The sequence below is a fragment of the Manduca sexta genome, chromosome 26, assembly GCF_014839805.1.
Source record: "Manduca sexta isolate Smith_Timp_Sample1 chromosome 26, JHU_Msex_v1.0, whole genome shotgun sequence".
NCBI classification, from domain to species: domain Eukaryota; kingdom Metazoa; phylum Arthropoda; class Insecta; order Lepidoptera; family Sphingidae; genus Manduca; species Manduca sexta.
In genome coordinates, this window is record NC_051140.1 from 1,816,285 (window position 1) to 2,104,642 (window position 288,358).

General features: G+C 37.0%; 23 protein-coding genes and 1 non-coding gene across 33 annotated transcripts; 15 read left to right on the plus strand and 9 right to left on the minus strand.

Annotated features, from left to right (window-relative positions):
• Window positions 1-18,489: 18,489 nt before the first annotated feature.
• Window positions 18,490-22,229, plus strand: LOC115450179. The gene is made up of 3 exons (XR_005113048.1): window positions 18,490-18,569; window positions 20,069-20,210; window positions 20,853-22,229. It is a non-coding gene; the product is annotated as an uncharacterized LOC115450179 (transcript).
• Window positions 22,230-30,959: 8,730 nt separating this feature from the next.
• LOC115450180 lies at window positions 30,960-36,584 on the plus strand. The gene is made up of 3 exons (XM_037443651.1): window positions 30,960-31,118; window positions 34,354-34,441; window positions 36,332-36,584. Exons 1-3 carry the CDS (start codon window positions 31,106-31,108, stop codon window positions 36,567-36,569), a joined length of 339 nt encoding a protein of 112 aa, XP_037299548.1. The 5' UTR covers window positions 30,960-31,105; the 3' UTR covers window positions 36,570-36,584.
• Window positions 36,585-43,352: 6,768 nt separating this feature from the next.
• LOC115450177 (serine hydrolase-like protein) lies at window positions 43,353-49,590 on the plus strand. Its single transcript, XM_030178165.2, has 6 exons — window positions 43,353-43,632; window positions 45,241-45,372; window positions 46,715-46,852; window positions 47,466-47,616; window positions 48,576-48,710; window positions 49,091-49,590. Exons 1-6 carry the CDS (start codon window positions 43,572-43,574, stop codon window positions 49,401-49,403), a joined length of 930 nt encoding a protein of 309 aa, XP_030034025.1. The 5' UTR covers window positions 43,353-43,571; the 3' UTR covers window positions 49,404-49,590.
• A 1,507-nt stretch (window positions 49,591-51,097) lies between these two features.
• On the plus strand, window positions 51,098-61,395 carry LOC115454291 (serine hydrolase-like protein 2). Its single transcript, XM_037443663.1, has 6 exons — window positions 51,098-51,485; window positions 55,015-55,146; window positions 57,787-57,924; window positions 58,999-59,149; window positions 60,213-60,347; window positions 61,064-61,395. Exons 1-6 carry the CDS (start codon window positions 51,425-51,427, stop codon window positions 61,374-61,376), a joined length of 930 nt encoding a protein of 309 aa, XP_037299560.1. The 5' UTR covers window positions 51,098-51,424; the 3' UTR covers window positions 61,377-61,395.
• Window positions 61,396-61,911: 516 nt separating this feature from the next.
• On the plus strand, window positions 61,912-67,586 carry LOC115450178 (serine hydrolase-like protein 2). Its single transcript, XM_030178166.2, has 5 exons — window positions 61,912-62,245; window positions 63,058-63,219; window positions 64,291-64,398; window positions 65,131-65,410; window positions 66,793-67,586. The coding sequence occupies exons 1-5, from the start codon at window positions 62,194-62,196 to the stop codon at window positions 67,094-67,096; spliced, it is 906 nt and encodes a 301-aa protein (XP_030034026.2). The 5' UTR covers window positions 61,912-62,193; the 3' UTR covers window positions 67,097-67,586.
• Window positions 67,587-70,332: 2,746 nt separating this feature from the next.
• LOC115450169 (limulus clotting factor C) lies at window positions 70,333-78,395 on the plus strand. The gene is made up of 9 exons (XM_030178154.2): window positions 70,333-70,433; window positions 71,450-71,486; window positions 72,945-73,141; window positions 73,658-73,777; window positions 74,229-74,390; window positions 75,287-75,405; window positions 76,268-76,444; window positions 76,987-77,146; window positions 77,965-78,395. Exons 1-9 carry the CDS (start codon window positions 70,400-70,402, stop codon window positions 78,279-78,281), a joined length of 1,323 nt encoding a protein of 440 aa, XP_030034014.2. The 5' UTR covers window positions 70,333-70,399; the 3' UTR covers window positions 78,282-78,395.
• A 494-nt stretch (window positions 78,396-78,889) lies between these two features.
• Window positions 78,890-90,133, minus strand: LOC115450163 (modular serine protease). Of its 2 annotated transcripts, none has more exons than XM_037443665.1 (14): window positions 89,974-90,133; window positions 86,277-86,322; window positions 85,422-85,475; window positions 84,831-84,950; window positions 83,904-84,038; window positions 83,015-83,195; window positions 82,865-82,941; window positions 82,510-82,760; window positions 82,206-82,415; window positions 81,477-81,650; window positions 81,165-81,280; window positions 80,685-80,861; window positions 80,120-80,279; window positions 78,890-79,133 (listed from the first exon to the last, which is right to left on the minus strand). In XM_037443665.1, exons 1-14 carry the CDS (start codon window positions 90,002-90,004, stop codon window positions 78,934-78,936), a joined length of 1,932 nt encoding a protein of 643 aa, XP_037299562.1. In that variant the 5' UTR covers window positions 90,005-90,133; the 3' UTR covers window positions 78,890-78,933. The 2 variants fall into 2 exon arrangements, with proteins under 2 accessions (XP_037299562.1, XP_037299561.1); XM_037443664.1 differs by having other exon boundaries at window positions 85,422-85,478; window positions 89,974-90,131.
• Window positions 90,134-90,484: 351 nt separating this feature from the next.
• LOC115450172 (modular serine protease) lies at window positions 90,485-97,811 on the minus strand. The gene is made up of 6 exons (XM_030178159.2): window positions 97,678-97,811; window positions 95,971-96,135; window positions 94,703-94,821; window positions 93,763-93,939; window positions 92,572-92,731; window positions 90,485-92,227 (listed from the first exon to the last, which is right to left on the minus strand). The coding sequence occupies exons 1-6, from the start codon at window positions 97,712-97,714 to the stop codon at window positions 91,935-91,937; spliced, it is 951 nt and encodes a 316-aa protein (XP_030034019.2). The 5' UTR covers window positions 97,715-97,811; the 3' UTR covers window positions 90,485-91,934.
• A 6,624-nt stretch (window positions 97,812-104,435) lies between these two features.
• On the plus strand, window positions 104,436-111,554 carry LOC115450174 (clotting factor C). Its single transcript, XM_030178161.1, has 6 exons — window positions 104,436-104,509; window positions 105,453-105,626; window positions 108,428-108,546; window positions 109,271-109,447; window positions 110,203-110,362; window positions 110,991-111,554. Exons 1-6 carry the CDS (start codon window positions 104,476-104,478, stop codon window positions 111,317-111,319), a joined length of 993 nt encoding a protein of 330 aa, XP_030034021.1. The 5' UTR covers window positions 104,436-104,475; the 3' UTR covers window positions 111,320-111,554.
• Window positions 111,555-113,862: 2,308 nt separating this feature from the next.
• LOC115450176 (modular serine protease) lies at window positions 113,863-119,614 on the plus strand. Its single transcript, XM_030178163.2, has 6 exons — window positions 113,863-113,971; window positions 114,268-114,432; window positions 115,441-115,562; window positions 116,313-116,489; window positions 116,696-116,855; window positions 119,139-119,614. Exons 1-6 carry the CDS (start codon window positions 113,938-113,940, stop codon window positions 119,435-119,437), a joined length of 957 nt encoding a protein of 318 aa, XP_030034023.2. The 5' UTR covers window positions 113,863-113,937; the 3' UTR covers window positions 119,438-119,614.
• A 477-nt stretch (window positions 119,615-120,091) lies between these two features.
• LOC115450161 (clotting factor C) lies at window positions 120,092-127,056 on the plus strand. Its single transcript, XM_037443666.1, has 7 exons — window positions 120,092-120,156; window positions 121,978-122,037; window positions 122,762-122,923; window positions 123,364-123,482; window positions 123,907-124,083; window positions 125,879-126,038; window positions 126,564-127,056. Exons 2-7 carry the CDS (start codon window positions 122,001-122,003, stop codon window positions 126,899-126,901), a joined length of 993 nt encoding a protein of 330 aa, XP_037299563.1. The 5' UTR covers window positions 120,092-120,156; window positions 121,978-122,000; the 3' UTR covers window positions 126,902-127,056.
• A 1,339-nt stretch (window positions 127,057-128,395) lies between these two features.
• Window positions 128,396-133,166, plus strand: LOC115450175 (modular serine protease). Its single transcript, XM_030178162.2, has 6 exons — window positions 128,396-128,629; window positions 129,191-129,355; window positions 130,151-130,269; window positions 131,124-131,300; window positions 132,028-132,187; window positions 132,789-133,166. Exons 1-6 carry the CDS (start codon window positions 128,593-128,595, stop codon window positions 133,085-133,087), a joined length of 957 nt encoding a protein of 318 aa, XP_030034022.2. The 5' UTR covers window positions 128,396-128,592; the 3' UTR covers window positions 133,088-133,166.
• Window positions 133,167-136,355: 3,189 nt separating this feature from the next.
• Window positions 136,356-143,941, plus strand: LOC115450183 (transmembrane protease serine 12). 2 transcript variants are annotated; one of them, XM_037443669.1, is made up of 6 exons: window positions 136,356-136,449; window positions 139,534-139,951; window positions 140,762-140,880; window positions 141,391-141,564; window positions 142,633-142,792; window positions 143,006-143,941. In XM_037443669.1, exons 2-6 carry the CDS (start codon window positions 139,903-139,905, stop codon window positions 143,281-143,283), a joined length of 780 nt encoding a protein of 259 aa, XP_037299566.1. In that variant the 5' UTR covers window positions 136,356-136,449; window positions 139,534-139,902; the 3' UTR covers window positions 143,284-143,941. The 2 variants fall into 2 exon arrangements, with proteins under 2 accessions (XP_037299566.1, XP_037299565.1); XM_037443668.1 differs by having other exon boundaries at window positions 136,376-136,742.
• Window positions 143,942-147,007: 3,066 nt separating this feature from the next.
• Window positions 147,008-159,751, plus strand: LOC115453921 (chymotrypsin-like elastase family member 1). Its single transcript, XM_037443670.1, has 7 exons — window positions 147,008-147,111; window positions 148,792-148,941; window positions 150,627-151,019; window positions 157,005-157,123; window positions 157,647-157,820; window positions 158,607-158,766; window positions 158,954-159,751. The coding sequence occupies exons 1-7, from the start codon at window positions 147,072-147,074 to the stop codon at window positions 159,214-159,216; spliced, it is 1,299 nt and encodes a 432-aa protein (XP_037299567.1). The 5' UTR covers window positions 147,008-147,071; the 3' UTR covers window positions 159,217-159,751.
• Window positions 159,752-159,980: 229 nt separating this feature from the next.
• On the plus strand, window positions 159,981-166,072 carry LOC115453920 (clotting factor C). 3 transcript variants are annotated; one of them, XM_030182647.2, is made up of 6 exons: window positions 159,981-161,645; window positions 162,772-162,936; window positions 163,882-164,000; window positions 164,460-164,636; window positions 164,861-165,020; window positions 165,565-166,072. In XM_030182647.2, the coding sequence occupies exons 2-6, from the start codon at window positions 162,807-162,809 to the stop codon at window positions 165,915-165,917; spliced, it is 939 nt and encodes a 312-aa protein (XP_030038507.1). In that variant the 5' UTR covers window positions 159,981-161,645; window positions 162,772-162,806; the 3' UTR covers window positions 165,918-166,072. The 3 variants fall into 3 exon arrangements, with proteins under 3 accessions (XP_030038507.1, XP_030038508.1, XP_030038505.1); XM_030182648.2 differs by having other exon boundaries at window positions 159,981-161,426; window positions 162,758-162,936; XM_030182645.2 differs by having other exon boundaries at window positions 159,981-161,426.
• Window positions 166,073-167,650: 1,578 nt separating this feature from the next.
• LOC115453919 (modular serine protease) lies at window positions 167,651-173,089 on the minus strand. Its single transcript, XM_037443644.1, has 6 exons — window positions 172,958-173,089; window positions 171,254-171,406; window positions 170,651-170,775; window positions 168,801-168,977; window positions 168,208-168,367; window positions 167,651-168,018 (listed from the first exon to the last, which is right to left on the minus strand). Exons 1-6 carry the CDS (start codon window positions 172,992-172,994, stop codon window positions 167,711-167,713), a joined length of 960 nt encoding a protein of 319 aa, XP_037299541.1. The 5' UTR covers window positions 172,995-173,089; the 3' UTR covers window positions 167,651-167,710.
• A 2,259-nt stretch (window positions 173,090-175,348) lies between these two features.
• On the minus strand, window positions 175,349-187,770 carry LOC115450414 (modular serine protease-like). The gene is made up of 6 exons (XM_037443643.1): window positions 187,327-187,770; window positions 182,405-182,575; window positions 181,234-181,358; window positions 179,342-179,518; window positions 178,766-178,925; window positions 175,349-175,725 (listed from the first exon to the last, which is right to left on the minus strand). Exons 1-6 carry the CDS (start codon window positions 187,361-187,363, stop codon window positions 175,409-175,411), a joined length of 987 nt encoding a protein of 328 aa, XP_037299540.1. The 5' UTR covers window positions 187,364-187,770; the 3' UTR covers window positions 175,349-175,408.
• A 1,512-nt stretch (window positions 187,771-189,282) lies between these two features.
• On the minus strand, window positions 189,283-196,805 carry LOC115450393 (clotting factor C). Its single transcript, XM_037443198.1, has 6 exons — window positions 196,606-196,805; window positions 194,849-195,022; window positions 194,440-194,558; window positions 191,780-191,957; window positions 191,062-191,220; window positions 189,283-189,671 (listed from the first exon to the last, which is right to left on the minus strand). The coding sequence occupies exons 1-6, from the start codon at window positions 196,655-196,657 to the stop codon at window positions 189,322-189,324; spliced, it is 1,032 nt and encodes a 343-aa protein (XP_037299095.1). The 5' UTR covers window positions 196,658-196,805; the 3' UTR covers window positions 189,283-189,321.
• A 2,262-nt stretch (window positions 196,806-199,067) lies between these two features.
• LOC115450399 (dynactin subunit 1) lies at window positions 199,068-233,704 on the minus strand. 4 transcript variants are annotated; one of them, XM_037443194.1, is made up of 33 exons: window positions 233,514-233,704; window positions 233,238-233,434; window positions 232,846-232,979; window positions 230,638-230,670; window positions 228,992-229,048; window positions 225,803-225,911; window positions 225,297-225,413; window positions 224,414-224,611; window positions 223,882-224,092; window positions 223,629-223,664; window positions 220,213-220,340; window positions 219,201-219,380; window positions 218,826-218,960; window positions 218,366-218,498; window positions 217,726-217,962; window positions 217,105-217,189; window positions 216,749-216,854; window positions 216,162-216,324; window positions 215,662-215,828; window positions 215,343-215,483; window positions 215,038-215,223; window positions 214,653-214,784; window positions 213,341-213,463; window positions 212,359-212,498; window positions 211,911-212,035; window positions 209,361-209,396; window positions 208,596-208,631; window positions 207,008-207,092; window positions 206,703-206,865; window positions 205,916-206,035; window positions 205,323-205,433; window positions 203,469-203,572; window positions 199,068-202,584 (listed from the first exon to the last, which is right to left on the minus strand). In XM_037443194.1, exons 2-33 carry the CDS (start codon window positions 233,412-233,414, stop codon window positions 202,500-202,502), a joined length of 3,993 nt encoding a protein of 1,330 aa, XP_037299091.1. In that variant the 5' UTR covers window positions 233,415-233,434; window positions 233,514-233,704; the 3' UTR covers window positions 199,068-202,499. The 4 variants fall into 4 exon arrangements, with proteins under 4 accessions (XP_037299091.1, XP_037299093.1, XP_037299092.1 ...); XM_037443196.1 differs by lacking the exon at window positions 223,629-223,664; XM_037443195.1 differs by lacking the exon at window positions 223,629-223,664 and having other exon boundaries at window positions 220,213-220,355.
• Window positions 233,705-239,686: 5,982 nt separating this feature from the next.
• On the minus strand, window positions 239,687-240,513 carry LOC115450410 (eukaryotic translation initiation factor eIF1). The gene has a single exon (XM_030178420.2). The coding sequence runs from the start codon at window positions 240,329-240,331 to the stop codon at window positions 239,999-240,001; it is 333 nt and encodes a 110-aa protein (XP_030034280.1). The 5' UTR covers window positions 240,332-240,513; the 3' UTR covers window positions 239,687-239,998.
• LOC115450409 (protein D2-like) lies at window positions 240,352-241,181 on the minus strand. The gene has a single exon (XM_030178419.2). It carries the CDS (start codon window positions 241,179-241,181, stop codon window positions 240,621-240,623), a length of 561 nt encoding a protein of 186 aa, XP_030034279.2. The 3' UTR covers window positions 240,352-240,620.
• A 3,627-nt stretch (window positions 241,182-244,808) lies between these two features.
• LOC115450412 (caltractin) lies at window positions 244,809-248,418 on the minus strand. 3 transcript variants are annotated; one of them, XR_005113096.1, is made up of 6 exons: window positions 247,295-247,508; window positions 246,862-246,955; window positions 246,490-246,663; window positions 246,090-246,202; window positions 245,308-245,455; window positions 244,809-245,227 (listed from the first exon to the last, which is right to left on the minus strand). XR_005113096.1 is itself a non-coding variant. In XM_030178423.2 (6 exons), exons 2-6 carry the CDS (start codon window positions 247,990-247,992, stop codon window positions 245,396-245,398), a joined length of 546 nt encoding a protein of 181 aa, XP_030034283.1. In that variant the 5' UTR covers window positions 247,993-248,059; window positions 248,181-248,418; the 3' UTR covers window positions 245,264-245,395. The 3 variants fall into 3 exon arrangements, 2 of the variants coding, with proteins under 2 accessions (XP_030034283.1, XP_030034282.1); XM_030178423.2 differs by lacking the exons at window positions 244,809-245,227; window positions 247,295-247,508 and adding exons at window positions 247,888-248,059; window positions 248,181-248,418 and having other exon boundaries at window positions 245,264-245,455; XM_030178422.2 differs by lacking the exon at window positions 244,809-245,227 and having other exon boundaries at window positions 245,264-245,455.
• A 377-nt stretch (window positions 248,419-248,795) lies between these two features.
• Window positions 248,796-249,323, plus strand: LOC115450413 (probable small nuclear ribonucleoprotein Sm D1). The gene has a single exon (XM_030178425.2). It carries the CDS (start codon window positions 248,893-248,895, stop codon window positions 249,271-249,273), a length of 381 nt encoding a protein of 126 aa, XP_030034285.1. The 5' UTR covers window positions 248,796-248,892; the 3' UTR covers window positions 249,274-249,323.
• A 3,863-nt stretch (window positions 249,324-253,186) lies between these two features.
• Window positions 253,187-282,027, plus strand: LOC115454308 (transferrin-like). The gene is made up of 11 exons (XM_037443521.1): window positions 253,187-253,400; window positions 273,262-273,370; window positions 273,781-273,908; window positions 277,163-277,314; window positions 277,919-278,063; window positions 278,618-278,775; window positions 279,053-279,198; window positions 279,629-279,841; window positions 280,472-280,669; window positions 280,856-281,226; window positions 281,420-282,027. The coding sequence occupies exons 1-11, from the start codon at window positions 253,316-253,318 to the stop codon at window positions 281,848-281,850; spliced, it is 2,136 nt and encodes a 711-aa protein (XP_037299418.1). The 5' UTR covers window positions 253,187-253,315; the 3' UTR covers window positions 281,851-282,027.
• The last annotated feature ends 6,331 nt before the right edge of the window (window positions 282,028-288,358 follow it).

Consider the following 288,358-nt stretch of genomic DNA (forward strand, 5'->3'; position numbering starts at 1 on the left):
ATGAGGCCAGTTATCAATAGAAGCACGCACTCTTTCCATGGGAAAATTCTTCACTGCCAATCGTATAGATTGTTTTAGGGACTCCAAATTATCATGGCGTTTAGAGCAAGCTGTACTCTCTAAAACTGACCACAAATCATAATCCAGCGGATTAAGATCGGGACTAGACGACGGCCAGTCTTCAGCTCTGATGAAGTCCGAAACGTTCGATTCCAACCAAGACTGCGTGGACCGAGCTTTATGACCCGGCGCCGAGTCTTGCTGGAAGGACCATACTTGGTTATTGAACATGGTGATGTTAAGGGGCTTAACTACCTTCTCAAGAATGGTATCTTGATACACTTGTGCCGATGTTTTGATACCTTTTCACAAAAATATGGCTCAGTCACTCCTTCATAGCTAACACCCCACCAAACCATCACTGAAGTCGGATAATGTCCACGTTGCACTCTGTCGACTAATTGGGAAGCTTCCTTAGAGCTTTGAGCATAAATACGGTCATTTTGTTTGTTAAAATGTTGCTCAATTGTAAAAATTTTCTCATCCGTAAACAAAATTTTTCTGTGACCTCCCTTTGCGTACCGCTTCAGTAGTTGTTTCGATTTTACCACCCTATTCTTCTTTAAATTATCAGTTAAGAAATGGCCAGTGCGTCTCTTATAGGCTGCAAGTCCTAAGTCATCTTTTAAAATACGCGACATGGTTCTAGGTGCTATCTTCATTTCCCGAGATAAAATCTTTTGCTTTCGGACAGGATTTCTTCGAATTCTTTCCCTTACTGCTTTGACCACCTTTTTCGTACGAACACTACGTGGACGGCCAGATCTTTTCTGTCACAAACAGAGGAGGTCTCATTGTACCTATTAATAGCCCGGTACACAAACATTTTACTAATACCAAGTGTATGGAGAGTTTTAAAAATTGCATTTGGCTCCATACCTACTTTGTGTAATGCTATCACAGCGATTCGGTTCTCTTTATCACCCCACACCATTTTAATATCGCAAAATATTTTACAATGTATTGGCGCCAAAATGAGAAAACACAATGAACAATCGTATAAAAATGACAGATTCGAAATTCAAATGTAATATTTTTTTATAATTAAGTGTAACAGTATTTATGGCCAGACTAAGTACTTATAATAAATCTGTAGAGAGGTCAATTCTGTACATGAAATATATTTCTAAAATAACTATCAGGGGGTGATTAGGGATCGATACTGATGCCAAAAATGCAATTAGTAAAATTTTTGTCTGTCTGTCTGTCTGTCTGTCTGTCTGTCTGTATAACCGTTATAGAAACAAAAACTACTCAACGGATTTTAACGAAACTTGGTACAATTATTTGTCATACTCCTGTGCTGGTTATAGTATACTTTTCAACACGCTACAATTAATAGGAGCAGAGCAATGAAGGGAAATGTTGGGAAAACGGGAGAAGTTACTCCATTTTTTAAGCTTCCGTCGCGTGTGCAACCTTAATGGTTAAAGCTACGCAGAAATCATGTATGACGGACATGTTCTCCTTAAAATTATGTAAAAATATCCCACGACAGCATATGTCTATCTTTTATGGTTGACTCACAATAACACGTGTAACTCCCGATAGCTTAGCAGTTCGAATCTTTCTCATTATATTTGACTACTCTTACGTTTATAACACTCTCAGTCATCCCTATTTAAAAAAGTTAACATTATTAAATATTCCTTAAAAAAGATTCATAGAAATCGGTATAGAAACACCAAAGTTATACATGAAATACGCCAAAAATAAGCCATCACGCGTGAATACTGAATCATGCTATAAGCTTCCTTCGATTTCACCAGGACCCCATCATCAGACCCTGGCAGGACAATCAGACCACCTGCATACCACCATACTTAAAAAAACATCCCAACAAATTGAGCACCTCCTCCATTTTTGAAGTCCGAAATCCACGCGGGCGAAGCTGCGAGCGGAAGCTAGTACTAAATAAAGCTTTGTAATTTTAAGATGTTTCTACTATTTATGGGCGGTCGTATCGCTTACCATCAGACGAACGGTAAGTCTCGTCATTCAAATATAATATAATAATAATAATATCAGCCCTGTATTATATACTTACCCACTGCTGAGCACGGGCCTCCTCTACTACTGAGAGGGATTAGGCCTTAGTCCACCACGCTGGCCTAAGTGCGGATTGGTAGACTTCACACACCTTCGAAATTCCTACAGAGAACTTCTCAGATGTGCAGGTTTCCTCACGATGTTTTCCTTCACCGTTAAAGCGAACGATAAATTCACAAAGAATACACACATGATTTTTTAGAAAAGCCAGAGGTGTGTGCCCTTGGGATTTGAACCTGCGGACATTCGTCTTGGCAGTCCGTTCCACACCCAACTAGGCTATCGCTCGATCGAAGTCTCGTCATTCAAAGCAATAAAAAAATATATATTGCTTAAGCTTTTAAGTGACAACCCTATGCTCAAGTGGCGGGTGCTTGGGTAATCAAAAAGCGCATCACATCCCCAATATCCACTACAACGCATGCCCTTTTTAATACAAGCTTTTTTACAAACGACGCCCTTCGCCAGTCGCTACAAAATTTGACAATATTTTTATTTACAATGGCAAATTGATTGTAGTTAAGGGAAAATGAGTTCTTAGCAGCAATCATGCAGACCGGCGTAATTAAAGCGATGGTTGGGAAAAATAATTATTAATTTGTCAAACGTTATTAAATTTAAACATTAGATTTGTGGCGTAGTTGTAAAATGTATTGGGTGCGATATTTCCGCTCTGAGGTGTCGAGTGCGAATCCAAATTCCGATAAAATTATATTGAGTTTTTCTTCTCAGTAACAACCTGAAGACTATATGTGTGGCCAATATGGAGCTATCGGACGAGCTTATGTTCATCGTCTATCACATCATGGGACAGAATACTAGCAATGAAAAGTGGATACATCAGTAGCGCATCTGTCTATCCCTTCAGATAAAAGGCGTGAATGTCTGTTAATGAATTGTTAATCTTAACAAAAGTCCAACGAAAAATTGGGGACCAATCCGTAAGTGATGCAGGGCTGACTTTTAACAATTACCTGTGTATTGACTTACATCCATAATCTCATTAATTTTATAAATGCAAAAATTGTGACAATGTCTTGATGTTTGTTAGAAGTAACCGCAGGAATAACTGAACGGATAAAAATGAAGTTTGGTACGCTGTTAGATCATATCCTAGATTAACTTTATTATAGCCTACTTACTATACAAGTAATTCGTTTTCATGAGAATGAATAGAATTTTCACCTGATTCCATAGGCGCCGGGCGGGGGCTGCACGGGGGTGCACGTGCAACCCCCTGTCCGGAACAAATGACAATAAAAATAACTGAATGACAATGGGAACAATCGACCACAGAGATTTTATTTTCACATGATTATTATTTGAAAAATAAAAGATAGAAATTTAATGATATTATGTAGTATCTACTTATGCAGATGCACCTCCCTTAAAGTAATCTTGGTGGCGCCTATGCCTGATTTTTAAAATAGATGATGATAGATGAAAAAAATATGTAAGACACGGTAACTTAATTCTCAATATCAAGGCTCGAGATTCAAGTGGAAGCAGTTAAGCAGGAAATCAGACTCTGGTAATAGGATATAGAGACTTTCGCTTCCTCATACCCAGCACTACAACTCCTGTAGCCAGGATCAGCAGTGGCACGTATTTTATAATACCAAGAGGTGAAGCTCGCTGAGTCTCAGGAAACACTAATCTATATTTATCCCGCAACGAAATGAATCAGGGAAGATTAGGGAATTAATTGTCCACTTTCCTCCATAGCAAAGCGGAAGACAAAATATGAAGTAAGAAGGCGTTTTAAATTCTAGTATAGTTACGTTTACAACTAGAAAGCCAGTTGTAAAGCATCACGGATAAAAATTATGAAAGCCTAACCTGAGATGGTAATTGGATAAAAAAAGTTTTTAATTGTTGTCTTTTGAAAATGAATGCAAGATTTGAGATAAACGCTTCCCTGAGCCGACGGTTTTTGCTAAATTAGATAAACAAACAAACAATACAAATAAATCTAGTAATTATTCAAGCCTGTAACAAAAACTTGTTTCGAATCCTGGGGAATCCTATTTGTCATAGAGAATAGCCTTCGATGTCGATTCGTGAGATGCAGAAGGCAATTGCGTGCGATATTAAAAAATAGATTTATGCTTTCAATATCTTCAGGCAAAGCCTTGTTTCGTGTTTTGCTTTGAATGATGACTATGGACGGCTTGCTTTCCATACTAAAATTACTTTTTAATTTTTAACTGCATAGCCTGCATGTCACATATGTAATAAAAGCTTGCATTAAATTTAATTTGGTATTTTGAAAGATTATGAACAGCAACGGTAGTTTACCATCAGAATCACTTGACCAGATCTCTAATATAAAAAAATATATAGCATAATATGTCAGTGAGAAAGAGGGTAGACCTAAGTGACCTCCAAGAATGCCAAAATAGTAAATGCGTTACCGTTCTAAACGGAAATAAGAGAAATAATGCAAAGAACGGAGTATTTGGGTTCCAGAAATCTCATTCACCTTGCAAAAGGCCAATTATGTCTATACTGTATCTCTAGTACTAAGTTTTGCTGGTGGTAGCCGGTAGGATATATTTTATATTCGCCAAGATAGCGACTACTGTACACTAGGTGTTGAACCCGCCATAGTGTCCCACGTAAGTATATCACGTTCCGGGATCAGCCTGTGTATATTTGGTTCCAACAGGCCGGTATAATTGTGTCAACTGTTGAGGGGTAATCATCTCTCGTCAGTCGACATTCTATTGGACCCCGCTCCACTTACCATCAGGTGCAGTGGAGTCACTTTGGCGTGACCGTATAAAAAAATGGTCAATATTAACACTGCCCTCAATCATTTTCAAGCAGAAATAATTAAGGCCAGTGTTATTGGAAAACAAAATTCCAAAAAAGAATTAAAAAAGCGGCCATTTTGAACAAATTGTAAAGGAATACCCGCAAACATCGCGGTGTGATTTTGGCTCATCCAAGTTTTTTTCAGTTTGGTGTCGTATCGGGCTCAGATTATGATATTAAATTGTTTCAACCCGGGGGGCGGGTGGCGCGGTGGGATTTCAGCCCACAGAGGGACGGACTTGGAGAGCCTGAATTTTATTATTAAAGTCAAGTTACTAAATGCCTCGACTGCCTCGGTGGGTACTACTACTGCATGCGCGACACGACAGCGCTCTGAGGTTCTGGGTTCGATTCTCGGGTCGGGCAAGGCTATTTGGGTTTTTCTGCTCAGTATCAGCCCGGAGTATGGAATTTGTGCCCGATATGGCGATAGGCTCGCCCCCTATCACATCATGGGACGGAAAACATTCGGCGAAAAGTGGGTGTCTTGGTTGCACCTCTGCATACCCCTTCGGGGATAAATGCGTGATGTTGTGTGTGTGTGTGTGTAAGTTACAAAATGCATGTACAGGAGTAATGTTACTATTAGAGTTGTGGTCGTAAATTTCACATATGGCAGTTTGTTGCATTACATCTTGGTGTTCTTAAATTATTTTTTTGCGTTGCATGTTGTGTTAGCCTTTAACTGGTTGTTGCACGTTTTAATGGTTCTAAATATCTTTCAAGTGATTCTTTGACGCATATACAGAGTCTGAAACAATTCTCTTTTCCTTTGTTCAGTTTATAAATTATGTAATACCAATTGATAGTTCAGTTATGATAAACTGATAAGGATAAAAAATCTAAATGGAAAAACTAACTATCAACCAGATCAAAAATGTTGAACAGTCAAATAAGTATAAGTAATACAAAAATCGACTGCCGCAAAAACAATACAATACAAACTGTACTTACCTATGTCTGTTATTAAACTTTTTTTTATCAAATTTACTAAGTTGTTGTCTTGAAAAACATATCGTATGTTCGTAAATTAAAAAAAAAAAACACGAACAGATACGATTATACCAAAATTACAAATAAAACAATAACACCACTGTCCAAAACAAAATATTCCCAAGCCCCCACCTGTCCCAATCAAAGGCTTTGCCGACCGCAAATCACGGCGGAACCACACCCCCTAAATCTGGCCACGCCCTGCGCTGCGCATGCGCGGCCCACGCCAATCACGGCCCGCGCCTCTGCCCCCTCCCAAACACCAAATTGGCAATCATGCACCCCCAATTGACCCCGGTGTTGTGTCATTTTTTCCCTCAATATCAATCGGTTAGCTCCGCCCTTTACAATTAAAATTATCCCGTTTTCAATCATAAACCAAGATATGGCGTGGCGCTGCGCGCGCTGTAGCACCGCACTAATTGAGTGATTGTGTACTGTGACAATGTCTATGAGACAATGATGGATCAGAGGCAGAATTTGTATTCGGGCAACATCACGGACCTGCTCGCTGCGTCGTATCAAAACAATGAGCGAATTTCGGCGTTGGAGGACGAATCCCGCGAGAACGCCGAGCGGTCCTCGTCGCCGGTGTCCACTTTGGATGACGGGGACAGCCGACATTCGACTTTCGGCGTGGATTTGACCGGGAAGGCGACAAACCTCGGGGGCAAATCGTTCACGATCGCCGCCATCCTGGGCCTGACGGGGCCTGACGAGGATGTGATGAACCTGAGCGTGCAGGAGCGGCTGCACGAGAATCAGCGACAACTTCAGACTTACCTGTACTCTGGACACGACGTGCAGAGACTCAACGACGGATTTCGGGGGATGGTTGGAGTCCCGCCGGCTTTGAGGCAAGGTAGGTTTTATTCCTTCGAGTGTTCCGGAGTTCTATGTTATTGCATCCTGTGATAAAATAATATACATTTTCTGTAATCAGTTATGTAGTGAAAGATATTAATTTTGTGTCGGTTGTAAAGTAGACTTATGCGGTTCTATGAATGTATTATTTTCTGCTCTTGGATTAGAAAAAAAAAATGCTACAAATAATATCGGTCAAAGGTTATGTTAGTGACCAAAATACATAAACAAAAAGAAAATTTTAATTCACTTACTAGATTGTCTAAAATCAAGAATTTAAGTGGCTCCATACCTACATTCAACATAATAATAAAACTTGACCGAAAAAAATGTGTAACACCAAAATTAAATTTGCAGTTGCTCTTTATTAATTAGTACCTAGTTACTTAAATACTACAGGAAATAAGAATATTTTATTTGAAAAACGCTTACTAAGCCTTAAATGTAGTTACTTGTATATCATGATGTAATTATATCAAACACTTATTTAAATAAGGAAATTTATCCATACATTAATTATTACGACAAAAATAAATAGAAGCAAAATTTTAAGAAAACTTACAACTAACAGCAATAAGAATTTTTTTAGCAAAACAAAATACTTTCGAATGAGACGTAAAACAAAATGATGAGCAGTTCTATTTTTAAATGTGTATTTATTATTTTTAATCATAGATATGCCAGAATCAGCCCGCAATACACAGCCAGCTATAATTAAATAATAAGGTTTTATTAAAACAAATCACGCGTAACCAATTAAAATAAATAAAATTATTTCACTTTAACCAATTCTTTAGGCTGTGTTGGTTTTTAAATGTATAGACGGACAAGAATAATTAATGTCAATACTTTTGAAATGTTTGCACAGGAATCAATAAGTGGGTATGTACCAATTTGGTAAATATAATTTTGTAAAGTGCTAATGTTTAAGAAAAGGTTTATAATCAAAACAAAATATTCATAATTGGTGTTTAAATTTAAATATTATTTTGGTTAGCTACTCGGTCGGTTGGTCTATTAAGGCTGGTATTGTTTAGGTTTTTAAAAAATAGGAATATATAGCATAAATAATTCATTTTGAAAGATTCTTCCTCGTGAACGTGCATGAACTATAGATGTCTGCACAAAACCTACACAAGAGCCAGTGTGAATAAAAAAAACCTTTCTGAGATATAATTTGTTTATATTTTTTTTATCTGATAATAAATAATATAAAATATAGGTTCCAGTCAATTATTTTAGTTAACATGACTTTTGTCAATTGTTTATGAAATGAATCATATACAGGATACTTTACTTTGGTTCTCCACATTTAGGAAAACTTATAAAAAATCAGAACGAAGTTTATTGAAATTTTTATTATAAGATTTTTACTCAAAACTAGATTAAATAAAAAACTTGGTTTATTTTTTATCTGTTTTATAAATATTTTCTTTTATATTTTAACAAATGAACAATAGTCATTTGGCATATTTTAGTTCGCACAACCTTGATAGTTTTAATAAAGGACATTGTCGAAAACGGCCCCAGAATAACAAAGTTGTGACTAGCACCATAATTATTTATGTATTTGCTTATATTATTTGCAAATATGTGTATAAAACGGACAAGCTGCTACATCCAAAATGAATATATAAAAGTATTGTAAATTTGTAAACCTCTGTTCAGTAATCATTAAACAATTTACAAATACTCAATAAATCTAAAAAATTTCTGTACTAACTTTTTAGACAACAAAATTTTCTATAATAATTACTAATTCATATGTTTTTAAAATAATGTTTTGATGGATATTATCTCCTTCGAAAAGTGCTGTTTGTGAGACATACGGCGCGCGGATGCGTAAACGCTCTTAAAGTCAAAGTCGTCGACATGTTTACAACTAATTGTGTATAGAGATGTACCGGTTTGACAAAACGATAAATCTAATTACCGATAATTAATTATTGAAACATTTTAATATATTCGATTTGTGAGGCGATGTGTTCTTTAATTATTATAATAATATTTAATCGAACAGTGGATGCGTCTCAAATAAATAAGTAGTTAGTTTTAGGACTAAATTGATTATAAATCAAGTCGTTTATGAAAAAAGTTTTTTTTTAGTTTTTAATTCATATTGATTTACTTTGTTTATTTAGATTCTATATTAGCGACCCGCCCTGGCTTCGTACAGATAGCAGAGCATAATATATTATGCTAACATTTATTTTTCTGTCGTACAAAATATTTATGAATTATACATATAAAAAGTAGCGTTCTTCTCAAACTCTCTCCATATTAAATTACTATCGGATCCGCCCGTGTGAAAAATTTTCCGGGATAAGGGTCCCGCTAAATATTTTTCCGAATAAAAACAACCCTATGTTGAATAAAATCGATTTTTGTATAAATGATTGATATAATCGATCCAGAATCTAGTCGAGTAGTATCCCTAATTCTTACTTCATTTTTCAATTCAATTTAATGTCACTCACACTTCACTCATCAGAGACAAATAAACTAGACTCTCACTTTCCATATAATATATAATAATTCTCTGACTCTCACTATATCATTGACGATTCGGCTATTATAAAGACTCTGTGCGATTGATTATGATATCGACATACACTGGCTGTGATTTCTGGACTTTGTGAACTGATGTAACAATTTACCTGGCATTGATAACGGATACGAAATGGAAATTGCTTTTTGCATTAATTGTGGCTCTGCTGGTGGATCCATGGTGTTGGAGAACGCGCAGATTCGCCATTATATACAACAATGGACAGCGCCTCGTTTGGTAAGTACATTTTTCTTTAATCGTACAAGTTTAACTGCCGCCAAACTTCTAGTTCGCTCCTCAGTTCCTGTTCTTGGTAACTGCGTGGAGACAGCGAACAGAGTCTGTATACTACCTACTACACACTTTAGCATGTGGCTGTGGCAACTTAAGAGCAAACTGCAAGTATATTGTTGATTAAAAAATGTGTGTCATATGCTTGAAGGTTTCTTACATTTAATTCAGCTGGAAGATTTGAATACATAAATCTGCTTTCCGTGTGACACAATATTAATATATTGCCATTCTAATTTGAGCATAATGTGTTTTTTTTTGTTTTTTTTTTCAGGTTGTAGCCCTTGATCTTATATGTACAGCATGTTGGACCACGGCCCAAGAGCCTATACATACTTCAGCTGTAACAATGTTAGTAGAAGCTGCGTGCTCTGTAATAGAATGTTGGAACTCCGGACTCGGTGATTGTGATTGGCAAAACTGAATTGATAAATAATACCATAACAACAACCCTCCTGCACAATACTCAGATAATATTTTATAAAACAATGTAGGTGATGAGGAAATAAATAATATGAACTAAAAATATTTCTTTTATTTGTTTAATTTAATCCTACGTGCCCTAAGAGTCTACCAAAAGTGTGTAAAATATGCCATGCTTCTGATGAAACGTGAATGCTCAACAGTGCGCCTCTGTCTTTCTCTTCGGGAAATACGTACGACGTACGTATATATAGAAAATACATAAAATCTGAAGGGTACTCATAGAGGATGTAAATACTATAACTACATAAGGTACCTAACCTTTTTATTTATAAAAAAAATTTGAATCAAGTCTTAAAATAGCCTGATTTAAGTAAAAAATAATCAGATACCTACATAGTGATGAATCTTTAGGGCTTATATATATTAGATAGGTACTTATAAAAATAAAAGGCATATTTAAATCGTAAATGATAGGACTATAAATCTACCTTGAACATTGAAAAGCTTTCAATGTTTACTATCAATTATAACCTCAAAATCTCATCGTTTTTTTGGATTGATGCGATATCCCAGCTTGTCCGTTTTATAAATAATATGTCATGAGAATTTATTAATGATTCTAAATATTACAAACATTTTTCCATTGCTGTTGGTTCCAGGGCGAATTATGTATGGGCACAGAACAATGTCCTTTGATTTATTCGCTCACCATGTTCATGACTCTTATCTCCAAGATTTTCTGCCAATAATCTAAATGAAAATCTAAATGAAATAATCTAAAGGGAAATCATAAATGTTTTCTTCAATAACCTCTTTACAATGATTTTGAAAGTATTCCGTGCGGCTTTTTCTACTGCGGTTAAAAGGCTCTCGAATTTTGAATCATCCAGTATTTTTTTTTATACGGGCACGGCAAATCGACCCCACTGCACCTGATGGTAAGTAAAGTGAGATCCAATAGAATGTCGACTGACGAGAGATGATTACCCCTCGGCAGTCGACACAATTATGCCGGCCTATTGGTACCGGATATACACAGACTAGTCCCAGAGCGCGACACACTTACGTGGGTCACTATGGCGAATTTTAACACTTTGGTGGTTGCTATCCGGGCGGAAATAAAATATATCCTACCACCAGCGAAACCTTTCTTGATTTGAGGAATCTCGCAAAAAATGATTTCTTTATTATAGCTGCAAAAATATTCGTAAATAAAGAGCAAAGGTATTGAAAGGCAGGCTGGAACTTCTAAAGCTTTAATAGAAGTTTACTACACCTTGCAGAAGTTCTGTCGCTTCTGCCATGTGTGGGAACTGGTAAATCCTCTGAAGGGCCAACTTGGACTCTGATGGATCGTCTGCATATAGTTTTTGTTAAACAAAAGTAATAATCAATTACGTGGTTAGTTGGCTCTATCCATATCAATGAATTTAAAATAATGTTTTTTTAAATTAAAGCCCGTATTCATAAACGTTATTTATCTAAGGACGGAGCATTGCTGTGATAACAAGTCTGTTACTAACCTTTGTTTATCTGACAGCCAACTAGATTTAAATTGTATCCCAATATTAGCCAATCACAACGGCCCTATGTCTACGCACTGCGAAGGTTGCTATGCAGTTACAATGAGAAACAGACTTGTTATCACAGCAATGCTTCATCCTTAGATAAATAGCGTTTATGAATACGGGTGTAATAATAATTTACAAGGACTCGTAACTTAACTTTTAACGAATCGTATAACGTAGTTCGAAACGTACCAATTTTAAAACTAATGTACAAAATTTACAAACCATAGCACTTACATAATATGGGTTAATGTTACTTAAGGTGGTAGCTCAAGGTCCATTTTCATACATTTTGTTTCGGCTTTAATCTGGGTAACTAAACAAGTATTGGCAAGTAAAGAATTTAAATTCACGTCTAGTTAGTGATTAGTTCTCGCAGTTGAAAGAAAAACGTAAAAATAATTAATAATCATGGATATTTCGGCCTTTAAAATTTAATATGACGAAATTTTAAAGGCAGAAATATCCATGATTATTAATTATTTTTACATTTTTCTTTCAACTGCGAGAACTAATCACTAACTAGACGTGAATTTAAATTCTTTACTTGCCAATACTTGTTTAGTTACCCAGATTAAAGCCGAAACAAAATGTATGAAAATGGACCTTGAGCTACCACCTTAAGTTGCACACTAGATTTAGAATTTTTATCGCGCACCCTTTACAAACCTGTTACAGTAATTAAATTTGTCACTATGATTCTATTTTTACCTGAATACCAGGAATTGAGGACCAATCTACAGCTAGTGCAATCACATGAGAAACCAAATTTTTATCTTGATTTGACGCTGCCAATCCAAAATTGTGAAAAGCATGTTAGATACAATAGCTTTGTTATAGAAAAACCAAGGTTTAACTGAACAGTTTTGCCACACATAATAATGGATGTAGTTTACATCGCATTTTATATAAAAATATGACTTCTCATTTACACAGATGTTTACAAAAGAGATAGATAAACGTGTTTAAACAATTGCGGGTAGCTAAAATACCAAGACCTTTATATAACGCAGTTGTAAGGTGCTTTGGAAAAAAATACTGTCATCCATAGCATACATAAATATATTATTATTTTTAATTTCGTTAACAAAAAGTTAAATAATATATATTTTTATTAAACTTAATTTTTGGTTAGTAATTTTATTATTGATGTGCAGCGTGGCAAATATATGTTTGTTTAATGCTAGCTAGTTATGTGGATGTTATTAATGCAAAATAAAAAGGTTATGTTCACTTAATTACAGACTTCGTTGGCATTATTACAGAGTTCTATGTTAGTTTTTATGTATGTTATAAATTGTATTTAAAAATTTCATATGAGTACTTAAAAATTACAAAAGAGATTAATTCATGTTTCCTTATTTATTTATCTTACGGGTTTTTTTTTTTTTTGAAGGCGGCATTTAGAATCTTGTGATATATTTAATTAATTTAATTTACAATTTCTACAAACAATATGACATAGTACCTTGTAATAGTGGCAGCGATATGGTATAAAACTTTTATTTTTTTTTACTTAGGTAAGTACATTATCAATGGAATGTGAGTAAGAACTTACTATACTTGGGAACGTAATATAATTTAACGCTATTAGTTTTGTTTACCTATATTTACTGGTGGTAGGTCTCTCATATTCGAGAGTCCGCCTGGGTCCTCTGCAATGTCTATTTCTGCCGACAAGCAGCAGCGTGTAGTCACTGTTGTGTTCCGGTTTGAAAGACATTGTAGCCAGTGTAACTACTGGGCATAATAGGACTTAACATCTCATGTCTCAGGATGGCGCGCGCTGTGAAATTAATGTCACAATATTCACATTGTAAAAATGAACACTACCATAGTTAAGCTACCATATTATAGAAAAATGATGTTTAAAATTTTTAATACAGTTTTTTAATTTCGAATAGACAGCTTCTAGAAATACGATTAACGCGCAGTTTTGCTGCGGGGAGCACCTTAAATCAGTGATAAAATAGTTATTGTACTAAATAATTTAGATTGCCAGTGTAACTACTGGGCATAATAGGACTTAACATCTCATGTCTCAGGATGGCGCGCGCTGTGAAATTAATGTCACAATATTCACATTGTAAAAATGAACACTACCATAGTTAAGCTACCATATTATAGAAAAATGATGTTTAAAATTTTTAATACGGTTTTTTAATTTCGAATAGACAGCTTCTAGAAATACGATTAACGCGCAGTTTTGCTGCGGGGAGCACCTTAAATCAGTGATAAAATAGTTATTGTACTAAATAATTTAGATGTTGGAAACTTTTTATTATTGTGTCAAATAATTTGTATTAACTTAATTGTGTATTCTGCCGTGCTCAGATCAAAGGGGAATCCCGAAAAAATCAAACTCTTGATTTTTCTGTCGTTAGATAGCTTAAAGAAATACCCATCTAATGAACTTATCTAAATAACGGTATCTTGTTTAGAACTTGTTAAAAGAGTTTTCTCTATCTCAGTGTTACTTAAAAAACTATATCTAAAAAACTTCGATTATCTCGAAATAAGGTTTCCCTGACATACCGCTTTTATGCTTAGCACGGCAGTATTATAAGTATTGAATGTTTTTTTTTTACTTCAATAAAAGAAAAAAAGTAATGCTTATACAATTAGTGCCTACTAATATATGTATAGCAAAATGCATTTAATGCGGATTGCATTAAATAATTACTTTTCGGTCTCCAGCGAGCATTAGGGAGAAAATTATCTATACGGCGGTTAATCTTACAGCCGTACCCATAGACAAACGAGGCGTTAGCAGTTAACAATATCGTTAAAAAGAATTTTTAAAGAAATTCAATTTAAATAAATATCATTTTTGTGTAATATGTTATTAAGTAATTACGTTTTTATAATGTGGTTATTCCTTCATTAAATTCAATTATAAATTACCATTCTACTATATTCTTCATTTTACAATAAAGTTTTTTAACTTTAGTAGTTTATTTTTAAAAAAAATCTGTTTATTGTGTCATTGATTTCATAATAAAAATCCAATTAAAATTGTTGATTCCGCGCACCAACACCATTAGATAGACAATTTTATAAGGAACATTTTAGTTGTTTAATATTTACAAAAAGGCTTAAAATTGATTTTTTAAAACAATTATTCGTAACTCTGAATATCCACGCTGCAACTCATATGGCGTAAATGTATAGAGCGAATACTGAAGACCATTTATTGAATGATGACCTAAGTGATATCGGCCATACTGATTGGTAGGTCTGTCGTATGTAACATTTTTTTCTTTCACCAAGCATAAGTCTGCAAACATTGGTGGTCCTCTTTATAAAAATCTAGTGTACAATGTAATTAATTAAAATAAAAAATACGATGAAACATTGATGGACCTGGTTATAAGATTTCCAGTGTTCGATGTTAATAAATAAAATAAAAAAATACGAGCATATTATAACACGACAATGAAAAGTTATAATATTGTTTATAAATTAGTCAAAAAACCTTGTGAGGCTATAGAGACGCAAGGCCACATTTTTCTTAAAATTTTACAATCTCAAGTCGGGTAATGTAAACTGCTGCTATGGCAAGGGACGTCTACCATCAGGTGTCCGAATTCCTTTTCGCATTTAGGTGTAAACAAACTCGGCTGTGATCGCTTTGGTCCCGTAAGCTGAAGATTAAGATTCCCAGGGTTCTAAAACCAGGTCGGGTACGTGTTTGAGTTCCTAACATGAATTAGTACTGTATCAATTAAGGAGGTTGATGACTTATGTCAGACTGATATTCAAAAACTAACAACCGGTCAAAATGTCTTACTGACAGATTAAACACTTGTAGTTATATCTGTTGTAACCGACTTCAAAAAAGGAGGAGCTTCTCAATTTGATTGTTTTTTTTTTAAGTTCATTACCTTATAACTATTTACTGGATGAGCCGATTATGACGTCCCTTTTTTTATTAAAAAGCTGGTGCTTTTTGTGTGGCACAATGTAAATTTTATTCTTTGGACCCTTGCCTTCGTAGATACATCAAAACACTTTTAAAATGATGTCGTTAACGTATACTGATTTTTACTAACACAAAAAAAGCAAAAAATAATAACTTTATAACGACTCTAAAATTGGTAACTAGGATAAAGGTAACTTTAAATTATTTTTAGGTTTTTAGTGGTTTTTGAAGGCAGTATAATTTTATATTTTATAATATTAGATAGGAATATCTTAATCTTATCCTATCTATCCCAGGTTCAATATAATTGCTGTCATTGGTACGTTCCGTTTCTTCCAAAGATGAACAGAACTATTAATCATTGTTATAATCAATGCAGTATGTTATTTAAGGCGATATCTCAAGGTCCATTTTCATACATTTTGTTTCACCTTTAAAATTTAATATGACGAAATTTTAAAGGCCGAAATATCCATGATTATTAATTATTTTTACGTTTTTCTTTCAACTGCGAGAACTAATCACTAACTAGAGGTGAATTTAAATTCTTTACTTACCAATACTTGTTTAATTACCCAGATTAAAGGTGAAACAAAATGTATGAAAATGGACCTTGAGGTATCGCCTTAAATCAATTCACGTAAAATCGAATGTAATACATAATGAAAAGAATAATAATTGAAAACGTAAAAAGTTTTTTTTTTAAACATTACTAGTATTCTAGTGCAAAAATAAAACGCTTTAGCGGGTTACTCACTAGAGTTGCGGCTGATATCTTCTAAACATTTTTTTAAAACAACATTACTAGGACTTAGTGCAAAAATGAAACGCTGCAGCACGTAACTCAGAGTTGCGGTTGATATCGTTCCTTGATGTTTGTTAAGCATGCAAAGTTTCTTATATCAAAACAGCAGTTACAGCGTAACATTTACTGTCGAGTTGTAATAGCAAACTCCTTTTAAATTTTAGTAAGGTAATTATTACCTACAAGCCAAATTCTGCATTATAATGAAGGGCGTGTGGCTACCAAAGCAGGATAAAGGCTTGGGAAAAAATCACTTACATGGGAAAAGGAAAGGTGAATGACCCCTAATCCAACCTAATAGCCATATTGTAAAATCCAGTATTTTAATGATCAACTGTCCATTTCGGGCACTAATACGCGATACGTTTAATCCACTTTGCGAAGTTTGAGCATAATTCCCCGCTAACTGAGGGAGGCACCCTCCGGTTTAATTAAACCTCCCCCTCTTTATTTTATTAACCGGTACGTTAAAGGGAAAGTTGCGAAGTACAAAGGACAACCATGTTCATGCAAGATAAGTACAATAAAGTTATTATTTTTTAACGAAAAAGACATGTCATTGATTAATGATTTTTATGTTTACGCAAATGTTAGACATTAGAATTCAACTATATTTCGCGGTTGCGGTTTTTTTATGCGAATGTTAAATATTAAAATTAAACTATTTTCTAGTTTTATCGCGGTTTTAATACTGTAATTTTTTCCTGGCGTTTCGAAGACTGCAGCCTTCGTGATCACGGGGCGGAACATCATCGATAGTTTGGTCATTGATTGTTTTTCTTTTTTAAAATGCATAGTTTATGTGTATGTGCTCTGTTTTGAAATTATCTCGGCTCTATTTAAAAACTAGGAGTTGCTCCCGGCTTCGCTCGTCAAAAACCTTATCTGTTACAAAGCTTTCTAAAAAATGTACAGTGCCAGCACCAACAATTCAAAAAATCTTTTTTTTATACGACCAATGCAAAGTGCACCTGAAGGGAAGTGGAGCGGGGTCCAATAGAATGATGACGAGAGATAATTACACCGGCATTATGTTAATTAACAAGAGACTTGTCAACGCCGACGGCCGCCAGATCCAGAGGATTATACTTACAGAAGTCCAGAAACTATGCTCAATGCCTTTTGACCGAGTTCAATAAAGAGGTTCCAACGATTGCAAATATAAAGTTATGTGTATAGTTAAATTATTTTTCGCTTATTCGACGTTTTTATAATAATAAATGTTTTTATTTTTGCACAAACAAAATATAACAAGTGGGAACACATAAAGTTAAATTATTATTAGTAATGTTACTGTTTATAACTCATTTAAAACAAAACATCAATTGACAAGGGGCCCCAAACTAGCATGTGTTTTGGGGACCAAAATATGAAGCTATAAAATTTAGATATCTAATCTTGTTCTTTCCATTTTTCGTATACTTTTATTTAATTTATATTTATAATGAGCAAGGTGACGAGGTCAGTCGTACAAAAAAAAAGAAGAAAGAAATAGGGCGCGAAACTGAACCGGCTGTCCAGCGGACCACTGCAATGGCGATGCACTTGTGCTTGCATTTTGCTTAGGATATAATATTTTTATGTTCTTGCTCTTTTTCTTATTTATTACCTAATTTGATTAAAATTGTTGTCTTTTTGTAAATAAGTTAAGCTTTGTTATAAGCACAAAATACTGTTTTAGTTTTGAGTTAATTGTCAAAACGCTAAATCTATTTCAATTACTTTCTGCTCTGATTTTACTACAAGACCATTCAATGTATATAGTATTATGTAACAAATTTATATCATAATTATTTATGGTATATTAAAAAAAAAAGAAACACATTTTTTATTATTATTCCCCAGGCGGTATGGCAGAGAGCTTTTGCCTTCTCCTTAAGAAGTAAATCAAATAAAAAAAAAAATTATTATTGCCCTTATTCTTATGTAAACTTGTTTAGGTGTAAACTACTATGTATCAGTTTTATTTTGAGATCCTTATATTACTTTAAGTTAAATTATTTTACTTTAATTTTGAACTAGTTTTTTTAATCTTTAAAGTAAAAATCCTGGTGGTATTTTAACTCCAAAGTCTAAACATGGTTCAGACTTTATTTGTTTTAAACAAAGTTTAAAATTATGGCATTTAATGATTGTTTTTATTCTAGACAGTCCACGGCCGGACATAAGGCCACCGCTGGGACAACTGAAAACCTCCCGAAGCCACTCCTTATCGTGTTCAAATAGGTAAGTGAAAATAAGTACTTACTGTGTTTTATTTTTGGGGAACTGCCGTGGTTATTACCGGGGTTACCCTGCTAATGGTGTACAAGCGATCCCCCGGCTTAGCAACCACGGCAGTCCCATGATGAGTTGGTGGGTCCTACCGCTATCACTGGAGGCGCCAGCTGAAGGTTCGCTGACAGCCTGCAGCTACACGGTCTTAGGGCCCGGAAGGAAGAAGGGAGGGGATAGAGGGAAGGAAAAGAAGAGGAAGGAGTAGGAGTTATTCCGATGGTTGGAAGGGAAAGTGAGGAGAAATGTTCACGAACCTTTATAAACCTCACTGTGAACTTAGCAACCATGAGATACACACGAGCTGTGTGCCTAGGGTCGCGGCAAATGTACCACCGTGCATGGGCGTGCATTTGGTGTGGACATACTTACTTACTATGTTTGGCATACACTGATGAAGATCCTATTGGCCAATGGCGAAGAGTGAAATTTTTGCCAAGGTAACCCGGACAAATAACGTTGCCTTAGTTAACATATCGCGACCAATTTAATAGAAAACAAAAACTAAGACAAAAGTTAATAAAAGGCAAGCCGGTAGGTGTCGGGTTGTACGAGTATGAACGCTTTGCCCACTGTTGCGGTGGGACATATACCATTCATACTGGCTGTATCTAAGTACCTACGTTTATTATTCTTTTTCCCCTACCTCATAAGTTTGTGAATGTATTGTAATTTTTTTTGTTTTTGTTTATTGTTTACTCGATCAGCTGTAATTCAAATCCCGCCATCTTGCCTCTTAATAAGGTTTAAACTAGGAAACCGGTGTTGTTTTTGACAGCTATTTAAGCAATTCTTAACCACCTCTTAACGGTAAAACAAGTATATAAGCAGTTTAAGTCGCCACGTGACGCCTGACGGTAACAATTTGCTCCTGCGCCCTCCCGAGCTCTGATCGTTGTACATTTCGGCACGTGTCGTAGAACGTAGGGTCAACTATTAAAAGCCCGTACTTAAGATACAAGTATTTTAATATAGCGCCCCCATTTGAGAGTTAACATTAAAGAGTATTAAATAGTTGTTTTTTTCTAATCTGTGTCCACCACCGTTGATCTGCGAAACTAGATCATTCCCATCCAAGTTCAGTGCACCGTTAGTTTGTCAACTCAGAAATAACTTATATTAATATCGAATTGGATATCCACCTGCAAGGTGAACAGACGACTTGATCAAGGTCGTAGGAATATGTAGCATGCAGGCCGCTTTCGACAAATCCATTTGGAAATCATAGGGGGAGGCCTATGTTCAGCAATGAATTTCATGTGGCTAATAATGATGATGAATATCGAATTCGTCTTACTTCTATATCCGCATAACGCAGTGGTAACTGATAACTGATAAACTGATAACACAATGCTTAGGAATCCAAAGATCAGCACGAGTTTACAGTTGTTTATGGTTGCCCATGTTTATCATTATGCAAACTTGCTCGTCTCTACATTAACCTTTTGTAGTTCCGGCAGGAGTAAACGGATACGAACGATCTTCACGCCGGAGCAGCTGGAGCGGCTGGAGGCGGAGTTCGAGCGGCAACAGTACATGGTGGGCCCCGAGCGGCTGTACCTGGCGCACGCGCTGCAGCTCACAGAGGCGCAGGTGAGCTCTCACTACTCCACAGTGGTTACTACTTACACCAAAACCATCTACTGGTGCGAATAAAGATAATAATAGCTGCAGTCTAGTTACGTGTCTGCCATTTTTGACAATTCGCGTCATTTTATTTGAGAACATATGCGCCCGCGCAAAAAGCCGGTTTGACGCAGTTTAATCTGGTCGCCTTTGCCGGCGACCAAAAATTAAATGTAATATATTCATTCAAGATCTTGGCACCGTCAAGCTATAAATAACATGGTCCATCCACCAATTCTCCCTTGCGTGTGCATGTCAGACGCTCATTCTCTAATTCTTCGCTAATTCTGAAGTAACCGACACCGGCGATACTTCACCGCATAATTTACATACAAAAGCATGTTGTCAGTTACATAAATTCTACAATACTTTGGTAATCTTTCCACTGACAATCGCTAGTCATAATAATCAATACTTCAATAACATGCAGTCCTCCCCGTGACCATGAGGGCTGCAAAGTCTTCGAAACGTCGGGAGATAAAGAAAAATATTAAAACCACGATAAAATTCGAAAAATAGTTAATTTTAAATGTTTAATAACATGCGTTAAGAAATCTAAAATCCATCACGTGGCAATAAGGTATAATGACCATACCATACCATTCCCAGGTGAAGGTGTGGTTCCAGAACCGGCGAATTAAGTGGCGGAAGCATCACCTGGAGGTGACGCAGCAACGACTGGCGGTCCTACAGCGGCACTCGCACGACCGCGACGACGACGCCTGAGTGCAAAGACATTGATAGTGCAGAATGAATGAAGCGCGCACTATCGACTTTTAGTGGGTTGCGCGCACTTTCGATTGCGAAAAAATCCGACGCTGAGTTTGCGGAGATACTTAATTAAAAAAAAATACATGCCGATTAAAAGTCAATAGTGCACGAAGTTATAAAGTGACATTATGGTTTTGTTTAAGTTATATTTTGCAGTTTTAATCAATAATTTGATAACTGCTTTGCAAAATTATCCAAATTTATTGCGAGTCTATGGTTTTGTCACTATTAGGAATAAATAATTAAGACTATAAAATAGTTGTAACATATTTAATTTAAGTGCGTAATTAAGGTACCGCGTTTAGTTTTTCTCATAAATAATTTGTATTGTCGAATCCATCGACAATATTAGTAATCGCTGCTCATTATAAACACTGATTCAATATTTTTGGCGCCATTTTTTAAGAAGCTGCTGGTGACGTAACTTTTTATACTTACACCTAAAAAGGCACCGTTTATTTGTTTTTTTTTTTTTACATTGCTTCCTAGATTTGTTTCTACATCACGCGACTTAGGTCCAATGGAGATATTTCTAGAGTGTCAATAAACTGTGTAATTAATGTTTCTTTTGTATTTCAAAATAGGTTTTGATTTGACCCTACTATGATGGATAATAATATTTACTTAAATCTATTTGATATTTATTTTCAATTTCTAGTCGAAAGTGTGCGTGGGCCGTTACACTACATTTTATGATTTGTTAAAGCTCTCAACTAGGTAACAATAATATTGTCGCGCAACATGACGCTCAACACTGAAGTTGAAGAACGTCACATTTTTTTTAATTTATATTTTGTAACTATAAGTAGCGTTGGATATAAAACGAGACGCGTCCTTTTACGCCAACATCATGTTGCCAACTTGAGCATCCAGCTTTGCGACTTGCTGCAATTATTTAATACATCTTTAATCTACAAGCAATTATAATTTATTTTCGCCAAAGTATATAGTAATAAGGTAATTCGGTCAGTACTGTAAATTGTCTAGTAATTATTAATAAAAATCATAATTAAAGTGTGTTTTATGTGGCTTACAGTTTCCTAGTAAAGATGAATAAACGATTCCAATAGTTATCTTCAGATCGATCGAAATATTAACTAATAATACTGACTTATTATATTTACATGAAAATTAGACATCGATATAATAAGATTTGGATTTTATAGCGGTGTTTAATATTTGAATTTTCTAAGTTTTGAAGACTTTACAGCCTTTATTTTCACGGGACTTGAGGTATTGACTGAACCCAAAGCTGTTATACTTCAAGACAGTCAGCTCATTATGCGTAAATCAGACCTTCAATAGATAAACTTAAAAAATATATAACTGTATAATGTAGGTAGATAGTGCAACTGACTTTTTGGACGACCAACACCTCAGTCCGCCGTGACCATGAAGACAGCAGTCGTTGAAATGGAAACAAATAAAAATATTAAAAACCACTATAAAATCCGAAAACAATTTTTATTTTGATGTTAAATTAGTCAAATCAAGGTCACCTAAAACATTAAATGCTGGATGCAGGCCGCTTTATACAGGTCCTTATGAAAATCTAAAGACGAGCCCTATGTTCAGGGAAGAATGTAAGCTTTTGACAAGTCCCTCTGGAAATCTAAAGAGTAAATGTTCATTGAACTTTTGTGGCTGATGATGATGGTTCATTGGTATTCCTGGACGGTTAAGTTACGTCATGAACTGACTAGGTCTAGGTATTATTAAACAGTTTATTTATTATCTGGCTTTAGCCTATGTATAATTGAACAGTTTATTTATTAGGCTTACCAGTATTTTTCCAAATGACATGAATGCAGGGGAATATCTACTATCGAGTTATGAGAGAGACGGTGTCGCTAATAGAGTCTGTATTCTTGGTTAGTCAGTGCAGGCCGCTTTCGACGGGTCCATCTGGAAGTCTTTGGGAGAGGCCTGTGTTCAGCATTAGACTTTATGTGACTCATGATGATAATGACATCATCAAGTACACACTTATGCTAACCGTATATTGTAACTAATTAAGTCTGGGCGCGAATTACTTTGTGAGAATATAACTTTATAGAGGTTAGTGTGTGTATCTACGTGGATCAATTATCATCTTCCTTAATATTCAAATCAGGTAAAATTACTTTCATTTATGCACATAATAACACTTATCTGCTAATTCGTTCGCGAATCACGTTAGTTTTGATAAAAAGTTTAATGCGCAAAACAGACAGAAAAGACGTAAGACACGAACGGGGCGCGGACACACGCCTCTTCCGCGTTTCTGGAGTACTTTAAACCTTTCTTTCTGTTCAGTAGCAGCGCGGAGTGTGGAAATTGCGTATATTCGGATCCGGGCAGGCATAAGTGTGTCGGCTGCTGAGGGGTAATCGTCTCTCGTCTGTCGACATTCTATTGGACCCTACTCCACTTACCATCAGGTGCCGGGGGTACATTGGCATGCATGGATAAAAAAAATGTGAGATATGGCGATAGGCTTCTTTCTTATCATATTCTGGGACAGAAGACATGGCGAAAAGTGGATGTTCGCACCACTGCGTACAAAGGCGTTGTGTATTTTGTTTATATATTTTTTTCATCAGCCGCAGGATATCTCCTGCTGAACATGGGCCTCCAAAGATTTCCAGATTGAACTATTGAAAGCGGCCCGCATCCGGCGACTTTAACTTTATTTTTAATTTTATTATGGCTCAGCAATGCGCCTTCACTGCACAACAACATTACAAGCATCCTCGGACGGTCGACATATGCCGGCCTGCATAATTGCTTCTTTACGCTCCGCTTGAAGGACCCCAAGTTATAGGAAGGAGGGAACACGTATGCTGGTAAACCATTCCACAGCCTAATGGTGCAGCACAGATATGAACTACCGAATCTTTTGCTTCGCGCCAAGATGGAAGATACCACCGATCTGTGATGCCGCATGCCAGCACGCGTGGTTCTGGAAAGGAAAGGTAAAGATTGGATAAGATTGAATAATTCTTCAGAGCACTCACCATCAGTTCTGGATTTGTAAATAGGCCGTATAAGCCGCAGCCTATGGGTGGCAGCCTCTTTGGGGTGGCAGATTTCAAAGAACGCTCACTTGATTTAATTAATCATTCGTTTATTTAACTTTAGTGCCTTCCAAAATACAAATAAATGGAAAATTATTAAGTATTTTAGAAACCTACATACAAACATAAAACTATCTACATGGGGCGGCGGAAATAAAGTGGCCTACACTCATAAAAAATATAAATCTGGTACTGCCCACCATGATACAGACATCTTTCTTTATGTAGATAATTTTATTGTTCTATCAGCATTTGTAAACCACGAGGCTCTCGGTTCAATACCCAGGTCCCATAAATAAAAACTATTTTTAGATCGTGGCTTTTGAGGTTACATTTCTTTTGCCTGATAATTAAACCAGATTTATAAGATGGATAAAATCTCGGCTAAATTTGGTGCACTAATTACTCAATTGTCTATCCCTGTAGGATAAAGGCGTTATGTTTATAGAGATATCATTCGCATTCGCTACATCGTCGCGTACATAACTAGTTTTCGCGGAAGTTTGAAAGTGCTGATACAAGGCCGAATGTCTTCCGCATTTCACAGCGCGTATTGTTTATATCGCTTCGACACGATCGGACACTGGCTGGTTATAGATAAAAACTTTCTTAAATATAAAAAAAAAATCGTTGACGCAATAGCTAACATTATTAGCCTTGTGCACTCTGGAATGACCTACCTCCCTCGGTGCCTTGGCGTTATGACTTGTCCTTTTTCAAACGAGGTTTAAAATAAGTTGTTTCACTGTAGGCAGCGGCTTAGTTGTGCCCCTGTCATTGTCGACGTCCATGGGCGACGGTAATCACATACCATCAGATAGGCTGTTAGCTCGTCTGCCTTTGGCAGTAATAAAAAAAACTGACTGCAAAGACGAGATTTTCAATCTTATATTATCGCACCAATCCCAATAAGATCGTAATAGTAATTCCGCTTTTTTTTTGTTATCATAGTTAATATTTACGGTGTTAAATTTTTTTCTTTATATGTGGTGTAAGACTTTGCTTCTTGACAAATTTAATGATTCTAGGTCAACGGGAAATACCCTATAGGTTTTGAATTCCTTGTGAAATTGCAAAATATTCGACATACACAGTGATGACATTTGATCGCGTTGCCTTACAATTTTGTTTTTACAGCTGTAAGAGACTGTAGAACTAAGTATTTATATGAATTTTAACTTGATACTTTTACACGCTCCTGAGTTAAAAGATACAAACGGACAGAGAAATAGGCAACAAAGTTATTATACACGGGCTTCTTTTGAAGAACTGCACCATAAAAATAAATAATTTTTTTTCTGCGTATTCAACAAAAATTAGATACAAATGTAATTATTCCAAATTCGGGGTGATTGACTATATCTATACTATTATATAAAGCTGAAGAGTTTGTTTGTTTGTTTGTTTGTTTGTTTGTTTGTTTGAACGCGCTAATCTCAGGAACTACCGGTCCAAACTGAAAAATTCTTTTTGCGTTGGATAGCCCTATGTTCGTGGAGTGCTATAGGCTATATATCATCACGCTATACCCGATAGGAGCGGAGCAGTAATGCTTATCTCAGGAACTACCGGTCCGAACTGAAAAATTCTTTTTGCGTTGGATAGCCCTTTGTTCGTGGAGTGCTATAGGCTATATATCATCACGCTATACCCAATAGGAGCGGAGCAGTAATGGCTAATCTCAGGAACTACCGGTCCAAACTGAAAAATTCTTTTTGCGTTGGATAGCCTTTTGTTCGTGGAGTGCTATAGGCTATATATCATCACGCTATACCCAATAGGAGCAGAGCAGTAATGGCTAATCTCAGGAACTACCGGTTCGAACTAAAAAAAATCATTTTGTATTGGATAGCCCTTTGTTCGTGAAGTGCTATAGGCTATATATCATCACGCTATACCCAATAGGAGCGGAGCAGAAATGGCTAATCTCAGGAACTACCGGTCCAAACTGAAAAATTCTTTTTGCGTTGGATAGCCTTTTGTTCGTGGAGTGCTATAGGCTATATATCATCACGCTGTACCCAATAGGAGCAGAGCAGTAATGGCTAATCTCAGGAACTACCGGTTCGAACTAAAAAAAATCATTTTGTATTGGATAGCCCTTTGTTCGTGAAGTGCTATAGGCTATATATCATCACGCTATACCCAATAGGAGCAGAGCAGTAATGGCTAATCTCAGGAACTACCGGTTCGAACTGAAAAAATATTTTTGTGTTGGATAGCCCTTTGTTCCTGGAGTGCTATAGGTTATATATCGTCACGCTATGACCAATAGGAGCGGAGCAGTAATGAAACATGATGCAAAAACGGGGACAATTTATTAGTTTTGAGAGCTTCTGTTGCGTGCGCTGCGTAAACGGTTAAAGTTATGCAACAATAATGTATGACGGGATTGTTCCTCTTAAAAAGTTCTACAAAAATATATAATAAAACAAAGTCCCCCGCTGCATCGGTCTGCCCGAACGTGTTAAACTCAAAAACTACCCAACGTATTAGGATAAAATTTGGTATGGAGACAGTTTGAGACCCTGGGAAGAACATAGGCACCCGGGAAAATATATAGCGTGACTTTTATAACGGAAAACTTTAGCCCGAAAAACTTTATAACGCGGGCGGAGCCGCGGGCAAAAGCTAGTTGTAATATATTTAGATGAAGCCGGAAAAAAATATTATTTAAATATATATTTTTGCGGAAATGGACGCGACCTCAAAATTCTCGGCCACGTTCGATGATACAAGGTTGATCATTAACGACTCGTCCTGCGACATGCCAACAGCTTATAAAAATAAACAGTAAACACTAGTGGCGAAGGGTGAAATTTCCTTAAAGGTAACCCGACATAACATATAGATACCAATATGCATGAATGCTGTCTACAAATAGTTTTAATGGTAATTAGATTTTATCTAAATTACTGCCTCAGTCGGGTTATGCCCTTTACAACTGGCAAATACACAACATGGCGGGACATTTTATTCTTCATTTTCACAAGACAAGCACGTAACTGACGCATTGGGCTTTCAGCTAATCACAAACATTAAACGACGTCGAGCGCTGACAATCTGTCAGAAGCGGCCTGGAGTCTGCACGTTTCTAGGACCTTTATGAAACCGTCTGTCCACATTACAAGTGATCGTGTGACTTGCCGATGCGTCTATAACTTCTGTCTTTAAATCAGTTTTGCATCGTAAAACCATCAGCCCTAAAAACACTTGGAAATTTCATGATATCTAACAAGAAGTATCATTAACACGTTATGATATGGCGCCTTGTAATTGCTGTTTAATGATTACACCTAGTTTCTACAGAGCTATTAACACACTTTGTTTTTGTAAACGAGTTAGCGCAGTTTTCGACAGTAAGAATACACTCGCGGCTTGTCTTGGGGGTAGGCAGAGATTGTGTCTAACATTTCGCTATTTATCCGTATCATGGTTGACTAATACTGGGTAATTAAGATATATTTAATCGAACGAAAAAAATCTGTTAATTGCCACGGTGGCGTGGTTGTATTACAGTATGACTGGAGTGTTGAGATCCCGGGTACGAGTTGTAGATCAGGCAAAGTGATATTAAGTTATTCTACTCAGTGTCAGCCCGGAGCCTGGAATTTCCCAATATGGCGATAGGATGGACCCCTATCACATCATGGACGGAATATAGCGGAAAGTGGGTACATTAGTTGCGCCTCTGTCTACACTTTCGGGGTTAAATCGTGTGTGAGTGAAAAAATCCTAACTTTATTTTTGAAATTAATGAATGGGACCCATTCGGTACTCACACCATGGAACGATACATTTATATCTTTGCAATTCTTGTTTTTTTTTCTTTTTTATTATTTTTCATTGTTATTTCTTTTATGTGTACTATTCCTCGTGTCATATTTGTTTTGTTTTTATAATTTCCTTATTTTGTTTGTAATTTGTCTGCATCATGGTGTTGTGCGAATAAATAACTTGTATTTTTGTACTTGTATTTGTAATAAATTATAACTCCTTGTCTTAGCATACCACAACTTCACTACCACAAAACCTGACGTGATTAGAATGAAATAAGAAGCATTTATTTACCAATCTATTAATCATATCAATGACTAACTTTACCTGCGGCTACACCCGCGTTAAAAAGTTTATCCGAGATAAAAAGTAGACCACCCAGGAGTACGAGTAATACGGCTTCCTACTGAAATTTACTTATTTTATTAACCTAACCTAGTTCCTGAAATTAGGGCGTTCAAAGAAACAAACTTTTCAGCTTTATATATTAGTATAGATTTGTTTTTATTGTGGAATAAACAATTTGCGAGAACCATATATCGCCATTCCTTTTCTTCTCGTTTGTTTATTTTAATACTAATAACGCATTTAATTTGGCAGCTAGTATATTGTAGAGATCAGTTACCAGGAGACCCAAGAACTCTTCTTCCGTATACAATAAAATAAAACCACAATATTAACTGATTAAAAAAAATATTGGTAGGAAAACGACATTTAAAACTTATAACTAAAAGTTGTCTCATCCGAAAAAATAAATATGGCCACCTCGTCACAGCGGTCATTGATTGGAACAAACGAAGGGCGGTGAATAAACTCATTTATTACAATTCTCGTTTTTAAATTAATTTTATATACACAAAGACATTTAGTAATATGGTTACAGATCGGATATCAGGACCAAATTTGTGCTCAAAGTTTACCAATTGCTAATAAATCGTTGTACTATTTGAAATGTTTAAAAAAAAGCGGCGATAGCCTTGTTGGTTGTGGAACGGACCGCCGAGACGAATGTCCGCAGGTTCAAATCCCAAGGGCACACACCTCTGACTTTTCTAAAATCATGTGTTTATTCTTTGTGAATTTATCTTTCGCTTTAACGGTGAAGGAAAACATCGTGAGGAAACCTGCATATCTGAGAAGTTCTCTATAGGAATTTCGAAGGTGTGTGAAGTCTACCAATCCGCACTAGGCCAGCGTGGTGGACTAAGGTCTAATCCCTATCAGTAGTAGAGGAGGCCCGTGCTCAGCAGTGGGCAAGTATATGTATAATACAGGGTTGATATTATTATATTATTACATAAAGACATTTAGTAGTGTAGTTACAGATCGGACAGCAGGACCAAATTTGTGCTCAAAGTTTCCAATTGCTAATAAATCATGGTACTATTTGAAATGTCCGTGTGACAAGATGCCACAGCGTCCCTAGATATTAATATAAAAATAACATATTTACAGAAAATATACTAAAATGCGTATTAAAAACGTGCAAATCACGATATGAAAGAAATTTTAAGTATTTTACATTAGTGTTTTACTATTACGGTAGATTTAGTAACCATCGCATGTGCGCAAAATTTTTGTATGTCAATCTCAATATCCGCTCTATAATATTTTAAAACTCTTTGCATATACATAAATATATTTTTTTTTATAATTATTATCGGCAAAGGAAACTTAGCTCAAACTTCATACATATTGCACAAACGCATTTCTTTTTAAAAAATTTAATTGTACTTTTGTTTATTAGTTATTAAGTCGAGGAAACAAATATTTATGGATAAAACAAACATTTTTTATTGAACCTAATCTCTTGACTGACACGAGGCTCATTACCTACTACACTGATGTCTCGGAGGCATTAGAATTGGAGAATAAGGTTTCCCTTAGTATTCTGTTGTGTTCAAAGCTAGGTAATACTAATTGTAGATGCAAGTGAAAACCACGACCTGTAAGTTACGTCCGTGCTGTTACGAGCGCTAGGGATGTGACAATATTTTATCGACTATCGATTAGAACAATAAAATTCAATATTCGCCCCTTAAGTGCAAAAAATTTGAAATCAATGTGCATTTTTATACCAAGAGTATAAATTTACTGTTAATAAAAAATTATATTGCTCGTAGATGAGTAAGCGTATCGACTTCTCATTTACTGTATCACCCAGAGTAAAGAGTTTTATATTTCTGAAACAAAAAAGCGAAGTTACAGAAAAGTATAGTCACTGTTGAGTTCCGGTTTGAAGAACATTGTAGCCAGTGTACCTACTGGACATAATGAGACTTATGATGTCTCAAGATGGCGAGCGCAGAGGAATAACAAACAATACTCTGTAATTCAAGATGGATGGTGTTTCTACTATTTAGGGCAGTCGTATCGCTTACCATCAGACGAAAGGCAAGATCGTCTTGTCATTGAAAGTAAAAAAAAAGTGTCAATAGTACAGCTAAAAATAGTTTTATGCTAGTAACAAGCAAACAAATGCTGCCATCGGCCAATAATTAAATTCAAAACATATTCAATGATAAACACACATTTAGGTCAGCCACGTTTATCGTCCTAGACTAGTAGTGTTCGTCTCTAGTCGATAAAATATAAACGACATTAAAATATGATAATTAGGTGCACCAGTCGTAAACTGGCTTCCGCGTTTATAATGATAGTTTTAGAGATACGCATTGCCTTCAATTATCGATAAAATTCGAATGAAAATATGCGCATCGATAATATTTCATTTTATGTTGTTATTTTTTAATAGTCTGTCATCATGTCCTCATATTTTATTAATTATGTGACTGTCGACAAATTTTGCTAATGAAGAGTGTAGAGAAAATGATTTTTTTAAAATTGTAGATTATTTAAAAATATACTGTCTTAGTAGAAATTTAAAAGAAGACCTACGAGTTTTATTTACCACTAAGTAGGCAATCCAGCAAGCGAATTACTAATTAATTAATTATTAATTACAGCTGATGCTGTCAATCAAAACCATTTGGTCAACGGTCACCAATTTCAAAAATCATTTAAAACCTTTATGCTAATACCACTATAAAATTTCCGAAACATTTTTATCGACAACACATCGCATCACTAGCATTTAAACGTTGGACTCGGCTATCGAGTCATTTTGTTTACTCACAACGCTCGCGTAAGACGGCGATCAAAACAAAAACAATATTCTCATAATGTGTTTACATTGTTCGGTGAACAGACGTGATTAAATGTGTAATAATTGTAATTCGAATTAAATATTTTTAAATAATGGATAGAATCGGTAAGTTTTTTTTATTATTATAAGTGTCTTTTGGTTATTAAAACATCTCGAATTATTGTGTTTTTATCATAATTAAATTACTTCTAATTAAACATGCTTAAATACAAAAGTTAAAGGCAAATTACAGATTTTAAAAAGTACGCATACAAAAACTTTATTAGATAATTATACGAAGGCAAATATACGTTAATGATACTACAAAAATATAAGTTCAATAACCCAAAAATAATATAAATTAAAATATAACACTATGTTTTTTGTTGAAAAAGGTTCTAGCCCCCTTGTCATTGAATCAGAAATGTCAAGATGAGACCCTTGGGTCGCCCAATGTTTTCCCAATCTGGGAAGCTTTACGTCGGGTCGCAATATCAGTGACCTCAAAATAAGCACTCTACCCTCCCTGAGAGTGGGCGGTAGAGGTTGTTGTTCCTTGTTTTGAAAAACAAAAATATAGTTCAAGATTGGGTGCGATAGACTCCATATTCCTTGCCTTATTTCAAATTTTGATCGCTTTCACTCCAGCATCTTTAATGGCGCTGTTGAGTTGTACACCGTGGAGTTTAGAGTTTGAGTCTCATTTCGGGTAACGATTTCATTCGTCCATGTCGGAGGGAGAGATAATTAAGGACAGGATTAAAAAGCGTTGCAACTTAAAATAAATCTTAAATCTTTGGTTGACCACTTACAACCAAAAGGCAATACAAAATTAATTATTTAAATACATATTTGATGATGATTTCACCATACTAAGAAGTTTGTATAATTTTAAAAGACTGCTACAATGTTGGTACCTCAATTCCAAAGAATATAGTATAATGTATTAATTTGTAAACCTAATAGTAAAGACGTGTACAAATACTTGGTAGTCCTTGTTAAGCACGTTGAGCAGACGGTGTGCGCGATTTGACATAATATGTATAACTAGTCCGCGTAAAAAAAGGTTTTCCGGGATAAAAGTCCCGCTTTACATTTTCCCGGGATAAAATATATTCTGTATTTTAAGTTAAACCTCCAGTAATACATCGGTGAAAACTGCGTTGAATTCCCTACAACAGATTTAGTGTGATCGGTGTGCAAACATACAATCAGAAAAAAAATCTAAAACCTATTATTCTGGCGTCTGTTGTTCTAATAAAGGCCCCCAATATTGTTTTAATATCTATAAAGTACAAACATCGTCCCATTACAATTTTATTATATGTTATAAATATTATAAATTCGTTAGCCGAGTTTCAACTATTGTTTGACTGCCAGCAATTATTATCGCGATAAAAAATAGCACACGTATAGCTAATGAGTTTATCCTATAATACGGAATAAAAATACACGATAATTATGATTTAAAATTTAGCTCAGTTGGTAATTGAACTTCTGAGACGAAGGTAGCACATTCAACGAGGTACATATAAAACTTAAAATTTTGAAAAGATCTTAGTCAATTATGAATTGCTTTACCGGTGAAGGAAAGCACCGAATGAAACCCTACATGAGACATCCAGGCCAGCGAGGTGGATTAATATATAAACCCTCCTAGTGGTAGAGGAGGTCCGTGCCCAGCAGTGGGACAGTATATAATATTCTGGGATGTTAACTAGGTATATAATAATACACAATTATAAGTGGCGAAAGCCTAGTTGGTTGCGGAACGGACTGCCGAGACGAATCTCCGCGGGCTCAATCCCAAGGGCACGTATCTCTGACTTTTCTAAAGTTATGTGTGATTTTTTGTAGATTATCGCTTGCTTAACGGTGAAGGAAAACATCGTAAGGAAATCTGCATACCTAAGAAGTTCTCTATAAGAATTTTTTAATTTTTAAATTTCTCACTAAGCCACCCTGATAGACTAAGGCCTGATACCTCTCAGTAGTAAAGCCTCTACCTAGGGCTGGTATTATTTAATCACACCTATTTCCCTTTTTAGAGAAGGTAGGCTACCTTTGTCAGTTCTCAGATAATAACGAGTAAGACTATGTCTACTTACCGAGCAAATTCCAGACCCTATCATGAGCCAAATCCGATCATGCTTTCGGTCTGTGATGGAATTGTGATGACCGATAATACTGACGATAATATTATCTATATTAATGCGAAAATGTTTATGGATATATGTTACTCAATCACGCCAGAACGTCTGAACGGACCTGGATGTAATTTAGTACAGAGATATAGAGACTTTCCCGCTCTCACACCCACCACTACAACTCCTGTAAGCCAGGATCAGCAGTGGCACGCATTTTATCACACCTAACGGTGAAGCCCGGCGAGTCTCAGGGAAAAACTAATTTGTCATTATCCCGCAACGAAATTAATCAAATAGAAAAATAGGGAGCAGTTGGAAATGTTAATTGTCTACTTCTCTCCATATCAAAACGGGAGATAAAATAATGTACAAAGATATAGTCTGGGATAGCGTATAGGCTTTCTATCCCAAGTAAATATATATCATACCTTTATCCTGGAAGATCTTTCTCACGCAAGCGGAGACGCGAGCTAAACCTAGTCTTTAATAACAAAGATATCCGAAGCTAGGCAAACGACCTTTAACAAAGAAAGTGATAATAATGATAAGCGAACTTAAATAATAAACTATAATCTTAAAAATACTGATAAGACAATATTTAATGTCACCTCTCCGAATATCTGAGAAAGAAAGATGGATTATATTTGAAACAAACAATTTAGAGAGGTGCACAAATATGCTATAATATTGTGCTAATAATAAGACTCTTCATTTAGCTCCTTACTGCAGTAGAGGCTCACCGATACAACGGATCTGAATCACAAACAAACTACAATGCCATAATGATGTCAGCCCTGTATTATATACTATCCCGCTGGTAGGTATGGGGCTCCTCTACTGCTGAGAGGAATTAGGCCTTAGTCGACTACGCTGGCCTAATGCGGGTTGGCAGACTTCACACACCCTCAAAATTTCTTATAGAGAACTCCCCAGGTATGCAAGTTTCTTCACGATATTTTCCTTCACCGTTAAAGCAAGCGATAATTCACAAAGAATACACAGTCCTTGGATTTTGAACGTGCAGTCATTCGTCTTTGCATTCCGGTCATTTTCCATCTAGGCCATCATCATTTGGACGTGATGCTATGTCTAAATGCATGGGTTATTCTCGCTCAGATCGTATTGAACAGAAAATATGCTCAACTACTGATGCATTAACTTCTGCTTACCCTTTGCAGACATGCGTGACTTATGCTATGCCATTACGTTTTCAGGTTCGAGAGGATGTAACGTCAGCAGCTTGGACACCATGTACACAGATTTTGACGGCTGGACCAGAAGATTTACACAGATGTATAGAAGGTGATATTTCGTCATAAGAGTACAAAATAACTAGTTTTTTTTAGACATGCACGGCAGTGACCTCACTGCACCTGATGCTAAGTGAAGTGGGATCCAATAAAATGTCGACTGACGAGAGACGATTACCCTTCGACAGTCAACACAATTATGCCGGTCTGTTGGAACTGGATACACACTGGCTGATCCCGGAACGCGACACACGTGAGCCATTATGGCGGGTTTTAACACCTTCATACGGTGATCGCTGTCCGGGAGATATGATATATATCCGACCACCAGCAACAATAGTTAACAGCAATTTGTAGGATGAACAGAGCTGGAATTTGAAAATACTTGTACTCGACTGTCTTAGTGGCGTAGATGTATTGCGCGCGCTATGACTGCCGTTCTGAGCTCTAGGGTTCGCAGCTCGGGTCGGGCAAAGTTATATTGAGTTTTCCTACTCCAAAACTAACCAAGATATGGCAATCGTTAGGTCAAATTATCAAACTGATTGCATGAGTGGACAATTTTTATTAAATATTTGACCGTGTACATATGCATACACGACCTATTTATTAACTAATGACATATTTCTTAAAAGAAAGAAATTGTGAGCAAACCTGCTTACCTTAGAAGTTCTCTATAAGAATTTTGAAGGTATGTGAAGTCTACCAATCCGGACTAGGCCAGCGTGGAGGACAATGGCCTAATCCCTCTCAGTAGTAGAGGAGGCTCGTGCAGTAGTGAGACAGTATATAAAACAAGGCTGATATTATTATTATTTATTATAATTGTTACAATAACTCAATATTCCATACTGATTAAACTGAAATATTTACTAATATGTATGTTGGTTTTTAAGTAATTTTTAAACCATCTGTGTTAATTATTGCAACCGTCGATTTTCTAATGGAATGCCAAAGGTGTCTTCGGGGTCAAATATAAATTAATATTCTAGGTAATAACCTTGAGCCAATGAAACAAGTGTATGTAATATATAAAACGTATTGTCGTACCATAACAGCAACAATGTGCTAGAACTTTCACACACACACACACACACACACACACCCACACACATCATGGATTTATCCCCGAAGGTGTTTGCAGAGGCGCAACCAGGGCACTCACTTTTCGTCAAGTGTATGTCATCCCATGATGTGATAGGGAGCGAGCCTATCGCCATATCGGACATAAATTCTAGACTCCGGTTTAATACTAAGCAGAAAACCCCAAATATTCTTTGCCCGACCAGGGATTCGAACCCAGGACCTCAGAGCGCTGCCGTACCGCGCATAAAACTACGCCACTGAGGCAGTCACTAGCACTATTGCTTGTGTTTAATGAGATATATCCTACTACCGCTTGCACAATGCACATATTGACATAATGCCAATATCTAGCCAGACTTAAATATAATTTATATGATTTGCATATTATATAAGTGTATGTTATGTAATTGGCACACTATCGGCTTAGTGCCGGTTTGTCACCTGAGCAGCGGTTAGCTTACTCTACGTGTAACCTTAGAAACAAAGAATAAAAAATCCGCCGATTTTAATAGTTTCGTTAGTAAGATTGTAAAAAATGGTCCTTCAAGGCGACGAGGCCTCGGTCAGTTACCCGGTTCGCTTCCCAAAAGCCGCCTTCACACCTGGGTCCCTCATTGAAAATCAGCGCTACAGTATAAGTTAGGCTGTTCTGCAATAAGAAGCTGAATAAGGGTTCCCATTGTTGGCAAAATATGATACATTCGTGTTACATTTTTAATTATACTTGTCATTTTTTGTCTCAACTATGAAACCTTCTTTCTTTCTTTAAAGGTAGATTTACAAATACATTTTGTAAATTACTTATTAAATTACTTATTAAATTCCTCATTAACATAAAGTTCTTTTTTCATTTCAGGTCGACACATTTCCCCGCAGAAACTAGAACGACCATAGACAAAGCGGAATGCATCGACAACCGATTAATATTACTTAATATCCATAATATTTTATTGAATGGACCGAAGAAGCCGCATAACGAAATATATTCAAATGATTATTTATACCACACCGTATTCAGATTTGTAAATGACAATCAAAAGAAAGTATACATATGTAAATTGTGTCTTTTTGTTTTTCTTTCATCTCATTTTTAAACAGTGTCATTTTGACATTGCTTAGGTACTAAACTAAACCTACTTTATGTTATTTTATGTTTACTTTCCGTATTTCCAAAAACTAATTGGTTTGGAAATAACTCTACAATAAGTTACATGAACCATAGATGTAAAATAAAAAAGTGTAAGTTTCCTAAAAAGTAAATATTACTAAAAATTAAAATTGATTTTTCGCGGCTAATGCCATTACTACCACTCTAAGAGAATTCATCGCAACGGCAACATCACACATTCAGTGAAAAATACACACACGCCCCCTATTCGCAGTAAACTACAAAATGATAGAAGAATCAGAAAAGTAAAACCGATATATTTGGTGAAAATATTCGTTATTCATGGATGATTTTTGGCACAACGTTAAAGGTGAAGACGAGTATGTGGTTTCATTTATGTACGCAATGGCAGACAAATGACGAGACGGGCGACCTTCTCGCCTGATGGTAAGCGACAGGACCGCCCATAATAGCTATATTACCAACAAAACCCGAACTTTAAATTAAAAAGTATTGTTTACCTGTTACTGTAAAAGCAATGGCGTTTCCATCTTAAAATGTATACCTACTAAGATTTTAAGTTTAGTGTCCAGCAATTATATTTACCTCTTTACGAAGTCCATCATACCGGAACGCAACCCTACTGCTGCTACTGCTACTGACTCTCTCATACAAGATCTATCACCTATTACCTTATTATCATAAATATATATGCTTTGGATATATATGCGTGTGTGTATGAATACGAATTATCGAATTTTCTTCTTCAGCTATCGTAATCCCACTTATTACTTGTGATAAAGTAAAATAAATATAAAGATAAATTGTATCATAATATATTATTCTTACATTAAACAAATACTTGTCTAAAAATAAATTATTTGCACGTAATCATAATACATGTAATTTTATGTGACCAACGCCATCTAGCGACAACATTATGGTAAAGAGAGATGTTTCACCTTATCTAAGTCGTTCCAGAATCTAACAATCCCAATTTGAACTTAGTTTTCTCATAATTTATTTCAGAATCATATTGACACGAACCCGTGAAGAATTACTTTGTGTAACATTTCGTGTGAAAGTAGAGTTCCATAATTATCTATAGTTTTACGTCGTTATATGTAAAATTTCCAAGATCTAAACAGATCCTTGTCTTCACTATAAGCCGGCAGCGCATCAAAAATTTCTTTTGGTTCATGATCTAACAGATATTACATAAAAGTCATTGGACTCTGATTGCTATGCTATTTAAAAAAATAAAAGTATGCATAATAAAGCAGGCTGGTTGAACGCTGTTCCTTTTTCAAATATCGTGACGCATTTTCGAATCGATAAGTTGCAAATCATAACGATTCTAAAGAAAATACTTAAGGTGGTAGCTCAAGGTCCATTTTCATACATTTTGTTTCGGCTTTAATCTGGGTAACTAAACAAGTATTGGCAAGTAAAGAATTTAAATTCACGTCTAGTTAGTGATTAGTTCTCGCAGTTGAAGAAAAACGTAAAATAATTAATAATCATGGATATTTCGGCCTTTAAAATTTAATATGACGAAATTTTAAAGGCCGAAATATCCATGATTATTAATTATTTTTACATTTTTCTTTCAACTGCGAGAACTAATCACTAACTAGACGTGAATTTAAATTCTTTACTTGCCAATACTTGTTTAGTTACCCAGATTAAAGCCGAAACAAAATGTATGAAAATGGACCTTGAGCTACCATCTTAACGCTGCCATTGTGAATAGACTTTGTAGTCTAATAATGTTTTAAATAGAAACATCACAAATTAAAGCATGTCCAGGAAAATGAACAATCTGCTTTGGCAGCGACACCTTCATATTTTAACACGACATGGCGAGGGTTTTTATTTTTCTGGTAAGGCAATAGTAACGTGCACGAACTATAGGTGGCAGCACAAAACTGATACAAGGGCCACAGTGTGGATAAAAAAAGTAACTCTCCAGACCTATAATTTGTTTAAATTGTTTGATTGTTGTTTAATCTGATAAAAAATATAAAATATGGTTTCCAAGTGATTATTATTAAAAGGTAGCATGTTCAGAATATGATTTTTGGATGGAAGTAGGCAAAAACATGTGATTATTTTCACCTAACTACAGACTTGTTTGAATTTAATATTAACTATAAAATTTATTTTTACAAACTACTTTGTGAGATATTTTCTAAGGCATTTGAAACTCATATTTACCTGTATGATATTATGTTTTTTATAACATTTATTTTACGACAATGCCAAGCATTGATAGGGTAAAAGATTCATATTGCGCCACTAGATGGCAGTGCTTCCGTCATATACGTTCCCTATCTTTAAATTTAATTCATTGATGTCAACATTTACCGTTAGATTCGTTTAAAATATCACCTCAGTGCAAGTTTATTTTCCGACGGAAGTTTTATGCTATTAATTTAAGTATAACTCCCTACTAGATGGCGGAGTCACGATCGGCTGGGTTTCAGCACGTATCACGATGCTCAAGGTGGCCATCGAGGGTTGGGAGGTCGTAGGCGAGCTGGCCGGACTACCAATTGTATGCCATGTCCAAACTCGGACGACACACTCCACGTAATTATTTCGACTCCGATCCCACCGCTGAAGTTCGCAATTCCAGATTCCCGAACCAGTGAATATCGCTCAGGATATGGCTAGAGAGGATTCAAGCAACGTGCCAATTCCACCGTCACGGTGATTGGTCGTCATCAGACCCATGCAACCAAACTAAACGCGTTGGCACAGCATATTGGGAAGAGATTTCTTAGAGAAAGAACACGAAGAGGATTTGTAAAAAAAAAATTTAGATATGTTTACTGGTGCTATGTCTCTTACATGTGAGAGTCCGCCTGGGTAGGTATCACCGCAATATCTATTTCTGCCGCCTAGGATCAGTGTGTAGTCACTGTTATGTTCCGGTTTAAAGGACATTGTAGCCAGTGTAACTACTGGGCATAATAGGACTTAACATCTTATGTCTCAGGATGGCGAGCGCACTGGAATACCAAACAATACTTTGCTTTCAAGGTGTTGGATTCTGTTTCAATTGTTTATGGCCGGTCGTATCGCTTACTACCAGGCGAACGGCAAGCTCGTTTCGGCATTCAAAGCAATAAACAATAAATGTAAGATAATATTTTTGTTACTTACACCGTTATGCTATTATTTATGGAACAGCGATATATTTTTTTTATTTGTGATCTGAACAGAAAACAATCGCGTCACTGTTGTAATTTTTGATAAGAATATCTATTTTCTTATCGTGACGCAGTTGCAGCGCTTATCAGACGCACGATTAGCTCCTCTCCACATAAATTTAGTTTAATAAAATAATGAACCTAAGTAAGGTCAGGTGGGGCAAGTGCGCCGACGGGGTAAGTGCACCTGCCCTAAAAAAATCGAGAACTATTGATGTTATACAATTACCGCAATCTTACATCTATACTACTAACTGAAATACAGTTCCACTAAAAAACATAAATGGCTCTGTTCATTTTAATGCGATTTATTCGCCATTTTATTTTAAGTATCATTTAGACCTGTAAACAGAGATGACCCCGTGAAAGTTAACATCAAATACTTCAAGACTCTAATATTAATACCTAAATATAGCAAAAGAAATTGTAAAATGTTTTGAAGCCCTGATTTACAAATATATGGCGCACTTGCCCCAAATTTGATTTGACAGCCATAGTTTGTTATAATATTGAGTGATTAAAAATTATCCAAGAGCACTGCGAGTAAAACCTATTTCTCTATGGACTAAAATGAGTGTTTTCTTTATAATGTTTCATATTGGCGTTTTTTTGTACACAGGCGCACTTACCCCATTTCGGGAGGCAAGTGCGCCTACTTCCATTTTTTTTACTTTGAGCAATATATTATTAACTAGCTTCCGCTCGCAGCTTCGCCCGCGTGGATTTCGGACTTCAAAAATGGAAGGGGTGCTCAATTTGTCGGGATGTTTTTTTAATGTATGGTGGTATGCAGGTGGTCCGATTGTCCGGTCAGGGTCTGATGATGGGATCCTGGTGAAATCGAAGGAATCTTATAGCATGATTCAGTATTCACGCATGATGGCTTATTATTAGCGTATTTCATGTATAACTTTGGTGTTTCTATACCGATTTCTATGATTCTTTTTTATGAAATATTTAATAATGTTACCTTTTTTAATTAGGGATGACTGAGAGTGTTATAAACGTAAGAGTAGACAAATATAATAAGAATGCTTCGAACTGCTAAGCTATCGGGAGTTACACGTGTTATTGTGAGTCAACCATAAAAGATAGACATAATATGCTGTCGTGGGATATATTTTACATAATTTTAAGGAGAACATTTCCGTCATACATGATTTCTGTGTAGCTTTAACCATTAAGGTTGCACACGCGACGGAAGATTAAAAAATGGAGTAACTTCTCCCGTTTTCCCAACATTTCCCTTCACTGCTCTGCTCCTATTAATTGTAGCGTGATGAAAAGTGTACTATAACCAGCACAGGAGTATGACAAATAATTGTACCAAGTTTCGTTAAAATCCGTCGAGTAGTTTTTGTTTCTATAACGGTTATACAGACAGACAGACAGACAAAAATTTTACTAATTGCATTTTTGGCATCAGTATCGATCCCTAATCACCCCCTGATAGTTATTTTGGAAATATATTTCATGTACAGAATTGACCTCTCTACAGATTTATTATAAGTATAGATATAGATAGATATAGATATAGATTTATGGTCCGATTTCCTTGAATGGCTATAGGTTGTTATCACAAAATACCAAATATTCTTAAATTAATAAAATTAAATTCTTAAGTCAGCACAAAAAGAAATTATTTTCCATTGAATCCAGCTATGAAAATTTTATGGCGCACTTCCCCCGACTGAACTTATGTTGTTAAAAGTAAAAAAGCAAAGTAATATAAATAATTACTTGTTTTGTTATAACTCTGTATTGTGATCAGTTTAGTTTAAAAAAATTATGTACTGCTAAAAGTAAAAAAAAATTAAAAGCAATGTAAGTAATATGAATAATTACTTGTATTGTAACCAATGGTTGTAACTATTATTGTGGCCTGATTCTCTCACAGATTAAGAACCAATAAACATTTATCTTCGGTTGTTATCATAATTAGATACGATTTGAACATTGCTCATCTGAGTCAGAATTTTATTTTAACAAATAAAGCGTCTTTCATGTTTTAAAAAAGGGTATGTAGCAGTTTTCTAAATTAATTATATGCAAAATCTATAATATATCGCTAAATGTCTTGCTCAGCGCAAATCTCGAGACCAGTTGAACCGATTTCGCTAATTCTCTTTTTATAATATTCCGTGAAATACAATGTTGGTTTTTAAGGAGAGAATTTTTTTAAAAATTACCTTAAAAAGTCTAATAACAACACTTTTCTATATTAATAATAATAATATCAGACCTGTATTATATACTTGCGCACTGCTGAGCACGAGCCTCCTCTACTACTGAGAGGGATTAGGCCTTAGTCCACCACGCTGGCTTAGTGCGGATTGGTAGACTTCACACACCTTCGAAATTCCTATAGAGGACTTCTCAGATGTGCAAGTTTCCTCACGATGTTTTCCTTCACCGTTAAAACGAACGATAAATTCACAAAGAATACACACAAGATTTTTAGAAAAGTCAGAGATGTGTGCCCTTGGGATTTGAACCTGCGGACATTCGTCTTGGGAGTCCGTTCCACACCCAACTAGGCTATCGCCGCTTTTCTATATTCCCATACCAAAATTCGTAATATTACTTATATGTCAATTTGAACTTGAATACCATACCATAAAGTTTAAGTGTTAGTGGAGGGGTTCCGCGAAGGCAAAACAATTGAGTGACGTTTGTATCGTATAAATATTAATGTCAATATTTGTCTAGCTTTGTTAGTATAATTTAAAATACCTACTGTATAGGTATTTCACCTACCTAACATATTAGGTATGTAGCCTTGTAGGTAAGTAATGAATATACAAGTATTTAAGGCGAATTACAGAGTGATGATTTCTTATGTTTACGCGAATGTTGGAAATAAAACAATTTTCTGGAATATTTCGCGGTTTTTTATATTATGATTTTCTCCCAACGAATTTTCATTAGTACGCATCATTAAGAACATTTTATGGAAAATTCGTTAGACGACTAACTTCATACGATACTAAAACCGATTGTGCTAATTAGCTCAATTTTAGCATGCCACTAGAAGACCGTTTATGATGCATCTGAATAACTAACTTGGGAGTCTTCACTTTACTAAGTGAACTATAGGTCAACCTATTGGACGCAACTTTATATCAAGACAAATTTTATTTTACGATTGAAATAAATAAATAAGAAACTGTTTATTGCCTAATAATCTGGTTACATTAATTATTATAATGTACAGTAAAATTGAAGAACTATAAGGCAAAAGGAAGCGGGTCAGCTCATGCTGACCAGGACAGTAGTTCCGAGACAGCCAGCCTCTCCTATACTTACTTACGAATCATCATCTTAACCATATAAGAAACATGTTTTATTATCGCATCGTTTATAAGTAAAATGGAAGCGTAAACGTTTGGATTTCCCGCCAAAATGATTTATGGCACCTTTGGAACAATATAAACGATATAAATCGGCTATTCACAAAGATAATATTATTATATCAATAATTATCTAAGAAGTCGTTGATACGTATTACCCGCCTAATTTGCAATGTGTACATTGTATAAAACAAATACTGTTCTCACGGTCATATCATTCGTGACGCGTGTAAGTTTGACAATATTATTATTCCGCACTGAGACATGGCTCGCGTTGTTGCATTTAAAAAAACGCCATAAATTATCGATATTGAAATTATGTATTACGAATGTATTATAATATTGCCTATATTGTTTAGGTTTCTGTGACGGAATTAACAATAATAGTGTGTTCATCCAGTGTTGTTTTTACAAAGTGAGGTTATGTCAAAAATGAAGGACACAAAAGAATGGACTGTGAATGCTCCGTGGGGTAGAGTTGCCAGTAAGTTGTTTTAATTAAGTGTTACCTACCCAAAAAATTATTATATTACTTATTGGTTTCTTTATAGCTCAAAGTTGTTTGTATACCTATACTACCAACTTGTTATTGCTACGTTTTTCAATGGTAGACTTATATATTCAAATAAATTTTATTTATTTTTGACGCTTTTTCTATTTAATGGTATTCTTTAGTGTTGATTCTGATGTTTTATACCGTCCGTACTTTTTAAATATTTTTTTACACTATTTTACAATTTTCTATCAACATAATACTACCTACAGAGTTAAATAAAATATATTTATTGACTGATATGACGTAATCGGTATAGTAAAAACATGAGCCAAAGTTCACAACTTGTAATAACATACTTACTTAAACACTAAAAAACGTTTAATTCAAGGCCAAATTTAATATTGCCGCTCGATGGCATAGTTGTATTGTGCCTTATCAGCTGGCGACACGCGTTGTCGGGTTCAATTCCCGGGTCGGAGAGTATTAGTAGATTGTTTTTATTTCACATCAGCTCATGCCTAGTAATCTTGAATTCGTACCCAATATAGCAATGGACCCGCCTCCTATCAAATTAAATATTTTAACTAGCATTAGGTACTTATGTCAAAATTTCATAAAAATCTAACGAAAATCCAAATTCCAAAAATCTTCACAATTATTCACACCTATTATATTAGTAAGGTTTACGATAAAATGGTAATAGAACGGTGTGCCGAGACGAAGGTACACAGGTTCAAAATTCCTAGCACGTACTCTGACTTTTCAACATTACATATGTATAAGTATTATTTATCAATATTTTTTTGCGTTATGGTGAAAAAATAAGAGATATTATAAATAGCGGTCTTAAGTAACACGAAGCTCCGGTTGGCAGATGTTTGCAAAATCTTCATTCCCACTTACCGAAGAAGTGTGATTTTTTCTTTTTGTATTTGCAAACGCAAGGCCCCTTAAAGCAGGAGGCCCTGGATGGTAAATTATAATCACTTCTTATATTTACGCTTGTTTTCGGTTTTTTAACTCTAATTATGCTGATTCGAACACTCCTGCGCGCGCAATGTGCTTCAAAGGGTACAAAGTCTTTTCTTGACGTATTAATATACAAAATAAATATCAAGAAAAAGTCGTTACAGCGTTGTGTTTTGCTTTGCACCACATCACAACATTATGCTGAGTGGTCACAGGTCACAGCCGCGACCAGCCATTTTTAATTATTATTTTTTATTATTATTTGTAATTAAGGTACATTGTGTTTGTTTATGTTGCGAGTGTGACTAATAAATAGTTTTTCTTACTTTCTATTTTCATTTTACACGCCCTAATGCGACTACTAGTACTCTAATATAATTAGTTGCAGAGGCAATATCATACTTCTAGCCAGAAATACACTCATGCACACGCCATTTTTCCTCTAAACAGCAAAATTATCAATAAATCAAAAAACTAAAACCGTCATTTTTTGAGAAACTATTCGTTATTCATGGCCGATTTTTGGCAATGTTAGGAGAGGTAAAGACGAGTATGTAATTTAATTTATTAACGCAATTTCAAAACGACCCTGTCTATTAAAATATAACGTACATTTTTCTGTTTCAGTGATATCATGGGGGGACGCTGCAAATTCTCCAGTTCTACTGGTGCATGGTTACGCGGACACTGCAGCCACCTTCATACCCCTGGTAAAGGAGTTACCTAACGATCATTACTACGTGGCCTTTGATATGCCTGGTGGGTATTCTAATCTATCTATACTTATAATAAATCTGTAGAGAGGTCAATTCTGTACATGAAATATATTTCCAAAATAATAACTATCAGGGGGTGATTAGGGATCGATACTGATGCCAAAAATGCAATTAGTAAAATTTTTGTCTGTCTGTCTGTCTGTCTGTCTGTATAACCGTTATAGAAACAAAAACTACTCGACGGATTTTAACGAAACTTGGTACAATTATTTGTCATACTCCTGTGCTGGTTATAGTATACTTTTCATCACGCTACAATTAATAGGAGCAGAGCAGTGAAGGGAAATGTTGGGAAAACGGGAGAAGTTACTCCATTTTTTAAGCTTCCGTCGCGTGTGCAACCTTAATGGTTAAAGCTACACAGAAATCATGTATGACGGAAATGTTCTCCTTAAAATTATGTAAAAAATATCCCACGACAGCATATGTCTATCTTTTATGGTTGACTCACAATAACACGTGTAACTCCCGATAGCTTAGCAGTTCGAAGCTTTCTCATTATATTTGTCTACTCTTACGTTTATAACACTCTCAGTCATCCCTAATTAAAAAAGTTAACATTATTAAATAATCCATAAAAGAGAATCATAGAAATCGGTATAGAAACACCAAAGTTATACATGAAATACGCTAATAATAAGCCATCATGCGTGAATACTGAATCATGCTATAAGGATTATTTTTGTATATATATAAGGTCGCGAACGTACAGGCAGGCGGTTTGCTTGGCACCTAGAGGCTAGCGAATCACCTAGCGAGTAGCTTCGTAAAACGAACATTCTCGAACGTTCGCGACCGGCTCCATTTTTGAAGACCGAAATTCACGCGGGCGAAGCTGCGAGCGGAAGCTAGTTTAGAATAATTCTATGACGAAGATTTTAAACTTTTTATATTAATGAATGACGAAACAAAGGAGACGCTGGCTGTAATAAAAAAAGAATAGAGCGTCTTTTTAGAGGGTAGGTATCTTAAAATATCTAACAATGGACATTCCATAATAATATTACCTACTTTATAGTCCGTTCGGAAAGAGAACAGTCGTGGGATTTGAGTCGCTACTATGCTTAATTACTTTTTTTGTTTAATTGTAGTATATTTCTATACACAAATCCCTAAAATAACACGCAAGGTCATTTATAACAAAGCAATACGACATGAAAAATTAGTAACATTTACCAAATGGCGGGAACGGGTTGCTATGTAAAAATCGAAAGTCAGTTCACTTTTCGGCCACGACTGTTCTCTTTCTGAACACACTGTAGGTATCTGAATATATCTAACATTGGACAATCCACAATATTATTACTTTACTATGTTTATTTTAGGTCACGGGAAATCCGATCCGTTCCCACCCGGCGTGGTGGCGACACAGCTGAGCATCGTCGAGGTCATCAGGCTCGTGGTAGATGACATGCGATGGGAGAGTTTCGTCTACATAGCACATTCGATGGGAGCTGTTATTGGTAATAATATTATTTGACTTCTCGGTAGATAGGTACTCTCACTGAGGGCCTTAACCGATGCGTTACTCCGTGTGAAACAACAACAAAATTGATGTGAGGTCCTGGACGGAGCCAAAAATTCTTTCAGTTTTTAATAGGTTCGTAAGTATGTTAAAAATGTCCTCCAAGGCACTACGCGAGGCCCTGGGTGCTTGCCTGGTTGGCCCCACCCTAATGCTGCTACTATGTAGCAGTGATCATTAAAAGTTGTAACTCTTAATTTAAGTTATTAAAAATAAACTCTTAATATCTTTAACAATTATTATTTTATAAACATTAACATCACTGTAATTGCTAAGGCGTTAAAGATTCAAATGTAGACTTTTATTCAAAATACCCGTGAGTTTAGATTTGTCTGAGGATGTAAAAAGTATTTTGTACCTATAATTACGTCTATTAGCTAAGTTAGGTTCCAGATGGGACCTTATTCACACGATTATTTTGAGTCTAACATCATGCGATTGTCGATGCACTTAATCATAAAGAAGAGAGAAGTATCCATTATATTCTAACAAGCAGTAGACTTAACTGCCTCTATGGCCATTACCCCATAATACGAAGAAAATATTTGCAGGACTGTTCTACAACTACGTATATCCCGACAGGATATCAAAGATGGTGCTCCTGGACCCTGGCCCGCCACTCTCCATGTATTATTTCATCCATTACAACCCGAAAGAAGTTTACCACTATATCTACAACAGATATTACGATGACTACAAAAGGTATGACATCTTGTACAGTCAGAAAAATAGCTGAACTAAATTAAAACTTAAAAACTTCTACAAATATTCATTCTTCTTTATTTTATATAAAGTAAAGTCTGACTTATATTTTAGTGAAGTAAATATTATGATAGTTTATAGTTTATATGATGACTAAAGAAAGACGATTTGAAATTTTGAATTTGTTCAGCTATTTTTGTGTTTGACTGTAAAATCTAAGTCAATGAGTTCGAATGTAGAGTCGGGCAAAGATATTTTGGGATGTTCTGTAGCACCAGCCTGGGGACTGGTATTTGAGCCCAATATGGTTAAGTGCAGTAAAGGAGAATTTAAATGGGACAAATGTTGATATTTGTTGGTATTACTGTTCCTAAAACAATATAAATGGCGATAACCTATTTGGGGGTGGAATGGACTGCCGGGACGAATGTCCGCAGGTACAAAACCTAAGAGCACACACCTTTGACTTTTCTTAAGTTATGTGCGTATTCTTTATGAATTATCGCTTGCTATAACGGTGAAAGAAAACATCGTGAGGAAACCTACATACCTGAGAAGTACTGTATAAGAATTTTGAGGAGCCTTCATAGGCTGCTAAGGCAAAAGTTATTCGTTGTGTAATCAATTCGAGCCGTGGTGATATATATTATCAAGCTGTGGCTTCGCATGTCAGCACACGTAGTTCTACTGAGGAAAGGCCAGGAGTAAACCAGATTGAACAAATCCACATGAGACAGAGACAAGCCCATAGTCATAGGCACAAAAAAATGTATTTATAAAAAAATACGTAATATTATCATCATCATCAGCCCGTTGCAGTCCACTGCTGCACAAAGACTTCTCCCAAGTACGCGACAGAGCCGCGTCTACTGCTTTATGCATCTAGTTGCTGCTGGCCTCTGTGTATAATACCTAATATCTATGTTAACAGATATAAATAATACGTTATATAATTACAGATACAACTCAAATACCCCAAAACTATACAGCTACGAAGACGCTGTGAACCTGACAGTGAGCAATAGGAACTTGACGACGGACCAAACTGAAGTGCTCCTGTCCAGGGCTTTGGTGCCCGTGGGGGACATGTATAGGTAGCAACCATTTTTGACACGGCATCCATTGATGCCATTATCAACAGCAAATGACTGGTAACGATAAAAGGGTTTCTTTTAAAGTTTTCTATACTGATCTATTGGATGCTGCCTGCATTTAGCGACTCCTGTGACTTATTAGATACACCTGGGCGGCGCCTACCCTACCCAAGACCCCCCCTCCCCCGCTCATAATAAAGTCCTCTATCTACCTATACGGCTATTAAAGCTGGCTCTTCGATTAAAACGCTCGTAATGGCAAAAAGACGATTTCGCCCCCAGAGACGGATAAGGTCCCACTGACGGTAAACAAAAATTCACAGAAAAATCCATCAAGCTGTTTTATTTCGATATGTTAATATTAAAATTATATATTTCAGGTTCTCAATGGAGCCCCGCATGAAATTCATATTAAACATACCCGTATCAGAAAAAACACTTCATAAGGTCGTAGCCCGAAACACTCAACCCACTCTGCTCCTAGAAGCTTCTAGAAACAATATCGTGGAACCGGCAAAGAGTTTTGTAAGGACTATTTTTGAAAAATGCCAGGGGTTACCGAATTACTGGAAAATTAGAATTAAAGGGGGTCATGATTTTCACATAACAGACCCAGCCGTGGTTGCGAAACATGTGAAAAGATTTTTAAATGGTAAAATTTGTGTAGCCAGTAATAAAAAATGTAAATTATAATACCCTTACTTCTTACCTATAACAGTGTTTTACTATGTCTGACTAGCTGATCTGGCGAACTTCGTACCGCCTAACAGTTGATTCTTTAATTATTTTTTTTTAAAACCTATTCTGCTATTCGGGGCACCGGGTCAGCTAGTAAGATAAAAAAACAAAAAAGAAAGCTGATAAGTCAACAATTACATTATGTCAAAAAATAAAAAATTAAAACAAAATTCTTTCCATCGTTTCATCTAACGTCTCTCCACAACACTTAAACTTTATGGTATAGTATTAAAGTACAAATTGACTTTTAAGTATTATTACGAATCTTTTGTATGGGAATATAGAAAAGTGTTGTTTTTAGACCATCCTCGTACTTCAAGGAATATTATAAAAAAAGAATTAGAGAAATCGGTTCAGCTGCTAGTATGTTGGTTAAAACTAAAAAAAAAGGCAAAGTAATATAAATAAATACTTGTATTGTTGTAACTCTGTATTGTGATCTCACATTTTAGTTTAATAAAATTAGGTACCTAAATATGTTGTTAAAAGTTAAAAACAAAGTAATATAAATGTTTACTTGCATTGTTGTAACTGTTGCTTGTGGACTGATTCTTTCACAGATTAAAATGCAATAAACATTTATCTTCAGTTATCATTATTAAGATTTGAACATTGCCCATCTGACTCAGAATTTTATTTTAGTAAATAATGCGTCTTTCATGTTTAAAAAATATCTAGGGATAATTTTCTAAAATGATACGCAAACTATTAATAATATTTCATCAACATTGTGGGCACAATTTAACATGCGTACTATGTAACAATTTTAATTACTGATTAAATACCTACCTAACATAGGTACGTAATTAACATAGAAGTATTTAAGGCGAATCACAGAATGATGAGTTCCTATGTTTATGCGAATGTTAGTTTTCTCCCGACGTTTCGTAGACTTTGCAGCATTCGTGGTCACGGAGGGGACTGACGTAATGGGCGTCCAAAAGAAAAAAGTACAATATTTACTAACATTTTAAGATTATATAAAATTTAAAATTTCTCACAGTATCTTGAAGTCTGGTGGCCGTTCTTTTGGGTTCCGATTTAATTAAATATAGAACAAGATATATAGAATCTTCCTTCTCCGTTGAAATTCGAATGATTTTTAATTTCAATAGCTTCGCGAATCATCCCTTTTTTTGGCCGATATAAGAGAGGCCATAGTTGCAATCTATCTTGTGTACACCCGGTTCTTGCAGAGATATATTATGGCACTTGATAGGTGGTAAAAAAATACAAATCTTCTTAGAAGGCTTAAAATAAATTTAGATAGAATCACGCTTCAGAATATAACGTAACGCCGGCAGAAAATCAAAATACAAAAACCGCCGAAAAATCCAGAAAAAAGTTTTATTCCAATGCGAATCATAAGAGTTATTGATATGCAGTTGTTTTCGCAAAATCAATAATAGTATTCTTGATAAAGTCTTACTTTGACAAACAATGATATTTAAGTAGGTAAAAATACGTAGATAAGAGACCTGTACCCAAAATGGCGCATTATCTAGAACATAGATAACATAGGTTGGTTTTCAGCCTCTCCTAAACTTCCTGAGGAATCATCATCTTAATCATATTATAAGAAATAAGTTTTATTGTAGCATCGCTTACTAGCAAAATACAAGTGTAAAACGTTTAAATTTCCCGCTCAAAAGATTTATGGCACCCTTTGATAAATTTAAACGATATAAATCGGCTATTTATCAAAGATAATGTTATTATATCAATAATTATCTAGGAAGTCGCACATACGTTTTACCCGCCTAATTTGCAATGTTTACATTGTATAAAACAATACATATAGACAATATTATTATTCCTTACCGAAACATGGCTCGCGTTATTTCATTTAAATAACGCCGTAAATTATCGATATTGAAATGATGTAATACGAAGGTATAATAATATTGTTTAGGTTTCTTTGACGCAATTAACAATAATAGTGTGTTCATCCAGTGTTGTTTTTACAAAGTGAGGTTATGTCAAAAATGAAGGACACAAAAGAATGGACTGTGAATGCTCCGTGGGGTAGAGTTGCCAGTAAGTTATGCTTTTAAGTGTTACCAAACCAATAAATAATTACTTATTGGTTTGTTTATGGTCTAAAGCTTTCTGTATAGGTACCTATTACCTACTCGTCATCGCTTTGATGATTTTGAATGGTAGAGCTACTTGGGCTTTATCATTTTTATTTGCTGCAGAAAATACCTCGACCGATACCATTAATATATAACAGCTTATTGCCAGAGGTCTTCAAGAATTATATTCAAATAAAGTTAATTTAGTTTCAACTTCAAGTAATTTATTATAACGTATTTGATTTTTTTTATTGTTGATTCAGATGTTTTATACCGTTGGTAATATTTTTATTTTTATAAACTATTTAACAATTTTCTTTCAATATAATATTACTACCTACATAGTTAAAAAAAATATCTTTATTGGCTAATATGACGTAATCAATATAGTGAAAACATGAGCCAAAGTTCACAACTTCTAATAACATACTTAAACATTAAAAACGTTGGAAATATTTTTATTTTTATAAAATATTTTACAATTTCTTTCAACATAATATTACTACCTACATAGATAAACTATCTTTATTGGCTGATATGACGTAATCAATATAATGAAAACATGAGCCAAAGTTCACAACTTCTAATAACATACTTAAACATTAAAAAAACTGTGAAGCCTAGGATCGCACCGAAGCGCTTTCCACCGTTCACTCGAGGAGTGCTGGATCAGTGGCGAACCTAAACGAAGCGAGGCCCCGGGCGGAGAAAAAAAGGTTCCCCGGTCTTTGGTTCCCCGGTTTTAACACTTTCGGCTGTAACATAGTAAAAAAAGGTCCTCTAAGGCGACACACGATGCCCCTGTAAGCGCGGCCCCGGGCGGTTGCCCGGTTCGCCTCCCCCAAAGGCCGTCTTTGTACTGGATTACGTGAGAAAAGGTGGCAATGCCAATTAACAAGACCTTGAGAAGTGATATAAAATGTTTATTGTCTTTAAAGTTACAATATGCGTAACACTGTAGCGTCTCGACTGCAGGCACCGTAGAGACGTAGTCACTCGCGCGGTGTGAGCGGTGCGGCATGCACGTCGCTCTCTCCCTCGCACTGGCTGGGTTTCGTTCTTGAATTTTCTTCAGGGCTTCCTTTTCTTGTTGATTTTCCTTTTCTTTCTTGCGCTGCTGGCTCGAACTACGCTGGCTTCTTTTTTACTTGATTTACGTTTCTTAGCCTGGCAGGGCCGGCTCATACAAACACATTGGTCTCGCGGATAAGTGCTTTAGGCACTGCGAGCCCTTAAGTGGCCATGCTGAGGGCGACCCCTAGAGGGTCACGACCTCGGCTCAGGACGGCCACTGAGAGATCTTTTGGAGACATCAACGATTATGGAAACGCGAAAGGTGCGAAAAACGACCTAACAATCTAACATGATTACATCGGCGTCCGGGCCGGAATTATCAGAAGGGTCGGGAGGACGGGGGACGCGGTGAGGTCCTCGGCGGCGAGGACGGAGCAACGGTCGTGTGGAGTGTTTGAGCTTTTTAAGCAGCTCGTGCTTTCTACGTATTGCCAGAGTGATATCGTCCTCTGGATCTGATAGTACTGAACGCGGTCTTCTCCATTTGGCGCGGTCAAATGGAGTGTATTTCGAATTGAGTCGGATTAACGGGTTCGGGTGATTGACCGCCTTATCGAAGTAGCGTCTGCTGGCCATGTGCATAAAGTGCCTGATGGTCGGCATATCGGTGTCCACGTCGAGGTTGCGATTGCGAACGTACCACGGGGCATCGAGTGCACGTCTGAGAAATTTGTTTTGCAACACCTGCAGACGCTTAAGTCGAGCAGGCGGTACATGCGCGAATACGGGGAACGCGTACGTCATGATCGGTCTAACGCACGTAGTAAAGATCCTAATCTTGTTGCGGATAGACATCTTACTTTTACGGTTTAAGAGCCAGTGGAGCTGGCCCATCGCGAATGCGGCTCGCGCGCGTACCGCATTTACGTGTGGGGCGAAGGTCAACCTCTGATCAAGATACACTCCTAGATATTTGACCTTATGGGTCCAAGGGATGATCTGGCCAGACAATCTAACTGAAGCGTTAGGCGCTTCTTTCTGAAGCTTCCTATGGAATAGGATAGCTTGGCTTTTGGAGGGGTTGACAGTGATGCGCCATTTGCGAAACCACTCGCCGAGCTGGTCGGCGGCGGCCTGCAAAATGCGCACCACATGTTCCGGTTCTCTACGTGAAGCGTAGATCGCCGTGTCGTCCGCGAAGAGCGCCAGATGGGCGTCTTTGTATTTAGGAATATCGCTAGTATATAGCGAGAATAGAAAAGGTGATAGCGCGGAGCCTTGCGGGACTCCGGCCGAGATGGTATGGCGAGAGGAGAGGGTGCCCTCGACACGATATTTGAAACCGCGATTCGACAAAAACTCTCGTATGATGTGCACGAGCTGTGTGGGCACGTTGAGAGTGTACAGCTTGTACAACAAGCCGTTGTGCCACACTTTGTCGAATGCTTTCTCAACATCGAAGAAGAGAGCACCGGTATAGAATCCTAACTTAAATCTGGAATAGACATGCTCCGTGATGCGGAGTATCTGATGCACGCAACTGTGCCTATTTCGAAAACCAAACTGCTCCGGAGGGAGCAGATTGTGGGAGTGAGCTACTATTTTGAGACGGTCGAGGACGATCCGCTCATAAAGTTTCCCTATCGTGCTAAGTAGGCTAATGGGCCTATAAGAGGCCGGTTCTGACGCGGGTTTACCCGGCTTGTGAATTCCTATCACGACTGCTTCTTTCCAGGCCTCAGGAAAGTAGCAGTTCTGGAATGCTGCATTGAAGATGTCAGCAAGAATCTTGACCAGATGCCCCGGTAGCATTTTCAGTAACCTAGTGGGGATACCGTCAGCCCCGGGGGCTTTTCGCCTATTTAGTGCCTTGATCAGAGTGACGACTTCTTCGATCGTCACCGGCGCGAGGGGGTCGGGGGGCGGATGAGTACTTAGGCACTACGAGCCCTTAAGTGACCATGCTGAGGGCGACCCTCTAAAGGGTCACGACCTCGGCTCAGGACGGCCACTGAGAGAGGATGACACATCAGCGATTATAGGATTCGCGAGAGGTGCGCAAGCGACCTAACAGTCTACCTAGTTTGCGTCGGCACGTGGACCAGAATTATAAGAAGGGTCGAGAGGACGGGGGACGCGGCGAGGTCCTCGGCGACGTACAGAGCTGCGGTCGTGTGGAGTGTTTGAGCTTTTTGAGCAGCTCGTGCTTGAGGCGGATTGCCAGAGTTATATCGTCCTCTGGTCAGTAAGAACTGAACGCGGCCGTCTCCATTTCGCGCGGTCGTAAGGAGTATATTTCGAGTTGAGCCTAATGAGCGGGTTCGGATGATTGACCGCCTTATCAAAGTATCACTCGCGGTTTTAAACATTAATTATGCTAATTCTCACACTTCTGCGCGCGCAATTTGCTTTAAAAGGGTCCAAAAATGTTTCTTATATAAATATTGAAATATAACGGAAATGTTCTTCTGTTTCAGTGATATCATGGGGGGACGCTGTGAATCCTCCAGTTCTACTGGTGCATGGTTACGTGGACACTGCAGCTACCTTCATACCCCTGGTAAAGGAGTTACCTAACGATCATTACTACGTGGCATTTGATATGCCTGGTGAGTATTCTGATTAAGAATATTTTTTTTTTGACAAATATGTTGAAATTTTTATATTACACTGAATCATGAGATGAGAAAGACGCTGTATGTGTAAATATAAAAAGTATATATCCCTTGCCAAATTTCAATGGTGGCCAATCTCAATGAAGATCAGTCAGGTACTCAGGAAGTATTATAGTGCCCAAGTGTATGCACAATACATAGGTGTACTCTCTGTTCTTTCACTCTCATAGAGAAACAGCATCCGAAATGATCGGAGAGAGATCAGGTGCGAGCCAACGGCTTTACGTGCTATTCGAGACACGGATCAGACCGCCCTGCAATATTTTTTTAAGGTGGAAAAACCAAATCGTAACGTTATTGCTTGAACCGAGACTCGAACCCGGGACCTCAGGACGGTAGCCATGCCTACAGGCATTTCTGTAACGATTTGTTGCGAAAGCTCAAATCTGAATACGAGAGTAATGAACTTGAAAAAAACCATAATAATACAAAAGCTTTATGGAGTACAATAAAAGAAATCTGTCACTTCAAGCAAGAACATGATCCACCAACAGAATTATTGACAATCTCTGAAAACTTCTCTGAGTCTCTTCATATTTGTAATGATTTCTTTGCATCTGTAGGAATGAATCTGGCCGACAAAATTCTAACTGAAACTAAAGAAACTGAAGAAAATCTAGCATCCGAGGTGAACATTGCTAATGGGCCAATTAACTCTTTTTTCTCTCTCCTACTGACTCAATTGAAGTAGATAGCTTGATATCGAGTTTAATAAACAACAGTGCCCCTGGATTAGACGGTTTTACTAATAATTTTGTAAAAGTGGCCAAAAAATACATAGTTGGATAAAGGATGGAACTGTTTCGGAGTTTTTCTTGACCTTGCAAAAGCCTTCGACACAGTGTCTATACCTATTCTACTTAGAAAAGTAGAACGGATGGGTATTCGGGGTACTGCCCTTAACTGGTTTCAAAGTTATCTAGCTAAACGAGACCAAACGAGTGAGGATTGAAAGTTGGAAGAGTACCACGATACCTACGTATTATGGAGTTCCTCAAGGCAGTATTCTGGGCCCACTGCTATTCATTATATACATGAATGACATACATGACCTTCAACTGGAGTCAGCTGAAATAGTGTGTTATGCGGATGACACAGCAATTGTGTTTCTTGGCCAAAACTGGGATGACGCTAGGCAGGTTGCAGAAAAAGGGATACAATCAGTCTATAATTGGCTTCAAAATAATCTCTTAACTCTGAACACAGAAAAAACTAAATATTTATGCTTCCACAAGACAGCAAAATCCCAGCCTCCACCTTTGTCAGATCTCAGGATTCATACATGCAACTCCACACTATCCTCAACATGCCAATGTAATCAGATTTAAAGAACCAAGGAAATAAAATACTTGGGACTGATTCTAGATGAACGGCTGAACTTTGCATCACACATACAAACTGTTGCTGGTAGGATACGAAAGGTAATTGGTATCATCAAAGTTTTACGTAATTCCGCTAGTATTCACATTCTTAAATTAGTGTATTTTGCTATCTGTCAATCACTTCTATCCTATTGCATTGGTGTTTGGGGAGGAGCTGGTAAAACTTTTATGCTACCCCTTGAACGAGGACAGCGTGCAGTATTGAAGGTCATGTTGCGTAAAGACTTTAGGTTCTCCACAGATTCTTTATATAAAGAAGCAGGTGTTTTAAGAGTTCGTCAATTATATATACACAAAGCTTGTCTTTCAACACATAAATCTATAATTAATTCTGATGAATACAAGGCACTGTTAACTAAAAGGGTTTTCAACCTTTCACTTCCATCTGCCAAATCAAATTTCGTGAAGAAGTTCAAATTCTTTGCATTCCGCTCAATTTACAACAAAGTTAATAAATTATGTGATATTAAGAATTGCTCAGTGTATGCTTGCTTGAAAAAACTCACGAGTTGGTAGCTAAGTATTGATTATGGTACTACGGAAAGTATTATAAGTTCTCCAATTACATTAATCGGAACGTGCTGAATATTTAATTGTTTTTTATTTTTGTCAATATTTGTATAAATTTCTACACCTAATCTGTCTTTTTATGGTTTAACTCTATTGTTGGTTTCCCAAGATACAGGCCTAGCCTAGTTTGGAAACCCCTGCTTATCTCTAGGTTTTGAATAACTCTTCTTGTAATTTTATTTTGTGTAATTTTAAACTATTTTGTATACTTACTTAAGTCTGATTTTTTTTAATAAATATATTTTTTTTTCACAGCAAAGATAGAGCGTAGATAAATAACGTTTATAAATAAGGTCGAAAGAGTATAATAATATATATGGAAGAGCCTACCAGAGAAACAGTGATGGAATATAATATTTGTGCGAGTGTTTTATATTAAAAACGAAATGTATGCATACTGATACGGTTGAGGTGTGGCGGTGTATGTAGGATGTGTTAGAGTGTGTGTGCTCAAAGTGAACCGGCGCGGCGCGGTGCGGCGTGGAGCACCGTAAAATTATTGTTTTAGTTCCATATTCGGTTTTATGTAAATAATTTTAGGGCAAGCCAGACTTTTCGGCTTATACGAAAGAACCGCCACTGATTCCACAATAATAGTACTCAGGTTCGTTCTTTGTTTTAGGTCACGGGAAGTCCGACCCGTTTCCACCCGGCGTGATGGCGACACAGCTGTGTATCGTCGAGGTCATCAGGCTCGTGGTAGATGACATGCGATGGGACAGTTTCATCTACTTGGCACATTCGATGGGTGCTGTTATTGGTAATATGATTATTATTTGACTTCTTAATAGATTGGTACTATCAGTGAAGGCTTTAAACGATGAGCGGCTCCATGCAGAGCATAAACAAAATTTAAGCGATGAAGACGGAGCAAAAAATGCTTTCCGATTTAAATAGCTTCGGAATTATATTAACAATAGGTCCTCCAAGGCATCGCGCGAAGTCTATCAGCGCGGTTCGCCAGCCCCTAAGGCCGCCACTTGATACTATGTAGAAGTAATCATTAAAAGTAATAACTGTTAATTAAACTCATTAAAATATTAACATCTTAATTTATTTATCAATTATAGCAATTTCTATTTTAATTTACAAATTATGGAGGCGGTTAACACCATCTGTAAGATTTTTATGCAATTAAAATTCAAAACTAATCGTCGTATAATATTTATAATAAACAATATCAGTTAATATTGTAAATAACAATTGTTTAATATTTGTTAAACGTAAAAAAATCAACGTATAATAACATGAAATACGTTCACCTTTTTTACTTATATTATATTTCTAATATTGAATTTAACGTGTTATTTTTTTTTACTTTTAACTTATAGCATAATTTTTACACCTTAACATAACTAACTACTAACGCAGTAGTTATAGATTGTTAACAGATGACAATGTGGGCATCACTAGTGTTGGCATTGCCCATCTCTATTGGTACTGTTTTAAAATGGCCATTCAATAAGTAAGCGTTGTGTTGTAGTTACGATTAAGATATAATAAAAGGTTACTCATATATGAGCGTTTCTCTGGCCTCCCATACATAAACCCTAACATAGATTCGAATGTGGACTTTGATTCAAATACCTATATGTGTGATTAGATTTGTCTGAGGATGTAAAGGGTATTTAGTACCGAATTATAATTACGTCTGTTAGCTATATTAGGTGCTTGACGGACTTATTTTGAAGCTGAATTTAAGCTGGTGAATAGTCGATGCACTCAATAATGGGAAAAATAGAAGTAACCATTATATTCAGGCAATTACTAGACTTGACTGCCTCTAAGGGCACTACTTACCTGACCCAAAGCATGATCTTAAGTACATTTGCAGGGCTGTTCTACAACTTCGTACATCCTGACAGGATATCAAAGATGGTGCTCATGGACCCTGGCCCGCCACTCTCCATGTATTATTTCGACCATTACGACCCGAAAGAGGTTTACCACTACATCTTCACCCCGTATTACGGTGACTATAAAAGGTATGACGTCTTACACAATCAGCCACAATAGCTGAACAAATTTAAAATTTCAGAAAGCTTCTATACATTTACTTCGATCGCAATATTCTTTCTTCTTTATCTAATATACAGTTAACCCTCCAATTTTATTTCAGTGAAGAAAAAACTATTGTGTATACGAACGCTAAAGTTTAAAGATAATTTGAATTTTGAGTTTGTTCAGCTATTTGCATAGCTGACTGTACAATCTAAGCAATTGGTTTCGAATGCCGGGTTGGGCAAAGATATATTGGATGTTTCTTAGTACTAGCCCGGAGTCTGGAATTTGTGTCCAATATGTGATAGGTTCACTCACGTACAATTAATTAAGGACTTAATATTGATATGTATATTATTATAGCATCGTATTGGTGTTAACTGTAATTGATGTTATAATTTCGTCTAATAAGTAAATAAATGTAAAGGAGGATTTAGATGAGACTCGTGTTGGTGGTATTAAATACACTGTTTCTAAACCAACACAAGTGGCGATAGTCTAGTTAGAAGTGGAACGGACTGCCGAGACGAATGTTTGCAGCAAAACCCAAGGGCACGTACCTCTGATTTTCCTAAAGTTATGTTTGTATTCTTTGTAAATTATCGCCTGCTTTAATGGTGAAGGAAGACATTGTAAGGGAACCTACATATCTGAGAAGTTCGGAGTAAGAATTTTGAGGGTATATGAAGGTTGCCAAGGCTAAAGTCCTGAATATGTGTAATCAATTCAGGTTACAATAGTATTCATTATCCAGCTGTGGCTTCGCATGATAGCACGCGTGGTTTTGCTGAAGAAAGAAGAGGAGCAGATCGGATTGAACAATTCCACGTGTGATAGGGGCGAGACCATCGTCATAGGCACAAAAATGTTGTACTTATAGAACCTAATATCATCATAATCATCATCAGCCCATTTCAGTCCACTGCTGTACTTAGACCTCTCCCAAGTAGGGTCACAAAGCCCGGTCCGCTGTTTTATGTAATACCTAATATATTATTAATATATTCACAGATACACAACTATAAATAATATGTTGTATAATTACAGATACAACTCCAATACGCCGAAACTATACAGCTACGAAGACGCTGTGAGTCTTATAGCGCGCAATAGGAAGTTGACGATGGACCAAACTGAAATTCTCCTCTCCAGGGCTTTGGTGCCTGTGGGGGATATGTATAGGTAGCAACCATTTTTCACACGGCTTCCATTGTGTGTCATTATCCACAAATGCCACAGAATGCTAACTGCTAAAAGAATTTCCTTTAAAAATTTGACCTCTTGGCTGCTGCCTGTGCCTAGCAACTTCCTGTAACCCATATCAGGTCCTCATCTTAAATTATCTTCTAATTTCTTACTTTTACGCAAATGGTACCTAGACATTAAAATAAGTTCAGACTGAATCTCCCCCGTGACCATGAAGGCTAAGTCTTCGACACATCGCGACTGAAAATGATATTTAGGGGGCCCTATTCCGCCTTTTGAGGCGAATTCGTCTTTTTGCTATTACGGTCGTACTAATCGAAGGACAGCTTTAGTAGACGTATAGGTAAGAGTCATAAAATTTAGTGACGTACCTACGGAATTTTCGAGAGGACGAGAGGAGCAGCTGCCGGTAGCAAAAAAAAAATACTAATTCTACCTCGCGAAGCTCCTGTACGCGCATGGCTTTACTAGAATGGGCGCCGACTACCCTTGCCTCCCCTAACTACGCTCATGATAAAATCCCATATTTATCTATATGGTTATTAAAGCTGTCCTTCGATTAGAACGTCCATAATTGCAAAAAGACGGTTTCGATCCGTAGACGGAATAGACTTCCCTGACTAAATAAAAAATGCCTAAAAAATCCACCTAGCAGTTTTATTTCAATATATTATTAAAATTTTATATTTCAGGTTCTCAATGGAGCCCCGCATGAAATTCATATTAAACATACCCGTATCAGAAGAAACACTTCACACGGTCTTAACCCGAAACACTCAACCCACCCTCCTCCTGGAAGCTTCTAGAAGCAATGTCGTTGTACCGGCAAAGAGTTTTGTAAGGACCATTATTGAAAAATGTGAAGCGTTACCGAATTACTGCAAAATTAAGATTAAAGGGGGCCATGATTTTCATATAACAAACCCAGCCGTGGTTGCGAAACATGTGAAAAGATTTTTAAATAGTAAAATTTGTGTAGCAAGTAATAAAAAATGTAAATTATAATACCCTTTCTACTTACCTATAACAGTGTTTTATTTCTAATGTATCTTGTGTTTGAAACATTCGTTTTGTCGTTAGTCGAGAATGGTTCATTTTCATAGCGAACTCGCGGGCAATCGGAAAAATAAATACTTACTGCAGATTTTGTGTATCCTACCTGAGAATCTTTGGTTAGGTCTCCATCCTGTTAATAAAAACCTATTACCCAAAGAATGTAGTACTCTCTAGTGACTATTACCTATTACTTATGAATTTATAATAAATATTTAGAGATGTGATACGTAATCAACAATTTTAGTGACATGAGACATCATCGTTCTAAAATTTAAAAACCAAGCGTAAATATTTAGATAACTAGATAGAATATAATTATAAAGTTTATTTGAAAACATGCTGTACGAAAATAACAAAAATGTTGATTTTAACACGGAACGATACAATGTAGGTAATCAAAGCAAATTCTTTTGCGATGCACAAAAAATAAATTAGGTTTGCAAAAATGGAACAAACGGTACAAACTTAACTGTCAAATAAATTAAACTGACACTTGACAGTGACAAGTGTAAATTGACATGTTGTACTTTTAAAAATTTTATGGCAAATTATTTAATTTATTACATAAATTGATCATTCATTTTATTCACTAATCGTAACATAAATTGGTATTTTTAAAATACCAGTACCTATTCCGTAATTAAATTCATTACAAACACTAAAGTTCATAAAAAATGTCTAATATTGTAACAATAAATGGATCATAAATCAAGTCTGAATAATTGTTTGATAAGTATACTTTGAACCCTGTGAAAAAAGGTTGAATATGAAAATTTTGAATGAATGGTTTATTGAAGCACCATGGGGGAAAATTGCATGTAAGTAATTTTTTCTACTTCGTATTCACATCGCGCTACGTTTAGCATGTATTTGACGCCGCAAGCAAATGCTTACTTTTTACATCTGCTCTTTATTAAGAATACTTCAGTCCTATTAAGTGATGGGAACGAACCTATCGCCATAATAAAAACATAATCTAATTTTATTTAATTCATTTCGTGCATAGGGTTCTTTTTTGTTGGATGTAAATTAATGGGAGTCATAACCCGGGCGTATAAATTAAACTCAAGAATAGCAATGTATTATTATATTCAAAGTTCCAGAGTAAGTTAATACAAAGCGATGTACTTACTTAGATGGTAATAGTAACAATTTAGTGGATGTACTGAGTTAACAAAGGTGCATATCGCTTTTATATAAGAGGCATGGTGTGACACAGCATTTCTGCACAACTATGCATGTGCACTTATACAGCTGTGCAAGTGTGTGTGTCCCTACATTGTGTTTTATGAACCTAAAAGCACAATATTCCTACTCTACTTAAAGATTGAAGTGAAAACTCTAGAAAACATAGCCAGAGTACACTGCCAAAATTACTGTTTACTGTTTTACTAGTAACATAATTGAGAAAAATGTTGAATACATGGCTGCTAGATATAAGTCAATTTGCTGAACAGATCTTAATGAAATTTAGCACACCACATCTTGGATAATATTTATTCAAAAAAATCTTATCGACAGAATGCCTATCAACCCTTAATGTGTGCATGAGCAGGCTTTATTAACAAAATAAGTTTTTATTAATTCATTTTGTTATATTAAACAAAACTAAGTCTAAAGTTGCTTTCAGTGATATCCTGGGGCTCTCCTGGCGGGGAGCCTGTCCTGCTGATCCATGGAAGACAGGACAGCGCCAGCACCTTTATTCCGTTATTGGAATTGATGCCGGAACAGTATTACTATGTTGGTATTGATATGCCAGGGAATGGGAGATCTGATCCTTTTCCAGTAGGTAAGTGCTCAATTTGAACTATTCAAACATTTGCTGAAACTATGAGATGTTAGAATTGACAGCTTTGCAACAAAAAGTTTTCAATATAATTATTTTGGCAAGTAAGAAAGAAATAAATTTGTTAATAATATTGTATCATTGAAATACATGTACTACATACTAGATTTGGCTTTCCGAACATTCATTGTGTTCAACTGAATTTAACTGTAATCCATTCAAACTGATTTTAGCATGGTGTCAATATTGATGCTTTTGGTCATGTACAGAATGGTGTTCATAATATAAAAACGCGAGTCTAAGTGCAAACCTGGATGTGAATAAAAAATATTTGTCAAATTTGTAAAATTATTGTTGTATAAGTGAAGAAATAGGTTATAACAGTGATGTTTTGGTCACCATTTTAGTTCAGATTTTGAACAAATATTTTACATGGACATCTGTGTCTATAGAATATACGTCAATGTATTGGATGAATTAAAATATGTGTTATGAAGAACAAATATTATATGAAGGCAGATAATTTTAATACACTATTAAAAGATCTATGTACAGAGTAGCTGTCTTATTTTATTTACAACAGATAGTCTCTTGGGATTGGAGTGGACTTCTGAGATATAGATCTGCAGGTTCAAAACCCAAAGCACATCTGACATTGTTATGTGTGTACTTTTTATTATTTATCGTTCACTTTAATGGTGAATGAAAATATTGTAGGGAAACCTACTTTCCTAAGATTTGTCCATAAGTCAAAATTCTTTCTTCTAATCCTGCCATATCTTTATGTATAAAGAAATTGTAATAGGCCGATGTATATTTTAGATATTGAAACAGTAACTTTTTATTAAGGCAAAAACTACTACATGAAATTGAATGCATTTTCCAATGATGTATGGCTTGTGGTCTAACTTAAATATAAAGGCTCCATTTTGTTCCAGAAAAATATAAAGCTAGAATTTAATGCAGGAAAACACTTGCATGTGGTCAGAGCCGCAAAAAGCTAGTATTTAATAAATCTGTATAATTTGTTTGTATATAAAGAATTCAGTATCATACATATATTTTTTATTTTAGGTATTAAAATAACCAGACTTCACTTCATAGCCGCCATGGAGATGGTGTTGAAGCATCTTGGTTGGGAGAGCTTTATATTCATCGGACATTCAATGGGCTGTGAACAAGGTTGCCATGTCTAACCTGTATTTTTACCCATAACTGTACTTACTTATATTATAAATTTTATACCATAAAAAGTAACCTATAGCACACAGGAGTACTGTAGCTTCCCATTAGTGAAAAAATCAGTAGTTCTTGAGATTTGAGTGTTTAAACAAACAAGCTCTTCAGCTCTATAAAAGATTATAATACTATACTAATAATATAAAATAATTTAAAAATTGTCCAAGAGACAAAAGATCTAGATCAAACATCTTAGAAATGTCTAGCAATTAAAAAAATTTACATAACTCACTTTCGATATGTTTGAAACTTAGATATTATAGGACACACTGTATGTATTTTGCTGATTTTATATCTTGTACCTGCGCAGGACCACGCTAGCCGGTGTTCGTTACTCGTTCCCCATCACGCGCCACATTACCTAACATAACCTTAGACCGTACTATACACACTATAGTGTTAAGTAATTTTATATTTGTGAACAATATAAACTAATTAACCACTTTTATTGGCAACTTTTTCAGAGTCAAATGGAGGATTACAAAGAGCATTTAGAATACAATAATTAGTACCCCCAATGCCCACAATATGATTGCCTTAAAAACAAAAAAAAAAAAACATTTTCCTACTGACTGCCTCATTGGCGTAGATGTACTGCATACGTGGTACGACAGCGCTCGTGAGGTCCTGGGTTCGAGTCCCGTGTGTGTGTATCATTTTCTTATATCCTTCCAGGTCTGTTCTACAACGCCGTTCACCCATGGCGCATCAGAAAGCAGATACTCCTGGATGCTATACCTTCTCTCCAGCGACTCCAAGTCTTCGATGTATCAGAATATTTCAAGACATTCTACGATAACTACTACAGTAACTATATGAAAGAGAATTTTGGTACCAAACTCTACACCAGAGAGAAGGCGATAGAGGCTGTCATGAGAGCGCGAGAGTTGACCAGAGAGCAGGGAGAACTCATTCTGGAGAGGAATCTTATCGATATGGGTGATAGGATGTTTAGGTAATTTGCATTTATTTTTTACAATTTAGTTTTAAATTATCAGTATAAAAATCCATTAAGGAAGTCTACACAATACAATCTAGTATTGTGTCATAATCTTAATTTTTTAAAGTTTTTCCAAGATAAAAAGTAGCCTATAACATTCAGGAGTAGTATAGCTTCCTATTAGAAAAAAGTTTTCAAAATCGACTTAGTAGTTCCTGGGATTAGCACGTTCAAATCAACAAACTCTTCAGCGTTGTATAATAGTATAGAAGTATAGATATGTACCCATGTGAAGTAGTGATGTAACGAATATTCGCATTCGCATTCGTATTCGCGAATATTCGCATATTTTTAGATATTCGCATTCGCATTCGCATTCGCAAAATTTCTGCGAATGTTTTGCGAATGTCAATATCAGAAAAAAAAATTTTGAAGATAATAGTAGACTGCCTCGGTGGCATAGTTCTACTGCATGTGCGGTACGGCAGCGCTCAAAGGTCCTGGGTTCGAATCCCGGATCGGGCAAAGTGATATTTGGGTTTTTCTGCTCAGTATCAGCCCGGAGTGTGAAATTTGTGCCCGACATGGCGATAGGCTCGCCCCTGTCACACTATTAGACGGAACACACTTGGCGAAAAGTGGGTGCCTTGGTTGCGCCTCTGCATACCCCTTCCGAGATAATATTCGTAATACTGTGTGTGTGTAATAGTAGGTTAATAAAATCAAAATCTAAACTAAAACAATAAACTATAAATATAGTCTAAACAAACAAACAAAAAATTATAGACTCTCAAAGAAAAATACCTCTCTTTCTTAAAACATAACAAATAATTAACTATTTTTACCATGTTTTTAAGTTAGTAATTAAACTTGAGTAGAGGAATATTAAACTTTAAAAATAAACAAAATTATTTCGTTTACTTTAATAAAGCTTAAAAATGTAATTCTCATTAGAACTTGTAACACATTAGCAACTAAGAAATTAAAAGCAATTGAAAGAAACAAAACAAATTCTTCTATAATTTTTTATCAGTCTTTACATAACTTTCTAATGTTTAGATAATTATCATCTTAGATAATAATAAAATTTAGATAATCATCATAGAAAATTGGCGCCAAATTTGAACAAAAACTAAACATTCGCATTCGCATTCGCGAATGTCGGTAGCAGATATTCGCATTCGCATTCGCATTCGCGAATGTTCAAAAAATGACATTCGTTACATCACTAATGTGAAGCAAAAACTTTGCAACTCTGTGTAAGCACATTGCGCAGTCGGAGGAGTTTGTACTTTGTCATAATTAAAGGCTATATATCATATGTTATTAATATATAAATTAGACGGTCGAATTTGGAACACTGAATGACCACTTGCATTAATAATCTCTCTTTACAGATTGTCCTGGGATAACAGACTGAAGTCGCCAGCGCCTCAAAATTACACAAATGAGTATTATTATGCGTTGTTTTCCAAAAATACTCCCCCTACGTTACTACTGTCGGCCAGTGACGGAGCCAAAGGCTACGACAAGGGGAAAGAGGGCGCCCAAAAGTTGATAGCGGATTTGAAGAGCAACGTGGCAAATTTTCAATTGGTTGAGGTTTTGGGAGGTCACGATGTGCATTTTACGAACCCGGACCGCTGTGCGCCACACATATTGAAATTTTTGGAAAAGGATTTCGGCAGATCTAAGTTGTGATTTATCTGTGATATAGAGTATAAAGTCGCTGAGGTTATGGATTATAGATTATGAAATGAATGGTTGTAGAAATAAATGGAAAATAATGTCTTTTATTTTGACTCAATAACGAATTTAACGGCGGTAGCTTAGTTGCGTATGAAACGGACTGCCAAGATGAACGTCTGCAGGTTCAAAACCCAAAGGCAACAATTATCTAAAATTATACGTGTTTTGTGGATTTATCGCTTGCTTTAATGGTGAAGAGAAACCTGCATATCTGAGAAATCCTCTATAGCAATTTGAGGCCCGTTGAAGTCTACCAATCCGCACTAGGACAGCGTGGTGAACTAAGGTCTAATACCTCTCAGTAGTAGAGGAAGCTTATGCCCAGCAGTGGGACACTAAATACTTAATACAGGGCTAATATGGATTATTATTATATGGATTTTAGTATATCGAATTGCTGGTTGTTATAAAATGAATGAATAAATTTGGATTTTATTTTTGACTCAATAACGATTATTGCATCAATAATGTGTAAAGCCTGACAGAAAAATAAAAAAATCTGCTTTGAGAACGCCATTTTTGCTTCATTTTAAACTTGTCAGTACAAAAAAAAGTATTCGGTATTTTACACCATGCCGAGGTCCTTTATTTTCTTTGTCAGGCCATACATGCCATATTATATCGAATCAATAACGAGTAATCCGGCGTGATAGTATGTGAGGCGGGCATATTTGCCTTTCGTATCATCTTTAGTTGCGTATAAAAACAACTATAATACAATTGTTTATCAACGTTAACCTCACGTCGGTTATAATTTAAAATTGATAAATTTATATAAACAACTATAAATTTAACTGGTGGTAGGTCTGTCATATGTGAGAGTACGTCTGGGTAGGTACCACCGCTATATCCATATCTACCGCCAAGCAGCAGTGTAGTCACTGTTGTGTTCCGGTTTGAAGGACATTGTAGCCAGTGTAACTACTGGACATAATGAGACTTAACATCTCATGTCTAGGATGGCGAGCGGAGTGGAATACCAAACAATACTTTGTAAATCGAGGTGGTGTTGGATGGTGTTTCTACTGTTTATGGGCGCTCGTATCGCTTACCATCAAGCGGACGACAAGCTCGTCTTGTCATTCAAAGCAAGTAAAAATAAATACTTTTAAGCTTACACAGGGAGAATTGAGAGACGATTAAATGATTGCGTAAAGTAGCTTTAAAAACAAGTTTGATGTTCAAAATGGCGATATCACTTTAATATTTCATGAGAAAACAAACATTTTCGAGCCTCCTCACATCTCATCGAAAAACCTCCTGAATGCACCTTACCCAATGAAGTTATGTGGGCCACCATGGAGAGTTTTAACATCTCGTGTACGGTGGTCACTTTCCGGGCGGATATAAAATATATATCCTGCCACCTGCAATGTATTGTAAAGATTACATTGCTTGCGTTTGAATAATTTCTTATTTACCCGTGTTATGTTTATAGAAATCAAAATACTTAAGTAGTTAGAATATTGCAAATCCATTAATGGCTTGCACGCTGAAGCTTGGCAGTTTTTATTGATTGATAAGTAAAACAAGTTTAACCTCTCGTATGTGTGAACCGTGACATCTTCGTTTATCATAATAATAATTCATTATTATTTAAAGCGAAGTATGCTAAAGTAAATTTTCTATTATTATAGAAAATCATACCTTTGTTCAGTAATAAAGGTAGCTTTCCATTAATTTTTATTTTCCTAATATTTTTAATATAAAATAGTCCTGCGATTACATTACCTTCTTGCTTATCATAGACTAGCTTTTGCTCGCGGCTCCGCCCGCGTTATAAAGTTTTTCAGGCTAAAGTTTTCCATTATAAAAGTAGTAGTTTCCCGGGAGCCTATATTCTTCCCAGGGTTTCAAACTGTCTCCATACCAAATTTCATCTTAATACGTTGGGTAGTTTTTGAGTTTAAGACGTTCAGGCAGACAGATGCAGCGGGGGACTTTGTTTTATAATATATTTTTTTTAGAACTTTTTAAGAGGAACAATCCCGTCATACATCATTGTTGCATAACTTTAACCGTTTACGCAGCGCACGCAACGGAAGCTTTTAAAACGAATAAATTGTCCCCGTATTTGCAACATGTTTCATTACTGCTCCGCTCCTATTGGTCATAGCGTGATAATATACAGCCTATAGCACCCCACAAATAAAGGGCTATCCAACACAAAACGAATTTTTCAGTTCAAACTGGTAGTTCCTGAGATTAGCCATTACTGCTCCGCTCCTATTGGTCATAGCGTGATGATATATAACTTAGAGCACCCCACAAACAAAGGACTATTCAATACAAAAAGAATCTTTCAGTTCGAATCGGTAGTTCCTGAAATTAGCCATTACTGCTCCGCTCCTATTGGGTATAGCGTGATGATATATAGCCTATAGCAATCCACGAACAAAGGGCTATCCAACGCAAAAAGAATTTTTCAGTTTGGACCAGTAGTTCCTGAGATTAGCCATTACTGCTCCTTTCCTATTGGGTATAGCGTGATGATATATAGCCTATAGCACTCCACGAACAAAGGGCTATCCAACGCAAAAAGAATTTTTCAGATTGGACTGGTAGTTCCTGAGATTAGCGCGTTCAAACAAACAAACAAACAAACTCTTCAGCTTTATATAATAGTATAGATTATTATTTTGCAAAATAAATGTACCTACCGTAAAGGTTATTATGAAACTTTCTGTTAAATCTGTTTTTTTTTTTCTATTTATATGTTGACAGGGAATCGTTTTTTTTTAAATTATAATAAAATGGAGTACCTAGTTAATAAATTTGTGCTTGTGAAATCTTTTGCATTATTTAGATTCCGTCAATAACTCTTCCACTAATTCGAAAAGCAGATCTCATCTAAATCAGTTTAAGGTTTAAACTATAGTAGGTATGTATATGTATACAGTATGTATACAGAAAAAGAAACATATTTTTCGTTGTTCAGAACACTTCGTCATTTATTTAGTAATCATACATTTGATATTTATCCGTCTTTCCACATAATAATTTGAGGATTTGTACCTACTTAGAGATAATTAAAAAAATAAACGTAAGTAAATACTTACCTTTTTGGTCACTCGGAACATAAAAAAAGGTGTTATTACCTTTTTGGTCACTCGGAATCGTATAAACATAAAAAAATAAGGTGTTAATAAATTTGTTTTCGGCAGTAATGCACCTTAAATGATTGGATTCTGCAATGATAGAACCAGTTCCACTGGCTCGTCCCGTGTGTCGTTAACGTTTTGTTATGTATTAAAAATGTCTGTGCTAGCAAGTGTTGTGGTCTGCACCGGTGAGTAATTATTAAATAAATATGCACTTGGCAGGTATATACACTTAGAGGGACCTAATAAGTATAAAAGAATTGAATGTAGTTTTATCGGGGAATTTAAAAAAGTTTATGTAAACAAATGACGATTTTCAATTAAGTCGATTTTCAGTTATGTCTAACAATTTGTTTTTTATTATTTTTCTTTTATATATTTTTTAAATTAAGTAAGTTATTGCAACAGAAACATTGAGATAACAAGTTATTATTATTTTAAAAATAATTGGCATATTTAAGTTGAGCATTGCAATAATGTCAAGGGTTGGGGTCTAATATCTTGTGGCGCCTATAATGCTACCGAAACTAGGTCAAGCTTGCATCTTAGGGTACCTATAATCATTAAAAGTATCATAAGTAGCCGACTACGCAGAAAAATACAACCTTTCATGAAAGCACCTAATGTTTACGGTAAAAGGTTACTGAGTTTCGAGTTGAAATCCCCAAATCGAGCAAACCAATATTGCCTTTTTTTGGCTCAGTATCAGGCTGGACCTTGGATTACTCAATACGAATAACTCACCCCCATGTACATCATGGAACAAAATACAAATGGCCAAAAGTGGATCGATTAGTAATTGCGTCTCTAACTAGCCCTTTTGAGATGAAAAGCGAGTGTATTTATTTGTTTAATTTGATAGTTGATCAATAGATTGATTAAAACACATTTGTATAGGTACATTTTATTTAATTGCTTCTTTAATTATGGCATAAATTTATTTTTAGCCGATCCCATAACTCGTCACGAATAAGCGAATTCACAAGGACAACATTGGCAAAGTTTTTACCACATACGTTCTTTTCAATGCCGTGGCGATTTCTGACGATAATCCAAGCAAACGAAGTAACTTTCGCGAAGTTTTGCTTAAGCCGGCCTCTCACAAGTGTAAAGTCGTAAATATTCGTACTACAGGAGCCTTGGTTACAAGTGCGCCGCTCATTACTTAGGGGATTATGACGCAATCTTTAAACATTTTTTTCAGTTCTGATGATGGTCAGTACGACGGCGGACCAGATTGAGTAAGTATTGACATCTCTTGGATACTGAATTTAACTGCTCAGTTTCAGAAATGAGAAGTTTTTCCAATTATTTACTTATCTCTTTAATAAAAATGCCTATGCTTAATACGTATATTTATGATAATTGGATACAGTTTAATCAAAATTAGGGCTGCCATCACCTAAATTGCCGACGCCGGATAAACACGGCAAAAATCCCGGATGTTTGGGCGAAACACGGGTTTCCCCAGATACCTCTGAAAAAATATTTTTTGCAACAAAAATAAAAAAACATTGTTATATCGTTTTTATTCATTTATACAGCTTGTTATTATTATTTTTTTGTTTTTACTAAGTTTTATTCTATTTTATCGCTTATTTATAAAAAAATTGATTTTTTTTAACAAAAACCTCAGCAGGACGGGCCCGTGACGCTCTTACTAGGACAAATCCGAGAAATTCCGGACGAATGGCAGTTCTAGTCAAAATGTACTAATCCAAAAATAAGTAGTTAATGATCAACACGCAATTTATCCAAATTTGATACTTTACTCATGAACATAACACACTAGGATCTATTTATATCTGACACAAAAAATATGCGATCAATCCACACATTTTTTTGTACATAGAAATATCCTGCTGTAGCAAATAACACTCCCCAAATGTTTAAAAGTAATTAGTACATTTTGCCATAATTCGGTCTAAATCATAAGTGATATAACAACAAACAAAAATAATATACCAGATCCTAAATAGGAATTGTTCTACAATTAGGTAGAACACAGCTTATGTAAATTAGGTAAATGGTTAAATCTGTTTAGTTGCTACGACATAAAACTAGTTTTTTTATATTTTAGTATTCTCTTGACGTTTCGAAGGCTTTGCAAGCTTCATAGTCATGGTCACGTCAAATTAGAATATAAAAACCGCAATATAATCCGAAAACTATTTATTTTTCGATATCTAACATTCGCTTTACATAAGAAGTCATTCCGTTTATTTAGTTTTCATGTAACTATTTAACAAGATAACTTGTAATTTATTATATTTTGAAGTGCCCATCGTAGATTTCTCATAAATCATACTTATTATCAGAAAGGGACCTATTAGTTAAACTTTTAATTGGCCTTCTTTTATTAGAATTAGTCAGTACCTAACACAGAAGATAGTCCGACTATGGGATTCCAACTCTTCTGCTGTATTAGGTGCACTTATTCCAGTCCCGGATCTTGAAATTTTGGAGGTGGGGCAAAATCTGGATAATGCCGACCCCGACCACCTATATTTTTAACTTTGTCATGATCATCATTTCGCGCCCGCGGGAAATATTTATGTGTGTAATGTTCTGGTTGTCTCAGTAGTCAAAGTTACGTTTATTATAAGTTGTGTATTCGTCTGCAAAGTTTGGAATTGCAGCCCTCTGAATTCGCCGCCTGGGGCGGACTTATTCCGACAATCTCGATAACCCAAATGTAGTCGTAAGCAGGGACCCTGCATAATGCCACCATTTCCGGCCCACGGCTCCTATCTGAGCTCTCCAAAGTCTTCCCCTGGTGATCAGCTGGAGAATGCCGTGCTCAACATCACCTGCGATGCTGACTACCATCTAGTGGGAGAAAGGACTGTTACGTGCATCTCCGACTGGTGGTCAGATGACATGCCCGAGTGCTTACGTGAGTACTTAAACATTACTCATGTATCAAAAGGGCAACTTTGACCCTGAAAGGAAGAAAGTGAAAATTATGTAGGGTCATTTTAACATTGCGTTAATAAAAAACTACATACTCGTCTTCATCTTGGCTAACAATGTACCAAAAACCATCCATGAATAACGAATATTTTCACTATAAGTCCCGGTTTTATTTTTCTGATTTTTTGATCACAAATATATCACATGAGGAGAGCATTTCTAACGGAAAGTGCTATGTTACTGCTACGACAAATTCTCTTAGAGTAAATGCCATTAGGCTGTGTAAAATTAAAATAAATTTTGATTTATATTTATTTTGTTCAAAGCTTCTACTTTTTTACTAACATCTTATAGGTATGTGATTACATTTAGTAAAGCAATGTCAAGACGACCCAGTAGAATAATACATATGAAACACAGGCTACCACTTACTAAGGATATAAAATAACTAGCAAAATGAAGATTATCAGCATAGAAAGCTAAAATTACTTTGTTCCAGCGTTCTGTAAGGCTGGTAAGAAGTCCTGGGTTGTCGGTTGTGATTCGGGCGCCTCTCAGTGCGTCATCACACCCAGTAATCTACCAAGTCTCGGACACAGAACCCTCAGCCAAAATCAAAGTCAGTATCCAAAACCAGCCACATAAAAAATCTATCAATCCCATTTTATTTCTCAGTCTTGTGACGATGATTTTAAGTTGCGCATCAAATTTTTTTTATTACATCTCCGAGGCTGTATCTAAACGAATCCAAATTTTCTCGTGTAAACATGTCTTGGGTAGGTACAGCCCCTGAAGAGCGTGAGTAAGTGAGTATAGATGTTGTTGAGTGTTGAAATGGTCCCTAATAGTGTTATCCAAATATAAGAAATACAAGATTTTGCGATTGTGAATAATATTTTAAAAAACTGTAACCGAAATCATTTCTGGATTAATGGTTATTCCATATCAATTTATTAATATTAGTTCGGTGATTTGGGTTTAAAACTGGAATAGACGGACAGGCAATCAATTACTTCCACAATTACAATGTTAGCATGGATTAAACAATTTGTTTTATGTGACTGAGTCAGACTGCGGTACTGTGGGACCCATCACCGACAGGATCATTGCGGGCGGCTACCAGGCCGTTCTCTATGACGCGCCATGGCACGCGGGGCTCTACACGAAGGCCACCATGCCTTACATGCAGATATGCGGCGGCACCCTCATCGCAAGGGACGTCGTGGTGACTGGTAATCCGTCATCTACTAATACATAAAGCTCAAGAGTTTGATTGTTTGAACATGCTTATCTCAGACACTGAATAAAGTGATCGTAATTTTTTTTCACTAATAGGAATTTAAATTACTCCTGAATTTTATAGGTACTTGGAAAATCTTTTCACGCGGGTGGAAGCGTGAAGAAAACCTAGTGGTTATAGAGAGTACTTGTCACAAGTTAACTACGATAAAATCATAATTAGCAGTCACTAAAAGTACAAGAAAGCCACCGTACACAAAGTAGAACCCCCCCATAGTGTTTCCAAATCAGCTGGTGTAATGTGTATATCTGGTTTAAATAGGCCGGCATAATTGTATCAGCTCATCAAAAAATATTTATCGTCAATTATTGGCCTACGAGAGATAATAATTTTGGTCTCTCTGGAATTAACTGTTTAGACGTTGTCAACTTGTCGAGTATGATAATTTCTGAATAAAACTGACAGTTGCTGAAATATTTAACAGCATCTACTCGGCACCTGATTTTGGACATCTATTCTTTTTTCTGTTCTATAGGGAAAACATGAGTATTTGTACCATGATGGTATATTCGTTACTGATGGTAAGTCTCTCATATGTAAGAGTTTCCCTGAGAAGGTGCAATGTCTTTTTTGCCGCCAAGCAGCAGTGTGTAGTCACTGTCGTGTTCCGGTATGAAGGACATTGTAATCAGTGTAACTACTGGACATAATAAGACTTAATATCTCACATCTCAGGATGCCGAACACAGTGAAATACCAAACTATACTATGTAATTCAAGGTGTTGGATGGTGTTTCTACTATTTATGGGCGGTCGTATCGCTTACCATCAGGCGAACGGCAAGCTCGTCTCGTCAATAGAAACAATCAAAAAATGGTTGTGTTCTAGCGGCACATTGCTTCTCCACGGATGGAAGCACGCCCTCCGCAGCAAATTACGCGATAGCAGTCGGCAAGATATATCGGCCGTGGAACAACGACCACGACAAACAAGCTCAAAAATCTGATGTGAGTTGTGAGGACTATTACGTTTGCGCAGCGCCTAAGGGAGCTATCTTACTTATATGTTTGTACCCATCTTCGTACCCATCATTGTATATACCTATTATGGAAAATCGGCCGTCTCGTTTTGGAAACAAAACTATCCAATCAGGGGAGTAACTCTGATATTTGTTAAGGGAAAGGAAGAAGGAAATATTTTATTTGGCTTTAATAATATTATATAAGATACAAAACAATTACATAAAAATCCAAGAATTAGAGACATGATCCCTCTTTCATTATGTTTATTTCGTTTTATTCTTTTAAAATCTAGTGCAATTTATTCACTTCTCTGTATCAAAACGTAATGAATTCAACAATAAGTAGGTACTATAATAATAAAAGATATTTATAGTGTCTACGAAGTTTTCTTTGACATACATTTGCAATATTAGATTATATCTCGCATAGGCTTTCTTCTGCAGTCTGGCGTTATCGTCTTCCAATTGTTACGTGCCTTTGTCTATTAAAGCCTTGCTCAATATAGAACATCTACGACTTAATCCTTTGCATTTTTAAAGATATTCCTCTTATTGTTTCAGAATTCATTATTAATTTTACATCTTGTATGATGCAAATTTATACATATAAAAGCAAAAATGACAAAATAAGTGATAATATCCAAACCTTGATATTTTTTATTCTGATCTCCAGCCTTTGGAAGTTTACAACTGAACATAGTCTTTGTAAAGGAGTTTTTTAAATCAAATATTTCCTGATAAACTTGTTAGAAATGGCCTGCATCTCCTTCTAGTTCTGGTTCTTGGGAACTTTACCAGGACGTCTGTCCACCTCATAAGTGATCCAGGTCTATGCTTTGTCTTATCAGGTGAAGGAAATAAGAATCCCGCCGCGGTACCTCGGGAGCGTGGGGAACTTCCAGGATGACATAGCTCTGGTGATAGTCGCCAAGAAGTTCGACTACACAGAGGCCGTGACTCCCGCCTGCGTCAGCTTCGACCGCAAGTTCGACGAGGAGCAGTTACAAGAGGGCAAATATGGCAAGGTATAGTCACTTGTTAGAAACGGAAACGGCTATGTACACAATGAAATAACATCGCCTGGACGCTGTCACACAAGGTCATAAATAGAAGCACCATTTAGCAGGGCAAACAGCGTAAATTTTCAACGTAAATTTTTTTTGTCGAAAAAAATTTCAAAAAAAATCAGAGATCCACATTATGTGTACGGAGACGAATCCGACTTTTTGCTATTACGGGCGTTCAAATTGAAGGACAACTGATAAATGGGGAAATTTTTTACTCTTACCTATGCGGCTCATAAAGCTGCACTTCGAGTTGAAAGCCCTGTAATTGTTAAAAGACTGTTTTGTCCCCGCAGATGGAATAGAGCCCTTGACTAAGTTTGAATTGTTGTTGGCGTAGACCCTGTAATTTTTTTGGCTTAAAATTACAATAAATCCAGTGAACAAATAAAGTGCTACTATGAAACTGACAGTAAATCTGCCTGTTTTGAGTAAAGTGTGTCAAAAAACCCACATTGCTTGAAGGGAACTTATTTCTTTATGAATCTTATACCTTGTTTTAGGTGTTCGGTTGGGGCCTCACTGGTGAAAATGCTAAGTCTTCCCAAGTTCTGCTCGTAGCCGATGTGCCATACGTCGATATCCGCAAATGCATCAAGGAAAGCCCAGTATCCTTTAGGACTTCCATTACTTCGGACAAGTTCTGCGCGGGATATACTAACGGTAGGGATACTGCTTACGTTCAGCTCTATCCATAAACATTTAATATATAGACATGGAATATATGTACATAAGAATTCTTCATAGGAATTTTGAGGGTTTGTTAAGTTTGTCAACCCGCACTAGACCAGCGTGGTGGGGTAAGATTTCAATCCTCGTAGTAGAAATTTAGCAATAGTGAATCAGTATAGACTGATTTTAAAAATGAAAACCCCATTCACTTTTAATAAAGACAATATCAAGAGAAACAAGCTTGCGCTGCCTCCCTTAAAGATTAAAAGGAAGGGGTGAGTTTATAAAAAGGGTTGGTTTATTTAAGGTAGCCGGTTATATACAGGGTCATTTTTACATTGTGTTAAAAATTAAACCACATACCCGCCTTACCACTAAAGTTTTGCCAAAAATCATTCATGAATAACGATTATTTTCATCACAAATCGAAGTTTACTTTTCTGATGAAAAGATCAACAATTATGAAAATATAATTTTGTAGTTTACTGCGAATATGGCGTGTGCGTGTATTACTGACTGAATATGTTCCTGCGCCTGATCTCTCTCCGGTCATGTCGGATTGCGGTCTCACCGGAATATGAGACTATAGGAACCGAGTGCACATGTGTATTGCGCACACACTTGTGCACTATAATATCTTCTGCGTTCCTGATCTCTGTTGAGATTTGCCGCCTGAGCCCAGATTCGGCTAAGAGAGATTCATTCATTTAACTATACATTTCTGAGAACTGCACTTGCACATCTTTTCTTTTAACAGATATAGAAAACAATAATCCAAATCTGATTTTGATTTGTACATGTCTATCCAGGCACAGCAGTATGTCGCGGCGACAGCGGCGGAGGACTAATGTTCTCCAAGATGGTAAAGGGTAAGGAGCGCTTCTTCCTCCGCGGCATCGTCTCCACCTCGCCCAGCACCGAGAACGCCTGCAACATCTTCGCCTGGGCGGCGTTCACCCACATCCTCAAACACGAAGGCTTCCTTAAAACTGTGGTCGGCTCGAAGGAGGAGGCTCCAGTGCCAGTCGACGTTGTCCACACACCTGTCTCTTCTGGCGGGCATTACGCCCTGTATAACTTAGATTTCAGGATAGGGTCGCAAAAGCCTCAGTCCGGTTGGGTGTGAGGTACTGGATCACCCAATGAGTCCAGAAAGAAGGCGTTAACAGCTGAGGTATACTCACATGCGCTTGAATGTATTAGCATTTTATATGTGATAATAAAATATTGAGAAAACGTAGTTTTAGTGTGTAAAATTTATTTTTATCTTTAAGGTTGAAAAATGGATAGAAGTAATACGAGCCATCTGATAACCCACAGCACAAAAAAACAATATCACACGTCAAACTTCGTAGTATTGTAATGCTATTTGCGTTTAACAATACGCTGCGCTCATTACCAGAAAACAGGATGACGTGATCTTTATAATGGTTTTTAGCGTGATCTAATCCAAAAGCATGAAGAAGATGAAAAGGTAAACGACATTTCTTAAAAGACAACTTCAAAAAATTCAGAATCAGACACAGATTCCAAAACGCAGTAAAAATATATATTTAAAATGTGTATAATTTAATGCTACAAATAATGTCATTAATCAGCTGCCGATATACAGTTACCGATAGAAAGAGCATCGGATTTAAAATCGATGCTTAAATCAAAACTAGATAAACACTTGTCAATATAAGACAGCAGCCTTCAGCCAAGAACATCGGGAATAAAAATTAAAGATTAAAATCCGCACAATAGTTTTATTTGACATTAAACATAAGAAATCACGTCTAGAAGTCGTCAGCGCTCCAATGCTCCTTGATGAAGTCTTCGTAGAGCACGAGGTTGGTGAAGGTGGTGAGGGACTTGGAGTTGCATGCGTCGTTGGTGTGGTGCGCGGTGGAGACGATGCCCCTGAGGTAATATCGCTCGGTGCCGCGTTTCCGGAACACGAGGCCGCCGCCACTGTCGCCCCTGCACAGGGCTGTGCCTATAAAAGATTAAAGGATGTTGGTGCTATTTCATTATAAAAGAAGTAAGTTTAAAAAAATGAAGATCACAAATCGATGTCTAATTTTATAATACGGGTTAGTTGCTTGAAATAATTAGTTGATGATGGTGAATACACTGCACTACTGCGGGCATCAAAGGCTAGTGACGTCGGACACTCTACAACACTCCACATCGAAACAAAGACACGGTCACCACTAATAAATGAGTCGACTGGAAGTCATCGTTTATCAGGATCATATTTTATTTCGAAATAGAAATGGAAGAAGAACTCTTTCTCCAGTACCCAAAAAAGTACGAGGACTCATAGAGTCCTCTGTCCTAAACCAATCGCGACGAGTCAGTTACATAATTTCTTAACTAATCATCAGAATATTAGGTAAGATTGGCGGACGTGATGATTACAGTTGCTTCAATTAAGTAACAAAGAAATATGACAGTTCCATCAATACCCTCCAAAAAGAATTTAATTTTTTGCCCTCATACTATGGAAATTCATGGCCATAGCATAGAAATAAATAATAATATCATGTAAATATTGCTCATTCAATGTTGAAATTACGCCATATAAGTGGCGATAGCCTAGTTGAGTGTGGAACGGACTGCCAAGACGAATGTCCGCAGGTTCAAATCCCAAGGGCACACACCTTTGGCTTTTCTAAAATCATGTGTGTATTCTTTGTGAATTTATCGTTCGCTTTAAGGGTGAAGGAAAACACCGCGAGGAAACCTGCACATCTGAGAAGTTCTTTATAGAAATTTCGGTGTGTGAAGTCTACCAATCCGCACTAGGCCAGCGTGGTGGACTAAGGCCTAATCCCTCTCAGTAGTAGAGGAGGCCCGTGCTCAGCAGTGGGCAAGTATATAATACAGGGCTGATATTATTATGATATTATTAAATGTTGAAGTTAACTGAAACGTAACACTCCTTCTCACTCGATAATTATTACATCGGAATATGTTTACCATTGTCATATCCCGCGCAGAACTTATCCGCCGTGATGAAAGGCTTGAATTCCTTTACTGACTTCTCCTTGCAAACTCCTGGATCCACATAGGGGATTTCCACCACCTTCAACTCTCTAGAAGCGGTTCCGTTTGAAGCGGTCAGACCCCAGCCTGCGATCTGTAGAAAATAGGTCTCATAACTATATAGAAAAGTGACTATGCCTTCTCTGCGACATTTTTAACTGATGGGTACCTCACTATCAGATGTTTGCACTTAAAACCACCAGCAGGATCTATATAAGGACATGTTGAACTGAGCCCAGGGCTCCTTGTACTTATAGACCTCCCAGTCACTATTGAAAGACAGAAGATAATATTTCGTTTAAAATTTCTTTATTGGAGTTTAGTAAAAGTAGTTAACACATAACCTAAACTGTTCAAGAAGAAATCACCAGAACCTTCTTGTCCCATCGGCCATCAGTTCTGCGAGCTATGTGCCCTACCCACTGCAACTTAAGCATGCTATTCCGATGGGCTATGTCGGTGACATTCAGGCACGGATACTAAATACAAAATACTGTACTTTTCCACTATTTCCAATATGAAGCTGGGCCTTAGCCAGTTCGCGGCTAAAGCTTATACAGACGGGCCTAATATGTGACTTGTACGTCACGGCGGTGGCCAACACCAACAGCGCTATGTCGCCCTGGTACTGATTCTCGACACCCATGAAAAACTCCGAGATGTAGAGCTCTTTGACCTGAAACAAAGATCTGAGTAAGTTCTAGTAAAATTCTGATAAATAAGAGATCCAAAAAAATTTTGTTCTTTCCTTGTCAACCTCTGATGTCCAGATCAATTCTTAATTGACTACTGTAATGGATGTCGCATATCACGAAGAAATCAATATTGATACTGCTGATTGACATACATACATAGTATAACGCCTCTCCCACAGGGGTAGGCAGAGATTATGAATTGACGGCAGAAATAAATAAAGCAGTACTCAGTAGAATCTATTCAAAAAGAACCAACACAAACATTTGAAACAATATTGACTCACATCAGACCGCTGTGCGTCATCCAAGGTTTCTCGCCATTTTCGGTATAATTTGCCGACAGCCGCGGCGTACTTCTCGGCCGGTAGAGGCTGGTCTCCATCCCAGAAACAGTGGGCAGCTGCAAAACACATAAAATTAAATAAAATTTGCGTACATGGATGGAAGTAGCGTCTTGGTACACATTATACTGCCTCGTACATTATTAAAATGGCGTGAGAATACCTAGAAATTAGATTATACTCGCTTTCTTTTCTGTTCTTATTTATTGAGGTGTGTAGAGTATGAGTACCATTAGATGAATATAAAATGATTACCTGACAATACCACAGTCCTACTTATCAAGGACCCGCCACATATTTGCTTGTAACGCATAATATTGTCGCTTTGGACTTTCGAGTATATGCCGGTGTGCCACGGCAGTTCCCCTCTTACAGCAGACTGACCTCCCATTATCAATTGCGTGCCAACAGGAGTCACTTTGCCGCAGTCTAAAATAAATAAAAAAAGACTTTTTAAGTGATATCTCCATCGCATCCAAGAGTATTTCTTTGCAGGCTACACACACACTCACGCCTTTTAGCCCCAAAGGGGTAGGCAGTGGCGCAACTTGTGCACCCTTTCCGCCTTGTGTAGCCCGTGACGATGTTATAGGGGGTGAGCATATCGCCGTTTCGGGCGCAATATTACTGTGAATAAAGACTATTTGCGCAGCACGTACGTCCTTTGCATGTTTGTCTGTTGAGGTAAGTTCGAAGGCAATAATATTTAGACCATCTGGGGATGTATATGTATTTTTTGTTGATTGGAATTACAGTAAAAAATATCTCAGAGTTGCTACACTGGCCAATACAATGCAATACTTTATGATATAATACTTTTAGTGACATTACTGTTCTTAAAGGGTTGTTACAGGATTTACCACTAGGTGAAGTATCTTGTATCTTACAGAAGGAACCTATATGGATGTTGATGGTGTTCAGTTTCGTGTAGGTAACAATAGAGCTAGTACACCTTTATCTGAAAATAATGCAAGATAAGCAAACCTGGCAGGCATCTAGGCACGTTAACCCAGCCTTCCTCCTTGCAAACCATGTACCCGAGGTCGTACTCCTCGGAGCGGTAGTTGAGGCCGCACTGGTGCGCCACCTGCGTCCCCACGGGCTCATACTCTTCACACTTGCGAGTTCCTTTACTATCGCCAGTCAGGACACATTGGAACTCCATGTTTACTTTTGGTTCTAATTTGCAAAATTCTGTGAAAAATTAAGGTTAATTAAAAACATAATTCTTATTAAGGTTTGGAATGAGTTATGATTATAATAAAAAGGAAACAATAAATATACTCACTAGCACATTTAGGAAACTCGTCGAGCCACTTTCCGTAGAAGCAGAAGACATTTCTCTCCCCAATCATCTTATATCCTTCACTGCAGGTGAAGTTGATCTGCCCATTAGACAAGTCGTCGCCAGGAGACGCGAGGAATCCATCTCCAACGTACGAGCCGTGCTCCGGATATGAAGGCAATTTACATTTCTTATACGAATTTGGATCAACAGTAGTATGTTGAGAATTATCAATCAAATTTGGTTCTTTGACCCTAAAAGAATAATTATTATAATTTATGTTCTGGATAATAAAATAATGGATAATAAAGATATATTGGCCAGTCTTGTAAAATGTGATTATTGTGCTGCTACTTACATTATTCTAGACTCCATTGGTACAGTTATATTGCAAAGTACATTATCTTCATCTGATCCATCAGCACAATCATTTTTCTGCAAATATTTCGAAATAATTTTATCCTATATTAACTAAACTCATTTTCATATTGCTATAAAAAAAAATTACCCCATCGCAGTCCGCACCGCGGTCGACACAGGCTCCATACGCACATCGGAAGTAGTAATCGGGGCAGTATGCGTCTGCGCATGTGGCGGGAGTCTCATCCGATCTATCGTTGCAGTCCACAACACCATCGCAGCGGCTGGTAGCTGGGATTATCTCCCCGTCGTCACAAGGAACTTCGCGACTGGAAAGGGTCAGTTTACGCACGTATTTTTTTTTTACCAGAAAGAATAGGTTAAGGCGTATCAAATGTATTCGAACTTTGCCGCAACATTCATTCCATAACGCTGGGTCAGCTCATAAATATTAACATTACCAAACGTCAAAATAGGGTAGCTGACGACTTTTTTAAAAATATATTTATAAAAAAAATTGTGATCGTAAATCTGACGGAAAAAGAATTTTGAATATTCGTGCAATTTTCAGTAAGTTACTTTGAAAATTAGTGGAAGCGGTAGCAGCCAAATAACAGGAATAGCAAACCGTGACCAACTGTCACCGGCCATAACTGCGTGAGCAAGATATATGGCGGTAAACACTCTCTGTTCCTTCACTCTTATAGTCCGGTGATACAGCAATCCGACATGACCGGAGAGAGATCAGACGCAGGGCCAACGGCTTTGTAGAAGGTAGGCCTTATGCTGCTGTTGACTTTGAGAGCATCCTTCAGTTACGCGGGGCTTCTGATGACCTCCCGACCCCTCGCCCTCGATAGGAGACGGGCTGCACCAGGCGATATCGTGCAGGGGCGGTTACGGCCTACAACTTATACACTTACGTCGAAGGAAACCCGCAGCCGCTCCTAATACGCTGAAGAGGGCCACCGCGGAATTCTAGAACCAACGGCTTTACGTGTTTAAAGCTGTTATAGCAGTACACACTACTTTAGTACCTGAAGAGTGTAGTCTGATTCCTGCAGCGCGGCAGCAGTTCGTCGGAGTTGTCGGCGCAGTCCTGCACGCCGTTGCAGGGCGCGGTGCCGTCCACGCACGCGCCGTACGTGCAGCGAAACCAGTTGGGCTGGCATCTGGTTACCCAATGATCATTATTTTGCTACCCAAAAGCATAACGTAAAAAACAGTTCATTGTAAGTTTGATGCTGGATTTTTTGATGCTCAGTATTGCCGGAGTTTGGAATTTATGTCCAATATGTTGTTCGCCTCCTATCATATCATGGGACAGTATACGCATGACGAAAAGTGGCATTAGTTACACGTCTGCTTACCGTAAAGTAAATCCCTTATATTCTATTGCTGGAAAGCATTAAAAATATAAGTAAATACACAAAAGTGAACAAGCGATTTGAAATTTTGCTTTTGTTCAGGTACCCTTTTATTTATAAAATTTACACACCAGCAGTATAAGTATGCGTTAGCAATATTACAGGAAATTACTATATCATTTACATTTGTGATGCAATTTCTTTTATATGAGCACGGCAAACTGGACCCCTCTGCACCTAATGGACTGAGGTCCAATAGGATATATTATATCCGGATATAAAGTATAAATAATATCCTACCACCAACAACCATGCCTGGTGAAGGTATGTACAGCGTCCACAAAACACGAGTAAGTTATTTTAAATAAGCAAACAGTGATAAACTACACTAAACTAAAGCTACAGTTAAGATTAAATAATTAAATTGAAAACAACCAACAATTAAATAATAAAAGTTCCAGTTCTATGAGCAAATGTGTCAGTACTTATATTCTGAACTTGGGTAGTGATGTACCAAGTATAACAAGATCTAGGGATTTATGACAGTTATTGGTCTAAACCTTGTAAATCCCTTTATCATATAAAAGAGGATCTTACATCTTATTCCTGCAGAGCGCATGAGTCTCATCACTCTTGTCCGGGCAGTCGTATGCGCCGTCGCACTTCGATTCCGGGCTGATACAGGATCCATCACGACATTGCCATTCTTTCCATTTTCTGTGAATACATACTCAGTTACACTTTCTTTTCCTTATTTGTCCCCCTTCCCTCCCGTTTACATCATCCACCACAGGTTTTCTTAGCCATAATTAGATGTGATCTCAGTAGGGTATGGTATTTAGGTAATTCTGCATTAAAGTCACCTTCAAGTATTATCTTAGACTCTTGGGTCATATTTGATCTCTTTTTAGTTTAATTATACTTAGGTTAAGGATTTGCAGGTGCTCCGGAAAGCGTTTACGGTTTATAAAGGTTTGCACATGCTGTTTTTTAACAGTGCGACGATGTTTCACAATTGACTACAATTCCCGATCCTAGAGTTGACTGGTATTTAAGAAGCTGATGTCTCTCATTGAAAACAGTTGAACTAATACAAAGGAATATTTATTTAGATTTTAGGTATTCGTTTCTTGAACAAGATCAAAACTCTAAGAACCAAATATTTGGACGATATATAGTTGTACTTACTCGCATGAAGCTCGTCTTTTTGATCTAATCAAGGATGTTTCTGCGTAGGCATCACTGCTGAAACCGGGTAAAATGATCCACTTATTTCCCATTAAAAGCTTGACGGGAAGCATCGTCAAAATATCCGATCACTTGCAAGTCAATGCATCGTTATTTAATTATAATATTAGCCCTGTATTATATACTGTCCCATTCCTAGGCACGGGCCTCCTCTACTATCAAGAAGGATTACGCCTTAGTCCACCACGCTGGCCTAGTGCGGGTTGACAGACTTCACATACCCTTAAAATTTTTACAGAGAACTTCTGAGGTTTGCAAGTTTTCTCATAATATTTTCCTTCACTTTACGATGAGCGTTAGTTTACAAATTTAATACTCATATAACTTTAGAGAAAACAAAGGTGCCTTTGGGCTTGGAACCTGCGGACATACTTACTTCTCGGCAGTCCGTTCCACTTCCAACTAGGCTATCTAGGCTTATATGTTTTGTTTGCTTATTTTCGTTATTTAGAGCTGGATTAACCGTACGACAAGTTATGACAGGAGCGAGCCACTAATGTAACATTTTCCTTAAAGTCTTATGAGGGGTTTTTAATAGAATCTGGCCAATGAACCATGTCACAAAAATATGGCGGCAAATTAAAAAAAAAAAAACTTTGTAACCCCGTAAACATTAAAGAGAAACGTTTATCTTAAAATTATATTTTTATGTAAATAATTATAATTATTATAACGATCTTAAATAAAGGCATTCTTCATTTCATGTTTACACGCAGTCATAAGGTATATTTTTTTAATTTGTCGCCATACTTTCTGTGCCACGACTCGTTGGCTAGACTTTAGTAGAAAACATACCTGAATTCATTTTCAACGCCACCGGCGGAACCCAGCAGAGGAATGCCTACGAAATGTTCATGTTATTAGGTTTTTTAATCATTCCTCTGATAGAATAGCGAAAACCAATAAAGAGTATTATTAGAATTCCGTAATATGTAAATCTATTTCGTTTGTTATCCTTATATTAGATGTCACTGTCAATGTTCTGCAAACCAGACCACAGTAGTGCAATAGTTTGTGACAGATATAAACAATGTCTTCGGACGGATTCTTGCTAACGAAAGACGATTGCCCTGGCTTTCTTATTTTAAACACCACTAAAAAGTGCTGTTGGGAAAGCAAAATTCTCGATTTCGTTTACCTACTTGGACGACATATATATTTCATTTCATTTCATTGAGTAGTTCATTTATATGCCCGTAAAATAAGGAATAAATTAATTTTAAATTTCCATACATGAATCATAAAATATTTTATTATGCTTATAATTATTTCCTCTTAGCACCCCTAGCAATTAGAAATAGTGAGCTAAATGAGCAGAACAGTCCACATGAGCAGCACCTGTTCACGAGTATGACGCATGTGCCAACCATCGGCCTCCTCAACCACATTTTAGGAAAGTGGCCGACCCGTCACACGACGCCGCCGCAGGTACAGACAGTTAGAGAGTATTTAAAAACTAAATTACTAAAACGATTTTATTAACATCTCTATGGGCAAAATCTCGGCAATATATCCTTCCATGGAGAAAAAAAACGGTACATACATTTAAAAAAATATATACGTCCAATTGAAAACAAACTCTATATTTTGAAGTCGGTTAAAAATGATTTTAATGATGCAGTAATTTTGATCACTGCTTTGAACGACTTAAAAAAAGGAGGAGGTTATCAATTTGACGTGTATTTTTTTATGTTTGGTACCACAGAACTCACCCATTTATTAACTGATTTGGGAAATTCCTTTTTAATTCCAGATTGGTTCTAAAGACTATTTTTCAAGATCGTTACAGTAATTTGACACACATACACACATACAACATCACGCATTTATTCCGAAAGGGATATGCAGAGGCCTAACCAGGGCACCCACTTTTCGCCAAGTATGTTCCGTTTTATGATGTGATAAGGAACGAGCCTATCGCCATATCGGGTACGAATTCCAGACTCCGGGCTGATATTGAGCAGAAAAACCCAAATATCACTTTGCCAAACCCGCGGATCGAACCCAGAACCTCAGAGCGCTGTCGTATCGCGCATGCAGTAGAACTACCCCACCGAGGCAGTCTACTAAGTAAATTAGTTTTACTTTATATTAATGTAGTGTATTAAATTCTTTACCTTCAAGTACAGTTAGCATTCTATTAGTAAATACTTACTTTAATGGAATTACAATTGGTATAATAATTAAGCAAAGTAATTTAATATCAATAAACGTTTAATCATTAATGGCGCGAATTTATTTTACTCTTCTTGATTTTTGAAATAGATTACCTACAATATTTGTTGTAAGTAGAAAAGGCAAGGAATTTGTTCTTAACACCCTCCCTCGACCAAAACGGCTTAGGGCATTCATTTTATATATTTTCCGAGCACCAGTTACGGTAAAAATATGTAAAAATTAGACCCGTTGGGTAGTTTTTGAGTCTATCACGTTCAGACATAGTAGCCCACGTAAGTGTGTCCAGTTCCAGCCCCTGTACCTATATATGTGGTTCCAACAGGCCGGCATAATTGTGTCGACTATCGAGGGGTAATCATCTTTCGTCAGTCGAAACTCTATTGGACCCACAACATTTACCATCAGATACAGTAGGGTCACTTTGTCTTGCACGTATTAAAAGAAAGGAAGACAGTACAACGAGGGACTTTGTTTTATAATATATTTAGATCTATTTAAGAGGCACAAACCGTCGTACGTGATTGTTGCGCAACTTTATCGCAACAGGAGCTGTCAAAAGGAATATTGCAACATTTTTCATTGATGCTCCGTCCAATACCGGCTGTATTTTTTATATTTGTTACCTCAAAGCTCGGTTATGTATTAACCGATTTGGGAAATAATGTAATACTTCCAAACTTCATCCATATTTTTTTTGAAAATCACTTTTGTAGTGTGGGTTTTGAAGTAAAATAAAGTGGAATAAGTATGTCGACCAAGTAAACGAATTGGTTTTTGTGTTGAGTTTAGTTGAGTCTACTTCTTATATACCTAGTCTTGCCATAAATATTGTAATAAAGAAAAAAGAAAATTGTTAACTGCAAATAACATTTATTACTTTTACAGTGTGTCAGTTTAATACATAAATATAAAACAATTAAAAATATAAAAGCTTATTCGAAGTGGTCTCCATTGGCTGCAATACAGTCCTTTAAACGATGAGGCCAGTTATCAATAGAAGCACGCACTCTTTCCATGGGAAAATTCTTCACTGCCAATCGTATAGATTGTTTTAGGGACTCAAATTATCATGGCGTTTAGAGCAAGCTGTACTCTCTAAAACTGACCACAAATCATAATCCAGCGGATTAAGATCGGGACTAGACGACGGCCAGTCTTCAGCTCTGATGAAGTCCGAAACGTTCGATTCCAACCAAGACTGCGTGGACCGAGCTTTATGACCCGGCGCCGAGTCTTGCTGGAAGGACCATACTTGGTTATTGAACATGGTGATGTTAAGGGGCTTAACTACCTTCTCAAGAATGGTATCTTGATACACTTGTGCCGATGTTTTGATACCTTTTTCACAAAAATATGGCTCAGTCACTCCTTCATAGCTAACACCCCACCAAACCATCACTGAAGTCGGATAATGTCCACGTTGCACTCTGTCGACTAATTGGGAAGCTTCCTTAGAGCTTTGAGCATAAATACGGTCATTTTGTTTGTTAAAATGTTGCTCAATTGTAAAAATTTTCTCATCCGTAAACAAAATTTTTCTGTGACCTCCCTTTGCGTACCGCTTCAGTAGTTGTTTCGATTTTACCACCCTATTCTTCTTTAAATTATCAGTTAAGAAATGGCCAGTGCGTCTCTTATAGGCTGCAAGTCCTAAGTCATCTTTTAAAATACGCGACATGGTTCTAGGTGCTATCTTCATTTCCCGAGATAAAATCTTTTGCTTTCGGACAGGATTTCTTCGAATTCTTTCCCTTACTGCTTTGACCACCTTTTTCGTACGAACACTACGTGGACGGCCAGATCTTTTCTGTCACAAACAGAGGAGGTCTCATTGTACCTATTAATAGCCCGGTACACAAACATTTTACTAATACCAAGTGTATGGAGAGTTTTAAAAATTGCATTTGGCTCCATACCTACTTTGTGTAATGCTATCACAGCGATTCGGTTCTCTTTATCACCCCACACCATTTTAATATCGCAAAATATTTTACAATGTATTGGCGCCAAAATGAGAAAACACAATGAACAATCGTATAAAAATGACAGATTCGAAATTCAAATGTAATATTTTTTTATAATTAAGTGTAACAGTATTTATGGCCAGACTAAGTATATATTCTAGATAAATACATTTATATTATACAAATATAACTATAAAACAAAAACAATGTTTAATTTTAATTACACACCGACTCCAAAATTTATAACTTGTATATATGAGATGTCCATTGATTTTTGTTTTTAGTGGTTTTATAAAAAAATATTGTTTCTTTTCTATTAAAAAACAAATAAGTAAGAAAACAAAACTCACCTAATAATGCCAGAATGCACAAATAATACATGATATTTTATCAAATCACTTAACTAATTATGCTTCGTTAGCATCTACCAATCACTATAGACGTAAAAGACCGACTAGCCATCAAGTGGTGTAACACCAGAGACCATTGTTGCCACATTTGAATTGGTTAAATACTTAGAATCAGAATCATTAATTAGTCAAACATAGGTTCACATTACAGATATATACTATTATATAAAGCTGAAGAGTTTGTTTGTTTGAACGCGCTAATCTCAGGAACTACGGGTCCGAATTGAAAAATTATTTTAGTTTTGGATAGCCCACATATCGAGGAAGGATACAAGCTATATATTATCACGTTAAGGCCAACGGGAGCCGAGCAGACATGAAAACTATCGCGAAAACGGGGTAAATTTATTATTTTTGCGAGCTTTCGCTGCGTGCACTGCATAAACGTTTAAAGATATGCAACAATTACGTGTGACGGAATTGGTCCTCTTAAAAAAATAAAAGAAATATATTTACTTATTTATTTAATTCTTATTGTACACATGTGCAAGAGTAAACAACTTACTATATCCACTTATAATTAATAGAGTACAATTGGCGGTCTTATCACTCGAGGCAATATTTTACAGACAACCATATGGCATGGACATTGAAAGGAAAAAGAAAGGGCAGTTGTGGTGTACACTGTATGGTTAGAATTAATTTATAATTAGCAAAATATTACTAGGAGACCGGGAGGCATGGCTTAGCTGCAACTATAACGTAGGATTATATCCTCTTTGGTTAAAAACGGCCAGCTCGCGCGGACCATTGCGTCGTCGATACTTTTTTTTTTGGCTGTCATTAATTGTTAGATCGGACGGACGTTCACAATCTTTTCGCTAGCTATTTTTGTATTCCTGATTATTTGTTAATTTGGTTACAATTATTCTCTTTTGTAAATTAGTACATTTTTTGTTATAAGTAATAATTACTTATTTAGTTTTATTTTGGAGATAGTTTAAGACCTTGGGAAGAATATAGGCAATTTTCCCAGATAAGATAGGTTACTCAGGAGCCATCGTGTACATTTTACTATGTGCCTAGAGCCGCGACAAATATGCCCCCTTGCATGAGCGTGCAGTTGGAGTGGAGACCAAATGCACAAGAGTTCCTCGGACGGGCTTGGGTCATGAGTATATAATTAATAGTTAAATTTAAACAATTGTTTATTTTTCCTAAATAAATTTGGTAGACCTTTTGACAGCCAGAGTATTAATCAATTAGTCATGTTAATTTCTTATAATAATCGATATCATAAGTTGTATACAAATAATCGTTTGGACAGACTACTACTACTACTACAGACACTAGTCTGGACTATTTTATTTGTGCAAACGTAATACCTTTGATTAATAATATGTCTAAATAATAGCATCAAATGCGTCGATAAAATTAGAGGTGAACAGTTCATCTCTACATCCCCTTTTCGTGTACAGTGTGCTTGGAGCTGTCATTGCGTTCACAACTGTTGCTTCCCGATTTTTTATTTTTTTCATAAAATGTTTGTTATTATTCATTACAAAATTATAATCCGAGAAATTAAAAATGTTTTGTTTTGTGTCAATTATTTTTTGGATTATTTGAACATCATTTTCTTCGCATTTTAATAGGAACTGTGCAACAACTAGTATCATTATGCACGCACACAAGGCTAAACAGAATTACGCAGGGACAGCGATTGAGGAACAGTGTATGACGCAGCTCTAAGGATGCAGCTGTTACACACACCAAGCTTCTTGCCTTATTTGTTTTAGCGTCATTGAAAAGCGCCACTCTATCTAGACATACAATTTATTCAAACGTTAAATTAGTTACATGGATGATGAAATAAAATTTTCTTAATATTTCACAACCGACTAGAATTAACCCAACAACACATCCTTATTGATTTGTCAACTATGTATTATTTACTTTTAGCATTACTTTCCACATGTACAAGAACATTTACTGTCATCTGCAGTGACACCGAAACGGGATGCGACATTGACAATGGGTGATATGCCGCATATCTGTTCTACATGAGGCACGTGGGACTTCACGAAGTGTTCATGTCGAAGGAGGTGGGTGAAGGTGGCCCAGGTGTAGCGGTTGCACAACTCCGAAGAGTCAGGGGAGGTGGAGACGACGCCGCGGAGGAAGTACCGCTCGATGCCGTCCACTGCTTCTGGGAACACGAGCCCTCCACCACTGTCGCCGCGACACACCGCCGTGCCTGCGGGAAACGTCATTAAGCAATGCCAACTATAGTAAAACTAATATACATCCTTCATAAAGAGGCATCTTAGTTTTTTAAATGGCAACAAGTTTAACTTACTAAAATACAAAACATCAGTACCTGGAACCCTCCTGAGGGCCCTTTTTTCAATTAAGTACCTTATCAAACATAATACTATAACTCAAACTATTTCCTCACCTTTGTCCTCTACAATATCTAACTGTCAACCTAAAGAATACTTCATAATACTACAGTCCGGTCAAACTAGAAATTCAAGAATGCACAAGACGTGCGAAGCCAAAAAAAAAGTCAATTGTCAATACAAATATAAAATACGTTACCATTTTGGTATCCAGCGCAGATCTTGTCGCCGGTGATGTAAGACTTGAAGGACTGAGGACTCTGCGATATACAGTTCTCGATGGCAACACAAGGCAAGGTAGCACCGCGGAGCAGACGTGACATCTTGGACTTTAATCCTGACAGACCCCAGCCCACAACCTGGAAGTGATGTGGAGAATATAATATCAAGCGTTTCTGGTTGGGAACGGGATGCATGTGAAAGTATTTCAATAATTATACAGAAAAAAGGCATTTCAGATTATGTTAACGATAAGGGCAGTGTTTTTGAAGAGCCAACACGTGGATACGGAACAAAAACAATCTTTAAAGCGACTGCACCTATGTCAAAATATTAAATGTACTTTTACTGCTTACCATTTTCTTTCCTCAAGTTTGACAAATTGGTGAGCGGTCCAACTAGTTACGTAACAAAAGGCATTACATCGTATTACATGGCGAGGAATTAGCAAACTTTATATTTATATACCTCCATATTAATGAACCCATCTCTAGCAAATTTTAATTTGTTATACCTACGCCCATATTAATGAACCCATCTCATCTCTGAGTATGATTTTAAGTAAACCCTTAAGGCACTAAACTCATTAATAAAAGAACTTGAGTGGCCATTTGAGCGCTTGTGTCAGCCGAGTGAATGTTATGGAATGATTATAAGGTATCTGAGGTAATGTATAACGCGTTGTTTGCAAATCAAAACAGAACTCAAAAGCCATAATCCCTCATATGCTGTAACTTAAGATATGGTAAGTCTCTCATATGTGAGAGGTCCGCCTGGGTAGGTACCACCGCAATATTTAATTCTGCCGCCAAGCAGCCGTGTGCAGTCACTGCTGTCCAGTTTGGAGGACATTACATAGCCTATGTGACTACTGGACATAATAAGGCTTAACATCTCATGTCTCAGGATAGCAAACGCAGTGGAATACCAAAAATACTTTGTAATTCGAATTATTGGATGGTGTTTCTACTGTTTATGGGCGGTCGTATCACTTACCATCATCCTAATGGCAACTCGTCTCGTCAGGGAAAGCAATAAAAAAATCTGTTTATTAAGCTCCGATCTTAAGATACTACCTTCACTCGACAGCATCTCATCTGATATCGTACTTCAGAACGACATTGAGTTGCTTACATTACTGCGGTCATAATTCGCAAGGTTCGAGTCTCACCTTGCCCAACTGTCCTTCCCTCAGTTGTAATGTGTCGAAATGAGCATTAAAACTCACGCAGGCCGGCTGCACGAAGTTAGTGTATACGAACGCATCGACGAGTATCAGAAGTGCGATGTCCTCTTGATAGTTCGCCACAACACCTTGATAACGTGGTGGCAACTTTATTTCCCTCACCTGTCGGATTGCGATGTTGATAGAGTATAATAGTGTTGGAAGATAACAAAATCGATTTTTATAATTATTGTTATAGAATTAATGGTTAATTTATTTATTTAATTATTTAAGGATCTCCAACGAAGGATACACGGCATATAATTGGCATTTGAGCAATTAGCAATGTGACGTGACTCTTCAATTATAGGAGACCACAGCATGCAAATTTATATATCAGTACAGCGGCAAAAATAATAATATTTGTCATTAATATTATTTAGATATTTAAGTAGAAACTTAAAACAGACAAAAAGAGGATAAATCATACTAAGAAGTGAAATTTAAACATAAAAACAATGGTTATGTCGACGATTCTGGCGACGCGAACTTATTCCCGAGGATAAAAAGATGCCTACGAGGAATAATATTATATTAGGTTGATAAATGTGTCATGTGTGTCAACACGGCTGCTCTCTTATATTAGGTCCATACATATGAAATTGGTGTTTTGTATGGGAGGAATATAAAATTGTTTTTTTTTTGTACAATTTAGGTAATTAGTTAATCGAAGTATGCACCATTGTTATCTAGGCACTTTTGCCATATCATAGGGAGATCATTGTCCCTTTACTAAAAAAACCATGAGGACGAGAATCAATTAACTCTCTGAATGCGGTTTGAAGTCGAATTTTTTTCCTTGTAAAAAGTTATTGGAATTACAAAAAAGTATTAAGCATTTTTACGGGGTCTAAGCTCATCATTTGCATTAAATAATTCAACTCACATTTGATTTCTGAGCTCCTACGTCATTAAAATTGTCCCACGCGCGATATATTTTGCCAGCTCCTACTGCAAACTCCGACGCGGGCCATACCTTATCGTCCTTTGAAACACAATGCGCGGCTAGAAATACAATTAATTTGTTACATTATGTTTTTTTACTTATTTACCTAATGCTAGAATAGCTGGCCTAGTACGTCTTTCCAGACTGCAGCGGTGTAAAGCTAGACACTGCTGTAGAGGAACTGATGGTTGCGTTCCTCTATGGAAGAGAAAGATTTCCAGTCAGGCAGATGTTGCGCCTGACCGGCCGCGGCCCCACGGACGGTTCTTATTCGGAGGTTCTTTTTACACAGGGTTTTTATACAGAGTCATTTTGACATTGCTTTACTAAATGAAACCACATACTTATCCACTAGCAAATAGAATTTTACAATTGAAACAGACTTGTTATCACAGCAATACACCGTCCTTAGAAAAATAACATTTATGAATAAGGAAGTTAATGTTTTGTTTTTTATCAAGACGTATGTCTCTGTAAACGCTTAAGAAATAGTCAATTATTAATAAATAATATAATAAATAAACTATTATAATTAATTATTGGAATTGCATAAAGTCACTTTGCGATATTGAAAATAATATTCAATTCATTTTAAATAAGTTTCTTATCACGGCTCGGCATGTGATACTTACATAGCGTGACGCTTTCCCCTTTTAAGAGGTAGACAGAGATGTAACAACTAACACGCCTACAATCCACCAACTATATTAAATCCTATGTAGTAACCGAGCCTATAACCCAAAAGCAATTTCAGACTCTCGGACTACATCTAATAAAACTAAATTACCTGTAGTCGACTCGGGTATCTAACCTGAGACTTGTGGCAGTCGTTTCGTACAACACAACTACGCCCCCCTCGAGGCGATTCTTGTTGGTCCTCACACTAAATGCACACCCATACATAGCGGCACATAATGCCGCGGCCTTAAGCACATAGTGTAATGTGTGTCCTCTTGGTTACCAAATACATATTGAGGCCTATAAGGGATCGCGAACACTTCCTGTCCAACTTCATTTCGCCCATCCTATTACAGATCCTCTTCCTTCCCCTTCGCTTCCCCCCTTTTCTTCTCTTCCATTTCCTCCAGGGCCCTGTCGTCAAGCCGCGGGATTCGTAGTATACCGTTCGTTTGTTTCCTCCGGTGTTGAGTACTGGACCCGTATTAAAACAAAAACTACTCGGAGGCAGTCAGTAGACATATTCTCACCTGTCACGACGACGTTGCTAGCGATGATGGTGCCGCCGCATATCTGCTTATAAATTTTCCCAACTTTATAAAGCCCTACGTGCCAAGGAGCATTCATAGGGTCTGTGTGATATCCTCCCTGTATCCCCTTCAATGTAGAATTATCTGTTTCGCTTGCGCCAAACCCTTGAAATAAAACATTTACAGTTATTAATAGAATTTGCATGCAGAAGTATTAGGAACAAAAGCATTTGGAAAATTGAGTAGCGCGCTCATTCAAATGTAAATACGTGTTAATAAATCGCGATGTATCCGTGAATAAGCATGGTACTCAATAAAGGTACGTCTTCCCTGAAATTAGATAGTACACCAATATACCAATAGCGAAAAGCCCATACAACTTAAATTTTGCATTTTTTATAACAAACTTATACTTATTTATATTTGTGGTTAAAGGAAGATTAATTTATAATTGTCTACGTATTTGTCGATTTTACGAATATTTAAATAACCTACGCATAAGTACTTTAGTAGAGTACTAGATACGATTATCGATTTAGAATTAAGGATAATCTGCTGTCTTACTTTTTGTTTTCCGTTAAATTGACCGTTGATATGTTAACTGAGGTAATAATTTGTTGCCTCAGGTTCCCTTTTTTATCCCGGGTTAAAAACATCTTATCTCTACCGCCACTGGAGGGATGAGTGGAATAGTTATGTAGGTCTTACGACTCAATGTCTACACTCGGGAGTCTGAATACATCGTCCGAGCGAACTTTGAGCCGAGTCGCTAACTCTATATACACCCACCGGCATACCGACCAAAACCCGCGGTGATCTTCTTCGGCGCATACGATGCCGCCTTGTGGCCCGCGGTCACTTAGTAAGGGGCTGAAGCAGCCCCCAAATTCTGAAAGACGGTCTACGACAGCGGGAGGCCAACCACCAGCGTTGTCCGCCTCGGGGTAGCCTCATTGAAGTAGAAGATCGAACAGATTTCCGCCCTGTTCGCCCCGAAACCCCTACAAAGGCCCATTCATAGTCGCCTTTTACGACAGGCAGGGGATACTGTGGTGGAATTCTCTAGGTGCCCTCGGTCTACAGGGCATTAGGCACCGGTCAGTCGTAGATCCAGCGCCTCCTACGTCTTCCGCGATACGACTGCCGGCGACGAGAGATCTCCGACAACTGCTCTAAGAGAGCTGCATTATAAGTCCCAGACTGGGCACTCCTCAAAATTGCTTTGAACTGTGTCCTCACGACCATTGCCACAATGGTGACACACAGCAAACTCCTCTTTTCCTATCCGTAACAGGAATGAGCTGAAACACCCATGACCCCTCATCACCTGTGTCAAACGGAATGTCGGAGCACCGTGGCGCCTGTTCAGCCAGCTTCCGAAGACGGTTCGCACTCCCGCGAAAGTCTTCAAGCCCGCACTAGGCTCTCCAGCCTGGCATGCCACTACTTCACGGCGAGACTGCGGATGCAGGTCAACTGGGCTGTGACCTCCCACGGGGTCAGTCTCCGCCCTAGACGGAATGCCTCCTCTCGCCAGAAGAATGTTACCGAAAGGTGTTTGGCGTCTAACTCCCGTGGCAGAGCACCGGATCAGACACGGGCCGCCTCTAGTAGGCCGTCCGGTAACCTTTGATAATTCGTGGAACATGTCACTCTTCGCCATGTATTGTCTCATATCCCTGTACCAATATAAAAACTATTACTTACCAAAACACGTAACACACAATAAGCAAAGGAGTCTCATCTCTACTAGTGTTGGAGCGAGCTGTGAACACAATGCAAAATCTAGGGAACGCACTGACAGGCGCGTCGCGAGCGGGGTAATATATATTGTACGAGTTATCTCAATAAATTTACAAGAAAACATAATTGCTGTAGCGTGTTTTACGTTTTGATACCGAGATTAATCGTACTTAAGAAACGTTGACTTTATATTAACAAACTAGCTCTCGTTCGCGGCTCCGCCCGCGTGGCAAGTAACACATCGGTCAATAAGTCCCGAGCCTAATATATAAATTGCGCTGTTACGGATAAATACTACCGACTTTCAAAAATTACTGACCTCTATGTAACATATGTCAAAATTTCATAAACTTTTAACAATTTGTAAAAAAGTTACAGTGATTTTAGTGATGCTACTTTGAGTATGTCTAAAACAATGGAAGAAAAAGAATTTCGAGTGTTGTTTAAACATCGTTTTTCAATGGAAAAAAATACCGATGAAACAAAAGTTTGGCTCGATAAATGTTATGAGAACCCTGCTCCATCAAAAGCAACAGTTAAACGTTGGTTTGCTGAATTTAAACGTGGGCATAAAGACACCAAAGATGTTGAACGCTCAGGACGTCCAAATGAGGTTGTGATTCCAAATAACATAAAAAGTATACAAAATCGTTTTCGAAGATCGTAAAGTGATGTTACAGGAGATAGCTGACATTCTAAAGATATCAAAAGGCAATGCATTTGTCATTTTGCAAGAACATTTGTCTATGAGAAAGCTCTGTTCAAAGTGAGTACCGCGTTTGCTCACCGTTGACCAAAAGCATCAACGTGTTGAAGCCTCAGAGTGCCGTTTGGAGCTTTTAAGGCGAAATAAAACGGATTTTTTCTTGCAATATGTGATAACGGACGAAACCTGGATCCACCACTACATTCCAGAGTCAAAACGGCAGTCAATTGAATGGACGGCAATCGATGAAAGGCGTCCAAAGCGACCAGAAACACAAATGTCAGCTGGCAAGGTTATGGCTTCCGTGTTTTGGCATGCGCAAGTTATAATATTCATTGATTATCTTCAGAAGGGAGAAAGGATCAATAGCGAATATTATATGGCATAACTGGTGCGTCTGAAGCATAAAATCGCGAAAAAACGGCCTCAAATGCAAAAGTCAAAAGTGCTTTTACATCAAGACAATGTCGGGTCACACAGCGGTCGCCATAATGGCAAAACTGCATGAATTAAAGTTTGAGTTGAGGTCTCACCCACCATATTCTCTAGTTTTGGCTCCCAGCTTCTATTACCTGTTTGCTAAACTGAAAAAAATGCTTTCCGGAAAAAAAATTGGCCCAAATGGAGAAGTGATCGCTGAAACTGAAGCGTATTTCGAAGGGTTAGACAAATCGTTTTATAGGAAGGGTATAAAAATTTTAAAGATGGGCTGGATTGATTGTATCACTTTTGAAGGAGACTATCTTGATGAATACAAACGAATTATGTCAAAAAAAAATTTTTTTCTTACCTAGGCTCGGGACTTATTGACCGATGTAATATGTGATAAATTTTCTCAAAATCTACTGAACAATTTTTTTTACGGTTTTTACTAAAAGATAGTGCAATTCTTGAGAAAGTTTTAGGTTAATACTACACTACAGTATTATATAAATTGACTGAAATATAACGATTACTGTTGAAGATGTTGCTTGGTTGTAAAAAATCTCGTGGGCCGGGATTTACGACGCACTGATTTCCATGCGAGCGAAGCCGCGGGCACAACCGGTATTGACTAATATAATTTTGAATGATTTTTTTTAAATCTTTTTATTTGATTTTCAGCGACGTAACTAATTATAATAAATTTAAATATATAGAAATAATTAATTATTTGTTAGATATTATTTTATTCGTAGTTTTATATTCGCGAATTATTCATCCAATTATTAAACCTGTGGGTAGACTGTCAGACATGAAGTTTGAGAGCTGAAATATATCTATATCTGTCAGGGGAAATTAAACTCTCTTATTCAAGTATAACACATTATAAACCATTGCTTTCTGGATACTCCAATAGAAGACCAATCTGCTACGAAACGCCTTCTGATTCAGATGTCGCGGCGGACTGAGTATTTTTCTCTCATTTTTTTTAAAAATACTGTCATGTAAAACTGTTTATTATCATTTATTCAAGCAAGACCATAAATTCGACAATAATAGTTTCAGCTCGACGTTTCTTTAAACAGCAACAAATTGAAATACACAATTATACACTTTTTATTCAGGTTGACTTAGATATATTTTATAAAAACATTAAATTGTAATTGTTCATCAGGTAAAGTGGTTTAACGCTGCACCACGGACAAGCTATAATATGCATACATAAATGCTTATTTTTATGAGGAGATAAAATTTATCTGGCAAGAGCACAGTTCACGACACATATAGCATTGCCGGAAAAATATTATGCGTAATTCCAGATGCTAAAATGTAAATAGGTACATACAATCATTACCAATGATACTTATTGCACATCGATATTATTACATTAATTTATATTTTAAATGTTTTTTTTATCTCTTTGAGTGACGATATGAGCTTGCCATTCGCCTGATGGTAAGCGAAATTACCGCCAATAAACAGTAGAAACACCATCTAACACATTGAATTACAAAGTATTGTTTGGTATTCCACTGCGCTCGCCATCCTGAGACATGAGATGTTAAGTCCTATTATGCCCAGTAGTTACACTGGCTACAATGTCCTTCAAACCGGAACACAACAGTGACTACTCACTGCTGCTTGGCGGCAGAAATAGACATTGCGGTGGTATCTACCCAGGCGGACTTTCACATTTGAAAGATCTACCACCAGTAAATACGTCTTATCAATAATGTTTTTTTTTTTTTGTAGTAGGCATCCTTGCAGTCTTGCGTCCCCCGTTTAGCATCTGCAGAGACTTGGAGGAGTGTGGGTGGGAATAAGGGGAAGGAAGAGCGAAGGAAGGATGGGAACCCATTAAAGATGGGCAGAGAGGAAAAGGAGGAGAAATGTTTACGAGTCCTTATAGTCCTTGAACACTTGATTGTGTGCCCAGGGCCGCAAGAAATATCTCCCTGGTGCATAATGCATTTGGTGTGGAGACCGAGCACACACTGCCTAGAGAGGAGGGGTTCTCTATAGTAATAGGTACATAGTATCACATTATCATAATTATCAGTCGAACCAGTTTGGAAATTCCTTTTGAAAGTTATCACAATGTAAACAAATAATATAATGCGTTATGCACGCAAAAAACCCGACTTATAGTTGCCACCTACATATATTTAAAACACGCATAAATTGCAAACTCCCGGCTGATGCTGAATTGAACAATCCAATACTTATCATAATGCCCGATCGAGATTCGAAGCTGAGACTACAGCATGGTTGATGGTAGTCATGTCGTAATACAACTAAGTACGCCGCCGAGGCTGTATTTTTATGGAAAACTAACTTTTGCTCGCGGCTTCGCCCGCGTGAATTTCTCCGGGATAAAAGTCCGGCTATATATTTTCCCGGGATAGTAGCCTATAACCTTCCAGGGTCTTATACTATCTCCATACCAAATTTTACTTTCTGATACCACGTCTTATGTCACGTCAAATCAAATCAAAAATATCTTATGTGCGTCTCCTGGTTCTAAGCTACCTCTCCACCAATTTTCAGCCAAATCGGTTCATCCGTTCTTGAGTTATAAATAGTGTAACTAACACCACTTTCTTTTATATATATAGATCAAAATACTTGTGAGTCTTTTACTTTTAAGAAGATAAACCATTAAAAATTTTAAAATATTTAATACTATGAAGATATTCTCAATAGATTGCATTTCGTTTTTGAAAAATAAGCAAAAAAAAAAATCTATTTAAACGAGCGCCGCTTGAACACCCACTGAATCACATGGATGACAAAACGAAACGACTGATTAATCGATTATCTTGCTAGAACTTTCGAATTGTTAAGATGGAGAATGTACTTTAAATATATGAAAATAAGAAACAACAAAAAATCTTTCTTCTGTTATTCATGTCCTTAAAGCTTTGAAATCGTATTTATATTCTAAGCAATTTAGTTTTTACTTACTACGAGATTTTACCGTTATTAGTATCTATCTTATTTTAACTTGCCATCAACTACCGCTTGATCGTGTATACATGCGATTTTTGGCTTTATTGATATTATAAATCATTCGCTCATACATTCAAATTTATAAAAACATGGCTACTAGACTAATAATAAATATAATGCTATAAGACAAATTAAAAATAAAGAAAATAAAATTAAGATAGCATTGTATACATTGTACTTTAATATGTCGACGCACGGCGCGCCGCGCAACTAGTAAATGACCGTTTATGCGTGAGCAGGGGATGCCTGCGCTCGCGCGGCCATATAACCGTTACTTAGTCTAAACTTCGTGCATTTCGTAAATATATTAGCTTTATTTACGGACTTTCTATAATGCGTGGGTAATTATGCAACATTCTGAATGATCATTCATGAATTGTTCTGAATTGTTTGTTTCACTTGTATTTGCTGTTTATGTTATGTTTGTATACGTGTTTATATTTTATTTTTACTTGCGTAATACACCTACTTAGTGTCCGTACGTCACCCGGGGTGCCTCATTGAATATCAGCGCTGCGGTATCAGACTAGAACTGCAGCAAGAAGCTGAATGAGGGTTCCTATTGTTGGCACAATAGGTATAATTTATTTTTCTAATTTTATGTTTTTATTCTCTTTTTGTTATTATGTGCACGTTATACTGTTTGTGTGCAATAATAATAATAAATCTTGTAACGATTAAACGGTAGTAACGACACAGATGGTAATCGGATACATACTTTAATTTCGACATGTAGTACAAGTGCTTTAGCGCAGAAGAAAGGGGCGCATCGAATCATTTACTTTTCAATGTGGTACGTGAGTTCAAATCCACCCCGCCGAGACGTGTAATGTGTGTTTATACTTTTTCAATTTTAAATTTGTACTCGTTGCTAAAGTTCCATTCCAATGCCTGATTAATGTCTAATTGTTATAAGTAAAATATTAGGAAGGTGGGGTGCATCGATAAAACAATAAATTAAATTATGTTGAGAACCGACGGTCATTCTGTGACATTGTTAATGGGTGACATTGTTAATAAGCGCGCACGCGTGCCGGTTAAACTGTGAACCGTTACAAAACACTTTTGTCATCTGTGGATTTAGATACAATCAAGTGTAATTAGGCGATTTAAAGCCAGATTCTCACCGCGAGCTAGCAAACATTGTGGATTGGAAGGGTTCCGTCATCCACCTAGTAAAACCCTCCTGGCGTCCTCAAATATACATTATGTTTTAAGTTAATACCAAACTCGATTTGTGTTAATGCATGCCTAAATATTATGTATATTCTTAACAGCATATAAAAATTATAATATTTGTTAATATCAAAGTTCACTAGTTTCCTTGGGACCTTTTTACCACGTTATAATCTTTCTTTCTTTCTAACTAAAATTAACAGAAATAAGCCGAAATTTGCGAAAAGGAAATGTCATATTGTAGGGTTTTGTTTAATTAATGCAATAATAAGAAAATTATGACACGGCGAAGTCGCTCCACTGCACCTGCCAATAAAAGCAGTAGGACCCAATAGAATGTCGACTAATGAGACATGATTACTCCTCCACAGTCAACACAATTATGTCGGCCACAGGCTGATCCCTGAACGCGACACACTTACGTGACCCACTATACCCAGTTTTAACACCTTGTGTACGGTGATCGCTATCCTACCACCAACAATTTAACTTTGCATCCATCGATATTATATCATCAACATTAACCTTCGGTTTTAACAAACAGATAATATTGTATAATTGTAAGCATAGCCTAGGAACAGGTTTTGTTACGTTGTCGACAAAGTACTAAGGCCATACATTGCTTAAAAAGGCTAAAGTCAGTGTAAATATTTCGAAAGCACCGCGCATGCGCCACCAGTTACTGCCATAGATTATACACTTATACAGGACAGTTACTGCAACTGATCCCGCACATCATTAGCTTGTACTTAACGGCCAGCATTGCAAGGATGCCTGGTTCTTGATATCCAAACAGAATTAACAATCCCTTGAAATATATACTTTCCGAGAAAAATGCCCCAAAAATAAAAAGTGCTATAAACAATAAAAAAATGAAATTTTCGAACATAACAAAATATTCAACACAAATAATTACAGTGTACTTTCACCTTAGGTTATTATATTGTCCCCAAAGTATCTTTAAAACATTTTCCCTCCAAATTTCCTACCATAGCGGCTATAAACAATTAAAAGAATTGTCCATCGCTTTCGCAATATAGAGGCTGAATATTTCAAGTGGCACTGCGTAGTCCAATCTGAAAAAAGAATAACTATGATATCAATCACAATAAAACTGTTTCTTACAAATTCAAACATCACCATTTATGTATAAAATAAACTATATTGTGGTGTGTTTATTAGTTAATTATTTATCGTCCATCGTTTACTTATTAATTATTATTTTTTAAAACATGTACAGAATTAAATTAATTATATTTTTCATATCTTAGAAGTAGCACTCCACTATTTTTAAAGAACAAAATAGAGAGCCGAGCCATTGCGTAGTATAACGCATTCCACACATGGACGACAACACAACATTGCCGATCATAAGCTATAGATATTTATGTATGTGTCAGTATTTGCCTGCAGTATTCCGCGTCCGCACCTCATTCCGACTTGTAGAGATGAGACTCTACACATTGTTCATTACGTGTTTGGGTAAGTCATCTTTTGCGGCAAATCCTTTTGTTTCTAATAGTGAAGATGGCGGAAAAGTAAGTGGGTAACCTGATCGTCAATGCGTTGGTATATGTATACATTTTTAGGATCATTTAGGAGTTCCCTAAATTATACAAGTCTGGTGGTAGGTCTCTCATGTGTGAGTCCGCCTAGGTAAGTTCCAACGCCATGTCTGTTTCTGTCAAGCAGTAAGTGTAGTCTGTTGTGTTCCGGTTTGAAGAACATTGTAGCCAGTGTAACTACTGGACATAAGACTTAACATCTCATGTCTTAGGATAGCGAGCGCAAGAATATCAAACAATACTTTGTAATTGTCGGTGTTGGATGGTGTTGCTACTATTTATGGGCGGTCGTATCGCTTACCATCAGGCGAAAGGCAAGCTCGTCTCGTCAGTCAAAACATTAAATATATATTTGGTTTAAATGGATCTCTGACTTTCGAATAGTAATTTTTTAGATTGTTATTTATTCTCTACAACTAAATTAGAAGAATGATTTGTCATATTTACGCGAATGTTAGATATTAAAATTAAACTACTTTTTTACTTCAGTCACCCCTTGACCATGAAGGCTGCAAAGTCTTCGAAACGTCGGGAAAAAACTAAAATATAAAAAACCGCAATACAATCCCAAAAAGTAGTTTAATTTTAATGAATTACAAGAAATTGACATTTAATGCGTGTTCCCCTTTTTGATATGAAGCCCTTGATATTCTCGCATTTTTTATAAGGTAAATTATAATTAATAATTATGTTGACCGCATGTACTTTATGTCACAGGGCGACGTGTGCAGTGAAGTCCCACACAGTTCTATATAATTCAAAGTATTATGATGTCGCTGCTGTTTGTCCGATATTTCTTTACTTACCATCATCCGATATTATCTTCTTATCATTTAATTAAAATACTGTACTTATTTTAGGTGTTGCCGTTTCCGCTAATAAGTCCATTAACCCCTCCTATGTATCGAACATAAGCGGAGGAAACCGCGTGAAGAACCCGTCTCCGTGGCACGCGGGTATCTACACCAAGACTACTGAGCCTTACAAGCAGATATGCGGCGGCACCTTGGTCACTAAATGCGCCGTCATATCAGGTATGTTCTTGAGTCAAGACCAAGTCGTAATTTGGGTTTCAATGTGAGCATCATAAATACTGCCTTGCAAAGCTCAAAAAGTATCTCAAAAAAAATTAAATCTTGGTTTTTATGTCCTCAGATAGCTTAAAGAAATACCTCTAATGAACTTCAAAATAACGATATCTTGTTTAGAACTTGTTAAAAAGCCTGAAAAGAGTTTCTCTATATCAGTTTTATATACAAAACTATATTTACAAAACTTCGATTATCTTGATATAAGGTTTCCCTGACATACCGCTTTTGCGCTTAGCACGGCAGAATAGTTTTTTGTCGGCTCTGAGGTTCCTGCGTCGAAAGAGGCTATTTTTTTAAAGAAATATTTTGACATCGTGAAAAGAGAGGGCACACCCGTAAACGCGGACGTATGGAGTGACATCCAAGACCAAATTCCTAAATTAAAATTTAAAAAAAATGAGGAGAGAAGACTTGCAAAAGGCTGGCAGAAACTGAATGCGACAAGCTGAAGACTAGGCAAAATGGCGCATAATACACCTTATTAAATGCGAAAATAGGCCTAGCCACATTCAGTGGCCCCAGCATAAAACAGAGTTTTTTTTTAGTATATAAAATTCTATATCGTTACTTTATTCACTAGCAACGTCGTCTGATGACTAAAGATTACAACTCAGTCATTGCACTATGACATCCATGATGATAATAATAATAAGAGATAAATTTATATGTTGGTGGTACCGGTTTAGGGTTGTCACCTATTTTTATTTTATGCTGTAATATTTATAATTATTATGATCTTATTTCAATCATATAACTCGTACTCAATATAATTTAAATTATAATTTCACGTAAATAGACTTTTATGTGAATAAGACTGTGTCGGTAGCGTAGTTATATGACGGTACGACTGCAGCGCTGAGGTCTCGAGTTCATTCCCGGGTCGGGTAGTGATATTTTGTTTTTCTACTCAGTCTCAGCACGGAGTCTGGAATTTGTACCCAACCTCTAAAAAGGGTGCACCAATTTCGCATCTACTTAAACCTTCGGCGATAAATGGCGTGTGTGCGTGAGTGCGTGCGTGTGTGGGCGTGGTATAGGAATATTCTAATGGTACGATGTATTATTTCATGTGTGAAGCATCCATAAAAACCTGTAATATCTTTAAAATAATTCTTCTTCAAACGATACCCTACCACGGGCCGCAAACACGATGCTTCTTATAATTGTTAAACATAACATTTTGTGTGAGAATGACATTTCCTAACAATAATTTCGTACATTATTTCTCTGTTAGCATTAACGATTGCAGAAAGGCAGCTTGGCTTTGGCCCTCGTAGTGCACGCCACTATAAATGCTTACCAATTCAAATGAAATGATTATACGCTGTGTTGGTAAAATATATTAAACTTTTAAATAAGAAATGGCAACCCTAGCACCGGTCATCGGGCACGCCAGATATTTTCATCAAATTCAAAAATTAATCTGTTAGATATTGACATAAAACTAGTTTTGGATAATGATTTGTTATGTTTACGCAAATGTTAGAAATCTAAATAAAATTTTCGGATTTTATCACGGTTTTTTATATGTTGATTTTCTCCCGACGTTTAGTTTAGGTGTTAAAACTCAGAATTACTTTTATTGATATTTATTTTCTTCGAAACTTACAAGTATCTTTTACTTTACATCTACGGTTCAAATAACTTTTGGTTAAATGTTTCAACAAAAGAAGGAACTTGTTTAATTGAGCAAAGCAATGACAAATGACCTTGTACAAAAAAATGTTTATTGTTAATTTTACAATTTTGTCTATTTAATGTCAAAATTAGATGCATTGTCTATTTGACCTCGGCATTTTGTAAATTAGCAAGCTTGTTTTTAAATTAACCATGACGATTTAACAATCCAATCAACGAAATGATTTTATGACTTAATATAAGACCTCACTGACCCCACACTTTAACTTTATGAAAACAAAAATAAGCATATTAGAATAAAATATATTTAAAAATTACATTTTAAAAATGGCGGATGAACATATTTTTCTACAAAGAGCAAGGGTATTTTATTTGTGCTTCTAAAAAGTCGAAAAGTTGTGCCAAGAACTTAAATATTTACCCAACAAAAAATATGAAGTCAAATGGATGATTACAATTTTGTCCATATCCCAAAACGTCTGTATCGAGACAAAACAGATTAACCATTTGCCAACTACTTCTTCCCTCTTACCCGCGCCTAATGTTGAGTAGGACATACAAGAGACGGTACATTTGTCCAGTACATCACCTCAAAATGTAAGAGTGGCTCAAAATTATACAAAGTACTACTTCAAATTTTATGTCGCGGCGGTCGCGTTACTCATCCTCCGTCTCTGGTAATCTATATGATGAGGACAGTGAGGTAGAGAACCGCATGCTTCAAATTACAATAGGACGTTATTTTACAATGAACATTACATTACTGCGTTTCGAGTCGCGAGCGAGAGGGAAATATTTTGAGTGTTAACATTACAAAATACTGTAAGACGCGCATTGAACTGCCGAGCCTCACTACGCCTCGCCTCACTTGAAGTAAGACATTGTACCGGCTCAATGCTAAAAAGAGGCTACTCTTACAAACTCTTTTTCATGCAATGTCCTATCCAACACTACCCGCGCCTCTATATCATATGATTCATTCTCACCACTCATCCCGCACGTCAGTTTGATGATCTCTTTATGAAAGTTCTTCGACGTGATCTGTATTTTTTTTTTTTTGTTATTCATCTGCAATTTTTATTTAATTTTCCTACACTTTTTTCCAGCCGCGCATTGCTTCTCACATGACGGACTTGCACCCCTGGCGTTCAACTACGCCGTGGCTGTTGGCAAAATGTACCGACCCTGGAACGACTATCATGATGAAGGAGTTCAGAAGGCTGATGTAGGTTCTATTCTTTAATTCCTTTAACACAAGAAACGGTGAAGTAACTCCCATTCTGATATGACCCAGTCGTTTATCTTTAGTTCCGGGTTTAACCGACCTGGTTTTTAGGGAATGTCCGCCACTGGGCGACACGTCATTACATAACGCCACATAACCTTTAATTTAAATGAAACTTATGTTAGTGGTAGGATATATTTTATGTACAAAAACTGTTAAAACTTGCCATAGTGGTCCATGTAAGAGTGTCGCAGATCAGTCCAGTTTCAACAGGCCAGCATATTTGTGTCGACTGCCGAGGAGTAATTATCTCGAATTTCGAAAATTAAAAAACATATGTCATGATACTGTGTTTGGCGTCCTCAGATATTAAAGTTCGCATCTAATGCCTGATAACTCCACAAACTATAATTTCTTTCAAACTAGGACACAACAGCAGACTGGGAAATAAGTTTTTAGAAGCTTTTTTTAAAGAACTAAATGATACGAGCAAACGATACTACCCATGACACCGCCAAAATTTTGAAATACAAATCATTGCTTCTCTCTTTCTGACAGTAGATATTAAATCGTATTACTCCAAGTTTTCAACTGACTACAATTTCATACAAACTAGAAATTAGTACTTGCATTATCTTGCTTAGCGACAAGTCTGTTTTTGCCGCTAGGTAACCAAACTCTTGCATACAAGGCCTGTCAATTAATAAATTATTTCATGTCCTAGGTAATTGCAATAAGAATCCCACCACGTTACCAAGGAGCCATAGCAAACTTCCAAGATGACATCGCAGTTGTGATCGCCGCCACAGAGTTCTACCTCACCCCGTACGTGGAGCCGGCTTGCCTGAGCTTCAAACCGGATTTCGATGAGGAGCAGCTGCGAGATGGACAGCTGGGTGTGGTAGGTCTGACTTATATGTATCGCTGGAATGTGCAGGATCATTTTGAAGTAGGTCAGAATTATTTACTCAGACACTCCCGTCGGAGGAAGACCGCAGCCGTTCCTAATGCGCCGAAGAGGGCCACCGCGAAGTTTTAGTTGGTAGGCCGTTGCGTAGATTATGTTGTATATAGGGTTAAGGACTCGGCCCGACGGCCGCCCGAAGGTCCTCATCAGAACCGAGCGGCTCTTCGTCGGGCCGTAAGGCAACGGTTACCTCAACATAACCGCTCAGTCGCCCCCCAAGAAGGCTGGGCCGTAGTAATAAGGGCCTTTCAACGCGACAAAAAAAAATGAAAGTTCTAAACCAAATGATTATAACAATAATATTTATAATATCAGCCCTGTATTATATACTTGCCCACTGCTGAGCACGGGCCTCCTCTATTACTGAGGGATTAGGCCTTAGTCCACCATGTTGGCCTAGTGCGGATTGATAGACTTCATACACCTTCGAAATTCCTATAGAGAACTTCTCAGATGTGCAGGTTTCCTCACGATGTTTTCCTTCACCGTTAAAGTGAACAATAAATTCATGCAGTGAGCAAGTATATAATACAGGGCTGATATTATTATTATTATTAACGCTAATTGCAAATAAAAAAATGCAAATGCCTAACGATAAGTCTATCGCTAGGATGTCATTCTCATACATAAGGTTTGCGCTAACGATTATAGAATTTAGCTACAATCTCAGTTATATTTTAATTCTACAGGTGGTCGGCTGGGGTCTGACGGGGGAGAACTCACCGGCTTCTCAAGTACTCCAATCAGCCTCACTGCCGAATGTCGCCATTGAGAAGTGTATCAAGCAGAGTCCGACGAGCTTCAGGAGTTCCATCACTGGGGACAAGATCTGCGCAGGATACAACAATGGTGAAATATCTTACCGTACTTAATTAGGACTTTGAATTAGTATTAAATAAAGCCACGCTGTAGACCTTCGGCTACAATTTCTTGATTGGGCCATTTAATATTACTAAAAGGACAGCTTAATATTCGTGTCATAAGTGGATTATTCAAGAGAAGATGATTGAAAGTCATTTAGAAGCCTCAATAATCAAACATCTTTTACTAATTCCAAACATCTAAGGCTGGGGCGCATACAAGGGGGTACACATAGACGCAACTGGTACATCCACTTTGTCCGTGCATATTCCATCCATCATGATGTGATACAAGGCGAGCCTATCTCTATATCGGGCACAGTTCCAGACTCTGGGCTAGAAAAACCCAATATCATTGCCTAAAAATAACATATTTACAGTAAATATGCTATTTTTGCATTCATATTTAAAGACACTGTGACATGTTGCCATACGGATATTTCAAATAAGACAAGTTGTTACCAATTGGTAATAACTTTTGGTTCTTATGTTCAGTCTGTAACTAACTATACTGTTTAATGTCTGCTAATATCAAATATCAGTGGTTTATTCCGTAAATCTCTATCAGTTTATGGTTATAGCTGTGGGCGATCCGAATAAAATAAATTTCGGTGCAGGCACGGCGGTATGCCGCGGCGACAGCGGCGGCGGGCTGGTCTACAGTGCGTTTGTGAACTACCGTCTACTCTACTTCTTACGCGGTGTCGTCTCAACGTCCCCGACTTCTGAAAACATGTGCAACATCTACTCCTGGGCCACCTTCACGCATCTCATCAAACACGAACACTTCATTAAGTCCGTTGTGCCTGACGTGGAACAGTTTTGTGTTCAAACTTATGGGACTACGTTTACTAAACTCGAACGGATACAGAACGAGGAGACGTGCCAGTGTCCAAAAGCGTACGAAGTTATACTGTCTGATAAAGTGATAAAGGTCTTTTTATAATTCTAAAACATTTTGGATTCGGAATATTTATAATCAACCATAAAACCAGCTGAGCCAAATTGTTATCAAAAATCGTTATATCTTCATTAAAATAAACTTCAAAGTGTTTAATTTAATTAAGATAAAGTAAACAAATATTTAGATTGAAGCTAATATGTAGAAGCTTTAATTTTTTGAGTTTTTCAACTCCTTTTGTGGCTGATTGTTCTTTATAAGAATAAAAATGTTTTTCTTGTGTGTGTGTTTTTATTAACACTACTGCACCTGACGGTAAGTGGAGTATAATCCAATAGAATATCGATTGACGAGAGATGATTACCCCTCGGCAGTTGACAGAATTATGCCGCCCTGTTGGAACCAGATATACACAGGCTGATCCCGGAACGCGACACTTACGTGAGCCACTGCGGCGGGTTTTAACACCTTGTGTACGGTGGTCGCTATCCGGACGGATATAAAATATATCCTACCACCAGCAAAATAAAGTGTATAAATGGAATAGGCTTAAATTGTTGGTAAATACAGACTTGACGTCTGAGGAAAATTTGAAAGGATGACAATACACAGCGACGTGCTATTTGAAATTGAACTTTACACCATAGCACAAAACCAGTGTCCTTATAAGACTTTAGTTGGACACACTCAGTTTACGTCAGAATGACGACGCGGCTTATTACGTACTTTTTATATTAGCACGAATGCGGAATAAACGTCACGCATTTATCCCCAAAGGGGTATGCAGAGGCGCAACCAGGGCACCCACTTTTCGCCAAGTGTGTTCCGTCCCATGATGTGATAGGGGGCGAGTCTATCGCCATATCGGGCACAAATTCCAGTCTCCGGGCTGATACTGAGCAGAAAAACCCAAATATCAATTTGACCGACCCGGGATTCGAACCCTGGACCCCAAGGCGCTGCCGTACCGCGCATGCAGTACTACTACGCCACCGAGGCAGTCTTATGCAGATTAAGGTAGAAGAATAAGTAAAGGCGGCAGTAGCATAGTTGGGAATGGAACGGATTGCCGAGACGAATGTCCGTAGGTTCAAAACCTAAGCGCGCACGCCTTTAACTTTTGTAAGTTATGTGAGTACTCCTTGTAAATTATTGCTTGTTTTAACGGTGAAGGAAAAAAATATGAGGAAACCTGCATACCTAAGAAGTTCTAATAAAAATAATGACACTATACAAAGTCCGCCAATCCGCACTAGGACAGCGTGGTGGATTGTCTGATCCCTCTCACTAGTAAAGAAGACCAGTGCCCAGCAGTGGAACCGTATATTAAGTATAATACCTACATGGGTTATATTATTATATATTATATTATCAGGACAAAGGATACTGTTTGTCTTGAAGAAGTACACCGTAGGAGTAATTCCGGATTATGGTACAACGGGAAACACTTACCTAGCGTGTTATTAATATATAGGAAAACCACAATAATATATCTAATTAAATTCCTGCGTCAGTGATATGTAAACAAACACATACCTTGACTTTATTCCCGAAGAGATAAGCAGAGATGCAGCCAGCAGGCCAGGCACCCATCGCCTGATGGTAAGCGATACGACCGCGCATAAACAGTACAAACACCATCTAACAACTTAAATAACAAAGTATTGTTCGGTATTCCACTGCGCTCGGCATCCTGAGAAATGTTAAGTCTTATTATGTCCAGTAGTTACACTGGCTGCAATGTCCACACACTGCTGCTTGGCAGCAGAGATAAACATTGCTTTGGAACATACCAAGGCGGACTCTCACATTTGAGAGACATACCACCAGTTAGATTAGACTTACGCCATATAGTTCACAGATCCCAAATCCCGGGTGGATACTGGCCAAAATTGTTATTAGGTCGAACCTGGACCACCGAGTCAGCACATGAAATTTATCGAATTTCCTGTAATTATCCCCTTAAGGTGGTAGCTCAAGGTCCATTTTCATACATTTTGTTTCGGCTTTAATCTGGGTAACTAAACAAGTATTGGCAAGTAAAGAATTTAAATTCACGTCTAGTTAGTGATTAGTTCTCGCAGTTGAAGAAAAACGTAAAATAATTAATAATCATGGATATTTCGGCCTTTAAAATTTAATATGACGAAATTTTAAAGGCAGAAATATCCATGATTATTAATTATTTTTACATCTTTCAACTGCGAGAACTAATCACTAACTAGACGTGAATTTAAATTCTTTACTTGCCAATACTTGTTTAGTTACCCAGATTAAAGCCGAAACAAAATGTATGAAAATGGACCTTGAGCTACCACCTTAAAGAATTGCCTAAACTTAACCATCTAAATAGAGATTAAATATGACATAAATCAGACTCTAAATAAATGGCTTTTATCCTAAAAAGGCAAAACGGAATGTAATTTTCTAAAATGATAACTACGTGTAAACCATATGACAAATCATGACGATAAAAGTATGTAGTAATTGATACGTAATAAGTTCGTTTTCAGCGTAACGCGCCTTCGTGTGTCACTGGGTATATTGTAAATAATAAATATATTACAAAACAATAGCTTTATATTAAATGTCCGCCGTTCAGTGTGGCATGTGGATTTGTCCTTTGGGCTGTGCAGTGGGTTGTGTGTTGACTAAAAGGTAAAATGATTCTTCTGTGTTTGTTCGTCGCATGTTTCGGTAAGTAATAAATTTAACTTAAAATTAATAATTAATTAAAATTTACCTATCTTCCGATTTATTTACTATGTACTACATATCTGTGAACGCAAAATTGTGGTTGTTCACTGGTTCGCTGGTAGGATACATTTTATATCCGCATAGCGACCATCGTACCCAAGGTGTGAAAACCTGCCATAGTGTTTCTGTGCATAAACGTGTATTGGGTGTGGAGACTGAGCGCACAAAATCGCCTTGGGGGGTAGATTAACTGCCCTCCCCTAAGGAATATTCATTAACCCATTTGGTATTTTAAGGTGTTGCCGCATACGCTAAGAATGTGCCTGTGCCAAGGGTAAGCCAAGGCTACCTCGTGGACTTAGCGACGGCTCCGTGGCACGTGGGTCTGTACCGGAAGACTGCGAGCTCCCACAAGCAGATATGCGGCGGTACCATCATTGCCAAGCGTGTCGTTATAACAGGTAACGTTATTATTTCAAACTGATCAAAGATCATAAGTCCCAGTTATCAGCTAGATTCCAAAGATCAAAGGTAGCTACTAGACATAAGACTTAACATCTCATGTCTCAGAATGAAGAGCGCAGTGGAATACCAAACCATACTTTGTAATTCAAGGTATTGGGTGGTGTTTCTACTGTTTATAGGCAGTCATATCGCTTACCATCAGACGAACGGCAAGCTCGTCTCGTCATTGAAAGCAATCAACGAAGTCCAAAGTATGTCATTATATCCAAACTATCAAAATTTAGAACGAATTAGCATTAGAAATCGACAATTAGAAGGCATTGTGTAAGGTCTACCAACCCTGATATTATGATCGTGGTATTATAAAATTAGTAGATGTTGCTCACGGCTGCGCCCGCATGACGAGCCAAGACAAATATTTAAATCATTGCAGCGATTCACATCGCCATATATATGATGTCAGCTGTGTTTACTTAAAAAATCTGTTTTTATTTCAAATATTTCCCATGAGAGAAAAATACCGGCATAGGAATGGTTATATGCCTAGGCACATGTTACCCGTGTACCATACATCCAAATCCGCTCAGTGATTACTACGTGTACTTCTAATAAACATCTAAATATTTCCACATATTCGCCCTAGTAAGAAATAAGATAAAGGACGTAAAATAAGACACTTAGTCTAACTTTTGTACATAAACTGCCTGAGTTTAGTCCACCACGCTGGCCTAGTGCGGATTGGTAGACTTCACACACCTTCGAAATTCCTATAGAGAACTTCTCAGGTATGCGGAGTGCCTCACGATGTTTTCCTTCACCGTTAAAGCAAGAGATAATTCACAAAAAATACAAACATGATTTTAGAAAAGTCAGAAGTGTGCCCATGGGTTTTGGACCTGCAGACATTCGTCTCGGCAGTCCGTTCCACAACTAACTAGGCTATCGCCGCTTACGATGCTGCTTACAAACTTCAAACAGACGTAATGTTTTTATTGTTTTTGTAGCTGCCCACTGTGTCACTAAAGATCGACATATTGTATTACCTGCGTCTCAATTTGCGGTAGCGGCAGGCAAAATATATAGGCTGTGGAACGATATACACGATGTCGATGCTCAGAAGTCAGATGTAAGTATCTATTCAGGTATTTTGAATGAATCTCTCCTACTCAAAATTCAGCCACGGCGGCCAATCTTGACGGAGCTAGGTACGCACGAGATATTATAGTGCACAAGTGTGTGGGCAATATACAGGTGCACTCTCTTTCACTCTCATTGTCCGGTAAGGTGGTAATCCGAAATGACCGGCAGGAAATTAGGCGCAAGACCAACAGCTTTACGCGCATTTCAAGAGACAGGAGATCAGAACGCCTATGTGCGACTGGGTAATTAAAAAAAACCTAGTCACAATTATTTTTGGCGTGATCCGGGATTGAAACGCGCGTCCTCATCGTGGTTGTCGTACTCGTACCGCATACATACATACAATTATGCCACCAAGGCAGTTAAAAGAGATATACAATCATTTTATTGTTTATGTCGGATTGAAACATTGTCATCGCAATATCAAATGTTATGGCACATTTAATGAGAGCATATTTAATTCTACATAACCTAAAACCATTTTCAATAATCTGCTGATGGCCATATATTAACAAAACGAAACAAGGAAACGTAGTTCACTAATTTAATAACTTTTCTATCATGGTTTATCATAAGACTATTTATTATTTCTATTCCAATCTTAATTACCTAAGCTACAACTGTTTTTATATTTTCTAAATTCATTAGTTCCTTTTCATTTTAGACATACTATGTTTCCATTTTATTTAAAACTGTCGCCACAAAACCAGCCCTTATGAACTTTTCAACTCTGCAGGTGAAAGAAATAAAGGTCCCGCCGCGGTACCAAGGAGCAGTGACGAATTACCAACACGACATTGCGCTGTTGCTACTCACCGCCCATTTCAACTACACCGACCACGTAAAGCCCGCCTGCTTGAATTTTGATCCCGAATTCGATGAAAAACAGCTGCAAGAAGGCCAGTGGGGTAAAGTTAGTGTCGTTTTTTGTAAATGAACTCTAGATATGACGGTTGTTTTTTGTTAATGACAGCCCTAGCTTAATAACTAGATTAAGAGAAGAAATAAGGAGAGAGAAGGTTCCTAGCATAGAAGTAGAAGGGGAAGGTAAAGTAAAATTAATTAGCTTGTAAATGATCATGATACGACTTTAGACATCTGTCTACTATACACGAGCAGGTCGTGGGCTGGGGTCTGACCGGTAAGAACTCGCGGAAGTCTGAAGTGCTCCAAGGAGCCACATTACAATACATCACCATCGACAAGTGTATCGAGCAGTGTCCAGCGGGCTTCAGGAGTCTTATCACAGGGGACAAGATCTGCGCCGGATACAAGAATGGTAAAGTATTTTACTAACCTTAGACCAAAGGGTTCTAAGATTATATAGAGCGGACATTGGAAAGATTACTGTACAAACATTTCATTAGGGTATTTTGGTGTATGTGAGAACATATCCAAAAATACATATAATATAGTTTAATCAATAAGCAATCGGAAAATATTAGTTTCAGTTATAAAATAATTTTTTAAATTCAATTCAAAGTTTTCACTTTTATAATTTGTTTTACAAAGGTGCGAAACGTGTGCCGCAGTGACATGACGTCATTAAGGCTGTAAGTAAAGTACTTCAAGTATTTAGGTTATCCTAGAAGTTTACATACAATATAAAAACTTCTATCTGTTGCCGAATAGTGACATTAATCATTTTAGGTTATCGATATTTTTATTCTTGTTACAACAAGGACCTCCAAGAGTCCACTGTTTACTTCAATATCTACAAATTACGAATTTAATTTTCACACTAATAGGATGTAAATAAATAACATCTATACTTAAGTATCATTATAGATTTCTGCTAATAAGAATATTCTAATAAATGGGTTTGCTTGGTCGATTCACTCACTGTATAGACAAAATTATCTGGAGCATGTCAGTAACACTTAAGCTCTATAGAAACACAAACAAAACCGACTATAGTTGTTTTTACACCTTTTATGTTCATTTAATATTTACAAAACGAATTGCTGAAATTCAATGTAGTCATTTTATTTCGGTCTGTAAGGGAAACGCCAAGACATCGTAGACTTTGTCTATAACATAAAAACTAAAAATTATTAAACATTTAATAAAAAAATCCACAAGCGTTGAATAGACATAAAATATGAGTTATTTGGTTTAATAGCTATTGAATGATCAGCCGACATAAAGTTTGTTAAATTTATTTGTAGCTTATGAGTTTCATAAATTAGTTTCAATTTTGATATTATTATATTTTTTTATTAATTTAGTAAATCTTAGAAACACCTACTCTCATAAATACTTAATATATATGTACTGGTTATTGTTGAATATCATGAAAGCAAATTATCGATATCTTTAGAAATGTCAATGGTAAATCCTTAAAACTGATGCTATCTACCGTACAATAGATAAACATTTTTTGATTGATTTTACATTGGAGTTTTGCTATTTCACGGTAGATGGAGTAACCATCGTACGTGCGTCAAACTTTTTTATGAAAATCTTCGCAGTGTCCGCTCTATATAAATATCTTATAACTCTTTTATAGGAGCTCATTTAAATTGTAATAATTTCTTCTTCCTCTATGCACAGCGTCGTCTGCGGTTGTTACCTGAGTAACTTGATGTTTACTATCACGATGACGTCAGCAACGTGGCCTCTGGCGTTTTCGTTTATTTACACGGGAAAATTTTAAAATGTAATATTTAAATGTATTTTAATGGCAGTTATGGATTGAATTTTTTTTTTTATAAAATTTCTATTGGTATTTTATTACTTTAAGATTAATTTGAGACACATTTAAAAAAAGAGTGTAATACCTTAATATCTTTCTATTTGATTCATTTCGTTGCGGGATAATGACAAATTAGTATTCCCTGAGACTCACTCAAATGCGTGCCATTGCCAATTAACTTGTGAAATACTTCATATTTTGTCCATATCGGGATTTACACTTTTATATGATATCTATGGACGCTGGGACATCTTGTCACAAGAACATTTTAAATAAGACAACCACTTATTACCAATTAGTGATAACTTTTATAGCACACATTTATTCTTGATGTCCAGTCTAAAAATAACTATACTGTTTAATAACTTTGCCTCAGAACTTTATATATTAAAAGCAAATTATTAATTACAAAATTACTAAGTTGTGCAAATATTAATAAAAGTTAGTTTTGGTCTCTCATAAGAGAGTCCGCTTGGGTAGGTACCACTGTAATGTCTATTTGTGCCGCCAAGCAGCGGTGTGTAGTCACTGTTGTGTTCCAGTTTAAATGACATTGTAGCCAGTGTAACTACTGGACATAATAAAACTTAACATCTCATGTCTCAGGATGGTGAGCGCAGTGGAATACCGAACAAAACTTTGTAATTCAAGTGTTGGATGGTGTTTCTATCGTTTTTACAATTTTTACCTGTGTCTTTGTTTGTACACGCATCACGCAAAAGCTACTGCGTGAAGTTGAAGGCAGTTTGCACCGACATAGTGGTCAAACTTAAAATATAATCTCAATTTTATCCCGGCAATATCAAGCGAGACTTTTATTCCGGAAAAACTTTTCAGTGAGTGTAAACTGATACAATATTCCTATAGGCACGGCGGTGTGTCGCGGCGACAGTGGCGGCGGCCTCGTGCTCCCAGAAGTAGTGGACGGCATCGAATGGTACTTCCTGCGTGGCGTCATCTCCACGTCCCCCACTTCTGCGGGGTTGTGCAACATCTACACCTGGTCCACCTTCACACACTTGCTCCAACACGAGCACTTCGTTAAGTCCGTATTGCCTGATGTAGAAAAGACTTGCGGCATATTCGGTGGCATCAGGCTGCCGCGTTTAGTTGACTCGAATCAGCGTTCAGAAAATTGTAAATGCGTTTGTACTTCGGGAACTTAATTTTTATTTTTTTGTTTTTGTTTTTTGTAGGTATTTATATTGCATTTTGTTACAAATAAATATTTATTCTATGTTTTTCTTATGTTTTTAATTACGGCAATGACCACAATATTAACACAACATTGCTGCACGATTATATAGCCACTACTAGCACAATAAGTTAGAATAAGCCATTAATTGTTACACTATTGTATGTACTTTGATATTAATAATAAATAAATAAATAATAAATAAATTGTAATTATGATTATATTGTAGTAATATTAGCCCGGTACATATACTGCACTGCTAGGCACGGGCCTCTCGTACTAATAAGAGGGATTACACCTTAGTTCACCCAGCTGGCCGGGTTGTATACATATACCCTCAAAATTTCTATAGAGAACTTCGCAGATATGCAGGTCCTCACAGTGTTTTCTTTCACCGTTAAAGCAAGCGATAATTCACAATACACACATATTTGTTTAAGAAAAGTCAGAGACTTGTGCTTTTGGGTTTTGAAGCTGCGGACATTCGTCTCGTCAGTTCATTCAACACCCAACTAGGCTATCGTCGCATTGCGAACAACTTGTTTTTTTTTATAAAATATAGACTAACAGGGGCTTATAATCTTCTAAACGAACCTCGAGGTCAATAATGGCATTAACCGGTTCAATTTTGTCTTCACTATTAACAAATCCTCTCCCGTGTGCGCACGTACCGATTTTTCGAAAACAGAGGTAATATTATTTTATTTTTCATCATCATTCACCCATTGGAAATCTAGTGTTGAACATAGGCGTCCTCTAGTAATTTCATGACAAACTTGTTTAACGTGCCATGCATCCAGAAAGGTCTTGTAAACTTTAATTTTATTATTTATCATATTTTTACTTTTAAAATATGCATGTTTTCTGAGATTATCTTTAATATTCGCTTTCGTAAAGGCAAACGGATCCGCTATCATGAAACATAAAAGCATTTCATCAAAAAATGTGCACAAAAATACCGCATTAACCGATTATCAATATTCTTTCTCGCCATTTTTTCAATTGCATTAATGTGTTACGTGCTACTTTGATCTTTCCCTTGGGACTTTGGAAAATTTACCTTTCAATAATTATAATCCTGAAATTGTTATCATTTTGGAACTGCGAGAATAAGAGTCAAGGGTTTGGAGCAAGCCTGCCACGGTAGCTGCTGGCGAATACTTGAAATAAATATTTAAGAACAATATATTTTGCGTGCATTTCGAGGGTAGAATGATTTGTTTTAGTTATGTCGGAAACATTACTTTCGTCGACGCACTCTAAGTGCATCGAAATTGTTATTAGATTACATTATTTTAGCAATTGCAAATGCTTTTAAACCCGATATCAGATTCAAGACAAGAATCTAAATTTTAACTCGCAACCTAATTAATGTTTTGTGGAATTAACTGTAGTTTATAGATACATAGAATTAATCTATACTTATATACTAGTATACATATAAAGCTGAAGAGTTTGTTTGTTTAAACGCGCTAAACTCAGAAACTAGTGATTCTATTTGAAAAATTCTTGTGGTGTTAGATATAATTAGCCCATTTATCGAGGAAGGTTTTATAACATCACGCTATGAACGAAGAGAGCGGAGCACTAATGAACAAAGTTGCAAAAACGGGTAATTTTTTTTCCTTTTGAGATCTTTCATTGCTTGCGCTGTGTAGACGGTTAAGTTATGCAACAATAATGGATGACTGAATTGTTCCTCTTCAAAATTTCTAAAAAATATATTATAAATAAAGTCACCCGCCGCATCTCTCTGCCTGTTAGAACGCAATAAACTTAAAAACTGCCCAACAGATTTCGATGAAATTTGCTTTAGAGATAGTTTGAGACCATGCGAAAGACTTACCCCCTTATTCATAGGCGTTATTTATGTAAGCACTATCTTTGCTGTGACAACAAGTCTGTTTCTCAGAAGATAATATTGAGATACAACTTGAATCTAGTTGGCTGTCAGATAAACAAAGCTGAACAAACAGCAAGCTGTCAGATAACAAAGCTGAGAAACAGACTTGTTATCACAGCAAAGATAGAGCTTAGATAAATAACGTCTATGAATAAGGGGATTAGTCTTCTTGCTATCCTGGGATATACAGCGGGATTTTTATCCCGAAAACCGCTTACACACGGGCGAAGCCGCGAGCAAAAGCTAGTTATAAATATAACTAAACTTAACCAAACTTTATGTAGAATCAGATTTAACAACCGGTCACGATTTCTTAATAATAGCAATTTTTCTTATGTTAGTGAGTCATCGTGTCCGTCAGCCTAGTCAAGCTCGGAAATCAATGAGGCCGCATAAAATTATGAAGTTCTATCAGAATTTGCTTCCTTACATTTCTTCCCTTTACCTATCGCGATCTCATTAATAACTATATTATATTTGATTTATTCTAAAGCTTTAGATTATTATATTTTAGAGCTCTGTGTTTGGACAGAGGCCATTACAAAAGTAAACAATAATTTATTTACGTCAATACGGTGCTTACAAAATATTATAATTCACATTCACAGCAAGCTACAAGTCAACTGCAAAGATGAGACTTCTGTTTTTATTCTTCTTTGCGTCTATCGGTAAGTTGGTTCTTTATTATTTGACCTTAGGTTGCGCGTGACTGGTATTCTTTAGTTCAAATATGACACAACTAGCAAGTGTTATTATATTTTGTAATCTATATATATTTTTGTTGTTGTTATTTGTTTGTTATTGTCAGGAGAAGGTTCTTATGAAAGAAAAAATTCAAGAAATTGCGCGGAAATTTAGAAAATTTTATGAAAATATTAATTTTATATAACTGTCAATTATTGTTTGAAATAACTGTCACCGTTTGAGAGAATGCGCGCTGCAAATTCATAGTTAAGACGGGACAACGTCTGTCGGGTCAGCTAATTTATTATGAGTTGTACGTTTGATCTGGTTTGATCTAAACTAATATAAAAGCTCATATTTATTTTTGCATTATTTGTTATGGATAAACTCAAAATATAAAAAAAAAACAATTAAATTCTATCAGTTATAGGAAGCTACATTTCCTAGGAAGGATATATTTTTTATCCGCCCCTTTAACGATCACCGTACACAAGGTGTTAAAACCCGCCATAATGGCCCACGTAAGTGTGTCGCGTTCTACGATAAGCCTGTGTATATCTAGTACCAACAGGCCGGCATAATTGTGTCGACTACCGAGAGGTAATCTGTCGTTACTCGACATTCCATTGGACCCCACATCACTTACCATCAGATGCAGTCGGGTCATTCACGTTTACCAAAAAACAATGATTCTCATGTGCATTCAAGGTATTCCCGCACCATTTTGCGATGGAGGCAAGGGAAAAATCAGCAGGGGAAGACGAGTACACTCCATATCACCGCCGTGGCACGTCGGGTTATACAAGGTCGCTAAACGTCACAAGCAGATATGCGGTGGTAGTATTGTTACTACAAACGCGGTCTTAACAGGTGGGTAATAGATACAAAACTTCATTTTATTATACAGGGTCATTTTGACACCGCGTTAGTAAATGAAACCACATACTTATCTACTTGGAAATAACCAATAGTGTATAAGAATATATAGGGAATTAATGATTGAATGTCTCCTAGCCGAGTTTCGAACATGGTGGATAATCTCAACGGAGATCAGCTGGTACATAGGAGATACTATACAGTGGTGCTCTCTCTGTTCCTCCACTCACATAGTCTGTTGAGAAGGCAATCCGTCATAACCGAGGAGGAATTAGGCGTTGCACCAATGGCTGTACGTACCTACTGCTCGAGGCACGGATGTATCACACCGCCAACTTTCTGACTCCGAGCCATTGGGTCATTTTTGAAATGGAAAAACCCTGTCATAATTGAAATGTAAATAAGAAAGTAATAATGTTGTATCCGTGTTCTAGCCGCGCATTGCTTCTCCCAAGGCAGGGATATGCCCTCTCCGACCGACTACGCAGTGGCTGCTGGCAAGCTATATCGAGGGTGGAACAATTGTCGTGATACAACAGCGCAGAAGTCTCAGGTGAGCACTCAATCGCAGGAACAGACAAGTATACTACCGCCCAGCCTTCATGGGGGGCAACTGAGCAGTTATGTTGGGGTTGCAGCCCCCTGCTGCCCGCCGACGACCCCCCGATGGCTTCTATTAGTCGCCACTTACGACAGGCAGGGAATACCGTGGTAGATTTCTCCAAACGCCCCCAATCCACGGGGCGGTGACAAGTATCTACCTGACTGGATAGAAATATATTATCTATACCGATTATCAATGTTTTCATTAATAGGAAGCTACATTACTTCTGAATGCTACAGGCTTTATCCCGGAAAAATAAAAAGCGGGATTTTTTTCCAAAAAAATTAATCTGTATAAAAAAAACTCTGAAATGATGCCAAATTGATCGCGTTATGGCCCGCCCACTCTTTTCATCTGGTTCTTTCTATTGCAGGTAAAGGAAATAAAGGTTCCTCCACATTACCAAGGAATCGTGGCGAACTTCCAAGACGACATCGCAGTTGTTTTCCTTGTCAAGCCCTTTAACTTCAGTTCGACTGTGGCGCCGGCGGGTCTAAGTTTTGACCCTGATTTTGACAAAGAACAGCTGAAAGAAGGAGAATGGGGCAAGGTATTTGCTTATGTTTTTATACATTATCCTACACGTAACACTAAATAATGCGAAAAAGGATAGATATACCGAAGTGTCCCTCGATTCCTGCCGGCTTACCTTTACGTAGAATCTAAACATCATTAGAACGATTTGCAGACTACTATTACAGACGGCAGGGTTCCGTTTCAGAAAACTTCACTTTGCGCGCTGCCTAACATTGATAGATATCTCGACTTATTGGACATCTTCAGCCGCTAGAGCCGTCTTGTGGCAGCCAGTCGTGGCCAAGCTGGTCTTATTAGCATTTTAGGGACACATATACGCACTATTATATATTAAGGTTTAGAAGAGTTTATTTCTCATTAAGAATTGCATACATAATTCACTTAATAAGAAACAATGTTTAAACCTAAGATTAATGTTTAGAGCGTACAAAACTTACGTAAAATAAAAACGAAACAGGGATAATAACGAAAATGTGGGTAAACAAACAATAATTAGACAGAAAGAAACTCGATAGTAGCCAAGCTGAACATTAGTGCATGATTTGATTTTACTGGATGAGGAATTGATGGCATAATCTCTTGTCCCAATGTTTTTTTTTAGTTACTTATTCTATTTATGTGTTTAGGTATACATGTAAGCAATATTGAAATTAAACTAATTTTCCGGATTCTATCGCGGTTTTCTGTTTTTTTTTTTTTTTTTATTTTTCTCCCGACGTTTCGAAGACTTTGCAGCCTTCATGGTCACGGGGGGGACTGAGGTGTTGTTCATCCGCAAAGTCAAAGTTACAATATCTACCTACATTTTACAATTATACAACTTTTTAAAATTTTAGCTGTTGGTGGTCCGATCTACGCAGAATGAGCTCACAGTGTCTTGAAGTCTGGCAGCCGGTCTTTTAGGTTCCGATTTAATTAAATGTAGAACTGGATCCCACGCCTGTGCAAGCTTCCAACCATCTTCCCTATTGAAATTAGGATGTTTTTCTCCCGGTTACCTCTACAAGAACCGGGAGTATACAAAATAGATTGCAACTGTGGCCTCTCTTATATCGGGCAAACAAAAAGAAATATAGGGACCCGCGTAAAAGAACATATAGCTGACGTGAAACACCGACGCTCGACGAAGTCTGCAGTCGCTGAACACTCTGAAGGAGGCGTCAATCATTATCTGCGACTAGACAAGCCACAAATCCTCGCCAAAGAACACCGATTCCTGCCCAGGATGATTCGCGAGGCTATTGAAATTAAAAACATCCTAATTTCAATAGGGAAGATGGTTGGAAGCTTGCACAAGCCTGGGATCCAGTTCTACATTTAATTAAATCGGAACCCAAAAGACCGGCTGCCAGACTTCAAGACACTGTGAGCTCATTCTGCGTAGATCGGACCACCAACAGCTAAAATTTTAAAAAAGTTGTATAATTGTAAAATGTAGGTAGATATTGTAACTTTGACTTTGCGGATGAACAACACCTCAGTCCCCCTCGTGACCATGAAGGCTGCAAAGTCTTCGAAACGTCGGGAGAAAAATAAAAAAAAATAAAAAAAAAAAAAACAAAAAACCGCGATAGAATCCGGAAAATTAGTTTAATTTCAATGTCTAACATTCGCGTAAATATAAGAAATCATTATGTAACCAATAGCCAGGGATCAAATAGCGGAACCTCATCCCCCCTGACGCCGGTGTGAGAATAACATTCGCTTAAGTTATCAAGTTATAACTGGATAACCTATAACAGTTGTGAGGAAATAAAGAAAACCTGTAATAATTGAAAAAAAACAACCAAGGACATGGATACTTCCAGGTCGTCGGCTGGGGTCTGACGGACGAGAACTCACCGCCGTCAGAAATGCTCCAAGAGGCCTCTCTACCTTACATACCCATCGAGAAGTGCATAGACGAGAGCCCCGTGAGCTTCAGGAGCAGCATCACCGGGGACAAGATCTGCGCCGGATATACCAATGGTAAATGATTTGTAGTAACAAAGTATATTTATTTATATTTATATACAGTGAAGTATATAGGGGGACTTAATGCCAAAGGTATTTTCTACCAGTCGACTATAGAGTGATGCATAGATAAACATAGTATTTGCATTACTCAATAGTCAGATAAATAATTTTATGAAATAGCGCGTAAAGCCGTTGGTCTTGCGCCTAATCTCTCTCCGGTCATGTCGGATTGCCGTTTCACCGAACTAAGAGAGTGGAGGAACAGAGAGTGCACCTGTGTTATTGCGCCCACACTTGTGCACTATGATATATACTGCGTACCTGGCTGATCTCCGTTGAGATTAGCCGCCGTGGCCGAAATTCAGCTAGGAGGGATTCATTTAGTTTTATGAAACGTATATGATTATATAGTAAAAATAATAATAATAATGTATATACATATATTATAGAATAATATAAGTATATAAATTTGTGCCACGAATTAACAAACTCCAATATAGGTTATCAGATTTTTTTTAAGTAGAGTGGTGGTTCCAGGCACGGCGGTGTGTCGCGGCGACAGCGGCGGCGGGCTGGTCTTCTTCAGTGCGGTAAAGGACCATGAAGACTACCATCGAATCACAATCCTCCGCGGCATTGTTTCCACGTCTCCCACCTCAAACAACGAGTGCAACATCTACACCTGGGCTACCTTCACCCACCTGCTCAAACACGAACACTTTCTGAAGTCCGTATTGCCTGATCTAGTAGAGGAGTCAATAATGCCAAAAATACTAATAAAGTATGGCGTCGATGACTCAATACAAGGAGAGCATTACGAGAAATCATTACAAGCAGAAAATTGTAATTGTGTATGTCCTACCCCCAATTGCTAGGATATGGAGACTTGATCAAACAGCTTTTTGTATTCTGCTCCCAAATATAACAATAATATTAGATTTTTTTATATATTAAACATGATAATTTCGCTAATCCTTACTCCCAAGGGAAGTTCCAATAAAAACATAGTTTGTAAAGCGACTAACTGTGTTTAAAAGTTTAAGTAATGATCTAATACAGACTGTTATTTGGAGACGAGGTGTTTTTTTATTTCCGACGCTGTAGATAGCAAAGTGGGAGACAAAATAATGATTGTCGAGACTGCCATCGAGGTATTGTTGCTTGCCATCCCGTCTGATGTTTTTTTTAATTCATGCACGGCCATGGGACCTCACTAAGAAGTGGGGTCCAATAGACTGTCGACTGACGAGAGATGATTACCCCTCAGCAGTTGAAACAATTATGCCGGCCTGTTGAGCCAATATCGCGGGTTTTAACGGCTTGTGTACGGTGGTCGCTATCCGGCCCTACTAACCACACTAGGTGCAAGTTGTATAGACAGAGCTATAGAAACTACATACTATACTAGTGGTAGGGCTCTCATATCTCAGGACATCTCATGTCTCAGGATGGCGAGCGCGGAATACCAAACAATACTTTATAATTCAAGGTGTTGGATGGTGTTTCTACTGTTTATGGGCGATCGTATTGCTTACCATCAGGCGAACGGAAAGCTCGTCTCGTCATCCAAAGTAATAATAAAAAAAGCTCGCACCGGTTGGTAACGGCACTGATCATATAATTAGTGTATTAAATTGTACTAGTGCGTGGTATAAAATATATCCTACCACCAGCAAAATGAAATCATTCCTGATACGTACACTGCCTGCGCGTCCTACTTATGCAAAAGTTCCTGATCACAAAGCGTCTACTTCGCACTTGAACCGTGTTCTCCGGTTGTATAAATAACTGCTTATGTGTAGACCCTTTGAGATGACGAAACACGAAATAATTACGGGGAAGTACCATTCCAATATAAATAAACTAATTAATCAATCAATGCGAATATCACAGACGCCATAACACAAGATAATTATGATAATAATATATATGTAATTATGAAGAATTGTGTGTAACATAAAACAAAGACCCCGGTCTCGTCTGTCTATCTGAACGAAATAAAGTCAAAAACTACCAAATTTAATAACTTACACTAAGTTACTTAAGTTTGAAGGACATTGTAACTGTTTTAAGATGGCAAGCGCAATGGAATACCAAACAATACTTTGTAATTCATGGTGTTGGATGGTGTTTCTACTGTTTCTGCGCGGTCGTATCGCTTACCATCAGGCGTATGGCAAGCACCTCTCGTCATACAGAGCAATAAAAAAATGTCCAGTAATGACTAACTACAATATATACACTGATGCCCGGCCCGAAATATAAACATAATTCAAATAGACTTCTATCGATATTAAAACGCGTGTTAGTGCGTCTCTAATAGGCAGTGACCCCGAGACCTTACGATTAATCGTGGGTAAATATTAATAAACAGAAAATACATCGCATGGAAACTAGTTAGCCAGACTGATTCTCGGTTAACAGTGACCTAAGTTATTAGTAAAGTTGATAATTCATTTACTCAAGTCAGAATATAGTGCAAGCCTATTTCTAGAAATTATTATAAACTTTACCAAAAGTACTCCTCGGTGTTAGTGAAAAAGTCAGCAAATTTTAAAAGGAAGAGATGACAATAAAATACCTTTTATTAGTTATGTATTTCGGTAAGTAAATAAGTACAATCGTTTATATCTGAAGCTTTTTTAAATGTGTATTTTTATTAACAAAAAACATTTAAATCACCGCGCAAACGCTGTCAAAAGACAATATCGAAATAACTACTCCTCCTGTATAAATTAAAATTGAAAAAGAAACAATCAAAGGATTAATGTAAGGGATAGTTCGAACTCATTCGTATATAATTTGTGTATGTTGTGAACCAAACAACACATTATTATATCGAATGAATATTAATTTGTTTATCCTCGAGTGAAACGCCTCATTCCTTCTTTATTTCCCCAACTCTAACTTATATTATAATTTTTTCGGCACCTTTAAGCTTTTAAAGTATTGAATTGAAAAAATTACTAAATAACAACAGTAATAAATGACTAATTATTAGACTTAATGTATCAATCAATCTTTGATAATTTAACAAAGATTAAAATACAAATTCAGTCGGTCTTTCTAAAAAATTACAACATTTGATTCATTCATCGTTGGTATTTTTTCTTAGTATGTCAATTATTGCCTAGTATTTTAATCGTTTTTTCTTTTATTTTAAGTATTCGGCGCATACGCAGGCCGTACGTATGGACCAAAAATAAGTAAAGGTTACCGCATTCACATGTCCATGGCCCCGTGGCACGCGGGGCTATACACGAAGACCTCGACTCCGTACAAGCAGATATGCGGCGGCACCGTGATCGCCAAGAATGTTGTCGTGACAGGTGACCATATTCCGACAAACAGACTGACATTGCTTAGGGATGTGAGTTCGGATGGATATGATTTTTATTTAATCAAACATGACAAAATTACTGCCCTGTACATGATTGTCAACGTGTTGCCATCTAAACAGAGAATCGAATGACAACAGATGGCTGTCTCATGTGATTTGACACAATCTGCCAGCCTACTGAGCTGCTTCTTCACGCTACGGCGAAGGACGCAGGATCGTAAGGAGAGAACACGCGCGCCGGCAAACTACTCTAAAGCCTGATGGTGCAGCAAGAAAAGAGTTAACGAATCTATTTGTTTTGGGCCGTAATGGGTACCGAAGCCAGCTCCGTTTGAATAACGATTGGATTTTGAAAGACTTATCGAACGCTGGGTTATGAAGTAGGAGTTTCGGAGTGAGAGATGCACGCTGGTGAATATGATAATGTTCACACATGATACAAGTCTACAAACAAGAAAAATAATAAATTCCTTGCAACATTAATGACATTATTATTTGAGGAATTCAAACCACATATTTCGATAAATCTAGCTCTAAAACACAGGTTTGACGAACTCGGTTCGTGATGTCCACAGCGTTGGACTCCGAAGCCAAATTGTAAACTATTTCCAACCCGACTAACCCTATCTGTACTCCAATGCTCGCAACAAATAATAAAAACAAAGAAATGTAATTTAGTAACTTTCTCATTTAAAAATTGAAAATGAAATAGAACAGTACAGTGTTATTACCTTGTTTTATATTTGTCACTTTCTTTAATCTATCCATTGTATTGTTTATCTAGCTGCGCATTGCGTCACTGTGGATCGTGTTGTATTGCCCGCGTCGCAGTTTGTAGTGGGGGCTGGCAAAGTATACCGCCCGTGGAACGACACTCACGATGTCGGTGCTCAGAAATCGGATGTGAGTAAATGTGCAGGTATTTAATGCGAAATGTTGAGTATATCTCTAGAAAGATAATCGTTAAATGAAATGCTTGCTAAATAATCTCTTCGTAATGCTTAGGGCTATCCCTCTAAAGAGGGGAATTCAATCTTTAAAAATTGAAATAATTGAATTGACACACGAAGTTGCCTCTAAATTACATAATATATTTTTGAAGAATTCACCATAATCGTTAATATCTCATCTTCTCCCAGTGACCGTCATGAGCCGAGGTTTATCACTTGTTAGAAGGTTGTCCTCAACATGAATGCTTAATTATCAAGGATTGCAAGGGCCTAACGCGATTACCCAAAAGTTCAGTTGGGTCTTAAATTGGGGACAAACGTAAATCCAGTAGAATTAATACTTACTTTTCGGGGGGTTAAACGCCTTATCGCTACCATTACTTGGGTGTAGCTGTTATGTTTGTTTCACCGGTCTTACGACCAATGTCGGTCTTTAGCTCTATATATAATATATGTCTATACATCCTTTAACTATATACCATCCTGAACCCTCAGTGGGCTTCTTTGGCGCACACGGGACGACTCCAGGATATGTTTAGCTAACCCTGCCATGATCCTGATGACTAGCGAAAAATGTGACGTGTCTTCACTATTTGAGATTTCGAATATTCCGTTTTTATTATGCACAACTAAACAATGTTTTTGGTTGAAGAGCTAGTCAGTTAGGTATACCGAAAGTTGAAATAAAGCAACCAAAATCTCAGAACATTTTACTTTAACAAGCTTTTGTTCATGATATTCGATTTTCTTAATTATTATTTATAATGTTTTTACAATCATGATCACTACAACTTCTTGTCTTTCCAGGTGAAAGATATAAAGGTACCACCACGTTATCAAGGAGTGGTGACCAACTTCCAACATGACATCGCGCTTCTGATTCTCACCACCGAGTTCACCTACAACGAGCACGTGAAGCCTGCCTGCTTAAACTTTGATGCTGTTCACGACGCGGAGCAACTAAGGGAAGGACAGTCGGGCAAGGTGACGTCTCTCCATACATTTATTCTTTAGAAAGTAGAAATACCCACAAAACAATTGTTTTTCTTATACGACTAAGTGACCCCACTGCACCAAATGGTAACTGGGAAGAGTTTCAATAGAATGGGGACTGACGAGAGATGATTACTCCTCGGCAGTCGACACAATTGTGAATCGACGTGGACCTATGGCGGGTTTTAACACCTTGTATACAATGGTCGATATCCGGGCGGATATAAAATATATCCTTCCACCAAACTACTAAAGTGGTCTGGGTGGAAACGTGTTATAATAATAATATCAGCCCTGTATTATATACTTGCCCACTGCTGAGCACGGGCCTCCTCTACTACTGAGAGGGATTAGGCCTTAGTCCACCACGCTGGCCTAGTGCGGATTGGTAGACTTCACACACCTTCGAAATTCCTATAGAGAATTGCTCAGATGTGCAGCTTTCCTCATGATGTTTTCCGTCACCGTTAAAGCGAACGATAAATTCACAAAGAATACACACATGGTTTTTTAGAAAAGTCAGAGGTGTGTGCCCTTGGGATTTGAACCTGCGGACATTCGTCTCGGCAGTCCGTTCCACACCCAACTAGGCTATCGCCGCTTTTTCTGTGTAAACTGTGGAAACGTGTTAAATGCATCCATCTCCACTTGCATCTAACTTCTAAAAATTATCAAAAATCATTTTGTCACTACTATTATTTGAGTCTTTTGCGTGCAGGTTATGGGCTGGGATCTGACCGGGGAGAACTCAGCTGCATCTCAAGTGCTGCAAGGCGCTACATTGCCGAACGTTGCCATTGACAAATGTATAGACCAAAGCCCAGTGAGCTTCAGGAGCTTCATTACCGGAGACAAGATCTGCGCTGGATACAATAATGGTTAATATTTCCAACTCCTCGCTATCTTTCTTTTTGATTACTCTTTTTTTTTTCTTCTTTCTCTGAGACTAGGCGAGCTTCAGTGCTCGGTGTCATAAAATGCGTGCCACTGCTGACCCTGGCTTACAGGAGTTATAGTGGTGTGTGTGAGGGTGGTAAAGTCTATATAAAGCTGAAGTTTAGTATGTTTGAACGCGCTAAACTCAGAAACTACTTGTTCAAAATGAAAACTTCTTTCAATTTGAGATTTCGTATATTCGTTAATGTATTTATCTAGCTTAACTAGCAATTTTAATTAGGCACCGACTCTAAAATTGGTATCCAATATATACTTGTTATGTGAAATTATTTATTGGTTTTGAGTGGTTTTTGAAGGCGGTTTAATTTTTTGTTAAAATTATTTTTTATATATTGTCATTTTTTCTTCTTTTATCAACCCACCGCAAAGAGTATTATAATATTCGAATATATATTACAATATATTTATCTGTGTTTTGTGTTGTGTTATGTGTAAATGTTAACGTAAATTAGTTTAGCCGAAACTGTCCGCGCTTACAATGATGAACTAATATATAATAAAACTATCGATAATGTCCAACAGGCACGGCGGTGTGTCGCGGCGACAGCGGCGGCGGGCTAATCTTCACTGCAATAATGAACTCCCAACTGGCGACGATCCTCCGCGGCATCGTCTCCACGTCCCCAGCTACGGAGAACTTGTGCAACATCTACACCTGGGCCACCTTCACCCACCTGCTTCCACACGAGCACTTCGTGAAGGCGTTCGTGCCCAACGTAGAGGAAGGTTGCGGCACACCAGCTAACGGCGTCATCGGGACACGTTCATCTTTAGTATTAGGCAGAAATTATAATTGCCCTTGTACATGCCCTGGGCAATAGCATATGAGAACCAATTCTGAGCATTATAATTATTTATACTATGTAATAAAGATAGGCCAATTGTTGACTTGGGTCGAAAGGCTGTTCTTTTATTGAGTTGTTCACTATGTAGGCTGGTGGTAGGATATTTATATCCGCCCGGATAGCGACCACCGTACGCGAGGTGTTAAACCCGCTTTAATGGCCCTTGTAAGTGTGTCGCGTTCTGGGATCAGCCTGTATATCCGTTCCAACACATCGACAGAATTGTGTCGACTGCCGAGGGGTAATCATCTCTCGTCAGTCGACATTCTATTGGCACTCCTCCTACCATCAGGTACAGTGGAGTGACTTAGTGGTGCCCGTATAAAAAAAGCTCCTAAAAACTCGTTTTTATGCTTATAAATCACAACGAATAAACAGGTACATGCGGCCAGTGGCGAAGTTGCGGGCTGTGTCGTTGATAAGTGTACGCTGCCGCCTTCTAGATCGCTACAAGACGGCAGCGTACACTTAAGGGATCTGCCTGTGTTTATCCGGTTCCAACAGGCTAATACTTGTATCGATTGTCTAGGGGTAATCGTCTCTCGTCAGTCGACAGTCTATTGGATCCCACTCCACCTACCATCAGGTAAGGGAGTCACTTTGCCTTTGCTCATATAAAAAAAATACTAAGCTGCTTCTTCACACTACGGCGCGTGTGCGTATATAGTAGGTACATGCGTATAGGCTGGTTTTAGACGGAACGCGTAAGTCACTTAATCGTCCACCTACCGGACACTGGGATATATATTTTTTTTATTTTTTCCAAATATTTCGACTGGAGTTTATATTTATTTGTCGAATTGTGGCGAAACAACATCACTATCGTGTGTCAAGAATGTTGTTAGGGGGTTGGGGGGGGCTCTCTACGCTATTGGTCCACAAGTGTAACATAGTCGGTGTTCAATGCTGTATTAATTTAAATTATAAATAAATATTGTCATAGATATGCTAATAGATGGTGTTGTATAAAAACTATAAATAATTGAATGGCGATGTCAAGATTCGCTTACCAATATACATAAGATTTCAAATTCAAAGAAATAAATGTCTTTCTCACCGATATGTAAGTTTTATTTTAATATATTGCTGGATATTTTGGGGACGTTGAACAGTCGGGGAGGGGTCATAACATCATGAAATTTGTATGAAGTAAATAAAAAGAAGCGGCGATAGCCTAGTTGGTTGTGGAACGGACTGCCGAGACGAATGTCCGCAGGTTCAAATCCCAAGGACACACACCTCAGATTTTTCTAAAAAAAATATGTGTGTATTCTTTGTGAATTATCGCTTGCTTTAACGGTGAAAGAAAACATCGTGAGGAAACCTGCATATCTAAGAAGTACTCTATAGGAATTTCGAGGGTGTGTGAAGTCTACCAATGCGCACTAGATCAGCGTGGTGGACTAAGGTCTAATCCCTCTCAGTAGTAGAGGAGGCCCGTGCTCAGCAGTGGGCAAGTATATAATACAGGGCTGATATTATTATTATTATATATAATTCATGGACCCTCTTTTAACACGGAGCTATCTGTTTACGGATTTCTGCCAGACTCGCCGGTATAAACTGGCTTGCCGATTAAAACCACGCCATTCACCTCTCTCTCCCTTATAAACATCGCGGAGTGCGCAAGTGCATGTAACTGCAACCATCGCAGGAGTCGGCTCTTGGACACCGCCTCACAGTATCCAAAGAATGAGACCTTGATAACATAACGTGTTACGTCGATATAAATATAAAAACGAGTTATATTTAAACCGATATATACTTCTAGTTTTCCTGTTAGCTTAATGATATCATTTGCCGATTATCCTTTATGAGATCATCACGGCTTAGAAATGTGTAATGAATGAACCCAAGTCTATAACAGTGGTATCGGCAGTTGTTAACATCTTAAATCATTAAAGAAAAACACAATAAGCGTCTCAAAAACTTTAATAAAAGCATATCGATAAGGATATCCATTTCTGTGAGGAACTCCGCATAAATAAAATGTAAATTAGATAAAATATATCACGGAACAAAGGAAATAACAAATATCATTCTATTTCCATAAAATAAATGATAAACCTAGCCAATAGCTACAAATCTCTCTCGGAGTATTTTCCAAAAAATATTCGTAATCTGTAATGCACAATGGATAGTAGAAGAAAGTGCTTAGATTCTCGATTTTAATGGTCATCATTGATAAATAATAAATATATCAATAGTATGTACGACTGACTATTAAAAAATAAATATAATTGGGTTTTTCCATTTTAAAAATTACTCAGTCGCAACTCGGAGTCAGGAAGTTGGCATTGTTATACTCCCATCCCTTAGAAAGCAAATAAAGCCATCAGTTCTGCGCCTGATCTCTCTCCCGACATTCCGAATTGCCGTCTCACATACTATGATGGTGAAGAAACAGATAGTGCACCATAATATCTCTAGCATTCCTGGCTGATCTCTGTTGCGATTGGCCGCCGTGGTCGAAATTCGGCAAGGAGGGATTCGTTCATTCTATTCTAAAATGGCCACAATCCTACACAATTATTGGAACAGCAATAGAAAGCAGATATCCATTTTTGGACCGAGTTTATAACCTTAGACACGCCTTGACCTTGCTATCTGGAAATATATCATGAGAATATAAGTTTCCGACGACCGACTTTAAAATCGAAGTTGATGAGTGAGATTCTTTTAATATCCAAAAATAATATTAACAATAATCTAAATGTCATAGTAATGGTCTTATTCTATCTATACCTACATACTATAAAACTAAGTCCCTTTTTCTGTCTGTCTGTCTATATGTTATCCATTTTCTCAAAATCTACTGAACGGAGTTCTATGAAATTTAGTATGGAGATAGTTTAAAACCCTAGGATGGTTATAGGCTACTTTCTATCGCGGGAAAATATATAGCGGGACTTTTATCCCGGAAAACTCCTTCACGCGGGCGGGCGAAGCCGCGAGCAAAAGCTGGTAAATAATATGTTGTTTGAAATTGAAGCACTCTGGTGTGTAACAGCGGCGCAAAATAAACAATTATAAAATCATAATTTTGAGTTGATTATCATATTATTGAGATACATCAGGAATTTTGCACTAAACACTTCATTAAATTATAATAATTGCCTCACATAATTTATTAACGCAGGGATAACATTAAATCAAAATATTACTTAAACAAAATATTGGCGTCGGCGGTGGCCTGAAGCCCTCATAATCAAGGCCGAGCAAAGACAAATGAACTAAAGCTGCTTGTCATTGTTCTGAGACTAAAGCACTAAAGTCACCATTACCGCGACGGCATCAGAGACAAGTTGCCACTAGCGGATCGGAGGCGCGAAAAAAAGGTCGAATTACCAAAAATTAAACAATATTTTATTATTATACTGAATATGCCCGAGGAAGGTACTTTGCGTAGCTCTCGTGAACTTATTTACAATATAAACGCGGATGTATTATAATAATATACGAATATTTAGAATTTTTGAGTTTATGATAGGTCAGCCAAATATATACAATCACGCGAAGAGATTGTGTTTATTGTGTCAGTGGATTTTACTTTGAACATATCGAATTATTAATACAATGTGGATAGACGGTGTGAGATCGTCATTAATATTTTTAATTATATTGTACTTCGGTAAGTAACTATAATTGTTATATTTAATGTGTAAGAGTGTTCATGGAATACTGAGTAATGAGCACCTTCAATTTATCAAGCAGTTATACTCAAACTGCGGCCTGCCATGCTTCTGCAAGTGGCCCACCTGCCATAGATGTTTGTTTTAAAAGATTTGACTTTCAAAATCTGTCAAAAATTCGGTTCATTGTGAGTGCTTTTATTAAAACATTATATATTACGATTTTTCAACACTTAATTTGGTTGATGATTTTATGTTATGGCCCACGGCAACATAAAAAACAGGTCTTTACAGCCCGCATAATAAATAGTTTGAGTACGACATACCACTCTATACCACAAACATGTAATAGATTGCTTTATGCAGTTTTTAAGTTAATAATATTGTGTTAGAGATCAAGGAAACGTGCGGTCAAAAGTTGTTTTTTATAAAGTCGGACATTGACCGCATTCGCATTGTGATGAAGGCAGCGATAGTCTAGAATGAAACGGACTGCTGAGACGAATGTCTGCAGATGCAAAAACCAAGGGCACGCAACTCTGACTTTGCTAAAAGTTATGCATGTATTCTTTGTGAATGATTGTTTGAGAGTATTATGAAGAAATTTACATATCTGTTTTTCTCTATAATAACTATGAGGGTACGTATATGAAGTGTGCCAATCCACACTAGGCCATCGTGGTGGACTATGGTCTAATCTCTCTGTACTAGCATAGATAGAGTAAGATTATAATTGTAAGACTAGATAAGATAGAATAAATGATAAATGTATAAGAAAAATAAAAAGTAAAAAATTAAAAAACAAATGTAAAAGAACCCTTGTCCTGGATACCGGAATACCGGAATATGGACCGGAAATAAATCTGCCTGTACTAGAGGAGCCCCATCACCAGCAATGGAACGGTGCAGTGCTGATATTATTGATTTGATTCCTTCCTAACCGGCTTTCGGCCACGGCGGTCTATCTCATTGGAGATCAGCCAAGTACGCAGAAGATATTATAGTGCAGAAGTGTGTGCACAGTACAGTACAGTGCACTCTCCGTTCCTTCACTCTCATAGTCGGTGAAACGGCAATCCGACGTGACCGGAGAGAGATCGAGTGCAGGATCAATGGCTTTACGTGCTTATATTATATTCATGCTGATATTATATTCGCATTGTTTTTCTAAACTATGGTATTTGGTGAGGGTATTGCGCAGTCCACTATGTGTTTATACACGTTCTAGAGACTGCTAAACGTGTTTTGAGCAACTTTGTTCGAGGGTCAGCCGGTATATCCAGTAGGTATTGTAGGCACGTCTAAATGTTAATTATGAGCGTCACAACGGTTTACCATAACGGTTAAGTCATGTTGTTATTTAATAAAAAAATATTTTCAATGACAATCTCTCTTGACCTTTTATTCATAGAGATTTTTCTTACTACGTGTCTGGCAAAGTGATCCTAATGAACCTGATGGTAAGTGAAGTAGGATCCAAAAGAATGTCTACTAATGAGAGATGATTACTCCTCGGCAGTCGACACAATTATGCCGGCCTGTTGAAACCGGATATACACAGGCTGATCTAGGAATTCGACACACATTCGTGGGCCGTATGTGACCTATGTAAAATTAAAAGATAGGTTCCTAGAATATTTTCTTCTTTACCGCCTTGGTAGCATAGTTATAACGCGAACTTGGTACAAGTACGACTACTACGCCTAGGGCCTAGGTTGGAACTCGGGGCGCGCCAAAAAAAAATGGTATTGAGTTTTTCCATCCTAAATATTAAAGTCGCAGCTTGGACTTAGGAAGTTGGCGTTGTGATACCCCCATGCCGTAGGAAGTAAAGCCGTTGATCCTGCGCCTGAGCACTTTCCAGACGTTTCAGATTGCCGTCTCACCGGATTATGAGTGTGAAGGAACAGAGAGTGCTTGTGTATTGCGCACACACTTATACACTATAATACCTTCTGAGTACCTGGCTGATTGCCTTTGAGATTATTTTTTTTATTTCGTTCACCCTGGCAGCACCAGAGATTTTTGTTTTTATTATGTATTATATTTATTATTTTTGGATTTCGTTTCTAAATATATGTTATGTTTTCTACTTATCTTATTATTTTACTGTTTATATCTATTTTCTACACTATATACCTTATTTTTATTTACTACTAAGTTACTACTATAGTACTTGCTTATAGTAAACAGTTTCCTTCAATTTTTTCCTTATTACTATATATATAATCTAAGATTATATTATAAGTATTAATTACTACTATTCTTATTTATAACCTTAAGTGCTATTTTCCTGCAATTATTTATATGTTTTCCTTAACTACTACTGAACGGATTTGGATGAAACTTTACAGTAACATTGGTTATACATCAGAATAACGCATAGGCTACAATTTATATTATTTTGTGTAAATTGATTGTTTGTTGAAAATGGTGTCTAGTCGAACTATATTTAAAGCGACGAATATGTCATAATACCGACATCATCATTTATGTTTCTCATTAACACACATAAAAATACAAAAAAATATTAAATCTATATCTATTATATAAAGCTAAAAAGTTTGTTTGTTTAAACGCGCTAATCTCAGGAACTATTAAACCGATTTTCATATTTTTTTCAATAATCGCTACATTACCGAGAGCTATAGGTTACTTTGTATGCCGAGAAAATATTTATCCCGAAAAAAACGTTTTCATGCAGGTGAAGTCGCGAGCAATAGTTAGTTTATAAGAAAATTAAGAAATTACTGTAATGTAATCTAATATATCTTTATTAAAATCATCTAGGTCCAGGAGCTTTGGGATCTTGGGTTAGAAATACAAGAAATGCCCAACCACGTAGAAGATATGGTGGGTTTGGCATAAGTGGCGGTTAATTATGGATATTACTTGCGTAAAAATTCACCAATAAATAAATGGAATACACAAGCGGCTAAAAAATCTACACAGGCTATAAATAATACACTGGCTACAAATGATACACTGGCTACAAATGATACACTGGCTACAAATGATACACTGGCTACAAATTATACACTAGCTACAAATGATAAACTGGCTACAAATGGCACAGAGGACACAAACTCAACCAAGGATATATACATAAGTAAGGCGCCGTGGCACGCGGGGCTGTACACCAAGACTACGGACCCTTACATGCAAATATGCGGAGGCACCATTATCGCTAAGAATGTAGTCTTGACAGGTAAGCATACAATATAATAATATGTACATCCGCAACAATTAAAATCTTTATTACATTTTATATTATATTATCTACTGATTAACATAAATCAATTGAAATATATTGATTAATGCAGCGTTTAATCTGTGCGAGTCAACCACACAAGTCTCTGAACAAATTAAAAATCTCAAAACGATACACATAAAAACTGGGAAGTTTGTAAGAACAAACGATTGTTGATATACGCAACACAGTAGGTGATTTAAAACTTTGAATTTGTTCAGCTCCTTTTGTGGCTGACTATGCAATATACATACAATATGCATTAGGCAATATTGCGTTTCATATATTTACTAGTAGTATTCAAAGCTTTAAGTAGTACTTATCTGAAGCTATGCTCGATATATCGATACAGTACCTCTTTATTGCAGCATTGACTGCCTCAGTGGCGTGGTTGTGGTTATCCACCGTATGAGCACGCCTACCGCGCTGAGGTCCTGGGTTCGAATCCCGGGTCGGGTCAAAATAATTGTGACTGGGTTTTTCCATTTTAAAAATTACTCAGTTACAGCTAAGTTGGCGGTGTGATGCCCTCGTGGCTCGGGAAGCCACGTAAAGCCGTTGGTGCTGCGTCTGATCTCTCTCCGATCATGTCGGATTGCCGTCTCACCGGACTAAAGGAATGAAGGAACAGAGAGTGCACCTGTGAGCGTACACACTTGTGCACTATAATATCTCCTGCACAGGTATGCAGGAGGTTGATTTCCGCTAAGATTGGTCGCTGTGGCCAAAATTTGGCTAGGAGGAATTCATTCATTCATATTTTTGTAGCCGCACATTGCCTCACAAGAGACAGAACGAAACCCAAGGCGTCTCTCTTCGCCGTAGCCGCTGGTAAAGTCTATCGACCATGGAACGCCCCAAACGATGTAGGAGCTCAGAAATCCAACGTGAGTACAAAGCTGAGTTACTTCTCATTTCTCCTGTGTCGCTGATAGATTACCATAATCCTTCAAAATTAGTACACCCAATTTTACATTACGAATTGCTACGTTTCTTGAGCATATAAGGTAGGTCCATTGGTAAATAAAAGCTTCAAAAGACAGGGTCTCAAAATACAAATTAATGCAACTTTATTATTTTGCTTATAAACATATTTCTCATTACTTTAGACAAATAAACTTATCAAATTTAATAAATAAAACTTAATACTTTATTTATCACCTAGGCGAAAAAGTAGTAATTATGATAACTACGTCAAAAAAAATATAAGAATAATTATTTTTATTTCTAAATAACACTCAAGATCACTTATATAACTATAGCCATTTTTAAATTAGAAGGCATAAGGTAAAACAAAGTAGCAAGCTCGAGTTGGCAGGTAGGGGGTAATAAAAGGATAACAATGATAAATTAACGGCATTTAAAATTCAAAATTCATTGATAATTCATATCCGCAGGTGTATGCAATCGAGATCCCGCCGCGGTACCAAGGACCTGTGGGGAACTTCCAAGAGGACATCGCCTTACTGTTCCTCAACAAGGCACTCAGATACAACGAGTTCGTGCGACCAGCTTGTCTCAACTTCAATCCGGATTACGACAAAACACAGCTAGAGAAAAACGTGGGCAGTGTAAGCGACGTTCCTTCAATAAACAAACCTAATATTCAGTAACACTATCATAAATATAAATAAATTATACTATTGCACCCAATGGGAGCTTAAGTTCAATGTAAATAAGGAGATGCCCGTGCTACGAATCGTTGAAGCCGAGCCGTGGTAGGTTTTTCATAATGCTCTGATCGGATCGGTGTGTTAAAGGCTTCGGCTTCAGTTAAAACTACAGAAACGGTAAGGTTTACGCGCTTTCCAGCATTTCGGCCATGCCTATTATTAGAATCAAATCTAACAGCTGATATATCTATTGTGCTCTACTACTGGCTCTTAGCTGTAAACGTCCCTATATTTAAAGTTAAAATGCCTCTTTTGTCAATTAATTTGTCTTCCGCTTCGCTATGGTAGTCGACAGTTCATATTTCCAACTCCTTTTTTTCGCGGGCAAAAAAATCACGTTGTCGCTTCCACCACTTGGAATATAGCATTATCCGAGCGAGCATTGGGCTAAGACCCTAACCCTGGTATACCCTACACTAGCATACCAACCAAAACCCGCGATGGCCTTCTTCAGCGCAAACGGGACGGTCCCGGAGTATCTTGTTGCACTAAGATAGCTGCTCGGAACAGTCCCTGCGCGATACTGTCTTGCGGCACTTCTCCAATTGAGGGACTAAGATGCCCCCACCCGCTAGAGGACCCTTTTGAAATCTACGACATCAGGAGACCTACTACCCGCATTGTCGTCCACCTCAGAGTCACTGTCGAGCGAGCAGCCCCCCACTGCTCGCCCGGGACTCTCTAAGCGGCAATTAGTCGCCGCTTACGACAAGCAGGGCATGCCGTGGTGGAATTCTCTAGATGCTTCTGAGCCACAGGTCACATATTTCCAACTCCTCACTATCTTTATATTTAATTAATTTCGTTGCGGGATAAACACTGATTAATGTTCCCTAAAGCTTGGCGGGCTTCACCGCGCAATATTATAAAATGCGGACCATTACTAATTTTAAATCATAACCATGATATGTAGTTCATCCATTACATGTCGGCCAGCTAATACTTTCGTCTATCACCCGAGTGTAGATCGTGGGCTGGGGTCTGACGGGCGAGAACTCCTTGCCGTCTCAGGTGCTTCAAGCCGCTGAGCTCCCGATCGTTCCCATCGAAAAGTGTTTAGAGGAGAGCCCAGTGAGCTTCAGGAGCTCCATCACCGGGGACAAATTCTGCGCCGGACATACCAATGGTAAAATTTCGGTTAAACACGTGAGAAAATAATTTTGATTGAACTTAAATATTTAGCTGGCTACTGGCAGTCCTCATAATATTACTAAGAGAACCATAAAACGTGAGCAAATTATTTAATTCATATAACGTATTGTGTACTTTGAGTCCTTGGAAGTAACTTAGTATTGATGATATATTTGTTTTTCTCATATTCTCTGTCACGTTTCTCCAGGCACAGCGGTGTGTCGCGGCGACAGCGGCGGCGGACTGACCATCCCCGGCATCGTGAAGCGTGCTAACGTCGATCCGCCGTGTTTTGAGTTGCACGTGTTCCTCCGCGGCGTGACTTCCACCTCCCCCACTTCAGACAACTCGTGCAACGTCTACACCTGGGCCACCTTCACCCACCTGCTACGTCACGAGCACTTCGTGAAGGCCCACGTGCCTGATATAGAGGAGTCTTGTGTGCCCTTAATGGTGTATAAGGAAAATGAACTACTACCTGTTTAGTCGCCACCATTCCGCAAAGACCATCAGCCTGATGCGGAGCAGTTAGACGAAGCGCTGAAACGCTATACCAAGCCCATCCAATTTAAAGGAATAGACTTTAATATTATCATTATTTCAATAATAAGGTTGCTTTCAGCCACAACAAATTTTGCCAGGATCTAAAAATAACAATCGAAATTCTTGCCGCCAGTGTAACCACTGGACATAATCAGTCTTACTTATAAACTTTTTTCGAGTTAATAGGTGCTTAAGAATTGCTTAAATAGCTGTCAAAAACATCACCGGCAGCAAAGGCTGAATTACTTTGTCTGGTACAGAAACATAACCCAGAACAAATTTATGAAGCTGATAAGAGAATGGAAATGAGTGAGAGTTAAAATATAAACTTGCCATCAGCAGAAGTGGGGAGAATTTGATGAAATAAGGCAATCTTGTGAGTGTGCTACTCCACAAGATTGAAAAAAATAAACAGATCATGTCGTTTATGTAGAAAATGCATACAAAGGAAGAAATAAAATTACTGATGAAGAAATAGAGCGGTTCATCATAAATGTATTATAAGACGATAGCAATGATTAAACTGCCACACAAGAACTAGAATTTTTAAATTTTGATATTGATTAGTACTCATATAATAAATGGATATTTAAATAACTAACATTCTTTTTAATTTCTATCATAATAACGTTGAGTTTAGTATTATCAACCTGTTCTGCCTGCTGCTGCATGTTACAATTCTTAATTATACTAGTAAAAGAATGTGTAACAAGTATAAACCCATTCACATGCGTATTTTACTTAGGAAACCTAACCTAAACTTAATATTGTTTGTAAAGTATCAAGCTAATTTATTGCTTCTCTACTTAGTGATACCACATGTAGTTTTTTTTTAATTTGCCGCGCTTTTTCAGGCTCCACTTTCGTGTGGTAGACTATAATTACAATGTGGCGGTAAAATTTGTGTTCACACCGCCATCTCGTCAACACCAATGGAACTATTAGAAGACCGATATGGTATTGACATAACTGTAATGATAACACACAACAATGACGCTAGATGGCGAGAGAATATACTGAGTAACGGTAGCAGAATTTGAGCGACGCGTAGAATATACCAGTCTTATTTTATATACGATGTATATAAAATAAGACTTACTGTTTTAGCGGGGTAAAGGTTGCCGCCACTATAGAGGAACAGATGGTTGCGTTCCTCTATGGAAGGAAAGATTTCCAGGCAGGCAGATGTTGCACCTGAGCGGCCGCGGCGCGTCCGACGGTTCCTAATTGGAGGTGGTATATTCTACGCGTCGCTCAAATTCTGCTACCGTTACTCAGTATATTCTCTCGCCATCTAGCGTCATTGTTGTGTGTTATCATTACAGTTATGTCAATACCATATCGGTCTTCTAATAGTTCCATTGGTGTTGACGAGATGGCGGTGTGTACACAAATTTTACGCGTTTGCAGCTCACGCTCGGGTGATGCAGGGTCCAGGAAGAAACGTTGCAGGTAGCAGAAGCTGGTATTTCCAAGCTCTTCTCTACAACTATTCTACCACTGATCACAGACATGATGTAAGATACTAAGAAAAAAAAATTACATTTACCTTTATTGCGACGATCTCTCATTCTCAAAAGTCCAACATTACTTTGCCCGACCCGATATTCGAACCCTGGATCTCAGAGTGGAAGTTGTACCGCGCATGTATAATACGCCAACGCCATCAACTTCAGAGACAATAATATAAGTTTAGCGATAACTACCCCGAGCTCTTTCTTTAATTCATTGCGATTTCTACTGTTTGATTTAATCATTTAATCTGTATTTGTTCATCAATTTACTTAGAAGCCATCCATAAATCACGTCACACGTGTAGAAGGGGAAGAGGTCAACAAAGTGTGACATTACTTTCGTGACAACGGGGCAGTTGTGAGGGTCATAAATAGCATGACGTCACATGTTTAAATCTAAAGTATTAAAACACAAAACATTAACTGTTAACAAAAAAACTTCAAGAAATATTCTATGATTTTAATAAAAAAAAAGAAAGCCCTAATTTTGGAACGTTTTTATTTATACTTTCCGGGTGTAAAATTGATAAACAAGTGACGTCACATAACTAGCGGAGCTGCCACAAATATGCCCTAATATAACACGGTCGGGAAGACGTGTAAAAAAACATAAAATTCTTGTGAAGGATGACATTTTGGATGACCCTTTCACAATATAATGTGTTCGCGACGTTATAGTCATACATAAAACAAGTTAAATATTGAAGTAGGTATATACTTGTTTTTCTGTTAGCTTTTTATTGATTTATTGATGTATTTGCCGGTTATTTTTTATAACAATATGATGACAACTTTAAAATGTTTCTGAATTACAAACATAAATCTATTACAGTGGAATCGGCGCTTATTAGGATCTTCAATTATTCGGAAAATTACAACATACGCCCCAAAAAACCTCGGTAAACACACATCGATGAGAATAACAGTTTCTGTATGGAAGTCGGCATAAATAATAACATTATCTAACAAAAATGTGAATGACATAGTTTTGTACTTATTCTTTAGTATATTTCATGTTATCTTGAAAAAAAAATAATATATTTGAAATTTAGACACTGTAATCAACTCAAAATTATGACGAATTTGATTATGATTTGTAAAGAATTACAAATCATAATTTTGAGTTGATTATCATATTGTTAAGATTCATCAGGAATTTTGCACTAAACACTTCATTAAAGTATAATAATAGCTTCACATAATTTATTAACACAGGATTAAATCTTTAAATCAAAATATTACTGAAAAATTAAAATTGGCGTTGGTGCCGGCATGAAGTCCGCGTAAATCGGCCGAGCAGACAAATAAACTAGACGCGTCATTGACGCGACGCCACCAGGTACAAGGTGCCACTCAAAGAGAATTATAATATATATGGAAAGCCACTAGTGTATTTTTTTTTCTACCGCGTCGAAAGGTCTTACAAAATGTCAAACGACAAAAGAGCTCTAAAGGTCGAATTACCAAAAATAACAGAGAAATGTGTTATATGTATACTTTCTATACTATTGTATAAAGCTGACCAGTTTGTTTGTTTGAACACGCTAATCTCAGGAACTACCGTCTCAAATAAAAAAAAATATTTCAGTATCAAATAGCCTATTTATCGTGGATGGCTATAGGCTATATATCATCACGCTATGACCAATGGGAGCGGGGCAGTGATGAAAAATGTTGCAAAAACGGGGAAAATTTATTACTTTTGACAGCTTCCGTTGCAGGCGCTGCGTAAACGGTTAAGTTATGCAACCATTATGTATGACGCAATTGTTCCTCTTAAAAAGTTCTAAGATATATATTATAAAACAAAGTCCCCCGCTGCATCTGTATGCCTGTGTGGCGCTTTAAACTCCAAAATTACCCATCTGATTTACATGAAATTTGGTTTGAAAATAGTTTGAGACCCTGCGAAGAACATTAAAAACTTTCTATCCCGGGAAAATATATAGCGTGACTTTTATAGTAGAAGTCTTTAGCCCGGAAAACCTTTGTCACGCGGGCGGAGCCGCGGACAAAAGCTAGTACTTAATATGGCTGATGAAGGTACTTTACGTGCTATCAAGATCTCACAACTAACATTTTGAAGACGGATATGTTATTAATAATATTAGTATTTTTGTGTTTTTGACAGGTCAGCCAAATATATAAAATGACGCGACGAGACTGTGTTTATTGTGTCAGTGGATTTTACTTTGAACATATCGAAACTTTAACATAATGAGATTGTCATTTATATTTTTAATTGTATTGTATTTCGGTAAGTAACTATTAATTTTCATAATATTTAATGTGTAAAAATGTGTTTGGTGGAATACTGAGGAGTGAACACCAAATTTGTTTTAAAAGATTTGACTAATATTCAGTTCATTGTGAATGTTTTTATTATAACATTATAAATGAAGATTAAAAATTAATTAGGTTAATGATTTTACGTTATAGCCCACAGCAACATAAAAAACAGGTCTTTGTAGCCAGCATAATAAGTTTGAGTACGGCATACCACAAACATGCAATAGATTGCTTTACTATGCAGCTTTCAAGTTCTTTTATGATAGAGATGAAGAAAACGTGCGGTCAACAGTTGTTTTTCAAAGAAAAGTCAGATATTCGCCGCATGCGCATTGTGATGAAAGCAGCGATAGCCTTGTTAGGAGTGGAATGGACTGCCGAGACGAATGTCTGCAGATGCAAAAACCAAAGGCGCGCACATCTGACTTTTCTAATACTTATGTGTGTATTCTGTGTGAATTATCGTATGCTTTAACGGTGAGGGAAGTTATCGTGAGGAAACCTCCGTATTTAAGGTTCTCTAAAATAACTTTGAGGGTACTTATAAGTTGTATGAAGTGTGCCAGTCCGCACTAGGCCCTCGTGAAGGACTAAGGCCTAATCCCTAGGTTCCTAAGCTGGAAGTAATTACCCCCGCAGGGGTAAATAAGCTATTTCAGGTGCAACAAATAATACATAGACTACTTTTAATTCTGATAATTTCCGGTGTTCCCGTCGGAAATGTTTATTTTTTATTTTTTTACTAGATGTCGCTGGCGTCTTAAATATGGTTACTGCATTGACGTATATTCCATAGACACGAACGTCCGTATAAACTATTTGTTCAAAATCTGAATTAAAATGGCAACCAAAACGTCACTGTCATAATCTATTTGTTCACTTAAATAACTAATAATTTTACTTATTTCACTAATATTTTTAGTAACATCCAAGTTTGCACTTAGACTAGCGTTTTTATATTATGAGCGCACTCCGTATACAGCCACAAGCATCAATATTGACCATACTAACACCAGTTTGAATGGATAACGGTTCAATTCAGTTGAACTCAGTGAATGTTTGGAACATATTTATTGTATTGTAGTACATATACATATATCGATGTGATGCTATAAGTCAGTACAGTACTCGACGAATTTATATAGCGGAAAAACTAGGTATACCAATAAAAACTAAAAAAAATTACCATTACCTACTAATATACTGGTTAAAAATTTTGGAGTCATTGCCTAATTAAAATTAAACATTCTTTTCGTGTATTCATTTATGTAGCTTAACTCGCAATTTTATTTATAAGAAAAATTTGCAATTTTTATTGTAAGAAGTAGTCTCTACTAAATCCAACTCAAAAACATAACAAAAAAACGACACAAGAAAGCGACATTCGCAATTTCGACGACTTATAATTATTTTAGTTTAAAACCAAATTACTGAAGCAATTTTGAAAAAAAAAATACTTCATGAATGACCGAGTTATGAGGGTTACCTAATAACATTAAAAACATACACATCGAATTGATAACCTCCTCCTTTTTTTGAAGTCAATTAAAAAAGGCTTTTAACGCAGTCGAAGTCGCGAGCATTAGCTAGTTTATAATAAAGTAATAAACTAGTGCAATGTAATCTAATATATTTTTATTAATATCAGGTCTGGGAGCTCTGGGATCTCGGATCAGAAATACAAGAAGTAGTGTGCCATATGATTTATTGCCATCTTATTTAATTGGCGGTAATTCGGGAACCGGGGGTGAACCTTCAATATATACAAAAACAGAGGATATAAAGAATATAGAAACGGGTAAAAATTCTACACTGGATACAAAGGATACCAAGCATACCGTCAGTTTACTTGCAGAACTCACTAACGGCAAAAATAAAGAACCGTTTATAATGCCTAGAACATCGTCTTGACTTATATCTAGCTGTTCAAATTTGGAAATTATTACTCCAGCATAAAGTTGATAATTACATTAATAGGACTGTTGGTTCCATTAAAATCTTTAAGTCACATTGTAAAATTTAAATAAAGTCTTAGTTTTGAAATAATGTATGTTTTCTTTCTCGACACTTCGTTAGCCAGCTATATTTTAGGTAGGTCCGAGTTTTGAACACCGTGCTAGGAGGTAGGTAAGGTAGTAGGCAAACGAATTTGTGTTACAATTTTTGTTAGTTATATTACAACGCATTCATTTTATATCCAAGGCTTAAAATTTGTATATTTTCTCCAACTAGAATTTATTGCCATCCACAATAGACAGTATAAAACGAACGCTCTGTACAACATTAGAAAATTGCAATAGATGAGGATTCATTAGACGTATTTTTTTATAACTATATATTTTTATAGACAAATCTTCATGCAAGTAATTTTCTTTACCAAACAACGGTTTGATTTTTCAATTAAATTAAGTGTGTTTTTAATTCAAATAATTAAATTTATATCTTTTAATGATAAAGATAATTTTGTTAACTTTCGAAACTGATTTATAATTTTTTTCCGTTCAAAAAGTACATATTTCTTAAAATAGACCTGTATTTTAAGAAATACTTAATTCAAACCTCCAGCAAAAGCCCAGTGGCAAGAAGTCATTAAGGTTATAATTTTTTATTTTTTTTAAATATTACTTATTAATTTAACATACTCACTCGATTTTAAGAATAAAAATATTTAACAATATAATAGTGTTTTGCTTTTTTTAAACATAATCATATCTTAGATGATATAGGGAAAACAATATAACCAAAACTAAAAGTAGCTTATTTCATACTTTTGTATTTGTCAGTTAATGAGTTCTTGCAGTAAACCGACGATAAACGCCTCCTTTTTTGAAGTCGGCTACAAAAACTTTTAACGCAGGCGAAGCCGTGAGTAACACCTAGTATTCTATAAGACATAAGTAATATCTAAAAAGCAACTTTGCTTCTTTAACGTAGTTGAGAAGATATTAACGAATCTTTGGTACACGATATTTGTAAATAGGCACCGCTTTCAAGCTATCAACCATGACTATGCTTAATTCCATCATAAGTGAATATCTGTAATAACAGTTCAATTTATTCAAGGCAACACTTATATTCACAGCAAATCACTTTTTAATGTAACCTTTTTTACAGTTTATGAGTCGAGTTTATTGTTGTTGTTAGTCGAACAACATTAAACTGGCCTCATATTTCACAATACCGACATCATCATTTGTGTTTCTCATTGACATACAGATAACTACAAAAACATTTGATCTATACTGATATACATATAAAAGCTGAAGAGTTTTTTTTTGTTTAAACGCGCTAATTTCAGGAACTGTTAAACCGATTTTGGTATTGTTTTCAATAATGGCTACATTACTGAGTGCTATACGCTACTTTGTATCCCGAGAAAATATTTATCCCGAAAAATCATTTTAACGCGGGTCAAGTCGCAAGCAATAGCTAGTTTATAATAAACTAGTGCAATGTAATCTAATATATCTTTATTAAAATCAGGTCTGGGGGCACTGGGATCTTGGATTACAAATAGAAGAAGAGTGAGCCTATTTGATATTATTACAAATAATTTAAGTTACGGACATGCAAGAACCGCGGGTCTCACTTCAAGAAATAAAAAAACAGAGGTCACAATTATTAAAGATGATATAAAGAATAGAGAAGCGGTTATAAATTCTACACAGGCTACAAATGATACACCGGCTACAGATGATATACTGGCTACAAATGATACCACAAATGATGCTACAAATGATACAAAGGAAACAAACTCAACCAAGGATGTATACCTAAATAAGGCTCCGTGGCACGCGGGGCTGTACACGAAGACTAAGGACCCTTACATGCAAATATGCGGAGGCACCATTATCGCTAACAATGTAGTTTTGACGGGTAAGCATACAATAGAGTAATATTATGTACAACAAATAAAATATAATATTTATTACATTTTATGTTATATTATATACGAATTAACATAAATCAATTGAAATAATATATTGACTAATGCAGCGTTTAATCTGTGCGAGTCAACCACACAAGTTGGTGTACAAATTAAAAATCTCAAAACGTTACACATAAACCTTTGAAGTTCGTTTTAGTAAGGACAAATAATTTTTTGATACGAACACAACAGTCTAAAGGTGATTTAAAACTTTGAATTTGTTCAGCTCCTTTTTTGGCTGACTGTGCAATATACATACAATATGCATTAGGCAATATTGCGTTCCATATTTATTCAGTTATCGATATATTTACCAGTAGTATTCAAATCCTTTAAGTAGTACTTATCTGAAGCTATGCTCGATAGGGCGATACAGTATCGCTCTATTGCAGCATTAGACGGTAAAAACTAAATGCTCAGCGAGATGTGGGGCACTAATTATCTACCTAACCCTGTTTAACACCTCCCTCCTCATTTCTGAGGCAATCCTTGTGCCATGGGTCTTCACAAGGAATGCACGACCATGCACGGGGGCACATTTGTCGGCAGCCCTAATCACAAATTTACTTGTGTGACTCGTGGTTCTCTCCTTGTTTACTCCTCTTTGTTGAAACTACACTTTCATTTCCCCTCATCCCATCTTAGAGTGTTGCCATCCTTCCCCGACTCTGTCTATCCCTATTTCCTTCCTTATTCTCTACTTGGCCTCTGCAGTCGCTAGGTTTAGGGACTTCAGTATCCCATTCGCAGATTAGCGGTGGGATACCCCGTGCCTCTGAAAGCACGCAAACCCTCTGATGATGTGCCTGATCTCTCACCGGTCATGTCGGAATGCCGTCTCACTGGACTATGAGAGTGAAGAAATAGAGAGTACACCTATGTATTGCGCACACACTTGTGCACCAGTGGCGAAGCGTCCATACAAGCCGATTCCCACCGGCTTCCCTTTTAGGTTTTCGATGATACTAAACAATATATTTAATAGGTAAAGGACAATGCCCAAAACCAGGCTATCTTTGCGTCAGTCATGCGTCTTAACCAAATATTCACGAAAAATCATCATTTTAATTATTAATTCATTTGTATTTATTTCAGTCATAAGCGAATGGGGGTTTAAAAGATATGAAAAAAAAAAGTTGTTTAATTGTTGCAAATGAAACACCGGATAATGTACTGCCAATGTGGCGAATTGATACCAATTCATAACAAATTCCCTTTTAAATGGAATAAAAAAGTAAATATTATGTACAATAAATGTGCCCGTACTTGATAATTTAATAATATATTTAATAATATATGTATTAAATATATTATTCATCTCAAATATATTGTTATAAAATAATATATTTTACTTAATAATTATGACCAAACTCCAAATAGCGGGTAAAAAAAGAGAAAATATTAATTGTTCCAAAAACAAACAAATAGCGACTTGTACTTGCATTGACAGAAATATAATAGTCGGCTAAAATATGTCTGGATTTTATTTTTAATTAATGAATATATGGGTACAGATTTTTATTACACTGGCAACTGAAATTAATGACATTTGGCACTACAGATTTGTTTGAATGTGAAATCATTAAAATATTTTAATATATTTTATCTTACTAAAGATCGGAGTGTTTTTCTTATGTATTTTAATGTTGAGTCGAAAAATAGTCTTTTAAAAAACAACGTGTATAGTGTGCGTTTCGAACTTTGAGACGGAAGGCTTTTAGTAAGCAACACAATGTCGTTTAGAGCCTGGACCCAGGACGGTTAACCGAGACGGCATATCCCGGCGCTGTATTGACTGCACCTTTGCGGCGCCACAGCAAAGATAAGTATATTCCTTGGACGAGCTGTCCAGTTTGTAAGTTATGTAGATTATTATTAACATAGCCACAATGTGAGAAATATTTTGCCAAAGTTAAAGAAAACAGTTTAACAATAATAATAATCTGAACATGTTTACTCAACTTCTACATTATATTTTAGGTTTCAAGGCTGGAATGAGTTTGTGCTGCCTGCTGGAGATCAGCTAATAGAGAGGTTCACAGACAACAACATGACATGACCCGACCAGCGATGCAAGAAGTCATTCACTCACTTCAGGAGTATATATAAATGTGCTGCAGCTATATCAAATTCTTCTTTTTATTTTGGGATGCCAAGAATATATACATACCTCTATTAAAAATATACATCTATACCTAGTCTTGCCATAAATATTGTAATAAAGAAAAAAGAAAATTGTTAACTGCAAATAACATTTATTACTTTTACAGTGTGTCAGTTTAATACATAAATATAAAACAATTAAAAATATAAAAGCTTATTCGAAGTGGTCTCCATTGGCTGCAATACAGTCCTTTAAACGATGAGGCCAGTTATCAATAGAAGCACGCACTCTTTCCATGGGAAAATTCTTCACTGCCAATCGTATAGATTGTTTTAGGGACTCCAAATTATCATGGCGTTTAGAGCAAGCTGTACTCTCTAAAACTGACCACAAATCATAATCCAGCGGATTAAGATCGGGACTAGACGACGGCCAGTCTTCAGCTCTGATGAAGTCCGAAACGTTCGATTCCAACCAAGACTGCGTGGACCGAGCTTTATGACCCGGCGCCGAGTCTTGCTGGAAGGACCATACTTGGTTATTGAACATGGTGATGTTAAGGGGCTTAACTACCTTCTCAAGAATGGTATCTTGATACACTTGTGCCGATGTTTTGATACCTTTTTCACAAAAATATGGCTCAGTCACTCCTTCATAGCTAACACCCCACCAAACCATCACTGAAGTCGGATAATGTCCACGTTGCACTCTGTCGACTAATTGGGAAGCTTCCTTAGAGCTTTGAGCATAAATACGGTCATTTTGTTTGTTAAAATGTTGCTCAATTGTAAAAATTTTCTCATCCGTAAACAAAATTTTTCTGTGACCTCCCTTTGCGTACCGCTTCAGTAGTTGTTTCGATTTTACCACCCTATTCTTCTTTAAATTATCAGTTAAGAAACGGCCAGTGCGTCTCTTATAGGCTGCAAGTCCTAAGTCATCTTTTAAAATACGCGACATGGTTCTAGGTGCTATCTTCATTTCCCGAGATAAAATCTTTTGCTTTCGGACAGGATTTCTTCGAATTCTTTCCCTTACTGCTTTGACCACCTTTTTCGTACGAACACTACGTGGACGGCCAGATCCTTTTCTGTCACAAACAGAGGAGGTCTCATTGTACCTATTAATAGCCCGGTACACAAACATTTTACTAATACCAAGTGTATGGAGAGTTTTAAAAATTGCATTTGGCTCCATACCTACTTTGTGTAATGCTATCACAGCGATTCGGTTCTCTTTATCACCCCACACCATTTTAATATCGCAAAATATTTTACAATGTATTGGCGCCAAAATGAGAAAACACAATGAACAATCGTATAAAAATGACAGATTCGAAATTCAAATGTAATATTTTTTTATAATTAAGTGTAACAGTATTTATGGCCAGACTAAGTATAAAAATATGCATCGGATTTCGTATTTCTGGTTTTATTTTTCTTTCCCTATGATAATTAACTATTAGCCTAATAAGGCTGTGAAATGAGTTCCTGGGTTCGATTTCCAGGCCAAGCAACATTTTATCTCGGTATTTTTAACATGAGTGCCTGGGATCGGAATCCTCCAAATAGGGTTGGCGTCAGGCATAAGGCCGGCCATAAAAACTAAGCTGGATCTATTCTACAATATGTGTTGACGCCATATTGGAGTGAGATAATGGTAGGTGGAAATAAAGATTAGGTAATCCATGTAATAGAATAAGTCGTAAGTCAGAAAAACATATACACAAAAGGTCAGGTAACATATGTATGCTCCGTGAAAAAACTAATATTCCGCCATTCTATGTTAGAAGTTTTATTGGAGTTTCGTCTTATCAGATATTTTAGTACCTATCAGTTGCTTATGAGGGCGATTAAAGCTAGGTGAAAAGACCGTCCACTAATCGCTTATAGCAATAACCAGTAGGTACTGCAATATTTAACTTAATCAGGCACATAGGTACTTTCTACCTTACATTATTGCAGTCCATACTTAACCTCAAAATAACCGCGCTATAAAAATTCTGATTACTCCGAACTCCCATCGAATATCTAATTGTTTTCAATTTGTATAAAAATTAGGATATATTCCCCATAGTTTTGTGAAGGTTTTGTACAGACGCAAGCGTAGCCCAACTCTCATACAAAAATGGGCATTCTCCTTTAAATTTAAAACATATCAGACAATGAACAATAATTATAATAGCTTAAATTATTAATTAATGATAACTTAATAATGACATCTATCGGCCATTAGCCCGATGTTTATTAAATTTAATCGATATCGATTACTTATTTTAAACAACATTAGATGGCGCACCTCGTATTTAGTTCCCCAGAAATTCCGTTACCAAAGTGAAATAGGGTACCGGACTCATTTTTGTTCTTTACTATTATCAAATATTTAAATAATATAAATTATAACACAGAAGGAAATATTGAAATCCGTTAAAAAATCAGCAAGTTATAAGCCTTTGAATTTCGGTAGAAGGGATAATTAACAAGAAACAGAAAAGAGACGAAATACCCACATGTGACGTCATCGGGAATTACGACACGTGCAAAAGAAAGAGATGAAGCGATATCCCCACATCGCGCCCACTTCTGCACACATTATAATATTTTAAATATGAATTACTCGCTCATTTTTTAACCAATATTTATGCAGTTTTCGCAGGAGTGCTTCTTTTTAGTATTATTAACCATTACATATAGAATAATATACAAAATCAAGCATAGGCCGGTCCCCTATTGTGACGCCACAGGCAAAGGTAACCCGCTGTCAAGCGGCTTAATTTCGTAGTATCTTTTTTAATATAGATGGCAGCACTTTCTATGACTTTCTATGCCAGTGTTAGTCGAAATCGCGCGGAAGATATGGGCAAAGGTAACCCGAGCTAGTTCGGCTTCACGTTAACCGACTTTGTATAGTTGTCGCTTTTTACGTCCTTCAAACGTCATAATTTATTATACTACCAAGTTGCGGTGTTTGTAAATTGTCATATTCATTTTATTTTTTGATAGTTCTGTGACATTTAGCTACCAGCGCTTTGTTTATTTAGAAACTACAAATAAAATTGTATTATAATGGAAATAACTAACTACTTTGTGATCAGTTAATGTCTACCTTTACGTAAGTATATTATTAGTATGTGATTTCACATATTAGTATTTAGATGGTTAAATATTTAAAGTAGATCTGAAAGTTTTTGATTTCAGACGCAAAATGTTTGTTAGAAGAAAATAAATATTATATTTTACTGAATTTAAAATATCACCACGATACAAGCAAAAATTAATGAATAACCTTTTTTGATTATTTAAATTGAAAATTATATAAGTTTATCATGTAGGTGCATTTAAACTGTTGGTCTGTTTGGCGATCGTGATACCTATTTCTATAAGGAGAAATTACATTTACTTACAGTTTATATTAAAAATAAACAGATAATCTTAGGTACCTACGTAGTGTGGTTATAATTTGAATACTTACTTTTGTTTGCTGTTATAACAAATTAATACGCAGGTACTTATATTTGTGATTAATGGAAGGAGAATTATCTACGTTTATTGTTCGATTTTATGGATGTTTGAATTATTTACGCATAATAGGTAATTTAGTAGGCATGTCAATGTGTGTCGACTTAGATTCAAGACTAATTCGTTGTCTTCGTTTTTGTTTTCCATTAAATTGCCCCCGATATCCTAACTGACGCCCTTCGAAAAAATTTCACCCTTCGCCACTGTTGTGCACTATAATATCTCATGCATGAGCTGGCTGATTTCCGTTGAGATTGACCGCCGTGTCGGAAATTCGGCCAGGAGGAATTCATTCATTCATCTTGTTACAGCTGCACATTGCCTCACACAGGACAGAATGAAACCCAAGGCGTCTCTCTTCGCCGTAGCCGCTGGAAAAATCTTTCGATCATGGGACGACCCGAACGACGTAGAAGCTCAGAAATCCGACGTGAGCACAAAACAGAGTTATTTCACATTTCTCCTATGTCGCTGATAGATTACCATAATCTTTCAATATTAATACACCAGATTTTACGTTATGGATTACCACCTTTTTTGTGCAAATAAAGAACATTGGTAAATTAAAGCTAGAAAACAAACTAGACGTCAAAATAAAGTACTTACAAATTAATTCAACTAATTTCACATCAACATAATTTCATTACTTTATACAAAGAAATTTATCAGATTTATTAAGTAAAAATTAAATAAAAAAGTATTTATCACATAAGCGAAAAAAGTTGCACTTATGATACCCAAATGATACCTACGTCAAAACAATTTATAAGAATTATTATTATTTCTAAATAACACCTAAGTTCATTTATACATATAGCTACGGATATTTTAAATTAGCATAAGTTAAAATAAAGTAACCATCTCAGTTCGGCAGGTAGGGGGAAATAAAACGATGATAATGATTATTGAGGGCTTTTAAAATCCAAAAATTCATTGTCATTTCATATCTGCAGGTGGATGCAATCGAGATCCCGCCGCGATACCAAGGACATGTGGGGAACTTCCAAGAGGACATCGCCATACTTTTCCTCAACAAGGCGTTCACGTACAACGAGTTCGTACGACCAGCTTGCCTCAACTTCAATCCTGATTATGACAAAAATCAGCTGGAGGGAAACATGGGCAGTGTAAGCGATGTTCCTTCAATAGAAAGATCTTCTTTGCACTAACAGAGTTTCATTAATATAAATAAACTTCATACAATTGCATCCGATAGGAAATCAGTTAAATCCAAACAAGGAGATGACCCGGTTGGCGTTGGTGCTGACGCGAATCGTTGAAGCCGAGCCGTTATCGGTATTTCATAATGCGATGATCGAATCGGTGTGCTGTTGGGCAAAGTGTCGTGTAAATCACTGGCTTCAGTTAAATCTACAGAAACAATAAGTCCATATATTTGCGGTTAAAATGCGTCCATTGGTAATTATTTTGTCTCCCGCTTCGCTATGGAGGGAAGTGGACAATTCATATTTCCAACTCCTCCCTATCTTTGTATTTGATTAATTTCGTTGCGGGATAAACACCGATTAATGTTCCCTATGACTGGGCGAACTTCACCGCGCAATATTATAAAATGCGGCGCATTACTAATTCTGGCTCACGGGAGTTGTAGAGGATGTGTGGGTGAGAAAATAAAAACAGTAATAAATTAGTTCACGATTTTTTCCTTCACCGTTAAGCAAATGATAATTCACAAAGAATACACACATAACTTTAAAAAGGCAGAGGTGCGTGCCCTTGGGTTTCAAACCTACAGATATTCGTATCGGCAGTCTGTTCCCTCCCAACTAGGCCACTTCGAAGCCATAAATGTAGATGTATTAAAATCATTTCATTCTTAATCATTACCATGATATGCAGTTCACACACTACATGTCGGCTGGCTAATACTTTCGTCTATCACCCGGATGTAGATCGTGGGCTGGGGTCTGACGGGCGAGAACTCCTTGCCGTCTGAGGTGCTTCAAGCCGCTGAGCTCCCGATCGTTCCCATCGACAAGTGTATAGAGGAGAGCCCAGTGAGCTTCAGGAGCGCCATCACCGGGGACAAGATCTGCGCCGGATATACCAATGGTAAAATATTGGTTAAATACGTGAGAATATAATTTCCATTAAACTTAAACGTTTAGTTAGTTACTGGCAATCCTCATATAACATGAGCCAATTATTCGATTCATATTATATATTGTGTAACTTAAAGCCCAGTAGTATTGATAATATTTTTGTACTTTCTCACATTCTCTATGTCACGTTTCTCCAGGCACAGCGGTGTGTCACGGCGACAGCGGCGGCGGACTGACCATACCCGGCATGGTGAAATGTGCGAACGTCGATCCGCCGTGTTTTGAGTTAAATATGTTTCTCCACGGCGTGACTTCCACCGCCCCCACTTCAGACAAGTCGTGCAACATCTACACTTGGGCCACCTTCACCCACCTGCTACGTCACGAGCACTTCGTGAAGGCCCACGTGCCGGATATAGAGAAGTCTTGTGTGCCCTTAAAAGTGTATAAGAAAAAATAACTTCTACCTGTTTAGTCGCCACCATTCCGCAAAGATCATCAGCCTGATGCGGAGCAGTTAGACGAAACGCTGAAACGCTATACCAAGCCGATCCAATTTTTAAAGGAATAGACTTTAATGTTTATCATAATTTTACCAGGATCTAAAAGAATAATCATCAATATTCTTGCCGCTAGTGTAACCACTGGACATATATGACTTAACATCTCATGTCTCAGAATAGCGAGCGCAATGGAATACCAAACAATACTCTCTAATTTAAGTTGTTGGATGGTATTTCTACTGTTTATGGGCGGTCGTATCGCTTACCATCAAGCGAACGGCAAGCTCGTCTCGTCATTCAAAGCAATAAAAAAATCTCAAAAAATCGAATGGAGAATCGAGTGGCACGAGCGTGATCATTTAAAGAGAACTTATGACGCGGCTATGTTTGTTTACAGTCGTAATGGCTTATTGATTTTGTTATTGACCCTTTGTATTGACACAATAAACTGCATAGCATTATCAAGCTAATTAATAAACACGTTATTATTTATTGATTTATTTACTTACATCGTGCAAACGCACTCTATCAATCTCGATGTAAAAAGCAGCGTGTTGGTCCATACTTATGCGAATGCGGAAAATCACGGCATAAAGACCGGTCCTTTTGGAAGGCTTGCGTGGGGACATGGATCCAACACGTAGAGGCCCCTTTTAGATACATTACTCTAGTTCGGGTTTATACACCTTGCAAGTACGCTCTCTGTCTATACTTATGGAGGAAATACAGCAATACGAATTATTTTTGAGGTATTACTTTTTACGGAATAAAATAAAAGGGGACCGATTAGGGATCCTGTTGTGAACTTTATGACAGTTCGTATGTTTCTTTCACTAAACTAGTCATTAAGTATAAAATACGAAGAATTGACTAATACTCCTTATTTAAATCGGTTGTTTAATCCGGCTGACTAAGGTGCAGAGGCCATATTCATGGCAATTAGGTACAATATAAATGACCTATTGAAATTCATTATAAAGTATATAAAGAAATATATTGGCAAGCTAAGGTAAAGGAAATGTTTCCAAATATTGGGGACGCAGGAGTTGTTCTAAATCAGCTCACAAATTTGTTTTACGGATATAATAAAAGCACCAATATTTTTAACCGACTTCAAAAAAGGAGGAGGTTATCAATTCGACGTGAATATTTTTTTTTTTTTTTTTTGTATGTTGTTACTTCAGAACTCGCTCATTTATGAACCGATTTGGAAAATTCTCACCACCGTTTCACCTCTCAAGGCACCGACTCAAAAATTGGTATCCAATATATACCTGTTATGTGAAATTATTTTTCGGTTTTGAGTGGTTTTTGAAGGCGTTTTAATTTTTTGTTAAAATTATTTTTTTATATGTGCTCGATATTATAGTCTACGAACATAATGAGATACGCACATAGAATTATTATGTAGGTCCTGCCGATGTAGACAATAACAATGACGCCATGTTGAATGTCGCAATAAATTTAAAAACTGTTGTACCTGCGTCTAAATAATAAAATGGCAATGAAAAAATCATAGGAAATCAAAATTCGCCATGTCGTTTACTTGGACCACATACTTATTACAGTTATATCGTTTTTAAAATGAAACTACTGAACCGCATTTGAAAATATTTCTATGGGACCAATCTGGAAGTATATATCCTTTCAAATAGAAAAATAATTTTCCAAATTGGTTAGTAAATGACTGAGATCCGAGATCAATTGATATGTTTTTAAAATTATATCAGTAGTTTGGTTTAAAAACCAAAATAACTGAAATAAATACGACTTGGACGACAGTCCACGTAAACGAATTTGCGTTTTCCGATACTATTTAGTGGTGTTTTTGTGTTGGGTTTTGATTGATTGATCCATTTCATATCGTTTATTGATGTCAATAGGATCTATTTTTCCGGCTTTTATTTTTGAACTCAATCTTTTATCATTTTCCAACAAGATCCACACTAATGATCCGACCACGCGGTCGGTATCAATGACCGATGTTTATGTGCGGCAGATAATATCGTCTGGAAAGTCCAGTTTTATAAGACAGGCAGTGCAATAAATATGCAGCTCGACAGCGTTCCTTGCATCAGTCCCTAGTGATCCTCGCGCAAGTCAGAACCGATCGACATGTGGGTCCAGGCTGGGGTTATATTGAGTGTTGTGTTGATGATGTGTGCAGGTGGGTTTTTATAAATAGTGGCTCTCGTAAGTGTGTCGCGTTCTAGGGTCAGCCAGTGTACATTCGGTTCGAACAGGCCTGCATAATTGTGTCGACTAGCGACGGGTAATCAGCTCTCGTCAGTCGATATCCTATTGGACACCACTTCACTTATCTACCACCAGATGCAGCTGGGTCACACTGCCGTGCTCGAATAAAACAATCGAACTTATTACACCAGTTAGTAAATCTTATTTTTACTACAGACTCGGTTAATATCAACTATAAACACGCACTGTGGGCAGTTACAAAAGTAGCTGAACAAATTCAAAACATCATAACGCTTTTACAAATTAACTTGAATCTTTTTTTTTAATCTAAAATAAAGCTTACTTTGCTGTTTTAAGTTTGAAGGTTTATAGATGTTGGAATTTGTTCAACAACTTTTGTGTGTGACTGTATACGAAAAGTTCGTAACATATAACAGTTCCAGAGTAAACACTGATGTATTCAAAATATTTATTTATTTTACTCTTTATTGTACAAACACACACAAAAACAAAACAAACAAACAAACAAAAATTTAATATGAAAATCCCAGTACCTACATTTTGAAGTTACAATTTAATGTTTTTGTTGATAAATGTGCTCCAGCGCACTGATGAACTTAAATGATAATTAGAGAATTCAAATAAATTATTAAAAAATAATTACTTTGTTTCACTCCTACAACTAAAATTCACCAATGGTTATTGGTAAATTCAAAGATTTACCAATGTACGAGATTTTAAAGTTACATCTATGCCCATTAGCGGCCTTAGGGGATGGCAAATCGGGCGAGCCCCCGAGCACTCACACTTATAGAGGCCTCGCGTGGTGTCTTAGAGGGCCCTTTTTGAAATACTCACGCTCTTATTAAAATCGGAGAGCATTTTTTACTTCTTCCGGGGCCTCACGTCGTTAAACAGGTCTCCACTGTCTAGGTATACATTACAAATAGTATCCCTTCAGTATTGATTTCATAAAATCTCTAGTATTCTGTTTGTTATTTTTTTTTAAGATCATTTTGAGGCTATTCTTGCTCCTTCCAAATTCACTCCCAATTTTCTCAGCAATTCCCCACAAGTCCCACCTTTGTACTAACTATCGGGGGGCGGGGGGGGGGACGTATCAGAAAACGACCTAGCTCCCCCCCCCCCCCACCCGCACTTCAATTATTGACTCAGCTCATCCCTTATTTTGTCTCAAAAAACCTGTAGACAGCGCCTAAACACAGCTGCTTGATAAAAAGGTAGATAAAACAATCACACCTTCCCCGAAATGCAACCTAAAGAGACCTATCGCATGAGTAGTTATTGTTTTTCAGACCAAGCCATAAAGGTACCTGATATATTACCTATCATGAGTGGTGGCTTCCGCGTGAAAACGCCTGATACGTACCCGTGGCACGCCGGGCTGTACACGAAGACCACAAAACCTTACATGCAGATCTGCGGCGGGACGATCGTCTCGAAGCGCGCTGTCATATCAGGTAGTTATTTAAGTCGATGAGGGTAAGCCATATTTATTGTTAGCATAATATAGAAAGCGGCGATAGCTTAGTTGGGTGTGGAACGGACTGCCAAGACCAATGTCCGCAGGTTCAAATCCCAAGGGCACACACCTCTGATTTTTCTAAAAATCCTGTGTGTATTCTTTGTGAATTTATCGTTCGCTTTAACGGTGAAGGAAAACATCGTGAGGAAACCTGCACATCTGAGTAGTTCTCTATAGGAATTTCGAAGGTGTGTGAAGTCTACCAATCCGCACTAGGCCAGCGTGGTGGACTAATGCCGAATCCCTCTCAGTAGTAGAGGAGGCCCGTGCTCAGCAGTTGGCAAGTATATAATACAGGGCTGATATTATTATTATTATATTTATAATATAGTGTGTTTTATACCCTTGGGAGACGAGGTAACCTGACAAACAGCAGGCACTGATGGACCTCAGTAATACCTGGATATCAATGACTAAAGCTCCATATAACCTGATGCCTGACGACTTCTCTTTCGTAATTTATATTAAATCTATTGATCATTTGCAGACCGCATTTATGGTTATTAGTAGTACCTATAAGTTGTGTTCCTGTTGGAATATTTCACCCTTCACCACTGCCGGGTACAGTTTTGGTCCAATATGACAATAATCTTGTTCCCCATCTCATGGGCACGGCCATATTATGTAAGTTCGCCGTACCTGCCGAACCTGTTCGGTACTTCTTTTTGTTTAATTCATCTGGATTCCTTGTAATTCGAATGATACTAAGCACGCCACATCGTCATTACCCTACGACAAAGCGAGGTTGGATAATGATTTAAAATAATTGTTACATCTTCTGAATAAATCATTGGGAAACTAAAGAAATTAAAAACGCATTTCCTCGCAAGACTTGACATCAGCAAACTTGGATATTCAGCGTTCGTTCTTGTATTTCCAGCCGCACATTGCTTCACCCTGGACCGACACATTCCTCCTGCATCTCAGTACGCCGTGGGTGCCGGCAAAATTTACCGGCCGTGGAATAATTTGCAAGATTCAACACGTCAACATTCTGATGTAAGATATCAGAGAATCTCTGGACACTATTTTCCGAATATAATATTTCCCTTTTATTAAGTTGCGTTTATGTACAAAGGTGTGACGACTAAGGCGCGAGCTAGTCGTCTGATCGTAATCATCACGACTGCTCATTAACTCTCCCGATCGTACTTTGAATTACAAAACATCGTATTACAAAACGTTCAGTACCCTGAGACAAGATGTTTAGTCATGAATAATGCTTGCTGACTGCAATGTCCTTTAAACGGAAATACAAAAGTAATGCACAATGTTGCTTAGCAACAAATAGACAATGCGGTGGTAACCTAGCCAATATCTCGCATAGCTACCGCCAGTACTAATCCTAAAATATTATTTACAAGCTTGCGAATAAGCTTTATTATCTCATGACAGTTTCTCTCCATGCTCATGAATATAAAAATTTAGCGACATGTGTTATATGTATAATCTTCGCAGGTATTGGATATAAAGATCCCACCACGCTACCAAGGCAGCGTGGCGAATTTCCAAGACGATATCGCAGTTGTGATACTCGTCAAGGAGCTTATCACACATGCATTTGTGTCTCCGGCTTGCGTCAACTTTGATCCTGATTTACGGGAGGCACAACTGAGCGAAGGGCAATTGGGCAAGGTACGGGGCTATGAGCCTACTGACTCAGTATGAGCTAATTCAGTTTCGCTGTCAAGTACGATATCTGATGAGAAGCTATCAAAATAAGGTCGGCACCTTAAGATAGTCACTATTTAATATTTTTTGACAAATAAATTGTGTTTATGTAACAGCTCCGACTCAGCTGAGAATGAGCTCTTAAAAGTCAGCTTAAGTTTGAGTTATTTACGAGTGTTCCCATGTAGATCGTAGGCTGGGGTCTGACGGGGGAGAACTCGCCGGCATCTCAAGTGCTTCAGGGCGCCACCCTGCCGATCGTCTCTATCGAAACGTGTATCGAAGAAAGCCCGGTGGGCTTTAGGAGCTCCATCACCGGGGACAAGATCTGCGCCGGATACGACAATGGTATTTAATATTACAACGATGCCTTTATTTACACTGTCCTAGACATTTAAGTAATTGCAGCCATCTTTGCCAAACTACCTTTTTGGTAAAAACCTGTGAACGACCTCTTTATTGAGAAATGTTAAAACGTGGCAATCGAACCAAAAATATGGGTGTTCAAGCTACCAGGCTAAGCAAGATGGTTGGCTCATGTTAAGTATCACAACTATCAATAAGTTGTATCATAACCTTAGATCTACTTCTTGGCACTACACTGGCAAAAAAAATACACGTCGAATTGATAACGTCCTCCATTTTTTAAAGGTTGAAAATACCAAATAACTGCTAGCTATAATGTCATTTAAACCCAGTATCTCCATGTCTCGTAATTATGGTAGAAGCACCGTAATCTGGCTCTTACCTACTGCCAAGGTAAGGAGATATCACCTGGACTGTGTCATATTTTACCATTCATTGCATTCAGTTTCCATAAATCCTTAATAAACACATGGAGACGCTGTATAAACCGGAGTACAACAATGAGTTGCTTGCTTGTTTTGTGCAGGCACGGCGGTGTGTCGCGGCGACAGCGGCGGCGGGCTGGTCTTCCAAGCGAAATGGCAGCTCCTCGAGCTGGCCTTCCTGCGCGGCGTGGTGTCCACATCCCCCACCACGGAGAACATGTGCAACACCCACACATGGGCTACTTTCACCGACATTCACAAACACGAAAGCTTCCTCAAGTCTGTGCTGCCTGACATTGAAAAGTCTTGCCAATTACCGCCTAATAACAATTTTGACCGAATTGAATTGAGTGGAACAATCCAACGAACACAGCACTGTCGATGTTCTTGTCAATGTAATAAGCCTTACGAAGTGGAGTATGAAGGAAGAATATTCAAACTTAATTTATCATAAAACTAAATTAAAGCTACTTAATTGTTTACAATGTTAATATAATTTTACGGGCCGTGTTATACAACCGCGTCCCATGGTTTCGATTTTTTTGGTATTGTTACACTAAACACAATGATTTTATGTTACTTCTTTTATAATTAAATATGGTAAATTCAGTCAAATCTTTTTCTATATATTCCTTCACAAAATGATTTTATAATTATTTTAACATAAAGTGCTACGCGTACGGAATCAGCGCCGAGCATCTTTGCCGCTCTGCTCGCTCCGCCGCGACAATGAGCTTAACGATGTAGATTCGGGGGATTCTATGCTGCTCTAGTCAACGACAACTTATACAACTCTTGACGTGCTGTCCTGTGTAGATATATGTTTAGCGGCGTAAAGGTAGACACTGCTGTAGAGGAACAGATGGTTGCGTTCCTCTATGGAAGGGGAAGATTTCCAGTCAGGCAAATGTTGCTTGTGACCGGCCGCGGCCCCTCCGACGGTTCATATTCGGAGGTGGTATATATGCTGCGCGTTGCGCGAATTCTGCTATCGCAAGCCAGTATCGTCTGTCGCCATCTATCGGGATTGTTGTGCACAGGCAACCTGGTAGAAGAGAAGCTACAGGCAAGCTGGAAGCTCATCACATCATTTAGTAATATAAATAAGGGCAATGTTATTTGTCACTAGGAGCAATCAAACCTCAACTCATTTTGTTTGACATTGCAGATATTCATTTATATACAACCACTAGCTTTTGCCTGAGGCTCCACCTGCGTATTTTTTTTTCCGGGATAAAAATCTTATAGCACTTAGGAATAATGTAGTTAACAAGAAAAACAATTCAAAATCGATTTAGTAGTTCCTGAATTCGTCCAAACAAACAAACAAACTCTTTATCTTTATAGTATAGATTACATTTTTTATACTTACGATTCAAGTAGTACTTTTCAACAATCCAGAAGATGGACTACAGGGGCCGCAGCCAACATGCCTTTATACAATCGTTAACGCTAATAAAAACAGATAAATATGTGGAAAGTATATGTCCTAACGATAAATCTATCGCTAAGATATATGATTTTCATACATAATGCAGGCGTTAACGATTGTTAAATGGGATCTTGAGTACAGCCTCTCGAATGCAAATTTTGTCTAAATAGTTGTTTCTGTGTTTACTAAAACAAAGATCCAAACGACAGAACAAATCATTTTCTCTTCCTCCTAACTGTCAAGTTTTAATAAAATGAATACATATTTTAAAAAAAAACAGGGATAGCTTCTAAAAATACGGTAAACGCACTGTTTTCTTGAGAATTCACTTTATAAGTACCTTAGTGTACGTATTAGATTCTGATAGATTCAGAGGGTGATATTACTCTAGATATTCGCCGTAAGAACGAGCTTTTAAAATCGAACACTGCACAAGGCCGCAGTTCTTACCTCCCGACCCTTCTAATGGTTCGGGCCCGCGTGCTGATGAATAACCGTAACGGATAGTTATTAGTACGCTCAGCCCATAATTGCTGAAGTCTTCATTCTGTCTCAGTAGCCGACCCGAGACGAGGTTCGTAACTCGTTAGTGGGTTGCCCTCAGCATGGTCACAACGTCTTTGGTTTACGAGCGTCTAAAGAGCTCAGATTTGTTTGTATTAACCGTCCCTTGCCAGGCTACCTAACTTATAATATGTAAAAAAAAAAATATTAGATATGAATAGATATAGGCGGATTTTTAATAAAACACCATGTAATCCAACAAAACGTTAGCCTTTAATAAGATGAATCAGTTATAGAGACACCACGACAAATTACTCTGTCTCTGGGCATGTACAAGGACATATATTGTTCTTTGGACGCCGATCTGAGCCGGTAAGACGGAACTGGAATGCGTCATTAAATCGTGGTGCGCAAAACTCTTCCACGTCGGGTACGTAGGCCTTCACGAAGTGCTCGTGTCGGAGCAGGTGGGTGAAGGTAGCCCAGGTGTAGATGTTACACATGTTCTCTGTGACGGGAGACGTGGAGGCGATGCCTCGAAGGAAGAATCGCACGAAGCCGTCAACCTTGGAGGAGAAGACGAGCCCCCCGCCGCTGTCGCCGCGACACACCGCAGTGCCTGCGAAAAACCGACTAAAAGTAATGAAGTAGTAAAATATAATATTTTTAATGTTTATTTAAATTTGGTCATTCTTAAATAATATAACGTATAAACAGACAAAACTTACTTAAAATCAGGGGCTATGAGCCGCATAAATAAATCAATCAAATCAAAATGACTGTGAACACATGCGTAACAATACTCTACCGTTGGTATACCCGGCGCAGATCTTGTCGCCGGTGATGGAGCTCTTGAAGCTCAAAGGGCTCTGTGCTATGCACTTGTTGATATTGACGCACGGCAATGTGGCCGCTTGAAGCACTTGAGACCTCGGAGAGTTCTCGTCCGTCAGACCCCAGCCCACCACCTACGTCCAGATAACAACGCTAGAGTATGTCAACATTATTTAGTTTCATTAAAACTACATGAAAGTTGTTAACTAAATATTGTTTATAAACATACCATTTGAATAATTCTTGTTTTCAGATTTAAAGTGATGCTGAAGTTACAGGACAAACGCGTAACACCCCTGAATTAGTTGCATGAGGTTTCCGATTCTATCTCCAAGTTTAAAGTGATATTGGTTTTTCTGCTCAATAATAACCCGGACCCTGCCGGATTTGTGCCGGTATGGTAATAGACCTCCTCTCCATCAAATCAGGGGATGGCAAACAGATAGCAAAAAGTCAGTACACTGGTTGCGCCTCTGCCTACCCTTTCGTTGGTGTGCCCATTTAAATTTCATGGCAGTCAACAGTTATTTCCAATCAGGTCGGTTTTATTTTTCAGCATATTTTTACCTTTCCAGACTTTCCTTCCTCGAGTTGCTCTTCGTCGAAATCAGCAGAAAAATTTATACAGGCCGCCTGCACGTACTCATTGTATCTAAACTCATTAACGAGTATCAGAAGGGCGATGTCGTCTTGGAAGTTGGCCAAGGCACCTTGGTAACGTGGTGGAATCTTTATTTCACTTACCTGTGAACATGTTTAAACTATAATACACAAAGGCGGAATAGAGGGAGACAAACCGAGCAACCGCCCGTGGCCTTGGGCTTACAAGGGCCTCGCGCGGAGCCTTGGAAGACTTTTTTACGATTTTATCAAAGAAACTTATAGAAGCCACGATTTTATTTTAGTTTAATCAATGCATATCTTTAAAATTTGTATATTTCAAAAATGACATCTTTTGCCATAGGTTTTTACATAAATGTATATTTCATTTTTAGGAATTTATGTGACCATAGATATTTCCAGAAAGTGAGTAGGTTATGAGTTAATTTATTTTGAAAATATAACAATGTATACATATTGGTACCCATGACTGTATCCGTGAAATTATTTTTTAGTTTTCAGTACATTTATCTGCAATATAAAACCGTTTAAATTATTTTTTTTTTTTACTTTTTTATTTATCTTTTAGTACATTTATCTACAATATAAAACCGTTTAACTTAAATTTTTTTTTACTTTTTTTTTAAGTTTTTAGTTTTTATTTCTCATTCTATTCAATTCGTTGAGTGCCTCATTATTGCAAGGTTTCTTTCCTGTTAGTTTATTGCAGTCAAACTCTTCAATACGTAATCCCTCTATAGATCTGACTCTACTAAGAGCAACGTAGGCTTGGCCTTCCTCAAATAGTTTAGCGCCTAAGTATACGACGGCGTGATCCACAGTGCTGCCCTGCATTTTATGCACCGTGGAAGCCCACGACAATATTAAGGGCAACATTCGTCTTTCAGCCGTCCCGTAATTAAATTTAGCTGGAAACTGTATGGCTTTCGGGTGTATAATTTGTACGCCGTCTCTTGCAAAGTCGATTCGAACCGAAGATACGTCTGTTGCGTACATCTGAGTTCGACGAAATAGGGGCCAAACGATTTCGTTGATATATCCTATAGCGCCATTAACTAATCCCTTTGAAAAGTCAATATTGGACCGCAACATGACTTTTGCTCCCACAAATATTTCCAATTCTGCTGGTAAGCCCCCAGTCTTATTGATATCAGCTGGTATAAGTGTTTCTGTTTTTATTTTTTGTAGAATTTGTTGTTACTATTTTGTTCCCACGAGGACTGGACATTTTTACATTTTGTAGCAGTGGCCATCTTTGACTTTGATTTTGTATAGTGCACTAAATTCTACTTGACAAGCCCTTTCATTTGATACCCATATTGATGGGATTGAAAAAAACTAAGTTGTCCGCCATCTTTTAGCGGCAGCCATCTTGGATATTATAATATTGAATATGGATAATTGTATTGTCACCAGAATCAAAGGCGTATACCAAATTTCAGATCAATCGGTTAACGGGAAGAGGGTTAAATTTCAATTACTAAATTTGACCCAAACAAACAAACGGGGTGAGCTAAATAAAACCGTTTAAAAAAAAACCGTTTAATTAAACTATTTTTCGGATTTTATCGCGGTTTTAATGTTTTGGTTTTCTCCCGACGTTTCGAAGACTTTCCATCCTTGTATATAAATATTCACAGTAAATACGTATTTCAAAGTAGATGCTTCAAGTAATACGATATACGATATCAATTCATGAATGTAGATCAACCTGCAATTTAAATTGTATCAATATCTCAATCTTCGAAGACAAAAGCTGCGCCATAATATGGAATCTAAACTCTATGTTCACTCACGTTTGATTTTTGAGCTCCAACGTCGTGAATATCGTTCCACGGGCGATATATTTTGCCAGCCGCTACTGCGAATTGCGACGCAGCGGGCATATTGTCATTAGGGTCCTGAGTGATACAATGTGCGGCTAAAAAAACAATAAGCTTAGTATTTAGAACGAAAATATTAAATGTCGGAATTACTATGGCGTTAGCTATAATAAGTATTTTAACCCTTATTAGCATTATGTAAAATGATATAACAAGTCGCAATATGAGACGGATTTCCATGGCTGACTTTGGTCTATATAGCAGCATCGATATAGCTGAGAACGAGGTCTTAAATCATAGTTTAAGCTTGCTATTAAATACGTGGGGCCGTCCCGTATGCGCCGAAGAAGGCCACCGCGGGTTTTGGTTGGTATGCCGGTGTAGGGTATACAGGGGTTAGGGACCCGGTCCAATGCTCGCTCTGATGATGTTATACTCCCGAGTGTCGACATGGGGCCGTAAGACCGGTGAAACCAACATTACCATTCCAAAAGACTAACAAACGTTTTCCACGTTAAAAAAAAAAACTGAGGCGAGTGTCGACCTGTGTCAGTCTGTTTGACAGAATGGCCTCACCTGTCACGACGACGTTCTTGGCGATGACGGTGCCGCCGCATATCTGCTTGTACGGAGTCGAGGTCTTCGTGTATAGCCCCGCGTGCCACGGGGCCATGCCCGATGGTACAATGAGACCATTACTTATCCTCGCTTTGCCAAACGTGCCAACGCCTGTAAAAATATATGAAGTGCCAAAAAGCAGTACTCATATAGCAAACATCGGTCGACATATATATGTAGTCAATCATCATTTCATCAATGATTGGAATCAATAATAACGACAGCCTCGGTGGCGAGTATTACTTGACTGCAGTGCTGAGGTCTCAGGTTCGATCTTCGTGTCGGCCAGTGATAGTGGGTTTTTCTACTCGGTTTAAATGTGAAGTCTAGAATTCGTGCCCGATATGGCCAGACTGGCTCCCTATCACATCATGAGACGGAATACACACGGCGCAAAGTGTATGCACGTGTTGCGTCTCTGCCTACCCCTTCGGGGATAAAAGGCACGAATGCGTGTAGCATTTAAAGTCACATATAAAAAGCACTTATGGTAGGTTTCATTACTTAAATTAGTTTAATAAGATTTAGCTAGCACGGGCTGGCAGGTCAAGAAGACGCAAACGATGCACTTTTGAATATGATTGGATATGTGAAAGTAGCACAAACGCATACAGCGATTTGTTACGGGACAAACTACATCACTCCTGAGTGTTTTATCAAGGAAAACCATCGATATATGTGTACTACGTACTATATTTGGCGTTCTATATTCACTGTGATCAACTGATTTCAACTGATATCCTTTCCATATATATTATAATTCTCTTTGTGATATCCATTCAAACTGACTTTAGTATAGTCAATATCAAAGAGAATTATAATATATATGGAAAGTCAATATTGGCAGCTTGTGGATGTATACAGAGTGGCGCTCATGATATAAGAACTCAAGTCTAAGTGTAAACCTAGATTTGAATAAAAAATATTAGTCTAATAAGTAAAATGATTTGTTGTTCAAGTGATTAAATAGGTTATAAAAGTGACGTTTTGGTTCAGATTTTGAACAAATAGTTTATATGGAAGTTCGTGTCTATAGAATATACGTCAATGAGGAAAATCTATTATACGCGGACGAAGCCGCGAGCAAAAGGTTCATAAAAAGTTCGATGATTAAACTGCGAATCGACCGGTCGAATGACGTATACGTAGGTAAAACTAGTTTAGTCGTCTGTATGCTGTCTGCATCTTTGATCTGCACATTCACATTATTGTATCGTTTTCAAGGGCAATGTTATTGTATTTTTATGAATTTTATCTCTCTGAATTAATATCAAAATAACATTTTTTTAAATAAAATAACATTTTTTCAAATTATCCGCGCGTTGACACTCATGAATGCATAAGAGGCAATTCCGAGTTACCAAGAAATCCCCCATATTTGCTCTCGGCAAAGCGATTTACTGGGGCTTGTGATAAACGCGGCCATTCCTAAACATCTTGAGCATTTCAAATCAGCATCTTCAATTATTATTAATATAAGCCGTGGATTTTGAAGCTATAAATGCATTGTAGAAGGTTGTAACGTTTAATTTACCTTATAAACATTAATCAACCTGTTAAACTAGTGTCTAAAAGTAGATGTAGGCTATGTTTGTAATGTCAATAAAAGGAAAAAAATAGATTGAAAGAATTTCAGCTTTGACGACTTAAATGTTTACTTACATAAATACAGGACGAGTAATAATTGTAGACGTCTCATGTCGTTTAATTAATGCGCACGTTTGGTTTGTGAAGAGAGCACCGAGCTACCAACCACGCTGGACTGAATCAACTTAAAGGCCAAACATGAATATAATATATGATTTATTAATACCAGTTGCCGACGTATGCGATACATTAAACGTAGAATGCTTGAATTATTGCAATACGTATCTTTTGATGATTCTGACTAGGGATGTACTGGCAAAATTCCATTAGGTGCAGTGTGAGCACTTTGTCGTGCAACTACAAAAAAACAAGGTTGGGTGAAGACTGCAAATAATAGTTTGGAGAAAGCTATTACCATGAAGACATGAAAAGCATAGGAGTATTATCATTATAATTTTTTACATAAATTGTTTTGTATGCAATAAAAATAAATAGTCCATTGAAATGTTAAATTTTTTAGGCCTTACCTTGTGTTTTTTAGAGGACGCTATTTTATTTTTTTGAAGTGTAGGGTACAAGCAGACAACCGCGGGTTTGTGTTGTACATAATGAGAGTACAAAAAAAAGTATTATGAACCTTATAAACACACGTTCTGATGACGTTGCAATGGACATTGAATTTCTTAACATTTTCGCTTATTACTTTTTTATTTATAGTTCTACGACAAAAAGTTACTGGACCAAAGTTGTAGAGAATTTAATTTGCAACAAAAAATGTTTATAATTTTTTTTTTCAGATAAATAGTTTAAGAGATACATCGTAAAAACCATTTCAACCCCTATTTTCAAGATGGCGGCCGTGGGACAAGGGTGGCGACCCCACAAACTTGGTTTTAGCTTTACACTGACCCCCCCCTACACTTCAAAAAAATAAAATTGCGTCCTCTAAAAAACGCAACCCCAAATGTAACTTTACAATGGACTAAAAGCTTTATTATTATTATCTCCTGCCTATCGTGAGTGGTGGGTAAAAGGAGGCTATTAGGAATCCTGGTCGTAGAGCGGGGTATGCACGGCCTCACAGTTTATAATCGACGTGCTATCGGAAGGGGACCTGTGAGCCCTAAAAGAGATGAGCTGTGAAGCGGCATTGTGCGGAGACGGGTCCGACGAATTCGGATGCATTCGCACTGAACCTAAATAACTGAGATAAGTTTGTGTATTACTAATTAATAAAATTGTTAGCTTGGCTAAACTGTCTTATATATCCAAATATATAAATGAATAAATTTAAATCGTTTCTGTTACACGTGACGGACGTGTTTCACTCGAAAGATGACGAAGTCGATAAATCATTTAACCTTCACGCAGCATTGATCTTATAGTTCAAAGGCAATCATTTATTAGTATTCATTAAGACACCCATCATCACAAAAAACTGCAAAGTAGTTGAAGTAACTTTAACAATCATTAAAGTCCAATATGTATTAAAATAATTTAAGTTAATCACAAATTAAGCCTAAATATTTTTCCTTGCAACTCCACTTTGTATGGTTTACAAGAGGAATCATTCTGTTACGGCACAGATGCACGAACGAAGAATTTCTTTAAAAATCAATTGTAGATATTTTTGAAAATTTTGAACTATCAAAATAATCTTAATTAAACTGTCTATTTAATAATATTGGATTGCTGAGGGTGACCTTTAATTACGTTCGCATACGTATTAGATTCTGACCGATTCAGAGACGATATCTCTCTGGCTATCCGCCGTAAGATCGAGTTCTTAAAATCTAACACTGCACAAGTCCGCAGTTCCGTCCTCACCGGCGAGGTCCACGCCGCATCCCCGTCCTTCCGACCCGTCTAATAGTTGCGGCCCGTGTGCTGAGAAATAACGGTAACGGATAGTTGTTACTACACTCAGCTCATAATCGCTGATGTCTCCATCTCATCCCAGTGGCCGTCCTGAGCCGAGGTTCGTAACCCGTTAGTGAGTTGCTCTCAGTATGGTTACTTAATGGAAACGGTTGCGAGCGTCTGAAGCGCTCACCCAAAAGTCAGATGTGTGTTTAAACCGTACTGCATAAACCCATCCTTGTAGGCTAACAAAAGTATGATTGTAAAAAACAATACGTATGTGGCGGTACAATTAGAGCATACACCGCCATCTCATCAACATCAATGGAACTACGAGAACACCTATGTGGTATTGACACAATCGCGATGAACGCAGTACAATCACACTAGATGGCGCCAGACGATACTGGATTGCGATGACAAAATTTGCGCAAAATACTGCATATGTAACACCTCGGAATAGGAATCGCTGGAGGGGCCGCGCCCGGTCTGGCGCAACATCAGCCTGACTGGAAATCTTCCCCTTCCATAGAGGAATGCAACCATATGCCGCTAAACGTATTAAAAATAAATAGATATGGTCGGTTTTCGTAATAAAACATGATATAATCCCACAAAACGTTAGCCTTTAATAACATAAACCAGTTGTACACACACTACGAAAAATTACTCTGTGTTTGGGCATGTACAAGGACATTTATTGTTCTTTGGACGCCGATCTGGTCCGCTGAAACGTGACTGGATCGTGATCTGGGCGTTGTCAGATGGTGGTGCGCAAAACTCTTCCACGTCAGGCACGTAGGCCTTCACGAAGTGCTCGTGTCGGAGCAGGTGGGTGAAGGTGGCCCAGGTGTAGATGTTACACATGTTCTCTGTAGCGAAGGCCGTGGAGACGATGCCTCGAAGGAAGAACCGCACGATCCCGTTAACCTCGGAGGGGAAGACGAGTCCGCCGCCGCTATCGCCGCGACAAACAGCAGTGCCTGCGAAAAACCGATTGAAAATAGTAAGGTAGTACGATATAATATTTGCTATGTTAATTTCAGTTTTGGTCGAACTAATTCGAACTAGCCAAGTCTGATCTCAGACTTCGGTATATTATCCTAAGTTCTAAGAAGAAATGACATTTTAAGTTGTTACAGATAAATTCCAGGACTGACCGTTCAACTTGGTACTAATTTAGATCTCACTTCTTTTGTCCTTGAAGTCAACAATCAAGGCATATATCATAATATTGAACTTGCCTCTCAATTCTCATTTATGTACAAAAATTGGTAGTAGGTACTTATTCATAATCAAATGAATTAAGATTAAGGGTGGTATTCCGCTCGTTATGTATTCATGTGAAGATCCTAAAATTAACATAAAAACCGGCTGCCATTAATTTTGACTGCTGATTCTTACAGGCCCTATAAGTATGGGTTCCTAATAAAGTCATTTAATTGCATAATTATAATAAAATGATAAAAATGTTCTAGTTTCTGATTTATTCCTTTGTATTTTCCCAACTGTCTATTTGGATGCCAAATTTGAACTTCCTAGGCCATTTGGAACTGATTTAGAGTTATGGTTCATGGGTCAATCAGTGATAATCATTACAATTTTTGTACGTTAATATCTCAATAACAGTTTGAGGTATATATGTGAAATTTGGAGCACATATATATCTCGCTAGTTTCAATATATGAACCATAACATGTTTATCTGAAATAGTTTTTGAGTTATGAAGGAGTCGGAAGCAGCTGCAATTGGTTCGGGATATATTACACACGGTACTGCTCGCCATCCTGTTAGCTTGAACTTGGCTTATCAAGGTCTAGAACCTTATTTTGACAGTGTCTCAGCTATTATCCCACTTGAGAGCGACATTGAATTGGATTTGTTAATATGGTATATGACATGAAAAATTTATAGTATATATATCAAAAACATGCCTTTCGCTAGTTGTATACAAAGTCATTTTGACATTACGTTACTAAAAGAAACCCAATTCACCTTCTTAGAAATAACACATCAGTGGCGAAGCGTCCATACAGGCCGATTCCCACCGGCTTCCCTTTTAGGTTTTCGGTGATAATAAACAATATATTTAATAGGTAAATTAAAATTTGCAACATATCAGACTGGACAATAATTATAATAGCTTAACTTATTAATTAATGATCACTTAATAATGAGATCTATCGGCCATTAGCCCGTTGTTTGATAATTTAATCGATATGGATTACTTATTTTAAATAACGTTAGATGGCGCACCTTGTATTTAGTTTCCCAGAAATTCCGTTACCTAAGCGAAATTGTGACGCCACAGGCGCAACGTAACCCGCTGTCAAGCAGCTTAATGTCTTAGTATGTTTTTTAATATAGATGGCAGCACTTTCTATGACTTTCTATGCCGGTGTTCGTTGAAATCGTGCGGAAGATATAGTCCATTGAAATGTTACATTTTTTAGGCCTTACCTTGCGTTTTTTAGAGGACGCAATTTTATTTTTTTGAAGTGTAGGGGGGGTCAGTCTAAAGCTAAAACTTCAACACAATATTATCAGCTATTCTTACAATAAGAGAGGTTAGAAATAATAATAATAATAGCAGGCAGATGATCTTTTGTTCCCTAATGGTCCCTTGGGTATTTGGGTATTAATGAGAGTACAAAAAAAAGTATTATGAATCATATAAACACACGTTCTGATGACGTTGCAATGGACATTGCTTAACATTGAATTTCTTAACATTTTCGCTTATAACTTTTTTATTTATAGTTCTACGACAAAAGTTACTAGACCAAAGTTGTAGAGAATTTAATTTGCAACAAAAAATGTTCATACAATTTTTTTTGTCAGATAAATAGTTTAAGAGATACATCGTAAAAACCATTTCAACCCCTATTTTCAAGATGGCGGCCGTGGGACAAGGGTGGCGACCCCACAAACTTGGTTTTAGATTTACACTGACCCCCCCTACACGTCAAAAAAATAAAATTGCGTCCTCTAAAAAACGCAACCCCAAATGTAACTTTTCAATGGACTAATATAGGCAAAGGGAACTCGAGTCCTTTCGGCTTCACGTTAACCGACTATGTATTGTTGTCACTTTTTATGTCGATCAAACATCATAATTTATTATGCTACCAAGTTGCGGTGTTTGTAAATTGTCATATTCATTTTGTTTTTTGATAGTTCTGTGATATTTAGTTGACTAGCGCATTGTTTAATTATAAACTACAAATAAATCTGTATTATAACGGAAATGACTACCTGTGATAAGTCCTTACGTAAGTATATTATTAGTCTGTGATTTCACATATTAGTATTTAGATGGCAAAATATTTGAAGTAGATCTGATAAGTATTTGATTTCATACACAAAATGTTTGGTAGAAGCAAATAAATATTATATTTTACTGAATTAAAAATAGCATGACAATACAAGCAAAAGTTAACGAATAACCTTTCCTGATTATTTAAATTGATAATTATATAAGTTTATCATGTAGGTAGACTCAAACTGTTGGTCTGTTTGGCGAACGTGATACCTATTTCTTTAGGGGGAAATTACATTTACAGTTTTATTTTGAAAATAAATTAATAGTTATAGGTATGTAGTGTGGTTATAATTTTAATACTTCTGTTGCTGTTATAACAAATTAATAGATACCTGTATTTGTGGTTTATGGAAAGAGAATTATCTACGTTTATTGTTCGATTTTACGAATGTTTCAATTATTTACGCTTAATAAGTAATTTAGTAGGTATGTCAACGTTTGTCGATTTCGAATCAAGATTAATTCGTTGGCTTAGTTTTTGTTTTCCGATAAATTGCCTCCGATATCTTAACTGATGCCATTTTTTTTTACACCGGGTTACCTTTTGAAAAATTTCACCCTTCGCCACTGTAACACATTACTTTTTGTAGAAATATTCAAAGATAATTTTTAGCACAGATATAGCAAAGGTAACGATGAGTGAGTGGTTTCATCTATGCATTATCAAAATGACTGTGAACACATGCGTAACAATACTCTACCGTTGGTATACCCGGCGCAGATCTTGTCTCCGGTGATGGAGCTCTTGAAGCTCAAAGGGCTCTGTGCTATGCACTTGTTGATATTGACGCACGGGAATGTGGCCGCTCGGAGCACCCGAGAATTCCCAGAGTTCGCGTTCGTCAGACCCCAACCCACCACCTATGTCCAGATAACAACGCTAGAGTATAACAACATTATTTAGTCTCATTTTGAGAGCGGAGCCCACATGAAAGTTGTTAACTAAATAATTTTTAGAAACTCGTCATTTGAAGAATTCTTGTTTTCAGATTCGAACTAATTTCGGGTTTCGTTTCGGGTTCAGTGTCCGGGTCGGGTTTAGTAATATTGGATTTTTCTGCTCAATAATAACCCGGACCCTGCCGGATTTGTGCCAGTATGGTGGTAGACCTGCTGCCATTTGTATACCATCACCCTGGGATGGCATACAGATGGCAAAAAGAGAGTTACACTGGTTGCGCCTCTGCCTACCCTTTCGTCGGTGTATGTAGTAACATTTCATAACAGTCAAATGTTATTTCCAATCAGGTCGGTTTTATTTTTCACCATATTTTTACCTTTCCAAACTTTCCTTCCTCGAGTTGCTCTTCGTCGAAATCAGCAGAAAAATTTATACAGGCCGCCTGCACGTACTCATTGTATCTAAACTCATTAACGAGTATCAGAAGGGCGATGTCGTCTTGGAAATTGGCCAAGAAACCTTGGTAACGAGGTGGAATCTTTATTTCACTCACCTGTGAACATGTTTAAACTATAATACACAAAGGCGGAATAGAGGGAGACAAACCGAGCAACCGCCCGTGGCCTGGGGCTTACAAGGGCCTCGCGCGGAGCCTTGAAGGACCTATTTTACGATTGTACCGCCAAAACTTAACGTAGTCCGGGGTCTCGCGTCGTTTGGAGCTGCAACTGATAATACACCTAAATGACAGTTTATAAATGAATTTAAAATATTTAGTAAAAACAAAAGCATTATAATCTTTCCAATACCTGTCTTTATGCTTACTAATGGTCGTCCAGGTGTCTAATTAAAAGTATTTATAGCAGATTATGTATATACTATATATAAATTTTATTTTCTCCTCTATATGACTTTAAATATACCAAATGTAACCCTCCTCCGTACGCGCAAGTGAAAAAGGTTTTTTTTTTTTGTTAAGTATTAATCTTATTTTAAATTCTATATTACTCCAACTTTCAGAGTTTTCTTGGACTCGAGTTTTTTTGCTCGGGTTTATTGACCACCCGCCCTGATGCCTTCAGGGAAGAGGTAATTCAGTCTCCCTGTTGTTCCCCGAGTACGAAAAACGTGTCCCCTAACACTTTGCTCTATATTATAGATGTAAGGATTGCTGCTTGTTTTTGGAGGATGTTGATATCTAAGGTGGAGTTTAACGTGTTGATATATCTCGATAAACTTTTTTGTTACTATAGCAGTTGAACCTGTGACTAGAGGGATGACCTGTGTTTGCTTGCTCCATATACGCCTGATTTCAGTTTTGAGTAGGTGGTATTTATTAAGTTGTTCTATTTCCTTTGCTCCTATATTGTAATCTGAAGGAACCGTAACATTTATGAGGTAAGTGAAATTGTTACCCTTTTTTATTTTTTTATTTTTTTTTACGGAGGTAAATCGTCAGTTGACTATCTCCCGCCTTGGGATGGGCGGGAGAGCGTGTCAGACTTTTACTGACTAAGAACCTACGGTGTTCCCATCCTTTGCCTATGTGCCTAGGTCCAAGATCCGGTGGCATTGAGACCTAGGCAGGCACCGGCCCTAAAGGGCCCCGCAAATTATGCTGACACTGCTCTTCGAGGCGCGCGTGGAACACTACGCGCCGTACACACGGGCCGTTGGGGTGTTTCGGGCGACGAGCTACCCAATGCTCATCACCCGACGGTCCGCGCCTACGGAGGCCGACGATCCTCAGCAGACGTTCGACGCCCGCGTCTTGTGCGTCTGCCGTGGCGGATGGGACGTTGGGCGCTTTGGCGCCGTATCCGTTCCGCCACCTCCTTTGCGAGCATCACGTCCTCGCAGAAGGAGGTGACTGCGTCCCACTCTCTCTCGCCCCGGAGCATGGCTTCTACCAGGCCCCGACGCGAGAGGTCTCCGCCACCGATGGCCGTTGTGAGAACACGGCGGTGCTCAGCCCAAGCTGGGCACACCTCCAATTGTTACCCTTCACCATTAAAGCAAGCGATATTTCACAAACAATAAACATATTAGTTTAGAAAAGTTAAAGGTGTGTGCCCTTGGGATTTGAACCTGCGGACATTCATCTAGGCAATCAGTTTCGTACCCAACTAGGCTATCGCCTAGTCATAGATATGTACATAAAATATTTCTTTGATAAAGAATTCATGTATAGAGCTTACCGGGTAATTTAAACTCTTCAAAAACATATATTCCACTATAATATAGAATCTAAACTGTATTGTCACTCACGTCTGATCGTTGAGCATCGACATCGTCAGTATGGTTCCACTCGCGATATACATTGCCAGCCGCTACTGCGAATTGCGACGCAGGGGGCATACCATCAACAGGGTCCGTCATGATACAATGTGCGGCTAAAAAAACAATACACTTAGTATTCACAACGAAAATATTAAATGTGAACTTCTAAGGTAAAAAAACAAGAAATAAACAAAAATACATCGAATTGAGAACAAGGTGGACGTGATAGGATATATTTTATATCCGTCCGGATAGCGACCACCGTACACAAGGTGTTAAAACCCGCCGTATTTTCCCATATAAGTGTCGCGTTCCGGGATCAGCCTGTGTTAATCGGGTTCCAACAGGCCGGCATAATTGTGTTGATTGACGAGAGGTAACATCTCGTCAGTCGACATTCTATTGGATCCTCATCCACTTACCGTCAGGTGGGGCCACTTTGGCGTGCTCGCATAAAACAAATATAACCTTCGCCTTTTAAGAAGGCCAATAAAATCGAATAAAGTAAGGTGCGTCATATGATTTCATTGGTGATCTAACAGTTCCTCGTTCCCCGATCTATATGTAATATATACAAAGGACTGGTTGCATAGCCCTTCGTTGCAGTGGCGACGGTTGAAATTTTCCAAAAGGTAACCCGAGGCAAAAAAAATACCTTAGTTAAAATAACGCGACCAATTTATCAGCAAAAGAACTAAGACAAACGTAAATAAACCTAAAAGGGAAGCCGGTAGGAATTCGCTTCGCCACTGCTACGTTCTAGTCTTGGGGCCATATTAATAAATCAATTTCAGCTTTACTTCCAAAGGAAATTTAATTTTTTAACTATTTAACAAGTTTAAACTATGATTTAAGAGCTTGCTCGTTGCTACATAAACATAAGTCAGCTTTCAAAATTTGTAACTTGTTATGTCATTTGGTTTCTTTTGTAAAGTTTTTTTTCTTTTTTTATCAACGCATTAACTTCCTTCAAGTTATGTTACCCCCAAGTCTGATATATAAAAAAAGGGAAGAAAAAAAAGAAAAAATAGCGACAAAAAATATACATATTACCTTAAAATTTAGCTACTCCTGTAACTTTAAAATTTAAATACTGTTACAATTACTATTTAAAAAAAACTGAGGCGACAGTCGACCTGTGGCAGTCTGTTGTCCTCACCTGTCACGACGACGTTCTTGGTGATCACGGTGCCGCCGCATATCTGCTTGTACGGATTCTTGGTCTTCAAGTACAGCCCCGCGTGCCACGGCGCCATGCCCGAATTTATAGCATAACCATTACTTATCCTTGGTATAATTTTAAGCTGAGAACCTGCGTATTTGCCAGCACCTGTAAAAATATATGAAGTGCCAAAAAGCAGCAACTACCTTTTGGCACATGACCGATGTTTATCGGTCGACATTAATCAATCAATCATTACGGCATTAATGATGTTTTTTATGGTATTCCTGCAGTCCATACCGAGAGGAACCTGGAATGGGATACTGGGTCCCCTGGCTTAAAGACTGTAAGGTACCGGAGGAAATTGAGAAGAGGAAGATCTCAAAAGAAGTGTTGAGTAAGGAGAAAGGATCTTAGGATCGGCGGAGAGGAAAGGGAAGAGACATTTACGCGGTCCCTTATAGGCTTCAACTTTAATATACAGGGTCATTTTGACATTGCATTACTAAATGAAACCACATACTCGTCTTCACCTTTGCTGACATTGTGCCAAAAGTTATCCATTAATAAGGCATATTTTCATCGAACAGCCTGGTTTTAGTTTTCTGATTTTTTTATCATTTTATAGTTTAATGCGAATAATGCGTGTGCGTTGGTGTATTTTTGACTGAAAGTATGATGTTGTCGCTTTTTTTAGAATAGCATTAGAGCGCGTAAAATTAAAATGATTTTTTTATTAATGAGAATTTTTTATTAGTAAGAAACTTACACTTTTTATTTTACATCTACGGCTCAAGTAACTTATTGTAAAGTGTTATTTCCAAGAAATAAGTATGTGGTTTTATTTTAGTCACGTGATTTCAAAATGACCCTGTATATTATAATTTATTAAGTAAATTACAAATTTAGAACATATTAGGCTATGAACAATAATTAGGTACATTAATGATAACTTGATAATGACATCTATCTGATAAGCCCGTTGTTAATATAATCGGTATCGAGTAGTATAACAACGTTTAAATAACGTTAGATGGCGCACCTTGTATTTAGTTACCTAGAAATTCCGTTATCAAAATTAATTTGTGACGCCACAGGCGCAAGGTAACCCGCTGTCGAGCGGCTTCATGTTTGTAGTACATTTTAAATATAGATGGCAGCACTTTCTATGCCTTAATATTGTCGTTCGCAGAATCATGCGAAAGATATGGACGAAATATAGGCAAAGCAGCGATCATATTATTATTTATCCACAAAGGGAACCCAAGCCTGTTCGGTGTCGCGTTAACCGACTTTGTATTATGGTCACTTTTAACGGCAATTAAACTTCATAATTTATTATGCCACCAAGTTACAGTGTTCGTAAATTGTCATATCCATTTTATTTTTTGATAGTTCTGTGATATTTTGTTTACCAGTGTGTATTATAGTGGAAATAACTACCTGTGATCAATGTAATGTTTACCTATATGTAAGTATACTATTAGTTTATGATTTCATATAAGTATTAGTATTTAAATAGTTAAGTATTAGAAGTATATCTGATTAATTTTGATTTCCGACACGAAATTATTGTTAGAAGAAAATAAATTTTATATTTTACTAAATTTAATAACGCGACGATATAAGGAAAACTTGAAGAATAACATTCGTTGATTATTTGAATATTTAAATTGATAATGATACCTATAAGTAAATCAAGTGCTTAGGTACACTTAAACTGTTCGTCTGTTTGACGAACGTGAAGCCTATTTGTTTAAGGAAAGAACATTCACAAATTTAAATTCTGGGAATAGACTAATACTTAAAACTAGGTATTGTTATAAAAATTTGAATACGTACTTTTGTTGCTCTTATAATGAATACCATAAGGTCAGTCGGGGCAAGTGCGCCGACGGGGTAAGTGCACCTACCCTAAATAAATCGAAAACTATTGATGTTATACAATTACCGCAATCTTATATCGATGCTACTAACTGAAATACAGTTCCACTAAAAAACATAAATAGCTATGTTCATTTTAATACGATTTATTCGCCATTTTATTTTAAGTGTCATTTAGACCTGTAAACAGAGATGACCCCGTGAAAGATAACATCAAATATTTCAAGATATTTAACATATTTCTGTAAACCAGTAAGGTGAATACATAGTTTAAACCTTTTATTTTAACTTCCTGTCTGAATTTTATTTATATATACTAAAATAAAGGATTTTTAGCAATGCGAAAAAATGTACTTAAAAATTGTCGAGTAGGGCAAGTGCGCCACAGTTAATAGTCGTATGGCGCACTTGCCCCTGATCCATATATAACCAACCTTTTTTGAGAATAAGTTTTACTAATATGAATTATTATTATAAAAATGTTATACTTAACAGCAGAATTTTTTGTACTCAAGGTATTTTGTTTCGAGCCGACTTAAATAAAAGGGCGTATTAGTTAATTCGTTTTTACAAAAGAAAAACTGAAATACCTTGGTCTAGAGCAACTTTACGTGAATAGGTTCCAACTGTTCGATCAGGCACGTTATCTGGATATAATGCAGCTAAAACATATCAAATGTCATAAGGCCAATTTCTAAGTAATTGAGTTATAACGCATTCGAAATTGTTAATTTCTACATTTTTGTATGTTATTTTAGTTTTTAGAAATAAAATGGATTTTATATTAGGGCTACCATTTTTTATTCCAACATATCCGCACACAAAACTGTAATATAGCAAAAATCTTATATAGCAAAAAAAAAATCTAAAATGTTTTGAAGCCCTGATTTACATATATATGGCGCACTTACCCCGAATTACATTTGACAGCCATAGTTTGTTATAATATTGAGTGATTAAAAATTATCCAAGAGCATTGCGAGTAAAACTTATTTCTCTATGGACTAAAATGAGTGTTTTCTTTATAATGTTTCATATTGGCGTTTTTTTTTACACAGGCGCACTTACCCCATTTCCGGAGGCAAGTGCGCCTACTACCATTTTTTTTACTTTGAGCAAAATATTATTAATTTATGGTCCAATTTCCTTGAATGGCTATAGGTTGTTATCACAAAATACCAAATATTCTTAAATTAATAAAATTATATTCTTAAGTCAGCACAAAAAGAAATTATTTTGCATTGAATCCAGCTATGAAAATTTTATGGCGCACTTCCCCCGACTCACCTTATATATTTGTAGAGGGGGAATTTATGTTTATTCTTTGATTTTATTAATGTTTCAATTATTTACGCATAATAGGTACTTTAGTAGGTATGTCAACGATTGATTTAGAATTCAGACTTATCCGCCGTTTTACTTTTTCTTATTCGATAAATTAGCCGCGATATGTTAACTCAGGCAACGTTTTTTTATCTCGGGTCACCAAAACTAAAATACCAAAGCTACAATAATTTCACCCTTCACCGGTGCGAAGTTTGGAATTTGTGGTCTATGTAGTGAGAGGCTCGCGCCCTATCACACGTGGTACAGAATTATAAATGTAAAACACCGGTTTAAAACGTTTTATACCAAATGTTACCGATATTAAACCCCAAATAAACCATAATGATTGTATGTGTGTTGTATGTTTACGCGAATGTTAGACATTAAAATTAAACTATTTTTCGGATTTTATGGCGGATTTAATATTTTAGTTTTCTCCTGACGTTTCGAAGACTTTGCAGCCTTTGGTCACGGAGGGACTGAGGTGTTGTTCATCCGCAAAGTCAAAGTTACAATATCTACCTAAATTTTATAAATATACAACTTTGTTTTTTTTTAGCTTTTGGTGGTCCGATCTACGCAGAATGAGCTCACAGTGTCTTGAAGTCTGGCAGCCGGTCTTTTGGGTTCCGATTTAATTAAATGTAGAACTGGATCCCAGGCTTGTGCAAGCTTCCAACCATCCTCCCTATTGAAATTAAGATGTTTTTTAATTTCAATAGCCTCGCGAATTATCCTAGGCAGGAATCGGTGTTCTTTGACAAGGATTTGTGGCTTGTCTAGCCGCAGATAATGATCGGAGCCCCCTTCAGAGTGTTCAGCGACTACAGACTTCCTAGAGAGTCGATGTTTAACGTCAGCTATATGGTTTTACGCGGGTCCCTATATTTCTTTTTCTATATAACAGAGGCCACAGTTGCAATCTATATTGTATACTCCCGGTTCCAAATAAACCGTTGTAATCGGTATAAAACTAGGTTACAAAAAGAAGAACTGCGTTTCATACTTCATTGTGGACAATTTTTAACCACCTGACGTCATGTTTCGTTTTAATTAGTATATAGAAAATCAATAGAAAGTACCTACCTACTCCACGAAAACTTAAGTAAGCGGATTGTGCATGTGTGTGTAGGGTAGGCGAGCTGGCAAAGTTGCGTCAAGCCACGACCACGAATAACGAGAGGGTAAGTTTGGTTTTAAACAGAATGTAATTGATTATTTATATCGTTTAAGAACAATAAAAAAAATCTTTATTTATCAACACAGAGTTTTTACTTACCAATAAAGTTTTTATAACTTAGGTTGGTAATACCTACGCTTGGTCGGACGGACCAGCTAAAACTAAACCCGCTGAGTATATCAATATCAGTAAGTATATCACACATAATTTAAAAATCTTTACACATTTTATAGGTACTCATTATATCCCTACTTCGGTAAAATCAGGAAAATGTACTTAAAATCGGCAACACCAACGGTTTTAAACCAAAAAAAATGGGCTTATCTCTATAGACAGAATACGCACGGCGGAAAGTGCGTCTCTGCCTACCCCTTCGGGGATAAGGCGTTCAAAATCACTAATAATCACATCACTACCTGTTAATCTAGTGTCTAAAATAGATGTAGGTTATGTATTTTATGTCAATAAAAAAAAAAGTTAAAGAAGTTCAGCTTTAAACACCGCCAAGACAACTAAAATGTTTACTTACATAAATACAGGACGAGTAATAATTGTAGACGTCTCATGTCGATTACCTAATGCGCACGTTTGGTTTGTGAAGAGAGCACCGAGCTACCAACCACGCTGGACTGAATCAACTTAAACGCCAAACATGAGTATATGACATAAGTATTATTATTACCAATTGCCGACGTATGCCATGCATTAAAAGTACAGTGCTTGAGTCATTGCAATAGGTATCGTATGAGGATTTCGACTGTCTGACCAAAATATCTCCTCTATCGCCAACATTGTGCCAGCGCTGTATTCTGTTTAGAAGGATATTGTAGCCAGACTGTAGAATTACTGCCTCTAATCTCGGGACATCTAAAGTATCCTGCTATATTATCTCCTGTCTAATAATAGGGGACCGGCCTATGCTTGATTTTGTACATTATTCTATATGTAATGGTTAATAATACGAAAAAGAAGCACTCCTGCGAAAACTGCATAACAATTGGTTAAAAAATGAGCGAGTAATTAATATTTAAAATATTGTAACGTGCAGAAGTGGGCGCGATATGGGGATATCGCTTCATCTCTTTTTTTCGCACGCGTCGTAATTCCCGATGACGTCACATGTGTATACTTCGTCTCTTTTCTGTTTCTTGTTAATTACCCCTTCCACCGAAATTCAAAGACTTATAACTTGTTGATTTTTTACCGGATTTTAATAATTCCTTCTGTGTTATAATTTATATTATGTAAATATTTGATAATAGTAAAGAACAAAAATGAGTCCGGTACCCTATTAAAATCTTTTTAAAACCCGCCACAGCGGCCCACGTAAGTAAGTCGCGGTCCAGGATCAGTCTGTGTATATCTGGGTCCAACAGACCAGCAATAATTGTGTCGACTGCTGAGGTGTAATCATATCTTGTAAGTCGACATTCTATTGGACCCCACTCCACTTACCATCAGGTGCAGTGGGGAGCACTTTGGCGTGATCGTATAAAAACAAAACAACTTTTACCCGACGGGATCCATGCAGAAATAAAAAGAATAGCAGTATTATCATTATAATTTTTTATAATAATTGTTTTGTGCGCAATAAAAATAAAGCCTTATTATTATTAACTCCTGCCTATCGTGAGTGGTGGCTAAAAGGAGGCTATTAGGAATCCTGGTCGTAGACCTGGGTATGCACGGCCTCAAATGGTGCCACTACAAGATGCAGTACAGTTTATAATCAACGTGCTATCGGAAGAGGACCTATGAGTAGGCTTACCATACGTCCCGGTTTGACCGGGATAGTCCCGGTTTGAGATCCCTGTCCCGGCGTCCCGGTCAAACTTGAACAGCACCGACACCCCAACCAATCGTTCCCCCGCCGCGCCGCCCGTGCCACCCGCGCCAAAGACGAAACAAAAGCGAGCGATAACGAGTGATACCGACTGCAGCAAAATGAAAATGAGCCTCTTTCTCTTCTGCGTCCCGGTTTGGCTCTTCGTAATTATGGTAAGCCTACCTATGAGCCCTAAAAGAGATGAGCTGTGAAGCGGCATTGTGCGGAGACGGCTCCGGAGAATTCGGATGCATTCGCACTGAACATAAGTAACTGAGATAAATTTGATATCTATAAATTACATAAAAATGAATCTCTATTTCCCTTGGTCATTACATCACGCGTGAACGGGTTGAACAATTTCGCTAATTCTTTTTTTGTTGTATTAATTATTGTCAGGAGAAGGTTCTTATGAAAGAAAAAATTCAGTAAATCGCGCGGAAAATTAGAAAATTTAAGAATACTTAACGAAAATATAAATTTTATATAACTGTCAATTGTTTGAAATAATTGTCAGCGATTGACAGAATGCCCCCTGCAATTTCATAGTTAAAACGGGACAACGTCTGTCGGGTCAATTAGTAAGTAATAAATTGATAGGATAAAATTTCTTGATATGCGTTAAAACATCAAAAAATAACTAATAATAAATACCGCAAAGTAGTTCGAACGCATATATGTCAAAATAATTCGGCTTCATTATAAATCAAGTTCAAATATTTTTCCTTTATACTCCACTTCGTATGGTTGAATACATTGACAAGAGCAGCAATCATTCTGTGACCGCTGGTTTGCTCCAGTGAAGCGTGTACTGATGAAGTTGTGGTTAGGCGGTAACTCGCAAGACTTTTCTATGTCGGGCAGCACAGACTTGAGGAAGCGTTCGTGTTTGTGCACGTCGGTGAAGGTGGCCCACGTATGGATATTGCACATGTTTTCCGAGGTTGGGGATGTGGACACCACGCCGCGCAGGAACGCCGGCTGTAGGAGCTGCCACTTCGCGTGAAAGACCAGCCCGCCGCCGCTGTCACCGCGACATACCGCCGTGCCTGCAGAGACGAGCAAACTTATAATACCTATACGTAGCGCGGTTTTGTGATTTGTACCGTTTTGTCACTAGATGTTCGCAGCGCTGACTGATATTCAATCTCCACTAGCCGTAAGTGTGTGGCAGTCTAGGATCAGCCAGAGTAAATCAGGTCCAAACGGGCCGGCTTAATTGTATCTACTGGCGGCTGATCAGACACTATATGGACCTCATTCCGCCTACCATCAGATGCAATGAGGTCATTTCCGCGTGTAAGTATAAAAAAGAAAAAAATCTCCACACATTACGCTGGCTGGATATCTAGGTAAACAAAGAACCTGTAGTGCTGCTGCCCACCTGCCTGAAGCATGCATTACGAGTAAAGCTACCCACATGTTAATTTTTTGTCCCACCAAATATAATTGACTGCGGTGAACATATGCTATTACCGATGACTGCAATTCTGAACGACGTAGAAGTTTGACGACAAATATAATACAGTTACAAAAATAAATTGCCACGTCTAAGCAGCTCTTTATACGCAATCACAATCACTGCTAAATTAAAAAAAAACTAATTTAGATCTTCTTCTTGAAGTTGTTTAATCACAATGCGTAATAAAAAAATACCAACTCTTCTACGTAACGATTAAAGAAGCAATGAAGAGCTATGTTCAAAATAACCATTCTCATAATAAAGAGCACACCGAACCCCAACAGATTAAATAAATGGCAAATGAGATAGTAATTGACCTGTAAATGGCTGGTCTTTAACACGGGCGGTATAGTATGTGTGTGATAACACCTATGCTTGATAAAGAAAAAGTCCTGATGTTTATGTTCAAATAAATGTAAAGTGAAAAACACAACTAGTATTTGATATACAGAGTCATTTTGAAATTGCTTTACTAAATGAAACCACATACTTATCTAAACCACATACTTGGAAAAAAACATTTTACATTCGAGAAAAATAAATATTAATAAAAAGCAATTTTAATTTTACGCGCCCTAATGCCGCTACTACTACTCTAAGAGAATTCATCGCAATGGCAACATCATACTTTCAGTCAGGAATACACTCACGCATACCTCATATTTGCAATTAACTAAAAAATGATCAAAAAATCATAAAACTAAAACCAGGATCTTCGGTGAAAATATTCGTTATTAATGGATAATTTTTGGCACAATTTCAGCAAAGGTAAAAACGAGTATGTTGTTTCATTTAGCAACGCAGTGTCAAAATGACCCTGTTTAAATGTTAATGTTCTATATATTAGAGAAATGATTAGAAAACATATGGAAAGCAGTTTACCCACTAACAGACACTTTTGACGAATAGAACACAACGTAATATTGCCGCAGTGAAAATATAATTAGATAATTCGTTGTAATATTATGTTTGAGTACCATTGTCGTATCCGGCGCAGATCTTGTCCCCGGTGATGGAGCTCCTGAAGCCTGCAGGGCTCTGCTCTATACACTTGGCGATGGAGACGACCGGCAGGATGGCGCCCTGCAGTACTTGAGATGCCGGTGAGTTCTCCCCCGTCAGACCCCAGCCCACGATCCTACATGGGCACACAAGCAAACAATATGAACAACCACAATATACTCTCTACCATGCCTCTCCTAAAACCCAGTAAATATCTCTGAGTATATTTAAAAAAATGCTGTTCTTTAAAACTCGAAAACTGCTAGAACGATTTGTTTATATTGTTTTGTTCGCTATAGTTTAAGGAAAATCCAAAAGTACACCAGAAAGGGGAAAAAATTTTAATATATTATTTTTTATCGAAATCTCCGATTCAGAATACTTTAAAAAAAATTTTCCGTGAGTTATACAACAATTTCGAAAATTCTTTTTGCGTTACATTTCGTTTAGCTTCCAATTGGTACCAATTTAATTTCATTAGTATGAAACCTTAGAATACGAAGATGCAGATGGAAACTCTTCAAATTCAAACAGGATTATAATCATTATTTTTGTATTGGGTTGAGTACTGGTTTCAAGATGCTACCACAATAAAAACATATTGTTACTTACTTGAACTTCGAAGATCAACCAAAAGGGAACCTCTAAAAAATTTAATAAGATGAGAATGATTAATTTTATATAGGGTTGGTACCTTGCCCAACTCTCCTTCTCTCAGTTGTGCCTCCTCTAAATCAGGATTGAAGTTGACGCAAGCCGGAGTCACGAATAATTGTATGACGAACTCCTTGGTAAGTATCACAACTGCGATATCGTCTTGGAAGTTCGCCGCGCTACCTTGATAGCGTGGTGGGATCTTTATTTCTCTAACCTGCAAAGTTTAATTTACATCATGTTCTATTATCACGCCGTGAGCAGTGGATTTTCACACTTTTATTAAATACGTATAAAAAAGGCGGAATTTAATATTTATTATTCTGAAAAATAGTCCGTAAATGTATATAAAAAGAGGTACAACAATATGAATAGTAAATAATTTCAGCCCTGTATTATATACTGTCCAACTGATGGTCACTCTCCTCCTATACTACTGAGAGGGTTTAGGCTTCAGTCTACCACGCTAGCTATATGCAGGTTGGTAGACTTTACATACCTTCGAATTATTATTGAGAAGTCCGGTTTCCTCACGATGTTTTCCTCCTCCGTTTAAACAAGCGATAATTCATAAAGTACACACATAACTTTAGAAAAGTCAGAGGTACGTTGCCCTTGAGTTTTTAACCTGCGGACATTCGTCTCGGTTGTCCGTTCTACTCCCAACTAAGCTATCGACGGTTTTGCTTCCAACAACTCCCTCTGGAAATCCTTATAAGAGGCCTATGTGCAGCATTGGGCTATTTATGACTGGCGCTAATGATATCGCCGCCATGACAGAGGTGAACCCCCTTTTCGGGAGACTTAGCGATGTTTCGCTTGATTGAATCACACAGACGCCCCTGAGTCTCGATAGACGTGGTAATGTTACATTCCCCGCGAAAGTAAAAATAGTAATCTATACTAATATACACACAAAGCTGAAGAGTTTGTTTGAAAACGCTAATCTCAGGAACCAATGGCTCGAATTGAAATTTTATTTAATTGTCGGACAGCCCATTTATTGAGGAAGGCTATAGGGTATAACATCACAATATGACCAATAGGAGTGGAGCATTAATGAAAAATGTTGCAACATCGGGAAGAATTATTCCTTTTAAAAGCTTTTGTTTCGTGTGCTGCATGAAACAGTAACAGTTAAAGTTACGCAATATTATTGTATGACGGAATTATTCCTCATAAAAAGATCTAAAAAATATATTATAGAACAAAGTCCCCGTCTCATCCTTCTGCCTGTCTCAACGCAATAAACTTAATAAGTATCCGGTGGAATTGATGATATTTGGTATGGAGACAGTTTGAGACCCCGAGAAGGACTTAGGCTACGTTGTATCCCGAAAAAATATATATCAGAACTTTTATCCCGGCAAATTTGTTCACACGGTTATCCGTGGCTTTCTAGCCACGAGCAATGGTATAAAATAAACATGAAATACATACAAGGTTAATTGGACGGAAAATATTGATGGGATTTCGGCAATATAAGTTGAATAACCGCATATTTATTTGCATAATGGTGTCATGACATTCAGCAAGTGCAGATTGCCTTAACCCAGTAACAGTATTAATGCAGAAAACATGAAGTAGGTACATGTTGACTGAAGGTTTTGGGTTGAATTCCCATAACGGGAAAGCCTTTGTGTGGGTTTTAGTAATGACAATTACTTGTATCCGCTCGGATAGCGCCCACAGTACACAAGGTGTAGAACCCATAGTGGTCCATGTAAGTGTGGCGTTCCTGCATCAACCTTTATATCGGGTTTCAAACTAGCCGGCATAATTTGGCGACTGGCGAGAGATAAACATCTCTTGGTACTCGACTCTCTACTTAATCTCCATATATTTGATTAATTTCGTTGCGGGGTAAAAACAAATTAGTGTTCCCCCAGACTCGCCGAGCTTCACCGCTCGCGAAAATGCATGCCACTGCTGATTCTGGCTTACAGAAGTTGTAGGGATGACTGTGCGGGCGAGAACATCTCTAGACTCAACTCCACTTAGCATCAAAAGCCATGGGTCACCGTGTCCGTATGAAAAACAAAGCAATTTATTTTCCCAGTGAGAATGATCAGACATGCAGCCAGCTGTAAATTCTGAACCAAATCTGTAGCAACCATCTCATATTATAAATGAAGATGTAACGACGCTTTCTATTTTAATTCCATTGTCCATATGCGTCGTCAATATAACGCGTTATCTATTCAAAAGAGCTATAAATATATTTCATTGATAAAATAAATACATATAAAAAACTGATCCGAATGACTGCATTATATCAAATTATGCTTAGCAGATTAAGTTAATTGTTGTATACATTTTATAGAATAACATCTCATTTCTATTAATATTCCAGTAATTAATGATTACTTTTATTTCCTTTATTATTGTTTAGTTATATCACTTGTAATTGTATAAGTTAATTGTGAAACAAAAGTTTTAGATTATATAATTATGTTAAAAACATTTGTAGCATTAAATACCGATGTGTACCTAGTTTAACTACTGGACGTAATAAGACTGTCTCATGATGGTGAGCGCAAATAGAATAGAAATAGAAATAGAATACCTAACAATACTTTGTAATTCAAGGTTTAAGATGGTATTTCTACTGTTTAGGATGGTCGTGTCGCTTACCATAAAGCGAACGGCAAACTCGTCTCGTCATTCACAGCAATAAAACAAAAAAGAAATTGACATACATCAGATTTCTGAGCTGTTGTGTCGTGGGGGTCGTTCCATGGTCGGTACACTTTGCCGGCCGCCACAGCATACTGAGACGCAGGGGGAATGTGCCGGTCCAGAGTGAAGCAGTGTGCGGCTGGAAATACAATGGTTAATAATGAATTTTTAGAAGCGACAATATAATAATTTTAATCAGAAATACACTTACAAGCACCGCATTCACACTAATTAAAGTGATAAAAAAATCAGAAAATTACAACCGGGATATTTGGCGAAAATATTTCATATTCATGGATGATTTTTGACCAAATGTTATTCTGTCCAGCTCTCTCAAGCGAACTACCATATCTCCAAATCATAAAAAACGGACTACACTACACTTACCTTAGTTATTGCTTCTCCTCAACAATACAAACAAGTAAGTACCTGATATGATAGCGCGCTTGGAGACGACGGTGCCGCCGCAGATCTGCTTGTAAGGGTTTGTGGTCTTCGTATACAGCCCGGCGTGCCACGGATATAGATCAGGTGACTTCACTCGATAGCCCCCACTTACGAAAGGGACTGATTCAATAAATCCGTGATCGTGTGCGACATATCCTTAAAAAAATATTTTATTATAATATAGGTCTCCCGTGAGCGGAAATGGTTTAGGGCAGAGAAATTACGTAATATATTATTGCCGTCAAGCAACAATGTATACCCACTGATGTATAGAAGATATTATATATATGATTTCTTGGTTTTATAATATTAATTCATCTGCAAAATTAAGCCAATGTAGTGTTAGCAGTGCTTAGAGATTCATGTTCTGGATACATACACCAACAGGTGTACCGTTAAGGGGAAATCGTGGCGATTAATATATGGCGTAAGTTTGCTTTCTTCATATAATAAAAATACATAATAATGCCTTATGCCATCCCAGTAATATATGGTATGCTCCTACTGGGCATAGGCCTTCTCTACTACTGAGGGTTTAGGCCTAGTGCGGATTGAGACATAGGTTTACTTACTTTTCCTAACGCTATTGTTCTTACAAATTAACAATACACACGAAACTCCATAAAGTCAGAGGTATCTTGAGAATTGAAACCGCGCCCTTTGCATGGTAGTCTATTTCATCCCCAACCAGGCTATCGTGTCAATACACCCACACCCGCCGCTTAATTATTTTTCTTAAATAGCGAATATTAGACCCCACTTCACTTACCATCAGGTGTAGTGCGGTCACTTTGCTTTGCAATTATAAAAAAAAAATCATATTACGAAGTATATCCTCACTTTCATGCTATTTTAGTTGTAAATAGTCATATCCAAAGTATCAAAACCATTTAAATAAAACTATTGCGTAGTGTTATTTCACTGGTAGGTTAGCTAGGTTTTTTTTTTAAATACAGACCCCACAGTGTACACCGGGGGGACGACCGAATGGGATACTTCGAACCCCCTGGCTTAACGACTGCGAGGCCCTGGAGGAAGAGAGGAAGAGGAGAAATAGGGGGGAAAGAAGGGGGAAGGAAGAAGAAGTAATAGGATGGGCGGAGAGAAGAGGAGGAGAAATGTTAAACGAGTCCCTATCAGACCCCCCATGTGAACTTGCAACCATGGGGGTGTAGGCATCACTTATTGTGTGCCTAGGGCCGCGACAAATGTCCCCCCATGCATGGGCGTGCATTCGGTATGAAGAAGGTTAGCTAGGTTAGGGCTCATGTCCTCGCCGGTGAGGATCGCGACGTGTTATCCTTCTATTTCCCCCTACTTGCCAGCCCGAGCTGGTTACTTCAGTTTGTACCTTGTTTTTATTATAAATGTTATCCCTAATTTAAAATTTCCATAGTTATATAAGTAATTTTAATAGTTGTTTAAAAATAATAATTATTATTCTTATGTTTTGTTTTGACGTATCAGTGCAACTTTGTTCGCCTACATGATAAATAAAGTATTTTAGTTTTTTTATTTTATTGTAACCACTGGTCATAATAAGATATACCGGACAATACTTTGTAATTCCCTTGAATTACAAAGTATTGTTGGATGGTGTGTCTACTGTTTATGGTCGTATCGCTTACCATCAGGCGAGCGGCAAGCTCGTCTCGACATTCAAAACAATAAAAAAAAATTGTATGTCGGTTTGTTTTCGAAAAAAAAATACTTTATTACTTTCAGTTACTTTAACCCACCTGCACACACCACGGACACAACACTCAATATCACACCTGCCTGTACCCACATGTCAATCACTTCTGACTTGCGCGAGGACCGCTAGGTACTGATGCAATGAATACACTCGCACTGCATATTTATTGAACTGCCTGAATACATAAGGTTTTCTCGGGCAATGGCTTTTTATCAACGGGCCGGACTGAATAAACACCAGTCAGTGACCATTACAGATCGGGTTTTCCGAAGCACTGTTGAGTATATTATAAAATTAAAATTAATTATTAAAACATCTAGACTGAACGGGAAACGATAAAATCTGTTAATAACTGTTTTTTTAACCAATACGTTTGTTAGCCTGCGCAAGGGCTAACAAACAAACCGCATTTTTGGGTTGCGCTTTAGGCGCTCGCAACCCTTGTAAATTAAGCGACCCTGCCAAGAGCAACTCACTAACGGGTTACGAACCTCGGCCCAGGAAGGTCACTAGGAGAGGATGAGACATCAACGATTATAGATGCGCGTAGTCGTAGCGAACTAACAATCTAACCATTACCATTTTCGTCGGCACGCGGCCGGAACTATTAGAAGGGTCGAGGAAACGGTGAGGTCCTCGGCAGCGAGAACGGAACTGCGGTTTTTTAGATTGTATGAGTTTCAAGTTTACTCGTTTTTACGGCGCATAGCCAGAGTTATATCGTCCTCTGGGTCTGCCAGAACTAAACGCGGCCGTATCTGTTTAGCGCGGTCGAATGGAGTACTAACTGTTGAATTCAGTTTCTCCATGTAAGTACATTTAGCAACAAAACTATCTGATCTAATTCAAAATTACACATTAATTTTAAGCGAAATAGTTTTAGATTCTGGGAAGGGCATAATATGCTACTTTCTATCTCGAAAAACTCTCACGCGGACGAAGCGCGAGCAAAAGCTATATCCGATAAGGCTCACGGGTGTGTCTAGGTTATGGCCACGAAACAGTTAAACTAGGTTTGAGGTAGTTTACTAGACAGAAGTTTAAATAAAAAAAAGGTATAAAGTAGTTATCGATATCGATAATTTTGCATTAACACATATGCAAATATCGACACGGTTAGTATGCATCTCTTTTATACATGCCAAATGAACAAATTTACAGAAATTAACACAGTTACGTACAAAAAATGTGTGGAAGGCCAGCCATCGGCCAAAGTCAAGGAATCTTGATTTCATTTATTTATTTTTATATATAAGTATGAACAAGTCCTTAGTAAATATGACGGATTTTTAAAACCGGAAAATCTATTCATGTGATCAACACTGCGAAATAATTGCGAATTACAATCTTAGAGGCGAAGGTAAACATCATAAATAAAATTACATACACAAAATTCTTACATCATATTTCCTTATATATAATTATAATAATGTACAGGATCATTTTGACATTGCATTACAATATGAAACCATATGTCTATCTTCTTAAAAATAACAGTTTACAATAACAACGAACCGTAAATATAAAATAACAATGTGTAAGTTTGGAACAAAATAAATATTAATAAAAAGTACTTAATGTTAATTTCTCACGCTTTAATGACATTATTAGTATTCTAAGAGATTTGGTGCAGCAGCAACATTACACTTTCAGTCAAAAATACACTCACACAGACGCCATATTCACACTAAACTACGAAATGACCAAAAAATCACAAAAGGAAAACCGATATTTTTGATTCATTATTCATGGATGAATTTTGACTAAATGTTAGCAGTAGTAAAAAGAATATGTGGTTTCATTTAGTAACGCAATATCAAAATGATTCTGTATAAAATAGATAATGTAGAATTTTTGGATGTTCGTTAGAAGTAAATGCAGAAGCAAACGAATCAGATTTGGAGGAATTTGTTGTATACAGACACACCATATTCTGCATTCACGTATAAGCTTCTTTTTTGCTTTAATGGGATATTTTCTACGTTTGATTTGTACATTATTCTATATATAACAAGTAGACAAAAAGATGCCCTAGAGAAAACTGCATTGAAATTGATTAAGAAATAAGGCATTTCATATTTAAAATATTGCGATGTACAGGGGTGGGCGTGTAGTGGAGTTATCGCTCCATCTCGTTCTTGCGCACGCATCACAATTCCGATGACGTCACGTGCGCGTATTACATCTCTTCTCTTTCCTTGACAGTCACTCTTCCTACTGCAATTAAAAGGCTTAAGTTGTTGATTGTGTACCGGATTTCAATCAATCTTTCTAAGTTAGAATTTATGAGGTAATTATTTGAGAAACTTAAATAACAAAATGAGACAAATACCCTATTGGCTCCTGTAGAAAATATTAGATTTTTTTTATTTGATTTTTAAATAGATAGCGCTGGTATTGTACAGATGGTGTTATGGATCGCTAATAAGATATTGCAATGGAAAAGGGTTTCCACACGGCGTAACCATGGACAACTCCTTCATTAAAATATAAATAAAACAAACATTCAATAAATAATAGTTTATTTATTGTAAGTAGTAATACTATAGTAAATACATTTCTTTATATACAGTACATGGTTTGAAACAGATATAATTTATTGCATTTTATATACAGTGGGGGACTTGTATTCTTGGCCGGTCTAGGTCCTACCCTGCCACTACCAAGCCTGTTTAAAGCACTGCTGTTCTTAAGGCCTATTTTCGACTACCCCCATTAGTTGTAATTTGGCCGCGCTCAATACTAGTCTACCGAACCTCGAACCGAGTCGGCCTTAAGCAAAGTCCGCCACTGTTTATATGATATAAACATGTTCACCGAATTCATACCTCGCTATGTGTGCACTTTAAGGCGTCGCGCAGACGATTTCAACATTTTGCCAAGGAATACTAGTTATTTCGCGTTAAGAAATTAGTGTCATTTTTGCCCGTCAGTTAAGGCACCCCTCAACCAATGCTATTGCATACATTTGCCTTCAATTTTTACCATCAACTTGACTGTATAATTTTGAGCACTTGTTGTTTGGGCGTCTGTCAGCTCACAGCCAACTAAAACCCACAATTTTCGTAACACGAATGAAATTTAGGATATTTCACGTCACAAGGCGAACGCGTCTGCACGAAATATTTCAATTTGCTTCACTGCTAAATAACTCCTGCAGTATCATCAGATTTTGAATCGCTGTTCAGCATTTTTTTTTATTTCTCCAGAATTTCGCAACAAAGCTAATACGAAAACAGCAAATATAATCTGTGTATTCTATCGAACTTGACATAATTACCAAACAAGTAGTCAAGGAATGATTCTCAAAATAAATGTACGTATCGAAATAGTTTTTACATAATATTCTTACCAATTTTTCTGACGTAATTTTTTTTGTTTGTATTATACATTCGTTCTATGAAAGAAATATTAACAAAACAAAAAAAAATGAGATGGAAAAATCGTAAAAAAAAACATTTCTTTACGTACATATATTTTGAAACACCCTCTAATACCAAAATATATTGGGTGAACCTTTTTTCGAGTGAGACCATTTGCACTTATTATCAACTCACAGTGGCAGCTTATTTGAGCTGCGAACCGTAGGGTACTGGGTTCAAAAGACTGTGAGTTCGATAAAAGAACACCACACGCGTTTGCTCAATTTTTAAGATTAGACCCAAACTTGTTACCCACCATTAATTAAGTTAAAATTGCCAGTTAACCTACATGATAAATAAATTGTGATAACGTATTTTACTAAGATATAAAATTTATTACAATATAGTACATAATACTTATTATACAACAGTATCTATAAAATAATGAATAAACAATATTTTTATGTTTAAGCTAGGCATTGTTTACTTAAAAATTAGTTGCATTAAACATTTTATAATTATATAAAACAATTTTAATAATAAAAAAAAATACTTAATAAATTACATGAAACACCCTTTATTTTTGAGAGCATGAAAAATAAAGCAACCTGTATATAAAACTGTCAAAACCGGTTCAGCATTACACCGAATGTCACGTGTGAGTGACGATCGAGAATGACATCCGATTTTTGGGTATAACTCTAACATGAAATAGCGAAAATCTGCTAAATCAGCTGTTTCTGCCACTCAGGGAGCGAACCCAGAACCTCGCGATTTCGTCCAAAAACGGTGCTACTAGACAATTTAGATACTAAAATTATTAAGTAAGTAAACTATGTTGGGCAAAAAGTAAGGACATTTTATTTTATTTTTACAAAAATCTAATTATTTTTAATCGCACGTGAAAAGTAACTACGCACAAGTACAGCGTCGAACAATAAAATACGTTGGGTCGCGGCGATCGCTGGAATTATGCCAGCCTTACAGAAAACGCGGCAAGTTTTTAACCATATTACAGTCAGGTACTAAATATACCGGGTCCCAGAAAATTTAAAACAAAAAGAAAAATGATAAATGTATTGACGTCAGCTTAGTCTCAGACTGACGTCAGGCAGGCGAAGAGTTAACGTCAAGCACGCGTATGTTAAATGAGCATGTGCCCATAGACAAAGGTATAACGCTATCAAAAGTAAAGCAAATGTTACATAAACTTATGCTAATAAAATCGAATTATCTAAATATTAACAATCAGAACTGCGTAATAGCAATGAGCTGCCATTTTTGTTCCTGTCGAAAATTAGACTCAACCGGAAACGTTGATGAACTTGTATGTATGTTCCAGAAAGCTGTGACGTTTGCCGAATAACCAAAACGCACATCGATTAAAATTAGACATAACACAAATAAAATCGATATTCCAGTGTGTTTTTATGTAAAAATTCTTATTATATTTGTTTTAGCCAATGTGCGTAGTGCTGTAGGACTTGAATCTGTTAACACCTAACCACACTCAGGGAAGGAAAAATTATATCTTCATTAACACATTGTATACTTTGATATGACGAGAATATAAAAGATTTCGCCACCAGAGCGGCGCCACTTTAAAGCGGACTGATATTGATATCTGACAGTGTTATGGGTCATTTCATCCACGAAGATGCGCCCCACCACTTCAGAGGGGGTGTTGCGCGGTAAAGGGACCGATCCGAGCCTCAGAATTGACGCAATCGATAATCGATAGCGATTCGATACACTATAAAAAAAAACACATTCTAAGCACACTGGCTGATTTATAGAAATATTGTCTGTAATTTTACGGCAACAATTTTATCAATTCCGTTGCTTTCTGCTTGTGGAAATTTTGAAACACTTAGTATTCCCTTTATTATGCATTGCGTGAAAAAAAAATTACATACAGATCTAAACAGGGACTTTAGTCAAAATACCTTTATACAATCGTTTAACGTTATGTATAAGAATGAAAGTCCTATCAAAAAAAGCCTTATCGATAGGTTATGTCATTCCCATATCTTTTTCACTTTTTTATTAGCGTTAACAATAGGGTACCGGACTCATTTTTGTTCTTTACTATTATCAAATATTTAAATAATATAAATTATAACACAGAAGGAATTATTGAAATCCGGTAAAAAATCAGCAAGTTATAAGTCTTTGAATTTCGGTAGAAGGGGTAATTAACAAGAAACAGAAAAGAGACGAAATACCCACATGTGACGTCATCGGGAATTACGACACGTGCAAAAGAAAGATATGAAGCGATATCCCCACATCGCGCCCACTTCTGCACATTATAATATTTTAAATATGAATTACTGGCTCATTTTTTAACCAATATTTATGTAGTTTTCGCAGGAGTGCTTCTTTTTCGTATTATTAACCATTACATATAGAATAATGTACAAAATCAAGCATAGGCCGGTCCCCTATTGTGTAAACCCTAGGGGCATTATCAATATGAAAATAGAGTGTATATTTGTGAAAATTTTTGCTTCCCTTAGTGAGGTAAGTGTTGCGAAGAGTCTTTCTTATAGTTTCGGGCAGTACGGCTGCACGATTAGGCAGCGCATACTGTGTTCTCCAGCGGCGACAGCTCAAGCTTCACGTCATCCGCCTGCAACTCCTGCACCAGCTCGCGTAACCTGCAAACACGACATACAGTCATAGCAAACTGACATCTATGCACCTTATGTTAAGTGGAATGGGATCCAATAGAATGTCGACTGAGGAGAGATGATTACCCCTAGGCAGTCGACACAATAGGGGACCGGCCTGTGCTTGATTTTGTACATTATTCTACATGTAATGGTTAATAATACGAAAAAGAAACACTCCTGCGAAAACTGCATAAAAATTGGTTAAAAATGAACGAGTAATTCATATTTAAAATATTGTAATGTGCAGAAGTGGGTGCGATGTGGGGATATCGCTTCATCTCTTTTTTTCGCACGCGTCGTAATTCCCGATGACGTCACATGTGGGTATTTCGTCTCTTTTCTGTTTCTTGTTAATTACCCCTTCCACCGATATTCAAAGACTTATAACTTGTTGATTTTTACCGGATTTTAATAATTCCTTCTGTGTTATAATTTATATTATGTAAATATTTGATAATAGTAAAGAACAAAAATTAGTCCGGTACCCTATTATGCCAGCCTGTTGGATTTGGATATGCACAGGCTGATCCCGGGACGCGACACACTTACGTGGGCCAATGCGGCGGGTTTTAACACCTTGTGTACGGTGATCGCTATCCGGACGGATATAAAATATATCCTACCACCAACATACATAGCTTCGTCGTACCTCAAGTAATTGACAGAATTCATTTAAAGAGTAATATCAGGAAAGGTTAAACCTCTGCCTACACTTTCGATAATAAAGGCGTGATGTGTGTGTAATATATAACTTCTTCATACCTCAGGTAATTAACAGAATTAATTCGAAGAGTAATATCAGAAATAGTTGCACCTCTGCCTACTCTTTGGGTGTTAAAAGCGTGATGTATATATGTGTGGATGCTTACTTGGCGAGTTGTGAAGGGGTGACGTATATGGTGTCGTCGCGGGGCGCGTCCGCCGCCGCGGGGTACTCGATGGTGCCGACGTCTAAAGCCTTCGACGTCAGCGACTGTGAAAATAATATAATAATAATATCAGCCCTGTATTATATACTGTCCCACTGCTGACCACGGGAAGCTACCCGAGAGGGATTAGGCCTTAATCCTCTACGCTGGCCTAATTCAGATTGTCAGCTTATCGGGTTTGGTCATGATGTTTTCTATCACCGTTGAACCAAGGGATAATTCAAAAAGAAAGCAAGAAACATTTATTCGCACAAAATACTGAGACGCACATAAACATTTATAACAAGGTCTAAAAAATAAACAAGTAATACGTGAAGCGTCAAACGCTTGCTGTTTGGCTTACGCTGATCCAAATCCTATTGGCACTGTTGTGGTGGGACATATACCATCCACATATAAAATCCATCAAAACTGTATTTACATTGTTTTTTTTTTCCTTTTTATATAATTTTTAATATTAAGGTTATAGCTTAAGGTCCATTTTTCATACATTTTGTTTCACCTTTAAGAATGGAAGTGAGGCCAGTGCCCTTGAGCGTTGACCTTGGGCGCTACACAAAAGCTAACTAGATGGCGGTACGTGTAGCTACACGGTATTGTACAATTACATCCTTGATTATCAAAATATTAGGTATGTCAAAGATACGTTTGAAAATATTATATACTAGCTTTTGCCCGCAGCTCCGCCCGCGTTATAAAAGTTCTTCGGGCTCAAGTTTTCCATTATAAAAGGCATGCTTTATATTTTCCCGGGAACCTTTATTCTTCTCAGGGTCTCAAACTGTCTCCATACTAAATTAAAAATCGCATTTGTATAAACTTATAAAAATATTTCCGCTAAGATAAATGTGTTTAAAAGTTCTTATGCCATATAGTACTGCGAGAACTTGCTAGTCGAAAATCGGCTCTAGTGTGTACTAAACTCTTGTTTTGTGGTCCAAACATGTCCGGGTATCGACTTTAAAACGGAGCCCAAAATAATAATATTCAAAATGGTGGCCAGCAATACCAAATCTAACATATGCTTCTGTCTAGTGACCATTGATCCATAATATCAATATTTGTATTAAAATAATTCAAACATCCACCCACACCTAAATTCCAATTATTCTAATATATCGCAACACCGAAATTTCCTTAGTAACCGAGTGACTGCGAGTGACAAAATATACATAGTTACCTAAAAATATTGTAGTTTGTCAAAACCTTTAGTATGGAAGGGTAAGGCATTTAATATAAATTAGACCAAGTTCAAATCACATGTTAATATTTCTTAATTCTTATTTGTGTTTTCTAATTTTAAATAGAGTGTATATAATATTTTAAAATATTTAATGTTACTTAGTACATAATAATGTTAATTAGTACATGGATATTTCGGCCTTTAAATTTTAATACGACGAAATTTTAAAGGCCGAAATATCCATGCATATTAATTATTTTTACGTTTTTCTTTCAACTGCGAGAACTAATCACTAACTAGACGTGAATTTAAATTCTTTACTTGCCGATACTTGTTTAGTTACCCAGATTAAAGGTGAAATAAAATGTATGAAAAATGGACCTTAAGCTATAACCTTAAGTTTTATTTACTAATTTATGTTTACCTCCCAATCTGTGGCCAATAAATGATTTTTTTTCTTTTCTTTTATGAAGGGTTCAGGCAGCCTGCATCCGAATACTGCTGAAAAGGCTCCAATACAGCACAAAATACCGGCGCTGGTTTACAAATGGAACCTTCACCTACTGGATAGTGGTCCAGAGGTTGCATTAGCATGGCATAAGGATACTTACAGCGGCGAGCTCTGGCGCGGGGAACTCCGCAAAGTCGGCCTCCACGCAGCGCCACGGCCGGTGCAGCAACAGCTGCGAGCGGACCTCCGCCTGCAGCGCCGACAGACGCTCCTGACAACACAACTTAATGTTACCTTTCGAATAAGACAGACAGAGGCACGAGTCGTGAGCACACTCGTGATTGGTTCGTTTGACGTACGAGTTGTGAGGCGCGACAGCGGTTGCGAAACTAAAATAATATTATACATATAACATATAGGATAAAAAAAGAAGACCACGTGGTACAAGTTGCCTTAAAACTGCCAGAAGAGAAAAGAGGTAGACGCTGCCTGACGTCGACCTGGTGGTCAAATATAAAGAGGGACCTCAAGAAAGCCCAATTACCAGATATGACAACACCGGATAGATTAGCCTGGCGCAAACTAGTCAGGATACCCGACCACAAATAAAGGAAACAGGGTTGGACAAAGAAGAAAACATTTACAATTAAATTAAGTTTTTCGTGTATTTTTTTGTGTATTAGTGTTTAAAATACTTTTTTGTATGTGTGTGTGTGTGTGTTTTGATGCTGTGTGATTTATAAAGTTGTGTACCTCGAGCTGGCGGCGTATCTCGCGCTGCTTGTCGCGATGCTGCTGCAGCGCGCGCGCGTACTGCCCCGGCTCCGTCGGGAACTTCACCAGCCCCGACCGCGCCACGAACAGCGTCCACTCCTGCGCACAACATGCATTCTAATAGATGTTATTTCTTTACACAAGTATGACACTGAGGATTTGTTAGAACGACAATGTGGGGGGCTGTGTTTTCTTCTCACTATATCTCGGTCTATGAGTGTTTTGATAATTAAATTTATATTACAAAATACGACTAAATAATAATATGTTATATGAATTACTCTTTTTTTTTAAATATCGATAATTCCACTGTTAAGCAATGTTATTTTGCGACATAGAGTGTTATATATATCGTCGGTTGAAGATAAGATTAATAGATTTGAGCGTAGTTTTATTTTCGAAAAATTGAAACTGAATGAAAAATACACAGAAATAGACACCGATTCCAAATATGTGTTACATAACTTTTTACATCAAAAAGGTCGTTTAATCTGGGATCAGTACAGATTTCTCTTTTTTGTTATCTAAATTAATTTTTTGGAAATTTTATTTTTGGAAACCCGCTATTCTCAATAAATCATTCATTGCAATTGCACTTTTTTCGACCTATCACAAAAAAACACAAAGTTTCTTTCATATGCTAACTAATGAGTTATTTTGATTGATTCATCCTCGAAATAGGATTAAAGATTAAAATTGAGTTAGTTCATCCGCTTAACCGTGTAATAAAAGCGATAATAGTGTAGTGTAATGTGTGTTAGCTCACGGTCTGCAGCTGCGCGAGCTGCGCGTGCAGCTGCGCGGCGGCGTGGCGGCGCGCGCGCGCGGCGGGCGCGGCGGGGTGCTCGAGCGGCCGCAGGGCGCGCACGCACGCGCGCTCGGCGCGCCGGCACGCGGACATGCGCGCCGCGCGCTCGCGCTCCACGCGCCTGCACACCACAACACATTTCTTACCTTCTCATCGTGTTAAGATTTTAAATTTATTACATACACCTTTTAATCAAGTTCTCAATACAATGCGATACTATTGTAATATTCCACCAACTCTCAGCAACAAAACTCGACTCTTACCAGCTGAGGACCTTGAGCTGATGCTGTAACGCCTCGTTGACCTCTCCGGTGGCGACGCCTGACGCCACCTTCACCGGGGTTTCCTCTGCAAACGAAGTTAGCATTACACCCGTCCCGGTTGGTTAATTTCACACAAAAGTTTCCAAACTTTTCTTCAAGTCCCTCAAATTTTAAAATACCAAAGAAATCCATTTTTCGGATTTTTCGCAAATGTTAAGGATAATACGAGAAAAATTTGGAAACCTATTTAATAACAAAACATCTATTTAGTTACGTAGATGAATATATTATAAAATTACTGAAATATTTGTAGCTTACCCTTTCTATAATGAATTTAATTTAACTCGTGAAAAAACAAATATTTCAGTAAGCAAAGATAACACCAAAAAGACACATTTACGCGACTGCACAAATATTGTTAATCAATATAAACAGAAAGAATCTAATTACAGTTATGTTGTGTGTACATTATATCGTAAGAAAGAAACAACGAATTATCTAGTCTCAATAGTCTAGTGTTTTGGCTAATTGATGAAACAGACAGGTAATATTTTTTTTTACTATACTTTACCTTAAAACTACTCGATTCTAATGTGTAGTAGATTCTTTCTTTGTTTTTAATACATTTAATATATTTGGCGATGGAAAGTAAACTGATTATTCCAATGTCGTTTTAATCGATTATACTTAAAAAATATCATAATAAAATATATGTAATTGTCAAACCTTCCACCGCCATTCTGTTAAAATTAAAATAAAATATACAACCATGCGCAAAATTAATCACATAAGAAAATTAAACATAAATTAAACGATAAACATAAATAATTAGTTCATCATTCCGTAAAAAAGCTTATGCGTTAAGTATATTACAGTTCCCTCCACTTTCCATTGTCTTGAGTTAAATATTCCTACAACAAAATTATAAGTAATGCGATCATGGTCGATTTTTTTTTCTCGTTTAATCTTGTTGCACTAATTGTCGTTTTTTCCCGCTATAGAGAGAGGCGGCAGAGGTGTTACACACCCTCATTTTACATTTACGCAAAGGTCATTTATACAAACATCGGACTTTCAGGTGAGCGCTTCAAGCTGTGACAATCCTTTGGATTAAGTGACTATGTTGAAGGCAACCCACTAACAGGTTACAAACCTCGGCTCAGAATGACCACTGGGGTAGATTGGAGACATCAACGATTTTGGGATGCAGCGAAATATCCATTACCGAATACGTCGGCACGGAAGCCGGAACTATTAGAAGGGTCGTAGGGACGGGGAACGCGGCGAGGTCCTCGGCGAGGTCCTCGGCGACGAGGACGGAACTGCGGTCTTGTGCATTGTAGGAGTTTCAAGAACTCATTCTTACGACGAATAGCCAGAGCTCACCATGTTTGAGATGAAAGATGTATGCTCTCGAATATAATTATTAATAAAAAAATCCCAGACATCCTAAGAGGATCGTGTTCTGATAACTAGAAAATTTCACCATACCAGTAAATTCTAATACATGTAAAACAAACTAATACCGCCTGCATATAACTATCATTCCATGCGACATCAAACGCCTCTACAACATTGAAAGGCTTACGCATTTCTTTCGGAGCGGCGACCGGCGTCGAGACCGCTACAATCACAAAAACTTATTAATTTATATAATAAAAAATTTCAACTATTTCTGATGAGTTTTAGGTTATGTTAGTTGACTATGTTGTAGGCCAGAGGTTGTCAAGATGTTTGATATTTAGTTTGTATTTTTTAGGAACGAAATAAGGAAAAATGGGGCGTTCGGACTCGTTGAAAACCTCTGGAATTATGTACACGTGTGAATGTGAGTAGACGCACACACACAGCGAGTGGACGGGGTTTTTTTTGCTTCGTGATCGTTTTTTAATCTTACGTTGTGATTTTGCGATGCAAGAGCTTTTTTTTGAGGTAATCTAAAAATGATTTACTGAAAACTTGCCTAATAAGAATTTAAAGATGATTTCATCTTCGTTAATCCATCGAATAAAAAATTAATATATAAAAAATTGCTCACAAACAGCTAAAACTACATTACAAATGTGGTGTCTATTTTTGGGCATCTAATTACTCACTTCAGTTTTATAAGTCTCACAGTGTGCGCGCGTGAGAATTTCGCAAAATTAATATAAAATTATTTCAATAAAGCGTTTTGGAAGTCTGGTTCCATTAATTAATCTAATTTCTTTTAAATCAATTTTTATAATGAATGCTTTACCAAACGCTTCATCGTAATTATTGTACAAAATAATAAAGGAACTGTAAATGAGTGGGGGGTGGTGGGGGCATGCGTCGGTTACTGGCCGATGGCCGCAAGCTAGCGTTCTCTTACGTGTGTAGTCCCGCGCGGGCACCGGTGACGTCACGGCTGCACGCACACACAACACTTGTTACACACACATACTAAACTCGACAGGGCGATGAAAATGGACTAATTATATGTATATAATTTTAGAAAAAATAATAATTTAAATATTTATACTTGAAGTTTCGATTATGTTCTCAAGCATCAAACCGGCCACTAAGTGGAGCATCCAGTAATTAATAACCACTAACTATGAATATTAAGAGCCTACACCAAGCAAATGTCCTTGAGCATTAGTTCCATACATTTCCGGCGCACGAGTTACAGCGGGAATATGATTTACGAATATTATTTCTAAAAATTTTAAATAACCCAAATATTCCTTAGTAAATTCTATCTATATCTATGTATATTCCTTAGTAAAGTCTATTTAATGGTGTTGGTTGCAAATTAAGACTATGTGTACTTTAGGAGATAAAGGAAATCAAAAAGTTTACTGGAATTTTTATTGTGAAAATAATGACACAATATACACACTATAAAAGAAATGTACTACCAAAGGTAAGATAACATATAGAAAGTAGAAATATTATGTAATTATTTTATATATCTGTTATAAATATCGCGTAGATAGCTTCTAGAAATACAGTAATCGCGTCGTTGCTGCGGGGAAGGACTTAGTAAAAGTGTGCGCACTGATTTCTTTCTAAATTAGAAATAAACATCTGAATAACTTTATGTAACATACGTAAAGCAGACGTTGGATAAACTAGTTGGAAGCACCATGTTGGGTCAAATGTAGGGTTACTTAAACTTTCCCTTGAAGTAAGTAACTAAGCCTAATAAAATATTGTTGGATAAAATTAGTCCATTTATCATCTCGCGTTCATATTGAATATTATTATATTAATAGCAATTACTCGATGTTACTTTTTATTAAATACAGTTATGTTTTGAGAAACAACCTAAATAAATGTAATTTTTTAACGAATTTACGTAATGAGGCTGTATCTCAATAGTGTATGAGATTTTAACGTGGTTGCGGGCACGACTTGATTATTATTAAGATATAAACATATTTTGTAAACGAACTTATGGCTTCAATTAGAGTTTTATTATAACAGAAAAATTGTATATATTAAGTCAGTCACAGACAAATTGTCTATTGTTAAAATCTCATACATTCAGTAACATCTTAGTCACACGCACTCAAACTTACTCAGGAACTGCAGATCTACAAACAAACATACAATAAATATTCAACTATATCTACTTAATTACTGTACTATTAATATTTATTGAAGGAGTACGAATACAACCTTCGTAGTAACGTCATATTGTGAACGTATAGAGTGTTGTATTATCTGTGGTTGTCTATGCTCACATGTATTCTTTTTTTGACATTTAGCCGTTCACACTTACTCCATGTTCTATAAACTCTTGCATATTCTCAATTTAAATTTCAGCATTTTACAATTTATATTCATAATAATTTCAATATCGTTATAAATATAATTGTTTTATTGCAACACTAAAGAAATCTTAATATAAAATTTCCTTCATATTTTATTGGCGTCAGCACCGGTGTAGCTTGAGTGTCTGTCACCCGGACCTTATATGTTTGCTGCCCCAAGGAACATAGTTACCAAAACTATGTGGTATTGACACAGCTGTAGTGATTTATCGCATAGCAATCACGCAAGATGGCGGTGTGTATACTAATTGTACCGCCACACCATCGACCTTTGTAGTACCTAAGTGGCGCCGTTCTAGAAGCTTTCGCACCTCCCCTGGGACGAGGTGCGCCAAGCTTCTTGTGCAAAGGTTTTATTTTACGTATTTCGCCTTAAGTCCCGTCCCAAGTACGCCACGCCTTTGGGTATCAGCCTTATATTTCGTACTGTCTCACTGCTGAGCACTCATCTTTAGTGGGAGAAATCTGGCTGCGTACACCACGTTAACCTCTTTACTGACAATACATGGCTTCTCTGTTACTCAAAGATACAAGAATTTCAAAACGAATATCCCCAATGTTTTCTAGATTAAACACGCATATTTGTTGTCATTATTATTTAAGCCAAGCCCCAAAGGCGGACAAGGCGTTATATTGTTTCATACAATATCCAAATTTCGATATTTTCCAATTCCAACCACGAGCAATCACGGCTACCAAACCAGCGTAAAATTTTAAACTTCAAATTAACTATACACTTTCAGTTCCATAACATTATTTTTTGTGTCTATAATAATTTTGCCTGTTTGGTTATTTTTTAATCATTTTTTTTTTACTAAAGACATAAAGTTATACAAGAATTGACATCTTTAATTTTTTCATCCTGGCTCGCCATAGTGACCCTACTGCCCCTGGTAATAAGCGAAGTAGCACCCAAATAAAGTGTCGACTGACAAAAGATTACCCCTCGCCAGTCGACACAATTATGCCGGCCTTATTGAAACCAGATAAATACAAGCTGATCCCGGAACGCGACACACTTACGTGGATCACTATGTCAGGTTTTACGCCTCGGTACAAATATACTACGATCAACGGTGTGGTTGCGCGTGCGCAGTACGTACCGTGGTGCACGCCGCCGCGCTTGGCGTACAGCTTCAGCTTGTCGCGCAACGCGCCGCGCTCGCTCTCCAGCGAGTCGATGTCCTGCTGCAGGTGGTCCATCGTCTCCTCGAACTCCTTCTCCTTCCTAAGAAAAAGACGGCACTTTAATAACTGCCTAGGATCTGCCTTCTTTTCCTGGTCTTAGACCGCTCCCATGTGCGAAACACACTATTAAAAGTTTATTTATTTTTAGAATAGAGAAGTGACTTCACTTCGTCTGACATTAAATAAAGTAAGAAAATTGTCGACAAGCAAGTGGAGTTGTATCACTTGATTGGCACAACTATGCCGGCCTAATTAATTCTTTACATTTATCATTACTTTGTAGGAAACTTCCTGATGTCAACTGTAAGTCAAACTTGTCCAAACCCCATGCATATGGGCCGAGTAGGAAACCTTAGTTTGTACCTGCGCAGTTGGTTGTGCGCGTCGTCGAGCTTGCGCTGCAACTGTTCGGCGCGCAGCTCGTGGTCGCGCGCGGCGGCCGACAGCTTGCGTTCGCCGAGCTCGCGACGGATCTGCATCTCCGATAACTCCTCCTGCTTGGCCTGGACCGTGCGAACGAATGTATTAGTGATTTAATTAAGTAAATTTACTTTTTTGGCTCATTTAGTAGGATTATGTTAAACAGATAGGTAGACATAATGATCAACATTGTAAATTAGCTCTGACAACTATTTCGTATTATCAGCGAGATCACCGAATGATTAATAAATATCTATCTCTCTCCCTATTCTGCTTGATTATAATGAGACTTACTTACTCATCACCTTTCAACCAGTAGAGAAGACCTACGCCCTGCATTGGGACAGTAATCCAAAAAACCAGTGCCAATTTTAGCGCCACATATTGCTTTATAATACTAATCAACAACGCAAAGCTAATTAGGACTTTCTTTAAATTGGAAAAAAGAAAAAAAAACGATTTATTAGTCACAGTCGCTAAATAAAAAAAAAAAATAAGACGTTAGAGTTGTGAACATTTGTGTCTATGTTTATATTCTGTTCTTGTTGTTTATTTTATTTTTATTCGTAGAAAATTGTAACAGGAATGAATACCTACTTTGACCGTTCTGCTTATGCTAAAACTTGCAAGTCGTGGCAGCCTATAAGTAAGACAGCACTGCAGTAAGTAGATATTGATTCGTGTAGTAATATAACTTTGTCATGTAAGGTGTATGTCTTGTTGGTGGTCCTATTAAAAATAAATAAAAAAAAAAAAAAAAAAAATAAACACAGTGTAACTTAATTACAAATAATAATTAAAAATGGCTGGTTTCGGCTGTGACCTGTGACCACTCAGCATAATGTTGTGATGTGGTGCAAACGCTGTTTCAACTTCACCCAAACCTCACTTTCTACTATAATAAGACAACCAATACTACGCTTACCTTGAGGGCTTTCCGAAGCTCTTTGATGTCGGCCTCCTTGTTCTCCAGCTTGATGGTGAGCGTTTTTGTCTCTTCCAACTGCTTCTTGACCAGCTGGGCTCGCAGCACCACCGGCGGAATCGGCTGGGAATGAACGGCCACATGTATTCCATATTATAAAAAAATAAAATAAAATACTCTATTTATCACGTAGGCGAACAAAGTTGCACTTCTGATACGTCAAAACAAAGCATAAGAATAATAATTATTTTTTTTAAACAACTATTAAAATTACTTATATAACTATGGACATTTTAAATTAGGGATAAAATTTATAATAAAGACAATGTACCAACCGAAGTAACCCGCTCGGGCTGGCAAGTAGGGGGAAATGGAAGGATAACGCATCGCGATCCTCACCGGCGAGGATATGAGCCCTAACCTAGCTAACCTACCATTGTAATAATATTAGTTTCAATAGCGTATTTAATTAACATTTTTAACGATGAGGCGATCCTCACCGGCGAGGACATGAGCCCTAACCTAGCTAACCTACCATTGTAATAATATTAGTTTCAATAGCGTATTTAATTAACATTTTTAACGATGAGGCGATCCTCACCGGCGAGGACATGAGCCCTAACCTAGCTAACCTACCATTGTAATAATATTAGTTTCAATAGCGTATTTAATTAACATTTTTAACGATGAGGCGATCCTCACCGGCGAGGACATGAGCCCTAACCTAGCTAACCTACCATTGTAATAATATTAGTTTCAATAGCGTATTTAATTAACATTTTTAACGATGAGGCGATCCTCACCGGCGAGGACATGAGCCCTAACCTAGCTAACCTACCATTGTAATAATATTAGTTTCAATAGCGTATTTAATTAACATTTTTAACGATGGGGCTGTTGTAAGTAAACGATTTTTTTTTTATCATGTGCATTTTGATTTAATCGGATTGATCACTTTATTACGTTAATTATACAAGAGTATTGCACAGCAAAGTTTTTTAAATCCAAAGTTATGTCAAAGACAACTAGAGAGATGCAACCATAGATTAAACTAAAACTAGTTGAAACCGAGTACGGCCTTAAAAATGTAAAGCCAGGTTCACAAAATTAGATTAAAAAAAATGTTTTTTTTTGTTTATAGCTTTTTTTTATATTTAATCCACTCTGATTTCTAAGAGTATAACATATAGGGCAAAAATTGTAATGCAATAAGAAATGTCATAATTTTTAATTGTAGTTATTGTTGCTATTTTTTTTAATCAGGCGTAGGCGCTTGCTATTGCACAACCACAAAGTTAATTAGTAACAGTACCTTCTCCGTTGTGACGTTGGTGAGCGACATCATGTCGTACTCCTTCTCCTGCGCGAAGTTGGCCAGCTTGGTAACGTCAGCGGTGATCACAGACAGCGAGTGTTTGATCGTGCGCACAGGCCCGTGGTCGTCCTGTCATAGCGAGAAACAACTCAGAATAACACCTATAGAAACAAGCGAGTAAATTGCACGCTTTTCCTTCTATAACATAATATGTTTTAAAAAATGGATCATACGGTTCTGTTAAATGGACGAACGTAGAGTTTTTGTTTAGAAGGTATGTTTAAAACAATACGGTAAATACAAAGCAAATGGTGTGCGTACGTGTGTACGTATATGTGTGTGTATATCCGTGTGCGTGTGATTTGTCTATAATGTGCTATACCTGCTGGTACACCTTGTCGACGGCGGCGGCCCACAGCGCGGAGAGGGCGCTGTGGCTGAGCGGCGCGCCTTCGCCGCGTTCACCCGCACTCGCCGCGCATGCGCCCGCGCCTCTCGCCGCCAGCGCCGCCGCGCGGCTGCAGCGCCACAGCAGCGCCGCACTGTCGCCACGCAGACGTTCCACCACCTGCTCATAATCACCAATTCTCACTTTGATCCGCACAAATCTACTCTTGAAACTATATCGCCCCGGCTAACGAGTTGTTAGCATGTCTGGGATCTATCGCAGTACTGTGCAGTACTCGCCTGCGGATCGATGCCAGCTGCAGACAGGTTGGCGCCGGGCGGCAGGCGGCGGCGCAGCGCCTTCAGCTGCTGCTGCAGTGCGCTCGTGCTCGCCATCATCGCCTCGTGCAACTGGCCCAGCTCCAAGTTACGCTCCGATTGCTACAGAACAATATAATAAATAAAGAAAATAATTTGAAGCCTCGTCAATAAGTGGCATATTGATATAGAACACAAAGTTGATATTGAGAATTTTCACGCCAGAAGGACTTGCAGATACCTTAAAACCGTTATTGCTGTCTGTAACAAGTTTGTCCCCCCTTCCCCCTCCGCCCCGTACCTGCAGTATCTGCGTGAGCGCAGACGCGTCGGCGTGCACGGCGCGCGCGAGCGCCTCGAGCGCGCAGCACGCGTGCACCACGCCGTCGCGGCACAGCGCCGGGCCCGTCGAGCCCAGGTTCAGCGCCGACCACATCGCCGCCAGGTACGTCCAGCACCGCTCGATACCTACACAACATACACAGCACGTGGGATAAATCTCCAACCGAAATTAAATCTAATGTAAACATAAAAAACATTTATTTTCGAGTAATCATGATAAAATGTGTGATTACCTAGATCGCATCTTGCATAACAGCAGTTTTCAATAACGACCCCAATCTCAATCTTCAATCCGATTCCGAGCATGAACCAATCAAACTGATTCTCACGCATGTCAAAAAAGCTTAGCTCTGATTGGTCCATTTTTAACATCAAAAAAAGCGATCGGGATCGTTGATTGAAGGTAGCGGTAAATAAGTGAAGTTGTGCCACAGAGGATAGAGTACGGTGGCTACAGACCGTCGAGCGAGCAGTTCTCGTCGAGCTCGTTGGCCTTGAGGAGGTGCGCGGCGGCGTCGAGCGCGCGCTCCTGCTGCGCGGCGTCGGGCAGCGCGCTGGCGGCGCGCAGCAGCGTCTCCGGCGCGCACGTGTCCAGCGCCAGGCTCCACATGCTCACCACGCACTGCGGACCGCGCCACGTACAGTCGCCCACGAGTGGCTCAACTAATGCTAAACTTTGTTGCCGTTTTTGCCTAACTAAAATTTACTTCAATGGGTTACTATAGATAAATGAATATTTAGTTTGAAATTAGTGTGTAGAAGCGTTTGAAATTTTGAATTATCAGCTACTTTTGTGGCTGACTGTACTTTCCAGATCGATCAATTCAAGGACATCGAAACGGAGACTCGATAATTCTTTCATAAATACAAATTCAAACAAAAAATGTGTTATGAATATTTTAAAATCGGAACCATAACATCAAACACGAAAATACCTTATATTATGTTAGTCACTTCGTGAACACTTAGTTCAAAAATGACGTCAACCCACGACCCAATTGAGGTCCAGCTTATTTCAGACCCCAATCGAAATAAACATTTTTTACCTGTATCATGTGCAACTGATACTCCAACTGGCAACGGAAGCTGTACTGTACAGCCGTGTGGGTCTTCATCACCACCTCTCTGTCCCACACATTCACTGCTGGGAACCTGAACAGTATAAAACGATACATCAATCGTAGATGTCCCAAAAACAAGACTCGTAAATCGATATCGTTTAATTTTGATATTTGTGATTGGTCGAGAGACCAATGAATCAGTCACGTGTTAGTTTCTCAACCAATCAGGACAGGGATGTCAGTCTCTCAACCAATCACAATAAGACACGGAGTCTTGTCGTGTTCTTTGCTACGTACTAAGCACACAGGTCTGAAGCAAAAACGACGGAAACAAAACTTACCTTTCCCGAATCTGTCCCAGTATGATCTCGGCCTTAGTGTTCAACCTCTGCAGCAGCAGAATGAGCAGGATGGCGTCATGGTCACCTGCCACACAATAAAAAAAAATTGGCCAAAGTTGACTACAGCCGCCCAAATAGAAGTTAAAATTTTATAAGATTTATTGACTGGTCAATTTTTATTACTTAACCTCTGATTTGACATTGCATTTTTAAACATTGTATTGCCAGTTGAAATAATGTAAATATTTTTAAAAGTCAAGTAATAGTAACATTGCGATAAATGGTAAAAAAAATCAACCTACTTATCCTCACAACTTCAGAGTTATAGTAAGAGACTTTCCCGCCCTCACACCCACCACTACAACTCCTCTAAGCCAGGATCATTGGCACGCATTTTATGACACCGAGCGGTGAAGCTCGGCGAGTCTCAGGGAAAACTAATATGTCATTATCCCGCAACGAAATTAATCAAATAGAAAGATAGGGAGGAGTTGGAAATATTAATTGTCCACTTCCCTCCAGAGCAATGCGGGTGACAAAATCATGATGTAAGTTATAGTAAGAGTAAAAATTTTCATTCCCCTCAAGGAGGTTAGTAGGATAGTTAGCAGGGATGCTCACCGGCAGCGTGCATGAAGTGGTCGGGCAGGCAGGCGGCGAGCATGTCGGCGCGCGCGCGCGCCTGCGCCAGCTCCAGCGCGCGCAGCTGCAGGTCCACCGAGCGCGTGGAGGCGCGCGACGCCGCCACCAGCGCGCTCAGCTCCGCGCCCGCGCCGCCCGCCCCCGCCCCCGCGCCCGCGCCCGGCACAGGCTCCGCCCGCGACTCCGCTTCCGGCTTCAAGCTGTCCGACTCTGGCGCTGGAATTAACCAAAACTTGTTAACAAACTATATTACTAAATATTGGTTGAAAAGGTACAGTCGACCGAAATAAATGTATACGCGGACAAAGACATAATTTTTGTATGGTTGAATACAAAGTGATCAATATAAAATGTTTTTTTATTTTTGTCAAAGTTAACTCATCGGAGTCTGGCTATATATTTATGTGTTACTTAAATCTCGCTAAAATCATGTCAACCTATCTGAATGGATATACAACTATTAAAGCCGGATCTCGACTTTGAAAGCTAATATGGCAAATTTGTCACCACGTGTGCACTCATTACCATCCAGACGATTAAAAAATAACCAGTACTTGGAAGGGTCAGACTTATAAAAATAGACTATTAAAACAACATCCTGTATAACTTAAAGACTCACTTTGTTTGGACTCGAGCTGGTTCTTGAGCTCGTTGGACTGCTCGGTCATCTTCTGCACCAGCTCCCTGAACTTCAAGATGGTCGCGTCGCGGTCCATTATGGTCTCCATGGCCGCTTCTCGTTCCCGTATGGCCTAACAGACATACAAAACGTTGACATACATGCACAAGTTAAAATAATTCATTACTTTAAAAAGATTTTAAAAATTTTAAGAGTAAAGGATATATTCTACAAGTTATTTTTAGTTGGAATCTTGCACCTTAAATTCAACATCAATGGCTTTATTCAGATAGTCTATCGTTTTATTTAAACATTTCCTCCATCAGAAGCACAAGACCAAAATATTATGTAGAAGCACACAGAAGTAATTTGTTAATATTATTATCGTTCGCGTTGTTCCTGGCTGACAGGTTAAGTTTAAAGGTATCAGAATAACATTGTTTGTACACCAGTAACGTACCTCCCTGGTGGCGGCATGCGCCATCTCCAACTCCTCGCGCAGATCCATCTCGAGCTCGCGGTTGGACTCCACCAGCTGCTCGTGGACCTCCTGCAGCGCCTCCAGCTCGCTCACGTCCTGTTTCAGTTGTTCCACCTGGACAAATAACAACAGCATCTTAAAATCTTGTAACCATTTATGACCACTACATCTGAGAATGCCATATTTTAACTGTTGTTAGGTCTTTCATGTGGAGCACCTGTCTGAGTAGTTACAATGCTAGGTCTATTTGTACCGCTATGTATCCAGTTGCCATTATTTTTTATATTACTCTCATCTCAAGCCACAAAGTATTTTGCTACTTTTAATAATTGCCACAATCTAGCACCATCTGACCTGGTCTTCCAATGCCATCTTCTTCTCGGCCAGCTGTTCGACCATCTCCTCGGCGCCGAGCGCGGCGTCTACCTGCTCCCGAAGGTCGGCCACCTGCGCCTCCAGCTCCTCCACGCGCGAGGACAGCTTCTCCTTGGTGCGGCTCAGTTCCGCTATCTCCGACTTGTACTGCTCTAGATCCTGCCCGATTGAGAATAGTTCCATTGTGGGTTTTAAATGGACGGACGCCGTGATAAAAGTCGCAAGAAGTTACTGGGAGGATATGCTTTCCATCTGATCCGCTTGGAAATTTTAGAAGAGGCCTGTGTTCAGCAGTTTCCTATATAAACTGACAAAGATAACCATGATGATAAGATGAATGGAATGTGGGACGTATATTATGGTCTTACCAACATTTTCAAGATCTAAGTACTCCGTCTGCACGTGGTATACCATACTGTTTAAGAGACTAGAGGTCTACCAGTTTTAATCGACTAAAAAACTCAACCAATCAGAATCGAGTTAGTTTTACAATCTTATAGATTTCTTATTTGAATTGGTCATTGGATTATACCTGAAATGACAGATTGGGATCGTTTATTAAAATTGAGTTAAGGAAACTGTCTCAGTAAAGTATGGGCACTTTGATTTGATATTTGGCACATTGCATTAATAAATGAAACCACGTACCTCTGCTAACATTGTGCCGAAAATGATCCATGAATAAACAATATTTTCATCAAAAATCCCGGTTAAAGTTATCACACTTTTTTTATATTTTTGTAGTTGAGTTCGGATATCGCGTGTGCGTGATATATTTCTGAGTCAAAGTTTGAATTTGCTTTTAAAGTATTAGTAGTGGTATTAGGGCGCGTAATTTTTTTTTTTTTATTGATGTTTATTTTGTTGGAACCTTATATATTTTTATTTTACATCTACAGGTCGAGTAACTTATTGTAAAGTGTTATTTTCAAGAAGATAAGTGTGAGCCTGTAAATTGTATAACACGAGGCTGGTATGAAGTGGAGCTGACCTTGTGCATCTTCTGCATCTCGTGCTTGTCGTGCGCGGAGAGGTCGCGCAGGCGCACGAGCGTGTCGCGCAGGCGGATGTTCTGCTGCTGCAGCTGGCGCATCTCGTAGCCGGTGGCGCCGTCGCTCGCTGCGTACGGGTGCTCTGTTCAGCGCACGCACACACACACACCGGCTGCTTTATACGAGTACTCAACATGCCGCCGCCGCGTCTGTCTGTCTGTCTGTCCCACTGTCCGGGCTCAGCGGGAATACTCTTTTACGAGAGTCATTTTAGTCGATTTTAGGAATATATTAACGTTTTTCAAAGTAATTTTGATTTTTAATTTCTATCCTTAAAAAAAATCGATTTGAGAACATCTCCTTTCTTTGAGTCAGTTAATAATCAAAACGAGACGTTTACGGAAAAAAGCTAAACAATTGAAAAAAAAGTAAAAAAATAAATTGCTTTTTTTAAAGGCCCAGAATAATTTAATTTTTAAATTATAATTATTTGTATGCCAAATAGGGACTTTGTATCAGTCAGTCGTCGGCGACGTTAACACAACACATAAAATAAACAAACAAACATGCAATATAAAGTAATGCACAAAGACTTGACACATTCACAGTATGAGGAACAATTTATTACAATAAATAAATTTCTTTGAAACAAGAGCTAATGACGATATAGATGTTCTTAAACAAAGAATGTACCAAAAGTCGACAAGCAAGGTGATTATAATTAAAGCCAGACTGCCACCTTGTGCCATATGCCAGAACCTGCAATAGTAAAATATTTTACAGGAACGAAAGGTCTCTTTCTTAAGGGTGCTATATTGACAAAGCCAAGGAAAAATCCCTGGTATCGGGTGACTAGTAGCTATTGTAAAATTCTCCATTATTTTGATAGTCAAATTATTGTACTATTGAAATATAGAGTATCAAATTTTATAGATAAAATTAATTTCTATCTTATGTAATACATTTTATACAATATATATTTATTTTTGTCAATAGAGGTATATATATACAGGGATCCTATTATAAATCCTTCATCCCATACATAAAGCATTGAATGTGCCAAGTGCATGCCAATAAATACAATGTATGAAATATACATACATATGGATACTGTGAAATAAAAACAGACAGAAATCCAATTATACGTACATTTGTTAGTTGTTTATATAGCTCTATAAAATATAAAGAAAATATTGATAAACATAATATAGCAAAGTATTGATGTACAGGGTGGTGCAATGTTGAATATTTAGACCAAGATTTTGCGATAGGGGAGGCTTGATAACTAAACCTTATACCCATCGGATTCTAAAAAATACCATGTTCATGACAGCTTTATAGTAAAAATGTAAATATTAAAAGTTCTCAAAAATACACCACCCTGTACACATAACAGAACAAACAACATGTATATAGACCTGTGTGTGCCTGTGCCCTGTTTACAGGAAGAAAATTGACATTCAATAAAAATGACATTAGAATGTATTCGGTAATCGGCGAATTTACCCGACATGAAATTCATTATTTGGATAACAAATAATTATCATTGTTCTTTGTAAAATTTCAGTGGAGTGAATCAATTATTAAATAAATTTTACACCATCTAACTATACTGTATGGCATGTGCCAAAAATACTTATATCCATATCTTTTTATACCCTTTTGAGTTCTTTTTGTGCCTTTTTTTTGTAATGTCATTTTTATTTCACGTCGGAATAAACAAATCATTTATAAAGATATGAGTTCATAAAAATCAAATAGAAAACTAAAGCCAACAGAGAAGGTATGTGAGGATAGTTTGAGCATGTCTACAAATTTTTTAATGGTCTATTTAGTCAATAATTATCAAATAGTTTGACTAATTTGATTGTTATAAACGCATACAAGCAATAAATTGAGTCAAAATAACGACGGATACATTTTGTAAACTGGAGCAATACATATGTATAATTATAAATGTCTATTGTTTATACGTAATTTATTTGAAAAGTAACAAAATATATATGAAAATGAATTAAAATGTTTAATAGACAGGAATTACATTTGTAAGTTTTACTCGCGTAAGTTGCTTGCGTAAGTTGTAACTGAGGTATATTTCGCGCAAAATAAATTAGCAAGTTCCTGTAACTAACTTACGAAGTTGTTTACATTAGTAAATGTTTTCTAACTTACACAAGTAAAACTCACACGTGTAACGCACGAATTATAAACGAAATTCGGTCAGGCAACATCTAACAAAACACACTACTATATAAATTATTATGTATTTAAACAAAACGCAAACAAGCAAATATGTGACAGTATCGATCAATCTTTCTTTGACCGATCTAAAGATTTAGATTACTTGAATCACGCCAAAATTAAAATAAAAACATACCGCTGGACAACAGAAAACAATGGTGGGGGTACCTACCCTGATAGTCTGCGGTCCGAGACATGAAATTGTATAATTAATTAGGGAATTGTACAAATGGTATCATTGAACCCTAATCACTGTAACTTTTATAAAACAATATAATTATTATTAGTATTGCACAAGTTTACATGAAACCCGTCTGTAGATAACCTTAGCTAACACTAAGCGTATTCTTAAAATTAAACACATAAAAATACCTTATATTTTGGTCTTTTACAGAGAAAACTATAATATGTAGTCATATCATCACTTAAGAAACTCCGAGGTTCCATTTTGAATAAACCTGTCTTTAAGAAAATGTACTATTTTTACAACAATGATTTGATTACAATGTATTTAAATCACTATTAAAACCGAATAAAATATATATTAAATTTCTGATAAAAATAAACAAATTTAATATCCACGTAAAAACTCAAGTTACTCAACAGGTAATGGATGTTTCGCCCACATCGTGACGTCACTAGCATAGCGCGTGCGTATGAGAGGGAGACGGCTATCTATCCTTATACGCAGCCCGTCTTGCACGAGGAGTGCTAGCTAATTATTTCATTTTCTATATAAATAAGCCATCTTACCGATTTATGAGTTTATCTTTTATCTTTATTGATCTTTATTTATTATCGATTCGTCGTTTCAATTAGATTTTTTTTTTAGTATAACGTAATAAAATTCTGTTTCTTAAGCGACGATACAATTACATTAGGAAGTATAGGGCAGACAGTATCGTCCGTTACCGATAGCAAGTGTCGTTTCACCCAAGCGCTGGATTGCAGTAAAACTCTGTAGCAAGCAATAGTCTAGGACACATCGATAGCTTAGGTGCAAAGGCGGTAGAGATAATTCGTTTCTCATCACCTGGTTTCATAATACCTTTTTTTGTGTAATTTTGTTTATTGCGTTACAGAATCGATTTCAGTTTTGTTCAAACATTATTTATGTTTTTTTAACACCCAGGGTAAGAAAAACGAATTATATAATCACATACTACGTCGGTACCTTGCGAGTACGAATGACACCCCGGGTATAAATATGCTGTTAAAATACAAAATATATTAATCATATGACCTTTCCCATAAAGAAAGCTATTTTGGAAGGTCTTCGAAATCTATGGGAATAAGCACATTTTCTGTTAAGGCACTATATTAAATCCCCTTCCAGTACCCCCTCCGCCTACTTATAAGTATCAAAGCGAACACTTCCACCTCGCTACAGAAGTTCCACTGCAACCCATATAGCCTGATCAACTCACGTATGTTTCCTCCCGCCTCCATCTCTGCCTTCATGAGCTGCAGGTCCAGGGTGGCCTCCTCGAGTTTCTCGCGGCACTGCTCCAGCTCCATCTGCAGCGCCTCCGCGCGCTCCTCGGCCATCTCCTTGTCCAGGGCGGCCATTTCAGCCGCCTCGGACAACTCCGCCGTCTCGTCGTTATGCGCCTCGAGTGCCTCTTGGGCTTCGCGGATCTACAAAGAAACATATGTAATATCATAACATGTTTTGTATAAGAATATAGATTTCTACTGGATCAAGAATAGAAAAGACTAAAGGATTTTTTTAACTCGGGATAATCTGTTTTATCTATTCTACAGATTCTACCAGATCCACGTCCGAAGAGGCAAGACATGGAAGTCACTTGACACTTTAAATCGATTAGTGATATAGGTTGAGCATGTCTATTGGCGTTAAAGCAAACTGACCAGAGCCTTTTTCTTCCATAAAAAAATAACTATTAAAGGGTCATCATAACATAATATGCTGATAAATATGATGGAAAATATACCAACCTCCTGCTTAGCCCTCTGCAGGTCGCGCTGCAGCTGCGCCTGCGACTCCATGATCTTGGTCTTGAACTCGTTGGCCTGCTCGAGCTGCAGCCGCAGCCGCTCCAGCTCGCGCAGCTTCTCACGGTCCTCGGCGCGCCGCACCTTCAGCGTCTCCAGCTTCTCCTTCAGGTCTTCCACTTCGGACTTCAGCTGAGTAATCTAGAAATAGAAGATAACATAGTCGAAGGTTATCAGCGCAAGGCTGTACTTTCCGCTAGTAGCGTAGACGTCAGAGGCCTACGTCAATGACATAGCAGCATTTTAACGTCAGTGCGTTAATCCAACGCCTAAGTCAAAATTTTTGAAGACCAATAATGACAGATGCAGACGTGTTAGACGTTTGACACGATGATATAAATCTGTCAATCAACCGATTAATTTATTGATTCTTCCCTTGGTGTCTTAACACCTTAACATACAAAACAGAACATTTACTTTAGAGGTAGTCGCGAAATGTTTTTTTATAACGTTAAAAGTAAACCAGGAAACGAAACCGAGACGAAATGAGGAAAACATTGTGTAAAAGTTAAAAAAAAACAATGCGGTCATTGACGTCGAAATCGATCAGCGAGTCACGGTTCGTGGTAGCATAATAGACCCAATTACTGAGACAGCATTATAATCACGACTAGAAGTTTATAATTCGCACTGCTTTTGGCCAAGTTAATAAGCCTAACTACTCCCCCATTTCCTATCCCAGCCTAGGTTAGCTTTTAAACCATTCACAGGAACGCCCAGAAAAATAGCAAGGATTCCTTCCAAAAAAAATAGTCTTCTGACCAATTACAAAAGTAAATGTTGTAACGAAAGAACCCCACGCACTATCGTTCTATAATAATTTTACCTCCTGTTGCGCCTGCATGTTGGCTATCTTGTCTTCGACTGAGGAGGCGGCGGGCTGCGGCGACGTGATACTCTGCCCGGGAGTGTACTGCGGCGTCAGCGTCTCTACGAAGCCGGTCTTTGGAGACAAAAAAACAAGAATCAATACGTTGGGGTAGGCTACATTTCGATAGCTCCCACGCATTAGATAGTAAAAAACAGTATTATTTTACGGGAGACCTGTTTTGATGAACATCATTCTTTTGTTAAAAATTTGAAACATTTTTTACCAATATTGAAAAAAATATCTATAACAATAATTGAAAAACTCAGTTGAAAGTGTCCATTAACTAAACTCATTTCTCAGGTCACCTTAGGCATGCCGTCATAATAAACCATTTTTCAAGCATGTCGTAAAATCGATGAGCCAATTCGGTTACACTGGTTATATTCACTATAACCAGTGTAACCAAATTCAGTTTTAGATACTTCATATTTCGATATACTGAAACCCCGGTTAATACGAACCTCGACGAAGGACGCACGCTTGGCCAGGTCGGGCGAGGACGCCCGCTCGGTGGTGGGGGAGGCATACGACGTAAGCGACTGCCTACTGCTTGCTAGAGACGTGCGCGAGCTGGAACACGCGGCAACAACCCTCAGGCATCGGCTAGAGATGCGACACAGAATTGATGGATACAATTTGAATCTATCGATTGACCGACACCACCACATAATGCGTTGCCGTGCCGCTGCCGCTGCCGTGCCGTTGCCGTACTGATGCCGACCAATCGTGGATGCCATTAGTGACAATACAAATACAATGGATTTTTTTCTATGTTTTAATATATTCATTATGAGTGCGAAAATATATTGAAAATGACTCAAATGGTTATCCATCAATTCAGTGACAATATAAGGCATTGTACAAAGCCTACATTTAATAGGGATATTAAATACAAAAGTGGGAATAGTCTTACAGTAACAAGTGTAGTAAAAGCGTTGTTATTTACAAATTACGGTGATTATATTTTAGCTTAAATATATGGGTTCGACTATAAATAACAATAAAATATAACATGAATAATTTTAAACAAAAGCAGGAGCGTCGCCAGCCTAAGTTCAAGGGGGCCACTGCCTCCCGTGGAAGTGCGAAAATTTTTAAGCCCACTCGCTCGTTGTCAGGTTGAATTCTCGTTAATGTTATAGTTCGACTCATCAAATGCCCGCTGCTATCGGCACTTGATCATCTTGCCTTGTCCCTCTAACCATTGGCTGGTGATACCCCCGAAATTATCTACTTTTTCTATCCAAAACATTCACATACACCCGTCCCAACATCAAACTACAACATGTAGCAACAAACAAATAAAAAAGCCTCAAACAATATCTTAAGTTGACTCCTAAACGGCGTAGAAGAATTAAAAAGAGGACGAGAGTAAATACACGGAAAGTCATTTTAGATTACTACAATAATGGAAAAGTATACACGAACGGGTGGAGTCAACTTAAAACTACAAAGTGGCCTTTTTTAATTTGAAAAAATCAAAATGCTGTGAAAAGCGTGGCGATATACATAAATACGTCGTAGTGCTACTATTTATTCGTGTACCAGCTAGTCGCTAGCCCTGAGCTAATCACACAACACATAATAAATAGTAGGATACAGGCAAGCAACCTGTCACTCAGTTTCCATTGAAAAGTTTGTTCCTTACTTTATTATTAACTAATGCTTAAACTCAAAGGAAAGGCAATGGAAACCGATACGTGTGACCTATAAAGACATAACATACATTATATAAACCTCTTCCCATACACATAAATTGCTACATAACTAGACATAAGCTATGAAAATGTACAGAATAAAAATACAAATATTCTAATTCTCAACATCACAAACATTGAACTCCATGAAAGACATTAAGCTACAATGCAATCAAAAAGAATTATTATTCCACTTACAATTAAAGATTAAAGTATTTATAAGATTGAACTGAAATGTGTTCAGTATTTCTTAAGCTATTTTATTGAATTTAAGAAATACTACAAATAGTTAAATGATATTAAATTTGCAAAACACCGAATATTATGTACAAATATCGATATTAAAAACATTTCAATAATACTGGACTGCAATTCGAGACATCATAGGCTTTCAAAAAATATTAGCACCAAATCCGGTAATGAAGAAAAAGTTGAAATATGTCATTTGTATATCCAGAGTTTGAATTCCGAAAGTAGTTTTTATGAACGTAAAAAGTAAATTGCAATATTCCGCTGAGAAAAAAAACACCCTGTATTTTAACATATTTAGGCAAAAGCTTATTAAAATATTGCCTCTAAACCACATCTTCAATACCAGATCATCGTAAAAAAAACTACTTAAAATAATTCACTCCCATCTGAAAATAAACCCAAAATTCTAGAAACAATCAGCAGGACACTAAAACATTTTTTCAATAGAAGACGTTGCAGGCTAGAAAACTAATTTACAACGCCCTCTATCGAATATTTTCATCAACAACACAACCAATATCACAAATACACAATTCAACACAAATTCTACTCCATAACCCGTGCTTACAAAATGCAATACGTGTATAATTTTATAATTTGCATGCAGTTATCACCAAATAATATTTAAAAATTTTCCAAATAAATCTAAAAATAATTTTGACTTAAAGAGAAAGGCTGACAAAGACCGATCGACAAAGTTTAAAGATTAAACATCTTGGTATACTGACCACTATAATATTGGTCACCCCTATCGTGTAACGCGACTTATGTGGTGTATCCAATGTATATAGTTTTACATAAGTCAAGAAGGTACGTGACAGCAAGATATGTGTCTTCGTCCAGTCGAACATATACGACCAGATACCAAAACTCATTTCGCGAGGTTTCGCTTAGTTGACATTAAGATTAAATGAGGGAAATATTCAGTATGTTAGGTTAGTCGAGGAACTCGTTTTGAGAGGGTATTTGATTCTCGTCGCAAATATATTTAAGATATGACCGTATTTCTTACGGGAATTTCAGCAGCTAAATATTTTAGCGTGTCCAAATCTGTATGTGAAGTATGAATGGAAATGGATCGTACTTAAAAGTCATATTCATATATTATAACCAATAGAATAGGTTAATGAAGTAGCTAGCACGAGAGTACTAAGTACTCCCACGAGAGACTCGAAATTTTTCTAAAGGTTCACTCTGTTATTTATCTTTTTTGTATATATTTTTATTAATTACATGCAAGCATGACCGGCTGTGTGTTTAAATAGGTACCTCGACTAAAAATACATACTACATTACCAAACGTTTTTGTCGAATTTTATTCAGCAGTTCTCTCTAAACTTAATAAAAATCATCGTTAGTGTAGAATTTGTGTCATACACAGATATTTTACGACGGTATCATCGCATGCGGGCTAACGTGGAATCTTTCTAGAAGCTTCAGCAAGTCGACGATCCTAGCGCCGGCCCAATTCGCGCGTGACTAAACAATGCGGCGACATTGGGGTCGTGGACTCAATATCATCCACATTAGAACCAGATTCAACTACAAAACAGACTTTGACGCTTAAGTGAAAATAAAAAAATATATTCAAAAATACAAAACGCCCAAGCCTGTCCTGTCTAAATCCGGCCCTGCACCCCGTAACAACGCTGCCAAGTGCTACACAACCCAAGCATGTGTGCGGTTCATAATGTTCTTTACCTCGACATGGACAACGTGCCGGCTTTGGTCTGCGCAGGGGACGCCTTGCGACGCACCCTTTAGTGGGCAAGCACCGACATGTTAGTACATTATACTGTCTCGTGGCGGGTTCGCTACTAGAGCCTCTATGTGTCACATATACAGCTGCTGTCAAGCTTAACGGCCAGCCTGAAGTTAGCCACGAGCGGCGTCGCAACTGTTTAATATGGTGACTGAAGGCGGAGGGCGGGTGACGTCACTAACTTCAGGATGGACATAAAGTATAGTGAGAGCTGTATGTGGCAATAAGTGCCTATATTAAGGTGATATTACACATATGTTAGGTAAATGTTAACATTTTATATTGTGACGTCATCACTGACTGTCTATAAGGCCTTTACAGCATTATGTTCCAAAAATGTCAGTGTCAGATACATAAACTATTATTAAGTTTGCTAGCATCATTCAGATGTAATTTGTAATGATATAATTATGTGCAAATAAGCATATAGCAGTTTGTCACTTATATGCGTCACCTTTTTGCTATCGTTGGCCTGTTTTTAACTTGAAACCTTAAACAAGTAAGACAAGTGATAAAGTACAGAGAAATTGTTAAAGACACTAGTAGCGAACGTAAAACTTAACATTATTGCTAATGAAAAAAAATTACCTTAATTATTGTAGTAAATAATTAATTGGTTAACACAATTATTGTTATTTCATTCTGATAAAAACCAATGTCAATAAATCAGTTTATTTGAAACAAAAATCTATTTATTTATAAAACAAACTTTACTAAGAAATCAATTTATTTTATAATTATCTTTTACTAAGTATAAACTTGACTATAGTACGGCATAAAATTTTCATAAAATTAAATTAGGAACATCTAATTTTTGGTTAATGTGCATAATTTAATTCCACACGTAACTGACTTATTGGCATTGCTTCATGTAACTGAACGAAATTGGACCAGGAAGAATAAAGTTCATTCATTAATGGGATAACAGAGAATGGACCGGCAAAAATTATATACATCTTAAAATTAAAGAGGAACTACCCACATTCAGACAGATCAAGAAGAGGCTAAAAAGGATTTGTTATTCATTAGATTTGGGACGACTACTTACTATGTTATAATAGCATCACATTTGCTAGATATTTTGCAAAATCATTTTGACTTAATCAAGAAAGGAATGGGTAATGTATATCAGGAATGTAACATACAAATTATATGTTACTGAACAAAATAGTGTCTGTAGCAAAGCGCATAGAAGAAAGAATTCCTATTATAGATCAAAAATATTGAGATGGTAACAGTCATTACGCATACTTCTCATGACTCTTCCTTTTAAATAAAACAAAAGACAAGACGATGACGAAAATGCCTTAATTCATTCTAACGTTATTTTTAATATGTCACTTCCATCTTAGAAAGAGAAAGACACATAACAATTTATAGTATGCATTTATCGTTCTCCCAAATCAAATGTTAAAAAGAAATATATCACTAAATCATTTTCATAATAATGCCGGTCACTTTAAGGTCGTTTGTCTCCGTCTAACGTGATAAGTGCGAAAGAGACAGAACGCTCGTTGGAGTTACGTAAGGGTGCGCGAAGCTCTAGGAAGCGTGGTGCGTTAACTACACGGTATCTAGTACTCACGTGGTGGGTCTAGACCTCTGGGCCACTGTTATACTAGCGGGGAGAGAAACACACGTCAGTTAGCGGCACACTATATTCTAGTATTTCATGTTGATTTGTGTGTGGAGAGAAATGAAAATGATGTTACAAATATATTTCCAATAATTTATAGAATTGAGTGGAAAATATTTGTTTTTATGATCATATATTTTTATAGTTTTATTGTATTTCTTTAAAATATTCTTATGTTCCTTTAAATCTATAAAATACATTTGTCATTCTCAATTCTCTTCCAATGACATGTGTAAGTTGCAGTGTAAAAAAAATTAGACCAGAACAATGTCTATATGAAGTCTACTGAAACGCTATCCCCATTATTCATAGACATTATTTATCTGAGGATGGAGCATTGCTGAGATAACAAGTCTGTTTCCCAGTGCCGATGGCATGGTAGCGTCGATAGTGCGTAGACATAGGGCCGTAATTGTGATTGGCTAATATTGAGATACAACTTGAATCTAATTGGCTGTCAGATAAACAAAGGTTAGTAACAGACTTGTTATCACAGCAATGCTCCGTCCTTAGATAAATAACATCTATGAATAAGGGAGTATGTTTATAAACACCTGTTAAGTCTCATGCACTCAATGTTTCCTTTGTGACACCACTGCATTAATATAATTTAAATATGCCTGACGTTATTTGCTTTAATAAGAATAACAAATATTTACCTTTTATATAAAAGCTGATTTTTAATAGTTGCAGATCTTTAAATTTAATTTATGGTCCTTGAAAAACAGTTAAAATATTCTGAATGCTTTAAACAGATGATTCTGTGTTTTTCATATTTTAAAGGCATATATAAATTTTTATTTTAATGCATTACAGACGAATTTGTATTATATTAATGTATAAGAGTTAATAAAGAATGTCAACAATAGCACATGTAGCATGACAAACATAAAATATTATATATTATAATAAGAAGATAGGTATGCCATTGGATTTGTCAATTGTAATTTTGTCCTTTATCCTATACATAACCACAAATAGTGCGAAAAAGAATCCTTTCTGTAACAACTGCATTAGAATTGGTTTAGAAATAGTGGCAGTAAGTAGAGGCGAGGTGAGGTGTATGTAGAGTAGCAGTAAAAATTTAAATAAATTATTATGTGTTGAATTTATATCAAGTAAATATTTGGTAAACATAAGGATCAAAATGGAGTCAAATATCCTACTGGGACGATTCCATATACTATGGTTATTGAAAAATACAAGCCATCTTTTTGCTTAATCCTGGTATGTCATTTGAGTGACATTGAATGTTAAGAATCTGTAAAGTGTATAAACAGAACACCTTTATTGTTTAATCTGATTGGGTATGGCATATCTATTTTTTTAATTAATCATTGGTAATACATTAAATTGAATAATGAATACTTCAAAACATTCTTTATTAACTATTAACCTAGATGATTTTTGCCTAGCAGCACTCTTTATTATGGCAACACTTCACACTGTTAGTCTGTAATTCTGTTAAAATCTAGCAACACTAGCTTCTAGAAAATGAAACATGATTATTGTTAACAACATCTATTTAAAACTATTATAAGTCTATATAATATGTAGATACATGATATATAAAATTACAATTTATCAGCAAATATGGTCTTAAACTTTTATAATATTTATGGTTTTTTTCTTATGTTGCCAGTAAAATTTATAAAACTAAGAATTCGAGGTAATGTGGTTCATGTAACTCCTAAGTAATATACCCCAAACTAATCTATTTCTTAAAACACATGCTTTTTAGACCCACAAATCTACCATTTTACCAAACCCTAAGTTTTTAGAAAACAGAGTGATAATGATACTTTAATTATCCATAATGAGTATAAATCTATATCCAAGTTTTAAGAACTCTTATTCAAAATTTAGATAAATGTATCTTTGAAAAAGTTTACTATAAGTTGCTAATATGTAAGATCGGCATCATTATGCAAAATTAAAATATCTTAAAACTCTGTAAATCAGTGTTGTGCATATCCCCCAAACTCATTCAAAAACCCACAATCCCTGTACTGTTCCTCCCAAACATCCATCATCCAGTGTGCTTCATTTATCCAGATCTGTTTCATAGAAAAAAGTAAACAGTCCCTAAGAAAACGCAGATCGAAATATGTGTAGACAAATCATTGAATCAATTTGTCATTTGAGTGAACAAAATACCTGCTTAATCTCCGGCCTGGCGCACTCTTAGACTCCTCCGAGGGAGTGGTGATGGATGTCTCCATTGGATTGTCCTCAGAGTCCAACAACTGGATCTGAGTCTGACGTACAAACACGCCATAATTTTCTTCACACTGGAAATATACAGATAAACATATAATTGAAGAGTGAATGTATAAACCTTTCTAGCGTATAAGGGGATCTTTAATTTGGTTCCCAGTTTGTTCAATGCTATGTATGTTTCCAATGTAATTTCTTGGGACTGTATCATGCATAAGAAAATCTGACAGACTTTAAGTCATCAATCTTAGCAGAAGAAGCTAATCTTTATGCTATAATGATACTGTGGTTGATTGTAATACTTACACCCTTAATTTCCACATACTACTCACCGTAAAATACGCATGTCCTCTCACAGTACCGTTATTCTTTCCCTTCGGCTCGTCGAGAATCACACCAATCCACTTTCCAGTGGCAAATGTAGGATGACCGACATAAGCCACAGAACCTTTCACGTCCTTCCCGACCACCATCACACGCTGACCCAGCGTTAACGCCTTATCCGACATCTTCACTCAGTTTATCTATCCTGAAGACGACAAAAATATCCATACATTTAGCAAAAATAAGAAAATTTTGGTAACATTTTCATCGCAGACACTAGTTACCTTATAAGGAATAAAATAAAAACTTTACGCCGAATAAGTCAACGAATTTTCATAAATTATAACATAATTGTCATGTACTATTGATTCGAGTTGAAATTATAGATCTCCTTTGGATATATAAAGCGAAATTTAGGTAAAATTGCAGTTGTAATGCAGTTTTGCGAATGTATGGATTTATTTCAAAATGTCACTTTGAAGTTTGACGTATTGGTCATCGTTACGTTTTATTGATGCAATACACAGCGATGGAAGCTCGGGGATGGAAGCAATAAATATAAAAGAAGTGGAACGCAGTATTTTTCAGTTGAAAGAAAAGAAAACTAAAACTAAGAATAAAAAGTATTAGAGAATAGAGCGCTTTCATTGAAATTTGTTTTCGTAGTTTCAATCGGAAATATTGTATAAAATTAACGCACCATCTCGGCTTGGCTCACTAATCGCTATCAAACTTCACAGGATCATCCGCTGTGTTAATATAAAGATTACTTAAAAATGTTATTAGAATCGTTCCAACTGTTTTGGAGTCCATACATAGGAACATATACCTTTCTAATTATATATTATATAGACGGATTGTGTAGCAGCGCTTAATGTCCCTTCGGCAGCACTTAACCGCTGGTTCCACTCGCCGGTGCAGCGGAGTTCATCCGTACTACGTGGAATCGATCCGTAGCAGCACTTAGCGCTTTTAACAAGGCTTAAAAGGTGTGTTCATCTTCCGGTAGACAGCGGCTTGGCTGTGCCCCCGGCATTGCATAAATCCATGAGCGCCACTAACCGCCTGACGGACCGCTTGCCCTATTACCTACCTAAATAATTCTAAACAATAAAATAAAATAAAAAATACTGTCAATAACGTTTCGATAGTGTGTATCCCGAGCATGCCAAAGTGTAGAACTGACAAATAAGGATACGGTCTTAGGAAGATCCTACTACAATTTCTATTGTTATTTCACTTTTTGTTCCAATTTCCAATTCTCAACTCTTTGTTCTCAACATATCTAATCTAACTTCCACGGCCATTGGCGATGATAGTATTAGAATTTTAATTTAAGAAATAAGGCACACTTATTGCAACAATAACTTTAATAAAATTACAAAATTCTCATTCTATAGGAATTTGTTACTAAAAAGAAATGTGAAAATACGATTATTATTAATATACCAGACAAAAGAAACATAACCATCGAATGTCTTTGATCAAGCACCGCGCACGCAATAAATATTAATATAGTTACCATCACCATCATGGTAATATACACAGCCAGGTACCACACGTAAATGGTCACTAACGTATTGTTTCTTTTGCAAGCTCCAATAAGAAGACAGATACTGGTAAGCAATAGTAGAAAATTAAGCACGGAAAACATAAAAACGGCCACTTGTCCCAATTCGCCGTCCAAGCCGACGGTCTGAAGATGAGAAATGTCGAAGAAGGTTGATAGCAAGATGCACATGACGCCCCAAGCAGCCATTATGACGCCGGCTAAGGCGATATAGATGGAGCCAATCCGTAGTGGAATACAGCATATGCAGGTCCGAATTTCGTAACAATCGTCGAGTACGCTGCCTGAGGACATCTTCGACATAATATTGCCGGAGGATTTTTGTCACTAGTTTGACATGGTGTCATGCTCTTTGCGTGATGTATTAGGTCAAAGAGAATTATAATGTACTAGGTACTTCAAAATGAGGTACTTATTTGATCCTTAATCATGTTTAATAAGGTTTCTTCTGTAAGTTGAATATTCAGGATAATATACATTATCTTTATATCAAATCGAACTTTAAAGAGAAGTTACAATTATTTTCTCTCTAAATCTGTAAGTTAATATATAAAGCTGAAGAATTTGTTTGTTAGAACGCGCTAAACTCAGGAACTCCTAAACTAATTTTGAAAAAATCACTAATAGGAAGCTACATTACCTGGGTGATATAAGCTAGTTTTTATACCGTAAAATCTCGCGTGGGGAGTCGCAGGCAAAAGCTGGTGTAATAAAGTAATAGATCCATTCTGTAGATAAATAGTGTGTCTAGTTACGGGATTTATCAACCCGTGGTCAGGGTTGAGCAGTATTTCAATTACTTACTTATAATTAAAAACCGTATGTACTTCCTAAAATTGTAAATTATTCAAATACCAATACTTGACGGGGGTATTTTTTAGATACTATTTCAAATACTTATGAGTGCATTTTGCAATTTGTATTTTAAGTAAGGGGGAAGCATGTATTTTGCCCCGTTCTGCCTGTGATACGCAACCCCCAGGCGGCGCGACGCGGCGTGTCCAAATCTTGCGCAGTAGAAAAAAAAACGATTCTAAGTTCTACAGTACAATATATTAATAATTGTATGTACTAAATAGATATATTGTTAATTGTTATTCAAAGGTTATTCACTTATTTATTGCACAACATTTTTGTTTGTTTCTGTATCTGAGGACTTAGCAATTTCATCATCAATAATTACGTGTATGGTTAACCAATAGTGGGTCGCTGTGATGACGCGACATTCCACCAATGGAAGGCTTAATAATAGTTACTTATGAATTGCTTACTTTGTACATAATACCGCGAATTCTCTTAAATGGGCGAAAGTAGGACGAATGGAAAGTTTAAGACTGTTTATGAAGTACCGTTGTTGATACATACATAACATCACGCATTTTATCCCCGAAGGGGTATGCAGAGACGCAACTAGGGCACCCACTTTTCGCCAAGTATGTTCCGTCCCATGATGTGATAGGGGGCGAGTCTATCGCCATATCGGGCACAAATTCCAAACTCCGGGCTGATACTGAGCAGAGAAACCCAAATATCACTTTGCCCGACCCGGGATTCGAACCCAGGACCTCAGAGCGCTATTGTACCGGACATACAATACAACTACGCCACCGAGGCAGTCATATTCAAAATCATCAACCGTTGTTGATGATTTTGAATATAATTTAAGTTGGTTTCTTGACACTTAATAAGCTGCAAACATTTTAATCTTATATTCTTACTTTTGAAAAAAAGAAGAAGATGGAAGACAGAAGCAGATTCCGGCTCTTTAATACCGAGAAGACTGATTTACAGACGCTGGTATCGATCATGCGTTTTTTCGCTTCTCAGCCTTAGATACTCAACCAATAGGCGCAGTATCTTCGAATTAAGTACTATAAACAGTAGTTAGGCACGTTTCAGTCAGCTATATCTAATGCAATTTATTGACTGAGCGTATCGGTATTCCATTGTTTTACTTAGGTACATATTTTGTAAGAAGCGTTCTCATTCTTCCGCATCAGACTTCGCGGTGACTAGATCGTCAGCAACCTTTTCCGAAACGATGCTGTGGTGTACTCAAAGGCTAATAATATTTACATAGGTTCCTTCTCAACATGACACTCTACCGAAATGTATGGTAAATAAAGTATAATACAAGTAGGATATCAACTAGAGATTTTCCTTTTTCAGGTTCCAATATGATAGTTATGAAGAGATTACTTACATAAAAAAACAAAAATAAGTCGTATTTATAATTTGATATTCGCACCTCTTTATTGCATTTACTGAATTCTCACAATTAGGAAATGCCTCATGTCCCAGTATCTGTTTATAGTTGTATTCATAGTTGGCTTCCGTTCCCTCCTAGCCCCTTAAACCCAAACCACTATGAGACTGACATTAGGTAGATTTGTATAGGTATTGTTAACTGTACGCAAACAAAATAGCATGTTTAGAAAAAAAATTGTGTCTCATAAAAACTTTTTAAATAAAAACTCGATGAATTGTTAAGCCACACTTCCTAGAATGGACCTTGAGCCAGTTAGTACCTTTGTTCTGTTTCTCTGACAGAGTGTATAAAGCCATTCGTCTAGTGGAACTCAAGCCTTAACTCCGCAGATGAAAGCGTTACAATACGGACCGTCACCACGTGTTATTTCATTTCATTTTAGTTACCCAAGATATTTATGATAACTACTTAGCAAACCCCAAAATGATATCCAGGAAATAAGTAGGTTATTAACACATGTATAATAAATACAATTTTTTCGTACGTGATTTCTATATACACAATGAAACAAAATATAAAATCAAGATAAACAGCCAGAAAGAATAAAGAATTAAAGTCCATCCTTCCATCATTACCATACTGCAAGTAAACAACTTATTTTACACGTCGGATAACATGAAAATATGAAGTAGGTGCAAGTCCATGGTATAACTTAACAATTACTTATACTTACCTACACCTATCAAATATACATAATATTACATAGTACTAGATAGGTACTTATGTTAGTTAAATATTTTTCGTTTTACATAGACTTTTTTCTTTAATGGTCCCTAGCCTTTACCTACAAGTTACAACCTAGGCACAACTGGCACAGATTACCTAGGTACATACTTACCTACCTGTTTCGTCTACGATTTTATTTATAAGCCTGTTTACCTGTTTCTTTTGCAATATTATGGAAACTACCTACTATAGGTATGCTGTTTCATAAATTTTATCTTTTATGTACTTACCTATCTAATTAATGAGTAAACTTTGATCACAATGAAAGTCCTACGCAATTAAGTTGATATTGATAAAATGACGTAGTTTGTAGACTTTTTCAAGTATCTACGACCTACCCTAATATAAGATAGTGTTATCTATTTTCGGCAATGAAAATGATCAACACGGAAAAATATCATACAAATTGAATACAAATCAGTGTTAATTTATCTCGACTCCGTCTGGTACCGCTTGGCAACAGCTATTTGCTCTCAAAGACAAAAAATAGTCTGTTCTTTTATAAAAGCTGCTAAATATAAGTAGATCTTAAAATAAAAGACTAAGATCGAAAATTCAGTCCACACGCAATCAATGAATTCTTTACAAAAAATTACTATGGATTTGGGACAATGTAGACAGCACGGCAAAATGTAATAAAATTTAAATGTTCATATTCGTATCATTTTAAAATTTATAGACGTGATATTTTCATACCTTGCTTTAGTAAATACATATACCTACTTACTTATAATAGGTATTCGACAATACTTTTTCTCTAAGGATTAAGGACTAGGTGATATCGAAATATGTTTATCTTCCTATGATAATTAAAACGGAAGCGCTCATAATCTACGACTGCGTAGAAACTATATAATAGCTTCTTACATTAAACCTTACAACCTTGAGCATTCTGGAATAAACGACAGTAGGAAGTACCAAGGTAGGAACTGGGCCGACCGCATACAAAGGAGTCTGCGGTTTGCATTGCACAATATAAATCCTAGGAATCTACGTTGTACGAGGTAGGTACAGGTACAAAGTACACATTATAAGATATAAAGGTACTTTGGGTACCTATATCGGCTAATTATGTTTCAAATGTGAACTTTTGATAGTATGTTGAATTTATTGTTGGTACAATAAAATACTACATTAGACATGAATAAAACGTTTGATTTAGTCACAGATGGTTATGATCGTCATCAGTTTCTCGGTGACCTCACTCATTGTCGTAGCCTTGCTAAATCGAGTATGTGACTCACAGCGTTTTCCTCAATAGATTTCCTGGACTTTGTTACTATGTACATAGAGTGTAAATTTCCATACCCCAGTAGTAAAATGTTTGTAATTTTTACTTATCTGTCTAGCTGATTATAATTTTGTTTTGACACGTCTCAGAATTATCTCCTTTGATACCGTTGTCCACAATATCGGCTGTATAATATATGTTTTATGATAATAGTGAACCCAACACGAGCCAGCATGTTTTATATTATAGATAGGTAGGTACATGTGGTCGCATTACATTAAAAACAATATGCAAATATATAATTAAAAACTAGGCTAGTTTAGTTACTTTCTGCAAGCAAGGTCCAGAAAACATTGCAACAAGCGGATATTACGCACTTATTTACATAGTTGGCACACATTTATCTAACATACAAATAGGTTGATACATGTTGCTATATATTACATCAGTGTATTCCCCGTGTTACAAGTGGTACAGTTTGAATTTGCTTGGGTGCGATTTGCAGGTGAAGCCTACCTAGAGCGCAGCGTGGCGCGAGTCCGCCGCTATTAACGGTAACCAGTAACAAACACACTTGATTGTGACGAATGCAAAGGAACTGAGAGCGCCCAACTTTCACTGCGCTCGGTCCCGTTACGGCGCTAAATAAAATTATCCCGCATACAGAAACATGATATTTATTAATTGAATTACAGCAATTTAAAAATACAATGTCGTACAAAACAAAAAGCGATTAACTATTTCGTTCGGCGTTTATTTGCAACTAAAGACGTGAGACGGCGTCGACACTCGCACGATATACATAAAATATATATTTTACACGGGGGAGTCGCAAGGCACGGGGCGCGAGCGGCCGTTGTGGCCGCTCCCGCTCTTCTCTGTAGACGTCTGTGCTCTCTAGGTACATAATCGACAAGTTTACAACGCGCAATCTCTCATAGTATGTGGTGAGTGCATGGTATGCTCCGCCGGCCTAGAAGCCGTGCACCTTCAGCTGTTCGGGCTTCACCAGGCCCGACTTAATCAGCCACTGGCAAATATTTTCGCGCTGGTCGCCCTGCAATTGCAGCACCTCGCCGTACTCCGAGTGCTCCACCACCGTTCCGTTGCAGGCGAACTCCTTCTTGCATGCCCGCACGATCTTCTTCAGGTCATATTCCGACGAGAGGCCTTGCACCGTGGTAAGCGTCTTGCGCCCGTTACGCTGCTGGATCCGGACGTGCACTAGACCATCTTGCACGTCGTCCTCCGAGCTTTTGATAGCATCGGCGAATGGATCAAATGTGTTCAGATTCTGGATGGACATACGATTGAACGTTGCTTCTCTTTGTTTCAACAAAACGCTGCGATACTACGCACTGCCGCTATACTAATGTCACTGATAACGCGCACGCCGCGTGTTCACACACTAATGACCAATTTTATGCTAACTCCAAATTGTAATGGCGGACACAACCACAAATGAGAAAAATGGGAATGTCACGCGGAGGCGGAAATTATCGATCGGTGTCATAGACAATATAGAACTAAAGGCCAGTGTACACATATCGTGATTTTGGTATAGTCTTAGCTTGGAAATAATATTTTATACAATATTATCCTTTGAGTTTCGCATATAATTTGGGCACATAATCGTCATATTGAGCGACATAGAAATTTCCAGCAATGGGACTTCCTAATTTATATTGTTGCGCAAACTTAGAAATCGAAAACTTTCCTCTTTTATCACCCGAATTGCTGGGGAGCTTCGGCATTTTAGAAAAATCACATTTCTGTGGTTGTTTATAAACAAGAAATACATATCTATGCAAACCAGTGCCTTTAGGAGGACCAGAACCGATATAATCAGATAAAATTTCACCTTTGTTAAAATCTCCGCCAAATATATTCCCAACCAACCAATGATGCCATTCTCTAAATTTAGGATTCTCACGGCTTGGTGCATCGGGATCTACCATCGCCAATGTATAGTACTCATTTTCCTTAGCTGCCCATTTTACTATCGGCTTATCTTTCACTTGCGTTGGAGTTAATTCTTTTCCCAATTCGACGTTAACACCGCTAGAGTATTGAACGTTCAGCAGTTCTGATGGTGCAGTATTGATCACATCGGGAACTACACAATGTTGTTTAAAAAGACCTTGAATATCTGTCATCCTTAATCCTCAATATTTCCTGAAAACCAAAACGCTCTTTTATTCGAAAAACAAATATTATTGTACCAGAAATCCGATTTACGTAAAACTATAAAATTCCCGTTATAGTTTTACGATTCCTTCGTAATTTCGTTTCTAATAATAACGACGGTTTCCTAGCAACCATAATTCTATTTAAATTAAGTGTAGTATTCAACCTTAGAAAAATAATGTATACTTAACTGATCAGAAAAATAAAAACCCGTTGAAAATTTTGTTGTAACAAGTAATTAAAAGATTCTATATTTTACCACAACATACTTTTCTTGGTTAGCTAAACTTAAATACTATCCAATTTAAGAGACGTGGTGACATGTCAGGCGTTTTTAATCAGTAATTGATCAGACTAAAATATATTTTATCGCTCTAGACATTAGCGTAGTTCCGAATTTCCTTTTTGGCTGCTCGTGCAAGCAAAAAAAAGGCTGCCGATTTCAACGAAAGGCCTGCACCACGCGAGGCACTAGTAAGCCTAAAGTTTTCTATAAAGAGTGTCGCCCATACTAATTGTCTTCCCTAGTTACGCTCATGGCTCTAGATTTATATGCGTGATAAAATTTCCAACAGCAACTCGCAAAATTTGGGTCCAGTATATAAATACTTTACAACCATACAATAATCGCATCAATACAAATTTAAGTAATTGGTAAACACAAATTATTTAAGTTTAGATGCTCTAGAGGACCAAAAATTAATATAACTACTAATACATTTATGATTATACGTCGGTAATAATGTACACTACTCCTAATAAAAAAAAAATCTACAGAGGTCTATGGTTCTACAGGTAAAAAATAGGTTTAACAGATAACATAATAATTTTTTGCGCACCGAGGAATGTCAGAGTAAATAACCCGAATCAAGAAGCACCCGCGCGTATTAGACATCATAGACATAGTGTAACGCTAGTTTATTAGTCTCTGAGTGTAACCAACTCTACAGTATTAACTGTAGATTTATAGTTTTTTGGAAATTCTTTGAGTTTTGAGTTTAGCCTTCCAAATCTACTTTTTTATTTATGATGTAAGGTTCGTTTATTTGCTTTGCTATGTAAGTGGACTGGACTGTGTTATTGTCACCTCTAAGTTACATTTTTTTTTAAATTATTAACGTAGAAGAGATGAGAATTCAAGATTTGCAAAGTAGAAACGAGATACCAAATGTAAATATATAATTTGAGCAATAAATTGTTGTTTATTATATGTGTTTAATCGTTGTACATGTTTATTCCTTTCCAAATCCTTTTTGATTTATTAAATTAAGTTAGGTATATTTTTTGTACGTAATTCCTTTGCCAAATTTTGTGCTTCATTTATTACTACTAATAATTTAAAAAAAAACCTGAAGATATTAGTTTGTTTTATATTAACTGTTTTTGGAATTTTTGCCGTTTTTTTCTAAGATGGGGTTGGCAACACTGATCAGAGCGGACAATTTAGCCGCGAAAATAAAATTTCAACTGCAAATTTTAACTCTCTCGCGTTGCATAAAGGAAATATAATGAATATTGTATGCATTTAAAATACTACTGCTTAGTGATACTCTTATTCCATACTTTATTTAATTTTATAACCCTACTCTCAATAAACAAAATACAAATTTTTCCACATTTTACAATGATATTCAGAAATTAACACATCATGTATCCCTTTTCAGAAATAGGCAGCAGTGTAACGTTCATATTAATTCGGTCAGCTTTGTTGGCTCTATTATAATAGGGAGCAAGCTTGATATTTATCAGGCACATTTAGAGACAACAAGTATCACTACCGAACAAGGATCAAACCTGACAGCATGACAGGAATATTGTAAACAGCATAAAATTATGCCACCATGGCAATGAAAATTTACTAATATGCTATTTGAAAAACGGCAGTGTATTTAAAGACTTAAATCTAAGATGGTATGGGCTTAAATCTGAGGTGGACACTAATATTGTGAGCATTACTGTGCATGCCAGCTTAAGTGTTCATAAGAACCCAGGATGACTTTACAGGAGTGCAGAAATGCAAGAATTAATTATAATTTTTTCATCATGCATTTTATTTATTGATCCAAAAACCTCATACAATTTTTATCAATTTTAACTCCTAGCATACAGAAAGGTTATTACTGCTTTGTAGTCCTTGTATACACTGAGCAACCATATAGAGTTAGAGCTTTGCTCCAGAGGCAAGAAAGCCAGAGAATCTTTGAAAACCATAGATTTTGTGGAGAATGATTTTTTTGTATGCCTCCAGAGACTTATTTAATACAGAAGTTAAATACACTAGAGCTGGATCGAGATAGGCACATGAGGCACCAAAAATATTTTATTTTTTATGGGAACCTTTTTTTTGTTTTCAATAATATTGAATACTTTTATACTTCGCATTTAGCATTTGTTGTATTCATTATAAAATCTCTTAAGATTGTTAGAAGCTACACTTTTACTCTGGCACAAAGTTCTATTTAGAGAGCAATAACTAAAACACCACATTATTGTTATGAGCATGTATATCTTAAGTAAATGCCTATGTCTTGTAATAAAACAAACTATTGAAAACATATCAATGATTGTAAGGGTAATCAAGTTATGCAATATTATTTTACAAAATAACATTTTACATCTATTTAGAATGTATTTTTATGCATTTGTTAAACATACTTTCAATTTTTTTATGTCGCCCAAGTACTATGCCCTTACAACTATTGATACAATGTGCATAGTGGCTGCAATTCATTCTAGAGATCTTTGGTTGCTACATTTGTAGATAATACACAAAATGAATTATATTTACTATCTCATAAACCCTCAATTTCACCAAGGGGGAAGTAACCTAAGTAAACCTTTTTTTGCTAGAGACTTGATACCTGAATACGGCATATATTTATAATTTTTCAGAATTACTGCGAAAAATAAGACTTGTATGGTTTATAAAAGTGTCAATACTAGCTTGGACTAATCATCACATAGATTATTTTATAAAACTACTAGCGGACCCGACAGACTTCGTCTATTTATTAATTGCTTGCCTGTTTCTAAGCACTACAGATAAATAAATATTAATTTGAAGTATATAGCATTCCTCTTCACTATACGGAGACAGATGTTTAGCCTCATAACCATAATAGCTGGCTTCATATTATTTTTCCTTTAGCGTGAGTCAATATGGACTCTGCACTTAAAGGCTCGCGAATCTTGTTACCGATTTTGTCATTTTTAAGCTGTAAAACAACATTTTGTGTATTCTTCAGTTTAGTTCTCAGTTCTTGTATCCTGTTCTGCCTCGCTATTAGCTCCATAGTGAAGGCTTCCATTTCCTTTTTATCGTCTGCGTAATCTGGGACGGGATTCTTCGGCTTGAAACGGTAGTTGGAAAAGGTTTCGATTTTCAAATTTAAAATTTTGTTCTCCATAAGTGAACTCTTGTGTTCGTAGTCAACACACATTTTACCAAACCTTTTGCGTGACTCTACTACTATGTTCATAAGATTTTCGCACTTGCACTCTATTGAGTCTTCACTATCTGAAAATCGACAAAGAAACTGTTATTTACCAAATTTAATAGATACACGTTCACTCAAATCAAAGACAAATTTTATGGACTTACCCATAATTTTAGATTATAATGCCTTTATTATTCTATTGAATTAATCTATATACTTTTTCCAATTCTTGAAAAACTAGTATAAAACACAAACCAATCGTTTGAAACCGACCGTTTCAATAAAATTTCAAAAGTTTGTTTTGACAGTTGAGTGTTGACTTTCTTCATACGTTTCACATACTGAGCTGTTAATATTTCTAGCATGTGTAATCTGCAATAAAGCTAGATCTACACGCTCGAAAGTCACAAAGTTTGTGTTATAAGTATATTTATAAGACATAAGTAATTATCGATATTTATAGCTCAGATTTGAGTTCTGTAGCACTGTACTGAACTTATTCAGCTACCATTATTGCACATTGACCGTAGAAATTTCTCTAATAAAAGATTACGTCGCATCGCCGACCATGAATCCATCTAGGTATAAAACAATATTAATTATTAAAATGGACATTGAATATCATTTTATTATAATACAATATAAAGTAAGTCATTACATTTCATTCTTTAAAATATAACCAACTTCGACGGATCGGACGTAACTAACATCTTCTCTTCATTCAAATAATTTGCGCAAATATATTTTTATGGAGTTACGATGTTAACGCAATTTTTTATCATTTTCATAAATTCTTGTACGGAGATCTGTAAACAATAAAACAATCATAGACAAGGTTTGAAAATGTGGATTCTAAAAATATGGAAATTTAAAGCCAAAGCTTAATTCCATATTTTGTAACGCAGCCCATATGGGAATAAAATAGGATAGGGAATAGGAGTTCAGAAGCCATTTTGGTTTTCATATAAATTAAAATTACTCATATAAATATAAAATGGTTCCTCCATCACTCTTTGGTAAATATAATAATTCAGCGGAGACGAGTCTCTACTGAATTATTATATTACTTACGAGTATTAAGTATACGGATTGCCTACCGCGAGCCGCTTCGAGATGAAATTATATGAAACTCAAAAACTTCTTACCTAATAAAAATAATTTATATTAATAAATATAGTTTTTGAAAATTCTTTCACCGATAGGTAACTACATTACTACAACCCACCACAATAGGCTACATTTTATTCTGGGAATGTTCATTAAAGCGAGCGGAACTGCTAACAAAATTGTTTCATAATAATTAAAATTGATAAAAACTGATTTCTTCATATACTTATTTCAAAAAACAGAATTTTCGACTATCCTAATGGCTCATGACAACCATTAGTAAGGGTTAATTGAGTCTCCACTGTACATATAATAAGGATATTTTGTGCTCACTAAACCATCGAAGTCTTTGTCGGCATCGTCGATCATCTCCTCGATCTCTTCATCGCTGAGGTGCACGCCGAGTATAGTGGTCACGTGTTTCAGATTTTCGAAATTTATGAAACCTGAATAGTAAGATTTCAATTTATAAAGTTGTGACTATGGCTTACATATAAAGCTACTATACACGTTACTATTTTTTGAAACGGTAATAATTGGAATCATCAGACATTTTTATACACAAACGGTCAGTTGTGGGCAACGAATTTACTGCGTTATTAGCAAGTATAAATTTCTCCCTTATAAACTATTTCCAGCAATCCGTAAACTGTATAATTATAACGATTATATAGGTATATATCAATGCAGAAATAAAATAAACCGAAAATACTATTTATGAAGGCTTATTCACCACTATCATCCATATCGAATAGTCTAAAACTTTTCATAATATCGCCATCGCTGTCCTGCGCTATGACCTTCCTCATAATGGCGGTTTCGAAGTTCTCGAAGCTGAGTTTGCCAGTATCCCCTTTGTCTACAGCGTTTATCATCTTTTGGAGCTCTTCTTTAGTAGGTTCGTAACCTGGCAAAGACCCAACAAAAGTTCCATACACATACCTTAATTAACGTGGAAGTGAACAAAGAGGGAATTATGCTTCGATACATTTTGCAATGCTATAAAGTTTTAATTATTATTAGAATTGCTTATGCATTTCTATCAAAATGCTAATGGAAACTCAACATAAGAAAATAAGATTTCATGTTGTGGTTTTCTATTTACCTAATGCTTTTATAGCCACTCTAAAATCTTCAGCATTGATTTTCCCTTCACCAGTGTAGTCCAAAAGGTTGAATGCTTCTCGCAAGTCATTCTCCTAAAAACAATAATATGTTTATTGTAACTTTTAATATGTCCACCCACGAGGTGGATAGATGACCTCATAAAAGTCGCAGGAGGTCGTTGGATGCGGGCCGGTTCCAATAGGGCGATTTGGAAATCATTGGGGTAGGCCCATGTTCAGCAATAAACATCCTGTAGCAGATGATGATGATAAAGATAAACATTGACCACACTCATGAATAAATCTTAAATAAAATTCATACTTTGAAGTCTGAACCTAATTTTTTGGGCCTAGTGTAGTGGCAAGGTATATATATATATATGCATATTATGCTATGCTTCTGTCAATTTTATTATTACAAGTAAAATAGACCTGTTCTGAAGTTAATACAAATTTTGCTTGAGCTTCTTTGAATTCCGATGGCAATTTAAAATCTCGGACCTCACTTATTTCTTTATCGGAATAAACAACCGTACCGGAAAAAATTGCTTCCTCCATTTTACAAGTTAGAACTATATGGTCGCGTTATTGATCAATTACTTTAACTCTTGGTCTCTCGTGAATCGCCGGCGAGCCAAGACAGCTACATGACATTTGCGTGTGTCACGGGATTATAACCTTATATACTACATATATACTACATAATAAGGTTATTTTTCCGTCACACGCGTAGCTGTCAATGTTTGCCGGCAAACATTCAGCTACCTCACGGGTTAATTCACCTGAAGGGTTGATAGGGGTTGAAGGGTTGTTTCACCCCTTATACTGTGTTGCCAATGATAACATTTTTTTTAGGTAGGTAAATTCGTGTAAATAGTATGTAAAGTGTAAATGCACAAAATATTGCCATAACAAAAAGTGGGTACCGTGCTTGCACTTCTGTCTACCCCTTCGGAGATAAAGGCGTGTCGTTTTTTGTTTTGTACCCAAGTCATTTAGTCTTAGAATATTCACCTAGGGTTTACCTGCTCGTCAGTAAGAACTAAACGTGCGCAGACAGTTTTTTCTTTTTCTACCGCCTTTTCTTCAGCGTCTGCTTCGACCTCCCCAAGACTTTCCTCCTGATTCATTTTTAGCGGGTTATGATTAAATTATCCAGTGGTGGTAAACTTCGCACCGTTTTACAAAGTTGTAATACTAAAAAATATCGTAAAACAAATCAACTGTCTTGAATTTCTATGACGCAGTCAGTGACAGTCAGTGAAATCACGCAAAGAGAATTATAATATATATGGAAAAAATCACGTCTCAGTCTTACCTCAGAACAGTCTTACGTAGTATTTGAGCGTAGTATATTACGTACTCTTAGCTTTAAGATTATCCACAGTATTATAATAGATTATAATGTTCTTTGATATCTTTGTCTTTGAATAATGTTTTAGTTAAAAAAGACAACAATTATGTAGGCATGAATGTAGCTAAGTGACGTGGTTCTGAGGATTATAATATTATTAAGGAAACAACATCGACAATGAACAAATTTCTAAATCTTTTTAGACAGTTACTATTTGAAACTAGTATCTGCGACTCATTGTCATAGCTCATTGTCCACCTTTGATCTCCTTTGGACACAGAAATAAATAATAAATTGGCAACTATATTTTGTTTGATTTTTTTACAATTGGCAGTACTGTAAACGTCTAGTAATACTAGATCAGGATGATTCTCACAATTTCAGGGGAAATGTGGACGCCAAGGGAGGGCGAAAATATTTAGGCCAGCACTTTTAGTATAAAAGTAGAGTCCGGTCAGATTAAGACATACTTTGCAGATTATTTATAAAACTGTTTTTATAATATAATTGAGAAGGTTTTGGTGGCATTATTAAAAAAAAACATAATTAAGGGGTTTTACAAGGTACACCTCTGGCAACATTCTTTACGCCCGCCATAGCTTGTTTTCTAAGTTTGAGGTTAGCTTAGGTGACTGACGCCGCTTTTATTTTACAAAACACTAGTAGAAATAACATAATGAAATTAGTTAGATTTCTAATGAAACTCAGTCATGAGACCGTGACAATAGAGTTGAAAAATGGTAGCGTAGTGCACGGAACTATAACGGGCGTCGATGTAGCGATGAACACACATCTCAAAGCAGTTAAAGTTACTCTGAAAAACCGCGAAGAACTGCAGCTCGAGACGTTGAGCATCCGCGGCAACAACATCAGATACTTCCTGTTACCAGACAGCTTGCCGTTGGAGACTTTGTTGATTGACGACACACCGAAAGGAAGAGGCAAGAGAGAAGGATTTCCGCGCGGCGGAAGCAGTCGCGGTGGCCGCGGCAGAGGTCGGGGCAGCCGCGGCGGGCCTCGAGGAGGCCGTGGAGGCAGAGGGCGCGGGCGACGATAGAATATGTTTAGTGTATAAGTCATTTTGTGATTACAGTTTGTAAGGTCTGGCACGGCGTTTCATTTGATGTTTTTGTGAACATTTCATTTGTCTGTCATTATAACAAACAAATAGGCTTAGTAACATTCATGGGGCCAAAAAACCATTTGGTAAAAATTAAAATAACAATATGGGTTGATATGGTGTTATTTTGATTGGTATGCTTATTACTATGAATTTATTGTAGTCCATACTAGATATTGGTCCATAAGAGAGCCATTAAAGTGTTATTCATTGAATTATCAGTGATTATCACAATAATATTTGACCAAGGCATTATCCAGTTAACCTGACAAAGTTTGAATATATATCTAATGCCCTATAAATTCTTGTAAAATTATTCAAACTATCAAAAAAGACTTTTGAATCAAGCAACATTTTAAGATATTTAATAGTATAAGCACAAATATAAACAATACCTTCAGATCATTCATAAACATTTTTTATATGAAGTAAATGTTTTGATCCATTACTTACCAATTGCTATTAGACCATCTGGACATAGATATGCAAAAAGAATCCAGCCCACAAAGTGACACTTGAAATAGTGAAGATTAAAGTTTAAATCACATTTTTGCCCATTTTTTTTATAAATAGTTCAAATTTACATACATATTTTGACTAAGATGTTTTTACTTATGGAAAAACCTTATAGACTAGAATTAATTTGGCATACTCGGCTCATTTTTGACCATATTGTGGGTTGGATCCTTTTTGCATACTTACGCCCATCTCTTCCTTTTAAATTTCATACATTAAGCATAATTAAAAGCTTACATGTAGTGTGAAAATGGTTTTATGTGTCCCATGATAGATATCTGTAATTATGAACAGGACAGACAAATGGTTAATAACATGAAAAAATGTATATTTGAATAGTACATTTTTATCTATAATATTCAGCGGACTGAAATGTTACATTGAAATCTGCTTATACTTCTAAGGTTTTTATAAAGATTAGTAAAATGTGCAAAAACACAACTGTTTTGATCATAATAAGTCCCACGAAATCGTAATTCCTATATTTGATGAGGGAATAGTGATAAGAAAAAAGAATAAAACCATACCAAATAAAAACTAAATATTATGCTATTTTATTAATTTATGTAATGGCAATATAATAATATTAGCCCTGCATTATATACTGTCCCATTGCTAGTCATGGTACTACAGAAAGGGATAAGGCCTTAGTCCACCACACTGACCTAGTATGGATTGATAGACTTCACACATCCTTCAAATTCTTATAAGACTTCTTAGGTATGCAGGTTTCCTTCAATGTTTTCCTTCACCGCAAAAGCAAGCAATAAAGTACAAAGAATACTGATGCACATACATTTTAAAAAGCCAGAGATGCAGCCCCCTCGGGTTTTGGACCTGCAAACATCCATCTTGCCAGTCCATTCCACTTGCAAATAAGCTATCGTCGCTTATAACATATTAAAATATTTTTTCTATTTCTAGATTGCAGAAATGTAGGAATCAGTATAATTTATGATTTTAATACTTATAGAGTCATTTTGACATGAGTTTATTAACTGAAACCACATACTCGTCTTACTCTGTTAACAGAGTGCCAAATTTCATACATGAATACTTAATAAATATAATCACCAAAAATTCTAGTTAGAGAATGGGTAAATATAGACCCCCGTGCTCCGCACATTCGGAATTCCAACACTAACCATATTGAATTCGCGGGTCAGTGGAGCATGACGTAATCTACATCCCGTAAAAAAAAGTTTTGTATAAGAAAGACATAGCTCTATCGATAGGACATCATTCCCATACATTTTTCTGTTTTTTAATAGCATCAACTAATTTAGAAAAGCATGTTGGCCACGGCCTCTGTACGTAGGCCAGGGCCCGTGCCCCGGGCGGCGAATTTAGAGGGCGGCAAATTCAAACTTGGCAGACGAATACACAACTCATCATTAACGCAACTTTTATTACTGCGACATCTATACTATTATATAAAGCTGAAGAGTTTGTTTCTTTGTTTGTTTTAACGCGCTAATCTCAAGAACTACTGGTTCAAACTGAAAAATTATTTTTGTGTTGGATAGCCCTTTGTTCGTGGAGTGCTATAGGCTATATATCATCACGCTATACCCAATAGGAGCGGAGCAGTAATGGATAATTTCAGGAACTACCGGTTCGAATTGAATTTTTTTTTTGTGTTGGATAGCCCTTTATTCGTGAAATGCTATAGGTTATATATCATCCCGCTATACCCAATAGGAGCGGAGCAGTAATGGCTAATCTCAGGAACTGCCGGTTCGAAATGAAAAAATCTTTTTGTGTTGGATAGCCCTTTGTTCGTGGAGTGCTATAGGTTATATATCATCACGCTATACCTAATAAGAGCGGAGCAGTAATGGCTAATCTAAGGAACTACCGGTTCGAACTGAAAAAATCTTTTTGTGTTGGATAGTCCTTTGTTTGTGGAGTGCTATATATCATCACGCTATACCCAATAGGAGCTGTTCAGTAATGGCTAATCTCAGGAACTATCGGTTCGAACTGAAAAAATATTTTTATGTTGGATAGCCCTTTGTTCCTGGAGTGCTATAGGCTATATATCATCACGCTATGACCAATAGGAGCAGAACAGTAATGAAACATGTTGCAAAAACGGGGAAAATATATTAGTTTTGAGAGCTTTCGTTGCGTGCGCTACGTAAACGGTTAAAGTTATGCAACAATGATGTATGACGGGATTGTTCCTCTTAAAAAGTTATACAAAAAATTATTATAAAACAAAGTCCCCCGCTGAATTTGTCTGCCTGAACGTGTTAAACTCAAAAACTACCCAACGTATTAGGATAAAATTTGGTATGGAGACAGTTTGAGACCCTGGGAAGAACACAGGCTCCCGGGAAAATATATAGCGTGACTTTTATAACGGAAAACTTTAGCCTGAAAAACTTTATAACGCGGGCGGAGCCGCGGGCAAAAGCTAGTCCAGTATATAACACACATAAATTATTTCCCGCGGAACGCGAAATAATGATGATGATGACAAAAGTAAAAATATAGGTGGTTAGGGGCGGCATTATCCAGATTTTGCCCCGCCTTCAAAAAATACAAGATCCGGGACTGATCCCACAGCTAGGTAGCTACCTACTTTAATATTACTAATACGACATAAACAGGATTAGGTACAGGACAACTCTGTGCACATCATAAGAACACCTAATGTATTTGATAAAATTATGAATAATAAAAACTTGTCATACAGTTCCAATAATTGTCATTACAATTAAATTATTTCAACTGGAAACAGTCATCTGAAAAAGATATCGGTAATTAATTATACCTACATACATAAATAAACAAACATGAATAATTGGATTTTATAAATTGTTTAGGTATTATAATTAGGGGCTTCCTAATAAACTTGAACTTACTAAAACTATGAAATACTTAGTAACTGTAGTACTAAGATAACTGCTTGATATATCGAATTAGCAGGCATTTCGTAACTTTCCTGAAAAGGGAAAAAGGTGGAACGCTATCTATGACAGCCTCGGTGGCGTAGTTTATGTGTGGGGACTACCGCTCTGAGGTTTCTGGTTGAAATACACTGTCGGGCTAAATTGATCGCGTATTTGGCAGTGGCCTCATACACTTGCGCTATAGAGAGCTACTGCGGTTTAGCTGATATAGTATATTTTAAGTTGGTTTCTACCTTTAAATACCGGAAGTACAAAAAGTGGTACCTACCATATTACTAGTAAGTTGTTTCATGCGGGCGAAGCCGCGAACTACATCTCGTTTATTATATTTATTAATATATTAATTCCGAGTAAACGATGACCTCTTTAAATAATCCGAATTATAATGAACGTCCAAGCCTCTTTATTATGTGAGTAATCGCCTTGAAGTCTGCAGTCCGCGCGGGACACATGTCCACACAACACCTCTTTATACAAGACAGTGAAATGTATTGAAAAACAAATTGGCGGGAGTTTTTCATTTGTTTTAAATAATCGTATTCAAAATGTCAAGTGTGAGCGTGTTTTTGTTTTTTTCGTTTATAAACGTTGTTTTATTACAAGGAACCGGATCGGGCTCCAATGGAAATCGTAAGTTTTTTACAAATTATTTTTTTTAATTTTTTGTCTTTTCAAGGATATTAGACAAATTTAAATTTTGCTACGGACGTTTGCGGTATTAAGATATGATTAAAAGATAATAAATTAAGATAAATCTATAATTGTATCCTGTTTGTAAAGCCGAAAACAGCATTCGAATTTAGACGTCAAAAAAATATAATGCGATGGAGAATTTTTATTCAGGTACGTACTTACATGAACGTTTTAAAAATATTTTTTAATACGAAACAAACTGTCAATTTAATAATAGAACTACCTACATCTTTACTATCAATGAAAGGAAACACGATACGTTAGTTTACTGGTACGTATTTAATTTATTAAAAATACAAATTATGACACAATTTCATTAACATTAATTCACAATGCTGAACCAATCCAATTGGTAACCATTTGAATAAAATTTACAAACGTTTATTAATACATCGATGTCACAATAAACAATAACATACCTAATATATGCATGTCCAGTTTGGGACAATTCTTGCGCGCTCGTTCTTCTCACTGAATGCACGCCCATGCGCGGAGGGACATTAGTCGCGGCCCTAGGGACACAATTAAGTGTGTACACCTCGTGGTTGTAATTTCACATTCATATATATAAGGGACCGCGAACAATTCCCCTGATTTTCCCCTTCGAGCATCCTAGAAAGTCCTCATTCTTCCTCCATTTAATTCCTCACTAAACCGAGGGATTCCAGTAACCTATTTATAGATTTCCCCTAATATTGACTGCAGGGATGCCAGTACCAAAAATAAATATTTGCAGACCTCGATAAGAATATATCCAGTAGCTAGCCTTTTCTTGCGGCTTTGGCCGTGTGAAAATGATTTCCGCGATAAAAGTCCCGCTATATATTTTTCCGAGATAAAAAGTATATCCTGACCAGGGTCTGTAAACTATTTTCATGAAAGTTCGTTGAAAGTGAGGTAGTTTTTAAGTTTATCGCATTTAGACATGCAGACAGATGCCGCGTGGGCCTTTGATTTATAATAATATTCCCAAAATTGGTTATACTTACGTCTTTATTCACAATAACATATCGGATATTTGATCGAACTGCATATTCAGTTTAAAAATAAAAAAAATTGGGTTGCGTCTACGTTCTCGCAAGTTAGTGATATATTATTTTAGAATATTTTAAGAGCAACAATTCTGTCTTACATTTGATTGTTGCGTAACTTTAACCGTTTACGCAGCGCACGCAACAAAAGCTCTCAAAAGAAATAAATTTTCTCCGTTTTCCGCAATAAATGAGCAATTCAACACTAAAACATTTTTTCAATTCGAAACAATAGTTTCGGAGATTGTTCCAAGGGTGACACCACGTCGCGTCGCACACTGCATAGTCTCATATTCAGGGGCGTAGCTGCCACCGTATCAGCCGTATCAGTAATACGGGGCTCCCGAGCTTTGGGGCCCCTCATGGCCCATATCTTCATTAAACTAAGCAGGTGCCCAAAAGGTCGCACTGTCCTGAAGGCCCCCCTACAAATATAGATATAGGGCCCCTCTATGAAAGCTACGCTACTGTTCGTATTCTTATTACATTTATTTTGCTTTAGTCGAATTCATAATTATGCACATTGCATAAGTGACATCTAATCCCAAAAACCAAGTAGGTAAATTATATTGGGCAGTATCGCGAAACGTTTTCCTCAACCTGCAAATTTGAAACTATTATGCTGATAAAATAATCAATGGAGCAAGCTAAACGTATCCTCATTTATTGCGTAAACTCCTTTATAAATTTCCATTTGCTAAAGGAAACTTAACCTCTAGTTTTAACTAATTACAATCTAAATTTTCTATAATTTTCTCATACCTTAGGGTTTCACGTAGGTATGTCCACAACTCATAGAAGCATTTTTGGATAAATTCGTATTTTATCAGAAGTGCAAAGAACATTAAATATATTAATACTTAATTAACAGCCAGTTTTTGGTTTTTGCGTAAGCTCCTCTACGTGGAAGTCCCTGTCGCAAGGGATTTCCCAGTCGCGCTATAACTTGTCTAACCAATTTTTCAGAACAAAGTTACGTGAGTTGGATTTCGCAGAATTCTGTAACATTCGTGGGTTTTTTTATATTTGGAAGTTATACAACGATTAGAGACAAGTAAGGATGATGTACACAGAAATACTATGTAGGTGTTTTTTTCGACTCAGTACGTCAAACTGCCCTTTGTGATCCCTAAATAAAATACAGTGCAAAAAGTGCTTATAGTTCAAAATACGAACCAAAGTAGTTTGTGGATAAAATTATGCCGGTCTGTTGCTCTGAATTAGATAGTTCTAGGACAACTGACTACGGTGGATTTTTTTTTTTATTCGGCAACATGACTCCGCTTTACTGAACCTCATGGTAAATACAGTGGCGTCTAGACAGTAGCACATCTACTAACGAATGATAATGTAATCTCCGCCATTCAACAGAATTATGTTAGCCTGTTAAAAAACATATTGATAGGTATACTGCGATCTTGGAACACGGCACTAACCTGCAACTATGGCAGGTTTTAAACTACCTCGTGGAGAAAAAGATACATTAATTTCCTCGACCCAAGAATAAGTTACGATGCTCGCTGAAATAGCGAAACAAAAATATAAATTACTTTACGTTTATACTTTCTACAATCAAAAAGGTCAACCGTCCCAAACGCGGATTTTGCCCGCCGTAAAATCGCTTGCTTTTAGGGCTCACACGTTTTGTAATATGGTTACATAACTTGGCAATTTCTTGCCGTGATAGTTTATGTCTTCGTAATCATGAAAGTTATTTGTAATTGTCACGGGAACATAACTCTTATAACTTCCTGATGGGTGGATTATTTCAAATATTCATTTGGTCATATGGCATCACCTTATATTCCTATTAAAATATGAATTGAAATTGAATGATATTTATACCAAATATCCATTTTGTGGATATTTATTTATGTCCGTCCGGATAGCGGCTAGCTAACTCAATGCGTATTGTTCAACCTCCAGTGTGTTGTGTTCCGGAATTTATCCTGATTATATCCGTCTTCAAACAGGCCGGCATAATTTTGTCGACTGGCAAGGGATAAGTATCGCTCATCACTCAACATTTTGAATCCTATTTCACTTACCACCAGATGCAAAGCGGTCACTTTTCGGCGCCCATATTAAAAAAAAAAACATTTGTCCTCGTAACGATGGATCGGCGCAATACGTCTTTAAAAGTATGATGTATGTACTTAGGTAATAACATTTGGGATCAGTCTGTAGGATACATCGTCAATACTGCATTATTATACGTTGCCACTTACAGAATTAACTTTATATTTAAACTTAGATACTTAAGTATAATCTATTTACATATTATAAAATAAAGTCCCCAAAAGGTGTGTCTGTATGTGATCGAATTTCTCAAAATCTACTACACGGATTTTTGTACGTTTTTTTCAAAAAGATAATACAATTCTTGAGGTAGGTTTAGGTGAATAGTAAAATACGGTTTTATGTAAATTGACTAAAATATAACGATTACTGTTGAAGAGGTTGCGTGGTTGTAAAAAAACTCGTGGCTCGGGATTTACGATTTCCATACGAGCGAAGCCGCGGGCACAGCTAGTATCTAATAATACTTCTTTGTGATCTTCCGTAATGCATTAACAATGGTATAAACGAAAATGATACCTTAATCGTATTTTCTTTGTATGTAATTTCATACTTGAATACGATATTTACATATAATCTAGGTAGTTAAAAAAATAGCACTTAAGTTTATTTACATCGTCTACAAATTCAGTTGAAACATACTTTACTAAAGCAATGTGCCGGGTTTTACCACATCTCTTCATCAATTCTTGGCAATGACGTAATATTCTTGACCGGTTGAAGGCTTGGTTGTGCTAAAAAGATATTGAGATGCTTTGACTAAAAAATATATGGTTATTTAATATTTATTGGTTCATTTTATTTGCAATAATCATCATGCAATTATTATCTTTTTTTAAACAAGATTTTTTTTTGGTAGACAACGGCATGGCTGCGCTTCTGGCATTGCTTTAGTCCATGGGTAGTGGATGCTGCTTAACATCAGGCGGACCGCTCGCTTGTTTGCCTACTAAGGCAATAAAAAAAAAACAAATTAATCGATTAATTGGGTGATTTTATGAATGTATTGTGTGTATAATATGGTCAATTCATGATATGGTTAATTTCAAATGCAGTCACGTAGGTAACTGTTGACTACTTTTATAGAAATTATGTCCTTATAAGTATGAGAAAAACGTAATTGAAGTGAAAAATTAGGAAACTGGTATTCACCTGTATGAATACCATAATTATGGATAGTTATGAATATTACTGACTGCCTCATTGGCGTAGTTGTATTGCGCAGTACCACCACGTTAATATAAGGTCCCGGGTTGGGTAAAGTAATATTGGATTTTTTTGCTCGGTATCACCTCCGGAGTCTAGAATTAGCCCCGACAGTGCGAACCCTTATCATATCATGGGACAGAATACACACGGCAGAAGTAACCCATTTTGAGCAATGGACATCTTAAGGATGATGTATAAGTGTATTCGGGGATGTCTACATTATTTTTTTTATGAATATCCCATAATTTTAAAGAGCAGACAATATTGCAAATCGTTGTAATTGTGACGAACTGCATGGGTTACGGCAAAAGCTGATCAAATTCATATGATATAAGTGATATAAGTTACAAGGTGCATATTTATAAATGGCAAAGTAAGGTCGGACGGGAAATAATTTAGTGAGTATTTGTAGGTCGTCTCTGTCGAGAATTCATTCTTTATTTCTATGCGATTTATTTACTTACCTACCTTCATAAAATTTGCGGTTTTAGCGCCACGTGACATCTTGGGTGCTATGGATGTTCATTTAATAATAGAAAATTATCCTGAAACCTTCTTGAAACCTTAAGCGGGCATTTCTCGTTTTTTATTTTACTACCTTGTTTAGAAGTAATTAAAACTATTTTCTTTTTCAGTAGTACTAAAAAGGATCTATTTTGCATTAAATACAAAATATTGCTTTGGTTAATTTAACAGGTCATTTGAACTTTTTAATTCGTTCTATTTTTAGTTGATTCTATTCAGTATAGTGAAGGGCACAGATAATGAGAATAAATTTATTAGTGGAGTGTTTAGGTGCACGGTCAGAATGAGCTTGCGTATGTACAAATTGAACGAAAGTGTGTAGTAGCATAAAGATCATCGACTCAAGAATCAATCGCGCAAACTATCGGCGCATTGAACGTCGAACAGACCAATCACGAGTGTGCTCACGACTCGTGCCTCTATCTCCCCTTAATTGCTTTTACGTTTTTTTATCCAACCATCATCGCGGAGTGTAGCGTCCTTGCGGCGTATCCGCCATGTGTGTGTACATACCCTTTGGAAACGAACGTAAATAATAAATATCCACGATGTGTGTACATATATAGGTACCCTTTAGAAACTAACGTAAACTAGATACGCTTTAAAAACATTTCGATGTTTAAAAACTCTTTATATTCGTTCGTTAGACACTTTATTTTCAAAATGGATTCCAAGAACAAAGTCAACGAAGCGAGAACTGTGAAGGATATTATGCTCTACAGTTTTCTTGTTTACGGGTAATTAATTTGTCGCAATAAAGGATGCGTATGATTTCTTAACTAATAATATCATTACTTATATAAAATAAACACAGTTCGAGTTATTATATTAAGGTTATACGGAGACTCGGATTAGGTACTATAACAACGATTTTAAGGTGCGGAAGCAAATATTTTATCTAAACTTAATCTATACATTTCTTTGAATTTAATTGCTTTTACTTTGAATTCTTATTTAATTTCGAATCTTATGGAGTATGTAGGTAGATATACATATTTTCTGACCACCTAAGTCATACACATTAGCCACGACTGACTTTACATTATATTACTAGTCTGCTATCGTAGACTCCAAAACCTTCGATACATTAATTCTCTACTCCCTAGATATGACGTTCACGTACCCGGAACGAATAGTCACGGACTAAAAACATTACATATTACATGTATTATATAAAAACCTTAGTATACATACAAAAGGATATTTTTATTTAGCGAATACTAAATACGCTATTACTAATACATCAACCTTGATCTGTTTTTGCTCACGTTGTGAGAAGTGAGAGTAGGTAATGTTGTCATTTACTTTGCATGTAGCTATTTATTACTTAGGCAAAGCATATGTTCTGAGAAGAGCTAACAGCTCATTTGCGACTTATAAACACATTATAGTATTATGTTATTTATAGCATTTTCGCTACAGAAACCGTCATAAAGTAACAGTTTTGATGAGATCAACAAAATTGCCGAAGACCAAAAATGTATCAGAATCGTTCTTCTTTCTTCGCAAACACGATACTATAGGTAGAAGTAAGCCTCGGGGCTTTAAGCAGGTAATAAAGAATAATTATTTTCGCCGTCTGACCGTTGCAGCTATCTATGCCTTTATTACAATAAAACTGAAGTTTGTACGTTTGAGCGCATTTATCTCTGAAACTAGTGGTTCGATTTTTGAAAATTCTCTCAATAATATAAAATATAAGAAGCCATAGCAGTTCAGAGCAAAAGAAGTAAAAAAAATCACTTTGATTAATAATTAATATTACAATACGACACAATATTGCATTCAGTGTACGATATACATCTAGTTGAATGTTTATGTGTAAATTAGTACGGGTTTATCTCATTGTGATGTTTAAATTTTATTAACAATCGTATTCAAACATAGACACTGGCTGTATACACTGAGTGTTAGTGTCATATTCTAAACTTTTAAGTTAAAAAGGCCGACAAAAAGATGCCAGACCGGTCCACGGCCTTGAGACCGGCCTCAGTGCCGAACTGACGCTGTGAAATGTTAATAATGACGAATCAAACTGATTGACCTTAGTACTTGCAATTGGACGTAAAGGATATGGAACCCGCCAGACATGAAACAAAAAAAGGTACCTAAATAATAAATTTAAAGTCTATTATTAAGGGCCAATTTTACAAGATTCCTCAGTTATTTATTCCTATACTAAAATATACAACTGGAGAGTTTGTTTATTTGTTTGAAAGCGCTAATCTTGATTTTGTTTTTTTTTTATGATATAGCCTACTTTTTATCCTGTGACATGTAAAGCGGGACTTTTATAACGGAAATTTTTCATACGGCCAGAGCTGCGAGCAAATGCTTTATTTATAAAATGCGATCCGAAAAACGAAGTTTGTATAAATACCAATCAATTGAAAAATATTTTATCTTGTATTGCGAAGTGCTCTGGAAATTGTGTCACAACGGCAGAGACATGACAGGCAAACTCTGTTGAACTCTTAAGAAAGGTCGAATTCAGCAATCTGTTTTTCGAATTTTGTAGCGGTTTTTTATGTTATGGCCGAGACGAATGTACGCAGGTTCAAAACCCAAGGGCACACATCTCTGACTTTTCTAAATATTATGTGTGTATTCTTTGTGAATTGGCGCTTGCTTTAACCGTGAAGGAAAACATCGTGAGGAAACCTGCATATCTGAGAAGTTCTCTAAAGGAATTTTGAGGGTGTGTGAAGTCTACCAATCCGCACTAAGCCAGCGTGGTGAATAAGGCCTAATGCCTCTCAGTAGTAGAGGAGCCACGTGCTCAGCAGTGAGACAGTATATAATACAGGGTTGATATTATTATATTTGATTCAAATACAGCACGATAGATATACAGCACGCCTATTAAGTTTGAACCTGCAATTGTTTCTAGTCTATTTAATGTAAGTAATGTAGGACTACCATCCATCCGGAATTCCCCGTTTTTCCTTTGTTTGAAGGGCGTCCGGGGGCCGTCCGGCAGAGGTTTTTAAAAAGGGTATAAACCGGATACTTTTGTTGTCAGGGGAAATCCATTTTTTTATAAATAAGCGATAAATTGAAATAAATCCTAGTTAAAAATTCAATCATAATAACCTGCATTCAAGAAGACACGTCAACAAAGTTCACGTTCGAATGCCCCCACGTGTGCCACAAAAAAACAAAAAAAAGCGCGTTGCAAAAAAAAAACAGATATGTCCGGGAAAAACCCATATTTTGCCCAAATGTCCGGATTTTTTTCCGTGTTTATCCCGCGTCGGTAATTAAGGTGATGGCAGCCCTAAAAATGTCATTATTAAACTTGTTTATCGACATGTAACAGATAAGTAATTGTTACAACTGGTTTTAGTAACAGCTATTATAAGTGCATATAAGGACGAGGAATTTAAAGAACCTATCTGATGTCAATAGCTTTATAAAGTTACCTACCTATTTTGTGAACCAAAATTAAGTTATCAAATTGACGATACTCATACTCACGCTTTTTACCCCCCAAGGGGTAGGCAGAGGCGCAACTGGTGCACTCACTTTCCACCGTGTGTCCCATAATGTGATAGAGGGCAGCCTAACGCCATATCGAGCACACATTCTAGGCTCCTGGCTGATGCTGAGTAATAATACTCAATATCACTGCCAGAGCCTGGGATCGCCCCTAGACCTCAGCACTGCAGTCGTACCATAATACATCTATGCCACTAAGGTAGTCGTACATAGATTGACGATATTTGCTGAATTATGTAGAAGTATTGCAGGTCATTTCTTTCCTCGTCTTTTCATATGATATAAAGCACTTATAGCTAAATAGTGTGGTACTCCAAAGAGCTCTACTAAACATGATGTCCACTGCTCAACATGGGTCTCCCCCAAAGATTTCCAGATCGATCCATTTGAAGTGACGCACATTCAAGAACCTTTTGCTACTTTTACTAGATCATCTGTCCACCTCGTAGACGGACGTCGGACGCTATGCTAGCCAGTTCGTGGCCTCCACTCCAGAACCTTCTTGTCCCATCGGCGATCAATTCTGCGACCTGAGCCTGATGGCTCAAAAAATACTTTCCTCTATGCGCCTGAGCATTGTACAGATGCCGCTGATGATCTGGTTTTTCCGCCTGCATTCAGACAGTCGGTGAATGTGATTGTGAGTTGAACAAACTGCAGCGCAAAGGTTTTTCCTGTTAGTATATGCTATTCTGAAGGTGACTGTAATTGTTCACGTCCCAGGCTGTCACGCCTCTTATAAGACGAGAATATTACTAGCTTTTGGTCGCGGCTCCACCCGCGTGGTAAATATTTTCCGGAATAAAGATAAAGAAAGTAGCATTAGCAGAGGGTGAAATTTTCCAAAAGGGAACCCTACAAAAACAGTACTAATGATATGCATAAATACGGTCTGCAACGAATTCTAATTATATTTAGATTTTACAGCATTCGAAAGGGAAGCCGGCAGGAACTGGGTTATATGGACTCCACTCGGGAGTAATGAAGCTCCTATTAGAGAATAAAAATAGTACTAATGATATGCATAAATAAACGGCTGTATCTTTTGATTGCGTTGGTTTAGAAGTTTGATTTTTTTCACAGCTCCAAGGGACAGTAGACCTGAGTATTTGATATAAATTTCAGCTTAATTTCACGCGTTGCTGAGAAAAAGGGTATTGACAGACGGGCGGAAAACAAAGTGATCCTATAAGGGTTTCGTTTTCCCTTTTGAGGTACGGAGCCCTAAAAAACAAAATCGCTTTAATAGTTCAAACAAACTCTTCAACTTTATATATTAGTAAAGATTTGCAAAACTTATCACACAAACTCACGCTTTATCATCGAAGCGGTAAGCAGAGGCGCAACTGGCGCACTCGCTTTCCGCGTTGTGTATTCCATCCGATCATGTGATAGACGGTAAACTATATGGGGCACAAATTCCAAACTCCGGGCTGATGTTGAGTAGAAAAATCCAATATTACTGCCCGATCTCGGATCGAACCCATGACTTCGGCACTACCTTGTACCGTAATACAACTACGCCACCAAGGCCGATTTATAAGTTATAGGTAAGTAAACCTTTTAAATCTAAAATTTCAAACCTTCATGCTCCAAAGTAAACCTAAATTATTAATAGATTAAAAAATCAAATGATAATAACATCAGAACAATTACTATAGCTATTAATAACCAATAAGGACGCAGACTTCAACTTATTCACTTTTTGTCTATAAAAAACAATATAAAATGATGCATTCATGTCATTACTGACGGTACTGGCTGTATCATTCAAAGATAAAAACAGAACAAATTGTGAGGTACAATAACCTTATGTGCGTTGCAAAATAACTCGTATTACATCCGCGTAGAGTTAAATCACGAATAAAGTGATGATTTTTAGATTTTCGAATCCATTTAATTTGAAGGTTATGAAAAATGTCAAAAGATAAACAACACCAAATATGGCGAAGGTATTTAATATACAGCCTTTTACTGAGGAGTTATTTATTACGTGTTATTGTTGTAATAAATAAAATACGATTTGTAATAATTATTAGTTAGTTATAATATGAAAAGACAGTTACAAAGGAAGAAGAAATTTTGACAGGCAATAGCATGAAGTTTGGTTCCACAAGGTTTATGTCTACATTCCAATATCCTCCCTTAGACATAATCCCATTTTTGAAGAACAATAATCAAGCTTCAGCTGCGGAGTGCCTTTGGTCAGTGCATCAGCGACCATCTCGCTCGTTTGGACATACTTAATAACAATCTTCTTCAAACGCACTTTATCACGAACAAAGTGATGCCGTATGTCTATATGCTTGGTCCTGGAACGATAGTTGACTGTACCTGCAAGATTAATGGCACTTTGATTATCACACAATATAGTTATAGGTTCACTGACTAATTGTGGCCAAAATTCTTCTTGCATCTGTTTAAGCCACATTGCCTCTTGAGTGCAGCTTGAAAGAGACATATATTCAGCTTCGGTCGTAGACAGCGCTACCGTCGGTTGACGACGTGAGTTCCATGTGATTGCGGCACCTTGATGAATAAAAATATAGCCGGTACATGATCTTCGCTGTATTTCGTCGCTACACCAGTCTGCGTCGCAAAAACCATGTATTCCTTTATCATCTTTCTTATAGGTTAATGTATAATTCACTGTCAACTTCAAATATCGCAATATTCTTTTCAACGCCATCCAATGCTGCATCTTTGGCTTTGAATTAAATTTGCTGAGTGTATTTACAGAATAGGATATGTCAGGTCGTGTACTCTGTGATAGATATAACAGAGACCCAATAAGCTCCTGATATAGATGTGAATCCACAATTGAATCCCCATTCTCATCATCGTTGCTAAACTTTGTTTTGGGATCAATTGGTGTTCTAACAGTTTTACAATTTGACATTCCATATTTACTCAATATATCCTCTATATACCTTTTCTGATCTACACATAAAATTCCATTAGTTCTATCTCTATGTATATGCAAACCAAGACAATACTTCAGTTCACCCAAGTCTTTCATCTCAAACTTTGAAGATAAATGATTCTTGATATAATTTTTAATCTCCAGGCGACTTGTTAACAAAATTATATCATCTACATAAACTGCTACGAAAGTTATATCTTCATTTCTTATTTTGTAGTAAATACAAGGATCAAGTAGTGATTGTTTCAGACCAATTTCTTTTAGAGTTTTATCTAATTTTTGGTTCCATTGTCTGCTGGCTTGCTTCAGCCCGTAAAGTGATTTTTTCAACAAACATACCTGTTTATTATTTACTTCGAAGTTCGGAGGTTGGACCATGTATATATTTTCTTCTATATCACCCTGTAGGAAGGCAGATACGGCATCCATTTGATCTATATCTAAATTATATTTCACTGCTAATGATAGCAGGTATCTCAAGGATGAGTATCTAATTACCGGTGAGTATACCTCATTGTAATCATATCCTTTTCTTTGCGAACAACCTTTAATTACCAATCTGGCTTTATACTTTGCTATTTCACCAATCTCATTCCTTTTTGTTTTGAAAACCCACTTACATGATATTGCTTTCTTTCCAGGTGGTAAATCACATAAAACCCAAGTGTTATTTTTCTCTAATGATTTGAATTCTTCCTCCATGGCCTTTTTCCATTGATTGGATTCTGGACTAGATAAGGCTTCATCCACTGTCAATGGATCTGAATTCGATGCCATACTTGCATATCTTGTTTCATCGTCTTCTTCATCCTCTTCATTATTATACCTTAAGCGTCCTGTCCTGGGCCTTAGATTTACAAATTTCTCAGGAGAATCAAATGAGCAATCGGTGCTTGGTTCATATGTTGGGTCATGATCCACCGAATTAAAACTTTCACACAAAATTGAATTAGAATCATCCTCAGTCGAGTTCGCGGGAGTGCCAGGAGTCAGTGCGTTTTCAGTAATTTCAGCAGTCACATCTAATGGCACAGGTATTTGTAACGGAGTATTAGTCTTAAATTCAGGTGATAATACTTTGTTACCTTCCTGACCATCTTCAAAGAATATGATATTCCTGCTCTTGGTAACTCTCTGAGTATGCGGATCCATTAATCTATACCCTTTGGTATTTTCACAATACCCAAGAAATATCATTTCGGTGGATTTCGAATCCCACTTCAGCCTTTTCTCCTTCGGCACGTGCACCATGGCTTTACAGCCAAAAATTCTCAGATGAGAAATATTTGGTTTCAAACCTGTCAATTTCTCCAGTGGTGTCACATAGTTAAGGACGCGAGTCGGTGAACGGTTAATTACATGAGCAGCAGTCTCCATCGCTTCTGCCCAAAACTTTTAGATAATCCAGCATCCTCCAGCATACATTTGGCACGCTCGACCAGTGTGCGGTTCATTCGTTCCGCCAGCCCATTCTGTTCCGGTGTATACGGTGCTGTAGTCTGATGCTTGATACCATAGCCTGATAAAAATTTTGACATTTCATTATTCATGTATTCTAAACCATTATCAGTTCTAAGAACTTTTATTTTACAATCTAACTGATTTTCCATTTCTGTTTTGTATACTTTAAAAACCTCTGATATATTTGTTTTATTTTTCAGAAAATAAACATTCACCTTTCTTGAAAAATCATCAATGAAAGTTATACAATATCTAGCTCCACCCATAGAAGGAACTTCCATAGGTCCACACAAATCTGAATGTACAATTTGCAGTGCCTTAGTTGCCCTTGAACCGGCAATACAGAAAGGAAATTTGGTTTGCTTACCTTTCACACAGGGAATACAATTTTTATTTATGTCTTTGTTATCTACTAACTTCACCCCTTCAGTACATAATGGCAATCTCTTAACATCATTATAATTTAAATGTCCCATTCTTCTATGCCAAGTATTCAAACTATTTTCTTCAGAGCTTGCAACAAATGCATTACTATCATATGTATTAAATTTATACATGTTGTTTACAAGCTTGGCAGTAGCAACTAACTTCTGTTGTTTACTGAATATTTCACAGCCAGTTTTGTTAAATATAACCTTACAACCATTATTTACCAGCTGACTTACCGACAACAAAAAAGTATTTAATTGGGGGACATACAAAATGTCTTTGACCTGTACACGGTTAATGTTACCATCTTTACTCTCGAATTCCAGATCAACACTACCCATATACTGTACAGTGATAGATGCATTATTGGCTACCGTTATACGTTGTATCGGAGGTGCCCGGATATTATACATTCCAACAGAGACATTTGTCATGTGCAGCGATGCACCAGAGTCCACAAACCAAGTTGTTTTGCTTATTTTATCTTGAGTTGCAGAAAATACGGCTGCAAAACCTTTCTCATCATTACTTTTCCTTTTTCTCGTTTACAGAATTTACTGATATGACCATATTGATTACAGTTATAGCAACGGGGACCAGGCGATTTGGTACTTTTCGAAGTCTTGGGGATATATTTATTTTGCTTTGTGTAAAGAACTGATACGTTAGTATCCTTTACTTCTTGTAGTAACTTTGTTTTGATAGAATCAGTGTTTATCTTTACACCCGAGCTCTCAAGCCCCATGATCATAGGTTTGTATTTCTCTGGCAAACCCGCCAACATTAAAGTACCCAGCCATTCGTCATCTACGCTAAAACCAATATTACGTAACTTGTGTGCGGTGGTTACTATTTTATTTACGTACTTTTCTATACTTGCACAACTTTCTAAAGTCGTATTCACCAAGTCTCGAAGTAACCCAACTTTTCGTGTCAAACCTGAATCCTCAAATGCATTTTGTAAATTTTGCCATACCTCTTTAGCCGTCGTCGCATTTTGCACGTGGATATAATTTATTGGATCCAGTAACAAAATTATTTTCGACTTTGCCTTAAGATCGGTCTTCGGATTTACTGCAGAGCATTTTTCGGTAGGTTCTATACAATCCCACAAGTCTTCGTGCTGCAAATACGTTTGTACTGCAAATTTCCACGTATTGTAATTTTCTCTTCCTAACAGTTTGTCTATATGCACATGAGACAAAGACGTAGCCATTTTGTTACAAAAATTTATTTGTAACACCTAAAAATCAGAAATGACTCGCGAACTAACTTAACTGATTACTACCGGAATCACTATTATTATTATATTACTTTATGAGACATTCTGGGCCCATAACCTGTTGTAATAAATAAAATACGATTTGTAATAATTATTAGTTAGTTATAATATGAAAAGACAGTTACAAAGGAAGAAGAAATTTTGACAGGCAATAGCATGAAGTTTGGTTCCACAAGGTTTATGTCTACATTCCAATAGTTATATTTTAAACTAGCGACCCGCCCCAGGTTCGCACGGGTATTACTATATTTTTTATTGTATCGGACCCAGGAGAAACCTGCGAATAGGATACTGGAATCCCCTGGCTTACCAACTGCAATGGCCTGGACGAAAGTTGACAGAGGACATCTAGGGGGAAGGAAAGGAACCCTTTTAGGATGGGCGGAGGGGAGAAGGCTAGGAAATGTTCGCGAGCCCTCATAGGCCTCAATGTTAATTGCAACTATGAAGTAAACACACTTAACTATTTGCCTAGGGCCGCAACAAATGTCCCCCGTGCATTCAGTGAGAAGACCGAGCGTACAAGTATTGCTTCTTCGGGTGACACTAATTAGGTATCTATAGCCATTAGTCAGGTGATTTCTCCTAGTCCGGTCGCTGCCAAAAGTCACAGGATCACCCGTAGGCGAAGTGAAGTAGGTCAACTAAAAGATTATTTAAAAAAAATAATAAAAATGTTCCAACAGTTTTAGGGTAGATAGGGAACACACACACACATGCACACGCACACACACATTCCTCCGTAGTACAGTACTGCCAACAGGATATTTGACAATATTAAAAATAAAACACTCTGATGATAACCGCATAAGTGATATCATACTTAGAGTTCTTTACTCCGGAGGTGGAAACCTAATTACCAGGTGTAACGAAATATAACTGAATCGAAATGTATAAAACACAAAGAAAAAAAGAAAAAAAGCATGATATTTCTACTTTGGCTGTATACATTTTTTGTAATGTGGATATTATATTATCATTAATTTCCCAATAAAAATGCTACTAAAAGTGTCAATTCCGGTCTAAAGTGCACTTCATTTTAATTTGCAACCAAAACTATTAAATAGACAATTTAATAAGGAATATTTTGTTACTTTAAAATTTGCGAAAAGAACTATTTTTTTTTTTATTTACTTAAATATTTACTTATTGCCGGTGTAACTCGTGCGCCGTAAATGTACGAAACGAAGGCTCAAGGCTATTTGCTCAGGGGAGGGTTTTAATTAAAAATATTTAAAGCCGATGGGGCACGAAAAATTCAGTACTAGAGCCACACTAGAACTTGACCTGTTTTTTTTAACTTAACTCATAACTAGATGGCAATCGGTAACAAGTTTGATGAGGAAGAACATGCGCTCCACATTTAATAATTACGGAATTGTTATCATAGAGGTTTAACTCGCACTTACCTAGTTATTAAATCATGATGAAAATTCGATTAGTGTATCTTACTCAGTTACAATTGTTTATCAAACTAGTTTTGAAGGTTGCGACCTCTAAGATAGCGAACGGTATGACACATGAACCATAAAAGACAATAAAATTTGTGTTCCTTAGAATATACTTATTTGCGAACTGCCTACCTACTTAAAATGCTGTCTGTATCTTTATAACACAATAAAATATTGTTCCCACGTTTACCACGCTTATTTGAAAGGAATAGGAAGGTATACGGTATGAAAATATTATGCTGTTTCTAGCTAATTTAAATGTAAGGAAATCTTTCATTGACATTTGTATTAATCTTTTCCTTAAATTTTAAATTTCTAACTAAGTGGTACCGCTATCCTATTTCAAGAAATTGATTTGCTTTATTTTAAAATTTAATTTAGAGTCCATAATATTTATCACCATTACCATTCATGAAACGAATTTGCAACCTAATTATTAAATTATTTTCTGTAAACATGCGTAAAATCAAAAACTTATTCAATAACATACGAAAGTCAAAAGATCGCGCGGACTTCTTGAGGAAAACTGACGAAAGGTCACGCGCTGTAGGCGTCGTCGTTTCGTCATAAGGTGAGCCGGTGGGTTAATATTTATGTTGGACTAACTCTGACCCGCGGCGTCACCTCAAAGGTCTTCAACAAAATTATAGCCGACCGATTGAAATGTTCTGATTTGTATTACTCCTCCAAATAGAGGGTGTCGCGAGGGAAAGAAATATTGCGTTCGGTTTGGGTAATATGATTGAAAGATTGTGTGTGCATTATGTGTCATACCAATTTTGGCTCACGTAAGTGTGTCGCGTTCCGGGATCAGCCTGTGTGGATCCGGTTACAACAGGCCGGCATAATTGTGTCAACTGTCGAGGGGTAATCATATCCCATCAGTCGACATTTTATTGGACCCCACTCCTCTTACCATCAGGTGCAGTACAGGTCAAATTATTTAAGGGTTGGATTTGGAATTAAAACACAGAACACTGAATAATAACATTTTGTATTACAGACACACTGACCTAAATAAATTAAAATAAATGTCACAATATCATATTCTTTTAGGATGTTCAAGTAATTTTGAAGTTTCTGTACCAAACACAAGGATAAAAAGCAATGCCCTCGTTGCTAAGGAAAATATGAAGACATACGTACGTAAGAATTCTTCTTATTTTGAAAGCATATTCAAACTAAATGTTGACTCATATGACCCACGTGACATTAGCGTCTTGGACGTGATCCTCTCTTAGTAGAGTATTGCCATGGCCAGGAACGGGACAGTATGTTTTAAATAGCTGATAGCCACTGCGTATTGTAAACGTACTAATTAAGAATGTTCCGTAAGAATTTTGAAGGTGTAAAGTCGGCTAGAAGCACCGATAGTCAAATTGGGTGTGGAACGGCCTGCCGAGATAAATGTCCGCAGGTTCAAATCTCAAGGGCACACACCGCTGACATTTCTAAAAAATTATATGTGTATTCTTTGTGATTTATCGCTTACTTTAACGGTGAAGGAAAACATCGTGAGGGTTTCCTCACGATGTTTTCCTTCAATTAAGTACTTGAGAGATTCTCTATAGGAATTTTGAGGGTGTGTGAAGTCTACCAATCCGTATTAGGCTAGCGTGGTGGAATAAGGTCTAATCGCTCTCTGTAGTAGAGGAGGCCCGTGCAGCAGTGGGACACTATATTATATCACAGTGCTGATATTACATTATTTTTTGTTTATAAATCTGCTAAACCTTATTAATTAGGCCAGCGTGGGAGATTAAGACCTAAACCATCACAGTAATAAAGTAAAGTCATGTCCACTATCGTAACATTAAATTATAATTCATGCTAAAAGGATGATATTATATACTATAACTTCAAATTAATTAGTGCTAGACAACCTCAAAGTCAGTTCTTGGAAACAGGGATAATAAACACAGGATATTAAATATGAATACACAAATAAGGACAATAATAGTTATTAGTTTTGTATATCTATTTCAAACGGTAATGGTTCTCGGAAATTCTATATGAGGTAACAAGGCGCTGAAGGAATTTCCGTGGACTGTCCCGCGTGACGTAAATGACTTAAGGAAGTACGCTCGTTTACTATTGTCCTCCGATTGCAAATATAGTTCTGTGTTACGAATCAAATCAAACGGCAACCTATCACCTGCGTCTTTATAACTGAAAGTGGCTTGTTTCAATATAAACTACATTATATTTGTTTTTGCGAATTAGGTCGCGCACCTAAAATATTATTTTGAGATAAAGTATAGTCTGTAAATCGGTTTAGACATTTTGAATAATTTGGAAAAAATAAACAAACAAATATTTTATAGGGCTCTAATTAAAAACATCTGTTTTAAAATAAAAAAAAAACGCATCAAAATCGGTCTATTTTTTTAAGAGTTACGATGCCACAAACAGAACATATAGAGAATATACACATTTTAAACTTATTAAACCCCTTTTTTTCGTCGGGCTTAAAAAGGCATTACCTCCGTGGGTAGTATTTATCAATAATGTAGCACTCCAAGTCCGTCCAGGCGTAGGTATCTACATGCTATTGTCTGGCCTTAGAGGTCTAAAATTATTTCCTTTAGGGAAATCCCTGTTTCTAATATCCTACAGGCTGGTGTAGTAGGTATGAGAAATATCCAAATTACCAAGCTTTTTTTGTCACTACTTTTTGGGGGCAAGGTAATTGTCGAAAGTTGCAAGTTCATAATTTTTACTTACTTTTGTAGTATAATTAATGGCATATTTTCGAATTTTCCCATTGTCCCCAATGCACTGCATATTACTATTGAGTTTATTAAGACCGTAAATGCATATAATCTAGGTATATTAATGTAGAAATATGAATACTTATTACAGTAAAAACTACAACTAATGTTTTGAATGAAATACCAGTTCTGTTAGACAATACATCATTAGCATGCAGATTCAAGGTGATGAGTTATTTACATAAAACTAGACAAGTTCGTTTGTATGTTGTTTTGGACCCCATCATTAGACGTATTATTAACGCCATTTTTAATAAACGATCCCAATCGATTTTTCCATCTTTATTAACAATTGTGGAGTGCAATAAATTGATTGATTGATTTCAAAATGGACGAATCAGGAGAAAGTTTTTTTTATTGGTTCATTTTCAGAACAGGATTGAAGATTGAATTGAAATTGTATATTAAAAAGCCTTTTCTTCACTGTACCGAATTACTGACCTCATTACTGACATATCGTCTGACCTCTGCGCGAGGCAAACACGTGAGGTCACGCAGAAAATTAAATTATTTATTTTATGTCCAAAGAGAATTTTACTTCATGACTACGTTTATTTTTTTTGTTTCTTTTTTAAATTTACGAAAAAGCAAATAAAATCCGAAGTTTAATAATACAAGTATTTATTATGTACCACCAAAAGCAAAAACGTAAAGCAAAAATAATTTTATTTTTGTAATAATAATTTGAACTTGAAGGCGTAGAATAATTGGTAGGTATGCAATAAATATTAATACCTATTAATGGGTAATCGCAAACAAAGACACAGGATGTCTTAACCTTTAAAATATCACATTTATCAAATGATTACCGTAAGAATGAAAAAACGCCATTTTATCTTTTTTTTCTATTGCTTTGAATGACGAGACGACCTTGTCGTTTGCCTGATGATAAGCGATACGACCGCCCATAAACAGTAGAAACACCATCCAACACCTTGAAATATAAAGTATTGTTAGGTATTCCACTGCGCTCGCCATCCCGAGACATAAGATTTTAAGTTTTATTATTTCCAGTACACTAAGTAGTTTTCTAAGTGACAATTATTTTGTTTATTTACATAGCTTTGCCATTTTTTTACGTGCAAACATAAACATCGACTACGGAGTACAGTTTTTATAATTTTCCATTTTATTTGCAGTTCGGCTGTGTATAGTGGAAGGCCGAGGATCCTACAAACGTGCTCCAAAGTACTGCCCTATATTGGACACAGAGAAATCCGGCATCGAATGCGTTTTAGGCACTGACAGGTAAATATAATGACATACTATTAACACAAGTTGCTCGCTTGATGCTAAACATCGCGTCTGCTAGACTGCATTTACACCACACAAAATAATGAACACAAATATTGAACGCATTGCCTTCATTAAAGGCAAACATTCATATTATACTTCTAATATTCAATATGGTAATTTTTTATTCTTTATTTCTTATAAATTACATATTTGCGAAATAAAACTAGTTTTCGGATTTTTTATATCTATCTTATATTTTTTTATTTTATATGAGTCTAACAAAAACAAGTAAGTATATTAGGATTTAAAAAAAGAACACTATTAAATCCGATAGCTAATTTTATATCGATGTATAACATTCGCGTAAACATAAGAAATCATGAGACATATTATTTTCAAAATCAAAATGTCCTTGGTCCCAGGCTGGACTGCCTGCGTCGGATCCACAAGGGTACGGTGGACTTCGGCGTGTTCAGCCCCGAAGACCTGATCGCGACGCAGTGGGCCGACGTCGACGTGCTGGTCACCAACGAGCTGAGGCACAGAGCCAGTGAGTCACGCTTGTTTCCATAGGGGCAGGAAGGGATTATCAATTTCAGGGAACAAACGCCATAGCTAATGTCTTTGGCCGTTTTAATTTAAAATTTTAATCAGTAAAGTATTTTGGAATTTCTCGACAGAAATATTTAATTAAATACAGTTTTGGTATTTATTTAAATACTTATGACGCTAACAAAAATTGTTCGGTTATAAATAGGCAATGAGATGAAGATTTAATATTAGATATGTATTTACCTATTTCTTAACATGAGATAACACGAACAATTTCTGCAAATCTTATAATGTGACATCACAGCCATGAAATCAATAGCAAAGGGATAAATCTTCCGCTTCATTATATAACCGTTGAATTATAATAATTATGTGGCTAAACAAGTTTTCCCACCTGTATATCTATAATTTATTGTGGGATCGTATATTTCTAATAATATTAAGGCAATCATGGCTAAGCGACAAATATACCTAAAATGAGTACATGTATATATATTTGGAACGGCAACGTTTTTCTGCGTCGTTTGATCTTGTAGCTTTCGAACAATTTTAGCATTGAACTATATTTTGATAAGGTAAATAATTTACCTATTATAAAATTTCTTATTAAAATCAAATCTTTAAATCGTTCTACTCAAAAGTTCCCTATGCGTGCTTAGATATGACTGCCTCAGCCCCGGATCTTGAATTTTTTGAAGGCGGGGCAAAATCTGGGTAATGCCGCCCCCAACCACCTATAAGTATTTTTACTTTTGTCATTATCATCATCATCATTTCGCGCTCCGCGGGAAATAATTTATGTGTGTTATATACTGGATGTCTTAGTAGTCAAAGTTGCGTCAATGATGAGTTGTGTATTCGTCTGCCAAGTTTGAATTTATAATAATAATAATATCAGTCCTGTATTATATACTTGCCCACTGCTGAGCACGGGCCTCCTCTACTACTGAGAGGGAATTTGCCGCCCTCTAAATTCGCCGCCCGGGACACGGGCCCTGGCTTGGCTGCCTTTCAAGTGTCATTACTCTTAGAGTCTTGCACCCGAGCGTAACCAAATGTTGGTGTCTAGAGAGGTTCAAAAAATAAAACAACAAAAATGTGCATTAAATAACATTTATTAGAAAAAAAATAGAAAAGACTAAAAAGTAAATTTTTGAAACAAATAAACTACATCTCAGAGGGGCGGCGGGTTGTTTGCACCACTAATCCTTCCTTCCTGTGACAGCAATGGCCTTGTACCTTTGCATAGGACCAATGATAAAAGAAGTATAGAGGATGGGTAATATGGTCACGTGACATGCGGCACATTTAATGCATAAAATGGTGCCGACTCCGCCCCTTACAATAGTGATATGCTAGTACCGAAAATTTTGTATCGACATCGAAGAATTAAGAGAGACAAACAAGCCCCAAAAAGATCAAATACGAAAGGGGTTAGGAACTACCATAATATAAATATAACAAACCATAATGTAAACCAACAAACTGAAACTGATTTATAAGTAACAATTGTTAAACAAAGCAGTACCTGTTGTGACAAACATCCAGTTGTGTTTGATCTATATTTGTATATTGCACTATTCCTTGCTAAAAATTTAAGTTACAGATTAAGATATTTATTTAATACATGATAAATGGAATAAGATAGCGTAGCCAGCAATTATTTGGTTGGTTTTATTTTATTTTATTATTATGCTCTTTGATCGATAAACATAACTATGGTTCTGCAAACTAAAATCAATGACCGTAAAAATGGTGGATAAGATAATCAATTATAATAATTATTTGCAATAACAACAATATGATTATGTATCTATTTCCGTGCATGCAAAGGTTGCTCGAAACATAAGACCGCCAATTGTAAAAATATATCTTACATTTCATCTTTATGTTGTTTCTTTTATGTTTATCTATTCTTTTATGTAACAATTTTAATTTTATTCATAGCAATATATTAAAGTAATATTACTATTAGGTGAAGTATAATAATCATTACTATTTTACTTATCGGGAATATTGTTGGAAAACAGTTATCTTTACTCGCGTTAATTAAACGTGTGGTTTATGCATATCTTCTCAAAATGTAAAGAAATATGTATTTGGTGTAGGATTCCAATCACGTCGCTCAATATTCTCAATTCATTTTGCCTTGGTTTTTAAATTTTTTGGTTATCTTAAAAAATATTCTAATTTCACTTAGTTCGTCGTTCTGAATAATACAATATTGATGTGTGCTCTAACATTCTTTCAAAGACAAAAACCGTAACTGATAAACGGGCGTCTGTTAAAATATCGATATCAATAATTTCTAAACAAATCCACCCATCCCTAAGCTCGTGTGTAAACAACCATAATGATTTTAATGGATATAAATCACGCCTAAAAGAGTTCTAAGCTTATCAAACAAGATCCACATATAATTTTAATTGATAAAAACACATCCAAAAAGTAAATATACAAAGATATTTACAAATTTTCGGTAAAAACAGTTACTAACCTATGAAAAGATATTTCGGGGTCTTTCTTGCGTGAATTCGATTTGCATCCTTTCACACAACACTGAGTCACTTTCGAAACTTAACAAATACACTAATAAACAAACTTAACAATTGAGAATATGATTATATTACTTTAAATTCAATATTTATGAAGATTTGTTTACATCGTCTGACACTACATGTACTTGCTGACTGGGCTACGATAAATGGCGTTTCGGCCGCAAGGCGGTCCCAGCGTGTTGAAGTAAACGAAATAGTGCCATATTCGAAGAAAGCAATTATTTTTGTCTTTGTTTGTTGCGTTCCAAATAAGCTTTGAGTAAAAGAGATAGACATATATATTGACATTCTGCGTCGATTTCCCTAACATAAATATAACTTATTCATATAGCTAACTTTTGAGGCCTGTCCTCTTTATATTTAGTCATTGCATAGGACTGACAGAAGCTAATATTTGCGGTGTCTACCTGTACACACATTTCCTGTATGGCTTCAAAAAGTAGAATTTGGAATCTTAATTATTATTATTATAATATTAATGTACCTCACAAACTAGTTTAATATTTCCTTTGTAGTTTATTAATTTCCATATATATATTTAATTCTCTTTGTTATTATGAAAAAAGAAGATAATTCTCATGGCGATTTGCATAACAACCTGTATTTTTCATTGTAAAAAATATATTAGGCGACAGTTAGTATCGACACTTCGAGATTATTTGAATTTATATTTGATTTTGACCTTAATGTTCAGGGCCGTACGAGCGCCGCGTGGTAGCTATAGTGAACCGCAGGATCCTGCCGGACAGCTCGTCCAACCTGCACGCCATCCTGCGCAACCGCACGCTGTGCCATCCAGGGGTCGGGCTCGATGACCTACGACCGCTCAGCGAGACCCTCTCCGCGGTGAGTTTTTCAATGATGATTGATGCTTCGACTGTCTATAGTATAGTAATATTGTATATAGCTTACACATTGTAATAGTATCAGCCCCGTATTATATACTTGCCCACTGCTGAGCACGGGCCTCCTCTACTACTGAGAGGGACTAGGCCTTAGTCCACCACGCTGGCCTAGTGCGGATTGGTAGACTTCACACACCTTCGAAATTCCTATAGAGAACTTCTCAGATGTGCAGGTTTCCTCACGATGTTTTCCTTCACCGTTAAAGCGAACGATAAATTCACACAGAATACACACATGATTTTTAGAAAAGTCAGAGGTGTGTGCCCTTTTGATTTGAACCTGCGGACATTCGTCTCGGCAGTCCGTTCCACACCCAACTAGGCTATCGCCGCACACTTCATGTAATATAATAATGTAGTTTCAATTACCGATACAAATCTGTAATCTGTATAACACTAACTGCGCATGTTATTGTGGAAAATTATGGATAATTATTAGGTACACTCGATTTTCAATAGCATTATGCCTGTCCGCATTGCCGTCGAAAAAAAAATATTAATTTCATAAAAAACAATAAACTGATACATTCCTTATCCATCTGTAGTATCTAGAGTCCCTGGTGATGGAGAGGTCGTGCGACCCGAAGCTGTCCCTAACAGAGAACAGGATCAAGTCCCTGGCAGGGTACTTCGGCCGCGCGTGCAAGGCTGGCGCCTGGGTGCCGGACATGGAGCGGGATGCTGAACTCAGTAAGTGTTCTGCCGACCCTTTCACGGATTGAAATAATTGTCTACTCTCAAAATTGAAATGGTGTCTAGATGCACGAATTGGTCTTGTTTCTTTCGTCCAAAATTTTACACTGGTTTCGTGTTTATACTTCTAGCAAAATCTAAACTTGTTAACATTTGTAATGATAAAATAATCATACTGATATACATGAAATTACGCTATACGTATATGAGATATATAAGTTATTTGACGTTGTATTAATAAATAAAACCACCTAATCGTATTTACTTCTGCTAACGTTGTGACTACTTTCCTGATAAAGAATAATTTGACCAAAACTTGCAGTTTTACTTTTCTATTTTTTTTTTATAATTTTGTAGTTTAGTGCGAATGTAGCGCATTAGGGCGCGTAAAATTAATATTATTTTTTACTGTTAGTTATTTTATTTGACACGTGCAGTTCGAGTAACTTATTGTAAAGTGTTATTATAAAGAAGTATGTGGTTTCATTTAGTACCGCAATGTCATAAAGACCCTTTATTATGTTAGTTTAATGTTTAGTATTGTTCAACAGAGCGTAAGTACCCGTCGCTGTGCGCGGCGTGTCGCTTCCCGTCCAAGTGTGCGGCGAACGATCCTTACTGGGGGGACCTCGGCGCGCTCAACTGCCTCGGCGAGGGCGCCGGTGACGTCACATGGGCTGAACTGGATGACGTCAACACATACTTTGGGGTGAGGGTTTAGATTGAATATCGTTTAAGAATCAATCGTTTGTATCAGTATCCGGGTCGAAGGACCAATATGTATTATGTTAAAAAAAATCAAGTTTTTATGTGTATTATTATAATTTTAATTGACTATGTTTATTCGTGGTGGAAAACAGGGGAGATTTATGGAGAGATTGATATTATCACGCAATTTTGTAATTGAATTTTCGATGAAAAATTTGATAGAGGTTCAAAGATCTTGAGTATCTATTTCTATTTTAATTCAACCAATTTGTTTCCAGTTAACTCAGAGGCTGCCGATGTATTCATACCCGTCGACTGAGAGGTTCGCGGTGCTGTGCCGCGACGGCACCTGGCAGCCGCTCAACAACAACACCGAGCTCTGCACTTGGCTGCACCGGCCCTGGCCCGTCGTCGTCGCCAAGAGGTAGGTTTCCTGTTTATAGCTCATGCTACTCAACTTGAAAATCACGCTGGAGCGCATTAACTAGATTGTGAATCTTGGTCCGCTTAGGTTCTATGCTAGGAGTGTAGTACCAGCGATAAAAATAGATGCAGGACATGGTATAACTATAAGTCAAGTTGCATCCAATCAATTCACCATAGTGATTAGGAATTGGAGAATATTCAAGTTACTGCGAATCGAAATGCTTTAGATAAATGAACACAGGGTCTGATATATTTGTATCCGCTCAGATAGTAAGCCGTAAACTGTAAAACCCGCCATAGTGGTCCCCGTAAGTGTAGCGGTTCGGGCACAGTGTCAACTGGCGTTCATGACTATCTGGGCATCACACCGTTTACAATCCAGTCCACTGGGATCACGATGTCGTTAATCTAATGGGGTATGTTATCAGGAAAGCGGCGGCGGCGGTGTCGTCGCTGGCGGCGGTGCTCAGCAACAGCACGGTGTCGGTGGACGAGCACTGGGCGGGCGCGCTGGCGGCGCTGCTGGAGAGCACGCAGGCGACGCCGCGGGAGCTGCGCCCGCCGCGCGCGCCGCTCGACTACCTCGCCTGCGCCAAGGGCTTCCGCGAGGCGTACAGCCAGACCGGCTGCGACCCGCCCAGGTGAACACACGTATTCTTAATAAGCCAGGTGTTGAGTTCTTTAGATATTAGTAATTGTCCTTTAAAATTCTTTTGAAAAGTCGAGGTTTTCATGTTTCGGCTACTTCATGTTTTGATGCTTTCAGATTGGTCATGTGCTATATGCTGGTGGTAGGGTATATTTATATCCGCCCGGATAGCGACCACCATACACAAAGTGTTAAAAGCCGCCATAGTGGCCCACGTACGTGTGTCGCATTCCTGCCGGCATAATTATGTCAACTGCCGAGGGATAATCATATCCCGTTAGCCGACATTGTATTGATCCCCAATCCACTCACCACCAGGTGCAGTGCGGTCACTTTGCCCTTCAAGTATGAAAAAATATTGTCAAGAGATCCATGTCAAGCCATCTGTTAATAAAACCACTGTGACGGATCACTATTATTTAATATGATATCTTATTTAAACTTAATGAACTACATTATTGTGGCTGCTCGCCGGCAGCCCGTGACAGGAAGAAGGAAGAGGAGGCGTGTTGCCACAAAAACAAATTAAATTACATATTAACAAATGTTACCCTAAACAAATATAAATGTACCCATTCAACACCATCATAGAGTAAAGATGGTATGTAACCATTTGTTCCAGGCACATCACGATGTGCACGACGTCGATGCTGGCGCGGACCAAGTGCGACTCGCTGAGCGAGGCGGGCGCGGTGTACAACATCGTGCCGCCGCTGCAGTGCGTCGTGAGGCCGAGCGTCGAGGAGAGCCTGCGCGCCGTCAGCGAGGGGGGCTGTGACGTCACCGTGGCTGACAGCGACTGGCTTATCAGAGGCATTAGGTACGATGAATTTCGATTCTTTGAAGCAATTTCAGAACGAATTTATTATGTCAAGTAAAGGAGAACACGAGCAACGTAGGTAATGTACACATATAATTTTTTGGGGAAATTTATAACGGGTTAATAAGTTACGTTCTTATTCAATATCTATCTTTGTTTCTAATAATAATACGATATTCGTTCCAGAGACTACAACCTTTCGCCGTTGCTGCACGAAATATCTCCAATTGTGGAACAAATGAGTACCGTCGTCGCATACGTGAGAAGTGACAGCAAAATAACCAAAATGGCCGATTTGCGCGGGAAACGCGCCGCATTTTCTGTGTACGACGGCGTGTCGTGGCATTCGGTTTTACGTTACGTTACACAGAAAAACAATATGAGTTGTAAAGATTATATGGACGGTTACTTCAAAGAGATGTGTGCGCCGGGAATTAACGGCACAGAGAGGCTGAAAAATTGCTACGAACCTGGAGAGCAGAACGCGCTTAAATCGCTCGCCGATGGGAAGAGTGATGTTGCTTTCGTCAGTATGCGCGCTTTTAATGAGTACAAAGGTTGGTAATGTTTATCGTGCACTATGAAATTTTTTTTTGACATACCTGTTCCTGATGTATAATTTTACGAGTTGGCAACTTGGTCAAGGGACTCCTTTGGCTAGTAATTTTTAAAGTCTTTAATTCATATACATTCTTTTTAAACCTAACAGACATGACAACAATATTTTCTTATGGTGTATGTTTTTTGCAGCCAATCAAATTTCTGGAAGCGCCAACATTGGTCCTTTGTGCCCCGAGGACAACAAAATGTATTGTTTCATGAGTTGGTCAAACATTGGACACATATTCTCGAAAAAGAACCTCACAGCGATGCGACGACAGGAAATAATAAACGTTTTTACCAAGTTGGACAAAATGTTTGGCAAACATCCTCCGTTCCACACCCCTATGTTTTCTATGTACGGGCCTTTTAACCATAAGTTGGACGTTTTGTTCCATAATAACACAAGATCTTTAGCGTTAGACAATATGTTAATAAATCATCCCTACGACAAAATACCTATGAATTTCGAACGACAAATTTTGAATGTAACCGATTTTGCGTGCGATTTTGGCGCGAAATCAACGCCATCTTTATTTTTGATCTTAGCCAGTCTAGTCGCTTATATTTTTTATAGTTGATGTTTTTTATAAATAAAAAATTGTTGTGCATTTACAGCCTTCCTAATAAACATTATTCAACTGTGTGTTACGTGACTGCCTTCCTCGTATAATTATTTTTTTGGAGTCGAAGTAACAAAACTTTAATAAAGTTCATCACACTTGAAAAATATTTATTAGTATGGCCTTTTATTAGTAATAAAGATTTAAATTGATAGTGAGACTATTATTTATTATGACCATTTGAGTAATCAAGTAATCAATGATGAATTAATAAATAATTTATGTTGCTGAATACGTAAAGTTTTCCAGGACAGGCTTGTGTCCCAAAAAATAAAGATATTTAATAATATTAGTGGTTTTAAAAATGAGTTGGAGTAGGCTGCCTCAATATCACACCACATACCTCTTGGGTCGTAAAGTAAATATGTAGATACTTGGATTACTTATTACGTACTTACTGTAGTTAAAGTATGAAGTCTATTCCTGGATTAGTAAATAGCCCGTATAGTCCGCGGTCTATGAGCGGCAGCCTCTTAGGGGTGGCAGATTTCAGAGGACGCTCTCTCGATTTAATTAATCATTCGTTTAATTTAACTTTAGTGCCTTCCATAATATGAAGTATTTTAGAAACCTACATATATATGTATAAATAAACCTACCTACATGGGGCGGCGGAAATAAAGTGGCCTAGATTCATAAAAAATATAAATCCGGCACTGATGAAATCAGTCTACAGGTTAATACTGAAAGTGTATCTACCGAACATCACCGCCGCCTCAGTCATCATAACCAATTTTATGTGTAGCATATACAGAAAAAAAAACATAGTTTACATGGTAAATTAACATATTTACCTACTTACCAGAAATGTAAACAAATACATAGAGTTTTTATTATAATTCCCTACATACAGTATGACCTGCTAATTCTGCCTTCCTGTAAAAAGAATAGTGTGGTGCAATAGGAACGGTTTAAATAAACAAAATCAAATACGCACGCACGTACGCACGCACGTACGCACGCACAAGTTGAATTATATACCAAATACAAAAAAAAATACGGCCTTATTCGAAACGGGGCCATTTTTCTTTGTATCTCTTGTCAGTGCCAGAGCGATGCCCTCGGCGGGAGCAAGAAGAAAAAGTAGATTTTGTAGATGCTTCAGATGCATTGGCAAACAGAGGTGACCTAAAAAATATGGGTTCCCAGTTGGATATCGCGCGAGGTCCCTCGTCTAAGCGGGAGGCCCCGGGTGGTTACCCGGTTCCCGCTTTACTCCTCTCTTAAGGCCGTCACTGATGGACCAAATAAAAATAATAATCATTTTAAAAGCCATAAATGTTTTTATTGTGGGTGAAATAAATAGACTTACGCCCGAATACTCAAACGCCACTTAAATATTTAAGATGGCCTCACGGATTTAAGCATTCGTTATCTTTGAAATTGGTATACTGAAACGTCACTTATTTCCTAACCTTAAATTTAAGGCGACGAAGGTTTAAGGTCCGCTTATTGATTCAAACGGTATTCACAAACCCTGCTTAAAGTTTGACAGCTATTTAAGGCCGCCTTATATGGCTGTTAATTGAGATTAATTTGAGAGTGCTTGCGACTACTCTCAAATCTTTACGCGAAAATATTTATTGTTGTGTTAGTTGTTATTATATTCTCTTTCGATTTAATAAAATGTCTTTTTCTTCACTATCATCACTGTCTGAAGAAAAATATAGGGTCAATCGAAGAAATCGAGAGAAATTAGACACTTTCGAAGAGTATTTATGTTCATTAATTCAGGAATTGTCCTAAATTATGCTTTTAATTCAGGAATTGTCATTTCAGCAATGTTCATTCATCATATTGATTTAAACTGGATATTGATCCAGCCTAGCCGGTCATAAAAAGAAATACCAGATATTTATTGCCCTTCGTTTCTTTACCACAGGCACCTATCAAAGGGTCATCTGGGTACATCATGGTGTACTCATATTATGGCACTAGTTGTGCCTGTGCTTATATCATGGAACTAGTTGTGCCTCTGCCTACCCCTTCTAGGATGATTAGCTTTATTATGTGTGTATGTAACAGTTTTAAAGGAAATAAATTTTATTGAAAGTCAACATGTCTGAATGAAGAAATAATTATTAGAGAAGCAAACAGAAACTTTATTGTAATTATTATATTATTTAATTGTTATTCTTATATATCAGAGATATAAACATTACATTACAGACATTTTGCTACACATAGTACATATATATAGATATGAGTACAATATGGTACATCATATTGTACTCATATCATGGAACTAGTTGTGCCTGCGCTCATATCATGGAACTAGTTGTGCCTCTGCCTACCCCTTCTAGGATGATTAGCTTTATTATGTGTGTATGTAACAATTTTAAGGGAATTTAATTTTATTGAAAGTCTGAACATGTCTGAATGAAGAAATATTTATTAGAGAAGCAAGAAGAAACTATATTGTAATTATTATATTTTTTAATTGTAATTCTTATATATCAGACATATAAAATTTTATTACAGACATTTTGCTACACATAGTACATATATATAGAAGATGCTTGCAGAAGTCTATTTCTTGAATAAATTATTGATTGATTGATTGATTATATAAATCATACAAGAGAACCCACGGCCTCTCACTTCACAGCCGGCTACTCGCCCTCAGCTCACTGCTTGTGTTCCTCACGAGAGCTGCCAATAAAACAAATATTTTTAAAAATTATTTAAAAAAAAAACATTATCAGCCACATGATATCCATTGCTGAACAAAGGCCTCCCGCAAAAATTTCCAGATTGAATGTCGGAAGCAGTCCGCATCGAGCAATGCCCTTTTTTCTTAATTCGATGGGCCTCCAAATAAATCCAATACTTACTTTTTCACTATATCCAGCAGTTCTTGTTTTTCTATTTAGGTATCATTTCAACCAATTTTTTGGGTTTTGTTATTTGCAGACTGCATTGATTATATAATTACAAAATAGAAACTTCTGTGGTAAGACACGAAATAAGAATTATGTTGTTAACAAACAGAAAATAATCACTACGATTTTTTTTTTTTTTTTTTTTTTTCTTCATGGCTTCGCACGTCTAGTGCATTTAGCCAAAGACAAGTTGATGCAAATATTCATAATATTGGCTTGCGCAGCTTGAGATTGCAATGTTAGGTTTCTTTGCTGACGGTTTTTGCATAGGACAAAGGTAGGGAAACAGTTTGAGATATAAAATTAAGACTGGTAAAGAAATTTAGAAAAGAGGATATCAGGAGGGTTTGAAAGGAAAAAGGAAAAACTATGCCTTACATAAAATAAAAATTAAATAAAAATACAATTTACAAAAACATAACACTAATGATGGATGAGGATGAAATAATTACAATTTTATATTGTTCTTAATGAAAAATGATGCAATACATTTATACACAGAAAAATTATTTGTACTAAGTAAAGAGAGGATAGAAGATGGAAAAGGAATACAAAGGTCTAGAAGGGAGCAAATCATAGATGTACGGTCAAATTGAGAGCAAGAAAACAGAATATGATTTAAGTCGCCAACATCTGATCCACAAACGCACATAGGGCTGTTTACTATATTGAGTCTGGCGAGGTGAGCAGGGACACAAGTGTGACCAAGCCTAATACGAATAAGAATAGAAGTCTCGACCTTGTCAAACTTAACTCTGAAAACCACGGTTTCGTTGGGATCTGAGGCTGGATGACGGAGTAGTAGCGGCCCTTCATTATGCAACTAGATGACCATGTTTCTTTCCAAGAGTCTCGTAGAAAAATTTCGGCAATGATTGTAAGTCTTGACTGTAGTTTTTAAATGGAAATAAGTCACCACTTTGCACCGCATCCTTAGCTAGTTTGTCGACGGTTTCGTTGCCGTGGATTCCAGAATGACTAGGAATCCATACAAAATATAATAAGTATCCCCTCAAAATACATTTGTGCGCCAACTCTCTTATTTGGAGAATAACTGGCAAAATACCGTTATATTTAAAAAGGAAATTTAAAGATGGCTTGTAGAGCACTTAGCGAATCGGAAAAGATAACAGCTTTATTTAATTTAAGTAAAAGAACATATTCTATAGCCTTCAGTATTCCAAAACATTCGCCAGTAAAACAGATGATTCCGGAGGAAGCTTAATTTTTTGAACGATCTTGTATTGAGAGTGAAAAACACCAATGCCAACACATTCCGAAAATGAAAATTTAGAAGCATCTGTGTACAGGTAATGGAAGCCCTCAAAACGTTCTTCAAGAAATGCGTTGAATGAGATTTTTATATTGGGCGCAGTTTTATTAACACAGTCATAAATTATACTAGGAGAGAAAATTAACGAGTTGTAGCAGTTGTTGAAGAGCGGGAATTTATTAAAACGATGAGTGGGGGCCGGGATGGAAAAGATTTTTTTATAACTTATAATTAGGCATGGAGGATTACGGGAACGATGACTAGGTATAGTGGAATAGTATTTAGACAGAGCTTCCAGTAATGGAAAGAGGGATGGGAGGAAAATTGAATAATTTTAAATAAGTATTTATCAGCAAGGTATTGCCTCCTGTGACATAGTGGAGGTTCACAACACTCCACTTGCAATGCATTAATAGGGCTAGATTTCATTGCCCCTGTAATTATGCGTAGTGATTTTGATTGAAGGTTATCTAATTTTTAAAAGAATAAGCTGCACCTGGTTCCAGCAAGAATGAACCATAATCAAAAATGCTTCTAATTATAGCATTATAAACAAGTTTTAATGAATGGGGTGGGCGCCCCACCACACACCAGATAAACATCTTAGCATGTTAATGTGGCGCTCAACCTTATTAACAACGTAGTCGCAATGTGAAGTACCAGAAAGTTTAGAGTCCAAGACTACGCCTAAATATTTAAAATTATTTTTGACTGGGATTGGAGTATCACGGTAAATAACGTTTATTGTTTGGGGACTCCTTTTAATGCAAAATAAAACTGCTGCACTTTTAGAAGTGGAAATATCTAAGCCGTTTTGGAGAAGCCATAACGATAGAGATTGAAGAGCAGAGTTTAAAACTAAACAAGCGTGTTCTACTGAATGGGAACTATAATATAGTAGTAAGTCGTCCGCATATTGTAAAACTTGAACATCATTATTAAAAGAGCGGTCCAAGTCGTACGTGTATATATTGTATAACAAAGGACTAAGTACCGAGCCTTGCGGAAGCCCTTTCCATACATGTCGAATTAACTGTTGCTGAGTAGTTGAAATGCTAACCGTACGATCATGTAAAATGTTTATTATGAAATTTGAGAGATTTATTGGAACGCTGAGTGATTGTAATTTCTTATGCAGGATAGATAATATGACGTTATCATAAGCCCCATTTATATCTAGAAATACAGCAACTGTCGAGCAATTTTTGAGAAGGATAAACGAACATCTGTAGTAAAAAATACTTAAACAGTCGAATGTACTTTTCCCTTTCGAAAACCGTATTGAGTTTTGGCAGTAAGCTCTTTATTTCTATGTACCATTCTAGCCGATTTTTAATAAGATGCTCTGCTATTTTCATTAGAACCGGACTGAGAACGATAGGACGATATGATGAAATATCAGACGGAATTTTACTAGGTTTGAGAATTGGCAACACCACATGACGTTTCCACATCTGAGGAATGTTTCCTGTTGTCATTACGGAATTGATAAGAGATAAATAATAAGAATGAACAGTGGGACTAGCATTAGATAAAAATGAGTATGGGATGCCATCGATACCTGGAGATGAGTCTACAGTATTAGAAAGGATACCTTTCAATTCCTCAATATTGAAAGGGATTTTTAATGACGTGTCATCAGAGGTTATATTGGATTCCACACGAATTACCGGTTGTAAAGTAACTTCTTGAGGTACCCAGGGAGGAGCTAATGTATCTATAAATTCACCTGCTAAATTATCCGGGATACGGGAAGTAGTGTGGTCGGAAAATGCAGACCGGAATCTCCTAATATTACGCCAAACAGCTGAAGGGGTGTATTCGGTGAAATGACAGAGCAAAAATTATGCCAACTCTCTCTTTCTTCAGTTTATAGAGTTTTCGAGTCTGTGTAATGATACTAGAGAGGTATATGAAGTTTTCTTGGGTCATATTTAAACTATATTCTATTTCAGCTTCTTTACGTTTTTAGCTGCAGCTGTGCATTCGAGTCCCACCACGGAGGCATTGGGATCTTCCTAAATGAATGATTATTTTTACTGGGAAAGCATCATCTGCAGCGGAAACAAGAATTTTAGCTAATACTTCTGCACAATCCTGCTCATTTCCATTATTGACAATTGGAAGAGAAGATAGCTGATTGTCAACATAATTTTATAATTTAGCCAAGTGCTGCTCTTACTATGTGGAAGTTTGTGTTTTAAGTGAGATATTCTAGGTTGTGAATGGGATTTGGGAATGGAAAAGATATTTTTGATAGGGAAATGATCACTACCATATTGTTGAGGGAAGGGTGCACCAAGTGAGACGA

What these genes read in the sequence shown, in the direction of transcription:
- LOC115450413 (XM_030178425.2), top strand. Translation starts at nt 248,893, where the DNA reads ATGAAATTAGTTAGATTTCTAATGAAACTCAGTCATGAGACCGTGACA.
- LOC115450172 (XM_030178159.2), bottom strand. Translation starts at nt 97,714, where the DNA reads ATGAGACTCCTTTGCTTATTGTGTGTTACGTGTTTTG. An exon ending in TAGGAGCTCAGAAATCAAAT is followed by an intron (nt 93,940 to 94,702) that starts GTGAGTTGAATT and finishes GCAATCCGACAG; the next exon opens with GTGAGGGAAATAAAGTTGCC. An exon ending in GGGAAGGACAGTTGGGCAAG is followed by an intron (nt 92,732 to 93,762) that starts GTGAGACTCGAA and finishes CATCACTTCCAG; the next exon opens with GTTGTGGGCTGGGGTCTGTC.
- LOC115450412 (XM_030178422.2), bottom strand. Translation starts at nt 247,420, where the DNA reads ATGGAGGAAGCAATTTTTTCCGGTACGGTTGTTTATTCCGATAAAGAA. An exon ending in TTGTATTAACTTCAGAACAG is followed by an intron (nt 246,956 to 247,294) that starts GTCTATTTTACT and finishes TATTGTTTTTAG; the next exon opens with GAGAATGACTTGCGAGAAGC. An exon ending in ATTCGATATGGATGATAGTG is followed by an intron (nt 246,203 to 246,489) that starts GTGAATAAGCCT and finishes CTTACTATTCAG; the next exon opens with GTTTCATAAATTTCGAAAAT.
- LOC115453919 (XM_037443644.1), bottom strand. Translation starts at nt 172,994, where the DNA reads ATGAGACGTCTACAATTATTACTCGTCCTGTATTTAT. An exon ending in ATTACTCGTCCTGTATTTAT is followed by an intron (nt 171,407 to 172,957) that starts GTAAGTAAACAT and finishes ATATTTTTACAG; the next exon opens with GCGTTGGCACGTTTGGCAAA. An exon ending in CAAGAACGTCGTCGTGACAG is followed by an intron (nt 170,776 to 171,253) that starts GTGAGGCCATTC and finishes TTGTTTTTTTAG; the next exon opens with CCGCACATTGTATCACTCAG.
- LOC115450177 (XM_030178165.2), top strand. Translation starts at nt 43,572, where the DNA reads ATGTCAAAAATGAAGGACACAAAAGAATGGACTGTGAATGCTCCGTGG. An exon ending in TATTACGATGACTACAAAAG is followed by an intron (nt 47,617 to 48,575) that starts GTATGACATCTT and finishes ATATAATTACAG; the next exon opens with ATACAACTCAAATACCCCAA. An exon ending in CCCGTGGGGGACATGTATAG is followed by an intron (nt 48,711 to 49,090) that starts GTAGCAACCATT and finishes TATATATTTCAG; the next exon opens with GTTCTCAATGGAGCCCCGCA.
- LOC115450178 (XM_030178166.2), top strand. Translation starts at nt 62,194, where the DNA reads ATGAAAATTTTGAATGAATGGTTTATTGAAGCACCATGGGGGAAAATT. An exon ending in TTCAATGGGCTGTGAACAAG is followed by an intron (nt 64,399 to 65,130) that starts GTTGCCATGTCT and finishes ATATCCTTCCAG; the next exon opens with GTCTGTTCTACAACGCCGTT. An exon ending in ATGGGTGATAGGATGTTTAG is followed by an intron (nt 65,411 to 66,792) that starts GTAATTTGCATT and finishes CTCTCTTTACAG; the next exon opens with ATTGTCCTGGGATAACAGAC.
- LOC115450410 (XM_030178420.2), bottom strand. Translation starts at nt 240,331, where the DNA reads ATGTCCATCCAGAATCTGAACACATTTGATCCATTCGCCGATGCTATC.
- LOC115450169 (XM_030178154.2), top strand. Translation starts at nt 70,400, where the DNA reads ATGTCTGTGCTAGCAAGTGTTGTGGTCTGCACCG. An exon ending in TGACATGCCCGAGTGCTTAC is followed by an intron (nt 73,142 to 73,657) that starts GTGAGTACTTAA and finishes ACTTTGTTCCAG; the next exon opens with CGTTCTGTAAGGCTGGTAAG. An exon ending in AAGAGGGCAAATATGGCAAG is followed by an intron (nt 76,445 to 76,986) that starts GTATAGTCACTT and finishes ACCTTGTTTTAG; the next exon opens with GTGTTCGGTTGGGGCCTCAC.
- LOC115450183 (XM_037443669.1), top strand. Translation starts at nt 139,903, where the DNA reads ATGCAAATATGCGGAGGCACCATTATCGCTAAGAATGTAGTCTTGACA. An exon ending in TAAGAATGTAGTCTTGACAG is followed by an intron (nt 139,952 to 140,761) that starts GTAAGCATACAA and finishes ATATTTTTGTAG; the next exon opens with CCGCACATTGCCTCACAAGA. An exon ending in TAGAGAAAAACGTGGGCAGT is followed by an intron (nt 141,565 to 142,632) that starts GTAAGCGACGTT and finishes ACCCGAGTGTAG; the next exon opens with ATCGTGGGCTGGGGTCTGAC.
- LOC115450180 (XM_037443651.1), top strand. An exon ending in TTTACACAGATGTATAGAAG is followed by an intron (nt 34,442 to 36,331) that starts GTGATATTTCGT and finishes TTTTCATTTCAG; the next exon opens with GTCGACACATTTCCCCGCAG.
- LOC115454308 (XM_037443521.1), top strand. Translation starts at nt 253,316, where the DNA reads ATGTCAAGTGTGAGCGTGTTTTTGTTTTTTTCGTTTATAAACGTTGTT. An exon ending in ACCGGCTGCGACCCGCCCAG is followed by an intron (nt 279,842 to 280,471) that starts GTGAACACACGT and finishes CATTTGTTCCAG; the next exon opens with GCACATCACGATGTGCACGA. An exon ending in CGCTTTTAATGAGTACAAAG is followed by an intron (nt 281,227 to 281,419) that starts GTTGGTAATGTT and finishes TGTTTTTTGCAG; the next exon opens with CCAATCAAATTTCTGGAAGC.
- LOC115453920 (XM_030182645.2), top strand. Translation starts at nt 161,375, where the DNA reads ATGTGGGTCCAGGCTGGGGTTATATTGAGTGTTGTGTTGATGATGTGT. An exon ending in TGTGTTGATGATGTGTGCAG is followed by an intron (nt 161,427 to 162,771) that starts GTGGGTTTTTAT and finishes ATTGTTTTTCAG; the next exon opens with ACCAAGCCATAAAGGTACCT. An exon ending in CAACACGTCAACATTCTGAT is followed by an intron (nt 164,001 to 164,459) that starts GTAAGATATCAG and finishes TAATCTTCGCAG; the next exon opens with GTATTGGATATAAAGATCCC.
- LOC115450161 (XM_037443666.1), top strand. Translation starts at nt 122,001, where the DNA reads ATGAGACTTCTGTTTTTATTCTTCTTTGCGTCTATCG. An exon ending in TACAAACGCGGTCTTAACAG is followed by an intron (nt 122,924 to 123,363) that starts GTGGGTAATAGA and finishes TCCGTGTTCTAG; the next exon opens with CCGCGCATTGCTTCTCCCAA. An exon ending in CAACAGCGCAGAAGTCTCAG is followed by an intron (nt 123,483 to 123,906) that starts GTGAGCACTCAA and finishes TTTCTATTGCAG; the next exon opens with GTAAAGGAAATAAAGGTTCC.
- LOC115450414 (XM_037443643.1), bottom strand. Translation starts at nt 187,363, where the DNA reads ATGAGACGTCTACAATTATTACTCGTCCTGTATTTAT. An exon ending in ATTACTCGTCCTGTATTTAT is followed by an intron (nt 182,576 to 187,326) that starts GTAAGTAAACAT and finishes ATATTTTTACAG; the next exon opens with GTGCTGGCAAATACGCAGGT. An exon ending in TCGATGCTCAACGATCAGAC is followed by an intron (nt 179,519 to 181,233) that starts GTGAGTGACAAT and finishes ACATGTTCACAG; the next exon opens with GTGAGTGAAATAAAGATTCC.
- LOC115450174 (XM_030178161.1), top strand. Translation starts at nt 104,476, where the DNA reads ATGAGACTCTACACATTGTTCATTACGTGTTTGG. An exon ending in TAAATGCGCCGTCATATCAG is followed by an intron (nt 105,627 to 108,427) that starts GTATGTTCTTGA and finishes ACTTTTTTCCAG; the next exon opens with CCGCGCATTGCTTCTCACAT. An exon ending in AAGGAGTTCAGAAGGCTGAT is followed by an intron (nt 108,547 to 109,270) that starts GTAGGTTCTATT and finishes TTCATGTCCTAG; the next exon opens with GTAATTGCAATAAGAATCCC.
- LOC115450175 (XM_030178162.2), top strand. Translation starts at nt 128,593, where the DNA reads ATGACAATAAAATACCTTTTATTAGTTATGTATTTCG. An exon ending in TTTATTAGTTATGTATTTCG is followed by an intron (nt 128,630 to 129,190) that starts GTAAGTAAATAA and finishes TTTTATTTTAAG; the next exon opens with TATTCGGCGCATACGCAGGC. An exon ending in CTGCGCTGGATACAATAATG is followed by an intron (nt 132,188 to 132,788) that starts GTTAATATTTCC and finishes AATGTCCAACAG; the next exon opens with GCACGGCGGTGTGTCGCGGC.
- LOC115450163 (XM_037443664.1), bottom strand. Translation starts at nt 90,004, where the DNA reads ATGTATTATTTGTGCATTCTGGCATTATTAG. An exon ending in GGCGTTGAAAATGAATTCAG is followed by an intron (nt 85,479 to 86,276) that starts GTATGTTTTCTA and finishes ACCCGGTTTCAG; the next exon opens with CAGTGATGCCTACGCAGAAA. An exon ending in ATATTGGAAATAGTGGAAAA is followed by an intron (nt 80,280 to 80,684) that starts GTACAGTATTTT and finishes TATTTTCTACAG; the next exon opens with ATCGCAGGCTGGGGTCTGAC.
- LOC115454291 (XM_037443663.1), top strand. Translation starts at nt 51,425, where the DNA reads ATGTCAAAAATGAAGGACACAAAAGAATGGACTGTGAATGCTCCGTGG. An exon ending in TTCGATGGGTGCTGTTATTG is followed by an intron (nt 57,925 to 58,998) that starts GTAATATGATTA and finishes GTACATTTGCAG; the next exon opens with GGCTGTTCTACAACTTCGTA. An exon ending in TATTACGGTGACTATAAAAG is followed by an intron (nt 59,150 to 60,212) that starts GTATGACGTCTT and finishes GTATAATTACAG; the next exon opens with ATACAACTCCAATACGCCGA.
- LOC115450399 (XM_037443194.1), bottom strand. Translation starts at nt 233,414, where the DNA reads ATGTCGGATAAGGCGTTAACGCTGGGTCAGCGTGTGATGGTGGTCGGG. An exon ending in GGCACGTTGTCCATGTCGAG is followed by an intron (nt 225,912 to 228,991) that starts GTAAAGAACATT and finishes CGCGTGTTCCAG; the next exon opens with CTCGCGCACGTCTCTAGCAA. An exon ending in ACATGCAGGCGCAACAGGAG is followed by an intron (nt 224,612 to 225,296) that starts GTAAAATTATTA and finishes TTCTATTTCTAG; the next exon opens with ATTACTCAGCTGAAGTCCGA.
- LOC115453921 (XM_037443670.1), top strand. Translation starts at nt 147,072, where the DNA reads ATGAGATTGTCATTTATATTTTTAATTGTATTGTATTTCG. An exon ending in TAGAAGCTCAGAAATCCGAC is followed by an intron (nt 157,124 to 157,646) that starts GTGAGCACAAAA and finishes TCATATCTGCAG; the next exon opens with GTGGATGCAATCGAGATCCC. An exon ending in TGGAGGGAAACATGGGCAGT is followed by an intron (nt 157,821 to 158,606) that starts GTAAGCGATGTT and finishes ACCCGGATGTAG; the next exon opens with ATCGTGGGCTGGGGTCTGAC.
- LOC115450176 (XM_030178163.2), top strand. Translation starts at nt 113,938, where the DNA reads ATGATTCTTCTGTGTTTGTTCGTCGCATGTTTCG. An exon ending in AAGAAGGCCAGTGGGGTAAA is followed by an intron (nt 116,490 to 116,695) that starts GTTAGTGTCGTT and finishes ATACACGAGCAG; the next exon opens with GTCGTGGGCTGGGGTCTGAC. An exon ending in CTGCGCCGGATACAAGAATG is followed by an intron (nt 116,856 to 119,138) that starts GTAAAGTATTTT and finishes ATATTCCTATAG; the next exon opens with GCACGGCGGTGTGTCGCGGC.
- LOC115450409 (XM_030178419.2), bottom strand. Translation starts at nt 241,181, where the DNA reads ATGACAGATATTCAAGGTCTTTTTAAACAACATTGTGTAGTTCCCGAT.
- LOC115450393 (XM_037443198.1), bottom strand. Translation starts at nt 196,657, where the DNA reads ATGTGGGTACAGGCAGGTGTGATATTGAGTGTTGTGTCCGTGGTGTGT. An exon ending in CAACAGCTCAGAAATCTGAT is followed by an intron (nt 191,958 to 194,439) that starts GTATGTCAATTT and finishes TAAACTTTGCAG; the next exon opens with GTTAGAGAAATAAAGATCCC. An exon ending in AGAAGGAGAGTTGGGCAAGG is followed by an intron (nt 191,221 to 191,779) that starts TACCAACCCTAT and finishes GCCCATGTAGGA; the next exon opens with TCGTGGGCTGGGGTCTGACG.